This window comes from Salmo salar, chromosome 19, assembly GCF_965601325.2.
Source record: "Salmo salar chromosome 19, fSalSal1, whole genome shotgun sequence".
Taxonomy (NCBI): domain Eukaryota; kingdom Metazoa; phylum Chordata; class Actinopteri; order Salmoniformes; family Salmonidae; genus Salmo; species Salmo salar.
The window spans coordinates 56,868,532-57,156,889 of NC_138309.1; the positions used below are offsets into that span (position 1 = coordinate 56,868,532).

At 43.0% G+C, this 288,358-nt stretch overlaps 10 protein-coding genes, 1 long non-coding RNA gene and 1 pseudogene across 28 annotated transcripts; 8 read left to right on the top strand and 4 right to left on the bottom strand.

The window, feature by feature from the left end:
• Positions 1-25,810: 25,810 nt before the first annotated feature.
• Positions 25,811-84,334, top strand: LOC106579341 (SRC kinase signaling inhibitor 1). Of its 2 annotated transcripts, XM_082965825.1 has the most exons (18): positions 25,811-26,347; positions 44,974-45,293; positions 54,181-54,207; positions 63,212-63,413; positions 63,904-64,033; positions 64,314-64,485; positions 67,352-68,325; positions 68,532-68,621; positions 68,854-68,894; positions 70,112-70,272; positions 71,060-71,235; positions 71,409-71,539; positions 72,241-72,388; positions 72,640-72,964; positions 73,183-73,498; positions 73,591-73,727; positions 74,279-74,431; positions 83,586-84,334. In XM_082965825.1, the coding sequence occupies exons 2-18, from the start codon at positions 44,997-44,999 to the stop codon at positions 83,742-83,744; spliced, it is 3,639 nt and encodes a 1,212-aa protein (XP_082821951.1). In that variant the 5' UTR covers positions 25,811-26,347; positions 44,974-44,996; the 3' UTR covers positions 83,745-84,334. The 2 variants fall into 2 exon arrangements, with proteins under 2 accessions (XP_082821951.1, XP_082821952.1); XM_082965826.1 differs by lacking the exons at positions 25,811-26,347; positions 44,974-45,293 and adding an exon at positions 46,005-46,361.
• Positions 84,335-96,373: 12,039 nt separating this feature from the next.
• On the bottom strand, positions 96,374-147,265 carry LOC106579340 (formin-like protein 1). 6 transcript variants are annotated; one of them, XM_014159177.3, is made up of 26 exons: positions 146,304-147,265; positions 118,194-118,277; positions 115,034-115,117; positions 114,745-114,818; positions 113,850-113,933; positions 113,215-113,340; positions 111,376-111,484; positions 111,001-111,077; positions 110,795-110,888; positions 104,581-104,655; positions 103,883-103,993; positions 103,335-103,484; positions 103,012-103,113; positions 102,637-102,889; positions 102,253-102,513; positions 102,019-102,143; positions 101,467-101,669; positions 100,079-100,313; positions 99,862-99,930; positions 99,657-99,737; positions 98,746-99,039; positions 98,430-98,531; positions 98,197-98,301; positions 97,954-98,071; positions 97,434-97,544; positions 96,374-97,200 (listed from the first exon to the last, which is right to left on the bottom strand). In XM_014159177.3, the coding sequence occupies exons 1-25, from the start codon at positions 146,460-146,462 to the stop codon at positions 97,453-97,455; spliced, it is 3,267 nt and encodes a 1,088-aa protein (XP_014014652.3). In that variant the 5' UTR covers positions 146,463-147,265; the 3' UTR covers positions 96,374-97,200; positions 97,434-97,452. The 6 variants fall into 6 exon arrangements, with proteins under 6 accessions (XP_014014652.3, XP_014014650.3, XP_014014654.3 ...); XM_014159175.3 differs by lacking the exon at positions 97,434-97,544 and having other exon boundaries at positions 97,954-98,068; XM_014159179.3 differs by lacking the exon at positions 97,434-97,544 and having other exon boundaries at positions 111,376-111,466; positions 146,304-147,264.
• Positions 147,266-152,244: 4,979 nt separating this feature from the next.
• Positions 152,245-154,744, bottom strand: LOC106579339 (putative protein PTGES3L). Its single transcript, XM_014159173.3, has 7 exons — positions 154,520-154,744; positions 154,151-154,264; positions 153,811-153,877; positions 153,546-153,647; positions 153,127-153,216; positions 152,971-153,033; positions 152,245-152,826 (listed from the first exon to the last, which is right to left on the bottom strand). The coding sequence occupies exons 1-7, from the start codon at positions 154,558-154,560 to the stop codon at positions 152,818-152,820; spliced, it is 486 nt and encodes a 161-aa protein (XP_014014648.1). The 5' UTR covers positions 154,561-154,744; the 3' UTR covers positions 152,245-152,817.
• A 5,392-nt stretch (positions 154,745-160,136) lies between these two features.
• aarsd1 (alanyl-tRNA synthetase domain containing 1) lies at positions 160,137-176,710 on the top strand. Of its 3 annotated transcripts, XM_082965473.1 has the most exons (13): positions 160,375-160,517; positions 162,071-162,172; positions 166,968-167,096; positions 167,212-167,371; positions 167,540-167,597; positions 167,752-167,908; positions 173,557-173,673; positions 173,891-174,021; positions 174,141-174,207; positions 174,297-174,388; positions 175,552-175,606; positions 175,783-175,877; positions 176,085-176,708. In XM_082965473.1, exons 3-13 carry the CDS (start codon positions 167,004-167,006, stop codon positions 176,209-176,211), a joined length of 1,152 nt encoding a protein of 383 aa, XP_082821599.1. In that variant the 5' UTR covers positions 160,375-160,517; positions 162,071-162,172; positions 166,968-167,003; the 3' UTR covers positions 176,212-176,708. The 3 variants fall into 3 exon arrangements, with proteins under 3 accessions (XP_082821600.1, XP_082821599.1, NP_001133686.1); XM_082965474.1 differs by lacking the exons at positions 160,375-160,517; positions 162,071-162,172 and adding an exon at positions 160,137-160,321; NM_001140214.1 differs by lacking the exon at positions 162,071-162,172 and having other exon boundaries at positions 160,459-160,517; positions 176,085-176,710.
• Positions 176,711-177,516: 806 nt separating this feature from the next.
• On the bottom strand, positions 177,517-180,180 carry LOC106579337 (glucose-6-phosphatase catalytic subunit 1). Its single transcript, XM_014159172.1, has 5 exons — positions 179,867-180,180; positions 179,524-179,633; positions 179,197-179,308; positions 178,672-178,787; positions 177,517-178,584 (listed from the first exon to the last, which is right to left on the bottom strand). The coding sequence occupies exons 1-5, from the start codon at positions 180,094-180,096 to the stop codon at positions 178,079-178,081; spliced, it is 1,074 nt and encodes a 357-aa protein (XP_014014647.1). The 5' UTR covers positions 180,097-180,180; the 3' UTR covers positions 177,517-178,078.
• Positions 178,778-183,498, top strand: LOC123723914 (uncharacterized). The gene is made up of 3 exons (XR_006760735.2): positions 178,778-178,916; positions 181,723-181,807; positions 182,037-183,498. It is a non-coding gene; the product is annotated as an uncharacterized LOC123723914 (long non-coding RNA).
• A 155-nt stretch (positions 183,499-183,653) lies between these two features.
• Positions 183,654-186,894, top strand: LOC106579356 (glucose-6-phosphatase catalytic subunit 1 pseudogene; annotated as a pseudogene).
• Positions 186,895-194,466: 7,572 nt separating this feature from the next.
• On the bottom strand, positions 194,467-197,724 carry LOC100195835 (proteasome activator subunit 3). 3 transcript variants are annotated; one of them, XM_014158504.3, is made up of 11 exons: positions 197,560-197,724; positions 197,082-197,114; positions 196,898-196,960; positions 196,699-196,773; positions 196,559-196,607; positions 196,206-196,324; positions 196,005-196,073; positions 195,664-195,731; positions 195,529-195,583; positions 195,259-195,345; positions 194,467-195,152 (listed from the first exon to the last, which is right to left on the bottom strand). In XM_014158504.3, exons 1-11 carry the CDS (start codon positions 197,599-197,601, stop codon positions 195,072-195,074), a joined length of 741 nt encoding a protein of 246 aa, XP_014013979.1. In that variant the 5' UTR covers positions 197,602-197,724; the 3' UTR covers positions 194,467-195,071.
• On the top strand, positions 197,454-206,799 carry LOC106579336 (next to BRCA1 gene 1 protein). Of its 3 annotated transcripts, none has more exons than XM_014159171.3 (21): positions 197,454-197,700; positions 198,442-198,504; positions 198,709-198,727; positions 198,916-198,938; positions 199,056-199,244; positions 199,465-199,542; positions 199,667-199,914; positions 200,065-200,184; positions 200,318-200,587; positions 200,892-201,051; positions 201,339-201,587; positions 201,842-201,976; positions 202,126-202,201; positions 202,340-202,450; positions 202,716-202,883; positions 203,086-203,253; positions 203,427-203,976; positions 204,245-204,330; positions 204,650-204,731; positions 205,109-205,208; positions 205,454-206,799. In XM_014159171.3, the coding sequence occupies exons 5-21, from the start codon at positions 199,086-199,088 to the stop codon at positions 205,631-205,633; spliced, it is 2,940 nt and encodes a 979-aa protein (XP_014014646.2). In that variant the 5' UTR covers positions 197,454-197,700; positions 198,442-198,504; positions 198,709-198,727; positions 198,916-198,938; positions 199,056-199,085; the 3' UTR covers positions 205,634-206,799. The 3 variants fall into 3 exon arrangements, with proteins under 3 accessions (XP_014014646.2, XP_014014644.2, XP_014014645.2); XM_014159169.3 differs by lacking the exon at positions 197,454-197,700 and adding an exon at positions 197,807-198,203; XM_014159170.3 differs by lacking the exon at positions 197,454-197,700 and adding an exon at positions 197,807-198,203 and having other exon boundaries at positions 199,056-199,223.
• Positions 206,800-209,199: 2,400 nt separating this feature from the next.
• LOC106579335 (transmembrane protein 106B) lies at positions 209,200-215,454 on the top strand. Of its 5 annotated transcripts, none has more exons than XM_014159165.3 (8): positions 209,200-209,405; positions 210,240-210,443; positions 210,694-210,754; positions 210,959-211,112; positions 211,223-211,363; positions 211,696-211,739; positions 212,184-212,237; positions 214,500-215,454. In XM_014159165.3, exons 2-8 carry the CDS (start codon positions 210,260-210,262, stop codon positions 214,624-214,626), a joined length of 765 nt encoding a protein of 254 aa, XP_014014640.1. In that variant the 5' UTR covers positions 209,200-209,405; positions 210,240-210,259; the 3' UTR covers positions 214,627-215,454. The 5 variants fall into 5 exon arrangements, 3 of the variants coding, with proteins under 3 accessions (XP_014014640.1, XP_082821954.1, XP_014014642.1); XM_082965828.1 differs by having other exon boundaries at positions 209,211-209,405; positions 210,237-210,443; XM_014159167.3 differs by lacking the exon at positions 209,200-209,405 and adding an exon at positions 209,934-210,115.
• Positions 215,455-215,665: 211 nt separating this feature from the next.
• LOC106579387 (ADP-ribosylation factor-like protein 4D) lies at positions 215,666-219,924 on the top strand. Of its 2 annotated transcripts, none has more exons than XM_014159230.3 (2): positions 215,666-216,335; positions 218,623-219,924. In XM_014159230.3, exon 2 carries the CDS (start codon positions 218,749-218,751, stop codon positions 219,352-219,354), a length of 606 nt encoding a protein of 201 aa, XP_014014705.1. In that variant the 5' UTR covers positions 215,666-216,335; positions 218,623-218,748; the 3' UTR covers positions 219,355-219,924. The 2 variants fall into 2 exon arrangements, with proteins under 2 accessions (XP_014014705.1, XP_014014704.1); XM_014159229.3 differs by lacking the exon at positions 215,666-216,335 and adding an exon at positions 217,366-217,677.
• A 36,411-nt stretch (positions 219,925-256,335) lies between these two features.
• On the top strand, positions 256,336-270,879 carry dusp3a (dual specificity phosphatase 3a). The gene is made up of 3 exons (XM_014159162.3): positions 256,336-256,887; positions 267,144-267,376; positions 269,804-270,879. Exons 1-3 carry the CDS (start codon positions 256,712-256,714, stop codon positions 270,043-270,045), a joined length of 651 nt encoding a protein of 216 aa, XP_014014637.1. The 5' UTR covers positions 256,336-256,711; the 3' UTR covers positions 270,046-270,879.
• The last annotated feature ends 17,479 nt before the right edge of the window (positions 270,880-288,358 follow it).

A 288,358-nucleotide genomic window follows, 5' to 3' on the forward strand; every position in this document is an offset into this window, starting at 1 on the left:
ACTCTGCTACTCAATGTAGTAATGTACTCTGCTACTCAATGTAGTAAGGTACTCTGCTACTCAATGTAGTAATCTACTCTGCTACTCAATGTAGTAATGCACTCTGCTGCTCAATGTAGTAATCTACTCTGCTACTCAATGTAGTAATATCTATGCTACTCAATGTAGTAATATACTCTGCTACTCAATGTAGTAAGGTACTCTGCTACTCAATGTAGTAAGGTACTCTGCTACTCAATGTAGTAAGGTACTCTGCTACTCAATGTAGTAAGGTACTCTGCTACTCAATGTAGTAATATACTCTGCTACTCAATGTAGTAATATACTCTGCTACTCAATGTAGTAATGCACTCTGCTGCTCAATGTAGTAATCTACTCTGCTCCTCAATGTAGTAATATCTCTGCTAGTCAATGTAGTAATATCTCTCCTACTCAATGTAGTAATATACTCTGCTACTCAATGTAGTAAGGTACTCTGCTACTCAATGTAGTAATGTACTCTGCTACTCAATGTAGTAATGTACTCTGCTACTCAATGTAGTAATATACTCTGCTACTCAATGTTGTAATGCAATCTGCTGCTCAATGTAGTAATCTACTCTGCTACTCAATGTAGTAATATCTCTGCTACTCAATGTAGTAATATACTCTGCTACTCAATGTAGTAAGGTACTCTGCTACTCAATGTAGTAAGGTACTCTGCTACTCAATGTAGTAAGGTACTCTGCTACTCAATGTAGTAAGGTACTCTGCTACTCAATGTAGTAAGGTACTCTGCTACTCAATGTAGTAAGGTACTCTGCTACTCAATGTAGTAATATACTCTGCTACTCAATGTAGTAATGCACTCTGCTGCTCAATGTAGTAATCTACTCTGCTACTCAATGTAGTAAGGTACTCTGCTACTCAATGTAGTAAGGTACTCTGCTACTCAATGTAGTAAGGTACTCTGCTACTCAATGTAGTGAGGTACTCTGCTACTCAATGTAGTAATATACTCTGCTACTCAATGTAGTAATATACTCTGCTACTCAATGTAGTAATGCACTCTGCTGCTCAATGTAGTAATCTACTCTGCTACTCAATGTAGTAATATCTCTGCTACTCAATGTAGTAATATCTCTGCTACTCAATGTAGTAATATACTCTGCTACTCAATGTAGTAAGGTACTCTGCTACTCAATGTAGTAATGTACTCTGCTACTCAATGTAGTAATATACTCTGCTACTCAATGTTGTAATGCAATCTGCTGCTCAATGTAGTAATCTACTCTGCTACTCAATGTAGTAATATACTCTGCTACTCAATGTAGTAAGGTACTCTGCTACTCAATGTAGTAAGGTACTCTGCTACTCAATGTAGTAATCTACTCTGCTACTCAATGTAGTAAGGTACTCTGCTACTCAATGTAGTAAAGTACTCTGCTACTCAATGTAGTAAGGTACTCTGCTACTCAATGTAGTAAGGTACTCTGCTACTCAATGTAGTAATCTACTCTGCTACTCAATGTAGTAATATCTCTGCTACTCAATGTAGTAATATCTCTGCTACTCAATGTAGTAATATACTCTGCTACTCAATGTAGTAAGGTACTCTGCTACTCAATGTAGTAAGGTACTCTGCTACTCAATGTAGTAAGGTACTCTGCTACTCAATGTAGTAAAATACTCTGCTACTCAATGTAGTAATGCACTCTGCTACTCAATGTAGTAATCTACTCTGCTACTCAATGTAGTAATATCTCTGCTACTCAATGTAGTAATATACTCTGCTACTCAATGTAGTAAGGTACTCTGCTACTCAATGTAGTAATGTACTCTGCTACTCAATGTAGTAATATCTCTGCTACTCAATGTAGTAAGGTACTCTGCTACTCAATGTAGTAATATCTCTGCTACTCAATGTAGTAAGGTACTCTGCTACCTGCTACTCAATGTAGTAAGGTACTCTGCTACTCAATGTAGTAAGGTACTCTGCTACTCAATGTAGTAAGGTACTCTGCTACTCAATGTAGTAATATCTCTGCTACTCAATGTAGAAATATCTCTGCTACTCAATGTAGTAAGGTACTCTGCTACTCAATGTAGTAATATCTCTGCTACTCAATGTAGTAATATACTCTGCTACTCAATGTAGTAAGGTACTCTGCTACTCAATGTAGTAAGGTACTCTGTTACTCAATGTAGTAAGGTACTCTGCTACTCAATGTAGTAATATCTCTGCTACTCAATGTAGTAATATCTCTGCTACTCAATGTAGTAAGGTACTCTGCTACTCAATGTAGTAATATCTCTGCTACTCAATGTAGTAAGGTACTCTGCTACCTGCTACTCAATGTAGTAAGGTACTCTGCTACTCAATGTAGTAAGGTACTCTGCTACTCAATGTAGTAAGGTACTCTGCTACTCAATGTAGTAAGGTACTCTGCTACTCAATGTAGTAAGGTACTCTGCTACTCAATGTAGTAAGGTACTCTGCTACTCAATGTAGTAAGGTACTCTGCTACTCAATGTAGTAATATACTCTGCTACTCAATGTAGTAATATCTCTGCTACTCAATGTAGTAAGGTACTCTGCTACTCAATGTAGTAAGGTACTCTGCTACTCAATGTAGTAAGGTACTCTGCTACTCAATGTAGTAAGGTACTCTGCTACTCAATGTAGTAAGGTACTCTGCTACTCAATGTAGTAAGGTACTCTGCTACTCAATGTAGTAATGTACTCTGCTACTCAATGTAGTAAGGTACTCTGCTACTCAATGTAGTAATCTACTCTGCTACTCAATGTAGTAATGCACTCTGCTGCTCAATGTAGTAATCTACTCTGCTACTCAATGTAGTAATATCTATGCTACTCAATGTAGTAATATACTCTGCTACTCAATGTAGTAAGGTACTCTGCTACTCAATGTAGTAAGGTACTCTGCTACTCAATGTAGTAAGGTACTCTGCTACTCAATGTAGTAAGGTACTCTGCTACTCAATGTAGTAATATACTCTGCTACTCAATGTAGTAATATACTCTGCTACTCAATATAGTAATGCACTCTGCTGCTCAATGTAGTAATCTACTCTGCTACTCAATGTAGTAATATCTCTGCTAGTCAATGTAGTAATATCTCTCCTACTCAATGTAGTAATATACTCTGCTACTCAATGTAGTAAGGTACTCTGCTACTCAATGTAGTAATGTACTCTGCTACTCAATGTAGTAATGTACTCTGCTACTCAATGTAGTAATATACTCTGCTACTCAATGTTGTAATGCAATCTGCTGCTCAATGTAGTAATCTACTCTGCTACTCAATGTAGTAATATCTCTGCTACTCAATGTGGTAATATACTCTGCTACTCAATGTAGTAAGGTACTCTGCTACTCAATGTAGTAAGGTACTCTGCTACTCAATGTAGTAAGGTACTCTGCTACTCAATGTAGTAAGGTACTCTGCTACTCAATGTAGTAAGGTACTCTGCTACTCAATGTAGTAAGGTACTCTGCTACTCAATGTAGTAAGGTACTCTGCTACTCAATGTAGTAATATACTCTGCTACTCAATGTAGTAATGCACTCTGCTGCTCAATGTAGTAATCTACTCTGCTACTCAATGTAGTAAGGTACTCTGCTACTCAATGTAGTAAGGTACTCTGCTACTCAATGTAGTAAGGTACTCTGCTACTCAATGTAGTAAGGTACTCTGCGACTCAATGTAGTAATATACTCTGCTACTCAATGTAGTAATGCACTCTGCTGCTCAATGTAGTAATCTACTCTGCTACTCAATGTAGTAATATCTCTGCTAGTCAATGTAGTAATATCTCTCCTACTCAATGTAGTAATATACTCTGCTACTCAATGTAGTAAGGTACTCTGCTACTCAATGTAGTAATGTACTCTGCTACTCAATGTAGTAATGTACTCTGCTACTCAATGTAGTAATATACTCTGCTACTCAATGTTGTAATGCAATCTGCTGCTCAATGTAGTAATCTACTCTGCTACTCAATGTAGTAATATCTCTGCTACTCAATGTGGTAATATCTCTCCTACTCAATGTAGTAATATACTCTGCTACTCAATGTAGTAAGGTACTCTGCTACTCAATGTAGTAATGTACTCTGCTACTCAATGTAGTAATGTACTCTGCTACTCAATGTAGTAATATACTCTGCTACTCAATGTTGTAATGCAATCTGCTGCTCAATGTAGTAATCTACTCTGCTACTCAATGTAGTAATATCTCTGCTACTCAATGTAGTAATATACTCTGCTACTCAATGTAGTAAGGTACTCTGCTACTCAATGTAGTAAGGTACTCTGCTACTCAATGTAGTAAGGTACTCTGCTACTCAATGTAGTAAGGTACTCTGCTACTCAATGTAGTAAGGTACTCTGCTACTCAATGTAGTAAGGTACTCTGCTACTCAATGTAGTAATATACTCTGCTACTCAATGTAGTAATGCACTCTGCTGCTCAATGTAGTAATCTACTCTGCTACTCAATGTAGTAAGGTACTCTGCTACTCAATGTAGTAAGGTACTCTGCTACTCAATGTAGTAAGGTACTCTGCTACTCAATGTAGTGAGGTACTCTGCTACTCAATGTAGTAATATACTCTGCTACTCAATGTAGTAATATACTCTGCTACTCAATGTAGTAATGCACTCTGCTGCTCAATGTAGTAATCTACTCTGCTACTCAATGTAGTAATATCTCTGCTACTCAATGTAGTAATATCTCTGCTACTCAATGTAGTAATATACTCTGCTACTCAATGTAGTAAGGTACTCTGCTACTCAATGTAGTAATGTACTCTGCTACTCAATGTAGTAATATACTCTGCTACTCAATGTTGTAATGCAATCTGCTGCTCAATGTAGTAATCTACTCTGCTACTCAATGTAGTAATATACTCTGCTACTCAATGTAGTAAGGTACTCTGCTACTCAATGTAGTAAGGTACTCTGCTACTCAATGTAGTAATCTACTCTGCTACTCAATGTAGTAAGGTACTCTGCTACTCAATGTAGTAAAGTACTCTGCTACTCAATGTAGTAAGGTACTCTGCTACTCAATGTAGTAAGGTACTCTGCTACTCAATGTAGTAATCTACTCTGCTACTCAATGTAGTAATATCTCTGCTACTCAATGTAGTAATATCTCTGCTACTCAATGTAGTAATATACTCTGCTACTCAATGTAGTAAGGTACTCTGCTACTCAATGTAGTAAGGTACTCTGCTACTCAATGTAGTAAGGTACTCTGCTACTCAATGTAGTAAAATACTCTGCTACTCAATGTAGTAATGCACTCTGCTACTCAATGTAGTAATCTACTCTGCTACTCAATGTAGTAATATCTCTGCTACTCAATGTAGTAATATACTCTGCTACTCAATGTAGTAAGGTACTCTGCTACTCAATGTAGTAATGTACTCTGCTACTCAATGTAGTAATATCTCTGCTACTCAATGTAGTAAGGTACTCTGCTACTCAATGTAGTAATATCTCTGCTACTCAATGTAGTAAGGTACTCTGCTACCTGCTACTCAATGTAGTAAGGTACTCTGCTACTCAATGTAGTAAGGTACTCTGCTACTCAATGTAGTAAGGTACTCTGCTACTCAATGTAGTAATATCTCTGCTACTCAATGTAGAAATATCTCTGCTACTCAATGTAGTAAGGTACTCTGCTACTCAATGTAGTAATATCTCTGCTACTCAATGTAGTAATATACGCTGCTACTCAATGTAGTAAGGTACTCTGCTACTCAATGTAGTAAGGTACTCTGTTACTCAATGTAGTAAGGTACTCTGCTACTCAATGTAGTAATATCTCTGCTACTCAATGTAGTAATATCTCTGCTACTCAATGTAGTAAGGTACTCTGCTACTCAATGTAGTAATATCTCTGCTACTCAATGTAGTAAGGTACTCTGCTACCTGCTACTCAATGTAGTAAGGTACTCTGCTACTCAATGTAGTAAGGTACTCTGCTACTCAATGTAGTAAGGTACTCTGCTACTCAATGTAGTAAGGTACTCTGCTACTCAATGTAGTAAGGTACTCTGCTACTCAATGTAGTAAGGTACTCTGCTACTCAATGTAGTAAGGTACTCTGCTACTCAATGTAGTAATATACTCTGCTACTCAATGTAGTAATATCTCTGCTACTCAATGTAGTAAGGTACTCTGCTACTCAATGTAGTAAGGTACTCTGCTACTCAATGTAGTAAGGTACTCTGCTACTCAATGTAGTAAGGTACTCTGCTACTCAATGTAGTAAGGTACTCTGCTACTCAATGTAGTAAGGTACTCTGCTACTCAATGTAGTAATGTACTCTGCTACTCAATGTAGTAAGGTACTCTGCTACTCAATGTAGTAATCTACTCTGCTACTCAATGTAGTAATGCACTCTGCTGCTCAATGTAGTAATCTACTCTGCTACTCAATGTAGTAATATCTATGCTACTCAATGTAGTAATATACTCTGCTACTCAATGTAGTAAGGTACTCTGCTACTCAATGTAGTAAGGTACTCTGCTACTCAATGTAGTAAGGTACTCTGCTACTCAATGTAGTAAGGTACTCTGCTACTCAATGTAGTAATATACTCTGCTACTCAATGTAGTAATATACTCTGCTACTCAATGTAGTAATGCACTCTGCTGCTCAATGTAGTAATCTACTCTGCTACTCAATGTAGTAATATCTCTGCTAGTCAATGTAGTAATATCTCTCCTACTCAATGTAGTAATATACTCTGCTACTCAATGTAGTAAGGTACTCTGCTACTCAATGTAGTAATGTACTCTGCTACTCAATGTAGTAATGTACTCTGCTACTCAATGTAGTAATATACTCTGCTACTCAATGTTGTAATGCAATCTGCTGCTCAATGTAGTAATCTACTCTGCTACTCAATGTAGTAATATCTCTGCTACTCAATGTGGTAATATACTCTGCTACTCAATGTAGTAAGGTACTCTGCTACTCAATGTAGTAAGGTACTCTGCTACTCAATGTAGTAAGGTACTCTGCTACTCAATGTAGTAAGGTACTCTGCTACTCAATGTAGTAAGGTACTCTGCTACTCAATGTAGTAAGGTACTCTGCTACTCAATGTAGTAAGGTACTCTGCTACTCAATGTAGTAATATACTCTGCTACTCAATGTAGTAATATCTCTGCTACTCAATGTAGTAAGGTACTCTGCTACTCAATGTAGTAAGGTACTCTGCTACTCAATGTAGTAAGGTACTCTGCTACTCAATGTAGTAAGGTACTCTGCTACTCAATGTAGTAAGGTACTCTGCTACTCAATGTAGTAAGGTACTCTGCTACTCAATGTAGTAATGTACTCTGCTACTCAATGTAGTAAGGTACTCTGCTACTCAATGTAGTAATCTACTCTGCTACTCAATGTAGTAATGCACTCTGCTGCTCAATGTAGTAATCTACTCTGCTACTCAATGTAGTAATATCTATGCTACTCAATGTAGTAATATACTCTGCTACTCAATGTAGTAAGGTACTCTGCTACTCAATGTAGTAAGGTACTCTGCTACTCAATGTAGTAAGGTACTCTGCTACTCAATGTAGTAAGGTACTCTGCTACTCAATGTAGTAATATACTCTGCTACTCAATGTAGTAATATACTCTGCTACTCAATGTAGTAATGCACTCTGCTGCTCAATGTAGTAATCTACTCTGCTACTCAATGTAGTAATATCTCTGCTAGTCAATGTAGTAATATCTCTCCTACTCAATGTAGTAATATACTCTGCTACTCAATGTAGTAAGGTACTCTGCTACTCAATGTAGTAATGTACTCTGCTACTCAATGTAGTAATGTACTCTGCTACTCAATGTAGTAATATACTCTGCTACTCAATGTTGTAATGCAATCTGCTGCTCAATGTAGTAATCTACTCTGCTACTCAATGTAGTAATATCTCTGCTACTCAATGTGGTAATATACTCTGCTACTCAATGTAGTAAGGTACTCTGCTACTCAATGTAGTAAGGTACTCTGCTACTCAATGTAGTAAGGTACTCTGCTACTCAATGTAGTAAGGTACTCTGCTACTCAATGTAGTAAGGTACTCTGCTACTCAATGTAGTAAGGTACTCTGCTACTCAATGTAGTAATATACTCTGCTACTCAATGTAGTAATGCACTCTGCTGCTCAATGTAGTAATCTACTCTGCTACTCAATGTAGTAAGGTACTCTGCTACTCAATGTAGTAAGGTACTCTGCTACTCAATGTAGTAAGGTACTCTGCTACTCAATGTAGTAAGGTACTCTGCGACTCAATGTAGTAATATACTCTGCTACTCAATGTAGTAATATACTCTGCTACTCAATGTAGTAATGCACTCTGCTGCTCAATGTAGTAATCTACTCTGCTACTCAATGTAGTAATATCTCTGCTACTCAATGTAGTAATATCTCTGCTACTCAATGTAGTAATATACTCTGCTACTCAATGTAGTAAGGTACTCTGCTACTCAATGTAGTAATGTACTCTGCTACTCAATGTAGTAATATACTCTGCTACTCAATGTTGTAATGCAATCTGCTGCTCAATGTAGTAATCTACTCTGCTACTCAATGTAGTAATATACTCTGCTACTCAATGTAGTAAGGTACTCTGCTACTCAATGTAGTAAGGTACTCTGCTACTCAATGTAGTAATATACTCTGCTACTCAATGTAGTAATATACTCTGCTACTCAATGTAGTAATGCACTCTGCTGCTCAATGTAGTAATCTACTCTGCTACTCAATGTAGTAATATCTCTGCAACTCAATGTAGTAATATACTCTGCTACTCAATGTAGTAATGTACTCTGCTACTCAATGTAGTAATATACTCTGCTACTCAATGTAGTAATATACTCTGCTACTCAATGTAGTAATGCAATCTGCTGCTCAATGTCGTAATCTACTCTCCTACTCAATGTAGTAATATACTCTGCTACTCAATGTAGTAATGTACTCTGCTACTCAATGTAGTAATATACTCTGCTACTCAATGTAGTAATATACTCTGCTACTCAATGTAGTAATGCAATCTGCTACTCAATGTAGTAAGGTACTCTGCTACTCAATTTAGTAAGGTACTCTGCTACTCAATGTAGTAATATACTCTGCTACTCAATGTAGTAATATACTCTGCTACTCAATGTAGTAATGCACTCTGCTGCTCAATGTAGTAATCTACTCTGCTACTCAATGTAGTAATATCTCTGCTACTCAATGTAGTAAGGTACTCTGCTACTCAATGTAGTAAGGTACTCTGCTACTCAATGTAGTAAGGTACTCTGCTACTCAATGTAGTAAGGTACTCTGCTACTCAATGTAGTAAGGTACTCTGCTACTCAATGTAGTAAGGTACTCTGCTACTCAATGTAGTAAGGTACTCTGCTACTCAATGTAGTAATGTACTCTGCTACTCAATGTAGTAAGGTACTCTGCTACTCAATGTAGTAATCTACTCTGCTACTCAATGTAGTAATGCACTCTGCTGCTCAATGTAGTAATCTACTCTGCTACTCAATGTAGTAATATCTATGCTACTCAATGTAGTAATATACTCTGCTACTCAATGTAGTAAGGTACTCTGCTACTCAATGTAGTAAGGTACTCTGCTACTGAATGTAGTAAGGTACTCTGCTACTCAATGTAGTAAGGTACTCTGCTACTCAATGTAGTAATATACTCTGCTACTCAATGTAGTAATATACTCTGCTACTCAATGTAGTAATGCACTCTGCTGCTCAATGTAGTAATCTATTCTGCTACTGAAGGTAGTAATATCTCTGCTACTCAATGTAGTAATATCTCTGCTACTCAATGTAGTAATATACTCTGCTACTCAATGTAGTAAGGTACTCTGCTACTCAATGTAGTAATGTACTCTGCTACTCAATGTAGTAATGTACTCTGCTACTCAATGTAGTAATATACTCTGCTACTCAATGTTGTAATGCAATCTGCTGCTCAATGTAGTAATCTACTCTGCTACTCAATGTAGTAATATCTCTGCTACTCAATGTAGTAATGTACTCTGCTACTCAATGTAGTAAGGTACTCTGCTACTCAATGTAGTAAGGTACTCTGCTACTCAATGTAGTAAGGTACTCTGCTACTCAATGTAGTAAGGTACTCTGCTACTCAATGTAGTAAGGTACTCTGCTACTCAATGTAGTAATATACTCTGCTACTCAATGTAGTAATGCACTCTGCTGCTCAATGTAGTAATCTACTCTGCTACTCAATGTAGTAAGGTACTCTGCTACTCAATGTAGTAAAGTACTCTGCTACTCAATGTAGTAAGGTACTCTGCTACTCAATGTAGTAAGGTACTCTGCTACTCACTGTAGTAATATACTCTGCTACTCAATGTAGTAATATACTCTGCTACTCAATGTAGTAATGCACTCTGCTGCTCAATGTAGTAATCTACTCTGCTACTCAATGTAGTAATATCTCTGCTACTCAATGTAGTAATATCTCTGCTACTCAATGTAGTAATATACTCTGCTACTCAATGTAGTAAGGTACTCTGCTACTCAATGTAGTAAGGTACTCTGCTACTCAATGTAGTAATGTACTCTGCTACTCAATGTAGTAATATACTCTGCTACTCAATGTTGTAATGCAATCTGCTGCTCAATGTAGTAATCTACTCTGCTACTCAATGTAGTAATATCTCTGCTACTCAATGTAGTAATATACTCTGCTACTCAATGTAGTAAGGTACTCTGCTACTCAATGTAGTAAGGTACTCTGCTACTCAATGTAGTAAGGTACTCTGCTACTCAATGTAGTAAGGTACTCTGCTACTCAATGTAGTAAGGTACTCTGCTACTCAATGTAGTAATATACTCTGCTACTCAATGTAGTAATGCACTCTGCTGCTCAATGTAGTAATCTACTCTGCTACTCAATGTAGTAATATATCTGCTACTCAATGTAGTAATATACTCTGCTACTCAATGTAGTAAGGTACTCTGCTACTCAATGTAGTAATGTACTCTGCTACTCAATGTAGTAATATCTCTGCTACTCAATGTAGTAAGGTACTCTGCTACCTGCTACTCAATGTAGTAAGGTACTCTGCTACTCAATGTAGTAAGGTACTCTGCTACTCAATGTAGTAAGGTACTCTGCTACTCAATGTAGTAATATCTCTGCTACTCAATGTAGAAATATCTCTGCTACTCAATGTAGTAAGGTACTCTGCTACTCAATGTAGTAATATCTCTGCTACTCAATGTAGTAATATACTCTGCTACTCAATGTAGTAAGGTACTCTGCTACTCAATGTAGTAAGGTACTCTGTTACTCAATGTAGTAAGGTACTCTGCTACTCAATGTAGTAATATCTCTGCTACTCAATGTAGTAATATCTCTGCTACTCAATGTAGTAAGGTACTCTGCTACTCAATGTAGTAATATCTCTGCTACTCAATGTAGTAAGGTACTCTGCTACCTGCTACTCAATGTAGTAAGGTACTCTGCTACTCAATGTATTAAGGTACTCTGCTACTCAATGTAGTAAGGTACTCTGCTACTCAATGTTGTAATATCTCTGCTACTCAATGTAGAAATATCTCTGCTACTCAATGTAGTAAGGTACTCTGCTACTCAATGTAGTAATATACTCTGCTACTCAATGTAGTAAGGTACTCTGCTACTCAATGTAGTAATATCTCTGCTACTCAATGTAGTAATATACTCTGCTACTCAATGTAGTAAGGTACTCTGCTACTCAATGTAGTAAGGTACTCTGCTACTCAATCTAGTAAGGTACTCTGCTACTCAATGTAGTAAGGTACTCTGTTACTCAATGTAGTAAGGTACTCTGCTACTCAATGTAGTAATATCTCTGCTACTCAATGTAGTAAGGTACTCTGCTACTCAATGTAGTAATATCGCTGCTACTCAATGTAGTAATATCTCTGCTACTCAATGTAGTAAGGTACTCTGCTACTCAATGTAGTAAGGTACTCTACTACTCAATATAGTAAGGTACTCTGCTACTCAACTACTCAATGTGGTAATGTACTCTGCTACTCAATGTAGTAATGTACTCTGCTACTCAATGTAATATCTCTCTCCGTCTGGTTCTCTGTCTAGCTGATCAAGGTGTTTGGTGAGTACGGTCACAGTCATTCCCTGTGGGTGTCACCCAGGGACACCGCCTGGGATGTGTGCCATATGTTGGTGCAGACGGCCCACTGCAGTGAACAGGACTGGGCTCTGATCGAGCAGCATCTAGCCCTGGGCTTGGGTATGAACACACACACACGTCACACACACTCCGAACCAAACATACAGATGCCAACGTGCACGTTTGCACTCATACATGCACACACACCCACATACACGCACACACACTGTCTGTTACGCACACACACTGTCCAAACATTGCCCAGCAGATGCCAGTCATAAAAAAAGTCTAGATGAGATGAGACGAAAATAGATTATGGTGTCCATATAAGGACAGCCTCAGACTCATAAGGAGTTGCTGTCAGACTCACTCTGCTTGAGAAAGCCTGCATAGCCAGTAGCTTTCCAGGAAAAGGGTTTGCCACCCCTATCCTACACTGTGTGAAGTATTTATCAGTGTTTTTTCCCCAAGAGTGAGTTCTGGAGGACCACTAGGTGGTGTTGGAGGTTCGGGCCGCCTGGCCCCCAAAAGACGCTCCATAGCAGTGAGTGACTCACAAGGCTCCTGTCTCTTGTCATTGTGTGCTTGTAAACAAACACCACATGACTGGGGAGTAGCGGTAAGCTTCATCATAAAACATTATGTGACGGATAAAATGAAGAACGTAATCTTCTTTATCTGTTGACGTATTGCACAAATTGACTGCAGGTGCAGTATTTACTTAAACTAGCTACAAATATTCAAATGTCTTAAAAAACAATCCCGTGGCTATTTCCAAATACCCCGATATACGGTATAACGCCCAAGCCTAACATACACCCACCCACACACGCACATACAATCACATCATATTTTCTGATCTGTTTCTCTGTTTATTGGCATGGTAGGCAGGTTGATTCACACATGTGCACTGCAGGTGTGACATGTCTTTGCATGTACATACAGTAAGCAAAATGCTTTGATTTGCCTGATGGCTTGCCTCAACCCCTTGAAACCCTCCATATGGGCCCTATAGAGGGCTTGTGTTATCTAAATAACCCTTTGGTTTACAACTGTTGATTCACTGTAGCTTCCTCTTCCTGTTAAAGCCATTTTTCCCCGAACATATGATCTCAGACAGTGCTGATGACACCAAGGGAATGACCTCAGCAGAGCTCATCCAGGGAAACTGCCTACTGCCCTGGTATAGCTTCTCCTATACAGTGTATTCTAGGTTTCACTCTAGATGAGAATAAACTATTACCACTGTGGGTAGCTGAGCATTGGGCCAGTAACTGAAAGTGGGTTAGAATCCCCTAGCTGACGAGGTGAAAATCTGTTGATGTGGCCTTGAGCAAGTCACTTTACCCTAATTGCTCCTGTAAGTCACTCTTGATAAGAGCGTTTACTAAATGACTACAATGTAAATAGAGCATCCAGAACAGAAAGTCCCATTGAAAGTAATTGACAAGCAATTTAATGCACATTGATTTAGTTCTAGGCTTTTCATATCAAGTCAATGGTATGTAGATATTTATAGTATATTGTGTCGATATGCCCCATCGACGGATAGCCTTGTCTGACTTAGGATGGGCGCAGTTAATCAAATATCCGAACTGATGTTAATATTTTTTATTATAATTTTTTTAATTTTTTATTATTGTTATTATGAACAAAACAAATACCAAAACAGACATATACAAACAAGTGTAAATAAACCTAACAGACAGGGGTATTACATATCGAGATCAATTTTCAATTGGTCAAAAAGTTTTATGGTGCGTATTGCTTTTTTGTTTTTACATTTACTGATAACTTCGAAATAATATTTCAATTCTTTCTTAAATAATATAAAGAGGGGTTTGTTCTTTTCCCACTTCATTTTATGGATAAAGAATCTTCCATGAAAGATAAACAATTGAACAATGAAAGTTAAATCAGGGTCCATATCATTTGGATCAAAATTAAACATAATATCAGAGTCTCTCAAATTAACATTAACAGTAGTTTCTTTTAAAATAGAATCTTCTAACTCTCTCCAAAATCTTCTGACATAAGAACAGTCCCAAAATAAATGGTCAAGAGTTTCTGAGTCACAACCACAAAATACACATTTGTTATCAATAGCTATTTGTAATCTGTGTATAATAAAGGTCTTTAGAGGGTAGATTCTATGAATGAGTTTGTATGATACTTCTTTCACCTTATTAGGTATAGAACATTTGCCAGATAACAATGAGACTTTGTTCCAGTTCACTTGTCCTAGGGCTGCATTGCAGTACATTTTAGCAGAGGGAATAGTAACATCTTGACATAGTTTTCTTTTATGCATGGTATTGCATTTATAGTTTAAAATGTCAATTCCTTCTAGTTGTATTGAGGCTACAAAATCCTCAACAGTTGCACTTGGAGTACTGTTATATTCTCCTAAAAGAAGAATAGTACCTTTAGGGACAGCTCTAACAACTATTTTAAACTCATTAGGATTTAATGTAACATTGTGTGTTCTCATGAATTTTGAATAATCATATAGTTGTCTATCATTATGAAATACTTTTTTAACCCAGATAATGCTGTTGTCAAACCAGTTCTGGAAAAACAAAGACTTGTTTTTATATTTTATGTATTTTTTATTCCAGATTGTATATCTATATGGGGGGAAATTATTACATGAGGTTCCAAGTTAGAAGTACTTGTTGAAAGTTAGTTAGCAAGCTTAATAGGGATCTTACTCACATCAAAGTTGTATTTGAGTAAGATTTATAGACCACCAATCTGTTGGAATATTAAATGAGGGATTATATTCCAAAAGCAATCCCTATTTATTAAATAGTTTTGCATCCATTTGATTTTAAAGATTATATTAGAGGTTTTAAAATCCAGAGCATTCAACCCTCCCTCACCTTGGGTGCTACATATTACCGCTTTTCTTAAATAATGAGGTTTATTCCTTCATATGAAGTTAAATAATTTAGTATAAACCATTTTAGTTACTGACAGAGGAACATCTAAGGCAAGGGAGGTATAAACTAATCTGGACAGACCTTCAGATTTTGACAAAAGTACACGTCCAGATAAAGAAAGATCTCTTTGTAGCGGGTCTGTAGCGGGTCTGTTATGTACCACAGGAGAACCAAGAAATGAAGAGCGACACCACGGCTGTCTTTTAGGCTTTTATGTTGATCTGCAATAGTATTGTGAAATGACAGGACAGAAACACATTAGTCTCCAATGCACCATCTGACAAGTTCTTTCTCTCTCAGTGTTTTCTCAGACTCACACAATCACACTCATACATAAAGCCATAATGTATACTATAAAATAATAACCAGTCCTTAATACAAAGAATGTATAATCTTAATTCTTAGACAATAGAACCATACCTGCAATAGTATTGTGAAAAGACAGGACAGGAACACATCAGTCTCCAATGCGCCATCTGACAAGTTGTTCAATACAGGAGCATGAAGAAAGGTAATACACATATCCTGTCTCACATCCCCAATACATTGCTAGCTGCTTTCAGTGTTGACAGTACCAAAATACAACAACTCATGTACAAAATCACTGCAACACAAACAAGTTACAACGTGAAATCGCCTCTATCCCATTCAGACCTTAGAGGGCCAAAACTACATCTCCCATAATGCAACACCAGCACCATTCTGCAGCTCAGCTAACCCTCTGCATCACAGAAAGGCATGCTGGCTAGCAACAGCAACACTTTTTAGCACTCTGTAAACTATATTAATAACAACAATAAAACTCTGAAAGTTACGTGTTTCAATAGTCTCACACTCCCTTATAACAATATCTACAGCATTAACATTGGGATGTTTTATTTATTTCACGTTATGGACTTCTACAAAGGAGTAATCTGCAACACATACCTTTCTCAGTGTTTTCTCCGACTGAGGAGAACGGGCGCTCCGGGTAGTACCAGAGTGTTAGTAGGTGATGCAAGCACCCAGATGAAATAAAATACATTTAATGAAACAAAACTCGAAGATGTTAACAGCATTCAGCTACTGTAGCTGCCTACCTAACATCAACAGGCATCACCAGTAGCGCAACAATTAAAAAAGTTCCTGGCGATCATAGCGATCTGACTCCCCCTTCTGTCTAAACTTGGAATATTCCTGTTCGCGGGCTTTGGCCACTGACCCTCAACCTGGTTGTTCTGTTCTGCGTTGTGTACTATTCTAATAATTTGAAGATTGATGGAATAACCATTTTAACTCTACTACAGCTTAATAACCAGGAGTTAAATCTCTTAAAATGTTTCTCTACAATAGGAGTAAATTTAAGTTGGCCCTTTCTTTCTGGTCTTTGCTAACTTTAATACCAAGATATGTGATCACATCTTTTACAGGGATATTACATACTGAGTTTAAGTCACATCTTTTCAACGCAAGTAATTCACATTTCCTAATATTCAGAGATAAATCAGACATGTGAGAATGCATTAATACACTCAATAGCTTTCCTGACCTCATTATGATCTTTCAAAAAAAATGGTGGTGTCATCAGCCAATTGTGAACATTTTATCTCTTTATCTTGTATCTGAATACCCCTAAAACTATCCTTATTGATATGAAGTGCCATAAATCCTCTTAAGGATCCGACCCTTTTTTTTCAATTTTCGGCTAAAATGACATACGCCAATCTAACTGCCTATAGCTCCTGCCCTGAAGCAAGGATATGCATATTCTTGGTAACATTTGAAAGGAAACACTTTGAAGTTCGTGGAAATGTGAAAGGAATGTAGGAGAATATAACACAATAGATCTGGTAAAAGATAATACAAAGAAAAAAACAACCTTTATTTTGTATTTTGTATCATCTTTGAAATGCAAGAGAAAGGCCATCATGTATTATTCCAGCCCAGGTGCAATTTAGATTTTGGCCACTTGACGGCAGCAGTGTATTTTCAAAGTTTTAGACTGATCCAATGAACCATTGCATTTCTGTTCAAGATTTTGTATCAAGACTGCCCAAATGTGCCTAATTTGTTTATTAATAACTTTTCATGTTCAAAATTGTGCACTCTCCTCAAACAATAGCATGGTATTCTTTCACTGTAATAGCTACTGTAAATTGAACAGTGCAGTTAGATTAACAAGAATTTAAGCTTTCTGCCAATATCAGATATTTCTATGTCCTGGGAAATTTTCTTGTGACTTCTTACAACCTCATGCTAATCGCATTAGCCTACGTTAGCTCAACCGTCCCGTGGAAGGGACACCGATCCCGAAGAAGGCCATAACTTGTGTGAACAATAAATAATAATAAAAAAAAAAATTGGGCATCCTTGTTTAATTCCGCATCTAATGTCAAATCTCTCTGAAGTTCCTTGGGATAATTTAACAGAGCTGTTACTATTATTGTAAAGTGTCTTAATTACACAGACTCTCAAAAATAAAATAATGTTCAACTGTATCAAAAGCCTTGTAAAAGTCTACAAATAAAATAAATCTATCTTCCATAATGTGCTCATTGTAGTCCATCAAATCCGATATATTTTATTTAATTAATATAAATACATTCATCACAAGTGTCACGGGCTGGCTCGGAAAAAACAGGAGAGGTAGAGTCAGGCGCAGGAGACAGAGAGTTCTTGACCATACTTCTTTATTCAAGAAAAAACTGGAGGTGGTCGCCAAAAATATATATATAGGGACGCAGCCCTTAAATTACTCTGCGGTGGTGTACACAATTAAATCAACCACAGGCAGAGGAAAACCAACATACGCTCCGATAGCACATGAACCGGACAGGAAACACAATCACGCACAAACACAGACAATCTACGCTAAACTAAATAACCCCCCCCCCCTACTAATGACTAACCCAAAACAGGTGCGTGCCTACCTAGACCTAACCAACAGAAAGTGAAACAAAAAGGGATCGATGGTAGCTAGTAGGCCGGCGACGACGACCGCCGAGCTCCGCCCGGCCGAGGAGGGGCGCCACCATCCGTCGGTGTCGTGACAACAAGACTTTTGGAAGTCTTCATCTATGAATTTTGCATAGTCTTTGACAGAGTGTAGCAACGCTGATATGTCACTAGTAGGACAGACATTACTGGTGTAAAGATTACCATAGAATTCTGAAACATATTTTGAAATATCTTTGGGGTTTTCATTTTCTTTTCCATCTATATTAAGCTTATGAATAGAGGTAAATACAGAATTGTTTTATCTCTAAATTGTAAAAGTATTTACTGTTTTTTTCACCTTCCTCTAACCATCTCCTTCTTGATCTTACAAATGCCCCTTTTGCTCTCTCTTCATACAGTCGGTCCATTTCTAAATAACCGACCCTTTCCTTCTTTATCAAGGTCCTCCATAGAGATTAGAGAAAGTATTTCCTTAACAAGTTTATCTTCCCTCAATCTTTTAAATTCAGCAATTTCTTTACCTCTGTTCATGGCTGTTTGTCTTATTTCATACTTCATTAATTCCCAATATTTCCCATAAGATGTAAATAGTGGGTCTTTCCTCCAATTTTGTTGTATAATATCTTTGGCATCCATCTTGAAATATTCATCTTCCAACAGTCTACTATTGAGTTTCCAATAACTCCGATTCGGTTTATTAACTTCAGATCCATTAATATTTAAAGATAAGAATATAACTTTATGATCAGTAAGAATTGATGGTTTACTGATGTTAGTATTTGATTACTTGCAAGAGTATTCATGAAAAAAATATATAGGCGTATTTTAACAATTTAAAAGGATTTGTCTGAATTAAATAAAATGATCCATGTGATTATGCTACATATATATTTACCATGGTACTACAGTCAGCTGCACTTCATATGTAGCCGAGCAGATGAAGTGGGATATTTCTAATCAATGCAAAATGGAAGGAAAATGATGGAATGAAGCTACTTTAATGAGAAGGAGTAGGCTACAATGATCAACCAAGGTAGGCTGTTGTTTAATCTGAATGGAGTTGTTGTAGAAAAAAATGGAGAGAGCAGCAAAATGGCCTCAATTAGCCTTGCTAGCTAGTTAGTTGGCTAAGTTAGCTGGCTAGCCTACCTAGCTTCTTCACATCGAGATGTAGACCAACAAGTGTAGACCAACAGTGAAATGCTTACTTACGGGTCCTTTTCCAACAATGCAGATATAAAGATAAAGCGACACAAGGAATAAATACAGTGTAAAATGAGTAAAAATAACATGGCTATATACAGGGAGTACCAGGTAATAACATGGCTATATACAGGAAGTACCACTACCGAGTTGATGTACAGGGTAATAACAAGGCTATATACAGGGATTACCAGTACCGAGTCGATGTGCAGGGGAACAGGGGAATAACATGGTGTCGTGTCTTTGGCATCATTAAAGGTGAAGACTATTATTTTAGCAAATCAATTCCCTGTAATTATTATTACGTGATTAAACTAATCATGTAAATTTAATTAACTAGGAAGTCGGGGCACCACGGAAAATCTTCAGATTACAAAGTTATACTTTTCCGAATATAACTCATCAGATATTTTAATATCTGATAAATTAGTCTTTAACTAATGAATTATTCTTTACCTCACGTCAGTCTCATCTGAACGTCGTTGCACGAACCCAGCCTTTACTATAAATCATCCATACACCAATTGGCTTAATCATTTATTTACTAACTAACTAAATAATCACAGAAATGCATAACAAACAAACGGTAGATGTTGGTTACTAACAATGATAGGGAAGATAGCGAGAGAGGGGGAAGCCACGATCTACACCCAGAAAGGGCCACGTCATGACAATGGCTATATACAGGAAGTACCAGTGCAGAGTCGATGTGCAGGGGAACGGGGGAATAACATGGCTATATACAGGGAGTACCAGTGCTGAGTCGATGTGCAAAGGAACGGGGGAATAACATGGCTATATACAGGAAGTACCAGTACCAGTACCAATTTGATGTGAAGGGGAACGAGGTATTAACATGGCTATATACAGGAAGTACCAGTACCAAGTTGATGTGCAGGGGAACGAGGTAATAACATGGCTATATACAGGAAGTACCAGTACCAAGTCGATGTGCATGAGAACGAGATAATAACATGGCTATATACAGGAAGTACCAGTACCAAGTTGATGTGCAGGGGAACGAGGTAATAACATGGCTATATACAGGAAGTACCAGTACCAAGTTGATGTGAAGGGGAACGGGGGAATTGAGCTATCTATGTACATAAAAGTAGGGGTAAAGTGACTAGGTAACAGGATAGATAATAGACAGTAGCAGCATCATATGTGGTGATGGTGAAAGTGTGTGTGAGTGAGTGAGCGAGCGTGTGTGCGTGGCGTGGCGTCAGTATGCATGTGTGCTGTGTGTTGTATGTCGGTGTGCAAGTATGTGTGCGTGTATGGGCAGAGACCAGTGTGTGTGTGCATAGAGTCAGTGCAAGAGAGCTATTGCAAAGAAGGTTCAAGGCAGGTATTCCGAGTAGCCATTTGATGATATATTTAGCAGTCTTGTTTAGCAGTCTTATGGCTTGGGGGTAGAAGCTGTTCAGGGTCCTGTTGGTTCCAGACTTGGTGCATTGGTACCGCTTACCGTGTGGAAGCGGAGAGAACAGTCTATGGCTTGGGTGGCTGGAATCCCTGACAATTATTTGGGCCTTCCTCTGACACCGCCTTGTATAGAGGTCCTGGATGGCAGGGAGCTCTGCCCCAGTGATGTACTGGGCCATACTCCCCATATGCACCCCATATGACCACTGGGCTAGGGACACCCCATATGACCCCTGGGCTAGGGACACCCTATATGACGACTGAGCTAGGGACACCCCATCTGACCACTGAGCTAGGGACACTCCATATGACCACTGGGCTAGGGACACCCCATCTGACCACTGGGCTAGGGACAACCCATCTGACCACTGGGCTAGGGACACCCCATATGACCACTGGGCTAGGGACACCCCATCTGACCACTGGGCTAGGGACACCCCATCTGACCACTGGGCTAGGGACACCCCATCTGACCACTGAGCTAGGGACACCCCATCTGACCACTGGGCTAGGGATACCCCATCTGACCACTGGGCTAGGGACACCCCATCTGACCACTGAGCTAGGGACACTCCATCTGACCACTGGGCTAGGGATATCCCATCTGACCACTGGGCTAGGGACACCCCATCTGACCACTGGGCTAGGGACACCCCATATGACCACTGAGCTAGGGACACTCCATCTGACCACTGGGCTAGGGACACTCCATCTGACCACTGGGCTAGGGACACCCCATCTGACCACTGGGCTAGGGACACCCCATCTGACCACTGAGCTAGGGACACCCCATCTGACCACTGGGCTTGGGATACCCCATTTGACCACTGGGCTAGGGACACCCCATCTGACCACTGAGCTAGGGACACTCCATCTGACCACTGAGCCACCAGGACCATACAGTAGACTATGAGCTTTGCGTTAATCCTGCATTAGGCTATTGGTGTGAACACATAACTGATGACTGTGGAGCTCAGATTGTGATTAAGTCAATGATCCATGCAGTAACTAGTGTGAAGGGGGCTAGACATGGGTGGTCTCGGCTATACACCCCTAGCAGTAGCTTTTATATGATTTATTTTTAAGTGGACCTAACTAATTTGTACTTTCAGATACACCCCCCCCCCCCCCTCCCGTTTTATGTTTTAATTAATTGCTTGCAATCCCTGTGAGGCTAAGTTTAATTAGGCATTGTGTACCGACTTTAGCTGGCACAGCTTTAAGGTCTTTAGAAAGAGCACCGTCATTCGTGCTGTGATTCTGTGCTTTACCTAACGAATTTGACTTGCTTAAGGGCTTGTGAAGCAATATCACTGTGGATATTTGGCTGGATTGCTACAACTGAGCAGATTCTTCAATTTAGAAAGTAACATTGTCATACATACATCCTTAGGGGCTAGGTGATTTTCAGATGGAATTGATGCACATCAAGAACCTTTCAATGTGTGGGATGTACATTGTGCAAGTTCTTGAGTATACCACTAGAGAGCTCTCTTCATACACGGGATAGCAGAGCCAAAGATGTGAGAGTTGATTTGTCATTGAGGAATGGATCAGGGGCTTTACCCAGCAGGGTACAATGTTTAGAAGGTTGCAGTTGGAAATCAACTGTATGCTATTCACATCAGGAATTATCAAGCCTGTTCTGCGCAATAAATACATTTCTATCCGAATGTTCTGTAAAATTGCACCATCTTGAATAAGCCCAGGATTGGGCTCTCGAGTGGGCAGCGGTCTAAGGCACTGCGTCTCAGTGCAAGAGGCGTCACTACAGACCCTGGTTCGATTCCAGGCTGTATCACAACCGGCTGTGATTGGGAGTCCCATAGGGCGGCGCACAATTGGTCGGGTTGGGGTTTGGCCGGTGTAGGTCGTCATTGTAAATAAGAATTTGTTATTAACTGACTTCCCCAGTTAAATAAAAATATATAACATTTGTGAAATACTGTAACTACTCTGAATGCCTTTTGAATTTTTTACAATTATGTAAATATATGTATTCTCAATTACTGTTTTATGATGCATATTATATGCATATTTTTGCACAATGTTGGTTGAGGGAGATCTATTTTGACATCTTGCTTTTTGTAGTTAACTGATAAAGAGACATATGCGGGCTCTGCATTCCTACCCTGCATGTTCATAGTGAGTACTTACATGTATGAGATTTCTATCAATGACTTCTAAGGCTTTTATCTGAATAAGTGGTTCTAGATATGCAACGTATTATACATCCCAATTTGTTCAATGCACAAGGCCCGTTTAATGTTTTGTAGTCATGTTGTTTTCATTAAATTCAATTGTATTGTGTGATATACAACATGGCAAATGTCGATATCTCTTTCATAACTGCTAAATAAATCATGTATTTACTATATGATTTCTTAAATTGGATCTAATTTGCATTTTCATACTGTAATCCTGGCCATGACCAGATAGAGTTGTCTTATCACTATGGCTACGGTATCTGCGTATAAATAAATATCTCCCCAACATAAAAAGAACAAGAATGGACCTCTATGTTACTGATGAATGTATAGCCTACCTATGTACCATTTGACAGTAGAGTGTTAGTTTTGGGTAAGCTATAAAGCTTAAGACTTGATTTCTCTGGTGGTCTACAGAACTGTGTAAGTGTATGTGTGTGTGTGTGTGTTTGTGTGTATGGTTAAATAGCTTCGCTAAACCTTCAGATCCATTCGCCAGCCCTGCAGGGGTTGCCACGGCAACAGGTTTTCCCCCATAGTAGGCCTTTAGATGGGCAGGTAAATTGAGAGCTTTAAAGAAACTGAGGGATCAAATGAGCCTGATAGACTAGATTCAAATGAATGGCATACAATTAGAAAAATTTGGCAGATATGTTAGAGACCAAGAGAGACATGGACTGAGACTGCCACAGTGTCAACAGGGTTAAATATCCTATACATGTCATAGCGTAAACATATTAACTATGGATGACAGGTTGTCATTGTAAAACATAATGTGTTGTCTAATAACCTACATGAGAGGTAAGAAATACATTAATCTATTCACTAATCAAAATGTATTAATATACTATCTAACTTGTAATTTCTCATCTCTCTCTCTCTCTCTTACTCTCTTGCTCTCTCTTTCATTCTCTCTCTGTGTGGTGGTTGTCGCTGGGTCAGTCTAATGAATGTAATGTTACTGAATCTTTCTGAAGCGTTTCCTGGAACCAGATTCATTATTCAGCTGCTGCGCCTGGACGGTGAGAGAGGAACTGCACTTGCTGTCATAGGGCAGCAATGAATCTGTCACTATACAGTCTCCTCTCTCTCTCCTTCCCTCCCTCTCTCTCTCCCTTTTCCTCTCACAGTCACCCTCCTCTCCCTCCCTCCTCTCTCTCCCTCCTCTCGCTCTCTCCCTCTTCTCTCTCTCCCTCCTCTCCCTCCCTCCCTCCTCTCTCTCCCTCTTCTCTCTCTACCTCCTCTCTCTCCCTCTTCTCTCTCTACCTCCTCTCTCTCCCTCCTCTCTCTCTCTCCCTCCTCTCTCCCTCCTCTCCCTCCCTCCTCTCTCTCTCTCTCTCCCGCCGCACGCTCCCTCCTCTCTCCCTCCTCTCTCTCTCTCCCTCATCTCTCTCCCTCCTCGCACTCTCTCCCTCCTCTCCCTTTTCTTCCTTCTCCACTTTCCCCTTTTTCCTTCTGTTCTCTGTCTGCTCTGCCTCTCCTCTCTGCAGATGTCATACACCTCTCACTCTCTGGTGTGAGTAATTCTAGTACTCCATGTCTCCCTTTCTTAATTATACTCTGAAGGAATTCAAGAGTTTTGAACTGCATAGAATTCAGTGGAAACTAAGATGAAGCTTGCAGTAGTTTCCCATCTTGACCTATCTTTTCCTTCTCTCAATAGAAAGCAAGGTGGGCTGAGAAAGAGGATCTCCTAGTGAATACAGTACCTTGCTCAAGGGCAAATTGAAGGGCTCACTCCAACCTGGCACAGTGAGTGTCACTCACCCACTTACTACACTCAAGGCCATCTTTTATATATCACCATGTTTTATTAACCAGTCAGCAAACAAACGGTCTGTGGCACATTATGACTACACACACATAGGCTATACATTACACAAACATGTTATCTCTTACACGACACACACCCAGGCATAAACCAAGGCACACACACAGCATATAATTCTTACAAAGCCATATCCAATAGTATCTGTTCAACAAACTAAATTGGACTTTATGGTCAACAGACAGTAGTCGTCATGTTGTGTGCATTATTTTGTGTCATACAGCATATGATGTAGCCCAGGCCTGACCCTGAAAACAAACTGTTACCTTCTCATTAATTCATGGCCTTCCATACTGAATTACAGCCTACGGTAACCCAGGATTTACTTAGACCATGTGTGTCCTGTGTCCTCTATCACACACGCACACACACACACACACACACACACGACACACACACACTGCTCATAGATCAACTGGTTCCACTTTGTATCAAAGTGCACTAACGCATCCACGGGACTCTCTTTAGTGCTCTTGTCGAGACCCATCTTTGTTAGTTTCCATTATTTATATCTACCATCAGTAAGTTTGATTAAAGTGTCAAAGACACTAGAAAAAGTAGAAGACAACTCCAAACACTGTCCCAAATGTCCCACCTGCAACCAATGGTTAACATAGTATGAGTTTACAAAAATATAGTTGGGATTTTATCATTGGTTCAAAAACATTTCTCATACATAAAGGTTGCGTTCCCCTGCTCAGACGTTGCATGCTTTAACCAATGGTCGTGTGCCACGTCATTGACTGTGTCATCGACTGACAGATTACGTATGATGTGTCTAGCTCTAGCTGATATGTAAAATAACTACCCAGGCGCTGTAAGATCTGGCATGCGTCAGCAACGCCTGGGCAGAGGAACGCATCCAAAGACATGATTCCTCTACAAGTCATACATCCTGAATAGTATCCAATGAAATAACATGCCTAGATTAAATCTAGCATCCATGGGCATTTGGACCAGAGAGCAAAGCTACAGATTTTTTTAGGACACTGTGCCTTTAAGAGGAGTGTGTCGGGGGAGGGGTTTACATTAATAAAACATTAGTTTATTCAGTGGACATGCAAAGACATGGGTAAAGGCTCTCCTGCACTGTAGCATGCTGGATTTCAGACAGACAGACAGACAGACAGACAGACAGACAGACAGACAGACAGACAGACAGACAGACAGACAGACAGACAGACAGACAGACAGACAGACAGACAGACAGACAGACAGACAGACAGACAGACAGACAGACAGACAGACAGACAGACAGACAGACCCCTGCCAACCCACCACAGAACAGACATACTCACACCAACCCTAAAACACTCTCCCCCGTGCAGTGTGGTTGTACCAGAAAAACTGGACGGAGACAAAAACATGGATGCAGAGAAAACAGAAGAATGAAGAGGGAAGCAGAAGAAGAAAGAAGGAAAAGAAAGACGACTTAATAGAATAATATATACTATGAGGAGAACAGAAAACAGAGTGAAAGGATACAAAGAAGGAGAGCTGAGATCCAGTACTAAGACAGTACAGGACGGTGTAGAAGTGTGACTGTCGTGCTGCAGAATGGGAAATTCTTCATCCCCAGGCATGTCAACTCTATCTCCGTGCATACTGTAGTTCCTGCAGGTATTTTTATTTTTACTTGAGTGCCTTTCTCTCAAACGCTGCGGCAGGAAGTTCTCTTTGATCTTTTGACCTGGGGGATTGATGCTGATTTGGGAATGTATTTTTTGGTATTTTCATGTTCTCGTTGATATGCTAATGTTTCATTGACTGGTTTGATTGAAGTCTTATCAGTGAGTATGTTTCCTCGCCTCCATATGATGGTTATTGATAAATGTCTAAATGTACAGTATTGACATGCTGTATTTGAAATATTGTTGCATGTGTGTTGCAAGTAGGATGTCAGGGGCTTGGACTTTCCGTTGTGATCTTTAAAAATGTTTATTGATATAGTATTATAGTGGTTTGAAGGGGCGTATTACAGGCAAATTGGGACTAAAATGTGTTAATGATATTAATGTGATGAGACATATATATTTTTATATCAATATCAATTGTATATTAAGTGAGGGCTACCTTGATTGGCAGTAATAACAATCTAGTTCAGTAATAACAATCGAATGTCACAGTGGGGATAATGTCGACACCATGGCCACGGAGCACAGCATGTGCATCCCATATCCTCTTCAGATCTCTCTCTCTCTCTCTGTAGAGAGACATTCGATTGTTATTACTGAACTAGATTGTTATTACTGTCCATCAAGGTAGCCCTCACTTTATATACAATTGATATTGATATAAAAACTGGAGGCTGGCCTGAGTGGAAAGGACAAATAGATGAGTAGAGTAGATGAGGTACATTTAAGAGTATATACAGTTGACGTCTGAAGTTTACATACACTTAAGTTGGAGTCATTAAAACTTGTTTTTCTACCACTCTCACAAATTTCTTGTTAACAAACTATAGTTTTGGCAAGTCGGTTAGGACATCTACTTTGTGCATGACACAAGTCATTTTTCCAACAATTGTTTACAGACAGATTATTTCACTTATAATTCACTGTATCACAATACACTAAGTTAACTGTGCCTTTAAACAGCTTGGAAAATTCCTGAAAATTATGTCATGGCTTTAGAAGCTTCTGGTAGGCTAATTGACATAATTTGAGTCAATTGGAGGTGTACCTGTGGATGTATTTCAAGGCATATCTTCAAACTCAGTGCCCCTTGGCTTGACATGGGAAAATCAAAAGAAATCATCCAAGACCTCTGTCACAACCTGACCTTAGAGATCCCTTTTATTCTCTATTTGGTTAGGTCAGGGTGTGACTAGGGTGGGAAATCTATGTTTTCTATTTCTTTGTTGGCCGGGTATGGTTCTCAATCAGAGGCAGCTGTCTATCGTTGTCTCTGATTGGGGATCATACTTAGGCATCCTTTTTTCCCACCTTTGTTTGTGGGATCTTGATTTTGTATTGCTGCTGTGTCGCCTGCAGAACTTTACGTTCGTTTTTTTTTTGTATTTTGTTGTTTTGACGGTGTTCATTTTTAAATAAAGTAAAATGTTCACCTACCACGCTGCACCTTGGTCCAATGTTTATGACGAGCGTAACAGAAGATCCCACCACCAAAGGACCAAGCAGCGTGGCCAGGAGGAACAGGGATCCTGGGCCCGGGAGAAAAGGGAGTGGAGGACATCATGGACATGGGAGGAGGTTATGGCAGGGGACAAGACCCTGCCATGGAAGCAGGCGGAGGCAGCGAAGGAGGATCAACGGCGACTCCGAAGTTCACGACCACGACGGAAGCCCGAGAGGCAGCCCCCGGGTTGGCCAGCAAAGCCGAGGGGCAAGTCTGAGAGCGAGGAGGAATATTGGGATAGACTGAGCGAGGAGTATTGTGAGATAGTTGATGGGGGTGATGAGGTAGCGTGGATGCATTGATGTCTGGAGCAAGACAGTCGCCGTGAGGAGCGTGGGACCAGTCAGGCACCATGTTTTGCGGAGATACGCAATATGTCTCCAGTGAGCATCCACAGCCCGGTGCGTTCTGTGCCAGCTCCTCGCACTTGCTGTGCGAAAGTGAGCATTCAGCCAGGACGAGTTGTGCCGGCTCAGCGCTCCTGGTCTCCAGTACGCCTCCTCGGTCCAGGATATCCTGAGCCAGCTCTACGCACTGTGTCGCCAGTGGGCCTTCACAGCCCAGTGCGTCCTGTGCCAGCGCCCCGCACTGTGTCGCCAGTGGCCTTCACAGCCCAGTGCCTCCTGTGCCAGCGCCCCACACTTGCCGGGCTAAAGTGAGTATCCAGCCAGGACGGGTTGTGCCAGCTCTACGCTCCAGACCTCCAGTGCACCTCCATGGTCCAGTATATCCTACACCGGTTCTATGCACCAGGTCTCCAGTGCGCCTCCACAGCCCAGTACGTCCTGTGCCTGCTCCTCGCACTCTTTCTGAAGTGCGTGTCCCCAGTCAGGTATGTCCTGTGCCTGCTCCCCGCACTCGCCCAGAGGTGCGTGTCACCAGTCTGGTGCCACCTGTCCCGGCTCCACGCACTAGGCCTCCAGTGCGCCTTCCCAGTCCAGAGCTTCCAGCGACAGTTCCCATTCCAGAGCTTCCGGCGACAGTTCCCAGTCCAGAGCTTCCGGCGACAGTTCCCAGCCCGGAGCTTCCGGCGACAGTTCTCAGTCCGGAGCTTCCGGCGACAGTTCTCAGTCCGGAGTCCGGCGACAGTTCCCAGTCCGGAGCTTCCAGCGACAGTTCCCAGTCCGGAGCTTCCGGCGACGGTTCCCAGTCCGGAGCTTCCGGCGACGGTCCACAGTCCAGAACCTCCTGAGACGGCCCACAATCCGGAACCTCCTGAGACGGCCCACAGTCCGGAACCTCCTGAGACGGCCCACAGTCCGGAACCTCCTGAGACGGCTCACCTCCTGAGACGGCTCACAGTCCGGAACCTCCTGAGACGGCTTATAGTCCGGAACCTCCTGAGACGGCCCACAGTCCGGAAACTCCTGAGACGGCCCACAGTCCGGAACCTCCTGAGACGGCTCACCTCCTGAGACGGCTCACAGTCCGGAACCTCCTGAGACGGCTTATAGTCCGGAACCACCTGAGACGGTCCACAGTCCGAAACCTCTTGAGACGGTCCACAGTCCGAAACCTCTTGAGACGGTCCACACTCCGGAACCTCCTGAGACTGCCCACAGTCCAGAACCTCCTGAGACGGCTTACAGTCCGGAACCTCCCGAGACGGTCCACAGTCCGGAACCTCCCGAGACGGTCCACGGCCCGAAGCCTCCAGTGATGGTCCATGGCCCGGAGCCTGCAGTGATGATCCATGGCCCGGAGCTTGCAGTGAAGATCCATGGCCTGGAGCCTCCAGCGACAATCCAAGGACCGGAGCCTCCAGCGACGATCCGCGGCCCAGAGCCTCCAGCGACGGTCGGCGGTCCGGAGCTTCCAGCGACGGTCGGCTGTCCAGAGCCTCCAGCGGGGGTTCCCAGTCCGGAACCTTCTGCGGCGATCTACGGTCCGGAGTCCCCGACGACGATCTACGGTCCGGAGTCTCCGACGACGATCCACAGTCCGGTTCCTCCGGCGACGATCCACAGTCCGGTTCCTCCGGCGGCGATCCACGGTCCGGTTCCTCCGGCGACGATCCACGGTCCGGAGCTTCTGGCGACGATCCCCGCACCAGAGTCGCCACCGAAGATGCCGGATCCGCGAGCGGAGCAGGGTCTACGTCCCACACTGGAGCCGCCACCGAGGCTAGATGCCCACCCGGACCCTCCCCTATAGAGTCAGGTTTTGCAGCCGGAGTCCGCACCTTTGGGGGGGGGTACTGTCGCGCCCTGACCTTAGAGATTCCTTTTATTCTCTATTTGGTTAGGTCAGGGTGTGACTAGGGTGGGAAATCTATGTTTTCTATTTCTTTGTTGGCCAGGTATGGTTCTCAATCAGAGGCAGCTGTCTATCGTTGTCTCTGATTGGGGATCATACTTAGGCATCCTTTTTTCCCACCTTTGTTTGTGGGATCTTGATTTGTATTGCTGCTGTGTAGCCTGCAGAACTTTACGTTCGTTTTTTTTGTATTTTGTTGTTTTGACGGTGTTCATTTTTAAATAAAGTAAAATGTTCGCCTACCACGCTGCACCTTGGTCCAATGATTATGACGAGCGTAACAACCTCAGAAAAAGTCTGGTTCATCCTAGGGAGCAATTTCCAAATGCCTGAAGGTACCACGTTCATCTGTACTTTGGTGCGAAAAGTGCAAATCAATCCCAGAACAACAGCAAAGGACCATGTGAAGATGCTGGAGGAAACAGGTACAAAAGTATCTATATCCACAGTAAAATGAGTCCTATATCAACATAACCTGAAAAGCCGCTTAGCAAGGAAGAAGCCACTACTCCAAAACCGCCATAAAAATGCCAGACTACGGTTTGCAACTGCAGATGGGGACAAAGATTGTATTTTTTTGGAGAAGTGTCCTCTGGTCTGATGAAGCGAAAATAGAACTGTTTGGCCATAATGACCTTAGTTATGTTTGGAGGAAAAAGGGGGATGCTTGCAAGCCGAAGTACACCATCTCAACTGTGAAGCACGGGGGTGGCAGCATCATGTTGTGGGGGTGCTTTTCTGCAGGAGGGACAGGTGATCTTCACAAAATAGATGGCGTCATGAGGATGGAAAATTATGTGGATATATTGAAGCAACATCTCAAGACATCAGTCAGGAAGTTAAAGCTTGGTTGCAAATGGGTCTTCCAAATGGACAATGACCCCAAGCATACTTCCAAAGTTATGGCAAAATGGCTTAAGGACAAGAAAATCAAGGTATTGATTTGGCCCTGACCTCAATCCCATAGAAAATTTGTGGGCGGAACTGAAAAAGTGTGTGCGAGCAAGGAGGCCTACAAACCTGACTCAGTTACACCAGCTCTGTCAGGAGAAATAGGTCAAAATTCACCCAACTTATTGTGGGAAGCTTGTGGAAGGCTACTCGAAACGTTTGACCCAAGTTAAACAATTTAAAGGCAATGCTACCAAATACTAATTGAGTGTATGTAAACTTCTGACCCACTGGGAATGTGATGAAAGAAATAAAAGCTGAAATAAATAATTTTCTCTACAATAATTCTGACATTTCACATTCTTAAAATAAAGTGGTGATCGTAAGTGGTGATAGTTTTACTAGGATTAAATGTCAGGAATTGTGAAAAACTGAGTTTAAATGTAGTTGGCCAAGGTGTATGTAAACTTCCCACTTCAACTGTATACGGGCAGTAGTCTATTAGGTTTGATATTTTCTGTGCATTAAAATGCATCGCTCCGTAATGTGAGAAGAAAAAAAATTCCCACGCAGAGAATAAGTTCTGCTTTATACATGAGTTGATATTTTTACTGAATGAAGACATTGCCTTGGGTTGTGCCATAAATGGCTGTCATGCGTTGTATGTTTGTATTTAGAGAATTTCTTTGAGCTCTGCAGAGTGAAGGAGGTTTTCTCAGCACTGTGCGTTTTTTCTCAGACTTGCCTTAAATGCCTGAAATCTTCATGTGTAGCGACTGAATGAGTTAAGCTCACTCTTCTCAGTGACGTGAAAAAGCCTTGGGGGTGGGGGGGGGGGGGGAAAGACAAACATCAGATACATAGAATGTATGAGTGACTGACTGAGGAAGAAAAGGGATACAGGAAAGAGTCTGTCACACGGAAATAGCAGTCTTTGGAAACGGGGAAACGGATCTTAAATAAATGGTGGTTTTCATGTATCATTTGATCTAGCGTGTTGACAGTGGGCGAGACGGCAGGGGCAAGGAGACACACAGAGATGCAGAGAGCACTGGGAAAGGCATAGAGGCATAAACTTGAAAGAGCTTATTTAAACCAAGTACACAGCAGGTGAGATGACTTTGAGTACTCATTAGGCCAGTCAACTGTAGGAGAGATGAGATTGAATTATAGGCTAGAAAGCCAGTTACTCCTGGTGACCAGGTTTCAAGTAAGATATACTGTAGCCATCAAGTGAGATATTGGGTTCTTTACAATCAGGAGGGACATTTTGATTGGTAAAAAAGGTTCTTAGCTGAATGCCTGGGGATACGACAGTAAAGAATTCTCATACTGATTTCCTCCAAATCCATTCCCAAGGTGTATGCTATAGGGTCAAAAGCTATATGGCCGAAGCTCCAATAATATAAGTCCACTGGAAGGTTAATAGTTCCAGTTCATTTCTGTACACAGCCATGACGTAGGGGGCAAGGGGTTATTTTCACACTGGGTGTTTTTACAGGAGGAAATTGAGCCATGGCTGGTGTTCAGAAATAGGCATCTGTGTTCAGGGTTTCCTCTCCTGCATTTTGTATGTGACAGATGTGGCATTTCCCCACGTTTGTTTGCTCAGGTGCGAGCTTGATGATTTAACTATGTCTTGAATGAAATCAAACAAACAGAGACTAAAGCCTGATTACTAAATTACATTGTGCGGATGAGTAACTGCTAATTTCTTGATTATACACTCTGTCCCTCTGAAATCCTGATATCTGAAGGTGAAATGAAATGTTTTGTCCTGCACCACAAGCAGATGTAGCATGTATCATTTCAATTCCTTATCTTTTCATGTCTTTAGGCATTGGTTAATTATTGGGTGATATGGCAGTTAAGAGCATTGGGCCAGTAACTGAAAGGTCGCTGGTTTGAATCCCCAAGCCGACTAGGTAAAAAAAATATGTCAATGTGCAAGGCACTTAACCCTAATTGCGCCTGTAAGTCACTCTGGATAAGAGCGTCTGCTAAATGACTCAAATGTAATGGATAAAAACGGATTGATGATGGCAATCTCCCATCAGGAATCTCTCCATGAGGTAAAAAAACAAACCTGAAGGTACAGTAGTAGAGAAAGAAGAAGCAAGGGAGTGAGAGAGAAAGAATGTGCTTGCTGATTAGATTGTGCTGACTTGGGTTTTCACACACGCACACACACACACACTGCAGAAGCTCGTTCTTCACCCTGCCCATCCACAACAGTCCCACAGCCTCCAGTGTGATTTTATTGGGATGACAAGTGTGCAGTCCCTCCATATTTCTGCCACTCCAGCCTGAATCCCACTAAGTCTACACTAATCATCCCAGTTGGGCTGCTCCTTACTGCTCCTTACATCAATGGTAATCTGGTTTTAGCACAATAGGGGATGTCATTACTGCCCACACTTTCTCCTTAAAGCAGAACGTGGGGCCAATACAGCAGAGCAGCGTTATCTATGGTCTCTATCTACCTTGCTAATGATCTAGTCTGTGAAAATGATGTAGCCTTTGATTGGCACAGTGCTAATGCCTTCTTCCAGTTTGATTACGTTATAACTCCAGGCTCTATCACTCCCCCACAATCATGATGAAATTGGATGTGCTGGTGTATCATCAACTATTAAAAAAAATAATCCTCCCAACCACAATAGTGGGTGAGCAAATACCGTTATTGAATCTATTAGCTTTATATTTGAGTCGCAACCAAGACGAACACAATATTCACAGTAAACCAACATCCCCCAAAATATGTTCTCATCAACAGTGTGTGAATAGGAAGTAAACATCACTTTTTGCAAATATAAACTTACAAACTCTACAGGAATGATAAGAATATCTATACATCTCCAATTAAACGGACGTGTTCGCATCACCTTGGAGTGGATCAGTAGATGTGTAAACAACATGCATGTGTAAATCCCACAGTAGAGTGGGTGTCTAATCGCGTACACCAGATACACAAGACGTTGCAGCACCGACAGCGAGGCGGCCACCGACTCACATTGAAAACCAAAAAGAAAAGTGAGAGAGAGAGAATGATGGATATCGTCGTAGTCATTAATAGAGACAGGAAAAGACAGCTCGCCTCATCCTGTGTTATCAGGCGAAAGGTGGCAGCATGGGAGGATCATTGTGCTGGAGGCTCATGTGCGAGTCTGAGATACAGTGAGAGAAGAGAGAGAGAAGAGAGATAGAAGAGAGAAAACGGAGACTGGCTCATTTGCAGCTTGTCCCTGAAGACGGTGAAAGGATTATACTCTCAGAAACACACACACACACACACACACACACACACACACACACACACACACACACACACACACACACACACACACACACACACACACACACACACACACACACACACACACACACACACACACACACACACACACACACACACAGTCTCAGCAGCACAGTCAGAAACCTTGCCTGCCTCCAATCTCTGGCACTGCACTGTGCACTCCTCCTTTGCTCTTCACTGCCACTCGATACACACACTTACACACAAACACCTCACACACACTGGGACACACACTCCACTACCATGTAGAGCCTCTGCAAAGGACACACCGGCACAGGACCAGCCAGGTACGATCCATCCATTCCTGCTGTGCCATAATTGACACATTCTGCATCAGTGGACTGGATGAGTGGTGCTGGAATGAGCCAGGCAGTCAGCTCGGCTGCGGAGCAGACCTTCTTCTTGCAAAGCTGCATGCACCAAGATTATCTGGCTTTTGCATAACCAAGAAGAGCGAGAGGGGTTGGATGCTCAGACTGTGGTGGAGCCCAAATCCTCTGCTCTGCCGCCCAGGGAGAGAAGTATGCGGCTGCAAGGCACATCAGCCTTAAAGGGGAATGGAAACACTTTAGTAACTTCCCTTTTAACCTGGATTGACCTTGAGTAGTTAACGGACTATTAAAAACCATATTGAGCACGAGCCAAAGTCTTGCCTTCTTAAATGGCACAGTTAGCCTTCTGCCAGTCCATTTCTCACGTGACTGGGGCAACCATGAATATGGATGAGGTTGTAAGCTAGCAGACATGTCAGGGCAAAATTCAAGTAGTATAGGATATATTCATCTCGTGCAATTAGCTCATATTTTGTTGAGATATCAGAGGATTTCAAAGGGAAAATTAGAATGAGCGTGTTGGATGATGCTGTGCACCCCTCTGGGTTTTGACACTGATGGCTTATGATAACATCTTACCTTGTTTTTAGTTTAGAGTACGTCAGAGGTTTTGCTTCGTATATCGGAAGTAGCTGCAGCTTTGGTGATATATAAGCTGATTTCTAATACAGCCGGGAGAGTATTGTTGACTCCAAATCAATGTGATGCTTTTGAAGTTGTGCTGATCAAATTCCACTAATCTACAACTTCAGAATCCCTTTGATGTCCGTTTGATATCAGTTTGTAAATCCCCGGATATCTAGGGCTTTCTTTTCTTGAAAAACGTCTTTCAACAAAGAAGAATGTCACAGGTTGAATTAAAAGGGGAAGGGAAAGGGGGATACCTAGTCAGTTGTACAACTGAATGCCTTCAACTGAAATGTGTCTTCTGCATTTAACCCAACCCCAATTAGTGTTTTGTTGTAATTCTTTTGATCCAGCTTACATTTTTTAAAGAATTGTCTCTATGACATAATGCCATCCATCTCCCAGAGCACTTAATTATGTTTTCACTATGATGGCTTAATTTCTCTGGAAATGTCTTCATCTATTTCTTTATAGCCAGCTTTCCATCAGAATACTCAATCATATACACTTTAGTTGAGGTCATCTTGACAGACATTGACCCACATTTTGATACAGTCTCAAAGCTGTAATTTCCCTTGTACAAGATGCTGTCTTTTTTTAAAAGATGATGAGAGGGAAGAGTGTATATCTGGCTGAGGTGGGGCTGATCTGGTTGTGGTCTGGTTGTGGTCTGGTTGGGGCATTTCTATGGTCTAGCTATGGTCTGGTTGTAGTCTGACTGGTCTGGTTGTGGTTTGGTTGTGATCTGGTTGTGGTATTTCTATGGTCTAGCTATGGTCTGGTTGTAGTCTGACTGGTCTGGTTGTGGTTTGGTTGTGGTCTGGTTGTGGTATTTCTATGTTCTAGCTATGGTCTGGTTGTAGTCTGACTGGTCTAGTTGTGGTTTGGTTGTGATCTGGTTGTGGTATTTCTATGGTCTAGCTATGGTCTGGTTGTAGTCTGACTGGTCTGGTTGTGGTTTGGTTGTGGTCTGGTTGTGGTATTTCTATGGTCTAGCTATGGTCTGATGTAGTCTGACTGGTCTGGTTGTGGTCTAGTTGTGGTATTTCTATGGTCTAGCTATGGTCTGGTGTAGTCTGACTGGTCTGGTTGTGGTTTGGTTGTGGTCTAGTTGTGGTATTTCTATGGTCTAGCTATGGTCTGATGTAGTCTGACTGGTCTGGTTGTGGTCTAGTTGTGGTATTTCTATGGTCTAGCTATGGTCTGGTGTAGTCTGACTGGTCTGGTTGTGGTCTAGTTGTGGTATCTCTATGGTCTAGCTATGGTCTGGTTGTAGTCTGACTGGTCTGGTTGTAGTCTGACTGGTCTGGTTGTGGTCAGTGGCCGTGGTCTGTCAGCGGTCTAGCTGTGGATTGGCTGTAAGGTCTAACTAGCTGTATGTTCTGGTTGTGATCTGACATGGTCTGTCTCAGTGGTCTTGCTGTGATCAGACTGTGGTCTGTGTCTATGGTCTGGCTGTGGTAGGGCCATGTTATGGTCTGGCTGTGGTAGGGCCATGCTATGGTCTGGCTGTGGTAGGGCCATGTTATGGTCTGGCTGTGGTAGGGCCATGTTATGGTCTGGCTGTGGTAGGGCCATGTTATGGTCTGGCTGTGGTAGGGCCATGCTACGATCTGGCTGTGGTAGGGCCATGTTATGGTTTGGCTGTGGTAGGGCCATGTTATGGTCTGGCTGTGGTAGGGCCATGTTATGGTCTGGCTGTGGTAGGGCCATGTTATGGTCTGGTTGTGGTAGGGCCACGTTATGGTCTGGCTATGGTAGGGCCATGTCATGATCTGGCTGTGGTAGGGCCATGTTATGGTCTGGCTGTGGTAGGACTATGTTATTGTCTGGCTGTGGTAGGGCCATGCTATGGTCTGGCTGTGGTAGGGCCATGTTATTGTCTGGCTGTGGTAGGGCCATGCTATGGTCTGGCTGTGGTAGGGCCATGTTATGGTCTGGCTGTGGTAGGGCCATGTTATTGTCTGGCTGTGGTAGGGCCATGTTATGGTCTGGCTGTGGTAGGGCCATGTTATGGTCTGGCTGTGGTAGGGCTATGTTATGGTCTGGCTGTGGTAGGGTCATGTTATTGTCTGGCTGTGGTAGGGCCATGCTATGGTCTGGCTGTGGTAGGGCCATGTTATTGTCTGGCTGTGGTAGGGCCATGCTATGATCTGGCTGTGGTAGGGCCATGTTATTGTCTGGCTGTGGTAGGGCCATGCTATGGTCTGGCTGTGGTAGGGCTATGTTATGGTCTGGCTGTGGTAGGACCATGTTATTGTCTGGCTGTGGTAGGGCCATGCTATGGTCTGGCTGTGGTAGGGCCATGTTATTGTCTGGCTGTGGTAGGGCCATGCTATGGTCTGGCTGTGGTAGGGCCATGTTATTGTCTGGCTGTGGTAGGGCCATGTTATGGTCTGGCTGTGGTAGGGCCATTTTATTGTCTGGCTGTGGTAGGGCCATGTTATGGTCTGGCTGTGGTAGGGTCATGTTATTGTCTGGCTGTGGTAGGGCCATGCTATGGTCTGGCTGTGGTAGGATCTGGCTGTGGTCTTTTTGCTGTCTGACTGTGATGCTACAGCAGGTTGGTTGTGATTGAAGATCTGCCACCCAGAAGAGCTGACCCAGCAGCCCGCTGCATTACTCACAGCCTCCAGCCCAGTCAGGTCCCATCCTAGCCAACCTCCAGCCCCCAGCCCAGCCAGGCAACCAGCCCAGCCAGGCACCCAGCAGCTACAGAGGGCAGGGGTTAAGGAGACATTTGGCCCTGTGGGGACATGGAGGGGAGAGATCAGTGATAACAACAGCATGGGGTGCCAGGCTGTGTCATATAAATGCAAAGGGTAGGATGTTGATGCTGTGCACATGCATCGATACATCTGTCTGCCCTCATGCTCAGCAACACATTGTCTTGAACTTGTGTGTGTATGGGGGAGGGTGTGTGTGTGTGTGTGTGTGTGTGTGTGTGTGTGTGTGTGTGTGTGTGTGTGTGTGTGTGTGTGTGTGTGTGTGTGTGTGTGTGTGTGTGTGTGTGTGTGTGTGATGTGTGTATATGGTGTTTTTTCATTATCAGGTGAGCTAAGTTTTTAATATTTTTGACACACAATACATTGGATCTCTCTCTCTCTCTCGCACGCATGCAAACGCACACACGCACACACGCACACACGCACGCACACACACACACACACACACACACACACACACACACACACACACACACACACACACACACACACACACACACACACACACACACACACACACACACACACACACACACACACACACACACACACACCCACACACACACACACACACTTTTCTATTTAACTGTCTGCTCGACTGAATCAGTTTCCCATTTGCCTTTCTTTTCCTCTGAGCATCAGTCTTTTTAATTGCTTAGCCTACTTCACTGTCCATGTAGCAGTTGACTTATGACCATTGTTGAATATGTCTGTAAAAAGTTTCCAGTTATGAGTTGCTGGTGTGTGAATTGCCTCAGCGCGCATCACATTTGCAGTCAAGGCAGATTTGAGATGACGCTTAAGCAAAATTAGTGAATTCAGCAAATTACTAAAGACTAACCAACAATGTGCCGTCGTGCGGTGAGCTTTACAGTACATATGCTATCCACAGAAAATGTTTCCCTTAGTTGGCATAGTGTAGTGTACTGATCGTAGTGTCGTATGACTTCAAAACAGGGCTATTCCATCAGGGTCCTACATGACTGAAACACCTCTGGTCACTTTCCAATCTAATCAATACATGAGTGAATTTTGTAGCTAATCAATACATTCAGTTGATCAATCAACTGCCAGTAATCCTTCAGCCCTGCGGGGCCGGTAATTAAATAGCCCATCTGCTCCGAAAGAATGCACCCTCCTAACGCCAAGGATACAGAATAGACCAGGGATCATCAACTGTTTGTTGACGGCAAATTGACCTCAAGAAGCCCAAACAGATATAATGTTTGACTAAAACAGAATCATTTCAAACCTTGCTAACATTTGTATACGATCACGTTTCTTTCTATTATGCGTGGTAGTACTTGGGAACAGATTTCTTAACTTAAAATCACTTGGAGCTGATTTCCTTGTGTTTTTAGTGTATTATGTCAAACCCCCAAAAATGCTCAGAAAATTTGGGGCCCAAATAAAACCACACGCCAGTTGGGGAACCCTGGTATAGACACTATGTTATGTGTGAACCATAAGGTACTATATACCCTAAGGAGGCCCCTCTCATCAGCCTCTTTCATCACACCTACTCCTCATGTGTGTGTTATTGTGCCCTCGCTATGCTCTCCAACCTATAGTAAACCCTATATTCATGACATTGCGCTCCACCCTAATGACGCTTAGTTGCCTCTCATTCATGGAGCTGCCTGGCTGAATCCCAAGCCCGGTCTTGGTCACTAACATGGAGCTGCCTGGCTGAATCCCAAGCCCGGTCTTGGTCACTAACATGGAGCTGCCTGGCTGAATCCCAAGCCCGGTCTTGGTCACTAACATGGAGCTGCCTGGCTGAATCCCAAGCCCGGTCTTGGTCACTAACATGGAGCTGCCTGGCTGAATCCCAAGCCCGGTCTTGGTCACTAACATGGAGCTGCCTGGCTGAATCCCAAGCCCGGTCTTGGTCACTAACATGGAGCTGCCTGGCTGAATCCCAAGCCCGGTCTTGGTCACTAACATGGAGCTCCCTGGCTGAATCCCAAGCCCGGTCTTGGTCACTAACATGGAGCTCCCTGGCTGAATCCCAAGCCCGGTCTTGGTCACTGATTAGTCTGCACTTTTAGATCATGGACTCTGACTCATCCAGCCCTGGCATTCAGTCAATGTCTGAACCCAGAGGGAGAGAACGTCTTCTCAGCTCCAAGCATAGATCCTGGCCAGGGACAACATTAGCAATAACATATGACTGTGGTCATGCTATGCATAGTGTGTATTGTCAAAAAGTTACAGGCACCAGCTGTCATAGTAGGCATGTGCTAATGTATACCCCAAAATATTTAAAAAACATATTCCAAGGTATAAACTGAACCATAAACCATAAACTGAATTGAGCTCCATACAATATCCAATGGAATGAATCCTTCGATACAAAATGGTCATTATTAAGGGCATTATTACGTAATTACCATTTCAACATTTCATCTCTATCTCGACTGTTAACTGTGTTTTCTGTGTTACGATGTACACTTTCCTCTGACATGCAAGTACTGTCACAACTAATGCGTCAGGCCCTCCCATTGGGACTTCACTGGTGGAGGGAACAAGCTGTTCTTGACTTTAATTCCATGGTGTCATGTGCTTAGCTCTGTGACAGGCTGTCTGTCAGCTGATGGACCGTGGTAAACTGTGGTACTGTACTGTGAGATATGGGTGGGGTATTTAGCCAAGAAAGCGGTATATACGCTATGAATGTACCGTTTGGGCCAGAGGCCATTGGAAGATGTATGATAAGGGAATTCAATTCATATGGAAAGGTTGTATTGAGATGTGTCTTGATAGTGTAGTGAGTGGATGGTGGCTTAGCGTGTGAGAGAAGACGATTGGGTGGAATGGTCGGGAGCTGGGTGGTAAGAGATTGTGTGGAGAGAAGGAATAGAGAGGAGGAGAGAGCACAGTAATGAGAATCAGTTGTGTGTTTGTGTGTGTGTGTGTGTGTGTGTGTGTGTGTGTGTGTGTGTGTGTGTGTGTGTGTGTGTGTGTGTGTGTGTGTGTGTGTGTGTGTGTGTGTGTGTGTGTGTGTGTGTGTGTGTGTGTGTGTGTGTGTGTGCGGGCATATATCTGTGTGTGCATGCGTTTGACGTGCGCACGTGTATGTGTGTGTGGGGGACATTGGGTTTTCATGGTGAGATGTTTATCTCTGGCAGAACCAATTCCCCCTGCTTGGAGCACAGGGACACACTCAAATAATAGATTTATCTTAGAGCACCAATATATTTCAATATTTTGTCATGTTCATTATGCTGAATTATACATGCACACAAACATGACTGTCTGCAATTGATGACAGATTTATTTCAATATCCTGTGCAATATCCCAGCACCCAAAACATTTATCATCTAATGGTTAGCATGTCAAACCCTTCATTCCCATTGACTAGAATTAACCACTGGAGACAGTAGAGTTCAAGTCACTTTGTGTTCCGATGCTAAACAGAGCTGTCTCTCATGCTCTTCCATCGGCCAGTAGCCAAGCTCTTCACAAACCGGATGAGAAGAGCTCACTGTTGGGTGAAAGGAAGCAGTGTTTCCTTAGCCCGGTCCAAGATCTGTTTGTGCTGTCTTGCAAATGTTTGGGATGACAATGATCATACTGTAGGAGTTGACAAGACAGCGCAGACAGATCTGGGACCAGGCCAGCGTGTCCATGGTTCAGTAAGGCCATTTTTGAGTGGATAGTGTCAGAAATTGGTGATGGCAATCAAGTTGTGAAAGTAATATGACTGACATCAGTGACCGACTGAGAGAGGGAGTAAAGGAAGGAAGTTTGGAAGGATAGGGAGGAAGGTGGACAGGAGGAAAGGAAGGAAATAAGGGATGAAGTTAAGGAGGGAAGAAGCTAGGAAATCATTTTAGTAGGACTTGGCTAGAGCATGAACTTGCCATTCCCAGAGCTGAGCAGAAATAATCAGGAGTCAGAGTGATGAAATCATAAAAATAAAAAAATGGCCTCTGTCACACCCCCGTGTCAGCGGCGTCCGAGGTTGTTGTGTTCGCCCCATAATGAGAAATGTTTGGCCAATGTGTCCATGCTCCTGTTTGGCTGAAATACAACACCGCCGGGCAATGTCTATCACTCACAGGGTTTTAAGTTCCGCTTTAACTCTAATGAACGCTAGCTCCGGTGATGAATCCTCGGCCGCCTCGCAAAAGAGGAGTGAGGGAGGAATGAGGGTGAGAAATGGCCTCCTCCTACAGTGACAAAGTTTACATAAAAGACTCTGCAGTGTGAATAGGAAAAATTAAAAGGATGTTCGTCACCAGCATTAATAGTGTAATTAACTCTCCCATAACGTTTCTAATAATGGGACCTGTGTTAGAGGTGACAGGTCATTAAGAATCCGACTGCTGTGAGTTATACTGCCAGGGTAGAAAAGCATTGGGAGATACAGGGTTCCTTGTGTATAGATGGATTCAACTGGTTTCATTGAAAATGTCATTGTTATAGTGATATCATTTGAATATAAAATTCAAGTGATACGTCATCTATTTACATGATGTCATCACTTTAGAATAGAACGTACTATATTGTCCAATCAATGTGTAAACATGCCTTTGGCTTCATAAATGTTCCATTATAAAACCTTCAGCCCCCGACAGATTTTCCCTGTCTCCTCTAACAGATCTCTGCTGTCATGGCTGCATCATGGAATCCCTGCATCCCTCCCCTACTCTGAAACCAAGTGATATCAAACCCTGTGGAACGCATTATCACCGTTTCTGTTCTGTACTGAAAGAGCTCCATCTGGAAAATATGACCTCTGACATGTACGATTTTGGGGGATTTGTGGATTAATGAACAAAATACTAAAATAGCGTTTTTAAGTGAACTATCCCTTTAAACTGGGTGCAGGGCACTAATTCAGCCCAGACAATGCAGTAACAGTGACTGTATTACCCTGAGAACATCTGTGTCGGTCGGAGAGCTTTAACAACTGTCTGGCTGTGGCTTTCTAACCTCGAGATAATCACACATAGAGCTGCCCATCTACAAACTAAGTAATGGGCCTAAACTGCAGAAAATCAATATGGATCCCTCTATCAGTGCAGCCATAAGACGTGATTGACTGTATGGATTCAATACCATCAGCTGTTTAACTTCTGTAAGACCTACTTACGGAAACAGAGAGGAGTGTAACAGTGAATGGTCAATGGCTGATGTTGCATTAGGCGTAATGTATGGACCTTTATAGAGCATTTTTAAATATTGCATTGATGCTTGCACGGTTATGGTTCACTATCGTATATGATGCTGACCATTCTCTCCTTTATTTATTAGTTTGCCGTTGGACTGTACTTGGCGACTTCAACCTCCCGACGTTTGCCTTCGATTCATTTCTTTCCAACTCTCTCTTTCCCCTCCTTGTCTCTTTTGACCTCACCCTTTCGCCAACTTTTATCGCCGCTTTATCCGGAGTTACAGCACCCTGGCTTCCCCCCTGTCTGCACTCACCTCTCCCAAGATTCCGTTCACATGGTCCCCAGCTGCTGACCGGGCGTTCCGGGACCTCAAACACCATTTCACCAATGCTCCCATCTTAGTTCATCCTGATCTGTCACACTTGTGAACTCTGTTTGTCTGTTGCCAGTTGGTTTTGTTCGTCAGGCCTACCAGCGTTGTTCCCCTTGCTCCTGTCTTTTCCAAAGTTCCTGTTTTCTAGTTTTCCCGGTTTTGACCATTCTGCATGCCCTGACCCTGAGCCTGACCCTGAGCCTGCCTGCCGTTCTGTACCTTGTCCCACCCCCCTGGACTACTGACCATTCTGCCTGCCCTGACCCTGAGCCTGCCTGCCTGCCCTGACCCTGAGCCTGCCTGCCCTGACCCTGAGCCTGCCTGCCGTTCTGTACCTTGTCACACCCCCCTGGATTATTGACCTCTGCCTGCCCTTGACCTGTCGTTTTGCCTACCCCCTGTTCTAGTAATATACTTTTGTTATTTCGACACTGCCTGCCTGCATCTGGGTCTTCCCTGAAACGTGATACACAGGCTCTTCTCTCTCTCTCTCTCTCTCTCTCTCTCTCTCTCTCTCTCTCTCTCTCTCTCTCTCTCTCTCTCTCTCTCTCTCTTTCTCTCTCATGATCTGCCCATTCCATTCTCAGACGACCCCAGAAAAACAGTTTGCTACAGTCTGGTAATGCCTAGCCAGCAGATCTAGTCACTATTGACTTTCTGAAAAGGGGCATTCGCTGGGTTTTTCCTAGGGAGCTCATTTAGCTCCTTTAGTGTCAGTCCTTGGTCAATTTATCTCCATGGCCACAAGCTTGTGCTATGACATACTCCCTAAAGGAGGAACAGCTCACATCCAATCATGGATTCGGACACAGAATGGTCCTGACATTCATGAGTGCTGTCATCTCCAAGATTTGGGACTTCACCCTGTGACAGTAGTGTCGCCTTGACTGTTGTGGGATCTTACAAATGCTGCAGCTGTTTGAGGCCATGGATATAAATTGATGTGTGTGTGTGTGTGTGTGTGTGGAGGGATGAGGTTATGTGTGTGTCTTTGTGTGTGTGTGTGTGTGTGTGTGTGTGTGTGTGTGTGTGTGTGTGTGTGTGTGTGTGTGTGTGTGTGTGTGTGTGTGTGTGTGTGTGTGTGTGTGTGTGTGTGTGTGTGTGTGTGTGTGTGTGTGTGTGTGTGTGTGTGTGTGCGCGTACCTTAAGGAGAGTGAGACTTACTTGACTCTGGATTGTCATTATATAGAACAGGATCATGTACTCAGGTCATAGTACTCAGGTCATAGTAATAAGATATTCCCGTTTCACCATCTCCACCATCACCTCCCATGAACATACTGTAACATACATCAATATTGTCAGGATGCTATTTAACTTTAGGGAAATCTAATATTAAAGTCTGAGATCTAGCATTTTTTATTCATTCCCCCGTATAACCTCCACAGCACATTTTCTTATCTTTCCCTTCTTCTCTCTGCTTGACCCCTGACCCCACGTTCCCTCATCTTTGACCCCTCCAGGTCGGGAGAGAAGAAAGGGTCACATGATCTCCTCTGGGGATGCAGAGTTCCCGCGTGAGTACCACACCCTGGGCCACGGCGGCACGCGCCGTTTCCCTCACAACAACAACAACAACGGGGGGCTGGTGCCAACCTCTGGGAACCGCCAACGCCACAACGCCATCGCTGCCAAGAGCCTGGAGGCCCTTACGAACCTTCACAAGGCTGACATAAAGCGCCAGCACGAAGCCTTTATGGACCTCCAGAAAAATCAGAAGTACCCGGCCAGCCCCTGTATGTCTCAGGGCCAGAGATCACCTAACTGTGGCCGCCAACAGCAGGTAACATCTTAATACCCTCAATTACCCATCCCTGGTACAAAAACAGTTGAGAACCACAGGAGTATCCAGGCTACAGGTCAATTAATCAGTTTATCATGACATCGTTGGCTGATAGTTATCAGAAGGTGTTAGAGGAAGATGGAAACAGAGATTTGATATAGGAAGGAAATAGACCCATTGATCCATACATGAAAGGTTGACCTCTTCCACCCATCAAATCCCCCTCTCTATCTCTTTCTTTTTCCTCTCATCCACCACATGCTTTGCAGTCAATGCCTGCATGCCAAAGCTGTTAGAGATGTAAAGCACCATGACTTTGCTGTGTAGACTGTTGATTCTCCCCTACCCCATCCCTCTATCCTGATCCCTCCGTCCCTCTACCCCAATCACCTGCCTGTGAATACCACCATTCATCATAGACTCCCGTCTCTCTGCACTCGCTCCTCCATCGGCCAAGTATCACTCCATCCCCACCTCTGTTTCCTCCCTTTTGCTTTTATTTGCTCTGTGTATTTACCCTGGCGCAGCCATCTATTTCTGCACACAAGTGTGCGAAAGAGAGAAAAAGAGGGAGAGACGGAGGGGCAGATAGAGGGAGAAACAGGTGGAGTCCACGGTTGCCACGGTAACCCCCGCACTGCCCCCCCCCCCCCCCCCCATTCCCTTATAAGGCAGTCAATGATATCATATGGCTGGCAATGCCTAGGCAAAGAGAGAGAGTGGAGAGGGCGGATGGCAGCAGTAGCAGCAGCGAGAGAGAGAAACAAAGAGGGAGAGATGAGGAGTGAGAGAATGACTGAAACTGCGATTGGACTGTAATGGTATAGGGACAGAGAGTGAGAGAGAGAGGAAGTTCCACTGGTTCTACTTCAGATATCCAGACCAACACCGCCTGGGATTTACTGATTCCTCTGGGCTCGCGGGAGAGCGAGAGGACAGAGCCGCCGCAGTCAGAAAATGGAGAGGGGGGAGGAGGAAGGGGAGGGAGGCATGTGGAGCATCATGTGAACCAGCACACCACCACCAGTCAGCCAGCGGCAGCAGCAGGCTCGTTGAGTAGCAGCAACGGTACCAGTTCTCCCTTTCATTCATTAATCAATGGAGACGTGCAGAATCCTGTGTGTTCTGGTGTTACTGTGGAATAGATGTGTTTCTGCCGCTGCATGTGGGGCAGAGAGAGAGGAGAAAGGGAGAGCGAGAAAGAGAGTGATGTATGCATGTAGGGAAGAGATCTGTTTCTGTATCTGACTGTGTGTGCATGTGACTATGACCAGCCAGTGTGTGCTCGTTTGTGTGAGTGTGTGTGAGTGTGTAGCTGAGACCAGTGCAGGTAAGACAAGATGCAATAGGTATGCCTCTCCTCTACTCCCTCCTTTCTGCAGTCATAAGAGGAGGGGTGCGTGAGTGTGTGTGTGTGTATGATCTGTGTGTCTGGGCTGGCTCATGCCAGGTTTTACCAGTGTGCAGGTGTTGGCCAGGTGTGGTTGTGGTGCCGCAGTGTCTGAAAGAACAGGAGGGGGCTTGTGAGTGTGTGTGTGTGTGTGTGTGTGTGTGTGTGTGTGTGTGTGTGTGTGTGTGTGTGTGTGTGTGAGAGAGAGAGAGAGAGAGGGTGGGTACAGGGATGACTACTTGGCATGCAGGTCAGGCATCCGTTGCTCCCCTCTCTCTCTCTCTCTCTCTCTCTCTCTCGCTCTCTCTCTCTCTCCCTCTCTCTGTACATATAGGTCTATCGTGGGATTTTCAGCTTGTGTAATTGAGATATATGGCAGGGCATTGAATTCCTTCATGGTGCATAGGGGGACGATTTATTTTGTGTGGGGAAGATTTTATGTTCTGAAACGCCCTCTTGTTAGTGCACATTGGAGGAGAGGTGGGCAGGGGAAACAGAAGTAAGCGGAATGAAGAGGGAAAGGTGGATGAATACATGAATAGAGAGCGGGGGGGACGTGGGAAAATGTGTTTAATGCATATGCATATGCATAAGTCTACTGGTATGTTAGTGGGTGGAGTTATGCGAGTACAAAATGGATGTGTAGAGGTAGGTGCTAGGACATGCATGTCAGTCTCTCCTGGCTCAAATTTGAGGAGAGATTGACTGCATCACTATTGCTCTTTGTGCGAGGTATTGATGTGTTGATGGTACCGACCTTTATATTCAAGCAGTTGGCACACAGTTCGGACACTCATTGGTACAACACAAGACATGCAACCAGAGGTCTCTTCACAGTCCCCAGGTGCAGAACAGAACAGAGGCTGGGAAACACACTATATTAAATACCACCCGGGGTAATTCAAGCTAGGAATAAAACCAGTTAAAAAAACAGATAAAAGAACACCTTACTGCACAAAGGGGACTGTGAAGAGACAGCCATTTTATATATCTTGTATTGTCATTTCAACTGCGCTATGTACAGTACCAGTCAAAAGTTTGGACACACCTACAGGGGTTCAAGGTTTTTTTTTTTTTTTTACTATTTTCTACATTGTAGAATAATAGTGAAGACATCACAACTATGAAATAACACATTCCTGTTTTGTATTATGTTCCATTTATTTATGAAAACACTCCCTCCGTGAACTTGCTTCCCGACTCTCAGCGCACGTCGTTACATATATTTTAGATTCTTCAAAGTAGCCACCCTTTGCCTTGATGACAGCTTTGCACACTCTTGGCATTCTCTCAACCAGCTTCACCTGGAATGCTTTTCCAACAGTCTTGTAGGAGTTCCCACATATGCTGAGCACTTGTTGGCTGCTTTTCCTTCACTCTGTGGTGCAACTCATCCCAAGCCATCTCAATTGGGTTGACGTTGGGTGATTGTGGAGGCCAGGTCATCTGATGCAGCACTCCATCACTCTCCTTCTTGGTGAAATAGCCCTTACACAGCCTGGAGGTGTGTTGGGTCATTGTCCTGTTGAAAAACAAATGATAGTCCCACTAAGCGCAAACCAGGTGGGATGGCGTATCGCTGCAGAATGCTGTGGTAGCCGTGCTGTTTAAGTGTGCCATGAATTCTAAATAAATCACTGACAGTGTCACCAGCAAAGCACCCCCACACCATCACACCTCCTCCTCCGTGCTTCACGGTGGGAACCACATATGCAGAGATCCTCCATTCACCTACTCTGCGTCTCACAAAGACACGGCGGTTGGAACCAAAAATCTCAAATTTAGACTCATCAGACCAAAGGACAGATTTCCACTGGTCTAATGTCCATTGCTCGTGTTTCTTGGCCCAAGCAAGTCTCTTCTTACTATTGGTGTCCTTTAGTAGTGGTTTCTTTGCAGCAATTTCACCATGAAGGCCTGATTCACACAGTCTCCTCTGAACAGTTGATGTTGAGATGTGTCTGTTACTTGAACTCTGTGAACTATTTATTTGGGCTGCAATTTCTGAGGATGGTAACTCTAATGAACTTAACCTCTGCAGCAGAGATAACTCTGAGTCTTCCTTTCCTGTGGCGGTCCTCATGAGAGCCAGCTTCATCATAGCGCTTGATGGTTTTTGCGACTGCACTTGAAGAAACTTTCAAAGGTCTTGAAATGTGCGTATTGACTGACCTTCATGTCTTAAAGTAATGATGGACTGTTGTTTGTCTTTGCTTTTTTGAGTTGTTCTTGCCATAATATGGACTTGGTCTTCTACCAAATAGGGCTATCTTCTGTATACCCCCCCCCCCCCCCCCCCACCTTGTCACTACACAGCTGATTGGCTCAAACGCATTAAGAAGGACAGAAATTGCACAAATGAACTTTCATCAAGGCACAGTCTCAATGCATTCCAGATGACTACCTCATGAAGCTGGTTGAGAGAATGCCAAGAGTGTGCAAAGCTGTCAAGTTAAAGGCTACCTACTTTGACACTTTTTGTTTAACACTTTTTTTGTGTTATTGTGTTATTTCATAGTTTTGATTTCTTCACTATTATTCTACAATGTAGAAAATAGTAAAAATAAAGAAAAACCCTTGAATGAGTAGCTGTATCCAAAGTTTTGACTGGTACGGTATTAGATCTAGATATTGTGTGTACAGTATGTACTGATATGTAGGCTATGTGTGACGTTTTAAATGTATGTATTTCAGTCCTTGACTAATAATGTGCTGTACTATGTATTATGTCATGTTTCATGTGGATCCCTGGAAGAGTAGCTGATGCTTTTGCAGCTGCTAATGAGGATCCTAATAAATACCAATATGTTGAGTTGACATAGGCACGTTTTCTGAATTCCAAATCCGACCCTAGCAACTTCTCCTAGGCATTTCTTTGTATCTTAAATAACTGAATATATTTAAGCAAGCCTCAACCTTGCCTAGGGAGTAGGGGTTGATTTGGTATTCATCATAGGATTAGGGGTGTACAAGATAGTGTATATCTGCTTCAAGATTCTATTAGGGTTGATATAGACAGTAGAAGACATACATGACATTTAATACAAATAATATGTGCAACCATTCTCAACTTCATATTTCAATTTAAAGTTAAAGTTAACACATTTGATTATACCCATATGATGTTCATAGACACTGATGTACTTTACACACTGTAGGTATAGGCTAACAGCAATAAATGGCTAGGAAAAACTCCCTAGAAAGGCAGGAACCTAGGAAGAACCTAGAGAGGAACCAGGCTCTGAGGGGTGGCCAGTCCTCTTCTGGCTGTGCCGGGTGGAGATTATAACAGTACATGGCCAAGGTGTTCAAACGTTCATAGATGACCAGCAGGGTCAACTAATAATTATCACAGTGGTTGTAGAGGGTGCAACAGGTCAGCACCTCCAGGAGTAAATGTCAGTTGGCTTTCATCGTCGATCATTCAGAGTTAGAGACAGCAGGTGTGATAGAGAGAGGGAGTCGAAAACAGCAGGTCCGGGACAAGGTAGCACATCCGGTGAACATGTCAGGTCTCCATAGCCGCAGGCAGAACAGTTGAAACTGGAGCAGCAGCATGACCAGGTGGACTGGGGACAGCAAGGAGTCATCAGGCCAGGTAGTCCTGAGGCATGGTCCTAGGGCTCAGGTCCTCAGAAAGAAGAGTAAGAGAGAGAGAGAGAGAGAGGAGGAATTAGAGGGAGCATACTTAAATTCACACAGGACACCGAATAAGACAGGAGAAATACTCCAGATATAACAGACTGACCCTAGCCCCCCGACACATAAACTATTGTAGCATAATTACTGTACACTGAGACAGGAGGGGTCGGGAGACACTGTGGCCCCGTCCGACTATACCCCCGGACAGGGCCAACCAACCAACCAACCATAGTATCAGTAGTCAAGTCCTAGTTATAGTGATCAATTACAGTCTTGTGACTGTGTAGAGGCCTGGCCAGTAAAATGGGATCTGATTGGAGGTAATATGTCATGGGGTCTGATTGGTGGTAATATGTCATGGGGTCTGATTGGTGGTAATATGTCATTGGGTCTGATTGGTGCTGATATTGCATGGGGTCTGATTGGTGGTAATATGGCCATGCAGGCAGACACATGATCACTAGCGCTGACTCGGACAGCAGCCTGCAGGACGCACAAAGCTCTCTGTATCTGGGTCACAGGAGCCCACAGGCCTCTGTTCTCTTCCTCTCCTGCCTCTGCTCTGTCTTTCTTCATCCAGCTTCTCTCCTCCACATACTCTCTCAACAGAGGGTAGGAACTCATTGAATATTTCCTTTCAAACCAGGGTAGGAATGGAAGGTTCTTTCTTAACAGAGGGTAGGACTGAACCTTCTGTCTCAAAAGCGGGTAGGAACTGAGAGTGAGGGAGTTAAAAGGTCTAGCTCTGAGCTAATGGAATAGAATAATATATCTGAATGTAGCTGGGTCATTCTTGCATTTGCGTCCCGTGCCATAGCAACCATGAAAAACACTTTAAAATGAAAATAGATATTCATCATTTGTTTATCCTGAAATGGTTATCAATCACAAAACATAATGTAAGTCCTTCATACTGCAACACTTTATGGCAGGGATCATCAGCTAGACTCAGCCGCGGGCTGATTTTCTTCCTTGACCGGATGGTCGGAACACAATTACTAATAATTTGTAGACTGCAAATTGACTGCAAGAAGCCCAAACAGATATAATATTTGACTAAAACGTAATCATTTCACACCTTGCTTACATTTGTATACAATCATATGCCTCTCTATTATGCATGGGAATACTTGGGAATAGATTTCCAAAATCAAAATCATTTGGAGCTGATTTCCTGGTGTTTTCATTGTCTTTTATGTCCAACAATGAAACTTAAAAAATGATAATATATCTAAAGTGTTCAGGCCTCTTTACTTCTTTCACATTACAGCCTTATTCTAAAATGTATTCAATTGTTTTATTTCCTTATACATCTGCATACAATACTGCATAATGACAAAGCAAAAGCAGGTTTTTAGACATTTTTGTAAATGTAAAAAAATTAATAAATGGAAATATCACATTTACATAGGTATTCAGACCCTTCACTCAGTATTTAGTTGAAGCACCTTTGGCAGCGATTACAGCCTCGAGTCTTCTTGGGTATGACGCTACAAGCTTGGCACACTTGTATTTGGGAAGTTTCTCCCATTCTTCTCTCCAGATCCTCTCAAGCTCTGTCAGGTTGGATGGGGAGCGTTGCTGCACATTCTCCCCAGACATGTTTGATCGGGTTCATGTCCAGGCTCTGGCTGGGCCACTCAAGGACATTCAGAGACTTGTCCTAAAGCCACTCCTGCGCTGTCTTGGCTGAGTGCTTAGGGTCGTTGTCCTGTTGGAAGGTGAACCTTCGCGCCAGTCTGAGGTCCTGAGTGCTCTGGAGCAGGTTTTCATCAAGGATTTCTCTGTACTTTGCTCCGTTATCTTTCCCTCGATCCTGACTAGTCTCTCAGTCCCTGTTTTGGTACCCCTCCCCAGATCTGTACCTCGACACAATCCTGTCTCAGAGCTCTATGGACAATCCCTTCGACCTCATGGCTTGGTTTTTTGCTCTGACATGCACTGTCAACTGTGGAACCTTGTATAAACAGGTGTGTGCCTTTGCAAATTATGTCCAATCAATTGAATTTACCACAGATGGACTCCAATAAAGTGGTAGAAACATCTCAAAGATGATCAATGGAAACAGGATGCACCTGAGCTTAATTTCGAGTCTCATAGCAAAGGGTCTGAATACTTATGTAAATAAGGTATTTCTGTTTTACATTTTTAATACATTTGCAAAAATATCTAAAAACCTCTTCACTTCGTCATTATGGAGTATTGTTTGTAGATTGATGAGGGAATTATTTTATTTAATCCATTTTCGAATAAGGCTGAAACGTAACGCAATGTGGAAAAAGTCAAGGGGTCTGAATACTTTCCGAAGGGCACTGTATATATTTTTTTGTTGGGGGGGGGGAGCAAATAAAACCACCCGTGGACCAAATTCAGCCAGTGGGCTGCCAGTTGGCAAACCCTGTTTTATGTTTATGCATTGTTTAAAGTACTTAGGGCAAGCAAATTGGGTTATCCCAGTAGCGAGGATGTTTTGGGGATTTAGGGATATCTACCTATTATTTTGAAAGCTAGAAAGTAAACAAAGTTTTTCATATATTGTATCGATCAATAAAAACAAAGAAGGCTATTAAAATAAAATGTTCTTTCAACAATAATACCTTCAATTTTTCATTGGTCTTTCTGTCATTGGTGTTACTACTCCTACTTGTGTCACAATGTTATAATAATGGTAAAAATGATTTCAAGTCTGCAATATTAGTTAATTTAGAATGGGAAGATGTACCCAAAAATATAGAAAATGTTGTTAATTTTCTCCAAAATGCCATGCCCAAATGCCACCACAATTCAAGATCGACCAAGCTGTTTAGGCGTCAAGTAGCCTAGGGGTTAAGAACATTGGGCCAAAAGGTCACTGGTTCCAAAATCCCTGAGCCGATTTTGTGAAAAATCTGTCAATGTGCCCTTGAGCAAGGCACTTTACCCTAATTTCTCCTGTAAGTCACTCTGGATAAGAACGTCTGTTAAATCACTCATATGTAAATGTTTAGATTAGTGATAAGATAGTCAGGTATCATCCCTAATTTAGATGGAACCAAAATTGAACTGTGCACTTGACACCCCTGGCACAAGTTTTACATAATCTTGTCACAGTGTCTTGGTTATAGCCTACCATTGTCACTGTGACTCAAGGACACTACACACAGTCACAATAGCTAACACAACCTAATAGATTTAATGAACTTTGTCCTCTCCATTGGAGGCTGCCCAAATTCCCTTAAAAAGCCAAGCTTCTTTAATCCAGTGTCTGTGTATTGCTTTAATCCACTCCTGAATTTGAGCCAGCTAATTGTGTGAACGGTAGTTGTTCAGTTGGATTGCTAGCTAGCTGGTGTGTGTTTGTCATTAGTATGGATGTAGTGTCTGTAAACATTTGATTCATTGTTGGGAAGCAATTACAAGCAATTAAAAGGCTATTATGATGGCACTGAAGGACATCGGAAGTTAATCTGGTCTATCATCACAATAATTAGCCCCTCACTTTCTGATTGGATCTGACGGAGAGAGAAATATGATGGTATTATACCCCTCCTTTTTTTGTCTTGAGAAAGTCTTCAACTTCTCTCTCTCTGTCTCTCCATCTCTCTCCTCAGATAAAGTACACATTCAAATCTTCCCAACTTTATTCGTCACGTCTGCATTATTTTACAAACATCTGACTGGAAGCGGATTGATGGATCTTTCTCACTCACATCCCCTTTTCTCCATTCCCCACACGTCTCTCCATCCATCTCTCTCTCTGACTAGCAGCAGTTGTCAGGGAGAAGGCAGTTGTCCAGCTTAAGGGATGGGAACATATCTAACTCCCTATCCTTTTCTCTCTCTCTCTCCCTCTTCCCTCTCTCTTTCTCCCCCTAGCAACAGCCAAACTACTGGAGCTTCAAGGTCAGTGCTAAGACTGTTTGTGTTTTAGTGTGAATATGTGTCTCTGTCTCTGTGGATTTGTCTATAATGGGATAAACATTCATAGTGTCTGTGTGTGCATCTGTGTGCTTCTCTACTCCTCATTGTGAGTGTTGCAGTGTTGGCACACACCTCTGAGACTTGTTACTGGTGTAGGAATGCATCTGTTGCTGTATTTTGAGTCCCTCATAGTGGGGCCAAATCCCAATTTGAGATCTGTGTGCTGAAATTGGACATCACCTAAATTATGCCTTGATGTCAATGGGAGATTTGTGCGAAAACCTACTTTGCCTGGATCTCAGGTTAGGATTTGGGCCAAGGAGACTTAAAATATCTGTAACATGTAAATAATTTGCCTGATTCGCAACAGTTGTGGTTTACATCCCGTGTTTATGAACCACCACGACCGTAGAACAGTTCTGTCTGCAAGGTTTAGGTACTCTCAGTGGACAAAATAAGCATTCTGGCTCAATATGGCTGCTGTGCATCCCCCATGTGGGCGCTACATATTGGTTCCCACATATTCTGCAATGCCACTATGTAAAGTTGATACAGAGAATGTAGAATGGAAGGGCTACTGATTCAGTTGAGATGTTTTTTTGTTTGTTGCAAAATGCTATATATGCATTGTTTAGCTGGAATGGAATGTTTGTGTCCGTTATATTTGTCTGTGATATGTGTTTGTATCACCTAGCTATCTTAAGATGAATGCACTAACTGTAAGTCACTCTGGATAAGGCAATCTGCTAAATGTTCACATACAGATCTCGTATTACTCTATGGAATTTTGTTTTCTGAACATTGATGTCACAAATGTAGAATTTGTACATTTCTTCACATTTGACTGTGTAAAACCTAGCAGTGCTACTTATATCTCTGAAACACACCAATCTCTTTCATAATTTCTTTAAACAATATAAGCTAATTTATCCCCCAAAATTAAAATGGATATAAAGCGTTTTGGAATTCAACTCTTCATATGAATAATTCTTTATGACAGAGATCTGACTGTTGTGTGTTGCTGACCAAAGAATAAGGCAGGAGAGGAGAACAGAGGAAGGAACAAAGGATGGAAGTGTGTTTGAAGCCCAAGTTTCCACATTTGCATCAAGGGAAGAGTTAATGCTTTCAGAATGAATAGATGGCCAACAGAAGTCTACAGTGTAGAATGGCAGTGTTAGGTATCTTTGTAGCATCTAGACAGAAGCATTCTACACACAGAGGCATTCCATTAGTGTAGTAGTCTCTCCACTACATTTCCACGGTAAATATACAGAATATTTCATCATTTAGTCACAAATGTATATTTCCTATTTGGATTTCCAATCCCTGCATTCCTAATTTGCATGTCATACAATACCTCCCTACTAATTACATAACTGGTGGTTTCCTCATATGCCAGCAGTCCATTTCCCTCTTATCTCGTTCAATGTCACATACACACTGGCTTTATTGAATCTCCTGTTCGCTGTTGGCTCCCAGTTCTAACGGGATTGCTTATCGCTCGCCCTCCCTTCCTCTCAGGGAGGCTGCTGTTCTCACTATTCTGATGCAAGAGAAATCCCTTCAGCAGTGCTCTTAGCTCGCTCGCTGTGCGTGCGTGTGTTTGTGTCAATGTCTGTGTCTGTAACGGCCCCTTGCTAGTTTCTTTTGATGTTTCATTGGCTTGCTAGCACTTCACAAGTGCACGTGCATGCACACGTGCACACTGTAGATTAACGTACAAACACGCCTACATTTACACGGAAGGTCGTTGATGTAAATGTAAATATATTCACACAGTCACAAGCTATGCACATACAGAAACACACACACACATCCACACCAGCAAAATCACAAAATCATTTTGAAGACTCGCCTCCTTCTCACATTCTCTCAGATCCTCCGACAAAACGGAGGGATTGTCTGTCTGTTTAAACTACTCTCCGTGGGGAGGCCATACCATGGATTAATATGCTTGCAGTGCTATCGCTTCTCTCTTTCTGACTGCAAAGACTGCTAGGCAACAACAGGAATCGAGGACCTCTTCTGTATAATTCCCTCCCTTTTGCAGATCCCAGCCCCACTAATACAAACATTAATACCATTGTCTGTCCCTCATAGGCCTCGGTCTGTCTGTCTATCTGGAGTGGGAAAGTAATCAGAGTCCATTGTCTCCTCTTCCCCGCCTTACTGTTGAATCAGGCCAGAAAGTCTATACTATAGTTGAAGTGTGTTCCAAATGGCACCCTATTCCTTACATAGTGCACTACTTGTAACCAGAGTCCCATGGGCCCCGGTCAAAAGTAGTGCACTACGAAGGTGCCATTTGGAATGCAACCTTAGAGCCATGTAAAGGCGCTAGCCGTATTCACATGTACAATGAGTCATTCATCCGATCCAGGTGAAGTCATCAAGTCTCCTACGGTGCATGGATTCCTTGGGCTTGACTCCTTTTATTCAGAGCTACTCACAACAGAAAATAGATTTCATGCAGGGGCTATTGTTAGGTGTTCTGTAAGTGGCGTAGCAAAAAAGTGCAGCTTGAATGTTTTTTGATTGATATGTTGGATGATTCATTGGTAGGTTGAGTGCTTGATTGATTATTGCACATGATAGGAGGTGAACAGAGGCGACATACAGAGAACTGCTAAAATAAAGGAAGCACCAACATAAAGTGCCAGTAGGGCATTGGGCCACCACGAGCTGCCAGAGTCGCCAGGAACAGATTCAATGTGCCTTGGCAATGATACAAGTGTCTGGAGGGATGTGACAACCTTCTTCCATGAGAAATTCATCATTTGGTGTTCTGAAAACACTGACTCACACACCGCACCACAATCTCCCAAAAGTGTTAAATTGGGTTGAGATCTAGTGACAGACATACACCCCCTTTAAACCCCCTATGCTCCATTGAGTTCCCTCTTTCAAAGTCACTGAGACCTCTTCTTCTAGCCATGGGAGCCAAAATACTGGTAAACTGGGAATGACCCTAAGTGTAATGGGATGTTTTAATTTCTTAATCAACTCAGGAACCACACACACGTGGCAGCACCTGCTTTCATTATACTTTGTGTCCCTCATTTACTCAAGTGTTTCCTTTATTTTGGCAGTTACCTGTATGTGACAGAGACTGTCGATATACTGTAGAGGACAATGGCACCATAAATAGTATATTCTACAAAAAACAAAGCTATAATCACTATGCTGTTGTTCAGTGTCCTGGTTGAATGCACTGGTAAGAGTTACTGCCAAAGGACTGAAATGTAGAAGCAGCATAGTTAGTATATAGTATTTTGACAAGACATTGTAGCGCTTCAGAAACCCTCGATGTCTAAGTGGGGAATATCTGTGATATATTTTTGTCATTTAGCAGACGTTCTTATCCAGAGTGGCTCACAGTAGTAGTTAGTACATACATTTTCATACAAACACACACACGCACACACGCACGCACGCACGCAAACACGCACGCAAACACGCACGCACGCATGCACGCACACACACACAACACACACACACACACACACACACACACACACACACACACACACACACACACACACACACACACACACACACACACACACACACAACAACAACATTGTTTACAATAGAGGGAATCCCTGGACTAACCATGACACTTGGGGGTCCCAGCTAGCTAGCTCAGTAGCTAAAGCATTTGAACAGCTGCTATTGTTGTCCTTGGCTGTCTGCGTGTTGATATGGTGTTGGGTGGAAAATCACTATTCCCTGATCTGACTCTGAGAATGGCCTGTGTTTTGCAGCCCTAAAAGGCTTAGGATGCCATGTTCCCCTTGCGACCACCTGCAGAAAATGCAAACGTGTAGTGCAGGGCTGCGTATGGTTATATATGGTCCCCCAATTTTTCTGAACAATTTTTTTTTTTTTTTACAATTATTATTATTTTTTTATTGTTGGACATAAGAGGCTGTAAAAACACAAGGAAATCAGCTCCAAGTGATTTTAATTTAGAGAAAATAATATAGAGAAACATGTGATCGTACACAAATGTAAGCAAGATTTGAAATTATTATGTTTTAGTCAAACATTATATCTGTTTGTGCTTCTTGCGGTCAATTTGCAGTCTACACATTATTTGTAATTATGTTCCGGCCCCCCGACCATCCGCTCAAGAAAAAATCAGCCCGCGGCTGATCATGCTTCGCTATGATCTGCCAAGACAGAGAGAGGATGTTTGGTGCATAAAAGGCTTCTAAAATGTGTAATTTCCACTTTTACATTTCAGTCTTGATTTGCCCAAACAAAAAATATATAATCCTCTACAAAAATGTCCATTAATTATAATCCACATAATAATTCACATTTCCTGTTGCTGCAGGATAATTTTCCTGCTGTAGCAAACAGGCTCAAATTAAGATCCTACATCTGTATGCTGTGGCACGTTGCCAGAATCACTTATCGACACACTTCGCTATGATCTGCCAAGACAGAGAGAGGATGTTTGGTGCATAAATTAATAATAATTTAATGAGGACTTATTAAGGACTTTCTTTTAAACTGGAGAAGCAAAATTAAAATCCTTAGAAAAGTTCTCCCAATGCTTCGTTATATAATTGTACTTAGACAGAGGTTATATGAGGTGGGATCGGTTTCATGTATACAACTCTCTCACAAGGATTGGATACAAGGACACAACAAGCTTGAGGGGGATTGTCCACGAGTGGAGCACTTGTGTATTCCCACAAGGGATACACTGACTATTATTGTACATTAGATGATTAGAGTATGCTGGTCAATCCTGTGCTCATACACACATCCTTGAGGTCAAAGGTCCCCCAATTACAGAGCTCCCTGGAAAGGTATGCCAGGACTGCAGGGTAGCAATGCCCATGAAATTGCCCGAGATCCACAGGGGGGCGGAGACGGAAGTGAGGAAGGGGTTCAGGGGTGGAGACAGGCGCGGGGCACAGCTATACAACGCTACCTTATCAATCATTACATATTCTACTTATTGGTCTGAGAGAATCCACTTTGAGGAAGCCAGCCAATCGGTGGTGAGAAATAGGGAATGATATCATGAGGTAGTGGTAGTTGGACAGACAGGACTTAGGGGAGCAGTAAGATAGCCAGGTGAAGGATGATCAAACAGACCCTCAAAAGAACTACACAGCAGTACATGAGAGAGAGAGAGAACTTATTTCACTTGCTTTGGCCATGTTAACGTATGTTTCCATGCCAATAAAGCCCTTGAATTCAATTGAATTGAGAGAGAGAGAAGTCCAAGGCAGCTGCAGAGATGTACTAATGTAATTCCATTCTGATAGAGACTTGGGGCAGTAGAGATACAGTACAGTGATTGATAGAGACGTAGGATTGTGAAGAAATACTTTGAGACAGTTAACAGTTTGAGACATGTAGTCATACAGAGACCCCCCAATAAGGGGCACAGAGGTAAGAAATTATTGTGCACATGAGTGACACTTTCTCACTGCCTCTAAACGTATCACTAAACGTGTTGCCTGTTATTGGACAAATGATTGACTTCCAGTTATATTGCTTATACGGTTGTCCGGTGTTATACATTTTATAGTTTGGGTATTTTCCCTTTGTAATGGAAGCTGTATCTACTGTCTGCATAGTTCCTCTTGTTGACAGAGATAACAGTGCACCATGACTGATGTTTTACGCAAAAGACCATGAGATCTTCAAAGAGATTACCCAGCCTTAGCAAGAGTCAGGTGAGAGAAGCACTGTCATAAACCAAGAGAGAATCCATGAGACAGAATGGCCTTCCAAGACATAAAGGAGGTCATAAGTTCTTCTGCAGCAGAAAATAATGCCTTCATAAGGCTGTTGACATAATGACAAAACACTGTTTTAACAGGTCATAAGAATTTACGACAACCAAACGGACTTATAACAGCGTGACAGGCTCAGAAGAAGTTATAGATTTTTTTTTTTGCGGGGTCCAATTATTCTCATTGGATGGAGAACTTTATTACAGTACCTATCCAAGTTTGATTGCACAGGCAGAAACATGGTCATGATTATCGAGGGCATGGGTGGAATTGGAAAAATATGCACTCCTGTGAAATGTCCAGGCATTCTGCAAAAAATATGTATTTATATTCCCCCAGAGATTTTCACTTTGGAAAGCACATTCCCAGGCGTTCCTCGCCAATTCCACCCTCTCCTCCCTTGGATTGTGCAATTGAAGAGGATGGAGGTGGGGAGTTTATTGGGCGTTACCCCAGAGAAAATGTCAGCTTGTAATGTAGACAGACACAGTGGGAATAAAACGTGGGCATACAGAGCGCATGGAGAGGAGCCCTGCCCTCTGAGCCTCTCCACAGCTGCTGCCTGCACACTGAAATGAGAACTAATTAGGAAAGAGCCGACAGGATGTCAACCATCGTGTTGCACTTTACGACTGTTCCTCTCATTCTCTGCTTAAGTCTCTCTCGCTTGGTCTCGGAATCTGTCTTCCTCCTTTTGCCTCTCTCTCTCTCCTCTCTCGCTTTCTCTCTCTCTTTCTTTCTCTCACTCTCACCTCCCTCTTTCTCTCTTTCTCTATTTCTCTCTCTTTCTATCTCTTTCTTTCTCTCTCTCTCTCTCTCTCGCTCTCACTCTCTCACTCTCTCGCTATCTCTCTCTCTCTCTTTCTCTGTCACACACCTTCTCTCCTGCTCCCTCCATCCTCTCTCTACAGCTGACTAACCCCAAACTTTGTAATTCCCTTATGCCACCAACTTCTCTTCTCAACAGCTTGATGTTTGTGGGATGTTAGAAGCAGAAGGTGCACTGCTTATGGTTTTCACACAGACCATAAATCTCAACACAAATGAGGGGCACCACTCGCAATCCGTCATCCTGCTCAATTTGTGACGAGTGTGTGTGTGTGTGTGTACATTTTGTGTGTGTGTGTGTGTGTGTGTGTGTGTGTGTGTGTGTGTGTGTGTGTGTGTGTGTGTGTGTGTGTGTGTGTGTGTGTGTGTGTGTGTGTGTGTGTGTGTGTGTGTGTGTGTGTGTGTGTGTGTGTGTGAACATACCCCCATGTGCAGTTTGAGTGTGCCTATTGCAGGAACAACAAATCAAAGCAAGCTCAACGGTGGCGGTTGGGGAGACAACAGATGCATAACTGAATGTGAGCAGTGTTCACAGAGCACTGTGGGAGCTCATTACTGTGGTCTTTGGGCCGGAAAATATCTGTCGGCAGGGATTCATTATAAACAACCTGCTCTAGCAGCTCCTGCCACGCACTGCTGTAACAAGAGGTCCTCTTCCTCATCCTCACTTTTCCTCACATCTTCATCATCTTATCTTCTCTCTGTGGTTTAAATTGGGTAGGTGAAGTCTGAAGGCTCAGTGGTCACATGCATCTCAATGGAGGTCTGTCTAGCTAGTGTTCTGCTAGCTTCGTTTGTTAGCATTAGCATAACTAGTGTTCTGTTGGTTCCTCTAATTCTCTGTAGAGTGGATACTGGTGAATCTGGCACTTAACCACTTAAGTCCACATCATTTACATAGCATTAATATTAGATAGGCCTATTTATATTGCTCCATTTCTTAGTGTAAATTGTTTCTTGGCTAGTGTGCACTCAAAATGAATTCAACAAGTTTAACTCCTCAGCTCACACTTAAATACATTTGTTTGAAGCTTTGTAAAATATGTTTATTACAACAGTTTTGGTGGCTGCGTCGTCATGATGTTTTATGCAGTTGTCTCATCCTGAGGAAACAGCTGCGCTGTTGTATCTTTGTCTGGGATTGTTTTAGAGACATTTAACACTGAACTGTTTATTTGATACTGTTTTTTTCACACGGTGTATACGTATACTGTATTCTTCACAAAGCTGTATTCTTTATTAATGTAACGGCTGTCTTTGGAGAGAGTGGACCAAGGCGCAGCGTGGTTAGTGTTCATCATGAATTTATTAAAAGATCGAACACTTTAAACACAAAAAGCAAGAAACCGACAGCCAAACAGTTCTGTCAGGTGCAAAACACTAAACAGAAAATATCTACCCACAAACCCCAAAGGAAAAACAGGCTGCCTATGTATGACTCCCAATCAGCAACAACGATCTACAGCTGTTCCTGATTGAGAGCCACACACGGCCAAACCAAAGAAACAAACCAACATAGAAAAATAAACATAGAACGCCCACCCATGTAACACCCTGGCCTAACCAAAATAGACAACCAAAAACCCCTCTCTATGGCCAGGGCGTTACAATTAAGCTCATTCTAATATACAGTATCTACTACTGCACATTGCAGTAGTAGATAAACTGTGTACGTGACCAATAAACTTCGATTTGATTTTGTTGTGTCTTCTGGTTTTATCTTGTTTTATGCAATTCTCTTGTTTTGTCTGATTTTGTGGTTGTCTTTTTGCAGTGGTTGACTTGTTTTGTCTGATTTTGTGGTTGTCTTTTTGCAGTGGTTGACTTGTTTTGTCTGATTTTGTGGTTGTCTTTTTGCAGTGGTTGACTTGTCTTTTCTGATTTTGTGGTTGTCTTTTTGCAGTGGTTGACTTGTTTTGTCTGATTTTGTGGTTGTCTTTTTCCAGTGGTTGACTTGTTTTCTCTGTTATTGTGGTTCTTTTTGCAGTGGTTGACTTGTTTTGTCTGTTATTGTGGTTCTTTTTGCAGTGGTTGACTTGTTTTGTCTGTTATTGTGGTTCTTTTTGCAGTGGTTGACTTGTTTTGTCTGTTATTGTGGTTGTCTTTTTGCAGTGGTTGACTTGTTTTGTCTGTTATTGTGGTTCTTTTTGCAGTGGTTGACTTGTTTTGTCTGTTATTGTGGTTGTCTTTTTGCAGTGGTTGACTTGTTTTGTCTGTTATTGTGGTTGTCTTTTTGCAGTGGTTGACTTGTTTTGTCTGTTATTGTGGTTGTCTTTTTGCAGTGGTTGACTAGTTTTGTCTGTGTTCATTGTCACAGCAGCTGTGTGTCTTTGCTGTGGTGGTTGTGTTGTTTTAAGTGTTGATTGTATCAATCTGTCTCTCCCTCTATCCCATAGGCCCGTACCCCCCGTGTGATCCGACGCAACCCCGACCAGCCGGCTCTAGCCGACCAGGCCAGCAGGGTGTCCTTTGCCTCGGCTGAGAGTCTAGAAACCATGTCTGAGGCCGACGTTCCCCTCGGGTTCAACCGCATGAACCGCCTCCGCCAGAGCCTGCCGCTGGCACGCTCATCCAGCCAGGCCAAGCTCCGTGCGCCAGGTCAGAACATAATGGTCATGTCACGCTCATATCACGGTCTTATTGACCACAGTCATAACATCTGTCATCTGTACCATCTTTGGGGTTGCAGGCAGGTTCACTCTAAAGGGAGTTATGTTCATAAAGAGAATGAGGATCACATTCATGAGGAGGTTTCTCAAGTTTATACTTGATTCTATTTCGAATTCATCACTGATTGTCCCAAATTAATTTTGAAAAGCCCCAGTAGACAGATGAGATTATTGTGATTGTGCCCTCTCTGCCCTCTGTCCTGTGTGTGTGCGTGTGTGTGTGTTGAGGTATTACAGTCAAATGAATGTCAATTCTCTCCTCTCCTCTCCTCTCCTCTCCTCTCCTCTCCTCTCCTCTCCTCTCCTCTCCTCTCCTCTCCTCTCCTCTCCTCTCCTCTCCTCTCCTCTCCTCTCCTCTCCTCTCCTCTCCTCTCCTCTCCTCTCCTCTCCTCTCCTCCTTCCTCCCTCCTTCCCCTCAGGCATTCTCTTCCTCCAGCTGGGCGAGGAGACGAGGCGGGTGCACCTGACCCACGAGCTGACCAGCCTGGAGACCCTGAGAGCCCTCATTGTCCACATGTTTCCCCAGAGGCTCACCATGGCAATGCTAAGGTGGCTTTATCACACTTTAGTAGAACGCTTTGTTATAAAGGCTACATAACGCTGTCATAAGAATGACATAATAATGACATAGACGGTGTAATAAACAGTCAAGACAACTGGTGTCACCTTATGATAGCTGATTTTTAGCTAAGATAACATCTGATTAATTAGCTGACAAGCTAAAGATTAATTCAATGAAATGAAACAAAAACAATCGTTATTAGGTAATTACCAAACAATAAGTGGCCTGTTGAATTGTAAATGCTCGGATGTCAATGCCCATGTTCAGGTGCCCCAGCACGGCCCTGCTGATTAAGGATGAGGCCCGTAACGTATTCTATGAGCTGGAGGACCCACGAGACGTCCAGGACCGCTGTGTCATCAAGATCTACTGTAAGGAGCCTGTCTACGGCACCTACCCCGGACACCACAACCCACATCTGGCCAACGGAGACCTCCGGGTGAGTGTAAAGGGGGAGGGGTGTGTGTGTATCTATGTCTGTCTCTCTGTCTCTCTGTCTCTCTGTCCATCTGTATGTGTGGGCCTTGCTCGCCATGAGGAATCGTGATTTCCTAAAGGTTTAACGGACCTCAGCAAGCTCTCTACAGAATTGAGAGCAAATACTGAGCCCAAGTACTCCTTCACCCCAAATAACATATTTGCAGCTACTCATGCTGTTCTGACAGTGATATTATGTTGTTTAGTAATGGAAAAATGAGTAGCTGTTAATCAACCTACTGGAGCACAAATGAAACTCAGCCAGTCTCTGTTAAATAAGTCTGCATGAATGAGTAATATGATACTACAACAGTAGCACTGTTTTTGAATCCACGCTGATCTGTTTCCCTCCCAGGCAAAAAAGGCTATTTTCTGACTGATAATGTTGTATAATATTGTACATACACAGTTGTTCTCAAATGGTGTGTCGGCTAGAAACATGGCTTTGTGTATTTAATCGGACACTAAAAAGTGATTTAGACGACAACTCAAACAGTTTGGGAAACGCTGGCATACACCGTGGAGAATTGGCGTTGTCACTCTAGACATAAGCAGAAAAGAATGCGATAAAAAGTGAGAATGGAACTTGAAGCTCTTGACCCGCTCCACTACAGCCCCTTTGATGTGTATGGGGGCGTGCTCACACCTCTGTTTCCTGTAGTCCACGATCAGCTCCTTTGTCTTGCTGAGGTTGAGGGAGAGGTTGTTGTCCTGACACCACACTGCCAGGTGTCTGACCTCCTCCCCTAGGCTGACTCATCATCGTCGGTGATCAGTCCTACCACCGTCGTGTCGTCAGCAAACTTGATGATGGTGTTGGAGTCGTGTGTGGCCACACGGTCGTGGGTGAATAGGGAGAACAGGAGGGGACTAAGCAAAACACCCCAGATGTGTTGTTGCCTACCCTCACCGCCTGGAAGCGGCCCGTCAGGAAGTCCAGGATCCAGTTGCAGAAGGAGGTGTTCAGTCCCAGGGTCCCGAGCTTGGTGATGAGCTTAGAGAGGACTATGGTGTTGAATGCTGAACTGTAATGTATAAACAGCATTCTTACATAGGTATTTATTTTGTTCAGGTGGGTGAGGGCAGTGTTGAGTGCAATAGATATTGCTTCATCTGTGGATCTGTTGAGGCGGTATGCAAATTGGAGTGGGTCCAGGGTGTTTGTGATGATGCTGTTGATGTGAGCCATGACCAGCCTCTCAAATCATTTCATGGCTATAGATGTGAGTGCTATGGGACAATAGTCATTTAGACAGGTTACCTTGGCGTTATTCAGCACGAGGACTATGGTGGTCTGCTTAAAACAAGTTGGTATTACAGACCGGGTCCATGGCTTCTGGTTGGGGTATGTATGGTCACTGTGGGGACGACGTCGTCGATGCACTTATTAATTAAGCTGGTGACTGATGTGGTAAACTCCACAATGTAATTGGATGAATCCCAGAACATATTCCAGTCTGTGCTAGCGAAACAGTCCTGTAGCTTAGCATCTGCTTCATTAGACCACTTCTGTATTGAGCGCGTCACTGGTACTTCCTGTTTGAATTTCTGCTCGTAAGCAGGAGGATGGACTTATGGTCTGATTTGCCAAAGGGAGGGCAAGGGAGGACCTTGAATGTATTTCTCTGTGTGGAGTAAATGTGATATAGAGTTTTGTTTCCTCTAGTTGCACAGGTGACATGATGGAAAAAATGAGGTAAAATGGATTTCAGTTTCCCTCTGAATTGTGCATTTTCTTGATTGCGTATGGCCCTATACAGCTCGTTGAGTGCGGCCTTAGTGCCTGTATCAGTTTGCGGTGGTAAATAGACAGCTATGAAAAATATAGATGAAAACTCTCTTGGTAAATAGTACGGTCTGCAGCTTGTCATGAGGTATTCTCAGGAGAGCAAAAACTCGAAACGTCCTTAACATTAGAGCTCACACACCAGCTGTTGTTAACAAAGAGACACACCCCTCCTCCCTTCGTCTTACCCGAGTCTGCCATCCGGTCTTGACGGCGCATAGAAAAACTAGCAGGATGTATATTTATGTCCTCGTTCAGCCACAACTCTGTGAAACATAGGATATTACATAGGATCCCTCTTATCCCCCAGCAAATAAAACCCAAGGTGAAGTGGGCCGTACATGAGCTAGCAGAGCAGATTACAGACTGTAAACCATGACGGTACCTCCGAGTAGCGCTGCACAGAGACAGGGAGGATAGAGGGACAAAATGGATGGACGACAGGGCTTAGCGGAGATTGATTGGCAGGTTGGTTGGCGCTGAGGAGACGGGTTCGAGTAGTGTGAGGAGATGCAGTGAAGCTGTGCTCTGCTGTGCTCTGCTGTGGTCTATGATGGGGATTGTGTGACTGTGGGGCTCGGGGATCCAGTCTGAGATGTCGCGGTTCGCCCCCACTCGTCAGTCACATCCAGTGGGATTCTTTTTTTGTACATGTGGAGGCAATTGCATCTACAGGATGTACTGTAGATGGTTGAGATTTAAAAAAAGAATGTTTATTTAACTAGGCAAGTCAGTTAAGAACAAAGGTGCTCCAGTCATTTCTCCAGTGTGTGTAGAGCACAGGGGGCTCTAAGGTGCCACCAACCTCCTGTGGTGTAGCATACATGGGGGGCTGCTATTGTCTTGTCAGGGAGGCTATTATACTTTAAGAGTCCAGGGGGTCATTAACTCAGGTTGGTTTTCAAGCTGCATCCAATTATGTGCAATTTTATTTCGAATCACCAGTAATATTGTATTGTATAGTATTGTAAGGTATTCTATTCAACTTCACTCTATTCTATTCTGAGTATAGCTATTTGTTCCTCTCTTCCTCCAATGACAGAGGGAGATGGTGTACACGCCCCAGCAGGATTCTCCATCCAACCGTCGCCTCAGCAATGCCCCCGCCTCCTCCTCCGCCTCAACCCCCTCCAGCTCCCCGTCCCGCGTCCGTCTTCTCTACAGTGGCGGTGGCCGTCCATCCTCCTATGCCGGGCAACCTCACCTCCAGCACCACCCCCACACCCACTCCCTCCCCCACCCCCACCCTCACCACCTCTCGCCCGGGGGCCAGATTGCGGCCCACCACCTGCAGCAGCATCACCCCCAGCAACTCCAGCCCCAGCACCACCATCTCCAGCACCATGCCCAGGCTAGCTTCTCCCCCAGTGCCATCCTGGAGCGGAGGGACGTGAAGCCCGATGAGGAGGTCCACGGTAGTGGCTCCAGAAGCATGGTGCTCCTGCGGGGCGATGGAGGGGGGATCTATGCCGACCCCTATTCCCTGGGCCAGGAAGGGGGTCGGCTTAGTCTGGCTGGCCCCCACTCCCCCCTACCCCCGAGGGGGGATCCCTATGGCTCTCTCTACCGGCGAGGAGGAGGTGGTGGTGGAGGGTTGGGACCCGGCTCCGTGCGCTCCCTCACTTCCTACTCGGCGGCGGCTCTGCAGGGAGAGCTGATGGACAGCGGCATCCTATACAGGCCTGGAGGCCCGCTGTATAATGATGCTGCCTACGCCGCGTCCATGTTGGCCATGGGTTTCCGGGTGCCACCCCCCTCGTCCCCGCAGAAGATCCCTGACATGAGGGACTCGTATTCGGGCACCATGCCCGGCCGGGGCTCCCCTGGGAGGCAGACCCTGCGGAGGGACTCGGTGTCCTCCTCCGTGTTTGGGGAAAGTGCCAAAGCTAGGTGTCAGGGGTCAGGGTTGGGGTCAGATCAGCTGTGTCTGATGGCTGGACCTGGAGGGGAGGGCGGTGGTTTCAGTTCAGCACCAGGTTTTAGTTCACCTCTACCAGGCAACGAGACCGAGACCAGGTGAGAGTGTGTGTGTGTGTGTCTGTGTGTGTGTGTGTGTGTGTGTGTGTGTGTGTGTGTGTGTGTGTGTGTGTGTGTGTGTGTGTGTGTGTGTGTGTGTGTGTGTGTGTGTGTGTGTGTGTGTGTGTGTGTGTGTTTTGTGTGTCTGTGATGGGTATTTTGTGTGTTTCTGAACTGACTCATACCCTATGTGTTGCACTGCTAAGGGGGCGCATGGAGGTCATGGAGAAACAGATAGCCAGCCTGACTGGTCTACTGCAGACTGTTCTGACCAGGGGACCAGAGGCAGATAGCCCGTAAGGCACACACACACACACACACACACACACACACACACACACACACACACACACACACACACACACACACACACACACACACACACACACACAAAACACACACACACACACACACACACACACACACACACACACACACACACACACACACACACACACACATATACACACACACATATACACACACACACACAGAGTGGGCACCTTTAACTTATTTTGTATTTTTCAGGGATAAGATTGAGACGTCCAGTGACTGCTCGGGAACAGACAGTAAGTATCAACTGAAAACAGAACAAATATACATTCACTTTCACTGTGTCCCATTGACTTGGCAATATAAAGGGTAAGGGTTGCAGAGCATCGTAAATGTTCTGTAGCTGAACTGCTCATGTGTGACTAAAGTCTGTATTCACTTTTGTTAGTAATGTGTGCCATGCTTCTTGTGCCTTATTTTAGCTGGACGGTTAAAAAAAAAGAAAGGTATCTTCTTGTCCGAAGTCCTCGTCCTTTCCTCCCCCTCTGTGTCTCTATGACAAATTCCTTCCCTTACAGTTGATGTCTCTCGTGTGATGCACTTTGAGTTTTGTGAGGATTCTGTTTTGATTCTCTTATTCTTTATGTCTGTGTTCAGTGTCTGGATTCAGGACTGGGCTCAAAATGTGTTTCCCAATCCCTGCTGTTCCTGCTGGAGTGTCATTTAGATTGACTTGTTGTCATCGGTAGTGGTGCGGTTAGGTTTCTTTGTATGCATAGTTGGTGCTTTGGGTAGATCAATATGTATTTCTACTCCTGATACCATTCACACAGACCTGCAAAAAGATGGTTAATTGCTGGAAGTCGTCTGTGTAAAGGGGATTTTATGTTGTCGGATGAAAGTAGGCCTTTACCTTTTTGATCCAGACAGGTATTAAAAGGCAGCTTTTAGTTAAACAATGCACTTAGACACACATTGGAACTGTGACAAGCCCTCCCCCAAAACAAGGCGTTCTTCAAGAATTAGTTGTGCCAAGCTAGTTCACCTAAATTACAAAATCTATTTGCCTGGGAAGTTATCAATGCTAATGGTCTTATTTGGACTATTTTCAAAGCAATTTGATTATTTTCAATGTAAAGCAATATGTGATTTTGTAGTTTGGGTGAACTCCAAGTTTGTGTATACCTTAGTCTTATCAAACCAGTCCCTTTGTTTTGTTATGCATGAGAAAATATGCCTGAGAAAATGCCATATAAACAAAGCCATTTATTCATTGTCATTTCAATGGCCCCTGGTGTCATTTCATCTTAAGCGTCAAAGATTTGCTTACTCCGGGCTTGCTGTTGTTACCCCTCAAATCTAGATGTATGTAAAGAAATACAGCTTTGTGTGTCCTAAAAACCTTCCCCACTCTGTCAATCATCATTACACCTATGTATAATCGTGTAAATCCTCCCCCCTTTACAATGGATGATATAATTGGCTTCCCTAATCCTGCTTTCTGATTGGCCAGCTCTGACGCCATCGGCTCCGTTGGCCCTGATGCCGCCCCCGCCCACAGGGTCCGCCCAGTCACTGATGGTGTCGCGGCTGCAGATGCAGAACCACCTGCATGGCCTGCAGCAGAACACCAGCAAGCTGCGCATACAGCTGTCCCAGCTGCGCGACATCCAGGTGAGCTCCAGAGAACGGTATGGCCGTACACACACACACACACATTCCTCAAGGCTCTAGTTGTTTTTAGATGTGTTTAAATATCAATGTGTAGATTATGTGTGTGTTTTGTGTTTTTATTTAACTATCCTTGTGGGTACCAGATTTCCTCACAAGGATTGTAAAACAAGGACTATTCGGACAAGTGGGGACATTTTGCCGGTCGCCACAAGGAAAAATGCAATTTTTGGCTTAAGGGTTAGGTGAGGTTTAGGGTTAGGAGTTAGGGTTATGTATAGTTTTAGGGTTAAGGTTAAGGGTTAAGGTTAGGTTTAGTGTTAGGGTTAGGGTTAAGATTAGGGATTTGGGGTTAAGGTTAGGATTAGGGTTAGGGTTAAGGTTAGGGTTAAGTTTAGGGGTTTGGGGTTATGGTTAAGATTAGGGTTAAGGTTAGGTTTAGGGCTAAGGTTAGGGGTTTGGGGTTAAGGTTAGGTTTAGGGTTAAGGTTAGGGTTATGGTTAAGGGTTAAGGTTAGGGTTAGATTTAGGGTTAGGGGTTAGGGAAAATAGGATTTTGGATGGGAATCAATTATTTGGTCCCCACAAACATAGCAATACAAAACTGTGTGTGTGTAATTTTGCATTTGGCCTGCCTTTTGATCTGTTTGTGTCTCATGTTTTGTGTGTGTAGACTTGTCGTTTTGTGTGTGTTTACTTGTCGTTGTGTATGTTTGACTTATGCTTGTTTGACGTATTGTGTGTGTGTCCAAATAACATGTCTTTGTATCTGTACATGCCTCCCCTCTCAGTTGGAGAACCAGGACTCGGTGCAGTCCCTGCTGAGGCAGACGGAGTCGGAGCTGAGCCTGATGATGCTGGATGCCATGCGGACCCAGGAGGACCCTCTGCAGAGGCAGCGTCTCTTAGTGGAGGAGGAGAGACTCAAGTACCTCAACCAGGAAGAGCTGCTCATCCAGCAGCTGCAGTGAGTTCAGCCTTTAAGTCAGGCTCAAGCTAGGGTCAGTGTGAATGAAGAAATAATGCAGACGGATTCAGATAGTAAAAAGCTGAATGGTATATTTAGTGTTGATCTGGAACCATGCAGTGCCTGCATAACATGGCTACAAGACAAGTGGCAATTGATTTTGGTCTTCACAGTGATCTGGAGAAGTCAGTGGAGGAACTCCAGAGGAACTCGTCAGTCAACCATGGCCTGGTAACAGAGCAGGACGTGGAGCAGAAGAGCCTGGAGCTCAGGTCTTTGGGAGAGACCCTCACAGAGCTCAAGAGTAAGGATATCAATAGGGGATAATGATACAGGAAGATACAACAGTAAGGAAATGTTTGGATGTAATAAAATTAACCCCTCATATAATTACCTTACTAGATAATTGCCGCAAGGACCAAATCTGTTGCATTGACAGTGAGTAGGCAGGTGTACGTAGCCTAGTGGTTAGAGCGTTGGGCCAGTAACCGAAAGGTTGCTGGATCGAATCCCCGAGCTAACAAGGTAAAAATCTGTCGTTCTGCCTCTGAACAAGGCAGTTAACCCACTGTTCCCCGGTAGGCCGTCATTGTAAATAAGAACTTGTTCTTAACTGACTTGCCTAGTTAAATAAAGGTTAAATAAAATAAAAAATCATTAAGGAAGAGGTGCTAAACATGCAGATGTTGTCACGTCTGGCATCATAGCACAAAATCACACAGTGGAACGAGAGGCTTGTTTACCAACTTGTGATACCAGACTGGTTATGCACCTAAATACCCTGAAATCTTTCTCCATGTGGTAGCAGAACCACAGGGGACAGAAAGTACAGTAAGCGCCAGCAGCGAGCATGACAGGAGACACAAAGACACTACTTGCATGTTTTACACACAAGCATAGATATACAATATACACCTTCCCTCTCTCATTGAGTTAATGGTGCTTCTGTCTCTATACCTCTCTTTCTCTTTCTCTTTCTCTTTCTCTGTCCCTCCCTCCCCCCAGACCAGTTCCCCAGTCTGCAGAGTAAGATGCGGGTGGTGTTGAGGGTGGAGGTGGAGGCTGTCAAGTTTCTGAAGGAGGAACCACACAGACTGGACACACTGCTGAAACGCTGTAACACTATGACCGATACACTGACCACACTACGAAGGTATGGTTCAACACAACAACTATGCTATATAAACATGTTGTTATAACATCATTGTTACGAGGGTTCCATTCAACTGGTGACTTGGTTTTCAAGATAAGTAAAAATTATACTCTTTCAGTACAAGGAGAAAGCACAGTTCATAACAAAAACTTTTTGGAGCAGATGAAAAATATATATTTTGGACTGATCCCAGAAAGCTGGTCACTAGCTTTGATGCAATAGGGCCCTGACAATGCTGTGTGTGTTGTTAGTGTATTGTATACCACCTGTACGTACAGAAAAGTGACCGAGGGCCTGTGGAAGGGCCAGGATGACATCTGCAGCCAGTCAGCCAAGCGAACTGAGGACACAGGAAAGAACTCGGACCTCGACATCCTGACCAGTCCACCGCTCAGCCTCAATGACCTGGGTGGCAGTGCCAGCCTTGCCAACTGGATGCCCATATCAGGCAGTGACCCGGACACCTCGGGACCTGAGCAGGATCCCCACCCTACAGCCAGCTACAGAAGCCGGGTCCTGGATGAGCTGCCGAGCCGCCGCGGTGCTGACAAATCAGTGTCCGTGGAGGTCAGACTGGTGCGGAACATTCCTCCCGGGGTTTATTCATATAAACTCCTCCTCACACTGCTAAATGTACACATTTACAGGGGAATCTGTACATTTACCAGTGTGACCATTTTCTGGAAAGTGTATAGATGTATAGTATATGTATAGTATATCTGTGTACATGATAGCCGCAATATATTTCCAATATACAATAATATTTGGGTTGACAAATATGTGTGTTGGCATAGGCTGCAGAGCGGGACTGGGAGGAGAAGCGGGCCAGTCTGACCCAGTTCAGTGCCCAGGACATCAACCGTCTGCTGGAGGAGACACAAGCTGAGCTGATGAAGGCCATCCCAGACCTGGACTTCGCTGCCAGGCAGATCAACAAGCCCGTGGTGCCCCCCAAACCTCACCCCAAACCTCAGTTTACCACCCCTGTCACTACCTCCACCAGCGCCTTCACCACCTCTAGTACCCTCACTACTACCAGTACTGAGCACCAGCCCAACAAGGTCCAGATCACTGCCTTGAAGCTGGAGGGGGGCTCACGTCGCGGATCTGGTGAGACTGAATACCACATCCACGTTGTAAAATTTGTGTTTGAGTTATGACTGAGCTGTCCTATAAAGATATGATGCCATTGTGTGTTGTAGCGGAGATGACCGTAACCAGGTATCGCACTGAGAAACCCTCTAAGTCGCCGCCTCCACCCCCTCCTCGCCGCAGTTTCCCATCAGCCCATGGGCTCACCACCAATCGCACTGGAGAAGTGACCGTCACCACCAAGAAGGTACAGTAAGAGTGCGATGGCTGGGAAAGATATACCTGCAAACCGCAGGAGGCTGCTGAGAGGAGGACGGCTCATGATAATGGCTGGAATGGAGTGAATGGAATTTTATCAAACACATACATTCCATTAATTCTGTTCCAGCCATTACTATGAGCCTGTCCTCCCCAATTAAGGTGTCACCGGCCACCTGTGGATCAAAGTATGAAAATGCACACCCTGAATGTTTCTGAAGATACTTTGAGTTAGGCTGTTGGATGTACTGTACGGATGTTATGAAGATGCTTTGAGTTAGGCTGTTGGATGTACTGTACGGATGTTATGAAGATGCTTTGAGTTAGGCTGTTGGATGTACTGTACGGATGTTATGAAGATGCTTTGAGTTAGGCTGTTGGATGTACTGTACGGATGTTATGAAGATGCTTTGAGTTAGGCTGTTGGATGTACTGTACGGATGTTATGAAGATACTTTGAGTTAGGCTGTTGGATGTACTGTACAGATGTTGTGAAGATGCGTCACATAGATGCCAACCCTGTTTTGTTCTTCTAAGAAGCTGGAGCCAGAAGACGGAGAGGCCCCGAAGACTCTGGTCAAGCTGAGAAGGACACCGTCTGACGCCCCTCGCCCTGCCTCCACTCCCCCCGTCATCGCCGCCTCAGCGATTAAAGATGAAGACCACGACGAGCGGATCATTGCTGAACTAGAGGTAAGAGTCCTTTCATTTGCAGTGTGTTACACTGCTGCAAAATGGTTTACCTTGAGCAGCTGCATACGTACGAAATGAGAATATGACATACCGTATTTATTGTGTTCATTGCAGTCGATGTTCGGTGTACCTTAGCAATATGATAACATTGTCTCTGCGACACTCTCCCACACCACACCCCTCACCACCCACCTTCCACCACACATCACCTGCCAGATATTTCAGCGAACCCCTGTCAAAGTATCCCCTTCCCACTCACTGCCCAGCACACTACCGAGGCCAACCCCTGCAGCCCGTACCCTTCCTTGCACCTCAGGCTCCTTGGGAAGAAAGGGAAACCTTAAGCCCCCCATAAGGCCCTCTCATTTTGCAGTGTCTGTGACCCTTCTAAGTCTGCCTCCTGTCCGGTCCCCCTCCTTCAGTCACTGCTGTTTCCTAGAGGGCCACTAATATCCCTGTTCATCATGGAGAGTCCCCTCTAATTCTGCTTGATACAGCAATTCTCTGAGCTGAAAACATGACAGAACGTAGTGCTTCTCTTGTCGAATTCAACCATCAACCATCTACAGTAATGTCTAATACCATTCAATCTAACTCCCCTGTCTGATTTAGCTAATTACTTCTTCCCTTGCTAATTCCACTGACTGCATTCTACACTCTGATCTGCATCCCATAAATCCAAGATGGCGTAGCAGTTCAGACGTCTTTGTCTTCGTCTTGTCGTGTCCCGTGTATATATCTTTTTTTTCTTTGTATATATTTCATATATATTTTTTATATTTTTAGCCTCAATTTCAACATACTCTCCTGCAACCCGCCTCACCCAATGTGGTATTGATCTGCTATTTTCTATACTTTAGAACCGGAATCCCCAACAGAAGCTAGCCAGCTAACTAGTGTCTAGCTAGTATTCAGTTAGCCACTGCTAGCGGTCATCAGCTAACCTTAGCCCGGTCAACTCCTGCCAGTCTGCACAGCGCGATTCAACCCAGAGCATACTGGACTGCTTTTTCTCCACCAAATCTCCACATCTCCAGATTCCTACCACAAGCTCTGAACCTTTTCACCTGGATCATCGCAGCTAGCTAGCTGCTATCCGAGTGGCTACTCCTGGCTAACATCTCTGTCCCGAAGGAAGCACCAGCTAGCCTGGAACTAGCCTCGTGCTAGGCCCATCTCCCGGCTAGCTGAAGAGGTCCATCAGCCACTCCTTGGGCTACAATACCTATTTTGCCAATTGGCCTGGATCCCTTTTACTGCCGACACAGAGCCCCGCCGATCCATCACGACTGGACTACCGACGTAATCCGCCCGAGGGGGTTTCAACAGGCTCCTCCGTCGTGACGTAAACTGAACGCCCATCCACTAGCCTGCTAGCCGCGGCCTGCTAGCTGTCTAGAGCATATCGGACTGTTAGCTGAAGAGGTCCATCAGCCAATTTCTTGGGCTACAATACCTATTTTGCCAATTGGCCTGGACCCTTTATTGCCTACACAGAGCCCTGCCGATCCATCACGATTGGTCTGCCAACGTAACCGTCCGAGGGGGCTACAACTGACTCTTCCGTCGCGATGTCCCCCTAAGGCCCTTCTGCTAGCCTGCTAGCCCCGGCCCACTAGCTGTCTGAATCGCCGTGTCTCCAGCTCTGTAACGCGGGTCATATAAAGGAGACCAAGGCGCAGCGTGTTTACTTTTAATTTATATACTTTAACAAAACAACAAAACGACCGAAAACAGTTCCGTCAGGTGACATACACTAAACAGAAAACAACTACCCACAAAACCCAGGAAAAAAACCCTACTTAAATATGATCTCTAATCAGAGGCAACGAGGATCAGCTGCCTCCAATTAGAGATCAACCAAAACAATCCCAACATAGAAATAGAAAAACTAGAACTTAAACATAGAAATAGAAAACATAGAACAACCCAAAACACCCCCTGTCACGCCCTGACCTACTCTACTATAGAAAATGACATCTTACTAGGATCAGGACGTGACAAGCTCGCCTAGCTACTCACTGGTCCCTATGATCACTCGGCTACGCATGCCTCTCCCTAATGTCAATGTGCCTTGTCCATTGCTGTTTTGGTTAGTGATTGTCTTATTTCACTGTCTAGCCTCCAGCCCTGCTCAATATGCCTTAGCTAGCTTTTTTGTTCCACCTCCCACACATGCGGTGACTTCACCTGGTTAAAATGGTGTCTCTAGAGACAAAACCTCTCTCATCGTCACTCAATGCCTAGGTTTACCTCCACTGTATTCACATCCTACCATACCCTTGTCTGTACATTATGCCTTGAATCTATTCTTCTGCACCCAGAAACCTGGTCCTTTTACTCTCTGTTCCGAACGCACTAGACGACCGACCAGTTCTTATAGCCTTTAGCCGCACCCTTATCCTACTCCTCCTCTGTTCCTCCGGTGATGTAGAGGTTAATCCAGGCCCTGCAGTGCCTAGCTCCACTCCCATTCCCCAGGCGCTCTCATTTCTTGACTTCTGTAACCGTAAAAGTCTTGGTTTCATGCATGTTAACATTAGAAGCCTCCTCCCTAAGTTTGTTTATTCACTGTTTTAGCACACTCTGCCAACCCAGATGTCCTAGCCATGTCTGAATCCTGGCTTAGGAAGGCCACCAAAAATCCTGAAATTTCCATCCCTAACTATAACATTTTCCGACAAGATAGAACTGCCAAAGGGGGCGGAGTTGCAATCTACTGCAGAGATAGCCTGCAGAGTTCTGTCATATTATCCAGGACTGTACCCAAACAATTCGAGCTTCTACTTCTAAAAATCCACCTTTCCAGAAACAAGTCTCTCACCGTTGCCGCGTGTTGTAGACCACCTTCAGCCCCCAGCTGTGTCCTGGACACCATATGCAAATTGATTGCCCCCCATCTATCTTCAGAGCTCGTACTGTTAGGTGACCTAAACTGGGACATGCTTAACACCCCGACCGTCCTACAATCTAAGCTAGATGCCCTCAATCGCACATAAATTATCAATGAACCTACAAGGTACAACCCCAAATCCGTAAACACGGGCACCCTCATAGATATCATCCTGAGCAATCTGCCCTCTAAATACACCTCTGCTGTCTTCAACCAGGATCTCAGCGATCACTGCCTCATTGCCTGCGTCCGTACTGGGTCTGCGGTCAAACGACCACTCCTCATCACTGTCAAACGCTCCCTAAAACACTCCAGCGAGCAGGCCTTTCTAATCGACCTGGCCCGGGTATCCTGGAAGGATATTGACCTCATTCCGTCAGTAGAGGATGCCTGGTTATTCTTTAAAAGTGCTTTCCTTACCATCTTAAATAAGCATGCTCCATTCAAAAAATGTAGAACCAGGAACAGATATAGCCCTTGGTTCACTCCAGACCTGACTGCCGTTGACCAGCACAAAAACATCCTGTGGCGTACTGCATTAGCATCGAATAGCCCCCGCGATATGCAACATTTAAGGGAAGTTAGGAACCAGAATCCACAGACAGTTAGAAAAGCATAGGCTAGCTTTTTCAAGCAGAAATTGGCATCCTGTTGCACAAACTCCAAAAAGTTCTGGGACACTGTAAAGTCCATGGAGAATAAGAGCACCTCCTCCCAGCTGCCCACTGCACTGAGGCTAGGAAACACTGTCACCACCGATAAATCCACGACGATTGAGAATTTCAATAAGCATTTTTCTACGGCTGGCCATGCTTTCCACCTGCCAACCCTACCCCGGTCAACAGCCGTGCACCCCCCACAGCAACTTGCCCAAGCCTCCCCCATTTCTCCTTCACCCAAATCCAGATAGCCGATGTTCTGAAAGAGTTGCAAAATCTGGACCCCTACCAATCAGCTGGGCTAGACAATCTGGACACTCTCTTTCTAAAATTATCCACCGCAATTGTTGCAACCCCTATTACTAGCCTGTTTAACCTCTCTTTCGTATCGTCTGAGATCCCCAAAGATCGGAAAGTTGCCGCGGTCATCCCCCTCTTCAAAGGGGGAGACACTAGACCCAAACTGTTACAGACCTAGATCTATCCTACCCTGCCTTTCTAAGGTCTTCGAAAGCCAAGTTAACAAACAGATCACCAACCATTTCGAATCCCACCGTACCTTCTCCGCTATGCAATCTGGTTTCCGAGCTGGTCATGGGTGCACCTCATTCATGCTCAAGGTAAACGATATCATAACCGCCATCGATAAAAGAATGTACTGTGCAGCCGTATTCATCGACCTGGCCAAGGCTTTCAACTCTGTCAATCACCACATTCTTATCGGCAGACTCAACAGCCTTGGTTTCTCAAATGACTGCCTCGCCTGGTTCACCAACTACTTCTCAGACAGAGTTCATTGTGTCAAATCGGAGGGCCTGTTGTCTGGACCTCTGGCAGTCTCTATGGGGGTGCCACAGGGTTCAATTCTCGGGACGTCTCTTTTCTCTGTATACATCAATGATGTCGCTCTTGCTGCTGGTGATTCTCTGATCCACCTCTACGCAGACGACACCATTCTGTATACTTCTTGCCCTTCTTTGGACACTGTGTTAAAACCTCTTGAGGATACCCTAGGATAGGGGGCGCCACAGCGCATTTTGAAAAAAAATCGTTCCCATTTTCAACGGCCTACTAATCAAACTCAGAAGATAGGGCATGCATATACTTATTATATATGGATAGAAAACACTCTAAAGTTTCTAAATCTGTTTGAATGGTGTCTGTGAGTATAACAGAACTCATTTGGCAGGCAAAACCCTGAGACATTTTCTGACAGGAAGTGGATACCTGATGTGTTGTATTGAGTTCTAACCTATCCCATTGAAAAACACAGGGGTTTAGGAATATTTTGGCACTTCCTATTGCTTCCACTAGATGTCGCCAGTCCTTTCACAGTGGTTTGAGCCTTATAGAGTCAAAACTCAGTGAATGACAGGAGTTTGAAATTGGTCACAGGGGATGGGCCATCACCATTATGACGCCGGCGGCCATGTCTGCCCCCACCTTTGGAAACGGTTTTAAAGGCAATGAAATCATCCCCCTCGAATCTTATTGGCTCTCTTGGTGTTAGTGGCCCTGAACATTTATTTTATACAACGTTTGACATGTTTGAACGAACCTACATGCGCGAGGATTGCTTTCAGTATGAAGTGCAGAGCTGCGTTTGGAGAGAGCCATAGGACGCGCTACCAACATCAGGCTAATGGAACGTGAAGTATGGACTTTTTGACCGAAAATACATCTGTTGTGGACCTGGGATGCTTTCTGATGAAGACAACTAAAGGTAGGCGATTATTGACAATATTATTGAAGATGAGATGGTTCATACTGTTGCATCCAAGATGGCGCCGAGCACTGTATATTAGCTGATTTTCTGAGTATCGCATCTCCTTTTATCGCAAAGTGTGATTACCCAGTAAAGTTAATTTAAAATCTGGTATGACGGGTGTTCTCAAGAGATATTCATCTATAAATGTTAGATTGACAATATACATTTAAAAAATCGTTATAGTATAGCAATTTATTGAAACGTAGCATTGTTTACCGGGACGCTTTTGAGGGGAAATTAGGTAGTCAACGTCAGACAGAGATGTAAAATGCTGTTTTTATATATAAATATGACCTTTATTGAACAAAAGAATGCATGCATTGTATAACATGATGTCCTAGGGGTGCCATCTGATGAAGTTTGTAAAAGGTTAGTGCTACATTTAGCTGTTTATTGATAATATGTGATGGAAGTGGTTGGTCGGAAAATGGCTATGAAGCTGCTTTTTACGATGGACTCATCTAATATAATCTAATGATTTGCTTTTCCTGTAAAACCTTTTTGAAATCGGACGACGTGGGTCGATTCAGGAGAGGTGTATCTATAAAAAAAAAAAAAAAATATTTTTAATTTTTGTAAAAAATTATGATAATTTTTTAATGCTAATTGGCGATATGATTTTTCGCTGGATTTTGATCCCGCTAACGGGATCAGATGCTCAAGAGGTTAACTAACCTCCAGACGAGCTTCAATGCCATACAACACTCCTTCCGTGGCCTCCAACTGCTCTTAAATGCAAGTAAAACTAAATGCATGCTCTTCAACCGATCGCTGCCCGCACCTGCTCACCCATCCAACATCACTACTCTGGACGGTTCTGACTTAGAATATGTGGACAACTACAAATACCTAGGTGTCTGGTTAGACTGTAAACTCTCCTTCCAGACTCACATTAAGCATCTCCAATCCAAAATTAAATCTAGAATCGGCTTCCTATTTCGCAACAAAGCATCCTTCACTCATGCTGCCAAACATACCCTCGTAAAACTGACTATTCTACTGAACCTTGACTTTGGCGATGTCATTTACAAAATAGCCTCCAACACTCGACTCAACAAATTGGATGCAGTCTATCGCAGTGCCATCCGTTTTGTCACCAAAGCCCCATATACTACCCACCACTGCGACCTGTATGCTCTCGTTGGCTGGTCCTCGCTTCATATTCATCGCCGAACCCACTGGCTCCAGGTCATCTATAAGTCTTTGCTAGGTAAAGCACCGCCTTATCTTAGCTCACTGGTCACCATAGCAGCACCCACCCGAAGCATGCTCTCCACCAGGTATATTTCAGTGGTCACCCCCAAAGCCAATTCCTCCTTTGGCCGCCTTTCCTTCTAGTTCTCTGCTGCCACTATCTGGAACGAACTGCAAAAATCACTGAAGCTGGAGACTCATTACGCCATTTGCACACACTGTATATAGACTTTTCTATTGTGTTATTGCCTGTACGTTTGTTTATTCCATGTGTAACTCTGTGTTGTTGTTTGTGTCACACTGCTTTACTTTATCTTGGCCAGGTCGCAGTAGTAAATGAGGACTTGTTCTCAACTGGCCTACCTGGTTAAATAAAGCTGAAATTAAAAAATAAAACAATTAAAATATCTCCCTCACTAACTTTAAGCATCAGCTGTCAGAGCAGCTCACAGATCATTGCACCTGTTCATAGCCCATCTGTAAATAGCCCATCCAACTACCTCATCCCCATATTGTTTTATTTATTTTTGCTCCTTTGCACCCCAGTATCTCTACTTGCACATTCATCTTCTGCACATCTATCACTCCAGTGTTTAATTGCTAAATTGTAATTACTTCACCACTACAGCCTATTTATTGCCTTACCTCCCTAATCTTACCTCATTTGCACACACCGTATATAGATTTTTTATATTGTGCTATTGACTGTATGTTTGTTTATTCCATGTGTAACTCTGTGTTGTTGTTTGTGTCGCACTGCTTTGCTTTATCTTGGCCAGGTCGCAGTTGTAAATGAGAACTTGTTCTCAACTGGCCTACCTGGTTAAATAAAGGTGAAATAATTTTTTTTATTAAAAAAAATCCGTATTCTAACTAAGCTGTGCTCTAATTCTCTAACAAACTAACTGTTATGACAACTGACAGTTCTATTAGCTGGAGTGCATATTGAAAGTAAATGTATACTGCATGGAGTGTGTTAGGTGGAATAATGTACAGATGTCGGATCTTAATTTGATCACTATTTTCCCTGCGCAACAGTGAATTCAAATTAGCTATAAAAAAACGTTGTTCTCTTTCCCTCCATGTGGGGACAATCGAGTCATTCGGACCAGTGCCAGCTATCAGGATCCTTCTCTCTCTCTCGCTCGCTCAAAGGCTATGTCCTACTGCTACTATAGGCTTCTAGGTCCTGTTACTGCAACATTCAAATGTACAAACATTTATCTGAAATGCAGCCATACACATCAACAACTGACATTTTATATAGCTTAATAACTCAATATAGATATTGGTCTCCACTAAGACATACAAATGTAGCGGGAATGCAGCCATGTATCCGAAATGCAGCCATGCAGTAGGCTACATCTAAACTATAGCCTACCGTACACTCTTAGAAAAAAGATGCTATCTAGAACCTAAAAGGGTTATTCAGCTGTCCCTATAGGAGAACCCTTTGAATAACCCTTTTTGGTTCCAGGTAGAACCCTTTTGAATTCAATGTAGAACCTTTTACACAGGGGGTTCTTCATGGAACCCAAAAGGGTTCTACCTGGAACCAAAAAGGGTTCTACCTAGAATCAAAAAGTGTTCTCCTATTGGGACAGTCGAAGAACCCTTTTGGAACCCTTTTTTCTAAATGTGTAGCCTATCAAAACTAATCACATATAGGCCTATAATATCAGATGTAAAGACAATGTGACATTGAGAATAGTGAGGTAGAAAACCAGCCCATAATTTTTTTATCTGCAGTGTATATTATCAAAAAAGATGGCATCTTAAGGTTTCTAGCAAACCTGAGTTTAGGAATCAACTGTCAAAATTGAGTTCAATTGTGGCTTGGGGTGGTCTAGCGGTTAGGGCAGTTGTCTTCTGCGTGCACATATAGGCCTACCGTGTCATTGTGGGTTCGATTCTGGCCCAAGTCCTTCTGGCACACATAACTAAATCCCCCAATTGACTTGATTTAGTTACACATTTCAAATATGGACAGTCCAGGGATATTTTACCCCTGATCTTGATAATAAATGACAATTCCCGACACTTACGTCCATTTATTATAATCCAAATAAGAATTCACACGAGACGCAATGTAGCCTGCACGTAGCCTACATAGGCTACTTGAACTGGTACCCAGTGGACCTGCAGTCTAATGTACAATGTAGGCACAGTACTGCATTGTATACAAACAAATCCTCCTGCTGCAGGATTATTTTCATCCTGCGACTAAACTGGTCAAATTAAGATCCGACATGTGTACTTCAATTCAAGGTTCGCTGACAGACTAAGAAAAATGTCAGAACACTCTTACTGCTCAAGTGACACATTTAGCTCTGTCAAAGGTCTTGTTTTATTGCTCCCAAATCAAAACAAGTCTCAGCTCACTAGGGAAGCTGTCAAAAGAGCTGTGGTAGAGCCGGTTTCAGGTTAACAACTCTGCACTACTGACTGAAATGACAAAACTGATCAGGATGTAGGGATAGCTCTAGTGAGACTGTCTGCACCCAAAATGGCCATCCTATTTCTTATATTGTGCACTGCTTAAGGCTCTAACAAAAAATAACCGCACTATATTGGGAATTGCGTGTCATCTCAGATTTGACCATGGTGCAAATAAGACTTCATGCTTTTGTCCTCCCATAGAATGCCAGCAACTCACCAGGGGCATCCAAAGGACCTCAGTCGACTGTAGCGGCCAGACTGAAGCACCTCCAGCAGGGCAGCCTGGAGAGGCCCAAGACCAGGAAGCAGAGAGAGGACTTCCCCAAGATCCAGGGCCAACAGCAGGTATTCCACTTCTAGATGGGCCCTCCTCAGAGGAGTTTTCCTCCTCAGAACAGCTCTGGTGGCGTCCTGTGACATTGACAACTACCCCCTCTCACAGCTGTCTGGGGCAACTACTGGGCTATTTCAAGACTATACTGGGATACAATATGTTATCAGTGATGAAAAAAGGGGTGGGCTCATCTGAAATGTTTTGACTTTGAGCTGTGCCAAGTGGTTGGATTCTAAGTGGATTGTGTACAGAGCGTGCTCTTTCCCTTTGGCTAACATTGATGTTTTTGAGGAGACTAAGGTGGTGGGGATATTGTACCCTAAATGAGCTGAGTGACAGCTAAAACTGTACTCCTTGATAATGCCACGGAATAGTTTTACATCTCAATGTTGAACAGTGTTAATTTTGTCAGCTATTTTAGATGTAGTTTTCATCTTAGTCTTTTGACTAAAATACCTTTTAGTCTTAGTCCCATTTTAGTTATTTCATCCTTCGTAGTTTTAGTTATTAACAGTCGACAGAAACTCTGGACATTTTTTGTCTAGTTTTAGTCACTGTCATTTTAGTTACATTTTAATCTGTGATTTTTGTTTCTCCATTAAATCATTAACATTTACCTCCAACATTCATGTCCACATTAAGATAGCCTTGTCCAACTAGGCCTACTATCCCCTCATATTGCTGGCAACATTGCTGTTGTGGTAGATTGTAACCAATTCCAGCCATGGTTTACCATATAGGCAACAAAGCCTTGGCTTCAGGTTAAACAATTTAGACCTACAACTCTAATTTTCTCCCCGTCATAACCTTGTGATGGGGGTAAACAACAGTGATTCTCTTAAAACAGGAATCTGAACTTTCCAACAATGCCAGAATTATTACTGTACTCCTAATATTGAGAAATTAGCATTAGTAGTTCCAATTGGAAAAAGCAACGGCATTTGCCGATCGCGAGAGCGGCAACATAGATGAATAACAGATCGCATGTTAATAGAGCTTCTGATGTGATCAAAGCAAACATATCCTATATGAAAGTAAGAGAGAGTAAACATTATTGGTGCAATTGAAGTGTTCTGGCTATGCATCAGTACAAAAGAAAGATGCGTGACTGAAGTGACCGCCTGGTAGCTGTGTGTGTGTGAGAGCAGGGCAGATCAACTCAATCAGCCAGCACAACTGAAAGATCAATGAGAGGATTGCATTCAATTCTGCAAAGACATGCATGCTTATTATTGGACAAAACAGATTAGAGGGAGATCAAAAGAAGCCTCCATGTCAAATTGAAAGTCCATTAGTCTGATGTGGAATTCTCGTCTCGTTACATTATCTTCAACTAAAATGAAGAGTAATTTGTGACAGTTATCTGGGTTTTTCAGGACATCTCCTTTCGTTATCGTCATTGGTTTTTCATCCGGAAAAATAGGTTGTTGACAAAAAATGTTTTGTCATAGTTATTGCTGATGATGTTAAACGTGACGTCGAACCACTGACTTTCTCCGAGCACATTATGATCCTACAGTACCACTGTTCTCTAGCGCTGCTTCCTTTCCTCAAATCACTGAATCATTCTGTCTCCAGCTGAGTCATTTAAAACCACAGTCCAAAAGCGAGAGGGTCAGGAGATGAAAAAGTATTTATTGTCAGAATATTTGCCCTTGTTTCTCAGTGGAGATGAGAATGTGGAAAATGTAGGATAAGAAAAGAAAGAAAGACAGTGAGAAAGACGAATGGAAAGAGGAAGACTGACAGAACGAAGAAGCAAAGTAGAGCACACCGCCAATGCTTCTCTGGAGCAAATAAGACTGAGGTCCTCCTTTCTGAAGCCCCAGTCTTATCTGGTTCAGCAGGCACTCCAACCCAGTAGGCTAAGCTGAGTGGCCCTGTCCCACCTCAGCCCACACTGTCCCTCTCAAAGGACCTTCTGGCAGCTCTCAAAGTCAGGTAGAGATAACACAGCCAGCCACTTCGTCCCAGCTCGCACCCGTCCTGAGCCAGTCGCCCCAATCCTCTCATTACCCTAACGGTGATAATCCACACTCCATTAGCTAACTCCAAGATAGAGGCCACTTCATTAACTCTAATAAACAGGTCCCTTCATTTGGTGCTCTTTAGGCCTTAGGGGGTGTATTCACAGGTTATTGAAGTTCAAAAGGCTGACTTTCGGAGTGAAAAACACCCACATTTTGCCAAGGTTCAACTGGGCTGGATTGATGCACCTGTACATGCATCTTTGATCAGATCTTGAAGGTTTTTACCTTATGTGGGGAAAATGCATCTTATCCACCACCAAAGCTCTTACCGCATCCATTTTGGTGAAGCACAATGTTTTCGCCAGAGCACAAACCATACCTCACTCTTTGGGGTGAAGGCGAAAGGAGTCAGAAACCATTTGGTTATCATACAAGTACAGAAGATGACATCCCATAGAGGTCAGTGCTTTTCACAACAAGGCCCATTAGCAAATAGAGTAGTTAGCACACGGCTAACAGGGGTGACCACATTTAAAATACCCAAATGTGGGACAACAAGACTATTTTGTGGGACATTCGCAGGACAGTGTAGCCCCCGCACCACCACCACAGAAATACCCTTCCTGCTGATGGTGTAGTTCACTTTTTTTTTTACAAATATTGTCACAAGAATATTTGATATTTTTAAAACCCTCAAATACTAAGTTAGGCATACCTAATTTAGTCATGCCTAATTTTAATCATGAATGATAATTCTTCACGTTTTACTAGTGAAATGTCCAAACTGTGTCTGCATGCCAATCATTTGATCTCAATCATTTGATCTCAATCAGTTTCATGGGAATATGCATTTCGATCTTCTTGAATTACTGTTTCGTGAGCAAATTACAGCAGATGGTGTTATATAGCATTCCTGTATTTTGTTTCAATCAAAGCACATTCTGCCTAGTGGCGTGCACTGTTGAGTTTTGGCCGCATGATAACATTTGTTTTGCTATTTAGCTAACCATCCTAACATCTCATAAGCTGATGTTTGGAGGATATATTGGCACGGGTGTTCGTCGAAGGCCGGCAAACCGTGTCAATATCAAATGTCATTGGTCACATACACATATTTAGCAGATGTTATTGCAGGTGTAGCGAAATGCTTGTGTTCCTAGCTCCAACAGTGCAGTTAGTATCTAACAGTTCATAACAATACACACAAATCTAAAAGTAAAATAATGGAATTAAGAAATATTTAGATATTAGGACGAGCAATGTCGGAGTGGCATTGACTAAAATACAGTAGAATAGAATACAGTATATACATATGAAATGAGTAAAGCAGTATGTAAACATTATTAAAGTGATATGTCCTCCAAACACCGGCTTCGAGAGCATTATCACTTTTATATAACAGGTTACCAACATATTCAAATAATGATTGACATATTTTGTTTAAAAACGTTATTTATTCCTATTTCATCCTTCCACGAGATATAGTCCCAACACAAATCCAGGGTTGCTACGAAAACCGGATGGTCGTTTGTTCTATCGGTTCGGTTGCAAGAGACCCCGACCTAGTCGTTCAGTCTTTTTGTTCTAAATCTATGGACGCGACCCAGTCGTTCGTTCTAAATGTTCTGTTGCCATGATGCTGGGAACGTTCTTATCCCTTGCTTGCAAGCTAGCCATTTTTGGCAAACACAGTCATGTCAAACAGTGCAGCCAGAATAACAGCAAAGTAGCTGCATTTGCGTTTGTTTAAACGGGTTTCTCGTGATAAAAAAAAACATTCATTACAATGAGCGAATGATGTGCAATTTCGCCTGGCATAGAACATTTGCTCTCTCGCCGGGCCACTGTTCAGAAGAGATAGCCAATTACACAGCTAACACAATCATTTAAAACCGAAGCTGGAATGACAGCAAACTAGCTTTATTTCATGTTTTTCTATTGACATTTCTTGGTATATATTGTAATAAAACAGCAGGGAGCAGGTCTCGAACCCTCGACCTTCTAGTCTGAAGTCCAGCGCGCTATCGACTGTGCCGCAAAAGCATGCTCGAGCGGCAGAGTCGGTATCCGCGCTTATAAACCCAGCGACGTTACAATATCCATAAAAATTATGCTGATTCATGATTTCGACTGGCTGAGAAAAGCTGCTAGCCTGTCTGTCTTGTCCCATCTCCCACACGCTCATTACCATAGGACAACTGGAGATCGAATTTAAATATTGAAACAATGCGGCTAATGTCGGAGAGCTCATTGTTATGGATGTATCCCCCAAAAAAAATTCACTAGAAAAAAGCTTAAACAAACGCAAACGCAGCTACTTTGCTGTTATTCTGGCTGCACTGTTTGACGTGACTGTGTTAGCCAAAGTTGACTAGCTAGCAAGCAAGGGATAAGAACATTGCTAGCCACCATGGCAACAGAACATTTAGAACTGGGTCGCGTCCATAGATGTAGAACAAAAAGACTGAACGACTAGGTCGACTGGCAACCAAACTGATATAATGAACATCCAGCTGGCTTGGGTACAAATCCAAGATTTGTGTCGGGACTATATCTCGTGGAAGGATGAAATAGTATGAATAAATTAATCCAAATAACGTTTTTAATGAATATATGTGAATCATTATTTGTTGGTAATCCTGTTGTATAAAAGTGACATTACCCACAAAGCCCGTGTTTGGAGGTTATATTGGCACAGGTTACAACCTCTGTGCCAATATATCCTCCAGACATCGGCTTCTCTGGCATTATCACTTAACTAAACAGGCACTAATGTGAGAAGTGGTAGTAACACTACACCCCTGCAGTCCTCGCATCGAATGAGCAATTGAAACGTACCTAACCCACTCAATTGCCTGTGCAATATTTTGTGACGTAGAAACGAGAGACCACAAAATCTGCAAATATTTGTCCATGGAAACATTTCTGGTTGGTCTCATGGAATGTAAAACAGTTAGGATGGGAAACTTTTAAAACGAGATTGAGTGGAATAGCAGCAAATATGTTGAATGAGCAAATGGCCAAAATGCGGGACTGTTCCGCACAATCCGGGACATGTGGTCACTCTAATGTCAACCTCTATTTGACACAGTGGAGCAATCTGGGCAGTGTATAGTACTGCCTCGAGAAATACACCCCAAGTATTCATGTCTATTTCTGCTGTTTGCTGAAAACCACTCGATTGTGTGAGATTGTGTATGCCTCCTAGTGCGCCTTCCTTCCCGATCTGCCTTTTGTCATGACCAGATACGCTCTCTGAGTCTGTGGATGCCGTTAATTAGTATCATTACACTGTGCATTTAAAAACTCATAAAAACGTATGATTTTTTTTTTTTTTTTTTTTACAGATTACGCTCATTATAAGAGTGAGTCCTCTCATGGTGCTGATGATGTATTATATTAAATGTCTGACCTGACATTTAATTCAATATATGGGTTTGTAGCATACAGTAAAATATATATATATATATATATATATATATATATATATATATATATATATATATATATATATATATATTACAGTACCAGTCAAAAGTTTGGACACACCTACTCAATCAAGGGTTTTTCTTAATTTAAATTTTTACTACATTGTAGAATAATAGTAAAGACATCAAAACTATGAAATAACAGACATGGAATCATGTTGTAACCAAAAAACTGTTAAACAAATCAAAATATATTTTATATTTGAGATTCTTCAAAGTAGCCACCCTTTGCCTTGATTAAAGCTTCGCACACTCTTGGCATTCTCTCAACCAGCTTCATGAGTTAGTCACCTGGAATGCATTTAAATTAACAGGTGTGCCTTGTTAAAAGTTTATTTGTGGAATTTCTTTCTAAATGCATTTGAACCAATCAGTTGTGTTGTGACAAGGTAGGTATGGTATACAGAAGATAGCCCTATTTGGTAAAAGACAAAGTCCATATTATGGCAAGAACAGCTCAAACAAGCAAAGAGAAACAACAGTCCATCATTACTTTAAGACATGAAGGTCAGTCAATACGGAAAATGTCAAGAACTTTGAAAGTTTCTTCAAGTGCAGTCGCAAAAAACATCACGTGTTATGATAAAACTGGCTCTCATGAGGACCACCACAGGAAAGGAAGACCCAGAGTTACCTCTGCTACAGAGGATACGTTCACTAGAGTTAACTGCGCCTTAGACTGAAGCCCAAATAAATGCTTCATAGAGTTCAAGTAACAGACATCTCAACATCAACTGTTCAGAGGAGACTGCGTGAATCGGGCCTTCATGGTTGAATTGCTGCAAAGAAACCACTACTAAAGGACACCAATAAGAAGAAGAGACTTGCTTGAGGCAAGAAACACGAGCAATAGACATTAGACTGGTGGAAATCTGTCCTTTGGTCTGATGAGTCCAAATTTGAGATTTTTGGTTCCAACCGCCATGTCTTTGTGAGACGCAGAGTAGGTGAATGGATGATCTCTGCATGTGTGATTCCCACCGTGAAGCATGGAGGAGGAGGTGTGATGGTGTGGGGGTGCTTTGCTGGTGACACTGTCAGTGATTTATTTACAATTCAAGGCACACTTAAACAGCATGGCTTCCACAGCATTCTGCAGCGATCCCATCTAGTTTGCACTTAGTGGGACTATCATTTGTTTTTCAACAGGACAATGACTCAAAACACACTTTCAGGCTGTGTAAGGGCTATTTGACCAAGAATGAGAGTGATGGTGCTGCATCAGATGACCTGGTTTCCACAATCCACAATCACAATGGTAAAAATGTAGAAAAACCCTTGAATTAGTGGGTGTGTCCAAATTTTTGACTGGTACTCTCACTCTCTCTTTCGCACTCTCGCTCTATATATATATGTATATATATATATATATATATATATGTATATATAAACTGTTGAACGGTAGTGTATATATATATATATATACACTACCGTTCAACAGTTTGGGGTCACTTAGAAATGTCATTGTTTTTGAAAGAAAAGCACTTTTTTTTTGTCCATTAAAATAACACCAAATTGATCAGAAATACAGTGTAGACATTGTTAATGTTGTAAATGACTTTTGTAGCTGGAAACGGCAGATTTTTTAAATGGAATATCTTCATAGGTTTACAGAGGCCCATTATCAGCAACCATCACTCCTGTGTTCCAATGGCTCGTTGTGTTAGCTAATCCAAGTTTATCATTTTAAAAGGCTAATTGATCATTAGAAAACCATTTTGCAATTATGTTAGCACAGCTGAAAACTGTTGTTCTTATTAAAGAAGCAATAAAACTGGCCTTCTTTAGATTAGTTGAGTATCTGGATCATCAGCATTTGTGGGTTCGATTACAGGCTCCAAATGGCCAGAAACAAATAACTTTCTTCTGAAACTCATCAGTCTATTCTTGTTCTGAGAAATGAAGGCTATTCCATGCGAGAAATTGGCAAGAAACTGAAGTGTCTAGTTTGAGAAACAGACGCCTCACAAGTCCTCAACTGGCAGCTTCATTAAATAGTACCCGCAAAACACCAGTCTCAACGTCAACAGTGAAGAGGTGACTCCGGGACTCTGAGTTGTAAAGAAAAAGCCATATCTCAGACTGACCAATAAAAATAAAAGATTAAGATGGGCAAAAGAACACAGACACTGGACAGAAGAGCTCTGCCTAGAAGGCCAGCATCCCAGAGTTGCCTCTTCGCTGTTGACGTTGAGACTGATGTTTTGTGGGTACTATTTAATGAAGCTGCCAGTTGAGGACTTGTGAGGCGTCTGTTTCTCAAACTAGACACTCTAATGTACTTGTCCTCTTGCTCAGTTGTGCACCGAGGCCTCCCACTCCTCTTTCTATTCTGGTTAGAGACAGTTTCCGCTGTTCTGTGAAGGGAGTAGTACACAGCGTTGTACGAGATCTTCAGTTTCTTGGCAATTTCTCGCATGGAATAGCCTTCATTTCTCAGAACAAGAATAGACTGATGAGTTTCAGAAGAAAGTTCTTTGTTTCTGGCCATTTGGAGCCTGTAATCAAACCCACAAACGCTGATGCTCCAGATACTCAACTAATCTAAAGAAGGCCATTTTTATTGCTTCTTTAATAAGAACGATAGTTTTCAGCTGTGCTAACATAATTCCAAAATGTATTTTCTAATGATCAATTAGCCTTTTAAAATGATAAACTTGGATTAGCTAACACAACGTGCCATTGGAACACAGGAGTGATGGTTGCTGTAATGGGCCTCTGTACGCCTATGTAGATATTCCATAAAAAACTGCCATTTCCAGCTACAAAAGTCATTTACAACATAATCAATGTCTACAGTGTATTTCTGATCAAATTGATGTTATTTTAATGGACAAAAAAAAGGTGCTTTTCTTTCAAAAACAAGGACATTTCTAAGTGACCCCAAACTTTTGAACGGTAGTATGTATATATATATATATAAACAAATAGGCAACTAGGTCAGTGAAATGTAGTGAACTGTCTGTGATCAAAGAAACAAAAGACCTGTTCAACTGTATGTTTAACATATGCAAATAATATGAATGAATATATGTTGGAGTCAGTGGAATATATTGGACAAACATGCATCTACTATATGTGACCTCTATGTACAGTGTGGGTAAAATAAAACCACATGCGTAGGCTATTTTGTGTACTGTAATGCATCATGTTAGGTTCATTCTTTCAACAATACATGACTGCTTCAGACATGAACCAACGAGGTCATTTTGAACCAATAGGATTTAACCAAGACCGTACCACAAAGTAAACATGTTTTTCCCCCTTCATTTTATCCTGAGGGGAAAATATGCTGAAAAATCGGCAATGTTAAAATCAACAGAAGTGAAGTTTGTGTGTGCACAACATATGAATGCCTAGGGGTTATCTGATCAGAAAGGCTTAGTTGGCATTATACTATTTGATACCTGAGGACATTGTGTGGACATGCACACTACACCACGCTAGCTACATTCACTGTTCCAATAGCTGTCCAGAAAGACTGCCAACAGACAATGACTCTCCTCTTTATCAAGCTTGAACAGGTGGGCTTTATGTGTGTCCCTGAATGGATGATTTTGGCATTAATGCGCATTATCTGGGGAATGGAGGCTCTCGTGGGAGATTCCCTCAATCTCTTGCGAGCGATGGCACACCTGTCTCTTCCTGTCCTTGTACAGGATATTCGTGATACAGGCCCCAAGAGCCACAGATGTCCTGGTGTCCCTTGAGGCAAAGATGAGGATCATGTCCCTATTGATTTGACACAAGCTGAAGTCAATGATACTTTCCCATACCTTTTTCAGACTACAAAGATTGCCAAAATTGCTGTACCAATTTTTGTCTCTATCTCTCCTTTCACAATGACCAATTGCCCCTCCCTTTCCCCACCTGAATGTACAGACTGTTTCTATGAAATTCCATCCCCCATGTTGACCAAAGCTGGTGTAGTCTTCCACTGCTCTTCATCCCACCCAGTCTATCTCACTGTGAGCAGTGGGCCTCCCAAGGACACATGAGGAAAACATAGCCAGACAGGGCTGACATTGATCTAAATCTACATCAGCGCAACCAGCTCTCTTGGCATCCTTAAAGGTATGCCTCCCCTCTCCTCTCCTCTTCTCTCTTCTCCTACCTCCCTTTGTACATGGTCTCGGCTTAATAGGAGGTCTGAGTTGTTAATCTTGGGCGTTTGTCTTGTTTGTCCCCCTAATCCTTTTGCCCCGTTGAATGGTTGGAAGTTTAAACGAATGTGGCAGCTGTGTGGGGGCCCATAGACATCTAACCGGAGGGGGAAATCGCTTGTTCGCTAAAGGTAATGGTAATTCATTAGCGTTGGCATCAAATCAAGCTTGATGAGTCAGTGAGACAGGCTCAGCGCCATCTTTCCTCTCCTAGGGTTTGTTTGGGTCTCCATGGCTCTATGGAGAAGCCCCTGTAGGTGCCATTCAGATCAGTCCATTTAGTCTGGCAGGCAGCCCACTGTCTGGACAAAGAAAGCATCGTAACTGTTTCAGACAGGACGAATTCATTGAAAATGGGTGTTGTTTCGGAGTGAGCATTGTTTGGTTGATGCTAACGGCCAATCGTAGCTTTTGATTTTAGCCCCCTATATGTATCCAAACTCTGCCATCAGCCGAGGGCAGAAGTACAAACAAAAACGTAATCGACCAATCGCAGAGCAAGAAAGTATGCCTAGGGTTAACCAGGGTGAAAGTAGAGTTCAACCTTCACTTATAAAGATCATATAATATTGGAACGCCTATTATCCTCTGCTAAAAATGTAATAGGTATAGCATGCACTCTATTACATAGTTCTCCATTATAGCTCCCCCATTGCCTAGTCCATATTCCTATCCTCCTCTACGTCTTCCTCTCTTCTTCTCATCTCTCAATCCTTATTTCCTTTCCTCTTCTCACTTCACCCCTTCCTTTCCTTTCCTCTCCCCTCCCAACTCCCCTTCCTCTCCTCACCACTGTGAGGAAGCTAAATCAAGACAGATTGTGCGTCCTCAAGCCCTGACAGCAGTGCCGTACTGATCACAGCATCACTTCTCCAGCTCTGCCTACGCCCAGCTTAGTGGCAGCCACAATGCTCTGATCTCGACACGAGCCTGACGACTGATGCGCTGAACACAGCATCCCCTGTGGCCAATCGGGGGAAATACAGAGGGCTGCAGCACTGGCTGTTGCATAGCACCCCATTTGGCCAAATAGATGCATATGGAAGCTGGAAGATAATCAATGATTAAGACAGTAGCTCTTGACTTGTCTGTCTGTATCTGAAAGGGGTCACCAGATAAGTGCAAAGAACTGGGAAACCAAATGTGATCTTAAAACACTGTTAGAACCCTTAAAAAATAGGAGAATACAAAGGAATAACCTGCTGACTGCCTTTTCACAGCCTCCCTATTGCATTAGGCTAATATGGAGCTGAGATGGACGTCATTTGAGTGGAATTTTGTCTTTTTCCAGTTCCAAGGGGAACTGCTTTTATCCTTTGCTATCATAGTCAGTATAAGTACTGGGATAAACACTGAAGCTAATATGGGTGACAACAAGATTCAGCACAGGATCACACTTCTGACACCCAAATGTTGTAAATTGAATACATATTGATCCTGGAATCTCACAGTAAACATTAGCACAGTTTTATACACTAGCCAGCGTGTCATCATTGCCACAGCATTATGAAGATTTCCACAAAAAACAATGAAGGGTTATCTGCTGTCTGACATATTGCTTGAGGAAAGTGTCAACGTTTTGCCACGAAAAGACTCTGTGCACTAATATATGGCACTGGCACAAAACATATACATTACTGGACATGATACAATGTTAAATCATAGACATTAATATAATGTATTATTTATCTTAAATATAGAAATGAGAGCTAATGAAAATGCAGACCATGTAATTAACCTCAGAATAATCTAAATCATATCAGATATACAGTATATTGTGAGAAAATAGTGCATTACCTGATAGTTATTGTTTGCAGAGATCATATCATGTACAAAATCAAATCTTCGTCTATGTTTTATATAATCAAGAATTTTTGTATTTTTATACTTGAAAAGAGGCTTCATAACCACATTTTAGATACATTTATTCTGTAAATGAGTTTATGAATGTGTGTTTAGTTTTTTCTTGTCATTGTTTTGGTTCCTGACTAACTACTTAGACCATTGAACACATTGTTAATATAATTTCTTGTCATAGATTCATTTGATTCATGGCAGAATACAAAGAAGACATGCAGTGAAACAAAAAAAAAACGGAAACTTTTGGGAGTCTTGTTTGAGAAACGACAGACTCTCCCAATAGAAATAAATGAGGAAGGGTTGTCAACTACTTACAGTAGCATTCCACCCAACTGGAACGGATAGAGGGAGAGGGGAAGAAAGAAATACAGAGAGAGCACATTTCCTCATCCCTCTTTACAAGTACTCACTGACGACTACCCACAACTCTCTTCTTCTATTGTAATTACAAGTAAAAAATATACTATGTCCAATATGGTTTCATGATGAATGTATGGTTGTTGGAGGTCGTCTGTAGGTGTTATAAATCATGTACATAGACAGAAAATATGTTACTCCTATGGATTTTTGTGTGAATTTCTTTTCTATTTTGTTGAGAGGAATGTAATCCAAAACAGCATGCACATACTGTACGTTCCTGGAATTTGCACGCTGGGATGACGAAAGGTTCTGTTACTTCTGTGAATAACTCTACTGTATAACTCTGTGTATGTTAGATCAAACATGGTACAGGACAATAGATTTTGTATCATGTGCAACAAGGTCGGTCAAGACCCATTTTACTGTCAACGTTAATGTAAAGAACAAGAGATTAAAATATTGAAGAGCAACCACTGTTATTCTGAGAGTGATGCTTGCGGTGTGAGATAAGTGTTGTTTGTGAGTACTGAAGAAGAATGGTGAAGTAACATAGTATGAATGTTAAAGACCAACTAACAGTGCAAATGCTATGCCAATTCTATGTATTGAAAGAACTGTTGCTGCTTTTTGTGAGAAAATCAACTATGGTACTTAACAGACCGCTGCTTTTGTACCTTCCTGTTGTGTTTTTGTGAGAATAAAAGTGACCCTCTTGTACACGAAAGGACTCGATTCAAATTCATTCAGTGTCTGAAGAACTCCAAACCAGTTTCATGTCTCATGACTTTGATGTTATAAATAAAGTAGCAGACAATCACAGTATAAAATATTTATTAGTTCAAACCCAAAATAGTGAAACAAAGAAAAGGTTATCCATACACTTCTATATTAAAAATAATTTCAATATAGTACAAATCTTGCTCTAAGCTCCGTTCTGAGCTGTTGTAATCCTAGTAGTGCTAGGACAGAAGGACAGGTCATTATGCTTTTACACCAGATACAGCAGTTATTGGGATTGACAGGTTGCAGCCGTCTGAGTACCACAAATAGAATAAGCTATTAATATGACAAACAAATGGAGGGTCTTGTCTAGCTTTTACTAATGGTTATATACACAGTCCCAGTGTTGAATCTGCTTTAAACGTGTCCAAAAGCTCTAATGAAGATTGTAGAGAATGAGGGTGATTCTCATTTAAATCAAGTCGTTGAACTGTAGTCCATCCATGGCCAAGCCCTTACTCCTTCAGCAGTATGTAGAAACAGGAAGTATTTACAGGGAAATAGAGTGTATTTATTGTAGGTGTTTGTTGGGGATCAGAGAAGTATTAGGAAACAGCACCTCACAGTCGAATATTCCTGAAGCTGTACTTAGAGAGCAGGCAGTCAACAGTGAGGTTTGTTGTGGGCTGAACCACAGCTAGAACCAATCACCTGCCATGCTGGGTTAAGTCTAGGGGAGATATTTCAAGTTTGTGTGCACTCTATATCCATGAAATGAAATGAGAGTAATTGTTTGAATGGAGCTCGAATGTGTGTGCTTTCACAGGGAAATATCGGAAGAGACTTGGAGCTTTTGCCTGGGCTTCCACTTGGCGCCGACTCGGGACCCGTCTGTCCGCCTGTACGGCTGGTTCCTCAGGTCTAGCATGAGAGATGATGGATAGCAACAACACTGTGAGACCACAACCTGGAACAGGACTGGTCTAAGCATGCTTTGGTACTGACACCTGCCCACAACCACAGACAGACCGACACAGACAGACCGATACAGACAGACCACTGCACCAAGAGACCGAGAGAAACAGAGATATCCACAGACAGAGAAAGTGCTGCACAGGAGTCGTAGACACCTCCAGAGAGAGCGAAAGACAGACCTACACACTTCAGAGGGGATTATGTGGGGCTCTCATCACTGAAGCCAGAGTCGCAGAAGAGGCGAGAGGAGCGCTTGCCAGAGCGAGCCGTGAAGGGCACAGCCTTTAGAGCTGAAAACCCCAGAGAGAGAGATAGAGATAAAGAAAGAGAGAAGAGGGTGAAGGAGAGACATAACCAAGGGTGAGGAGAGATATACGCCCAGGGGAATGAGTGGGAACGACATGAAAAAAGGAGTGAAAAGGGGAGTGAACGGATAAGATGAAAGGGTATGAGTAGACATGGTAGTGGACATTGCATGATGATAGTTAGTTATAATGTACTTGTGAAAATGGAGGATGGCGAAAAATGGCATAAAAAATGGTGCAGAAAAACAAGCATTATAGTACTGTACATTTCTACAAGAGTATATCACAGCTACCGCTTTAGTTTAATTTCAGAATTGTATATTCATTATATTAGACATACACAGCAGACATACACTGTACGGGAGACCTTGACCCCTGACCCCACAAGGCCCACCTGTGATGATGTCCTCGATGGCCCCATCCTTGCCCTCCCGGACCAGGGGGATAACCTGCCGCCTCTTCAGCTCCGCTATCAGGTCCATCTGGGGCAGCTTGGCCATCATAGGTACCTGCTGGGGTCAAAGGGCAGCCAAAAAGAGTTGGGGGTCAAAATCAAAATGATACATGTTTTGAGGGTAAACAGAGTAGGTCAACTCTCTGTGTCTTATTGCATGGTTGCTAATGTGTCACCGACTACCTTCTGTGGTATTTCAGACTTAGCTGATGTCGACGGTGGCCCTGTCCTCCCTTCTCTGGACAACACATCCTGCTTTTTCCTCTGCTCATTCTCTTGCTCTGCTTGCTGCCAGGACCAAAAAAAGAACCTTTATGTATGGTATACTGTCACATTAGTACAACAGTTACTGTTTGATGTGTAGCAAAGAGCCCAGCATCAATCAATACATGTCATTAATCAATGTGGTGGCTAACCTTATAGGCCTTGATGAACCTCACGAAGATAGGGAAGAACATGGAGGGAGGTGTGGTTTTAGGGTTCTCTCCAAAGTACTTCACTGTTGATTCATACACATCCTAACAGGAGAAAAAATGATCAGACCTTCATTATACTGTACATCATTGTTTTCTGTAGCAGTAGTACTCACGTTATACAGATATGATCACCCTCTCCTAAATTCATTTATTCTAGTGTCATTAAACCATTACTAAGTTAGCCCCATTTAGTAGGCTGTACATTTTGACATTTTTTTTATTCTACAATATACTATATTTAGTAGGGAGAATTGACCTGGGCAGTCTTGCCATCTTCTACTACAGAGTCCAGCAGGTCATTGTTGCTGGTGAGGAAATCTTGCAACACAGGGTTGTCTTCCTGTACGGCAAACTCCTTCTGGGTCACCTCCATGCCCCTCTCCAGGGCACACACGTCCTGCAGAATACTATCCAGGGACACCAGAGCAGCCTTGTTCATGAAATGCAGCTCGCTGTGGAAGGCTTGGAGCTCAGGGTATTTCTCCTGGATGATGCTCACTATGAAGTGCAGCAGAGTCTGTTTCCGGTCTGTGGACTTAGTGTCTAAGAGCTAGATTGAACCAGAGCCATATATTTAGAGGCAACCAACGGAGAAAAGGATACAATGTGAAAAGGTTAGCCTGATCCCAGACCTGTATTTGCTTTATGACAGTGGTAGTCAGAGGTAGTTGGCGAAAGCACATACAGATCTGGGATCAGATAATGAAAATCAAGGGGTAGAGTACTCCATAAAAATGTGAAATAATCTGTGGCCCATTCGGATGATGCAGTTGTTACTCGTCTCCAATGGAATCAATTTAGAAGTTAATTGATGATTTGGGTAACTCTGCCTGTCATTAATTATGTTCAGCAATAATTTGAGTTAAGAGGCATACTGCCCAGCTCCACCTTAGTGTTCTAGTCCTTCAGTCACTGTGGCTGATTCAGAAAGGCCTGTCAGAATCAGTTATCTCTGGATCTCTCACTGAGGTGGAGTCTCATTTCAATAATTACTGTAGATAATAAATTCGATGCTGTGCTAAAACGACATTCTGCTAACCCAAGTGAATTTTATGGACTAGGGTTGGAGTACAACAGCAATGTGCCTTGTCGTCGGAAAAGGAACACAAAATGAGCCTCTAAGATTTGGTTGATAAATACTGTATGTCTGCTTGCAGTCTTTCTCACCAAGTCGAGACTCTGCAGGCGGAACCCATAGGCTGCACCTCTCTTGCTGCTGTTCATGTAGTTTCCAAAGGCTAGGATGATCTTAGGAACAGAAGAGGCATACCAAAGTGACACACCAATGCTGTGTAACCATACAAAACTAACCAATTGAACACAAACCATCCATGCAGTATATCAAAAGAGCTGTCTCCTGTCTCCTCAGTACCTCAAGGATCTTCTTCAGCTTGGTAGAGGACTTGATTGACATTGAGGCGGCGATGATTGCGTTGAGTTGCTATTGGAGAGATGGGAACATACATTATTATGATATTATGGTGAAGTTTTGCGCACCCAACTACTGTCCATGACAAAAACATTGAATAACATTGAAACCATTTTGAAATAACATTGAAATAACATTGTTTTTAGTGTTTTCTACTGACCGGCTGGATGAGCTGGATGCGCTCGGGGAAGTTGCCCATGAAGGTGAGTGTGCTGATGCGCTGGGCCAGCCGTGGGATCTTGCCAAAGCGTACCATAAAGCGGTCCTCCTTGGGGAGCTCGTCCAGGGGCCTCCCGTCTCGCTCGTAGTTCTGGATGAGCTTGACTTCATACTCTGAGGGGATGAAACGCTCCAGCAGCTCCAGGAAGTCCAGGCTCAGAGCTTCCTGGTTATACCTGTGTGTGTGTGTGTGTGTGGGGGGGGGGGGGGGGGGGGGGTTATGTACAACAGTGGAGGCTTCTCAGAGAAGGAAGGGGAGGACCATCCTCCTCATTGATTTTCAGAAGGAAAAAAAATTGTAAAACATAAAAAAAATAGATAAGACTAAACTAAATATATTCACGTCACCAAATCATTGATTAAAACACATTGTTTAGCAATGAAGGTCTACAGTTGCCTCAACAACACTCTGTAGGGTAGCACCATGGTGTAGCCGGAGGACAGCTAGCTTCCGTCCTCCTCTGGGTACATTGACTTCAATACAAAACCTAGGAGGCTTATGATTCTGTTTACGCGTGATCAGGGGTGTATTCATTCCACCGATTTATGTTGAAAATGTTTCTTAAACGGAACAAAACGGGGATAAACATATCTGAATTTGTCCAATAGAAACTTTTGTTTGCAACTGTTGGACTAATGACTACATCCTATATCAGCTAAATGCAGACAAGAGTGTGCAAGACGGTATTGAATGTATCACTGTCTGTCCATGTGTTACTGTCTGTCTCCTCAAATTTTTCTCTGTGCATCTACGTTGTAAACTTTCATTCATAGGCTAGGTTGTAGCAACTTCATGTTGGTTATAGGGAAAATTTGAGTATCATGTAATAGCCTAAACCTATCGCTGTTACATTAAACTGGGTGAATGGAATATGAATGACAGTCATCCAATATGCTGCAATAGAAATAAGGCCATGCTCACAAAGAAAAAAAATAACTGTCCTCCCTCATCTTTAACGACACTGACCACCACTGATGTACAACTACTACTTACTACAGAGACTGTTCATATTCTGAGATTACTGTATACCGACAACCGAAGTGAGTTATGAGTGTAATGAGTCTTCACACATTTCACATTGGTTATAAGTTCATCAGTTACTATCAAATGCTTAGTAAAACCATTGACAACCATATGTTTCTCTCTTTGTCTATACACAGTCACAATATAAAAAGTACTACATATCACATTTGGTCATTCAGCAGACGCTCTCATCCAGAGCGACTTACAGTCAGTGCATTCAACCACATGTAGTCTGACTATATCTAATCTTATGCACAAATGACATGTGGTATTATTCTTATAACAACTTGATAACAGACACGTACGTCTCTATAGCGGTGCAGATGTCTGAGTTGGCCATGCCTCCCTTGCGCAGGGTGATGGCCAGGTTCTTGGCCCTGTTGGACTCCAGTAGGGACACTTTGCTGGGGATCTTCTGGGCCACCTTCGCTCTCAGAGTCCCCACGTCAGCCGGGGCTGTCTGGGCCTTGGTCTTAAACTGCTCCTCAAAGGCGTCCATGTTCAACTCCTAGGACATGGAGGGGAGAGGTGGATAACTAATTCATGAGCTTTTGGTAATGGCCAAACTCAGTTAAACATCAGCAAGACTGGCCGTTGATAACGCAGGCTATTTTGTCATATGGCGGGAGACAGATCAGATAGCGAGAGAGAGAGAGAGAGAGAGAGAGAGAACTACATAGGATTTCAGTATTACACAAGAAAGAGAAACTAGAGAGCGGCTGAAACAGAGAGGAAGAGGGATTGGAGGACTGGAATGAGTAGAAACAGAAACAGCAGCCGCAGACAGATGAGGACATATTGAGATGGACAACAATACAGATTGTAAGCATATAGCTAGCAGGGTACTGGGGTCTCACCCCCAAAACGTTCTCATCATCCAGCTCATTGAAGATGGTCCCAGCCACCTGGTTGGGTTTGAGGGCCTGCCAGTTGAATGAAGGCAAACAGTACTTAGTCTGAATGGGCTTCTTGTTTCTGTTACCTGTCCAGAAGAAGGACACATTAGTTTTGGTGGGGATCAATGAAGTGAACATTTCGTCTTTAGAACCACAACTAACAGAACTATCTTGACCTATCGCGTGTTAGCTTACCAGTTTGTCCATCATGCATACCCCCAAATGGTGGGGCCATTCCAATGCTTGGAGGTAGTGGCGGGAGGGCTATACCACCCCCTGGAAGAGGGGGGGGCAGAGGTGGTGGTGCCGTCGGGCATGGAGGGGGAGGAGGAGGAGGTGGAGGAGGAGGAGCTTGTGCCGTGACCTCTGTTGCACCAGGTAATGGAGGAGCAGGGGGTGGGGGCGGGACTACAGATGTGGGAGGGGCCACAGGTCCATCGACAGTCGTGATTTGTTCTGTGGAAGCAGGGAAATATGAAAAAAGGTAACATTTTTGGTGATGAATTTGATTCCATAAACCAAAATAAATGTATATTTTTGACATGGTTTCTGAGCCCATGTGTGTGGCTTGCAGCCCACCTGTTTCAGCATGGATGGAAACAGGAAGGATGAAAGGGACGACATGGAGGTCCAGGTGTCCCGAGGACGAGCGCTCCATTCGAATCAGTTGCTGGTCCACAAGCCCCTGAACTTTCTCCTCCAGCTCCACCAAGGCCTGGGCTGAACGATCTCTATCCCTCTGCCTCTCTCTTTCCCTCTCTCGTTCTATCTCTCTCTCTATCTCCCTCTGTTGTAGAATGGTCACCTGGGCACAGGACTCACGCAGACTCTCCTGTTACACAGACGCACATGTCCATGTGTTAGCCCTCTGAGCTACAGACTAGGCATTAGCTCAGGAACTAACGCAAGTCTTCTTTGTGAATGTCATGGACTGTAGTTAGATGATAGGACTACCTTTAGCAGCTCCACCTCTTTGGTGGTCTGTATGAGATGTTTCTCCAACTCTGACACTGTCTCCAACGCCTCCCTCTCACTCTCTTGCAATCTGCTGCTTATCTATAACATACACACACACACACACACACACACGTAAAAACGTAAAAGAAACTTAAAAAAACACAGTACATCCAATCTACTTATTATAAATCTTCAAACACAATGTGCACAAGAAAAGCATGAACAAGTTCACAAAGGTGCAACACATCCAAATAAAGTTGACATAGCGGATGTGTGTTCTTGTACACATTCTTGTTTGTACATAGTGGACGCATGATCACCTGTGCATTGTGGTCCTGCAGCTCCTCCATGTGCTCCAACAGGGCGTTCTTGGTCTCCGCATCCTCCAGCAGAGCCCCCACATCAAACACGTTGTCTAGGTAGGCCTGGATCTGCACCAGCAGCCTGTCACTCTCCGTGAACTTTAACCTCTGCACATGACAGAGGAACACAGACACACATATACATAGACGAACATAGATACATTACTATTTTTCTATGTAATTATGTGCTCACACATGCATCATTTGTTAACCTTCAAATCTAGTCTCCCATGACAACAGAAACATAAAACAACAGAATGATGTGTCTTTGGGTTTTTGGTTATGATAAGGAAAGACAGTTGTACTAATGCAATCTCATAAGGTATTTAGAAGACACATTATTCACAAATCAGTGAGTATATTTGGATATTTTCTGAAAACATCTGACCATAATTCATGGTAAAGTCTACACCCGTTGTACTCAGCCAGCACATGTGACAAATACAATTTGATTTGATGTATCAGTGGTAAGGGGCAACTTCTCTCTGTGATTCAGTATCACTCACCTGGAGGTAGTCATCCAGGCCATGGTGGCTAAACTCATACTGCAGATGGACCCTGAAGTTCATGTTCTCAACTGAGTGGACCACGATGTTGATGAACTGCATGCACGCCACCTGGTGGACATAAACAGTAGGAGACGGCGTGGCACACCCCCCCTCCTCTTGTAGGCCCGCAGACCAATTTCACAACAAATATATGTATAAATTAGGAACTCAGTCAGGGTCTCAACTTACTGTTGATAATAATAGAATATAGAATAGAATTTCGAAATGTCAGCTAAATGTTTTTAGATTGATAAGTTAGTCGAGCAGCCAGCTATCCATACTTATAGTAAGCATGGTCAAATTACCGACCGGGGTGTGGCCCATTGATCATCAGTTATCATATTAAAAAGAGCAAACATTTTCCTCCATCCTATAGCAAAATGTGTAGAATTGCAAGACATTTGTTGTAAAACTGCTAATTTTTCTCTCCACCAATGGCAAAATACGCAGAGCAGACCCGTGATCCACTGCGGCCCCTCATGATGGATTAAACATTTTTGTGGCCCCCACCCCATCAACGTTGCCAATCCCTGGTTTACATCAATGGCGTCAGGTTGACATCTACTGTAATCAAGTCTGAGCATTTCTTCTTCTGTGCATCAGAGAAGGAGATGGACCTAATAAACATGAATTGTGCAATTTGGAGTCAGACTCACCATGAAGTCAATGTTGCTGTCTTCATTGGAGAAATACTCCATGAGCTTCTCGAAGCGGCTCCTCTCTCCACATACCTTATGAACGACATGGATTGAAGGGGAAAAGGTTTTCGACTATGCACATAATTCTGCACTGCAACACCACAAATATGCATAGGGTGGCAGTGTATCCTTAAATACAGCTTCCTGTACCCCACGCAACCGATATTTCACTTTGTATGCTTTTCTCCCATCCTCTCTACCCCTAGGCTGTCGCAAATGACTTCTAAAATGGAAGTTAACTGACTTCAATAATGACAGCTATAATGTCAGCATCACTCGGCCATACAAAGATGGGTTCGGAACACTCTCATAAGCAGTAAAATGTATCAGTTAGACTGTTCTATCCTGTGATATCCAATGGCTGTTTCGAACATGCAGTGATATGTCTTTAAGGGTTAACGCGCCTCCCCCCAGCCCACTCATGTCCACTAAATAATACAAGCCTGCTCTTCAACCTGCCAGCCTGTACCCAAACAATGCCCACGCTTTGCCTCTGTGGGCAACAGGAGCCAGCCTGGTACTCCGTCTTTCCGCCTCCACTTCTACACTCCTCCACCATGTGCTATCTATCATCTCTCGCTCCCTCCCTCCATCTATCTCTCACCCACACAGTGTGTCCGTGCTATACCAAAACGACTGTCACTTTTGATGCCAGAACTGCAGCGGATGCAAGGTCACTACTCTGAGGTATTGCTTAAGCAGTGTGTGCGATTAGGATGTGACAAGGTGAGAGCTCTGGATACTACAGTTATGGACTTTTATCAAGCTCATTTGAAAGTCTTGAAAGGTCAATCAATATTTCACAACTTGGTGAGTATTGTTTAAGCGATGCCTATTGCTGAGTGGCACATTATAGGGCTTTAAAAAGACGGACTGTAAGCAGTGGCGACCCATCATTCAGGGCAGGTGGAGCAGAGCCTGTTTACAGTAGCTGTTGCCTGTTTTGCATGTTATTTTGGCATTAATTCGTGTCACATATCAGTTTGCAAACAATGTAAAAACACATTTATTGAGTGAATAAAGCCGCATACAAACATTGTCTCTTTCTTGAGTAAGGCAGCTCCAAAATGCAGGTGTTTCAGCCTAGCTCAGTGCTTTCTGTGGTGGAGGGGCAGTCAACGGAAAATACAGAGCGTGGGCGTTGGTAATCTTCTCTTGTAGCGCCATGATTGGCTCGGTGTTCTGTCACTCATGGGGAAACTACGTCACCACAGAATCTACAGGGAGAGCTAGGCAGTTCAAGCCCCCCTGGGTGCTGCCATAGATTTACATTGGAAGTGCCCTTCCAAGAAGGCTCAAGGTCATTGACCACAGATAAAATGGCTTCAAATCACGTTATAAATACCATGGCTTTGATTGGACTGATCATGTCAACATCATACTTTCACAATCTTAGCTAGCAAGCTAGACAAGCAGTTATCATCATGAATCACGTCGACGATTTACTGGCCAATCCTTTTCAATCCTTGTCATATGAAGAGAAATTCTAGATAAAACGTATCGGTGCTCATCGGCCATGAACACTACACAACAAGTCGGAAATTGCAAATTCAATAATGAGTGGTTTGAAAGGAATCAGTGGCTAACTGCAAGCGTTGCAAAGCAATCAATATTTTGCTTCCCCTGCCTGCTATTTGGTGGAGAGTGTGTGAGGTCCAAGTCTGGGTTTAAGGGTTGAAAACATCTGTCTGAAAGGGTCTGTCTGAAAAGGATAAACATTATCCATGGGCCAGAAAAGATTGAATACATTGGCCATGCTGTCAATCCAGCATGACTTCTGCCGCGTTCAAAACAACTGGAAACTTGGAACTGGGAAATCTCAGACTTCAGTGAGGTCAAGACAACTGGGAAATACGTTCTGAACAGTCATCCAACTCGGAATTCCAAATTCCTCTTTCTAGAGCTCCAATCTGAAGATGTTGGACGTCATGATTCGGCCTTGTTTTTTTCAGAGTTCCCAGTTGTCTTGAAAGCACCATAAATCCAGAGAATGCCAGACTTTGATAAGACATTTTTATGACAAAATTTGCCCACAAGAAGAACCGCCGCGCCACCTTCCTGTTCAAGTGAACACAACGCGTCCAAAAATGTAATGTATACCGCTGCATAAATGATGTAATATGCCAGGGAGATATGTATACTGTAGCTAAGAAAGTAATACTATATTGTGTAGTAAGCTGTTCGTAGCTCATGTGCCTCACCCTAATAATTTGGTACCTTTCCCCCTCAGCCTCCTGTTCTGACTTGCTGGTGCACATGTAGCCTATAGCCTGTTTTAGAGAAATATCATCATCGAATATTGTAAGACCTTTCTTTGTCTGCTTATATGCCCCCTTTATTTATCCTACGGTTCTGACTTGATGTACAGGGAGAAAACTGTAAGAACGGCTAATGTTCTGAATTCTGTCGCTTTCCTTTTCAAAAGTGCTGAACAAATAGTTATATTGACTACATCCATCTTAGCTCGCTCATTAATGTCTTAATCGAAATGGCGGATGGCCTCTTATCCGCTCATCAATCCCTTATGCCATAGTTTGTACAGATCAATTATTACAGGCCTATTGCTTATATAGGTCTACCTTATTAGTATCTTATTCATCATTTTAGGCAATGTTGGAATGATTTCATTGTTTTGCTTACTTTGTGTATTATAATTAGCTCATGTGTTTTTCTTCACGAGGAGGGGATACTATATAATGTTGTTGGGTCTGTAACCATGCTTCCCATTCAAATATTTATTTTCAACAAAAAGTTCAGTAATAGACCCATGTACAGTGCCTTGCGAAAGTATTCGGGCCCCCTTGAACTTTTCGACCTTTTGCCACATTTCAGGCTTCAAACATAAAGATATAAAACTGTAATTTTTTTGTGAAGAATTAACAACAAGTGGGACACAATCATGAAGCGGAACTAAATTTATTGGATATTTCAAACTTTTTTAACAAATAAAAAACTGAAAAATTGGGCGTGCAAAATTATTCAGCCCCCTTAAGTTAATACTTTGTAGCGCCACCTTTTGCTGCGATTACAGCTGTAAGTCGCTTGGGGTATGTCTCTATCAGTTTTGCACATCGAGAGACTGACATTTTTTCCCATTCCTCCTTGCAAAACAGCTCGAGCTCAGTGAGGTTGGATGGAGAGCGTTTGTGAACAGCAGTTTTCAGTTCTTTCCACAGATTCTCGATTGGATTCAGGTCTGGACTTTGACTTGGCCATTCTAACACCTGGATATGTTTATTTGTGAACCATTCCATTGTAGATTTTGCTTTATGTTTTGGATCATTGTCTTGTTGGAAGACAAATCTCCGTCCCAGTCTCAGGTCTTTTGCAGACTCTATCAGGTTTTCTTCCAGAATGGTCCTGTATTTGGCTCCATCCATCTTCCCATCAATTTTAACCATTTTCCCTGCCCCTGCTGAAGAAAAGCAGGCCCAAACCATGATGCTGCCACCACCATGTTTGACAGTGGGGATGGTGTGTTCAGGGTGATGAGCTGTGTTGCTTTTACGCCAAACATAACGTTTTGCATTGTTGCCGAAAAGTTCGATTTTGGTTTCATCTGACCAGAGCACCTTCTTCCACATGTTTGGTGTGTCTCCCAGGTGGCTAGTGGCAAACTTTAAACGACACTTTTTATGGATATCTTTAAGAAATGGCTTTCTTCTTGCCACTCTTACATAAAGGCCAGATTTGTGCAGTATACGACTGATTGTTGTCCTATGGACAGAGTCTCCCACCTCAGCTGTAGATCTCTGCAGTTCATCCAGAGTGATCATGGGCCTCTTGGCTGCATCTCTGATCAGTCTTCTCCTTGTATGAGCTGAAAGTTTAGAGGGACGGCCGGGTCTTCGTAGATTTGCAGTGGTCTGATACTCCTTCCATTTCAATATTATCGCTTGCACAGTGCTCCTTGGGATGTTTAAAGCTTGGGAAATCTTTTTGTATCCAAATCCGGCTTTAAACTTCTCCACAACAGTATCTCGGACCTGCCTGGTATGTTCCTTGTTCTTCATGATGCTCTCTGCGCTTTAAACGGACCTCTGAGACTATCACAGAGCAGGTGCATTTATACGGAGACTTGATTACACACAGGTGAATTCTATTTATCATCATTAGTCATTTAGGTCAACATTGGATCATTCAGAGATCCTCACTTAACTTCTGGAGAGAGTTTGCTGCACTGAAAGTAAAGGGGCTGAATAATTTTGCACGGCCAATTTTTCAGTTTTTTATTTGTTAAAAAAGTTTGAAATATCCAATAAATTTCGTTCCACTTCATAATTGTGTCCCACTTGTTGTTGATTCTTCACAAAAAAATACAGTTTTATATCTTTATGTTTGAAGCCTGAAATGTGGCAAAAGGTCGAAAAGTTCAAGGGGGCCGAATACTTTCGCAAGGCACTGTAATTCCAGTTGATATTGCGAGGGTTGTTTTGTTTGTTTGTTTCCTCATAGGCCTAATAAAATACTTAAAATTGTAGGTCTCTCTCTCTCTCTCTCTCTCTCTCTCTCTCGTGACTTAAAGAAGAGTAAAGATAAGGCCTCAACATCTTACTGAATTTATCTGAACTACTGTAACATTTATCTGAATTTCTGTCGGTGTCCATTTTAAAAGTGATGAATGAATAGGCCTACCTCGTCGCAGCTCGTTTGCTTGCACTCGCTAATACTTAGAGCTTAGTGTTAATGATATAAGAATAAACATTATGAATTTACTGAACATAAATGTAATAATGTTTATGTATGGTTTAAAAGTCAAAACTCATTTTGCCGTTGGTTATTACTGAAGGAGAATGCGGTTGTTATCGACTTACACAAATCCACAAGGAGTCAGCAGTAACCACATTTGTTTAAGCAAGTCAGCTGTCAGCTATAGTTTTTAAAAAGGCAGTAAAGGAGGCTGAATGAACTGTTTCGCTGCCAGACAAGGTTCCGCTGATAGCCAGGTGTAGCAGTGGTAAGGATTCACTCCATGGTGCTGAAAAAAAAGCTCTGCTGTTGGGACAGCTTTATGTACCGGTAGGCACTAACAGTTTGTCACCATTACAGTGCAATTCGTGTATTGTTTAGTGTTGTGTTATGTTGTGTTGTGTAGTGGCTTTGCTGCCATGCATCTAAAAACAATTTTTTGAATTTGTCCAACCAAGATTTACATGCTAAAATCGCCACTGACTGTAAATAACCAATGCTGATATATCATGTGTTCTGATACTTCCTCATGCCACCAGACATGTGTCAGAGAAAACGAGTGAACGTCAGACATTTTGATAGACCTTTTGCTACTGAAAAAGTTGTCTGCTCTGGTAAATGTCCATGTCATTAACTGCTCTAGGGAGAGGTTTCTCATAACTACTGGACTGGGATAATTATACCAATCAGGACTTCAAAGACAAAACTGACCACAGATCAGTGCTCAGGGGCAACTATCCCTAAATACCACAGGTTGCAGTAGGGCATCTAATGCTAAGACCTAGCTTCTCCGTCTGTGACCATTGCTAATAATACCCAGGTCTACATCACAATGTCTGGCTAGCCCTATCCACAGGGGTCTTTCTCTGTTGGCAACAGTTGCTCCCTTGACAGACAGTGGGGAGAAGTCCAAGGAAAGGTTTAGCTGTCACGTCGCCAACAACTGTTAAGACTTTTTGTGCCCCCACCCCCTCCGGCACCTTCACCCCCTCCTGCTTATAGTGGACAACTGTCATGACAGCTGCCAAGGGGGTCATTGGGTGATATCTTTGGATGGGGGTTGAATAGGTTGATTTGGCATGTGCAGTTTTCACAAGGAAATCAAGACGACTGATGGCCACATCCTGAGTTTTTTCAGATCTCTGCATGTAAGTCATGTAAGCTTTGCGTAAATTGTGTGTTGATGTCAATGGGAGATTTGGGAAACTGGGAGCCTCTATGACCCGCAAACTCAACTCTGGACCTCAAAGCCAGTTCCACTGCATTTTTTCATTGTTCCGCTCTAATCAGGGACTGATTTAGACAGGTGGGTGCAATTAATTATCAGGTAGAACCAAAAACCAGCAGGCTCTTGACCTCGTAGGGTCAGAGTTGAATACTTCTGCTGTATGACATGCAATATGAAGATGGGAGACTTCAGAGGGGTGTAGGGCTTGACAGGAAGCGTTGGTGAAAAGACTGTCTCCATGGATACCCCTCTTACCTCTTTGAAGTTGTCAAAAGCGGAGAGGATGATGTCATGACCGCCCCTCACTAGACATACAGCAGCCAGCAGCTCCAGCACCAGAGCTTTGGTCCTGAGGGGTACAAGTGTTACACACCACACACACACACACACACACACACACACACACACACACACACACACACACACACACACACACACACACACACAACAGTGGTCCTCACCTGGGGTTCCTGTTGTTGAGGCTGAGGGTGATCTCGTTCACACAACACGGGTGGGTCATCACCAGGTTAAACCCAGACTAAAACACACACGTACACACAGTTGTCAGTTCTCGCCATCTTCAGTCGTATTTCATACACTGCAGTGTGGACTTGATCCATACTGACGCAAAGTCTGTCAACTGTCGCTTTTTTTGATGGACAGTGAATTTACAGCGTAGGCGGGAGACATGAAGTTATTGGTGTGTAAAACAACCAAGCCATGACGCTGAAATAAATGTTACTTCTCCTAGCTAATGCTATTGAGTCACTCTGTTTTAACAGTAGAGATGAAGGTGGACAGGCCTGCCTGGCTAAGTGTTATAGGTTGAATTGTACCTGGTAGTTCATGATTGCACGGAGGCACATGATGCAGAGGTGAACGTCATCTTTCTGACTGACGAGGCGTGAGTTCCTCATCGCTTTCCTGCTGTGGAGAGCGTTGAATCTGCCCGGTGAGAAACGTAGCTGTTACTGACATGTTATTACTAATGCATAACGCTGCATTAGTAATAACACAAGGTTATTGGATAAAAAGAGGTTATTACATAAAGAGGTTATTACATAAAGAGGTTATTACATAACATCATGGTTGTAGTGACACACCTCCATCAAAGCCCTCGAAGTTAATAACTATAAAATCCCAACCCTATGTGTAATCTGTGCACGTTTATAATGTGTATATATTTCAAAAGAGATCAAATAAGCCCTGTGCCCACAACGTCATGTGTTTTAAGGCTGAATGGGACTCCATTTTGTCTAAGATGATGCAATCAAAGAATGAAGCAATGAAGCTTTCATTGCCACATCCACATGTCAATAGTCATGTTAATATTCACTTTGAAATATTTTGGTTAAATGACATCTGAGTGATGGAAAGGAGGGGAAAACAAATATAATAGACACTAGCAAAAGAGGGACAAAATGTTTTGAGAGAAACAGAGAAAAAACAGGTAGAAAGAGAAGAGTACAGAGGCGATGAACGAGAAACGTTCTCACACACCCCTCTTGGATGCATCAATGACAGGCAGACAGGGCCACAAAATGAACCCTCTCAGATGTCTGTTGGCAGGTGGAATGTCTGAGGGTTTTGCAGACATTGCTCACATTCCCGTCTATTCCATATTTACAACATAGATGAGAATGCTGAGAGGGAGGAAGGCTGCTTCCAACGTTTACCCTACAAAACCGTTGGTGTGACAAGAATGTGGCTCCTCCAGATGAAAAAGAGTACAGAGGATAGAGGTGTGTGTGTGTGTGTGTGTGTGTGTGTGTGTGTGTGTGTGTGTGTGTGTGTGTGTGTATGAAAGCTTGGGACAGACTAGTCCAACTTGATGCTACAGGTTAAGCTACAGTATGTGGTTAGCAGTACCAGCTGTACCAGATTCTCACATGGGTACGGCCAACCAGAAACGTTCCGGGAAATTTGAGAACATTTTCAAGCAGATCACACTCGTTCCGGGAATTCGAAACACACAAGGAACATTGTCCCAGGTTTGATTTGTTCCATGGCAAGGAATGTCATTGAACCGTGCTATAATGTAATTTACATCAAAGTGTATCAGGTTGTCAATGCCCATGGACCACGTGTTTTTATTAAACATTTCAACAGGGACACCACCCTATAATTTGAATGAGATGTAATCTATCTATAGGATGATTACAACACAGTCCACAGTAGCGTGAAATGGTTGGTGGGACAGAGAAACATAGATATACAGAGAGTGGACCATATCCCCTGAATCTGATCCAATGAATCTGTCAGACCTGTTTTATATCACAGTGCCTGGCCTGCCTCTGTATCCCATGATACTGTAATGTTGTTATAAAAGCGTGTGTGTGTGTGTGTGTTTGTGTGTCACCCTGACACCCGCTGAGTTGATTCAACCATGCAGTAACGTCAATCACAGACATCCACAGAGATCAATCTACAGACACATCAACTCCCATGGGGGTTAGGGGCAGTGTGCACGTTGTGTGTGTGTGTGTGTGTCACAGTGTGTGTCTGTGTATGGGTACCGGAGGACTGGGAGTCATGGTTCTTTCCTTACAAGTAACGCCCATGAATCTAGGGTGCAAGTACTACAAGTGTAGTCCAACCTCAGTCCCATCCAACAGACAGACTTTTATGCACTCATTGCGGCACCATAATTCTCTCCAGTTCCTGGTGACACTCACCTCACAGTAAGGGAACGAGCAGCTTTAGAAGCACTATGGATTGGAGAGTTACCGGCACTCCTCGTCAAGTCCTTCACAGATTTGTCCAGTGTGGCTGTCCCGTTGTCCAAACTGTCCATGTCATAGCTGAGGATCCAAAGTACAGATGTAGGATCTTAATTTGATAACTTTTTTGTTGCAGGAAATGCAGATTAACTTTGTGATTTACATGCATTCACTGAAAACCCACACTAACACACAGTTATATTAGCAGTATTGCACTTTTAATGTAGCCAACATTTGGCCATGCAATAGCTTAACCACCGATCAAGCAACATTATGGACTAAACATTAAAATTCTGTTGCTGCAGGATTATTTTGCTGTGACAATATAGGTCAAATTAAGATCCTATATCTGTAGAAGAAATTTGGACATGAATGGTATAGGTGAAACAATATTATCAATATGGAATATTCAAGTTATGTTAAATGTTCCATCTAAAGCCCTCTGATATTTTTCACTACTAAAGTGTCCCCCGAAAAAAGAAGGAAAGACCCAGAGCCCCCATAAAGAACCACATCAAGATGGACACTCAAGGTCAAAACCTTGCCTTTTCCTCTCAGATTGTCTTATCCATACAAGGACTGGTACTCACGTGACGGCACATTGGGCGAAGGACATATAGTCAACCAGGAAGTCCAGGCCCCGGTTCTCCTCACTGAGGAACTCCTGAGCCCAGCTGGAGTGAAGGGGAACAGGATAGGATGGGAAACAGGAGGGGGAAAGGATAATAAGACCCAATTGGCACACCTTAAAACGATTAACAATTAAGTACATACTGTACTGTGATACTTGAACACAACATCAATTTACAACAATCAAGCATAACAACAGTATTCACAAGTTCACAACTGATTTGTTTTGTTCATCATGGGCTGCAGCGTACTGTGTTACATTGTGTGGTGTAGACTGTGTTTGTTGTGTATGGCATTGTACATTTTTTGTGCTGAATGAAAATAAAAAAAACACGAAATATCACAAAAAATAAATAAGTAAACATCTGGAATTTTGGTTTATCCAAGTGACAGTAACCACAGCATTAAAACATCAATTTCACTCGACGAAACGCTGAAAGAATCTCACCAACACTACGACTTCATTCCCACACTTTACAACAAGCAACTGTGGTGCATAGTTTACAAAAGCACTTACATCTGACTGGAGCTGCCAAATAGCATCTAACCCTGAAGCTAGACCCTGCAAGCCTAAATCCAGCATCTTATGGTTTGCATATGAGTATCAAATCATTGTATTGTATTTCAGTGCACTCACCCAATGCTCTTTTATAGGATTCCTTTATAGCGCTTTTATAATTATCAATGAGCTAATTCATCCCACCTCCTCTCCCCTGTAACTATTCCCCAGGTCATTGCTGTAGATGACAATGTGTTCACAGTCAAATTACCTGGTAAAATAAGAGTAAACAATATATAAAAACAACCAATAGATTTGAGTAAGTGGAAAAGTTGGGTAAAGGGGGCAGGTCTCACCCAATATGATTGGTCCTCAGGGAAATTTCCAGCTCTCTCAAGACCTGTGTGGACTCCTGGACACGCCTCTTGAACTGTCATAACAAGGTCGTTATCGTTGTGGAGAAATGTTTGATGGTGTATAGTGAACTAAACAAGCAGTGACCTACGTAGCTATGGATGAAACCAGTTTTTTTTAAACATAGCTTTTGCAAATTCATTGGATACCAGTGATTAATTCCAGGAATTATGTTTTTGAAAATAGCCATAGCCCAGATGGGCCTGGTACAGGACTGTAATGGTACAGTACCTTACGACTAACCCCTCCCTGGTCAAGATAACTTCTGAGCTTCAGCAAGTAAGCAGAGGGTGGATTCTTCACTTGGAACCGTTCCTGTAGGAAGAAGAACAGACAGACAGACAGACAGACAGAGTGAGACAGAGACAGAGAGAGAGCGAGCGAGCGAGCGAGCGAGCGAGATAGAAAGAGACAGAGAGAGTGATAGAGAGAGAGACAAAGAGAGACAGAGAGAGACAGAGACAAAGAGAGACAGAGAGAGAGAGACAAAGAGAGACAGAGAGAGAGAGAGATGGTAGAGTGTATCTAATTATGTTGATTGCATGGGTGCACTATGGGAGAAAGGGACCAGAGGGCAAAACTCAACAGTCTTCACAGCCTTAATGATGACACTGCTTAATTTATGCAAACATAACCAATGATATATCCGCTGATGAGGCTAAACCAATGTTGGGACATGTACACATGCATGTCGGGATGCCAATCTATCAATCGATGCCAGGTCAGAGTTGAGGCAGAGGGCCTTTGATAACAATGGCTTTAACTCTGCTAAAATAAGAGAAGGGACAACATTGAACCATTGCAGGTCTGTGCTGCGGTGACGGTAACAGTGACAGGTGTCCTGTATGTCACTCCCCTCCGAGCCTCAGGAAGTTATTGCCTCCTCATGGTTTCCACAGCAACCTACAATATTGATGAGGTTGCCAGCAGGACACATTGTGTGTGTGTGTGTGTATGTATGTGTGTGTGAACAACCACTCTCATTGTGTTAGTGTGTCAATGAGGTGCTTTCCTAGAAACAAGGACACACTGACAAAAACAAACACGAAAAACTCAATTCTACTATACGAAGGTCTGCAAATCAGGGATTCAACCATTACAACGTAGTATTCTCTAAAGAAATGTCATGGTTATCATGTAACCTCACTCTGAAGCAGTGGTGTAAAGTACTTAAGTAAAAATACATTTAAGTACTATTTAAGTCGTTTTTTGGGTTATCTGTACTTTACTATTTATATTTTTGACTACTTTTACTTTTACTTCTCTACAATCCTAAAGAAAATAATCTACTGTACGTTTCACTCCATATATTTTCCCTAACACCAAAAGGTACTTGTTACATTTTAAATGCTTAGCTGGACAGGAAAATTGTCAAATTCACGCATTTATCAAGAGAACATCCCTGGTCATCCCTGCTGCCTCTGATCTGGTGGACTCGCTAAACACAAATGCTTTGTTTGTAAATTATGTTGGAGTGTGCACTGGATATCCATAAATGAAAAAACAGTGCCATCTTGTTTGCTATATACAGTGCCTTGCGAAAGTATTCGGCCCCCTTGAACTTTGACCTTTTGCCACATTTCAGGCTTCAAACATAAAGATATAAAACTGTAAATTTTTTGTGAAGAATCAACAACAAGTGGGACACAATCATGAAGTGGAACGAAATTTATTGGATATTTCAAACTTTTTTAACAAATAAAAAACTGAAAAATTGGGCGTGCAAAATTATTCAGCCCCCTTAAGTTGTGATTACAGCTGTAAGTCGCTTGGGTATGTCTCTATCAGTTTTGCACATCGAGAGACTGACATTTTTGCCCATTCCTCCTTGCAAAATAGCTCAAGCTCAGTGAGGTTGGATGGAGAGCGTTTGTGAACAGCAGTTTTCAGTTCTTTCCACAGATTCTCGATTGGATTCAGGTCTGGACTTTGACTTGGCCATTCTAACACCTGGATATGTTTATTTGTGAACCATTCCATTGTAGATTTTGCTTTATGTTTTGGATCATTGTCTTGTTGGAAGACAAATCTCCGTCCCAGTCTCAGGTCTTTTGCAGACTATCAGGTTTTCTTCCAGAATGGTCCTGTATTTGGCTCCATCCATCTTCCCATCAATTTGAACCATCTTCCCTGCCCCTGCTGAAGAAAAGCAGGCCCAAACCATGATGCTGCCACCACCATGTTTGACAGTGGGGATGGTGTGTTCAGCGTGATGAGCTGTGTTGCTTTTATGCCAAACATAACGTTTTGCATTGTTGCCAAAAAGTTCGATTTTGGTTTCATCTGACCAGAGCACCTTCTTCCACATGTTTGGTGTGTCTCCCAGGAGGCTAGTGGCAAACTTTAAACGACACTTTTTATGGATATCTTTAAGAAATGGCTTTCTTCTTGCCACTCTTCCATAAAGGCCAGATTTGTGCAGTATACGACTGATTGTTGTCCTATGGACAGAGTCTCCCACCTCAGCTGTAGATCTCTGCAGTTCATCCAGAGTGATCATGGGCCTCTTGGCTGCATCTCTGATCAGTCTTCTCCTTGTATGAGCTGAAAGTTTAGAGGGACGGCCGGGTCTTCGTAGATTTGCAGTGGTCTGATACTCCTTCCATTTCAATATTATCGCTTGCACAGTGCTCCTTGGGATGTTTAAAGCTTGGGAAATCTTTTTGTATCCAAATCCGGCTTTAAACTTCTCCACAACAGTATCTCGGACCTGCCTGGTGTGTTCCTTGTTCTTCATGATGCTCTCTGCGCTTTAAACGGACCTCTGAGACTATCATAGAGCAGGTGCATTTATACAGAGACTTGATTACACACAGGTGGATTCTATTTATCATCATTAGTCATTTTGGTCAACATTGGATCATTCAGAGATCCTCACTGAACTTCTGGAGAGAGTTTGCTGCACTGAAAGAAAAGGGGCTGAATAATTTTGCACGGCCAATTTTTCAGTTTTTTATTTGTTAAAAAAGTTTGAAATATCCAATAAATTTCGTTCCACTTCATAATTGTGTCCCACTTGTTGTTGATTCTTCACAAAAAATTACAGTTTTATATCTTTATGTTTGAAGCCTGAAATGTGGCAAAAGGTAGAAAAGTTCAAGGGGGCCGAATACTTTCGCAAGGCACTGTATAAGGAATTTGAAAATAATTTATACATTTGATACTTAAGTATATTTTAACATTTACATTTACTTAAAATCAAATACTTTTAGACGTCTACTCAAGTAATATTTGACTGGATGACTTTCACTTTTAGCGGAGTAATTTTCAATAAAAAAATTACAAACCACTGCTCTGAAGTTCCTCTAGGAACTATGATTACATCCTGTTACTGTAACGTTATTGACACAGTACAGTCGTGTTGTATGGTGCAGTGGAGTTGAGGTCCCACCTGATCACAGACCAGTTCCCACTTCTTCTCGTTGTCATACTGACACAGGATCTTCACCTTGTCTGGAGGCAGATTCATGGAGTTCTACGGAGAAAAAAAAACAAAGAGCGAGAGAGAGAGAGATGATTCATACGTCAGAAAAAAGTTGTACTATATATGGTGCCGATCAAAAGATGAACTTTGAGAAACAATGATGGCAAATTATGTTTTGTCGCAACAGGTTCCATCGGAGCAATTGTGATGAGTTGACTTGATGTGCTTCAAAACATCATGTGATGAGCCTATCTTATCACCTTCTCTTGTTGCGACTGAAAACTAGAAACACATTTCTGGGTGGCATTTAGCCTGCAGATATGCTGCAGATATACAGGTAACTGATTGCCAAAATAAAAGTTTCAGGCGCAGCTTCAGAATCTCCCATAAGTGTTCATTTGGGTTGAGATCTGGTGACTTCATTCTATAGCTAGAGGACTCCTGATATCTCCAGGGGTGATAAGTATCATTTTTGTCTTTATCTGTTGTCTACTACTGTGTTTTTAGTAGCTGGGGCCATCTACTGGGGCCAAGTGCTGCCTGTCTTCCCAGTAGCCTAGTTGATATATGAACTAATGACTGCTCATAACATAGAAATGATTGTTGACATATCAACCAGAATCAAGGGGCAGGGCATTTTGTAACTTGTTTTGTGGCTGTATTTGAGGGGGAGTGGTTTCTTCACCTCTGCTAGGCAATTAGTGTTAGTACTTCAGTCTCCCCTGGTTTCTCAGCAGCAGCTGTAAGCGGCGGTCGTGCCAGTGGCGGCCTCGTCGGCAAAACTAAGACTGTAGCCGAAACAAAGACGGTTCTGCCGAGTTGTTCTGTGGAGTTGTTCGAGGAAAGAAAGAGAGGAAGGCTCCACACCACTCTCTTATGTCTCTCGTTTCTCCTAACTAGAAATGTTCTCTTTACTCCCTCTCTCACCTGTCCATTTCCTCATTTGAATTCCATGCTGTTACTGTCACTTGTCCACTCAAGCTTTGCATTGTTGTCATCGATCGCGCATCAAGTGCCCTTGGAGAGTTCCTCAATGAGCTTAACACCTTGATGAACTCAGTTCCTGACGATGGCTCACCGCTTTTCATACTTGGCGACTTCAACCTCTCAACATTTGCCTTTCCCCTCCTTGCCTCTTTTGACCTCACCCTTTCCCAATCCCCTCCAACTCACAAGGCAGTCAATATGCTTGACCTCATCTTTACTAGAGGCTGTTTGCCTACTAATCTCACTGCAACCCCCCTTTCAGGTCTCTGATCACTACTTTGTTTCCTTTTCTGTCTCCCTTTCCTCCAACTCTAGCCACTCAGCCCCTACCCAAATGGTCATGTGCTGTCGCAGTCTTCACTTTCTCCCCTACTGCTCTCTCTTCTGCTATCCTATCATCTCTCCCTTCTGCTAAATCCTTCTCACTCGTCTCCTGATTCTGCCTCTTCGACCATACTCTGCTCTCTTTCCGTATTTTATGACTTGCACTGTCCCCTTTCCTCCCGGCCGGGTCCCCCTCCTCTCCTGTTCCATGGCGAGCTAACAGAACAGGGCTGCGGGGAGCTGAGCAAAAAAAGATTAAAATAAAACTTCCAGATGACCTATCATCCTTTCACTCCCTCATCTCTACCTTCTCTTCCTCTGTATCTGTTACTAAAGCAACGTTCTATCTCTCTAAATTTCAAGCTTCTGCCTCTAACCATAGGAAACTCTTTTCCACCTTCTCTTCCCTCCTTAATCCTTCACTCCTCCTACCTCTCTGTGGAGGACTTTGACTACGTTCACTCAGCAAATTGAGTTCACTGGTCCCACTCATACAGAACTCTCTCTAGATAAAATCATGTAACTAGTGAGGTCTAGTGAGGTCTGGCCGCTCGACAACCTGCCCATTCGACCCCATCCCCTCCTCCCTTCTCCAGACCATCATCAACTCCCTCCAGACCATCAACAACTTCCATCATCAACTCATCCCTGATCACTGGTTGCGTCCCCTCTGACTTCAAAATGGTCAGAGTTGCTCCCCTCCTCAAGAAACTAACACTCGACTCATCTGACGTCAGACTATAGACCTGTATCCCTTCTTTCTTTTAATTCCAAAACACTTAAGCATGCTGTCTCTGATCAACTCTCTCGTCATCTCTCTCAGAACGATCTTCTTGACACTAACCAGTCAGGCTTCAAGATGGGTAATTTAACCGAGACTGCTCTTCTTTGTGTCACGGAGGCACTCCACACGGCTAAGGCTGACTCTCTCTCCTCTGTTCTCATCCTCCTAGATTTATCTGCTGCCTTTAACACCATGAACCATCAGATCCTCCTCTCCACCCTCTCATGGCTGGGCGTCTCAGGCTCTGCACAGTCTTGGATTGCATGCTACCTGGCAGGCCGCTCCTACCAGGTGACGTGGAGAGGATCTGTGTCTGCACCATATACTCTCACTACTGGTGTCCCCCAGGGCTCTGTTCTAGGCCCTCTCCTCTTCTCTCTATACACCAAGTCACTTGGCTCTGCCATATCCTCACACGGTCTCCTATCATTGCCATGCGAATGACACTCAACAATTGTTCTCCTTCCCCTAGTGGCAACACGCATCTCTGCGTGCCTGGCAGATATCTCAATTTGGATGTCAGCTCACCACCTCAAGCTTAACAAGACAGAGCTGCTCTTCCTCCCAGGGAAGGCCTGCCAGCTCAAAGACATCTCCATCACGGTTGGCAACTCCAGGGTCGCCCTCCCAGAGTGCAAAGAATCTTGATGTAACCCTGGACAACACCCTGTCATTCTTTGCAAACATCAAAGCAGTGACTCGCTGCTGCAGGTTCATTCTCTACAACATCCATAGAGTACGACCTTACCTCACAGAGGAAGCGGCGCAGGTCCTAATCCAGGCATTTGTCATCTCCCGTCTGGACTACTGTACTCGATGTTGGCTGGGCTCCCCGCTTGTGCCATCAAACCCCTGCAACTTATCCAGAAGGCTGCAGCTCACCTGGTTTTCAGCCTTCCCAAGTTCTCACATGTCACCCTGCTCGTCTGCAAACTCCACAGGCTTCCAGTCGAAGCTCCCATCCACTACGCTACCCTATCTTCAGACTATGCTCAAACCTTACACCCCAACCCGAGCACTCCGTTCTGCCACCTCTGGTCTCTTGGCCCTCCCACCTCTAGAGGAGGGCCGCTCCTGCTCAGCCAAGTCAAAGCTCTTCTCTGTCCTGGCACCCCAGTGGTGGAATCAGCTAGGACAGCAGAGTCCCTGCCCACCTTCTGAAAGCACCTGAAGCCCTACCTCTTCCAAAAGTGTCTTAAATAATCCCCTTCCTGAACCAACACTTGCACTTGACCCCCCCCCGGTCTGACCTTGCTGATAATTACTTTATTGAGGAAAAGTGTATTTTGCAGCTCGCTGTGATTTTCCGATTTTCCATTTTTATTAAATAACAATGATTCAAATCAATGTGTTTAATGCAGGCCTGAATCACTTCATTGAATATATCTATTGATCCTGGGACGGCAGATAGATGGAAGTATAGTGCAGATGTTGAACAGAAAGGCCGAAATAGAGCGTTTCCCAAAATAGAACGCAACTGCTCAGCTACAGCGACCGACAAATTGGTCTGGTAGACATGGATCGATTTATTGTAAAAAAGAAACGTAAATCTATTGACAATGAAAATTAGGGGGAAGAGCTGGAGAACAACGTGACAGCTATGAACAAACAACCTCCGGAGAACCAGGAAGATGGCGGCGGGGAAATGCATCTAGCTAACTGAGCTAACGTGGCTAACGTGGCTCCAGTGGCTAAGAGAAGGATACGGTCGATTCAAGAAGAACACAAAGTTCCACGAGAAATGGACAGACAAGTATTTTTTTCTACTGCATAATGAGACTAGCTCACTTTGTCTTATTTGCCAGAAGGCAGTCAATTGTTTTAAATGAGCAAATTGTGAGCGACATTTTCAGCCACACCATGCCCACTTTGACAAAACATATCCACCACAAAGCAACCTCAGAAACAACAAAATAGCACAACTTATCAAAGGACAACAACAAATGACAGACAGATCTAGGACTGTTGCAGAGAAAACGAGGCAACATATGACATTGCTTGGATACTCGAGAGAAACAAGATGGCCTTCACAGACACAGAGATTGTCAAATAATGTTTTTGGCCTCAGCCGAAATATTGTAAGCTGATTTCACAAACAAGCTATTTCAAAGCCACTTTTTTGATTGTATTTTATTTCACGTTTATTTAAATAGGCATGTCAGTTAAAAACAAATTCTTATTTACAATGATGGCCTACCCTGGCCAAACCTGGATGACGCTGGGCCAATTGTGTATGTATATATATTTGTGATTTGCTATACATCAAATCAATTGCATGTGCTCTATTGCTCTGAATTTGCTCTCAATTGATAATTGATAATATTGGAAGAAAAAGTACAATTAAAGATCTGTGCAGCCCTCTGAATGATTGTCTCAACCCAAAGTGGCCCCCTTATAAAATTTTTTGAGTAACACTGTACTATACCTGTCACAGAAATCTTCGTCGTCAGACGATATAGCGAAATCATCATCGGAGAACGTGGACTAATACGCAGAGGAGTTAGTGCTCATCATGTTAATTTATTAAATGAATGTGAACACGGAGGAAAAACAAGAAAACTAATAAAGACTAGTGACAGTTTTACAGGCATAATAAACGCAGTGCAAAATATAACTACCCACAACATACCAAACAAACACACACCTACTTATAGGACTCCCAATCAGAGGCAACTAGAAACACCTGCCTCCAATTGAGAGTCCAGCACCCAGAACTACACATAGAAAAACAAACCTAGAACCTATACCAAAACTAACACACCCCACTACACCACACACAAAACCCCATAATACAAAACAAATATACCTCTGCCACGTCCTGACCAAATATAATACAAATAATACCTAAATATTGGTCAGGACGTGACAATACCTTTCATATGTGGTTGTCCCACCTAGGTATATTAAGATGAATGCACTAACTGTAAGTTACTCTGAATAAGAGCATCTACTAAATTATGTAAATGTCAAATGTGACTGAAACAGTCATGGCGTATGGTTTACATCATTTTCATGCTCATCAAAACATTCAGTGACCAATAGTTCCCTGTGGATTGGGGCATTGTCATCCTATGAGGACATAGACAAGGTTGCCAAAATAATGGCAAAAATAATGGCCTACACAGCATTTTTATACATGAGCCTAAGCATGATGGGATGTTTACTGCTTAACTAACTCAGGAACCACATCTGTGTGGAAGCACCTGCTTTCAATATACTTTGTATCCCTCATTTACTCAAGTGTTTCCATTATTTTGGCAGTTACCTGTATGCATTTGTGAACACTGCAAATCATAGACGGTATGAGTCACCTGAAACTCCTGACCATATGAATAGACAGGCACACAATGTCCCTTGAATGCACAGTGCAGCCGGTTGCTATGACAAGCTCGTCAATAACGCAGCAGCACCTGAATGATTTCATTAAGCATCACTCAGCGGGGACAACCCTGCCCCTATATAGTCTCCCCTGTCACGGCCCCTGTGACTCAGAGGTACATTTCACTACCGACAGGCGACCCTAACTGCCGAACTGTGTTCTGGTTTCACCTGGGAGCCTGGTGCTGTTGCCACAACATGGGAGAGTGTGTATTGCTAAACAGACTTGGTTATAAGTCTAACCGGATTTTTTAAGAGGGAGGTATGGAGAGACCGCGGAAGTGTGGAATAGTTAGAGAGCGTGTGCATCACTGATGAAAACCTCTTATCTCCAAACAGAAACTTATCAGGAAATTGAAAAAAATGTCATATTTTCCTATTAACGAACATTCATTTAAGAAACTTTAAAAGCTATTTTGAAAAAATGTTCTTGGTCCTAGAGCCATGACATTTTCAGAGTACATTGAGGGAAGTTACTTCAATAAAATTGGCAAAAATGGAGTTACGAGGTTTTCATCAGACAGTGACAATAGGTTACATCCTTCTGACGTCATAGTCAGTACTTTCACTCAAACACATGTTTTTTAAGCTGCTGGAGAATCAGGTAGCTACAGAGCTACAGAGACGGTCTGCATGTAAACATTATTACATTGTTCACCATGACGTATACTACATGAACAAGGCATATGGTTTACTGTATGTATTCACTAATGTAAAAGGATGAACATAGTGTATTTAAACGTAAAAACTGTTTACATTATAGGTGTTTATAAACAGATTGTAAGCCGACTGTTAAAATGAAGTCAGACGTGAAACAGTCCCCATTCACACTGATATCGAACCTCAAAAGCCATGACTTACTGTCTTGTTGCTTTACTGCCTACAGTACAAAACAGTGTCAACACAAAGCTTTACTTAGACAAGGTGAAAGACTTAACATAGTACCCATTCATAAAGGAATCATTGTTCATTGCGGTTACATAGGTGTTTAACTATGTCATTTGCATTATTAAACAGTACTTACTGTAAACTGGTTCTCCATCTCCAACACATTACCTCTACTCTTGCACAATCATCCTATTTCACGCTACCTAGACTAAGCCTTTACTTTGCAGTCACAATAGCAGGTGACCAGGAATACCACTACCACTACTTCTAGCCTGGTCCCAGATCAGTTTATGCTGTTAGTCACAATGACCATAGAGTGACCAAACAGATCTGGGACCATACTTTAGCCTTCTCTGAGCAGAGCCAACCGATTGTTGTTGGTGAGGTTGGCATCTACTTGAAGAAAGGAAGAACCTGCATTCACTGACATATTCATTATGTTTTAATGTATTTTTTCAACAGCAGAGGTCAGAACAAACAACGTTTTGGCGGCAGCCTTCGTCAGCGTGAGGTTGGCATCTGCCATGACAGGTCAAGTTATGTGCATGATAGTGAATTGCAGACGGTGGGTCTGTCAGCTGACAGGCCACAGTCTCTTGCGGACTCTTTCCAACTCCCAACTTTACCTCTGGTGACAGTGAGAGTTATGAATGAAAGGCAAGGCAGATGGGATCCTTCACCAAGACACACGCACGCCTCCGCTTAGACTCCACGTTCATTAACACACCCACACTATCATATATTATTGTTGGGCCTCTGGCTTCAGCTGCCCGCCCCAACCAAAACACCTCCCTACACACGCACACACGCATGCGCACATCCTGGACTACTAATTATAGCCCAACACAGCCCTGCCACCCAGGCAAACTGGGCTAGCCGACAAGAGACTCACATATCTATCGCTTTACCTCACCAACGCACTCCTCCTCCTCGTTCTCCTCTTCCTCCTCCCGCTCTTCTCCTCCTCCTCCTGTTGTCTCTGTACGTTTCTGTAACTCTGTACAAACGTCGGCCCACACCACTAGAGACATTTTGTAGGTCACTCACAGTTAACTTTTTGGTAGCCTCCAAAGCAATACATGTTTCTCTCAGAATTGCTACTTGTTTCCTTTAGATACAAGAACTTCCTGGACAAGCCCAGACAATGGTCATGAAAGCCTGTGGTCTCAGTGGCACAACTCACATGAGAAGTCAGACATGAGCTAATGCTGAAAGCTATTGGCCTTTTGGTTTTGATTAATACATTTTTTAAATTGTTTCTAGGTAGCTACTTGGTGTCCTGAAGCGGGCCCAAGTTTTGTAACCACTATCTACACATCAGCTCAGTCAGTTAAAAGTAATTTGTGTCACACACAGGGGGATGGGGGGAATGGATGCACAATTAATAGCGAACAACATCCTAAATCAATGGTACTGCCAGCGCACTGATAAATCAGGCTTGATAAATTATGTTGGATCAATAAACTGGGATTAGAGTTGCCTGGTGGTTGGTCCTGTACAGGAGCATGCAGAGGAATAACCTACTAGAGTTTTACTGTAGTTTATCTGTACAGTAGGGGCATTATGATATCAAAGTCACATGTTCTTTTTTTCTCATTGACATCATAAAGCTGAATTTACATATGAGAGATGTGCATCTGTGTATGTGGTCAAAATCTGGAAAATATAAGTAATTATCTGCAAAAAATAAATATATATATATATATATATATATATATATATATATATATATATATGCATACATGTGCTTAGTACAGTACCGTAGACCAATATGTTACCGTTACAATGATTGGGCCACCTGTCACTTTAAGAGTTCTATCTTTAAAGACAGTAGTGATGGGACAAACTGCACTAATCTCTAATTAGATTCTATCGATTAGACCTCCACCCTACTCTCCTCCCTCACATACAGTACACACTCCTACACAGGGACAAAAACATGCACAGCCATGCCCCATAAAGTACCCCTGCCATTGAAACACCCTCTTGTTTCACTGGTGTGATTGCATATAGTATCAAATTGCTCTCATTGTCATAACCAAGTAAATGGGGCACTCAAACATTAGGCTACACTTCCAATTGTATCATTCCCTTTAAATAGACTTATCAGCTCTAGATCTGTAACTCTCTAAGGTCACTGTCTGTCTCGGCTATCAGGAGGCCTCAAGAAGTGTGGTCCAGGCTGCCATGTCAAGTAGCCTGGGAGCATGTCGCGTCCTTCTGTTTAATTATTGTAAGCTGCTATGTTTAACAGAGGCCCACTCAGGAGGATCAGTCTGGGCAGTTAGCTCTTATCTGTCTCTGGTCTACATATGTCAGTTTGGCAGTTGGGGAAAGGGGAACAGTCAGTGTGTGAGAGGTGAAATTCCCCCAAAGGGATATACAGTGGTGTAAAGTACTTAAGTAAAAATACTTTAAAGTACTACTTAAGTACTTTATTGGGGTATCTGTACTTTAATTTACTATTTTTGACTACTTTTACTTTTACTTCCCTACATTCCTAAAGAAATGTATGCACTTTTTACATTTTCCCTGTCACCCAAAAGTACTCGTTACATTTTGAATGCTTAGCAGGACAGAAAATGGTCGAATTCGCACACTTATCAAGAGAACATCCCTGGTTATCCCTACTGCCTCTGATCTGGTGGACTCACTAAACACAAATGCTTTGTTTTTAAATTATGTCTGAGTGTTTGATTGTGATCCTGGCTATCCGTAAAAAAATACAAAATAAATACAAAATAAATACAAAATAAATACAAAATATATATATATATATATATATATATATATATATACAGTTGAAGTCGGAAGTTTACATACACTTAGGTTGGAGTCATTAAAACTTGTTTTTCAACCACTCCACAAATTTCTTGTTAACAAAGTATAGTTTTGGCAAGTCAGTTAGGACATCTACTTTGTGCATGACACAAGTCATTTTTCCAACAATTGTTTACAGACAGATTATTTCACTTATAATTCACTGTATTACAATTCCAGTGGGTCAGAAGTTCACGTACACTGAGTTGACTGTGCCTTTAAACAGAATGGAAAAATCCAGAAAATGATGTCATGGCTTTAGAAGCTTCTGATAGGCTAATTGACATCATTTGAGTCAATTGGAGGTGAATCTGTGGATGTATTTCAAGGCCTACCTTCAAACTCAGTGCCTCTTTGCTTGACATCATGGGAAAATGAAAAGAAATCAGCCAAGACCTCTGAAAAAAAATTGGACACCTCCACAAGTCTGGTTCAACCTTGGGAGCAGTTTCCAAATGCCTGAAGGTACCACGTTCATCTGTACAAACAATAGTACGCAAGTATAAACACCATTGGACCACGCAGCCGTCATACCGCTCAGGAAGGAGACGAGTTCTGTCTCCTAGAGATGAACGTATTTGGTGTGAAAAGTGAAAATCAATCCCAGAACAACAGCAAAGGACCTTGTGAAGATGCTGGAGGAAACAGGTACAAAAGTATCTATATCCACAGTAAAACGAGTCCTATATTGACAAAACCTGAAAGGCCACTCAGCAAGGAAGAAGCCACTGCTCCAAAACCGCCATAAAAAAAACTGACTACGGTTTGCAACTGCACATGGGGACAAAGATCGTACTTTATGGAGAAATGTCATCTGGTCTGATGAAACAAAAATAGAACTGTTTGGCCATAATGACCATTGTTATGTTTGGCGGAAAAAGGGGGAGGCTTGCAAGCCGAAGAACATCATCCCAACCGTGAAGCACGGTGTCACGTCCTGACCAGTAATAGGGGTTATTTGTTATTGTAGTTTGGTCAGGACGTGGCAGAGGGTATTTGTTTTATGTGGTTCGGGGTGGTGGTTTGTTTAGTAGGGTATTTGATTTATGTATTCCGGGGGATTTTGGGCACTGTTCTATGTTAGTGAATTTCTATGTTCTGTCTAGTCTTTTGTATTTCTATGTTTTGTTAATTGGGGTTGGACTCTCAATTGGAGGCAGGTGTTTTCTAGTTGCCTCTGATTGAGAGTCCTATATATAGGTATGTGTTTGTTGAGTGCTGGGTGGGAGATTGTTCTGTGTATAGCCTTGTGCCTTACCAACCTGTGAATAGTCGTTGTGTTTTCTTTGTGTACGTGTTAATTTTGGTTCTCCTTCTTGTCCGATTATAATAAAGAAGATGAGTGCACATTTCCCCGCTGCATTTTGGTCTAAATCCGACGACAACCGTTATAGAATCTCCCACCACAAAAAGACCAAGCAGCGGAGTAAGGAGCAAAGGGATTTTGAAATGGACTGGCGGGAGAAATGGACATGGGAGCAAATTCTGGACGGGGCTGGACCTTGGCACCAGGCTGGGGAATACCGTCGCACAGTCCAATTGCGAGTTATTCCAGCACTTCACAGATGCCGTGCTAGAGTGGGCATCCAGCCTGGTAGGAGGATGCCTGCGCAGCGCGTCTGGTCACCGGTGCGCCTCCTAGGACCAGGCTACCCTACGCCCGCTCTACGCACGGCAACCATCAGGCCCCTGCACAGCCCAGTTCGCCCTGTACCAGCACCCCGCTCGTACAGGGCTACTAGTTCCATCCAGCCAGGACGGGTTGTGCAGGAGGTGCGATCAAGACCACCTGTGCGCCTCCATGGCCCAGTATTTCCAGTTCCTGCCTCTCGTGCTGACCCAGAAGTGCAAACCCCTAGTCTGGCACGTCCAGTACCAGCACCACGCATCAAGCTTCCAGAGAGTCAGCCTAGTCCTACTCAGCCTGTTCCCGCTCCTCGCACTAGCCATGAGGTGCGTGTTCCCAAACTGGCACTTCCAGTACCAGCACCACGCATCAGGCTTCCAGTGCGTAATACCAGTTCCACTCGGCCGGTTCCTGCTTCCCGCACTAGCCCTGAGGTGCGTGTCCCCAGGCTGGTACCTCCACTACCAGTCCCACGCATCAGGCTTCCAGTGCGTCAGCCCAGCCTCGAGTGTCCGGAAACAGTGCCCTGTCCAGAGTGTCCGGAAACAGTGCCCCGTCCAGAGTATCTGACAACAGTACCCCGTCATGAGTATCCGGTAAGAGTGTTAAGTCTGGAACCGAGTGAGACGGCCTACAGTTCGGAACCAAGGGAGACGGCCCACTGTGCAGAACCGAGTGAGACACCCACAGTTCGGAGAGGGGTGAATTCCAAAGTTGTGGCAAAATGGCTTAAGGACAACAAAGTCAAGGTATTGGAGGGGCCATCACAAAGCCCTGAACTCAATCCCATAGAAAATTTGTGGGCAGAACTGAAAAAGCGTGTGCGAGCAAGGAGGCCTACAAACCTTACTCAGTTACACCAGCTCTGTCAGGAGGAATGGGCCAAAATTCACCAAACTTATTGTGGGAAGCTTGTGGAAGGCTACCCGAAATGTTTGACCCAAGTTAAACAATTTAAAGGCAACACTACCAAATACTAATTGAGTGTATGTAAACTTTTGACCCACTGGGAATGTGATGAAAGAAATAAAAGTTGAAATAAATAATTCTCTCTACTATTATTCTGACATTTCACATCCTTAAAATAAAGTGGTGATCCTAACTGACCTAAGACAGGGAATTTTTACTAGGATTAAATGTCAGGAATTGTGAAAAACTGAGTTTAAATGTATTTGTAACGGGCGTCGTAAGGATTGGACCAAGGTGCAGCGGGAACGTGTATACTCATCTTCTTTATTTATATCAAAAGAAGGAAAAACAAACAAATCACGTATACAAAACAACGAGCGACACTAAACAGTCCTGTCAGGTGCACAGACACAAAACAGGAGACAACTACCCACAAATCCCATAGAAAAAACACCCCTCTTAAATAAGACCTTCAATTAGAAGCAACTAGGAGCAGCTGCTTCCAATTGAAGGTCAACCACATTAACTAAACATAGAAATAGAAAGACTAGAACTAACATAGAAATAAACTAACAAGAACATAGTCCACCAAACCCCGAAACACTCTAAACAAACACCCCTCTTACATAGGAACATAGCCCAACAAACCCTGAACCACATAAAACAAACACCCCCTGCCACGTCCTGACCAAACTACAATAACAAATAACCCCTTTACTGGTCAGGACGTGACAGGATTTGGCTAAGGTGTATGTAAACTTCCGACTTCAACTGTATATATATATATATATATATATATATTATTTGTACTTTTACTTTTGATATTTAAGTATATTTTAGCAACTACATTTACTTTTTGATAATTAAGTATATTTAAAACCAAATACTTTTAGACTTTTACTCAAGTAATATTTTACCGGGTGACTTTCACTTTTACTTGAGTCATTTTCTATTAAGGTATCTTTACTTTTACTCAAGAATGACAATTGAGTACCTTTTCCTCCACTTCGGGATATACACTCGTAGAAAAAAGGGTTCCAAAATGGTTCTTTGGATGTCCCCATATGTGGAAAGGGTTCTTCGGATGTCCCCGATGTTGAAAGGGTTCTATTTGTAATATTGAACCCAAAATTGTTCTACCTGGAACCAAAAGGGTTCTACCAGGAACTAAATATGGATCTTCAAAGGGTTATCCTATGTGGACAGCCTAAGAACCCTTTTAGGGTCCAGATAGCACTGTTTTTTCCTAAGGAGATACGAAGGAGAGTCTGAGGAACGGAGTGGCGAAAGAGAATTGTACTTTTCAATTCACATTACATCCTTGCATTACTTTGCTCCCGAGTGGTGAAGCGGTCTAAGGTACTACATCTCAGGGCAAGATTTTTTAACATTTTTATTTCACCTTTATTTAACTAGGTAGGCCAGTTGAGAACAAGTTCTCATTTACAACTGCGACCTGGCCAAGATAAAGCAAAGCAGTGTGACACAAACAACAACACAGAGTTACACATGGAATAAACAAACGTACAGTCAATAACACAATAGAAAAAAATCTATATACAGTGTGTGCAAATGAGGTAAGATTAGGGAGGTAAGGCAATAAATAGGCCATAGTGGCAAAGTAATTACAATTTAGCAATTAATCAATGGAGAGATAGATGTGCAGAAGATGAATATGCAAGTAGAGATACTTGGGTGCAAAGGAGAATATATATATATATATATATATATATATATATATATATATAATATATATATATATATATATATATATATGTATATATGGGGATGAGGTAGTTGGATGGGCTATTTACAGATGGGCTATGTACAGATGCAATGATCTGTGAGCTGCTCTGACAACTGATGCTTAAAGTTAGTGTCTCCAGCTTCAGTGATTTTTGCAGTTCGTTCCAGTCATTGGCAGCTGGTAGAGAACTGAAAAGAAAGGCAGCCAAAGGAGGAAAAGACTTTGGGGGTGACCAGTGAAATATACCTGCTGGAGCGCGTGCTACGGGTGGGTGCTGATATGGTGATGAGTCAGCTGAGATAAGGTGGGGCTTTAACTAGCAAAGACTTATAGATGACCTGGAGCCAGTGGGTTTGGCAACAAATATAAAGCGAGGACCAGCCAACGAGAGCATACAGGTCGCAATGGTGGGTAGTATATGGGGCTTTGGTGACAAAACGGATGGCACTGTGATAGACTGCATCCAATTTGCTGAGTAGAGTGTTGGAGGCTATTTTGTAAATTACATCGCCGAAGTCAAGGATCGGTAGGATAGTCAGTGTTACGAGGGTATGTTTGGCAGCATGAGTGAAAGATGCTTTGTTGCGAAATAGGAAGCCGATTCTAGATTTAATTTTGGATTGGAGATGCTTAATGTGAGTCTGGAAGGAGAGTTTACAGTCTAACCAGACACCTAGGTATTTGTAATTGTCCACATATTCTAAGTCAGAACCGTCCAGAGTAGTGATGCTGGACGGGCGGGCAGGTGCGGGCAGCGATCGGTTGAAGAGCATGCATTTAGTTTTACTTGCATTTAAGAGCAGTTGGAGGCCACGGAAGGAGAGTTGTATGGCATTGAAGCTCGTCTGGAGGTTAGTTAACACAGTGTCCAAAGAAGGGCCAGATGTATACAGAATGGTGTCGTCTGTGTAGAGGTGGATCAGAGAATCACCAGCAGCAAAAGCGACATCATTGATGTATACAGAGAAAAGAGTCGGCCCGAGAATTGAACCCTGTGGCACCCCCATAGAGACTGCCAGAGATCCGGACAACAGGCCCTCCGATTTGACACACTGAATTCTGTCTGAGAAGATGCGTCACTACAGCCCCTGGTTCAAATCCAGGCTGTATCACATCCGGCCGTGATTGGGAGTCCCATAGGGCGGTGCACAATTGGACCAACGTCGTCCCGGTTTGGGTAGGCCGTCATTGTAAATAAGAATTTGTTCTTTACTGACTTGCCTAGTTAAAGGTTAAAAAAAATATTGTGGCTGGCGATGTAACATTTTTAGTCTGCAGTTCAAATGAAACATCAGAGTAGCCAGTATAGTAAGCACAAACTATTCAGCAATGAAAACCTTTTCTTCTAAAACATGTTACACTATTGAATAATGCAACCAAACCATATTACACTCTGAATTAAAAAAGCAATTCACAAGCATGTATATGCAGACAACTAAAAGGTTTATTTTCTTATCTGTGGGCTACACTGATTACATTTTAGCTTCAAGGCAAAAGCCCAGAGTTCGTTGCTATAATAGCATGTCTTCAACAAGTAACATTAGCCTATCAAAAATGATCGATTAACCCTCTCATACGAATATAAAAGTACAGTAGGCCTAGCTTACAACATTACAACAAGCCAGGCTTCATTTTGATCAATATCATGCAAATCATTACATGTGGTAAAAGCAAATTGTGACTGAAAATCTGGGTATAAGTGAATTCACCTCAACAAGCTCTTTTATTTGGAAGCCCATACCCCGTGATGTAGTGGTACCTGGAGAAGAGGGTATACTCAGATTTTGCTAAAATGTACTCTGTACTCGGAATTACCTAAAATGATAAATCCCATATTGGTCTTTCACAGTCAGGCCAACACAAGCTGTACTGTGCAAGTAGACTAATAGTAGGCCTACTATTGAGACAGATAAATAAGGCTGTCAACTGGATGTTCTATGTCCACAACAATGCTTAAACCACATCATGAGACCGCCTTTGAGGTCTGGGAAAAATCGAAGAAAATGTAATTCAAGTGTGCAGGCACCTAGCACTGTTGTTTGGTTATCAGTGTTTTTGTAGCACACATGAAATGGAGTTTGCAAAACAAATGGCTACTGGATTGATACAAATAATTATGATATCATTCTGCCTACATAGGCTACTTTGTAGCTAGTTAACATAACATTTAGGTTTTTGGGAAAGCCTTTCCAGTTATCACAAGTCGGCTTGGCCTATTAACATCTAGCTATATTTTTCCGGTTCCTTAATTGCTTGAAACCTGGATGTTTTGCTTCATATTATGAGGCATGCGGAGCCAAAATCCGACCATAGAAATGTTGAGGGAAATATTTTATAAACACTTCCTCATATGCACTCTCCTGACTGTTCTATTGGTTTTCAAATCAACCTTCATTCATAATCTAGCAGCCAAAGGCATTATCCTACCCACTGGGCACAGACATCAATTCAACGTTTGTTGCAAGTTGGTTCAATGTTATTTAATTGAAATGGCATGTAAACAATGTTGATTCAACCAGTGTGTGCCCAGTGGGAAGTCATATTAGTAATCCATGATAGTTGTTGCATCTTTAGATCTCCCAACTTTGCCATTTTCAAATGGATATTTCCATCTCTGTCCATTAAACTGGTTGCATGTGCGGTACAGATTTTAAAACATGTTTTCCCGTAAATTGTATTTTGGAAGGCTGTATTTTGGAGGCTATATACAGTAGCGAGGCTATAACAGTAGCGGGGCTATATAGAGGCACCAGTTAGTCGGGCTAATTGAGGTAGTATGTACATGTAGGTATGGTTAAAGTGACTATGCATATATGATGAACAGAGAGTAGCAGAGCGTAAAAGAGGGGTTGGGGGACATACACAATGCAAATAGTCTGGGTAGCCATTTGATTACCTGTTCAGGAGTCTTATGGCTTGGGGGTAAAAGCTGTTGAGAAGCCTTTTGGTCCTAGACTTGGCGCTCTGGTACCGCTTCCCATGCGGTAGTAGAGAGAACAGTCTATGACTGGGGTGGCTAGGGTCTTCGACAATTTTTAGGGCCTTCCTCTGACACCGCCTGGTGTAGAGGTCCTGGATGGCAGGCAGCTTAGCCCCAGTGATGTACTGGGCCGTACACACTACCCCCTGTAGTGCCTTGCGGCCAGAGGACTAGCAGTTGCCATACCAGACAGTGATGCAACCAGTCAGTGGCTCTCGATGTTGCAGCTGTAGAACCTTTTGAGGATCTGAGGACCCATGCCAAATCTTTTTAGTTTCCGGAGGGGGAATAGGCTTTGTCGTACCCTCTTCACTTCTGTCTTGGTGTGTTTGGACCATTCTAGTTTGTTGGTGATGTGGACACCAAGGAACTTGAAGCTCTCAACCTGCTCCACTACAGCCCAGTCAATGAGAATGGGGGCGTGCTCGGTCCTCCTTTTCCTTTAGTCCACAATCATCTCCTTAGTCTTGGTTACGTTGAGGGATAGGTTGTTATTCTGGCACCACCCGGCCAGGTCTCTGACCTCCTCCCTGTAGGCTGTCTCGCCGTTGTCGGTGATCAGGCCTACCACTGTTGTGTCGTCTGCAAACTTAATAATGGTGGTGGAGTTGTGCCTGGCCACGCAGTCGTGGGTGAACAGGGAGTACAGGAGGGGACTGAGCACACACACCGTGGCAGATGTGTTGCTACCTACCCACACCACCTGGAGGGTGGCCCGTCAGGAAGTCCAGGATCCAGTTGCAGAGGAAGGTGTTTAGTCCCAGGATCCTTAGCTTAGTGATGAGCTTTGAGGGTACTATGGTGTTGAGCTGTAGTCAATGAATAGCATTGTCACGTAGGTGTTCCTTTTGTCCAGGTGGGAAAGGGCAGTGTGGAGTGCGATAGAGATTGCATCATCTGTGGATCTGTTGGTGTGGTATGCAAATTGGAGTGGATCTAGGGTTTCTGGGATAATGGTGTTGATGTGAGTCCTTACCAGCCTTTCAAAGCACTTCATGTCTACGGACGTGAGTACTAAGGGTCTGTAGTCATGTAGGCAGGTTGCCTTAGTGTTCTTGGGCACAGGGACTATGGTGGTCTGCTTGTAACATATTGGTATTACAGACTCAATCAGGGACATGTGGAAAATGTCAGTGAAGACACCTGCCAGTTGGTCAGCACTTGCCCAGAGTACACGTCCTGGTAATCTGTCTGGCCCCGCGGCCTTGTGAATATTGATCTGTTTAAAGGTTTTACTCACGTCAGCTACAGAGAGTGTGATCACACAGTCGTCCGGAACAGCTGATGCTCTCATGCATGCCTCAGTGTTGCTTGCCTCAAAGCGAGCATAGAAGTGATTTAGCTCATCTGGTAGGCTCGTGTCACTGGGCAGCTTGCGGCTGTGCTTCCCTTTATAGTTTGTAATAGTTTGCAAGCCCTGCCACATAAGACGCGCATCGGAGCCGGTGTAGTACGATTCATTCTTAGCCCTGTTTTGACGCTTTGCCTGTTTGATGGTTTGTCGGAGGGCATAGCAGGATTTCTTATAAGCTTCCGGGTTAGTGTCCCACTCCTTGAAAGTGGCAGCTCTACCCTTTAGCTCAGTGCAAATGTTGCCTATAATTCATGGCTTCTGGTTGGGGTATGTACATACAGTCACTATGGGGACAACGTCCTCGATGCACTTATTGATAAAGCCAGTGACTGATGTGGTCTACTCCTCAATGCCATCGGAAGAATCCCAGAACATGTTCCAGTCTGTGATAGCAAGACAATCCTGTAGTTTAGCATCTGCTTCATCTGACCACTTTTTTATAGACCGAGTCACTGGTGCTTCCTGCTTTAATTTTTGCTTGTAAGCAGGAATCAGGAGGATAGAATTGTGGTCAGATTTACCAAATGGAGGGCGAGGGAGAGCTTTGTACGCGTCTCTGTGTGTGGAGTACAGGTGATCTAGAATTTTTTCCCTCTGGTTGCGCATTTAACATGTTGATAGAAATTTGTAAAACTGATATAAGTTTCCCTGCATTAAAGCCTCTAGGAGCGCCCCCCCCCCCCCCCCCCCCCAAGAGTACCGTATGAGTATCTTTTCAATTACAGACGCGAAGGCCTACATGATCAATCAAATCCCATTTTATTTGTCACACGCGCCGAATACAGTGAAAGGCTTACTTACAAGTCCTTAACCAAAAATGCAGTTCAAGAAATAGAGTTAAGAAAAAATGTACTAAACAAACTAAAGTAAAAAAAAGTAACATAAGAAAACTACATAACATTAACAAGGCTATATACAGGGGACGCCAGTGCCGAGTCAATGTGTGAGGGTACAGGTTAGTCGAGGTAATTTGTAAAGTGACTATGCATAGATAATAAACAGCGAGTAGCAGCAGTGTAAAAATAAAGGGGGGGGGGGGGGGGGGTTCAATGTAAATAGTCTGGGTGGCCATTTGATTAATTGTTCAGCAGTCTTATGGCTTGGGGGGTAGAAGCTGTTAAGGAGCCTCTTGGACCTAGACTTGGCGCTCCTACCACTTGCCGTGCGGTAGCAGAGAGAACAGTCTATGACTTGGGTGACAGGAGTCTCTGACAATGTTTTGGGCCTTCCTCTGACACCGCCTAGTATATAGGTCCTGGATGTTAGGAAACTTGGCCCCAGTGATGTACTGGGCCGTATGCACAACCCTCTGTAGCGCCTTGCGGTCAGATGTCGAGCAGTTTCCATACCAGGCAGTGATGCAACCGGTCAGGATGCTCTCAATTGGGCAGCTGTATAACTTTTGGAGGATAGGTTGTACTCCTGGCACCACACTGCCAGGTCTCTGATCTCCTCCCTATAGGCTGTCTCATCGTTGTCGGTGATCAGTTTGCTGACCACTGTTGTGTCGTCAGCAAACTTAATGATGGTGTTGGAGTCGTGCTTGGCCACACAGTCGTGGGTGAACAAGGAGTACAGGAGGGGACTAAGCACGCACCCCTGAGGGGCCCCAGTGTTGAGGAGCAGCGCGAAAGATGTGTTGTTGCCTATCTTTACCACCTGGGGGTGGCCCATCAAGAAGTCTAGGATCCAGTTGCAGATGGAGGTGCCCAGTCCCAGTGTCCTTAGCTTAGTGATGAGCTTTGTGGGCACTATGGTGTTGAATGCTGAGCTGTAGTCAATGAACAGCATTCTCACATAGGTGTTCCTTTTGTCCAGGTGGGAAAGAGAAGTGTGGAGTGCGATTGAGATTGAGTCATCTGTGGATCTGTTGGAGCGGTATGCAAATTGGAGTGGGTCTAGGGTTTCCAGTATAATGGTGTTGATGAGAGCCATTGACCAGCCTTTCAAAGCACTTCATGGCTACCGGTGTGAGTGCTAGGGGGTGGTAATCATTGAGGCAGGTTACCTTCGCTTTCTTGGGCACAGGGACTATGGTGGTCTATTTTAAAGATGTAGTAGGTATGACTGACTTCGTCAGGGAGAGATTGAAAATGTCAGTGAAGGCACTTGCCAGTTGGTCCGGGCATGCTTTGAGTACACATCATGGTAATGTGTCTTGCCCCGCGGCTTTGTGAATGTTGACCTGTTTAAAGGTCTTGCTCACATCGGCTACGGATTTGTCTGCAACCCTTCATACAGCGAGCTTAGTTTTTGTCTAATCGGAGTTGTTGTCTCTTTGTCTGTGTAAAGGGTTTTAATGTTTTCATCCTCCCTAGGGATAGGAGTTTTTCCAGGTGTTTTTTACCATATGACCTTATTAGAAAAATGATCTGGTCCCATCATAGCCCATATAAAACCGTTTTTTACATCTGATTAATTACTACTAGTGTCCAGAGTTGGTTAGGTTAGTCTACTACCAGATCAGGAAAAACTCTGAGCCCCAGGAAAACAATTCCCCCCCGCAGCACTATGGGACCTATGGTGCCACCTACAAATGAAAAAACATATCCTATTTGTATGAACAAAAACATTTGGGTGGTGGGGATGGGCTTCCATAGTTTTACATGGCTCAGTACAGCCGGCAGCTACAGCGACGATTTCAGAGTGTAACAGGTTGTTTCCTGCAATTTCTGGTAAAATCTCAATAAAAAAAGTATAAAATATTAGTAAAATCTCTATGCATTTCACATGTTACAAAAACATTGCTCTGCTGTTGTCACGTCCTGACCAGTTAAGGGTTATTTGTTGTTGTAGTTTGGTCAGGACGTGGCAGAGGGTATTTGTTTTATATGGTTCGGGGTGGTGGTGTATGCAGTAGGGTGTTTTATTTATGTATTCCGGGGTTTTTGGGCACTGCTCTGTGTTTATGTATTTCTATGTTAAGTCTGTCTAGTTAGTTGTGGGTATAGGTTATAGGTTTGTTTTCTATGTATAGTTAATTGGGGTTGGACTCCCAATTGAAGGCAGGTGTGTTGAGTTGCCTTTGATTGGGAGTCCTATATAATAGGGTGTGTTTGTCTTTGTGTTTTGTGGGTAGTTGTATTTCGCACTGCTAGTCTTCATTTAGCCTGTGAAACTGTCCTTCGTCGTTCTTGTTGTTTTCTCGTGTTCAACGTCATTTAATAAATTAAGATGATGAGCACCAACTCTGCTGCGAATTGGTCCACGTTCTCAGATGACGATTTCTCTATATCGTCGGAAGATGAAGAAACTTGTGACAGCTGTAACCATTTACAGTGCCTTCGGAAAGTATTCAGAACCCTTGACTTTTTCTACATTTTGTTACGTTACAACCTTATTCTAAAATTGATTAAGTAAAAATACCCAATAATGACAAAGTAAAAACAGGTTTTTAGACATTTTTGCAAATGTATTCAAAATAAAAAACAAAAATACCTTATTTACATAAGTATTCAGACCCTTTACTATGAGACTCGAAATTGAGCTCAGGTGCATCCTGTTTCCATTCATCATCCTTGATGTTGCTAAAACTTGATTGGAGTCCACCTGTAGTAAATTCAATTGATTGGACATGATTTGGAAAGGCACACACCTGTCTATATAAGGTCCCACAGTTGACAGTGCATGTTACAGCAAAAACCAAGCCATGAGGTCGAAGGAATTGTCCTTAGAGCTCCAAGACAGGGTTGTGTCGAGGCACAGATCTGGGGAAGGGTATCAAAAAATGTATGCAGCATTGAAGGTCCTCAAGAACACCGTGGCCTCCATCATTCTTAAATGGAAAAATTTGGAACCACCAAGACTCCTAGAGCTGTCCGCCTGGCCAAACTGAGCAATCGGGGGAGAAGGGCCTTGGTCTGGGAGGTGACCAAGAACTCGATGGTCACTCTGACAGAGTTCTTGAGTTCCTATGTGGAGATGGTAGAACCTTCCAGAAGGACAACAATCTCTGCAGCACTTCACCAGTCAGGCCTGTTTGGTGGAGTGGCCAGACGGACACCACTCCTCAGTAAAAGGCACATGACAGCCCCTTGCCAAAAGGCACCTAAAGACTCTCAGACCATGAGAAACTAGATTCTCTGGTCTGATGAAACCAAGATTGAACTGGCTTGAACCTGGCACCATCCCTACGGTGACGCATGGTGGTGGCAGCATCATGCTGTGGGGATATTTTTCAGCGGCAGGGACTGGGAGACTAGTCAGGATCGAGGCAAAGATGAACAGAGCAAAGTACAGAGATCCTTGATGAAAACCTGCTCCAGAATGCTCAGGCCCTCAGAATGGAGCGAAGGTTCACCTTCCAACAGAACAACGAACCTATGCACACAGCCAAGACAACACAGGAGTGGCTTTGGGACAAGTCTCTGAATGTCCTTGAGTGGCCCAGCCAGAGCCTGGACTTGAACCCGATCGAACATCTCTGGAGAGACCAGGAAATAGCTGTGCAGCAACGCTCCTCATCCAACCTGACAGAGCTTGAGAGGATCTGCAGATAATACCCAAGATCTGCAGATCATACCCAAGAAGACTTGAGTCTCTAATTGCTGCCATATGTGCTTCAACTAAATACTGAGTAAAAGGTCTGAATACTGGGGTCTGAATACTGGAATACACTGGAATACTGGAATATTGAATACTGGTAGGAGTGTTGGCTCAATGAGACAATTCTGTTCATACAACCCTGCTTCAAGGGATGTAACTGTCAGACAAATGTCGAGCGGTACCTCCGCTGATAGCGGTCAAGACGTAGCAAGTACGCAAATGTATATTTGAGTAATATGTGTAGACGACGGTATTTTTACCAAAAGTGTAGTAAGTGTGAAGAGGCTCTAAGAGTGTACTAGAGAAAGGGAGGTCAAAGGTGAGAATGAGAAACTGCATTGCATGCTATTTGTTAAGCTAGACCTAATAAAACTAATAGCAAATTGCATTTACATACAGTATGTACAGTGTCTATAGTAACCATGAAAATTAATATCCTGTCAAATTCCAGCCTTGAATTCAGGTGGAGGAGCTGAGACTTTGTAATAATTACTGTCTCTACTCAGAGTCTTGATGTGCTGTACCTGGCAACCAAACTGCCTTTAGGGGTCTTTATTGACAAAGGTCCTTTGTATGAGGTTCTGTAATGGAAACCTGAGTTGGTCCCCACCAATGTGCAGTCTAGGGAGCCATCTTGGCTACCTGATAGCCTATCACCTGTCTCCTCAGTGGAGCAGAAAAGAAAATCGCCATCAGTTTCTCAGAGGTACCCTATCATTTCATACATGCATGTGTACACAAACATGCTCAAAGTAAATTCACACACTTGTGAGAAACTCGAAACACACAGGTAGGCTGCATCCTAATAAGGAATACATGTTTTCATGCACTCATATACAGACTGGCATGAATACGCAGGCGCACACACTTACACACGCTCATCTACAGAACACAAATCCACAGATCCACATTTACACATCCACCCACTACCCCATTGGCCACTGGGAAATATGCAAAGGAGTATGCAAAGTGCAGAGGAGAGCTGCTCAATGTAAATTTGAATAGGGAGAGTGAGCAGAGTTGAGCCAAGGCTTCCCTTTAAGCACCTTGTTATTGGAACCACTTACAGGACATCATCCTGATGTCTGCAGTTAAGATTCTAAACTGCTTCAGTTTCAGCACTTAACCCGATCGTTATGTAACATATAGGTTGTTCATGGAATATTAATCCCGAGCGAGCACACGCATGCAGGCACACACAGGAACACACGCACACACACACACACACACACACACACACACACACACACACACACACACACACACACACACACACACACACACACACACACACACACACACACACACACACACACACACACACACACACACACACACACACACACACACACACAGAAACCCGCAGTGCCACCCTTGTAGGTGATTGACAGCTGACACTCTGGTATTGTTTAATAGTGTCTAATCTATTAACACTGGGACAGGCTGGCCGTGATGGTTCTACAGCCGCATTTCACATCTTCATCTGTAGATCTAGAAGTACAGGTTTTGCTGCACCCCAACCAGCCTGCTTGGAATGCAACCAGAGTAGGATGTTTGGCACAGCAGAGATTTGCTATGCACACTCAGCATTAGATGAAGAGGGGGTGGATCCGTGGGTGTCGGGTAAGGGTGTGTGTGGAGGGGAGGGGGGGTGTGATGTAGGGGGATGATCTGTCTTTAGTGTTCTCTCCGCAATAGAGTGATGTAGCAAAAAAAAGGCTCATTCTCGTACAGAGGAACATGTGTGCTTATGCGTACTAAGACGATGTACAGTAGATGTGACACACGTGGACATGCTGGACGATGTTGGATCGTACAGCAGATGTAAAACCCACGGACATGCTGATACGTATGTTATAACACACCAGACGCACGCACGTGCGCACGCACGCACACACGCACACACACGCACACAGGGAAGTGCACCCTGGTTTGACAGCATATCAGTTTGCACTGGCTGTATGCAAAGCTCTTGAGCCTCGACACCTGCCAAGTTGATTCATTACATTAAAAACTCTGGTTTCTAGACGTTTATTCCTAGCTGGCCACCCATAATGTCCCCCCTCCCTCCTCACCCGGTAACATAATTTCTGAAATTGAATTGGCTACAATGGGAAATAATAGTAATCACAAACCGCAGTTGGGTTCACAAGTTTGGACAGCACAGTACAGCATAGTACAGTACAGCACTGTAGAGTACAGTAAAAAAAGAATATAGTTCAGTACAGTACTGTACCCTAGAGTAGAGTTCAGCACAGTACACTGTAAGCACACTAGAGTTGAGTACACTATAATGTACTGTACTCTATCTACTGTACTGTACTGTACTGACACTCTTACTCTGTACTGTACTGTACTGTACTGTACTGAACTCTACTCTGTACTGTACTGTACTGAGCTCTACTGTGCTGTACGTTGATGTCCGAACTTGTGAAACATTTGATTGGTTCAGATTTGGTCCGGTCCAAACCAACTAAATGTGGTCTTGTTTGGGGGCAGAACTCATTAAAATAGTAGCCAGTGTCTAGAATAATACCCAAATATGCAACAAAGGATATTTCATATTTATGACTACAGTAAGTGCCTATCAAGTGCCAAATAAAGTAACAGAGTTGATCATAACGGGGTTGACCGTAACACGGTTCATGATTTCATCTTAAATCAGCCATGAATCCCCTTGTGACAGGGGGAATAGAAGCTTGGGAATAGAAGCAACGGGGAGTGTCAATTGAATACAAGCTTCACAAAAAAAATGAAATTGTTAAAACATTTACAGCCTATTTATCTATGGGTAACAGGGTGAATGCATTATGCTCGACACAGTTTTCTACAACAAAACACCAGGAAATGGCCAAAAAGAGTACAATCAGCTTACCTGCTTTTACACTATAATTTGACTATTAGACAGACGTTCAATGTTCCTTTAGAAAATATTTTAAAAGGAATAGTTTCAACGAGAGATCAGTTCACGTCACAGGGTTGACCTTAAAATGACGGACAGATGTAAATGAATCATTGAAATAAATATAAATATGAATCTTCAGGAGTGACTTTGTCAAAGCAACAAAATAACTAGGGCTTTACAATAATGGTGAAAACGTGGAGAAATGTTGGGGTTAAGTGGGTTAAAATAGTCCTAAAAGTCACAGAGGGTGCACGGAGGAACATGTCAAAATGCTGAATTTTGGCACTTAAGCAAGTCTTTATTAATTAAAAAAATCACATTGATTGAATTCTCCATGTGGTCTATATTAAAGGGGCCTTCATTTAATATAACAGGCTTTTAAAATGCAATATTGGTGCACAATTTCTACTTAAAATACAGTATCAAAGGGACACAAAAGGCACTCATTTCGTGGAACGACCCAAATTGAACCTAACCATTAGAGCCATTATACTTGTGGAGTTCTGAGAGAATTCTATAGAAGTAGGCTAAGAAATTTAGTGAATACTTTCTCGCAACAATCCAAAAAAGGCAAAAAAAAGTGTTATTTTCCTGAAGAGAATAAGCATCTCTCCCCATGGTGAGTCACTTGGTTAATAAGCTAAAGGCCACATCTCATCCTCATGTGGTGGTATGACTCAGGTAATAGAGACATGTTCCTGACAAAGATCTGACTGTGACCTGAATGACACACACGTTTCTCTCAGCAACACCATTTTCAGATATCATTTCTGTCCAGTCAGTTAATCGCATTCTAGACTGCTTTGAATTACAGGGCCAGACATCGAGTAACACTAACCATCAGGCTGACGTATCAGTATCATAGTATGATTGTCAGTTTCATCTGGCAGCTGCAATTGGACATTGATTGACATGTGCACAAACCAACTACTGTGCTACTAGTAATTGATCACTGATGTAATTTCTATAAAAAAGTCTACTTTTTCTCCCCAATTGGTAGTTACAGTCTTGTCTCATCTCTGCAACTCCCATACGGACTCGGGAGAGGCGAAGGTTGAGAGCCATGCGTCCTCCAAAACACACTGCTTCTTGACACAATGCCCACTTAACCCGGAAGCCAGCTGCACCAATGGGTCGGAGGAAACACCATACAGCTGGCGACCATGTCAGCATGCACTGCATCCGGCCTGCCACAGGAGTCACTTGTGCGCTATGGGACTAGGACATCCCAGACGACACTGGGCCAATTGTGTGCCGCCCCAAGGGGCTCCTGGTCACGGCTGACTACGACAGAGCCTGGACTCGAACCCAGAATCTCTAGTGGCACAGCTAGCACTGCGATGCAGTGCCTTAGATCACTGCGCCACTCGGGAGGCCCTTGAATAAGTCTACTTAACCAACTTAGCCTATATCAGAATGTTAAACTGACATTGTGGGTAGGTTTTTAAAGGACACAAAGTTAGCCAGCTGTCTTCTCTTTCACCATCTATTTGTTACTATATCTATGATGCAAATCTACAGGACAAATACATACAGCACCAGTCAAAACTTTGGACACCTACTCATTCAAAAGTTTTCCTTTAATTTGACTATTTTCTACATTGTAGAATAATAGTGAAGACATCAAAACTATGAAATAACACATATGGAATCATGTAGTAAGCTGTCATCAAGGCAAAGGGTGGCAACTTTGAAGAATCTAAAATCTAAATTATATTTTGATTTGTTTAACACTTTTTTGGTTACTACATGATTCCATATGTGCTATTCCATAGTTTTGATGTCTTCAGTAGTTTTCTACAATGTAGAAAATAGTAAAAATAAAGAAAACCCCTTGAATGAGTAGCTGTGTCCTAACTTGACTGGTACTGTAGGTCTGGAATGAGGATGCGGCAGTCATCGTCATTCTATAACTTATCGCACCTGTAAAGGAAATAGATGTGCGAGAGACTAAAAACAAGAATGCATGAAATGTTATAGGCCTATCATGGCACTGACTACACTGAGCAACAGATCAAACATAGCTGAGATATCAGGGAGAAATATGTTGACCCAATTGGTTTTTGGCTGTCAACACCAGTTGTTCAGTCACAGCCTGGCCCTATTAGATATTTTTGCAGATAAGGACCAATAGGCCCAGTGAAGGGAGTAACACAAAAATCAAGTTATGGAGTTGAGGAATGTCCAACTTGTCATCAATTCTGTTACGGAATTATCATTGAGTAATAGGGAATGTTAGTGTTAGATGGTTAGGAGGTGAATGGCTGGATTTACTGTTAATATTACTGCAGTGATACTGACGGACCCCATCTTTTAAAAAGTGGATCGCCTAACGATGTAATACTGCAGTAGTAGATATAACAAACCAAAACTAAAGCTATGAACGTGAAATTGTACAACTAATTGGGATTAGGGGATTCACAAATATCGGGGCACTGCAAACTTGAATGAAAAAAGAAACCGTATGTCACAGGGTCACAGTTAATGTAGTGTAACATTTGTATATGACTACCTTTTATTATACCGTTTCCACTGCTAATATGGATTAGAACTTCCTCTTTATCCATTCCCAACTGACCTTACAATGAACTCAATACTTCTGTAAACCAGAGAATAAAGGAATTCTTATTTATCTTTCCACAGTCACTTTATGTACCCTGCTCGTTGATAAGCCTGTCCTGGGGATGTGCACATTTTCAAAATGTTCAGCATTCTTTGTTTCTTTGTATTGGGTTTCTGTTTGGGACTGTGTAAAAGAGAATGTGTGCCCTCACAGGCTCCATATACTGTGTGTGTGTGTGTGGGGGGGTGGGGGGGACGGGGACTCACCAGCACCACATTGAAGCGCTCGTCTAACTCCTCTTCGGCCGGCATGGGAATTTTGGGCCCCACCTCCTGTTTCTGGGGGGTTTCTGAGCCTGGGGGAAACGACACTGTCTTCCCCTCCTTCCCCATTGGAAACTCCATACTCCCAGCTGCATTGCCCATGATTACACAGAGCCAGGGACTCTACAGCTACTTCCACACAGACACAAACCCTAGTAATCCAAACAGGAATCCAGTCCGACTCCACGGTAAAGACAGCACTGGAACTCAAAATTTGTGCTGAACAAAACGTATCCTTCCACTACTTTTCCTGTTGAGATGACACTCCCTGTGGCATTGACTGGCGACCGTTGAGAATTTCCATGAACCCAGGGGAAGCAGGCCAGCCAAAAGAATCATCTTCTCCAATGTTCCTGCTCCTTCATACTCTCAGACAGGGGAAGTGATGATGCAAAATGACTCAGACCTGTCAGTAATGTCCCTGTGCGCCATGAACAACCTTCAAGAGATTGAGAGATAGAGGGAGAGCAAAAGAGAAAGAGGAAGGACACAGGAGAGTTTGAGCGTGACACTCCTAGTCCTACCACAGCTGCAGAGAAGCCTTGAACAGAAAAAGAAAGGATGAAAAGTGAGAAGGAAAAAAACATGAATAAAAAAAGGTAGAGCTCCTGTGTCTTCCTGTGAAGGAGAGGTGCAAAAACTCCTATGCAGAGTACCCTAGTTCCTGAGTGGCAGCAGTAGCTGGCAAAGAGACCTTGGGGGACTTATAGGTAGGAGGTGGGGGCCACTCTCTTCTGAATGGTGCCCACACACGATGCTGGGGCTAAATGGTCTCCTGGTAGTCATAACGGAGAAGGAGAGAAGAGGACAAGGAGGCAGAGGTCCACAGCCAACTACTCTACCATCCGAAGCAGGGACAGACAGAGAGGGGAGGCAACAGCAGCATAGGCAGCTCTTCCAGAGAGAGAGAGAGAGAGAGAGAGAGAGGGGAGGAAAAGGAGAGTGATGGTGTTTCCTTGGTCCTAGTGCCTCCATGTACAGTTACAGGGGACTTCTCAAAACCAGAGACTCTGTGGTGTGTTTTATTACAGAGACCGAGGGAAGAAGGACATAATGAGATGGAGAGAACATCCTTCCCTTAGATGACAAACAGTTGTCTTCAATGCAAATGTCTTACAGTGGCTGTTACAAGTCCAGCATTGACTCTTTAACATCACCAAAAGGTTACAGTCCTGTATCAACTTCTATTCATTTTCTTTTGAGATTTTTATCCTACGTGTGAGCTGAATAAAATACCAACAAGGGAATGTTCTATTGCAGTAATAAGTTGAAGCCTGCCTTGCCAGAGGTACAGTGGAGGTACTGCATAACTTCTACAGCTTCTACAGGTCCCGTGTGGCTCAGCTGGTAGATCATGGTGTATGCAACGCCAGGATTGTGGGTTTGATTCCCACGGGGGACCAGTATGAAAAAGTATGCACTCACTGTAAGTCGTTCTGGATAAGTGCATTTGCTAAATGACTAAAATGTAAGCTTGTTGAACATGATCTAATGTGGCTCAAAGCCTTATTTAGGCTAGTGTATTACATCATTGGAAATCTCATAATGCCCAACGTCTATAAAAACAGCCCCATGATGTGAGGTTAGCTAATGTGTAACTCAAAACAGGATCCAGGTTTAATGCGAGTCATAAGTTCTATAGCAGTGACATAACTGTTGATACCTGTATTAGGTGCTGCTCATGGTAGGGATAGGGCAGCTAATGATCCAGGCTTACTACTGGTGTGTTACTGAAAGGTCTATTACCTGGAAGCAAGGCTTTAATAAATGTTATATTGATACCTGTAATAATAAGTAATAGTAAAGTAAAGTAGTAGTAAAGCTTTAATGAGTGTCATATTGATACCTATAATAATAAGTAATAGTAATGTAAAGTAATAGTAAGTAAAGTAGTAGTAAAGCTTTAATGAGTGTTATATTGATACCTGTAATAATAAGTAATAGTAATGTAAAGTAATAGTAAGTAAAGTAGTAGTAAAGCTTTAATGAGTATTGAGTGTTATGTTGATACCTGTCCCACTGGGCAAAAACTGGATGAATCCACATTCTTTCCGTGTTATTTAAAAAAATATATATATTATATGTGATGACGTTGAATCAACGTGGAAAACTAATTGGATTTATAAAAAGTCAAAGGAATTTTGTATTTTTTTCACCCAACCTTTAACCTAAATCCAATGACATGGTGACATTTTTGGGTTATTTCAAATTTAATTCATGTTAGTTGACAACTCAACCAAATGTAAATCAAAACCAGACGTTGAACTAACGTCTGTGCCCAGAGGGGTAGGTCTGACCACACCTGGTCAGCACACAAAAATTACATTAAACAGAGGCTATATAATGTAGTACTACACCCAGTATTTGAGGAAACAGTGGATAACGTGGATAGCAAATCATAGTAGAATTTTGGGCAACTGAATAACATTTTGGGGAAGACAGCCTGTAGTGGTGCGTTGGTAAAATCATCAGGGAAGCAAAGCCAGGGAAAAAAGCCAAATTACAACCTATGTGTAGTGACAATTGCGTTGTTTTAATCACCTATGCGTAGTCTAATACAGTGACGACTAAAATATACCAAAAATTATTTAGTCCAATCAATGTAAGCTAAATATGATTGTCCATGGCTGTCCATGGTACTGATTTCTGTGTGTGTGTGTGTGTGTGTGTGTGTGTGTGTGTGTGTGTGTGTGTGTGTGTGTGTGTGTGTGTGTGTGTGTGTGTGCGTCCGTAGGTGCAGAAAAAACATGTTCACTCACCCTACTTGTAGAGAAACGCCAATGCCACCCGCCTCCTTCATGTTGCTTAAACAGTCTATGACTCTGCCGTACAGTACACACTTTTAGTTGTTGTTTTTCTAGGAAACCTGGCTAAAATACTTGCTCACTAGCCTAACTTCCTTTCATGGGCAACTATAAGCCAGCTACTTAACATTAGCCTACTACATCTAGCTACATATTGAACTTCCATCTTCTCAGGCAAGGAGCACAGTGTATGCATTTATGGTTGGATCAGAATCGCCGTTATAATCATTGGCCAGTACTGAGAATTAAGTAAAACTACAAGTCCAAATCCCTATCTCCATCCATGGCTAATTTAGGAAAGAGATGATTTTACAAGCTAGCCACCGGAGGATAACAGCACAACGAGATGCAACAATTCTAGTTTTATGTAAATTCAGGGATTCAGAGTGTTTAATAGTCACATGTACACGGTTGCAGGCTCTGAGCTCCAACATGCAGGAGTAATTGAAATAAAATAATGAAAATGGTAATAAAAAAAACAATAGAAATAGAAATATATACATCATAACAACTGTAGCAGTGATTAATAAATACATGTCGATTGGGGTGGAGGCAGAGAAAAGACTGGGGGGAATGTTCATAGGGGGTGTAGCAGGGGGGAGGGAGCAGGTAGGTGACTAGTAGTGGTGGAGTAGGTAGGTGACTGATGTGATTGGTGTGAAGCCAAATTCAAACTGACTTTCCTTTACACTTTTTTTTTGGTGCGTCAGGACCATTCGCAGCTGAGCTCGCTCAGTTTAGCTCAACGCTGATTGGCTATTATACTTTTTTTTTTAAATATCAAGGGAGGCCAATTGCTGGCTGGCTTCCCATACATTCAATGCTATAGGCGGCAACAATGTCATACTCTTTTAGACCAAACAGCATAGGTGGGGCGGCAGGGTAGCCTAGTGGTTAGAGCGTTGGACTAGTAATTGCAAGATTGAATCCCTGAGCTGACAAGGTAAAAATCTGTCGTTCTGCCCCTGAACAAGGCAGTTAACCCACTGTTCCTAGGCCATCATTGAAAATAAGAATTTGTTCTTAACTGACTTGCCTAGTTAAATAAAGGTAAAATACATAGACAGAGGGTCACTGTTTTGTTCACTTGGTCATTTTCTCCGGTGAGTTACATTCAGCCTCTTGCGAATTGAAAGATATTTATAAAACACAGAGAGACAAAAGATAGATTATTTAGTATGTTTTTTTGTGTTTTTTTTCTCGGTCCTTTTTTGGGGGAAGCCTGGCTTCCCTTGGCATCCATGAATACACGCTACTGAACACAGCTATCTGAACGTAGAATTATCTTTCCTTAACAGGATTCTGAACATCCGTTGCCATCTAATTGGGAAAAGAGAGACTCCGAAAGTGTTGTCACTTTTTCAAAGTATGCTGCTACTCATTGTTTATTATCTACAATTAGTCACTTTACCCCTACCTACATGTACAAATTTCCTTGACTAACCTGTACCCCCTCACATTGACCCAGTACAGGTACACAATGTATATAGCCTCGTTATTGTTATTTTATTGTGTTACTTTTTATTATTTTTTACTGTAGTTTATTTGGTAAATATTTTCTGAACCCTCTTGAGCTGCATTGTTGGTTAAGGGCTTGCAAGTAAGCATTTCACAGTAAGGCCTACACCTGTTGTATTCGGCGCATGTGACAAATAAAGTTTGATTTGAGTACCTCACTAATACTTGTTTTTGATCCCACTCAAAGCTATCCAATAGGGGACTACAATCAGTTTAGATTGTGTCCTAATGAGACAGATTAAACGGATTGAGCTTTTTCAAAACAAGGCTCTGAATGTATCAATAATGAATAAAAATTCAAACAGCAATCTAAATGTCTCTTATGGAATGGGCTGCTTTTCAATCACAAGAATGATTGATTTGTTCTTGCTTGTCGAGAGTCTTAAGTTTAAAAGTGTATATCCACTCAAACATGGTAGCCCATATAGTGTTACAATATGTAAAACAGATGACTTACCCAATAATGTCTGGCTATTAATACAATTAGCATTGGATGTGTTATTAGCCCTTGATATGTTGTACACACAGGTTATGTTCATAAAATAACATTTTCAGAGTGCACACCATAAGGGTGCCACGATGCCCCCTACTGGTATTAGGTGTGATGGGCATTCCTTTTCGGTAAGCTGGCTGTTTTAGCTCCATTCACATAAAAGAGACGGCTTATTTGGCTCCCAAACGGCTCTTTGTTGGAAATGCTTAAAAATCGGCCTAGAATCATGAAATAAATTACAACTCTCCAATGTAAAGCCCAAAAGGTAGGCTACCTTTATGTCAGATCATGAAATGTGCGTTCAAAAATGTTTTACCTGGCCAAATCATTTGGTGAGGTGCATTTTTTTTTACACACTGAAAAGAATCAGTGTGGACCAGATTGATGTGCTCTCCCCACTATTTATTGTTTCTGCAATGAGAATTCACCCTCTTTAGAGAATTATTTTGTAATTTATGTACAGAAAAACATTGTTTTGAGCAAAAGAATATGTAAAACCAGTATTAGCAGTATACAAAAGTTTATAGTGCACAGCTTTTATCCAAAAGGTTTGCCTTTCAAATGATCAGATTGTCAATTAACTCATGTACTGTTTGGCCTATATGGTGTGATGTGGCTGTTACATTTCAAGCTTCAATATACTAGATTATTACATAACAGTTAAGTATAAACAAGACTTCAGTTCAGTGGCGTCATGCCCATAGGGGGCACAGGGGCACGTGCCCTCTCAGATATGCCCTGTTTGTAGACCCTTTTCTGCAGTCGAATGACCAAAGCGCCCTCTAGTGGCCACATGGGTGGAATGTTAATATTTTTTTACATTTCATAATTAATAAACACATTTTTTAAATCATACCAAAAATCTGGTGTTTCTATGTCAAACCATTTTGTTATATTTCAGTCTTCTGTGATGTATATAAAGTGCAATATTGGGATGCAAACTGAAAATGTTATAAATGTCAACTCAATATCTGACATTGAACAGGTGTCTTCTCTTTTTAAAGCTCATAACCATGTGTGTGAGGTGGATACTTTGGTTTCAAAGTAGATTTGTTTAAGACTACCAAGAAACACTGTATGTGACCTTTATTTAGCCCACTGCAGTAAAAGATCAAAAAAATGTTTTGTTTGTTTGTTTTTTCTCTGTAATACTAGAAAAAGACTAGAAAAACAAGCAATAACTGTAAATGTACTGAATAAGACTCTCATTCCTTTCAATCTTTTACCCAGATTTTAGCTTAGATATGCAGGAAAAATATACTATTTTTTTACAAAGAATTAAGAATAATGAATATGGCTCTAGATAGCACAGAAAATCTATTTCAGATGTTTGAAATATGCACAATTTTCCAACTTAAGGCCACCACTCCCCAGCCATCCTGTTCTTTGTACCCCCTCAGATTTTGGGGGTGCATGATGCCCCTGCTTCAGTTGATTTAATAAATAACACATTCAATAAAACATTTTAAATTACACAGAAAACATCACCAGTGAAAACACATTTAGCAATACACAGCATTCATTCGCATCAAATTCATAGCAAACTATCATCACAAAATACACAAAGTCCATCAACAGGGCTTTGATAGCTCAATCCACAGCCACCACGTCCAATGCAGAGAAAGGCTCTCTTCAGAATTGTTCAATCACTCTGTGAAAAGATGAAACTCATTTTATCAACTCGCTTTACTTGCTGACAAAGACAAGTGAGAGGTAGGCTAATAAATATGCCCCTAATGAGGACTGTTGGAAAATGCTTTTAGGTGAGTTGGAGGTATATTGTTGCTGTACTAACCAGATCATCAAGGTCATCCATCGCAGGTGGCTTTCCTTTCTTGCTCCCTATATCCTGAATCATCTGAAATGGAAAACCATGAATTAAAGCCACACTCCGTAAGATGTGCAAATCTTCAAACATAGACATAAGCCTACTTGGCAGAGTTACACTTACTTCCACATATTGTTCGTACTCCGCCATTCCCTCATCCTCTTCGTTCGCCCAGTCTCTCCAGTTTTCGAAGTCTACAGCCATCCAATTTGGCTACAATGGACATAATAATGATGGAACCGAGGGAACATGTTGATAGACATTCTATCAGGTAGAAGATAGACTGTAATATAACGGCTTCATAGCATCGCATGTTGACTTTCTGTTTTCAAAAGACAACAATAACATCATCTGAATCAGCCAAGACAATTGTCTCTTTACAGTGTGAGCATGCCCCAAGGGAGGGCACAAATCGTCTTTGTCGCCCCACTGTTTATGATGATGTCATATTGCTGAGTCTAACTTTAACACAGACATGAAGCATTTGTCCACCCTTACATTGCTCTTAACTATTCTCAGCGAAAGACCAAATGTTCCAGTACCTTGAGATTGGCATCTTTCTGAAGACGAGGCCATGGTACATTTTCTTTAACCTTCCTGATCAAGATGTGGATACTGCGATCATAGATTTTCACTTGAGAGTCCTGTTAGAGAAATACACAGTGATGTACAACAGTATCCATAATGCTCTGTAACTTGTATCTGGTTTTAAATACATTACAGTGCTGAATACTGAAGCATAGTGTTTTCTATGTTAGTTGGGAGGAGCAAATTAACTTTGATATGAGAAAAAAAGTGGATCCTTACGAATTTCATTACTTTGTCGTAGAAGTAAATGTGATTGTACATGTTGTTGTCATCAACGTCTTTGCAACTGTCATAGACACAAATCCACAGAGACATACAATGTTATTAAACGTAGGCTATAACGCAACACTTTGCAATAATAACATATACTATTTATAAGAGCAATGTATAGTCATTATAGAGAGTGATAACACAGGCCTGTTTATGAAATCACACACATGCACATTCACACATTCATGCACACTTACACACACACACATAGACACACACACACACACAATTTAGACTAACACAACTTGCTAGATCACACACTTTAGGGTTACAAATTTATCAAACTCACCTTAAAACTATATAGGTATCCTGAATATCAACCTCAACATCCTTGGGGTTTTGCACCATGAAGTTAATGGCCACATATTTCTTCTTGTCATACCATAGAGTCTGTGCTCCTTGACTATCAATAAAAACAAACAAAACATCATGAAAATATTGTTATATTGTATTTGTTATTTTAACAGACTAATCACTAAATACCATTTTATTATAATGTAACAAAATGTATTTTCATTTGCATTGTATGCCCAATTTACAAGTGATCTACCGACTGACTAAAAGCACATGGGGTAAGAGACCTGGAAACTTCATTTTACAGCGCTAGTGTATAAACCTAGTCTGTCAAATTAGAAAACTGCTTCTTAGCAATACATACCACTCCTCTGGTCTGGGAAGGTTTTTTGGTAACATGGCCATCTCGTTGGTACTTTGTTGATTCTTGGGAGATAATATGCTCCTGGACGTTTATGGTTCTTTTGAAGTTTACTGAGAAAGCAAGTAGCCTCCTCAGAATATTTAGCAGTCTATCTACTAAGACCTGCACTATTTTTAGATCAGCTGGTATCAGCTGCTAGGGGTACATATCCCATCCCCCTCCACTTCCCTATCCCTATAGGCTGTAGTGGAACTCTCTGGAAAGAAGGGGCATTTTCGGTTTTCACTCCAGGACCAACCCACCTTCTGTGAACTCAAGGAGATGGGGGAGGGAGATGAAAAGCTTGCCAGAAGACAGACAGAAACTGATAGCTGCCTCATTTGCAATTTTTAAATAGGGTTGAAGATCGTATTGTCAATATGCTTATTAATGGTCAGAATTGGAATACAAATAGACTCAAAGTTGTGGAAGAAAGTCACACACCAGTCACACACCAGAGGCCTACAAAATGTGGGACATTGCTACATATTCATATTATTTAAATAGCTAAAGTGGATGAAAATAGTATTACCTGGATACTTGTAATTTCAGTGCATTTCCATAAGTTGTCTCAATAAATGCAAGAACCCATTCTCATGGGAAAAGTATTTGAAAATCGGAAATACTACAATTGCTAACTTAATTGGTCATGGCTAGAAGGAATCCAGCTTTTGTCAAATTAACGTCAGATTTAACTTTTTGTAGCAGGTTAGTAGAACTTAAGCAGCAGGTTAGGAGCATTAACGTAGCAGGTTAGGAGAATTAGGTTAAGGTTAGGAAAAAGGTTATCTAAAATGTTATGTTAATGTCGTGGAAATTAGCACCAGGGACACCTGAAGTCAATATTAAATGAATCTTTCTTTATTATCAGCAAGCTGGAGAGGTTCCAACAAACTTAATGCACCATAGTACACATCGGTCTGGAGCTCTCCCGGGGCAATCCCGTTAGTTCTGTTATATACTGCTTTCACAGACAAGTTATATTTGCATGATTTAGCTTATTCATTATTCATAATTAATTCATAATTAACGTTTGGTTCCTGCATGTGACTGGCACCGTCTCCTATCTTAACTTATAGAACATATTCTGGGCGTTCTGCCAAAATATCTGAGGAGGGGGTCATGATCATCTCTACCCAGCACCTACAGGAATCAATGATTGTATGAGACAAGATGTACAATTCAAGGCTTTCTCTTCAGACAACATTTTCCATCACATTAATTTGACAAGCTAGCTAGCTACTGGAGTGTGTTCATTTCGCTTGAATGTTTGCTATATTGCGAAAAGGCTTGTACTGAACTTCACGTTTCCCCAAAATGTTCTTGTACATTCTTTTGAACAGACTTTGAGGCATGTTTGCTCTGTTCGGTGGGTGTGCGAGGTTGTGGCTTGAAGCAATAACTGATGTATTTAAAGAGCAAAGGTGCATTTTGAAGCCACAACCCAACCCCTCTCAGTTCTTCAAATGGTCGTTCAGTACAGCACCATTGCCGTTCAATTGAACGTTCTATTAAATATTTATGTACTGCACGCAGCCCTGTTTCTTTGCTGCCAAAAGAACAAGAATGGCGACTGCAATATGGGCAAGTGGGTGTATCGAAATGAAAGTAGTGGGCTTGTGAGAAGGGTGCAATTGCGACCCTCAATTTTGGGCGTTCTTGTATGTGGGCATTCCTGCATTTGCAGGAACCTCTCTTCATTTTTTTTATTTTTTTTATTTCACCTTTATTTAACCAGGTAGGCAAGTTGAGAACAAGTTGTCATTTACAATTGCGACCTGGCCAAGATAAAGCAAAGCAGTTCGACAACATACAAAAACACAGAGTTACACATGGAGTAAAACAACATACAATCAAAGATGCAGTAGAATAAAAAAAAAAAAAAAAATAAGACTATATACAATGTGAGCAAATGATGTGAGATAAGGGAGGTAAAGGCAAAAAAAATGCCATGGTGGCAAAGTAAATAAAGTATAGCAAGAAAAACACTGGAATGGTAGATTTGTAGTTTGAAGAAAGTTCAAAGATAAAATATAAATAATATGGTGCAAAGGAGCAAAATAAATAAAATAAATAAATACAGTAGGGGAAGAGGTAGTAGTTTGGGCTAAATTATAGATGGGCTATGTACAGGTGCAGTGATCTGTGAGCTGCTCTGACAGCTGGTGCTTAAAGCTAGTGAGGGAGATAAGTGTTTCCAGTTTCAGAGATTTTTGTAGTTCGTTCCAGTCATTGGCAGCAGAGAACTGGAAGGAGGAGTTGGCTTTAGGGGTGACCAGAGAGATATACCTGCTGGAGCGCGTGCTACAGGTGGGTGCTGCTATGGTGACCAGTGAGCGGAGATAAGGGGGGACTTTACCTAGCAGAGTCTTGTAGATGACCTGGAGCCAATGTGTTTGGCGACGATTATGAAGCGAAGGCCAGCCAACGAGAGCGTACAGGTCGCAGTGGTGGGTAGTATATGGGGCTTTGGTGACAAAACGGATGGCACTGTGATAGACTGCATCCAGCTAGTTGAGTAGGGTATTGGAAGCTATTTTGTAAATGACATCGCCGAAGTCGAGGATTGGTAGGATGGTCAGTTTTACGAGGGTATGTTTGGCAGCATGAGTGAAGGATGCTTTGTTGCGAAATAGGAAGCCAATTCGAGATTTCACTTTGGATTGGAGATGATTGATGTGAGTCTGGAAGGAGAGTTTACAGTCTAACCAGACACCTAGGTATTTGTAGTTGTCCACAAATTCTAAGTTAGAACCGTCCAGAGAAGTGATGCTGGACAGGCGGGCAGGTGCAGGCAGCGATCGGTTGAAGAGCATGCATTTAGTTTTACTTGTGTTTAGGAGCAGTTGGAGACCACGGAAGGAGAGTTGAATGGCATTGAAGCTCGTCTGGAGGGTTGTTAACACAGTGTCCAAAGAAGGGCCAGAAGTGTACAGAATGGTGTCGTCTGCGTAGAGGTGGATCAGAGATTCACCAGCAGCAAGAGCGACATCATTTATGTATACAGAGAAAAGAGTTGGCCCAAGAATTGAACCCTGTGGTACCCCCATAGAGACTGCCAGAGGTCCAGACAGTAGGCCCTCCGATTTGACACACTGAACTCTGTCAGAGAAGTAGTTGGTGAACCAGGCGACGCAATCGTTTGAGAAACCAAGGCTACTGAGTCTGCCGATGAGGATGTGGTGATTAACAGAGTCAAAAGCTTTGGCCAGGTCAATGAATACGGCAGCACAGTAATGTTTCTTATCGATGGCGGTTACGATGTCGTTTAGGACCTTGAGCGTGGCTGAGGTGCACCCATGACCAGCTCTGAAACCAGATTGCATAGCGGAGAGGGTGCGGTGGGATTCGAAATGGTCGGTAATCTGTTCATACTTATTTTGGTCAATTTATAAGATAGGACAAGCGGCAAGCGGGGACGCTCCAGTACAGTAAGGGGCGTTAATGGGCGCGGCCACAACGGTAGCTAGCTAGCCATACACCATTAGACTGTGGCCTGTCGGAAACTGTTTTCTGTTAATGACGGTAGGGCAGGTGTTCGGCAGGCAGGAGTGAAGGACACTGTGTGCTAGCTTAGCCAGCTAGTCCTAAGGAGGACTCCGGTACACAGCAGATGGGGGCGACACTGTGTGCTAGCTAGCTAACTAGCAAGCTAGCTAGCTAACTAGCAAGCTAGCTAGTACGCGGTGTCACTAACTATCAAGCTAGTGTAACCGGTGTGAAATGGCTAGCTAGTTAGCGGGGTGTGCGCTAATAGCATTTCAATCAGTGACGTCACTCGCTCTGAGACCTTGAAGTAGTTGTTTCTCTTGCAGATTTTGTGGAGCGATAGGTAACGTTTCTTCAAGGGTGACTGTTGTCGATGTGTACAGAGGGTCACTGGTTTGAACCCAGGTAGGGGCGAGGAGAGGTACGGAAGCAAAACTGTTACATTGATGCTGTTGACCCGGATCACTGGTTGCTGCGGAAAAGGAGGAGGTCAAAATGGGGGTGAGTGTAACCGGTGTGAAATGGCTAGCTAGTTAGCGGGGTGCGTGCTAATAGCATGTCAATCAGTGACGTCACTCGCTCTGAGACTTGAAGTAGGGTTTCCCCTTGCGTTGCAAGGGCCGCGGCTTTTGTGGCGCGATGGGTAACGATGCTTCGGTGGGTGTCAGTTGTTGATGTGTGCAAGGGTCCCTGGGATGCTAGAGGGGGGAACGCCCCGAATTGCGGGCTGCAGTTGTATACTACTGGGGCTAGTGGAAAGGAGTGGGTGTCGAAAGCACTCTGCTGGTAGACGGTTTTGATTGAGCTGTGCTTTTTTTCTTCAGTTTCTTACCAAGCAACTACCTTAAGCTAACTTCCCCGAGAGTTTGGACTTCTGTTTTCGTAATTGTACATTTATAGTTGTAAAACTGACGGTTGTTTATTTTTTGTTAAAATTATTGATAATGAGTGTGCTGTTGCTTCATGAGTTGTATGTGCATGTTTACTGTGACTGTCACAGGCTGACCACACGCGAGCATTGCAAAATAAATGTAGAAATCCATGTTATTCAATTATTGCGAGCGCCAACGAGCGTCTGCATTGCCAAGGGCTACAATAGAAATCAGTTCTATTTCTGACGCAGATCGAGCTACAAGTCCTGCCTCTCCCATCTCCTCATTGGTTTATAGAAGCAGGTACCCACGTGCCATCTCCTCATTGGTTATATCCACGTGGGTGACTGAAAGAGAACTGTTTTGGTCGTTGTGGTAATACTATGAAAGTTTAGATGCCAATCACCATATAAGTTCAACGATGAAAAAGCCTGGAAGGAGGAGAGATGACTAGAAACGATTCGGTTGACCATTTTATGTGTGGATTAATTGTCAGAGTAGAGGACCTTGTGCATTTCAGGTAAAATAACAACTCAATGTTTATATCCCAGGACAAATTTGCTAGCAACAGCAAGCTAGCTAAATAGGACAAATTAGCTAGCAAGTGCAAGCTAACTAGTTAAATTGCCATAAATGTTTAATGCTTTTCGACCTGACAAAATAAATGTATGCACGATGGCACACGTGCACAGCCGGTTTGGGTTCCGTGTAAGCCATTCTCCTAACTTGCCACGTTAATTATCCTTATCTGGCACGTCATTTCTCTTAAACTGCTATGTAAACGTTAAACTGACCCGCGGTACACCTGGCTATGGCCGGGCCAACCAATAATAGAGCGCTGATGTTACACCCGTCGCTGTTCATCCACCCACTTATGTTAAACCCATCGCTTTTGAACCACCCACTTATTTTGCAACGCCTACTTTTAAACACATCGATACAACACCAGTGCACTGGTCGCAGACTTACCGACTCGTGGTGTAGCCCAATCAGCGACGCAAAACGGTCTTGAGTGACAATAAATCTACCTAATTAGCTGATCCACTCCTTTCAACACACCCACCCACTGATACTAGAGACACTTTTGAGGAGATGGGAAACTCCATTGAGATCGTATTAACGCCCATTGTGTACGTTGACTATGCTTCGTCAAAGGGCCTCGCGGTGCATTCTGGTATATATTGAAACAAGGAGAGCTCTCCTTCAAGGAGTGAATGGGAGTCAATTGGGCGCTAGCTCCAAAAAACAACATTAGCATGAATTCCACATCTATTTACAAATCTCACTATTTTTCGAGATCTAAGTTGACTAATTTATCTGTAATACCGAATAGCAACCGCGTGACGCAGCATGAAAACGTGAACGCTTTTGGTGGACAGTCTGCTGTGTGGGGCCTAATAAGGTACTCCATTCATTGACTAAAGGGATTCCTATCTCCTTTCTCTAATATCTCTGCACATCCTCCAGTCCGGTCGCCATATTGTGTTGCACCTTTCAACTTAAAGTGATTTCAACAAGATTCTGCATAGTGTACCGTGGACTTATTTAAATTGATTTCAATGGCGTTTCAGTGTCAAAGGGACTGTTACATGCAAGAGGTATGAGGGAGAGAGAGTAACATTTGTCTAACTTGTGCTTTTTTTTAAGAGCAGGTACAATCAGGAGCTTGCTACTGTTAGCTGAAAGGATCCGAGCCGACATGACAACCTACGTTACAGCTAGTTAACAAACGTTCTTAAGAGTAACTTGTACTCTCTTTGTGTAGCCTACTTTAGTTAGATAACGTTAGTAGTTGACAGGCAGAGTTAATGATTGTTTACACGATATCTAGTTTTCCAATGCCATGATGAAATGTCAATCAAAAAGCACGTTAGTCACACAATAATGGGGGACCGCTGCCGGTTTACGGGCTCCTAACCAACTCTGCTATTGTTTTTTTTCTTTTTTTTTCTTCGCATTGTTTGTGACTCATTTTGTACGTAATGTTGCTGTTACCGTCTCTTATGACTGAAATGAGCTTCTGGGCATCAGAACAGCGATCGCTGCCCTCGAACTGGACGAAGATTTGTTCTTTAATGAGTCGCGAAGAAAAGACGGAGGGCAGGGTGCCTTGTAAGAATTCCCCAAGTAGATATACCACCACTACCCTTGGTATTACTGGCCAACGTGCAATCATTGGAAAACAAACTCTATGATTTAAGACTGCCCTACCAACAGACATGAATAACTATTATAAACTGGACGGTTCGAGCCTTGATTGCTCATTGGCTGACAGCCGTGGTATATCAGACCTTATACCAAGGGTATGACAAAACATTTATTTTTACTGCTCTAATTACGTTGGTAACCAGTTTATAATATCACTAGGGCACCTCGGGTTAGTGGTACATGACCAATATACCACTGCTAAGGGCTGTGTCCAGCACTCCACGTTGCATTGTGTTTAAGAACATCTATTAGCTGTGGTATATTGGCCGTATACCATACCCACTCGGGCCTTACTGCTTAAATATCTTATGTTTCACCAACACTTGGCTAAACGACGACACGGATAATATCGAGCTGGCTGGTTTCGGCAGGACAGAGCAGTTATTTCTGGTAAGACGAGGGGCGGGGGTGTGTGTCTATTTGTCAATAACTGCTGGTGAGTGATGTCCATTATTAAAGAAGTCTCGGTTTTGCTCGCCTGAGGTAGAATACCTCATGATAAGCTGTAGACCACACTATCTACCAAGAGAGTTCTCATCTACTCAGACTCCCGAGTGGCGCAGTGGTCTAAGGCACTGCTTCTCAGCACTAGAGGTGTCACTACAGACCCTGGTTCGATTCAAGGCTGTATCACAACCGGCCGTGATTGGAAGTCCCATATTGTGGCGCACAATTGGCCCAGCGCCGTCTTGAGTTTGGCCGGGGTAGGCCGTCATTCTAAATAAGATTTTGTTCTTAACTGACTTGCCTAGTTAAATAAATGTAAAAAAAAAATATTCGTAGCCGTCTGTTTACCACCACAAACTGATGCTTGCGCTAAGACCTCAATGAGCTGTATAAGGCCATAAGCAAACAAGAAATGCTCATCCAGAAGCGGTGCTCCTAGTTGCTGGGTACTTTTAATGCAGGCTAACTTAAATCTGTTTTACCTCCTTTCTACCAGGATGTTCAACCAGAGGAAAAAAATCGGACCTTAATTCTATCCCCTTGATTCCTGCATACAAGCAAAAACTAAAGCAGGAAGTACCAGTGACTCGCTCAATACGTAAGTGGTCAGATGACGCGGATGCTACGCTACAGGACTGCTTTGCTATCACAGACTTGAATATGTTCTGGGATTCATCCAATGGCATCAGAGTATACCACCTCAGTCACTAGCTTCATCAATAAGTGCATTGATGACATCGTCCCCACAATGGAAGTACATACATTTCCCAACCAGAAACCATGGATTACAGGCAACCTCCGCACCGAGCTAAAGGCTACAGCTTCTGCTATCAAGGAGCTGGACACTAATTTGGACTCTTATAAGAAATCCCGCAATGCCCCCAAATGAACCATCAAACAGGCTAAGCATCAATACAGGACTAAGATTGAATTCTACTACACCGGCTCTGACGCTTGTCGGATGTGGCAGGGCTTGAAAACTATTACGGAGTAAATCAAATCAAATGTATTTATATAGCCCTTCTTACAAGATTCAAAAGGCACTCGCACATCTGAGCAATCTTGTTACAGGTGCATGGCAACAGTTGAAACAGGATGAAGGAAAAAAAGGAAACCGCACACTGTTCTTGATAGTATCACTGATATTTAATAAGCTTACGTATCGGCCAAACGGCCTTCGTCAGAGCTTTTGTGAATTTTCTGAAAACAGCACCTCTATGTAGACCTAGCCCCACCCACATCCGTTCCACGTATGGAAAGGGGTTGGAGGCAAAGGAAAAATAAATAAGTGCTACCAAACATAACAATATGCATTTCACAAATATTTCAAAAGTGTATAGACGAGGCACCGAACACGTCCATAAAATCACAACGAGGACATAGCAAGTTTTCATTAATCATTGGGTACATCATACGAAAAAACAAAGTAATCTTGAATAGGAACATATTTTAAATTCACAACATAACATACATAGGCATTTCATCAATAAGTCCTTTAGGAAATAATGTCTGGAGGGTGAAAATCCAAAAACATTCTCTTTTGCTCAGAGTATTATTAATATCACCTCCCCTGTCTGATATCTTGACTTTCTCTATACCACAAAATCTAAAGGTAGAAATGTCATGCTTTTGGTCATTAAAATGTACTGCGACTGGATAATCCCTGTCGTTTCTCCTGATTTAACTTTTATGTTCACTAATTCTCTGTTTGAGAGAACGGGAGGTCTTACCGACATAGCAGAGCCCACATGGACATTTAATAATGTAAATAACATGGGTGGTGGTGCACGTGATGATATCGTTAATTTGAAACCGTTTTCCTGTGTGTGGGTGGCAGAAATATTCACACTTCATCATATTGTTGCACTGTGCGCATCCTCTACATTTATAGCTACCATTTGGTAGAGGGTGTAAAAGAGCCTGGCTGATTTTCTTTCGTGGCTGGCAGTTGGCATGAACCAATTTATCGCGCAAATTGCTACCTCTCCTATATACAATGAATGGTGGATTCTTGAATTCAGCCGGCAAAGCTGGGTCCGATGATAAAATATGCCAATGTTTCTTAACCACACCTCCCACTTTTCGCGAATTCAAAGTATATGTGGTTGTGAACATAACGGAGTGCTCTTTTGCTTTAGCTGGTCTTTTTTGTAACAATTCATCTCGTGTTTTTCCCAATGCCAAATGAAGAGCTTCATCCACACATTGTGGCGAATAGCCTCTTCTTAGAAACCTAGTGCGCATCTCCGCTGCTTTTTCTAGATAATCATCATTGGAATAGCATATACGGCGCAGTCTGAAAAACTGGCATCTAGGAAGTCCTCTTTTTAATGGCTCAGGATGGAAGCTGTAATAGAGTATTTCTGTCTGTTTCTTTTCGATACAGAGTTGTAAACAGGGTACCATTTGATTTCTCAATCCACATATCGAGGTAATGAACGCGTTGAGTGTCACTTTCAATAGTAAATTTGAGATTGGGATCCATGTCATTGAGTAGTGCCATAAAATCTGACAGCTCTTGTTCAGTTCCTTCCCATATGCAAAAAATGTCGTCAATATATCGATACCACTTCAGGATTTTTTGTCTCTAGAGAGTTGAAAACAGCAGGTCTGGGACAGGTAGCACGTCCGGTGAACAGGTCAGGGTTCCATAGCCGCAGGCAGAACAGTTGAAACTGGAGCAGCAGCACGGCCATGTGGACTGGGGACAGCAAGGAGTCATCATGCCAGGAAGTCCTGAGGCATGGTCCTAGGGCTCAGGTCCTCCGAGAGAGAATTAGAGAGAGCATACTTAAATTCACACAGGACACCGGATAAGACAGGAAAAATACTCCAGACATAACAGACTGACCCTAGCCCCCCGACACAAACTACTGCAGCATAAATACTGGAGGCTGAGACAGGAGGGGTCAGGAGACACTGTGGCCCCATCCAATGATACCCCCGGACAGGGCCAAACCAGGATATAACCCCACCCACTTTGCCAAAGCACAGCCCCCACACCACTAGAGGGATATCTTCAACCATCTACTTACCATCCTGAGACAAGGCTGAGTATAGCCCATGTAACAGTGTAGGTTCCGTTCCTCTCTTCGCCCCAACCTGGGCTCGAACCAGGGACCCTTGCACACATCAACAACAGTCACCCACGAAGCATTGTTACCCATCGCGCCACAAAAGCCGCGGCCCTTGCAACGCAAGGGGAACAACCACTTCAGGTCTCAGAGCAAGTGACGTCACCGATTGAAATGCTATTAGCGCGCACCACCGCTAACTAACTAGCCATTTCACATCGGTTACACCCACAAAGATCTCCGCCACGGCACAACCCAAGGTGGGGGCGCCAACCCAGACAGGAAGACCACATCAGTGACTCAACCCACTCAAGTGACGCACCCCTCCTAGGGACGGCATGGAAGAGCACCAGTAAACCGAGCTGCCCAGTGACGCGAACCTATGAGCTAAATGCCTTTTTTATTCTCGCTTCGAGACAACCAACACTGAAGCATGCATGAGAGCACCAGCTTTTCTGGACGACTGTGTGATCACACGCTCCGTAGCCGATGTGAGCAAGACCTTTTTAAACTGGTCAACATTCACAAAGCCGCGGGTCAGACGAATTACCAGAACATAGACCAACTCCAATTCGCATACCGCCCCAACATAGCCACAGATGACGCAATCTCAATCGCACTCCACACTGCCGTTTCCCACCTGGACAAAAGGAACACCTATGTGAGAATGCTGTTAATTTACTACAGCTCAGCGTTCAACACCATGGTGCCCACAAAGCTCATCACTAAGCTAAAGACCCTGGGACTAAACACCCCCCTCTGCATCTTGATCCTGGACTTCCTGACGGGCTGCCCCCAGGTGGTAAGCATAGGCAACAACACATCTGCCACGCTGATCCTCAACACTGGGGCCCCTTGGGGGTGTGTGCTTAGTCCCCTCCTGTACTTCTTGTTCACCCATGACTGCGTGGCCAAGCATGACTCAAACTCCATCAAGTTTGCTGACGACACAACAGTGGTAGGCCTGATCACCGACAATGAGAGAGCCTATAGGGAGGTGGTCAGAGACCTGATTGTGTGGTGCCCGGACAACAACCTCTCTCTTAATGTGAGCAAGACAGGAGCTCATTGTGGAATACAGGAAAAGGAGGGCCGAAAAAGGCCCCCATTAACATCGACAGGACTGAAGTGGAGCGGGTTGAGAGTTTCAAGTTCCTTGGTGTCCACATCACCAACAAACTATCATGGTCCAAACACACCAAGACAGTTGTGAAGAGGGCACGACAACACCTTTTCCCCCTCAGGGGACTGAAAAGATTTGGCATGGGTTCCCAGATCCCCAAAAGGTTCTACAGCTGCACCGTCGAGCATCCTGACAGGTTGCCTCACCGCCTGGTATGGCAACTGCTTGGCATCTGACCGTAAGGCGCTACAGAGGGTTGTGTGTACTGCCCAGTACATCACTGGAGCCAAGCTTCCTGCCATCCTGGACCTATGTACTAGGTGGTGTCAGAGGAAGGCCCAAAAAAGGGCCAAGTCCTAGACTGTTTACTCTGCTACCGCAAGGCAAGTGGTACCGGAACACCAAATCTAGGACCAAAAGGCTCCTTAACAGCTTCTACCCCCAAGCCATAAGACTGCTAAACAACTAAAGGGTCACCCGGACTATTTACAGTGACCCCCCCCCCCCCCCCCTTTGTTTTTACACTGCTACTCGCTGTTTATTATTTATGCATAGTCACTTTACAAATTACCTCGACTAACCTGTACCCCGCACATTGACTCGGTACCGGTAACCCCTGTATATAGCCCCGTTATTGTTACGTAAATGTCTTGTTACTTTTTCTTTTACTGTAGTTTATTTAGTAAATATTTATTTAACTCTATTTCTTGAACTGCATTGTTGGTTAAGGGCCTGTTAGTAAGCGTTTCACGGTAAGATCTACACCTGTTGTTTTTGGCGCGTGTGACAGATTTTGATTTGAAATCAAGCTAGCTAACAGCTAGCTAGCTAGCTTACATAGACCAGATTTAACTGACGTGGGTCTGTTTGTTTATGATCCTACCTCCAAGTTTTTCTGCTTCATGAAATTTAATGTAGTCCTGTTTTCAAGCCCGAACAGCCGTGGTCGCTGTTTCTTTCATAGCTCTCTTGATGTATGAAATAGCTACTACCAAAGATACTGAACTAAACCAATATATCTGTGCTACCAAATATACTGGTAACAAGCTCCTTCTGTCTGTGCTACTACCAGCAGTTGTTCGGGCTAAATGTGTTTCCAAATGCCAGAGTCACTGACTAGATAAGTTTTCCTTGGCATAAATTAGGTGTTCAACTGACTGTCATCATAATGTTGCAAATTGTCTTTCTCTCTGCAGTTTGTCACCTCAGTGGTGGCTTGCTCACCTGGTGAAATGAAACAAGAAATCAATGGGAAGAAAGAAACCGTTAAAGGCTTCAATGTCAGGCTCCAAGACACCATATTGTTTCCTGAGGGAGGTGGTCAGGTAAATACAGGAAAGCCAAAATGTTCACTGAAATATCCCTCTCTTTCTGGTGAGATAAGGATGGTGTGCTTAAGTGGTAGGACACAGGCTTACACCTAGTATCTTCGATCACCAGCCAGATGACCACGGGCTGATTGGAGATGTGCCGGTGCTGCGGGTGACGAGGCAGGGAGCTGAGGCTGTGCACTTTGTGAGTTCAGCTCTAGAGGTGGGCCAGGAGGTGCAGCTGAAGCTGGACTGGGAGCGGAGGTTTGACCACATGCAGCAACACTCCGGTAAGAGCACAGACAGGATTTACTGTATGTGCAGTGCAAAACTGTACAATTCAGCTTCTCAGAAACAATTACTTGTATTTATGCAGTATGATTTAAGCGGTTCGTTCAGTATAGCCTACTTGAAGGTACAGTTGCATAAATCCTGACTTGTTTTTACTTGGTCCTTAGGGCAACATCTAGTCACAGCTATTGCAGAATCCATGTTTGGGTACAAGACCACATCCTGGTAAGCATGCAGAAAGCACATTGATTTCAGTGCCTGCACTTTTTCAAAAAAAGTAATGCTTTGGTTACTAGCTACATCATTTCCTTTTTAACATGACCATTAATTGAAGTTAGCATTTTTGCATCAATCTTTCTCTCTAATTGGCATGTTCCAGGGAGTTGGGGCGTCAGCGCAGCACCATAGAGCTGGACACTCCCTCCATGAAGCCTGCCCAGATGGAGGCCCTCGAGGCAGCAGTCAATGAGAAGATACGTGCTCATGTTCCCGTCGCTGTTCAGGTCCTCTCCTTAGATGACCCTGCATTGGAAAAGGTGGGCATCATTCATATCAAGTAAACACAAATCAAATGCACCAGAGAAAAGATTGTCGTATAATACAATACAGGCGGCGATGTCACTATGCACAATTTCTCCATATTTCACGTCGCTTTTGGGACTATACGTTTCTATCTGACATTTTGGTAAAACTGTTATTGCATAGTTGCTCTATAGGTGGTCCTTTACATGTGAGGTACACTATATATACAGAAGTATGTGGACACCCCTTCAAATTAGTGGATTCTTCTATTTCAGCCACACCCGTTGTTGACGTGTAAAAATAGAGCGCACAGTCATGCAATCTCCATAGACAAACATTGGCAGTAGAATGGCCTTATTGAAGAGCTCAGTGACTTTCAGCGTGGCACCGTCATAGTATTCCACCTTTCTAACAAGTCAGTTCCTCAAATTTCTGCCCTGCTAGAGCTGGCCCCTTAGTTTCAGTGGAGGGAAATCTTAACACTACAGCGTACAATGACATTCTAGACAATTATGTGCTTCCAACTTTGTGGCAACAGTTTGGGAAATGTGGAATCCTAATTGCAATGCCCCGGTGCACAAAGCGAGGTTCCATACAGAAATGGTTTGTCGAGATTGGTGTGGAAGAAATTGACTGGCCTGCACAGAGCCCTGACCTCAACCCCATTGAACACCTTTGGGATGAATTGGAACGCCGACTGCGATCCAGGCCTAATCGCCCAACATCAGTACCCGACCTCAAGAATGCTTTTGTGGCTTAATGGAAGCAAGTCCCCACAGCAATGTTTCAACATCTAGTGGAAAGCCTTCCCAGAAGAGTGGAGGCTGTTACAGCAGTAAAGGGGACCAACTCAATATTAATGCCCATGATTTTGGAATGAGATGTTCCACGAGCAGGTGTCTACATACATTTGGTCATGTAGTGTATGTCAGATTGTTTTTGGGGGGGGGAAATTTACGATGAAAAAAACATAAGTTATATCTGCACAAACACCTTTTAACTTGGTGCTATGAGGTTCGATCTGTTCCAATCACACAAGGCTGGGTTGTCATTCAAAAATAATGTATGTAAGGTGTTATACTTATTGAATCATGAAAGACCAAGACATCACAAAACAGTTCTGAGATCTGGGACTTGAAAAATACTTATTTCAAAACTATACAGTGCATTCGGAAAGTATTCAGACCCCTTGACTTTTTCCACATTTTGTTACGTTACAGCCTTATTCTAAAATGGATTAAATTATTTTTTCCCCCCTCATCAATCTGCACACAATACCCCATAATGACAAAGTGAAAACAGGTTTTTAGAAATGTTTGCAAATGTATTAAAAAGAAAAAACGGATACCTTATTAACATAAGTATTCAGACCCTTTGCTATGAGACTCTAAATTGAGCTCCGGTGCATCCTGTTTCCATTGATCATCCTTGATGTTTCTACAACTTGGATTCCACCTGTGGTAAATTCAATTGATTGGACATGATTTGGAAAGGCACACACCTGTCTGTATAAGGTCCCACAGTTGACAGTGCATATCAAACCAGAGGGGAAAAAAATCCTAGACCACCTTTATTCCACACACAGAGATGCATACAAAGCTCTCCCCTGCCCTCCATTTGGCAAATTTGACCATAATCCTATCCTTCTGATTCCTGCTTACAAGCAAAAACTGAAGCAGGAAGTACCAGTGACGTGCTCAATACGGAAGTGGTCAGATGACGCGGATGCTACACTACAGGATTGTTTTGCTAGCACAGACTGGAATATTTTCCGGGATTCATCCAATAGCATTGAGGAATACACCACTTCAGTCATCGGCTTCATCAATAAGTGCATCGACGACATCGTCCCCACAGTGACCGTACGTACATATCCCAACTACAAGCCATGGATTACAGGCAACATCCGCATCAAGCTAAAGGCTAGAGCTGCTGCTTTCAAGGAGCGGGAGACTAATCCGGACACTTATAAGAAATCCTGCTATGCCCTCAGACCCACCATCAAACAACCAAAGTGTCAATACAAGATTAAGATTGAATCCTACTACACCGGCTCTGACGCTCGTGGAATGTGGCAGGGTTTGAAAACGATTATGGACTACAAAGAGAAACCCAGCCGCGAGCTGCCCAGTGACGCGAGCCTACCAGATGAGCTAAATGCCTTTTATGCTCTCTTTGAGGCAAGCAACACTGAATCATGCATGAGAGCACCAGCTGTTCTGGATGTCTGTGTGATAATGCGCTCAGTAGCCGATGTGAACAAAAGCTTTTAAACAGGTCAACATTCACAAAGCCGCGGGGCCAGACGGATTACCAGGACGTGTACTCAAAGCATGCGCGGACCAACTGGCAAGTGTCTACACTGACATTTTCAACCTCTCCCTCACGTCGGTAGCCATGAAATGCTTTGAAATGCTAGTCATGGCTCACATCAACACCATCCTCCTGGACACCCTAGACCCACTCCAATTTGCATACCGCCCCAACAGATCCACAGATGATGCCATCTCAGTCGCGCTCCACACTGCCCTTTCCCACCTGGACAAAAGGAACACCTATGTGAGAATGCTGTTCATTGACTACAGCTCAGCGTTCAACACCATAGTGCCCTCAAAGCTCATCACTAAGCTAAGGATCCTGCGACTAAACACCTCCCTCTGCAACTGGATCCTGGACATCCTGATGGGCCGCCCCCAGGTGGTAAGAGTAGGCAACAAAACATCTGCCACGCTGATCCTTAACACTGGGGCCCCTCAGGTGTGTACTCCCTGTTCACCCACGACTGCGTGGCTAAGCACGACTCCAACTCCATTAAGTTTGCTGACGACACAACAATAGTAGGCCTGATCACCGACAATGAGACTGACCACCTCCCTATAGGCTGAGACCTGGCAGTGTGATGCTAGGACAACAACCTCTCAATGTGAGCAAGACAAAGGAGCTCATCGTGGAATACAGCAAAAGGAGGGCGGAACAGGCCCCCATTTAACATTGACAGGACTGAAGTGGAGCGGGTCGAGAGTTTCAAGTTACTTGTTGTCCACATCACCAACGAGCTATCATGGTCCAAACATACCAAGACAGTTGTGAAGAGGGCACAACAAAACCCTTTCCCCCTCAGGAGACTGAAAAGATTTGGCATGGGTCCCCAGATCCTCAAAAGGTTCTACAGCTGCACCATCGAGCATCCTGACAGGTTGCATCTTCGCCTGGTATGGCACCTGCTCGGCATCTAACCGCAAGGCGCTACAGAGGGTTGTGCGTACGGCCTAGTACATCACTGGGGCCAAGCTTCCTGCCATCCAGGACCTATATAATAGGCGGTGTCAGAGGAAAGCCCATAAAATTGGCAGAGACTCCAGTCACCCAAGTTATAGACTGTTTTCTCTGCTACCGCACGGCAAGCGGTACCGGAGCGCCAAGTCTAGGACCAAAAGGCTCCTCAACAGCTTCTGTCCACAAGCCATAAGACTGCTGAAATATTAATAAAATCACCGGTGGACAACTTGCATTATCTCCCCCCTTTTGTACACTGCTGCTACTCGTTGTTTATTATCTATCTGTAGTCACTTCACCCCTACCTACATGTACAAATTACCTTAACTAACCTGTACCCCTGCTCACTGACTCTGTTCCGGTACCTCCTGTATATAGCCTCGTTATTATTTCACGATAAGCATTTCACGATAAGGTTGTTGTATTCGGCACGTGATAAAGTTTGATTTGATATCAGAACAAAAACCAAGCAATGAGGTTGAAGGAATTGTCCGTGGAGCGCCAAGACAGGATTGTGTTGCCGCAGATCTGTGGAAGGGTACCAAAAAATGTTTGCAGCATTGAAGGTCCCCAAGAACAGTGGTCTCCATCATTCTTAAATGGAAGAAGTTTGGAACCACCAAGACTCTTCCTAGAGCTGGCCGCCCTGCAAAACGGAGCAATCGGGGGAGAAGGAGCTTGGTTAGTGAGGTGATCAAGAACCCGGTGGTCAATCTGACAGAGCTCCAGAGTTCCTCTGTGGAGATGGGAGAACCTTCCAGAAGGACAACCATCTCTGCAGGACTCCACCAATCAGGCCTTTTATGGTAGGGTTGCCAGACGGAAACCACTCAGTAAAAGGCACATGACAGCCCGCTTGGAGTTTGCCAAAAGGCACCTAAAGGACTCTGACCATGAGAAACAAGATTCTCTGGTCTGAAACCAAGATTGAACTCTTAGGCCAGAATGCCAAGCGTCACGTCTGGAGGAAACCTGGCACCATGAAGCGTGGTGGCAGCATCATGCTGAGGGGATGTTTTTCAGAGGCAGGGACTGGGAGACTAGTCAGGTTTGAGGGAAAGATAAACGGAGCAAAGTACAGCGAGATCCTTAATGAAAACCTGCTCCAGAGCGCTCAGGATCTCAGGACTGGGGCAACGATTCACCTTCCAACAGGAAAACGACCCTAAGCACACAGCCAAGACAACGCAGGAGTGGCTTGCTGATCGAACATCTCTGGAGAGACCTGAAAATAGCTGTGCAGTGACGCTCCCCATTCAACCTGACTGAGCTTGAGAGCTTGGGGAGAAACTCCCCAAATAAAGGTGTGCCTGTAGTGTCAAACCCTGTAATCGCTGCCAAAGGTGCTTCAACAAAGTACTGAGTAAAGGGTCTGATTCTTTTCTTTTTCTTTGTCATTATGGGGTAGTGTGTGTGGGGTGAGGAGGGGAAAACTATTTAATCCATTTTAGAATAAGACTAATGTAACAAAGTGGAAAGTCAAGGGGTCTGAATACTTTCCGAATGGACTGTACATTTTGCAGATAGAAACATGTAGTCCCAAGTCCTTGATTTTTCATATGATAGGTTCTGGTCCTCTTTTTCTGTTACTTAGATTTTTTCCCACCACTTTTTGGGAAGAAGCTCTATGGTAAAAACAAATACAGGTGCCTTAAACATGCTTAAGGCCCTTGGGAGAGGCATTGCTGTTTTTGTCTTGTTCTGTGTCAATATGAAAACCTCCATGGAAGGGGTATTTCACAAAATTTACAAACTTACCATATTTTATTGATAACTAGCAAGTATAGTTTACTTTTGGTGTCAGAGACCAGAAAATTAAATATGTTTACTCATTCCGAGCTAAGCTTTAGCAATGTTGCTAGTTATCCATTGGATATAGTGTATTTGTCATTTTAGGTAACTATCGCTTCAACAAATGTGTGATGAACATGAATTCATATATTTGATGTTTTTAGAAGGACGGAAAGGTATTCTCATTATTTAATCATTAAATGTCTAGTTTGTATTGAAATAATTTAAACATTCTTTGACCTTATGGTTGAACCCAGATTGACATTTCAGAGCCATAACGTTCTATTTGCGATTGCACCCCCCTAAAAAAAAGAAATTAGTATTTTTATACTCTTTAGGTACCATTTTTTTTTAATTATTTTTTTTAAGTTGAGGACCTTAATGGGTTATGAAAGAATTCACTACAAAACAGTTCTGGGATGTGAACACTTCGATGCTCAATATCTCAGAACTATGTTTGCGCAGATAGAACCTTAGGACAATAAGGTCTCCAGTCTTGGCAAAGCTGTGTTGACTTCCCTTGTGATGTATTAACCCATGAGCTGTGTGAAATGACTACTGTATATTTTAACTCGTCGTGTTGTATATCTAATAGGTGAGGAGTCGCGGTCTCCCAGATGACGCAGCGGGGCCTATCCGGATCATTGACATCGAGGGCATTGACGTCAACATGTGCTGTGGGACCCACGTGTCCAACCTCAGTCACTTACAGGTGGAACCTCCAGACCTTACACAACTGTCAAACACGGTCACCTTTACTTTATGGGGTTATGTTTATGTCCTAACCACACCGCCTCCCCTCCTACTTTGCTGATGGGTTTAATATTTGATACTATGTAGCTCATCTCTTGTATATTTAATGTGGCTTAATATGGCTTTATGGATGTAACGCTTCTCTCACTTTTGACAGATTTGAATCTGTGTTTTAGGTCATAAAACTCCTGGGGACTGAGAAAGGAAAGAAGAACAAAACTAATCTGTTATTTCTGGTGGGAAACCGGGTCCTAAAGTATGCTGAGAAAAGCTACAGCACAGAACGCTCACTGGTATCCCTCCTCAAGTGAGTTCTGCTGAATGTGGCAAGAACCTAATGTGCTATAAATGATATATAGGGATTTTAAAATGCAATAGATGTTAAGAAATAAAGTCTGTAACACTTGATTGGACTGTGTTTGACAGAACGGGACCAGATGATCATGTTGATACAGTGGACAAGATCCAGAAGACTGTTAAGGGGCTACAGAAAGTGAGCTATTGAAAACCTTCTGTTGCTCTGAAATCCCCCTATTCTGCCTTTAATTTAATCATTAAACAAACTCTGTTTTCATTTGACAGAGTAACCTGGGCCTCCTGAGAGACATGGCTGTTCTAATAGCCCAGAACTTCAAGTGCAACCCAGAGAGGGGCAACTTCTTCACCTTACACAAGTGAGGGTCTCTCCACATTTATTTTATTTATTTATTTTATTTCACCTTTTATTTAACCAGGTAGGCAAGTTGAGAACAAGTTCTCATTTACAATTGCGACCTGGCCAAGATAAAGCAAAGCAGTTCGACAACATACAACAACACGGAGTTACACATGCAGTAAAACGAATATACAGTCAATAATACAGTAAAGAAACAAGTCTATGTACAATGTGAGCAAATGAGGTGAGATAAGGGAGGTAAAGGCAAAAAAGTCCATGGTGGCAAAGTAAATACAATATAGCAAGTAAAACACTGGAATGGTAGATTTGTAGTAGAAGAAAGTGCAAAGTAGAAATAGAGATAATGGGCTGCAAAGGAGCAAAATAAAATAAATAAATACAGTAGGGGAAGAGGTAGTTGTTTGGGCTAAATTATAGATGGGCTATGTACAGGTGCAGTGATCTGTGAGCTGCTCTGACAGCTGGTGCTTAAAGCTAGTGAGGGAGATAAGTGTTTCCAGTTTCAGAGATTTTTGTAGTTCGTTCCAGTCATTGGCAGCAGAGAACTGGAAAGAGAGACGGCCAAAGGAGGAATTGGCTTTGGGGGTGACCAGAGAGATATACCTCCTGGAGCGCGTGCTACAGGTGGGTGCTGCTATTGTGACCAGTGAGCGGAGATAAGGGGGGACTTTACCTAGCAGGGTCTTGTAGATGACCTGGAGCCAGTGGGTTTGGCAACAATTATGAAGCGAAGTCCAGCCAACGAGAGCGTACAAGTCGCAGTGGTGGGTAGTATATGGGGCTTTGGTGACAAAACGGATGGCACTGTGATAGACTGCATCCAGTTTGTTGAGTAGGGTATTGTAGCCTAGCAGTAAGAGCATTGGGCCAGTAACCGAAAGTTCGCTGGTTCGAATACCCGAGCCTACAAGGTGAAAAATCTGTCGATGTGCCCTGGAGCAAGGCGCTTGACACTCATTTGCTTCGGGTCGCTGTGCTTCTATGGCTGACTGCAATAACAACACATTTCACTGCACCTATCCAGTGTATGTAACAATACATTTTTATTTTTCTTTACTTCAATTTTTTTGATGGACAGATGATATGATTTGGCTGATAATCTGTCACTGAAAATGTTCATCAGTTTATTAAAATAGTCAAGATAATTTTTTCTCTGTTTAGGAAGGAGGGTGACAACGAGTTCATGAGCATCATAGCCAATGAAATAGGCACTGAGGTAAGATTAATACTCTATGTTCCATGTCTAATATTCTTTAGTGAAATGCATCTAAGGTTTACTGTAAGTAGCGTTGTACCATGATTGACTACATTGGAAATGAAGAGTTGTTGTGTTATGAATACCTAATATACCATTATCCCTCCTGTTTTTTGTTTTGTTTTTTTGTCTCGTAGGAGACGTTGGTTTTCCTGACTGTTGGCGAGGAGAAAGGACCAGGGCTGTTCCTTCTGGCAGGACCCAGTGGGAAAGTGTCTGAACTGGGACCACGGTAAGAACTGAATGGGCTCGGCATTAGGAAATCCATTTGATTGTCTCCTGTTCAGGAGCTTGGATGTTTTGAGTTTCGACTTAATGTAAAGTGGGTTCTTATTCTGCAGAATAAACTTGGCAATGTCCCTAAATAGTCAATATTTCAAACTCAAACAAAGACTTTGTCTGAAATGTATAACAACTTGGTGCTGTGTCTGTATTGCAGAGTGCTGGAGATGCTCCAGGGCAAAGGGGCTGGGAAGAACGGGCGCTTCCAGGGCAAAGTAAATAGCATGGCACGCCGAGGGGAGGTGGAGACCCTAATACAGGAACACTGCAAGAACGAGCAGTAATGGATGACTGGTGTGTATAGTTTTTTGGCTATATCGTATAAATGAATTAAAAAAAAATTGGCTAAATGGTCTTAATTTAAGGTAAGGGTTAGGCATTAAGTTTAAAATCAGATTTGATGACTTTGTGGCCGTGCCAGCTAGTGACCACTGCAGAGCTGCCTCCAGTACAAGATTAATTTCAGTAAAAGTCAACCTGTGCTTTGCTAAGTAACGATACTTCTGACCTCAGTGATGACCACAGTGTACAGTCTAAATCGAGCTGTATATATTATGAAGAAGAATACGAGATATATTTATGAATATAAGTACAAGGAAAATGTAAAAATTACCATGTTTAACATGTTGGACTAAGGAAGCACACCCATGTAATTAATGATTAACATTGCATTAATGAATGTGTTTGAAGATATCCTTTTTAAATTGTATTTGTTCTGTGCTTATCAGTCTTTTTTTAAATGATTTTGTATATTTCACCTTCAATAAATCAAAGGAAAGTATATACATTTGGACAGTCATTTTCATTTGGTCTGCAGTTGCATAACCAAAAGAAGGACCGACCTTGTCAATTAACTTGCCAGTCAAATATTGATGGTTCAGCCAAGGCTGTCAGTTCTACGTATTTGCAGGGAGTGACGGCTGTGTGACGTGTGAACCTGTGTAATCAGTGAGCGTGAGGCCAGAGGCCAAAGTCCAGGGTTCCATATACAGATGTAGGATCTTCATTTGATCACCCTGTTGCAGGAATGCAAACTTATAGTGTATTTGAGCTTTACAAAGGCTTCTAAACCTTGTAATTTCCACTTTGAAATGTCAGACTTGATTTGCCCTAACAAAAAATGTATCAACCCCTACAAACGTAATTCACATTTCCTGTTGCTGAAGGATCTGTATGGTTGATGACCACTGGTTTGGCTCATATTGTTAGCTGTTGATTTTTGGGTTTGAAAACCATGTAATGATTGTGCAGCAGGTAGCCTAGTGGTTAGTGTTGGGCCAGTAACCGAATGGTTGCTAGATCGAGTCCCCAAGCTGACAAGGTAAAAATCTGTTATTCTGCCCCTGATCAAGGCAGTTAACCCACTGCTCCTAGGCTGTCATTGAAAATAAGAATTTGTTCTTAACTGACTTGCCTAGTTAAATAAAAATTGTCATTTTACCACTGCTGCATTTTCTAAGTTTTGTGGACTTGCTTATGGTTTATCTATAATATTGTCATTAATGTTAGGAAACAAACATTGTAGAATGTCTGAACTGATACCTAACAGTATGTTTAGTAGTGTTAGATAAATAGCACATGGTCAGTGATGTATTTGAAAGATTTTTATTATAAATATCTGACAATTTCCAAAAATATTTAACAGGAAAAACAGTTACAAAACAAATATGAACATTGTTATATATTACTTTCTTAGAACACACTGTAAAGCAGGCCACTAAAGTCCCTGCGAGAGCTTTTGGGCTCATTCTCCTGGACTAGTTTGCTTTATCTTTTTTCAAAATGAGGTTTAGTCAAAGCAACTGCAAGGAAACATTCACTTTCTAGGCTCCTGAGTTCGCACTGAACTACTTCTAAATTATCATTTTTTTATACAATTAAATCAGTGTCTTAAGTGCCACTGAGTAATACGCTGGATAGTTCTTTCATTTCAGTGTCCACACTATGCATATATAGGAAAACAAGACATTTACAGTGAGTGACTGGATGAACTGTATAGTAGACAAAGACCACAATAGATTGTTCATCTCTTTGGCTATTTGGGAAGAAAGTCAATATATGGAATGATTAAGGATTGAAGCACCAGTGAACACTGTACAATTCTGGAGTGAGCTCCGTATACATAAGTCTGTGTGTCAGCAGTCAACGACCTCACAGATGCTTCTTGCTCTGTATGCTGCTAAACGCTCCTGACATGCAGTAGGGGATGATGCTCACGGTTGCCAGGGGGACAGTGGCACTCTTACAGAAAGACAGAAGGTAGAAAAGGGCGGCGGTGTGCGTGGGGGGCTTGAAGGAGTCAAAGAGGTGCAGCAGGAGCAGCGAGGTAACGATACATCCCACCCTGAAGGGGGTGCTGCTGTTCTTCTTGCTCTCGGTGTAGAGGGGTGAGTGCACGCCCAGGCCCAGGCCAAACAGGGTGCCCATGTTGCGCAGGAGGCTGGCGAAGGGAGTGGAGTCCATGTGGACCCACTCAGCCCTCACACACCACTTCTGGGCTTTCTCCAGGGTCCACAGCAGGTCCACGCCCAGAGCCTTCAGCAGCACGTAGAAGCCCACAGCGAAGGAGAGCAGGAAGATGGTGGTGTAGAAGTACTTCTTCAGACTGGCTCCGTAGATCCACTGGGTTCTGTTGAAGGCCTCGGCCACAACCATACCTAGAAATCAAATAGACGTCATATTAGCATCGTGTAGTTGAACAATCTGCACATTTTGTGCCATAGTTATGAGGGCTTTATACTGACCTGTGATAACTCCACAGACGACTTGGTGGGGGAAGTGGGCAGCAATGAATACTCTGGAGAGACAGACACACACCTGGACTGCCCAGAAGAATGCCCACAGAGTGCCCCGCAGATACCTGCCCAGACAAGGGGGAGAGGGAGAGGAACCATCAGCAAATACGTCTATAGGCGTTTTGAAATCTGTCTGGCAGCTACAATAGTGTACAAGAAACCTTGAATACCACTAAACGTGTGTGACACTACAGGTGAGTAGGCTTCTACCACTGCACATGTAATCATTTTAAATAAACTGTTGCTTTCTTTATCAATTTCCCATATCAATTTGGATACGGTTTCACAACAAAACAACTCAAATGCACTCTTTGGCACATCCCCTTCCCTTCGACAACTAAAGTTAGTTTTCATGGTAAATCATCAGCTACGGTGCTGCACAGAGAACATTGATAAGCACTGAACTAAAAATGGTAAACAAGGATAAGATAATTGAGGACAAGAGAAGGAGGGGTTGAATGCTCTGGAACGTACATGCCCTTGGTGGAAGATCTCGTCTTCTTCTTGGTCAGCATGATGGCTAGGATGGAGGTGACCAGTGTGTAGTAGACGCTTGCGGCTCCCATAGCGTGGCCAGAGGGACTGCCTAACAGAGAAAGGCATACTTCAGTCGATGGTCATAGCACTTTATTCAAGTAAAATGAAAACCCAACAATACTGTACAGGATTCTAAAACATGAATATTCTCAACATCATGAAAATGATAAAGCGTTGGCTATAGTCACTGAATCGCAGCATATATATTTAATGTCATAAGGCACTATGGGAAAAAATAAATGGAAGTAAAGTGATGCTTCTTACCTGGGCCAGTCTCACAGGTCATGGGGTATTGTTCAATGTGAGGTGCAGTGGTATTGCTGTAGTAAGGTGTTTCATGAACCCACCAATACGGCCTCTCGCCAAACAGAATCCTGGAAGGAAAGCACAAGCCACTTAGACTGATGCAGGGAATTTAATTGACAGTGCACACACACAGACATTCACACCTACATTTCAATGTGTCCAGATGTAGCCGAAGGGACACATTTGATCAAGTTCTAAATTGGTATCCCAGTAAGCATTTATTTGAAGGGTACCTATATAATGACTTCATAACACACTCAAACCGTACATAACAGCAGTACATAAGCTCAACTGGACTCACCACTTGAAGACCAGGTTGAGCCAGTCTCCGATCACTGCCACCCAGATGAGCTTGATGCCCACTGACTCCCGCAGGTGGAACCAGAGAGGAAAGAAGATGAAGAAGGTGTTCCTGAGGTCAGCAGCCCAGGACACCCACAGGAACAAACCCTGTGCATCCTTATAGTTGGTCTGGAGGTAATTAGTGGTGCTCACCCCATAGCCCTGAAAGGCATCCGTGACTGCCTCCATTTTCCAACTGTCCTTAGTGAACTATCCGTCTAGGAAGCCAATGTGAGATGTGCTGCAGAAGGAGAGCACTGTAGCTATGTAAGAATCTGCTGGTTGTTTTTATACCAGAGGGACCCACCACCCAAAGGCATGCACAACCTGATCTTTGAACCTTGCACATGTGTAATAAAACACAACAGGACAGGGGAGTTTGGGAGGGTTGTACAGTACTAACAGGAGAGACCATACAAACAAGTACAAAGGAGGGGTAAAAACAAAAGTCAATCAGTGTCTGTGTCGCTCACCCTGAAACAGCATGGAGACAAAAATACGTAATTTATGATTGACCAGTGGAATTCACATTAAAACCTAACAGATAGCACAATAGTTTGTGGCAAAACAAGCCAGCCAAGGGGATGTGTGGACAACGACATTGCTTTTGCTTTTCTCGATTGAAATTCAAAATCCAACGTTTTACTTGTAATACAATAAGTTGTCATTGTAAGACCATGAAATGGATAAGATAAGAACTAAAAGAGTCATATGTATCAACTTACTAAGCCCACTTTTTGGCCAGTTTCAAAAAACATATTTAAAAAATAAGAAATAAAAAAATGTCATATGAAAGGCTGGAAGAGATCAAGACCAACGCACTGTCGAAAATAAGGAATAAATCCAAAACTGAGGCTTGAACGCAAAATAAAGACGTTTATTTTATATTATGAAAGGCTAAATAAATGTTGACGATATGCAAAATCATCCTGTTCATCAACGACCTGCAGATAATCTGTCAGTTATACAATGAATTTCTGATGATTTTGTGAAAATTGTGGTCAGCGTCCTGTGGCTAGCCCACCTGTCGGTTACATAAGGGATCAATCATTAAATAGTGTGGGACTTACTCCAGAGATGCTGAAAAGATAACTGACCAATAAAACTAGGTCCTGGATATGGTACTAACCATGCTGTAAACAAGTCTGATTAGACAACCCCCAAGCCAGGACTCACCTCAGGCTTTAGCTTATTGGAAAGAAATAGTAAATGAACTTATCATTACAGCAGGTCATAAGGTCAGTGCATTTTTGATTGATTTCGTGCCATTCGTTTCACATGATAATGATGGATGTGGTTGAAGTGGTAATGACATGAAAAGGTCAATCAATAGGTCAATCAATTTTCATTGGCCTGCTTAACGTGTTCTTGCTACGATCTTTGCCAAGAGACGTACAGTCCTGGAGTGGAAAAACATTCACCCACTATCACACACACATCCTGTTTCAGGGGCTAGCTTATCACTCCAGAGCAGAGAACCTCTCTTTACCGGTTTGGGAAACAGGAGCTCCATGTTGGGGTGTAGGCTAAAGGTCAGGGAGCCTGTCTACAACATCCACTTGAAGGCAAACAAATGCCCTAACCTTGAATAAAGTCTGATGGGAACAGACAGTCCTGGAGCTCCAGAGGAGCTCTACCAGCTTTGGTGCACCTTCCCTGCGTTGCTGATCTGGATCCACACTGCAGTCATGGATCTTTTCCACAGCTGGGGGTGGAGGTGGCTGTCCATCTGCAGACCCAGTATTGGCATTATGAGGGCTGGTTTAGCCTCTACAGTGGCAGCCCTGCATACCACCTTCTTCTGTTTCTTCCCAGGCTGGTTCTATCTGCGCAGGGACGTGTGGGTCAAGCTCATCTGGGTGGCTGCCATCGGGGACTGGCTCAACCTGGTCCTGAAGTGGTAAGGAACGGGTTAAATCAGGTTTATGTCATTTTGGAGGTCATGGATTTTTACTACAAATTTGGAATAAATACACATGAACGAGAACTTGCATTGTCTTGAACATAAATCCTATAAAGTACACTTTTTTTCATAAAAATACACTTTTTAGAGTTGGCATTGTCATTATATAATCATTACAAAGTTGTAACATTTCAAGGAGTTGAATGGTGTCCTCTCTCTCTGGCAGGGTTCTATTTGGAGAGAGACACTATTGGTGGGTCCATGATACCCACTTCTATGGGACAGACCCAGCCCCTGCTTAAAACAATTCCACATCACTTGTGAAACTGGACCAGGTCGGCAATGCCATAGATAGACCAATGTGTGCCAGAGTATAGCAATGCGTGTCACTCAACATACCTCAAGAATATAGTAGTATTGGGAAGTGGAAGTATTATTGTCTTAGTATGTAATAAATTAATGATCATAGGGCCATAACAACCTTTGCACTTTAGTATTGATTCCCATTCAGCAGGGTAAATACATGGAGAATAATCTTATCTGGAAAGGGAATTCAGTTGGAAGTGTACAGTGAATTCCAGTGGAGGCTGGTGACTTGAAAAATTGAGGAGGATGGGAGACCCACGTAGATATCAAAGTGTGTTTCAAAAATCGTCAAGAGTAATTATTTTAACCTAAAGCATTTAATAAAGACATTTATAGTACAATATTATGGAGAATGGGAAAGAGACGGCTACTTACACAGTGTTGGGAAGGGATCACAGCAGTGATTGAATGAGGGTATGAGGCATGAGTTGAGGTGTTCGGAGGCTTGACTTCAGTGCAGGACAGGATTTGTCTGGGAAGACAAAAAACAATAACACAACACACTACACAGTTAGACAAAAGAAGAATGAGTTATGTGTAATAATGTGATTGTGTATGTGATTGACTCTACATACAGTAATGAGAGAAAATGTATGGAGGTACTCACAGTGCTTGGAGAGGAAACACTCAATGTGCCAGTGGATGAGCAGGGACATGAGATGTGGCATCAGTTCATGTCAGGAGAGAGTTGACAATGGTAGTAGAGTGGAGTGGTCATCACCTCTTAATCAGGGAACAGGAGGGGGCTTAGCTTGAAATACAAATAGCAGGTACATTCCATTACAGCTGCGCCATCGAAGGTTTGAACAAGTTTCTTCCTGAAGATAAAACACAGAGTTCACATCTTGCCCACTTGACACATCAAAGTAGCCCAAGAAACATTCCTGAATAACACCCTGATCATCCACATACCTGACGATAACTGACAATTACAAGCAGACTGGTGGCACCATAGTTCCCAGTGCGGGGGAAATTGTTACACCCTGGTGCCTGGAGTTTTTCCATATCTGTTAACCTAACTAGGAAAACTCTGGACCCTATAAGGTATGACAGTGATTAATCAGGCCATACTTGAACATTTAAAACTAGATAAAAAGTAAGAAAAAATTATCATGGACCTATATATTTGCAAATAACTCCCCTTTTTTTCTGTCCTTCAAATAGATTTTGACAAACAAATCAGTACAACAACAAAAAACTGTGCGGCCCTCCATTGAATTTCAAAATCCTGATGTGGCCCTCGAGCCCAAAAGGGGGTAGGTACGGTCTAGGGTTGTTTTGGAGCAGGGCCTTAGTGTCTTGTTCATCCCCAGGTTCTTGCAGGTGGGGCTGTGGATGCTGCTGTGTACAGTGGAGCTGCTGGTATGCATGTCCAGAGTCTACATGGCTGCCCACTTTCCCCACCACGTCATCAGTGGGGTCATCACGGGTCAGAGAACCAGGACTCTAGATGTCTAGATTTCAAGATGTAGACACTTGTACCCTTGTACCCAGCAGGTCCTGCTAACCTGAATGCTACTGCACTGGCGTGGTTATTTTCTTTTCATGTTGTCGTCCTTTCCAGGAACTCTGGTGAAATGTGCAACCAGGCCTAGCAAGTAGTGTAGTGTCAAAGTTATTGTATCTTATTTCAATGATCTTGTAGCTTGATGACAAACTCCCTGGTCTCTATCCATGGCAGGTATCATGGTGGCTGAGTTCTTCTCCAGAGTGCAGTAGATCTATAGAGCCAGTCTGAAGAAGTACTTCAACACCACCGTCTTCCTGCTCTCCTTCGCTGTGGGCTTCTACGTGCTGCTGAAGGCTCTGGGCGTGGACCTGCTGTGGACCCTGGAGAAAGCCCAGAAGTGGTGTGTGAGGGCTGAGTGGGTCCACATGGACTCCACTCCCTTCGCCAGCCTCCTGCGAAACATGGACACCCTGTTTGGCCTGGGCGTGCACTCACTCCTCTACACCGAGAGCAATAAGAACAGCAGCACCCCCTACAGGCTGGGATGTATCACTGTCTCCTTATTGCTGCTACAGATCAAGGATGGCTTGATGTTCTCCTCCAGGAACCAGGCAACGTTTTACATGTTGTCCGTCAGTAAAAGTGCTGCTGCCCTCTTCATCCTCACAGCTCTGGCTCCCGGAGGACTCTCCTGGATCTTCCCAGGTAAAAGTGGGGCGGCTAAGCTGCAATTTTCATAACAATTGTTCACTTTGTAATAAAAGCACCACATTTGGCACAGAGGTAGGTTTATGTACCCTGAAAATATTTTGATATTAGGCCATGACATATTTGGCCCATGGGGGGCATGGCAGCCATCTTACAAAATGGCCACCGAAAGTAAAACAATTTTACAATTCAGAAGGACTGTTTTGATATAACTGCACCAACTTTGGTGCATAGATAGAAAAATGTACACTGAAATCATTTCAGTTGCTTTGGCAACACTATTGTACAAACCAAGGACTATGGTGGAAGTTGAGTGTAGTTGTCACCTGGAGGTGTGTAAATCTGTTGGACTATCAGAAACTGTTTTGATTTGACAAATTAATTGCCTTGCTAAGCTCATGAGCAGAGAGTGGGAATGGGTATGGGAAGCAAGAACACCTCAAGAGCTTGGGACTATAAGGTTCTATCTGCAAAAAAAATATTCTAAGATAATTGGCTTTAAAGTTTTGAACCCTCATTGGTTTGAATGGTGTCAGCAATTTTTTATCTTGTATTCTTTTGAACTTAACAACATGAATTGGGGTATTTGGAGTACTATATAGATAGAAAACATTGAACAGAACAAGGGTATGTCAATAACAAAATGTTGACAAAAATGCAGATAGAACCTTATAGTCCCAAGCTCTTGACCTGTTTCTTCAAATAGATGGCTCTGTTTGTTCCTAATTAAATGTAAATGTTACATACAGTATATGCAATCCTGTGTATACCAACATTTTATGGGGAGACAAGTGAAAACTTGTGATTCAGTAGAAAAGCTTGGAGGACATTGAGGAGCTGAATCTTCTGTTACAGTAAGCAATGATAGCCTAGTCTTCTATCTTCAGCTTTGTGAAAAAGTCTTCCACTGTCTCAGAGCATTCATGCTGTAGTTTCTCTATTTCTTTGTGGTGGTTATGTCTCTTGGGTTCAACTTGATGTTAGTGAATGACACTGCTGGTGTGGCTCCTTCGATGACAACAAGAGGACAAAGGGTGATTATCAGGCCCTGGACTCTGGACCCTTAGCGGTGAGGATCAAGACTGGTTATACTATAATGTACACTAAGTGTTTCCATTTTATTTACTAGATGATGTTGTGAACAAGGTTTCCGTGATTAATGAGCAAAAGCCCTTTTGCTTGGTGTACACAAAGATATTTTTTTACTTTGAGTTAGTTTTTCAGAGAAAATTACCCAAAATGCCAATACTAATTAATGAATTATTACTAGGGACATTAAACATTTACTACTAGACGACCGACCCTCAGCTCAATACATAGCAACACTCTTTACCTCATGCCCACTGACGTTGGGAGTTTTGGGCATGGAGGTTCAACGAGTAGCACTTTTTGTGTACAGAACGATGACTATGTGTATCTGTGCGTTGGTGATACATACCAAGCATACTGTTTCAATCAAACATACCAGCAATAATCAATAAATACTTGACTGTACATTGTCACATCAACACTACTGTACAATAATCTACTTAACTTGACCCTGATATCAAGTCAGTGACAATCCATCCTATCATTGCCAAGTATTGTGACGGACATGCATATTTCCTATAATATTGTACATCCATCCAACCACGTGTTGGTTCCCTCTTTCAGCTCTTATCTCCAAGTGCATCGTGGGTTTTCTTCCTATGCTCACCTCATAAAACGATATACTATATCTATACAGTACAGCTCGATTTGCAAATCTCCCAGTAAATTACCATAATTTTCAGAAATGTTGGTAATCTATTAAAAAAACGTTGGTAATGTATACTAGAATAACATAACACATAAGATATACATTTTATTGTCCTTATAGTGGATAGACCATATGGTTGAAGAGAAAATTGCTTAATCAATGAAAAAAAGCATCTAATCAACAATGACATCATTTGCAATTAACCCTGCAACTCTTCCAACTACTTACTTTTTTCACAACTGTGGTTGTGACTGTTTTACAATGTAAATGAAGGTTGGGTTTGTTTCAATCCTGCCAACATAACCACAGATGCCAGCACACAAGTAATTATCAATTCTGAGTGCAGCTGCACAAGACATTTTTGGTTTACTTTGGATATCCCTATGAGGCTAGTTAGGGACCATCGGTAAATTGCACAATGTACATGGGACAATATGCAAACATTTCAGTAGCTCAAAATTTCAATTACTTATATATAAATTGCCGAAATTCAAATACAAATATTGAAAGCATTTCATAAAAAATCCAAAGGTGTGCAACATGAAAATATTGTCTTATTTTCATTGTGTAATTTGTTGATGGTCCCTATCTAGCCCGGAGATAGGCTATCCAAAGTCAAACCTACTTACCATGATTGCACACCAGCCGGCTGAAGCTATTTGGCGAAATAATAAAAAATAACTCTTCCCATCAGCAAACTCGCACGAGACACCAACATCCAATCATACCCCGAAACCAACTCACGTTTGAATTCAGTCATGGTAGCCATAATTTCTTAACGAACCAAATCAGGAAGTGCAGTCGGCCTTTAAAGATCTATCAGTGAGTAGCTATGTTTCCATTCACTTGTGGAGTGATTTTTTGTCGACATTTAGAAAATTTGCATAGAAAATAGTTGCAACTGCTAGGGTGCGTTTCAAATCAAATCAAATTGTATTTGTCACATGAGCCAAATACAAAAGACCTTACAGTGAATGCTTACCTACAAGCCCTTAACCAACAATGTAGTTTTAAGAAAATAGCCCCCCCCCCCAAAAAAAGGTAAGAGATAAGAAAAACAAATAATTAAAGAGCAGCAGTAAATAACAATAGCAGGGGTATATACAGGGGGTACCGGTACAGAGTCAATGTGTCAATGTGCGGGGGCACCGGTGTTGAGGTATTTGAGATAATTATGTACATGCAGGTAGGGTTATTAAAGTGGCTATGCATAGATGATAAACAGAGAGTAGCAGCAGCGTGGGGGGGGGGGGGGGGGGGTGCAAATAGTCTGGGTAGCCATTTGATTTGCTGTTCAGGAGTCTTATGGCTTGGGGGTAGAAGCTGTTAGAAGCCTCTTGGACCTAGACTTGGTGCTCTGGTACCGCTTGCCTTGCGGTAGCAGAGAGAACAGTCTATGACTAGGGTGGCTGGAGTCTTTGACAATTTTTGGGCTTTCCTCTGACACCACCTGGGATAGAGGTCCTGGATGGCAGGAAGCTTGACCCCGGTGATGTACTGGGCCGTACGTACTACCCTCTGTAGTGCCTTGCGGTCGAAGGCCAAGCAGTTGCCATACCAGGCAGCGATGCAACCCATCAGGATGCTCTCTATGGTGCAGCTGTAGACCCTTTTGAGGATCTGAGGACCCATGCCAAATCTTTTCAGGCTCCTGAGGGGGAATAGGTTTTGTTGTGCCCTCTTCACGACTGTCTTGGTGTGCTTGGACCATGTTAGTTTGTTGGTGATGTGGACGTCAATGAACTTGAAGCTCTCAACCTGCTCCACTACAGCCCTGTCAATGAGAATGGGGGCGTGCTCGGTCCTCCTTTTCGTGTAGTCCACAATCATCTCCTTAGTATTGATCACGTTGAGGGAGAGGTTGTTGTCCTTGGACCACCCGGCCAGGTCTCTGACCTCCTCCCTATAGGCTGTCTCATCGTTGTCGGTGATCAGGCCTACCATTGTTGTGTCATCAGCAAACTTAATGATGGTGTTGGAGTTGTGCCTGCCCATGCAATCATGAGTGAATTGGGAGTACAGGAGGGGACTGAGCACGCACCCCTGAGGGGCCCCCGTGTTGAGGATCAGCGTGGAGGATGTGTTATTACCTACCTTTACCACCTGGGGGTGGCCCGTCAGGAAGTCTAGGATCCAGTTGCAGAGGGACGTGTTTAGTCCCAGGGTCCTTAACTTAGTGATGAGCTTTGACGGCACTATGGTGTTGAACGCTGAGCTGTAGTCAATGAATAGCATTCTCACATAGGTGTTCCTTTTGTCCAGGTGGGAAAGGGCAGTGTGGAGTGCAATAGAGATTGCATCATCTGTGGATCTGTTGGCGTGGTATGCAAATTGGAGTGGGTCTAGGGTTTCTGGGATAATGATGTTGATGTGAGCCATTACCAGACTTTCAATGCATTTCATGGTTATAGACGTGAGTGCTACGGGTCGGTTGTCATTTAGGCAGGTTACCTTAGTGTTCTTGGGCACAGGGCTAGGGTGGTCTACTTGAAACATGTTGGTGTTACAGACTCAGACAGGGAGAGGTTGAAAATATCAGCGAAGACACCTGCCAGTTGGTCAGCGCATGCTCGGAGTACATGTCCTGGTAATCCGTCTGGCCCTGCGCCCTTGTGAATGTTGACCTGTTTAATGGTCTTACTCACATCGGCTGCGGAGAGCTTGATCACACAGTCATCCGGAACAGCTGATGCTCTCATGCATGTTTCAGTGTTACTTGCCTCGAAGCAAGCATAGAAGTTATTTAGCTCATCTGGTAGGCTCGTGTCACTGGGCAGCTCTCGGCTGTACTTCCCTTTGTAGTCTGTAATATTTTGCAAGCCCTACCACATCCGACGAGCGTCGGAGCCGGTGTAGTACGACTCAATCTTGGTCCTGTATTGACGCTTTGCCTGTTTGATGGTTCGTCGGAGGGCATAGTGGGATTTCTTATAAGCTTCCGGGTTAGAGTCCCGCTCCTAGAAAGCGGCAGCTCTACCCTTCCATTAAATTATCTTGTGTCGATCAAAAGAGCTGGACATAATGAAGTCACGCCAACAACAACAAAAATTGTCGCAAATACCTAGTGTCGGATAAAAATCTTCTGGTTGAAATGTTTCCATTACTCATTTAGGCAAATTACGCATTAAAAAAATTGTAGACAGCCTGTAGGCTATGTCCTCCCACCTATCTGTTTCATGTCTTTGGTAGCCTTTGAAAGCCAGCATGAATAGAATGCAATAATTGACTAATACTTGCCATATTCTAATAATTCTCATGTTTCAACGCATCAGCACGGTCCGTGCCATGGTGAAACTTGCACTCCTGTAGATATTAAATAATATATATACTGAACGAGTCAAACGTTTCGACACACCTACTCATTCAAGGGGTTTTCTTTATTTTACTATTGACCTATTGATTATATCTGTTTTACAGCTTTGTCATTATATTTTTCATATTTAAAACATCTTATTTTATTATTTTCTATAGGCCTATTTTGCACGTTATTAAAATGACCTAAAATCCTTAAGTTTCCAAAATGTTGGTAGTTAACTTACATTTTTTAAGTTACCGGTAACATTCCCTCACTTTGCAACCCTGAGTTCACCTAACATGTGTGTGTATGTGTGGAAGGGAATGCCACCAGTCTGTGAGGAGAGCGGGATTGTTCCTGAAGGGCTGACCTACATTCTGCCAGTGCATGGACAGAGAGTGACTGAAGGTGTGTCAGTTCCACCACCACCAACTCATCCAGAGGTCGCCGCTGCCTGCACATTGAGCCTACGCAACAACATGTGGACACACACTACAGACTACGTCAGGATAGGACCTGTTGGGAAACAGACACACTACAGACTACAACATACTGTAGATGTTCAAAATAGAGTTAAAGGTCCAATGCAGCCGTTTTTGGCTCAATATCGAATCATTTCTGGTCAATTATTAAGTACCTTACTGTGATTGTTTTCAAAAGAAATTGTCAAAAATAAACAAAAGTAGCTTCTTAGTAAAATGTAATTTCTCAAGCAAGAATTTTGCTAGTACTATCTGGGAGTGGTCTGAGAGAGGGCCCTAATTGGAGGAGCCTAATGGGAGGGATGTGTAATCTGAAAACTAGCTGTGATTGTCAGTGAGGAAGGCAAAAATTATCTTTGTTATTGGTCAATTAACTAATACCACCTGGTTATGTCACCAGGCGGTCCAAAAACCCCAACCAGCCAAACAACTGAAATTTCAGGTGGTATTTTCAAACAGCTCTTACACTAAAAGTGCATTATCATAACTTCACAATTTCACAGTATTATTCCAACATAGTGTGGAAATATATATAAAACACAGGAAAATCTACTTTGACTGCACTTCCCTTTTAAAATAGGATGACTAAGACCAGTAATTTATCATCTATGAACATATTCGTTTGTGATAGAGAACAATTGCTTAATCTCAAACAAATCAAAACAGTATTGTCTGCAAAACCCATCTTGGCAAATGCATGTTTGTCATGTAAACTAATGAGGCACATTTGTACTCCGAGCTGATGCAGGCAAAGGGACGTTTTCCAATCAAATACAGTCTGTGAAACATAACATACCCTGTGAAAGTAGCCGCCCTTTCCACTTTACTTCCGTACATGTAACCTAATCTTTTGAATGAGCTTCATGACTATATCATCAAATTCATGAAAATGTGGTCATTTAATATATATGAAATTGTATTTGTTTGTGGATTAATTTACTCAATTAATTTACTGCCCAGTGACACATGCCCTTTATGAAGTTTTTGCGCTGAAGACCATTGCGCTACGTTTTTCTCCATTGAATACCATTCAAAAAGCCTACAAAAATGCAAAAACGTCAAGACTACTTCCTTGAAAATGATGTGTCAGTTGCACAGCTTATTATGTTAAGTGATCAAGATGCAGTTCAGTGGAATCAGATGTGTAATTGACTGTTACACTGCAGTGGACCTTCATTGAAAATCAGCCTTACATGTACCATTTAGCTCCATCTACTGGGTGACAAGAGCATTGCTGAAACAGCTTTACATCAGTCACAAATCAAATCAAATTTTATTGGCCACATACACATATTTAGCAATTGTTATTGCGGGTGTAGCGAAATGCTTGTGTTCCTAGCTCCAACAGTGCAGTAGTATCTAACAGTTCACAACAATACACACAAATCTAAAAGTAAAAGAATGGAATTAAGAAATATATAAATATTAGTTTGAGCAATGTCAGAGTGGCATTGACTAAAATACAGTAGAATAGAATACAGAATATACATATGAGATGAGTAAAGCAGTATGTAAACATTATTCAAGTGGCCAGTGATTCCAAGTCTATGTATATAGGGCAGCAGCCTCTAAGGTGCAGGTTTGCGTAACCGGGTAGAAGCCGGCTATTTAACAGTCTGATGGCCTTGAGATAGAAGCTGTTTTTCAGTCTCTCGGCCCCAGCTTTGATGCACCTGTACTGACCTCGCCATCTGGATGATAGTGGGGTATACAGGCCGTGGCTCGGGTGGTTGATGACCTTGATAATCTTTTTGGCCTTCCTGTGACATCGGGTGCTGTAGGTGTCCTGGAGGGCTGGTAGTTTGTCCCTGGTGATGCGTCTGGAGAGCCCTGCGGTTGCGGGCGGTGCAGTTGCCATACCAGGTGGTGATACAGCCCGACAGGATGCTCTCAATTGTGCATCTGTAAAAGTTTGTGAGGGTTTTAGGGGCCAAGACAAATTTCTTCAGCCTCCTGAGGTTGAAGAGGCGCTGTTGTGCCTTCTTCACCACACTGTCTGTGTGGGTGGACCATTTCAGATTGTCAGTGATGTATACGCCGAGGAACTTGAAGCTTTCCACCTTCTCCACTGCAGTCCCGTCGATGTGGATAGGGGTGTGCTCCCTCTGCTGTTTCCTGAAGTCCACGATCAGCTCCTTTGTTTTGTTGATGTTGAGTGAGAGGTTATTTTCCTAGCACCACTCTCCCAGGGCCCTCACCTTCTCCCTGTAGGCTGTCTCGTCATTGTTGGTAATCAGGCCTACTACTGTTGTGTCGTCTGCGAACTTGATTGAGTTGGAGGCATGCGTGGCCATGCAGTCATGAACAGGGAGTACAGGAGGGGGCTGAGCGCGCACCATTGTGGAGCCAGTGTTGAGGATCAGCGAAGTGGAGGTGTTGTTTCCTACCTTCACCACCTGGGGGTGGCCCGTCAGGAAGTCCAGGACCCAGTTGCACAGGGCAGGGGTTCAGACTCAGGCCCCCGAGCTTAATGATGAGCTTGGAGCGTACTGGTGTTGTTGAATGCTGAGCTATAGCCAATGAACAGCATTCTTACAAAGGTATTCCTCTTGACCAGATGGGATAGGGCAGTGTGCAGTGCGATGGCGATTGCATCGTCTGTGGAACTATTGGGGCGGTAAGCAAATTTAAGTGGGAATCTAGGGTGTCCGGTAATGTAGAAGTGATATGACCCTTAACTAGCCTCTCAAAGCACTTCATGATGACAGAAGTGAGTGCTACGGGGTGATAGTAATTTAGTTGTTACCTTTGCCTTCTTGGGTACAGGAACAATGGTGGACATCTTGAAGCAAGTGGGGACAGCAGACTGAGATAGGGAGAGATTGAATATGTCCGTAAACACTCCAGCCAGCTGGTCTGCGCATGCTCTGAGGACGCAGCTAGGGATGCTGTCTGGGCGGCAGCCTTGCAAGGGTTAACACGCTTAAATGTCTTACGTCGGCCACGGAGAAGGTGAGCCCACAGTCCTTGGTAGCAGGCCGCATCGGTGGAATTGTGTTATCCTCAAAGCGGGCGAAGGTGTTTAGCGTGTCCGGAAGCAAGATGTCAGGTGTCCGCGACACGACTGGTTTTCCCTTTGTAGTGCGTGATTGTCTGTAGACCCTGCCACGTCTCGTGTCTGAGCCGTTGAATTGCGACTCCACTTTGTCTCTGTACTGATGTTTTGCCTGTTTGATTGCCTTACGGAGGGAATAACTACACTGTTTGTATTCAGCCATATTCCCAGTCACCTTGCCATGTTTAAATGCAGTGGTTCGCGCTTTCAGTTTTGCACGAATGCTGCCATCTATCCACGGTTTCTGGTTGGTTAGGTTTAATTAGTCACAGTGGGTACGACATCCCCTATACACTTCCTGATGAACTCAAGTCACCGTATCAGTGTATTCATCAATGTTATTCTCAGAGGCTACCCGGAACATATCCCAGTCCGCGTGATCAAAACAATCTTGAAGCATGGATTCCGATTGGTCAGACTAGCGTTGAATAGACCTTAGCATGGGTACTTCCTGTTTGACTTTCTGCCTATAGGAAGGGAGGAGCAAAATGGAGTCGTGATCAAATTTGCCAAAGGGCGGGGGAGGGCATTGTAGGCATTTCAAAAAGTTGAGTAACAGTGGTCCAATGTTTTTCCAGCGCAAGTACTATAGTCAATGTGTTGATAGAACTTCGGTAGCGTTTTCCTCAAATTTGCTTCGTTAAAATACCCATCTACAATAAATGCGGCCTCAGGATATGTGGTTTCCAGTTTGTATAAAGTCCAGTGTAGTTCTTTAAGGGCCGTCATGGTATCGGCTTGAGGGGGAATATACACGGCTGTGACTATAACCGAAGAGAATTCTCTTTGGAGGTAATACGGTCGGCATTTGATTGTGACGAATTCTAGGCCGGGTGAACAAAAGGACTTGAGTTCCTGTATGTTATCACAATCACACCATGAGTAATCAATCATGAAACATACACCCCCACCTTTCTTCTTCCCAGAGAGTTCTTTATTCCTGTCTGCACAATGTACTGAGAACCCAGCTGGCTGTATGGACGGACACAGTATATCCCGAGATTCATGTTTCCATGAAACACAGTATGTTACAATCCCTGATGTCTCTCTGGAAGGAGATCCTCGCCCTGAGCTCATCTACTTTGTTGTCCAGAGACTGGACATCAGTGAGTAATATACTCAGAAATGGTGGATGGTGTGAATGCCTCCTGAGTCAGACTAGAAGTCCACACCGAATACCTCTTCTCGCCGGCTGTGTTTTGGAGCAGACTCTGGAAGTTACATTTTCTTGGGGGATACAAACAAAGGATCCAATTCAAGAAAGTCATATTCCTGGTCGTAATACCGCCACCCTGATATCCAAAAGTTATTTCCGGCTGTATGTAATAACACAAAAAAATTCTGGGCTAATAATGTAAGAAACACAAAAAAATGAAATATTTCAAAGTTGCTTAGGAGCTAGAAGCAGAGCTGCCATATCTGTCAGCACAAATCAGACCAAAAGGTTACATCAATGGTTTGTGTGAGCAGATATGAGTGTAATGAAGTCTGTATTACCTCTGAAGAATATCAAGCATGATGAAACATTAAATAGTCCTTAGAAGTAAAACCACTCCAAAATGTCTTCTTAAAAAACAAACATTTTATTCAGTAAAATGAGTTGAAGAAACACTTTCCGGAGTTGGCAGCATTAAAATGTCATGTCTCATTATCAATGAACAATCTAAACAATTTTACAGACATTCTGAAATAACTGTTCTGATTTGAGTCCATAATATTCAGCATAAAGTCAGTAAGCCGTTACCACCATCACCAGGGAAACTGAAAACCCAGCCACTAAAAAGCACTTCAGCAGTGACCTACATAGGACTGTCTCCCATCGCGCCATAGAACATTCAATATAGCATTAGACAAAACGGTAAAAGTGGTCTTGGACCGTTTCATAAATTTCAGAAAAGACAGCGAGATGCATGGACAAAATGGTTTTCATTTAATAAAAAAATACATAGCGTTCTTTTCCCGGAGCCATTGCTCACGGTTCGTCGAGAAACCTCATAACATACTCTTCGAAGGATTTTAAAACAATGACCATATTTTACAAATCAAACGAAAAGATACCGGGACCATGGTTTCCTGGATTGTACTGATCTGGTAGTGATGGTCTAGCTCTACTCCTTCCGCTACTTCGACAGCTGGCAGGGGAACGGGAAGGGTGGCTGGGTCAGACTCAGTACAATGCTTCAGCATTACTGCTCCTAGGCTTCTTGATCTTGTCAATGTTCTTCAAGATCATGTCGTGTAGAGTTACCTGTAGCAGAGCAGATTCAGGATAAAAAAACGCAATGTCTTATCTTGTGGGTAGAAATGGATGGTGAGGAAAACTATTCCTGTGCATAACAGGATATTTCACTCACGTATTGATTTCTCAGCTCTGAAACTATGACCTTGAGACTGATGTATTTCTTCTCATCAATCTCCGTCACTGTGCGCCGGTAGTCCTCCTGTTTAGAGAAAGAGACTTAAGGTAAATAGTAATGTAGGTGCATGTAAATAATGCATACTAGGGTTGGACAATATCACATTTTCATAATGCTGCTTTGCCCTCAATAAATGCTCAGTGTAGTGACAGGTTTCTGTCTGGAAAAAGCTTGCCAACCAGACCTGCAGTTAGCAATCACACTTACCACATGTGGGTATTTTGCTATTTTGGACACTAGCTTTGCTCTTGTGATGTAGTATCTATGGGCAGATAGGATACAAGATGGTTATATAGCCTACCACAGTAAGACTAAGTGTAAAGACCGGGTTGAGGTTAGTACCCAGATATCTGGTCGAGGTACGATGCTGCTTCCCCCTCCACTGTTCGGAGTTCAGCTACTGTCTCCTCCTGCAGACAACAAATCAGTGGTGGAGCCATGGTTCAATGTAGCATACACTTAGATGAGACCTTAGGTACAGACAGCAATAAAAATGGTGCACCTTTTAATACATATACTCTAGTAGTCTAAATCCATTTCAGTTGTGCATCCTGATGTACTATGCTGACCGCTCCTGCATATATTATTTTGTAAATGTACTCTGTTAATAGTTCACTGAAGTTTACTGCAACGTACTGGCCGCCTACTCGTCGTCTTTAATACATATAAAGTAAACGTGGCACCTGAATTGAAACCCCGAAGTTGTTGCCATCTTCTATTCTTGGGATAAGCAACTGAACCCACATTTTGACCTGAAGAACAAGACAGACAAATTATTAGGGACTGCAGATAATGGGTGATATGTATTCACTTAAACTTATGGTATAGATTAAGGCAAAGCCTATGGGATAAATTATGGAAGAGTGTGGGAAAGCGTGATGTACCGTGTTACATTTCTCTATGAGTGTCCTGATCTCTGGCTTGACCTTCTCGATCAAGTCCACCAGCTTGGCGTTGCTCTTCATCATCCCACTAGGCATGATAAAGACCTTGGTGCCAGCCACTGTAGGACAGGAAGAGAAGATTGTTCCCGTGTGGCTCAGTTGGTAGAGCATGGCACTTACAACACCAGGGTTGTTGGTTCAATTCCCACGGGGGACCAGTACAAGAAAGTATGCACTCACTACTGTAATTCGCTCCGAACAAGAGAACATACCTCTTACCACTGTAGGCTTGACCAGAAGTAAACACCAGAAAATAAAGAAAACACTCAAAATATGCATGTAGTGTTACTCACCCTTGTCCTCCCCAGTACCATCTTCCATTTTCCTCTTTTTGGCATTTTGCTGCGAAGAGGATATCAAGTTGCTTACATCTGTTACAATTACAGATTGCATTTGGTCATCACAGGGTGTTTAATTCCATTCCAAGTCTCACCGCTTCAAGTCCACCGTGGAGGTTTGAGAGTAGAATGGGGTCTGGCACTGTCAAGTTGATTTCTGAGTGTATCTCCTTAAGTTCACAGATGTTTAAAATGGGATCCTGCAAACGATGGCCCACAACACATGTACTCTAAAAGGGAAATTGGAGGACATTTGACTAATCATTTACATTTTGATTACATAAATAAGCTTACCTTGAGAAAATGGTCAAGTTCCAATAACTTATTTGGGAAAAAACTCGCAACTAGGTTCTCCGCCTGTGAAACAAGGAGTTTAGTTGGAAAAATTGCATTCAGAGCTACCTACAGGTAGCTAGTTACAATATCTAGATACTTTGGTCCCCCACTGAATACAGTAAACAACTGAAAGGAAACTCACCTCCCCAGTAATTCGTTGTCTGAAAGCATCGACCTGTACAAAAACAACAACTGTCATATTACAGGAAAATAATTAAATATTCAATAACCAGCAGGATTGTTTGAATACAACATATGATTAGGATACTGTCTGCAAGACATTGCTAATCATCAGTCAACGTCAATTCAATATGCTATCTGTCTACGTCTAAAAATGGTGTTGAATTGAGTTACCGGGTTACCTTGACACCGTTAGTTATTAACTAGTTAATTAGCTACCAATACTCGCCCCGTATGAAACATGCGGCACAAGCAATAACCCTTTTATAGAAGCAAGTGCACCTGCTAGACAGTTTCCCTTGTCCGTTATGCCAGGCATGGGAAGAAAGCAAGTTAGCTTCAGCACTTTGCCTCACTGACTAATAATTGCTAGCTAGCTAACATTACAAGCAACTTCTCCCAAGATGTCGCATGAATTGTGGACGTAAATTACGTTTTACCTTAATATTAAGTTCATTGTCCAGCTTGAGGAGTGAATTCATCTTTAACCACAAATGGAGGAAATACGATTGTCCTCAATTTGGGACTAAACGTGCAGCTTTCCCACTCCTGTCTGCCACAATTGTTGTCTTAAAAATTAGGTATTCAACATGAGACAACATGACATACGAACACGCATGCACAGTAATGGTGCTTTCAAGACAAATTGGAACAAGGAAAAAAACTAAGTCAGATCGTGACGTCGGCGATCGATTTCTAGAAAGATACCCGAGTTTTCGACTTGGAATTCCGAGCTGGATGACCGTTCAAACACCTGTTTCCAGTCGGAGCTCGGTTTTTTTTCTCCGAGTTCCCAGTTATCTTGAACATACTGAAGATATTTCCGAGTTCCCAGTTGTTTTGAACGCGGCATATTTATGCACTGATCGCGCAATCGTAGTTTTGAGCTGACGATGTAAACAAGAGGATTGGCGAATGCAAGAACTTGTTTTGTCCACAATAATCTTCAATGATTCTCCTTATTTAATCACAAAACGCAGCCATGGGGCTACCTGTTACGATTAAAGTGAATTTCAGGGGGAATGTAAAGAAATTTGTGGCTCCAGATTTGGATAAATCGGAATGGGAGTCGGTTGAAGCCTGGGCAAGTAGCTAGTTTAGCTATCTAGCGCTGGCGCAGTTTAGCTAAAGACAAGTTGGCTGCATTCTTCGAGCCTAGCAGGCCTAGCCATGGCCTAGTTACCACAAACGTTGGACCATTTAGACATTTGTCTGCAAATTATCTTTCTAGCAACAAATTAGAGTATTATTATTATATGTGATGTGATCCTGTTCTGCTGATCCTGAATCATCATGCTGTCTTCTTTGAATTGAATCTGCAGATAAAAGCATCGTTTGGCATAAGCCATTTCCAAGTGAAATATTTTGATGAGGACAATGAGGAGGTGAGTTAAAAAGTATTTTATTATTTTGTGTATTATTTCGAATGTAGGGCAAAGTCCTCACTCTGCTCGATCATTCACATGGTTCCAACATTTCTGATGTAACGTTACAGCAACAATAGTATGGGACAAGGGATACATTAGCAGATTCAAAGTATGTTTTTTTCAGAAGGCATTCTGTAACACTAATGACTCTCTTTGTTTCAGGTTTCCATTAACAGTCAAGGTATGTAAATTAAGGGATAATCCTAATATAGGGGGGAAATTATTCTCAGCTAAATCACAATGATATGCCATTACTTTTCTCCATCTTTAATGTGATGGTTATTAGTTAAAGCTTTCCCATTCATAATTGAGAGGTCACACCAACACAAATGTATTCTCTGATCTGTTTTGTTTGTCTATGTTTTTCAGAGGAATATGAGGAGGCGGTGAAGGTATTCAAACTTAATGTTTTTTTTATGTATTTCAAAGGCTAAATGAACATTCTGTGAACTAGTTTTTCCAGTCTGTTAAATGCTATATGGAATTTCTGAACGTGCTATTTCCTCCAGAGTGCAGAGAAGCAGGGGAACCAGTTGCACATGAACGTTTACAAGGCAAAGCAGGGTCAGGCTGGCGCTGGGCCGGTCAAGGCCCAAGATGTGAAGGAGCTGAAGGGTGACCTCCGGCCGGCCCCTCCGTACCCCTCCAGGGTCAAGACTGTGGACAAAGGCACACAGGTCACCCCTGAGCGAGATGTTGTAAGAGCACCACACACGGCTTTCAATGTTGATGCAATGTTGTCTGAATGTAAGAGAAGTTATATCATTGTCAGGTTGGTATAGTTTTGCATGAGTGATACAATCACTTTCTTCAGGAAAGGTTGTGAAAATGTAATAATAAAATACACACTCTTTGGTTTCATAGTATGACTTTGACAAATCATAATATGAGTTTAATGTCAATCAATTGATTTTATAGGTGGTTGTGAAGGACAACAAATTGACCAAACCAGAGGATAAGCCTCCCCCAGCTTGGTTCAGATCTTACATGGAAAAAGTAAGTCCATATTGAAATTAGATTCTTCATTGTTTCTTTATATTTCAGAATAATAAACCCCAAAATCGACTTAAATTTTTTTAAATGTAGAACCCGTTTTAACGGGATCCCTCTCTCCTGTCAGTTCAAGGATGAGGTGGTAAAGGAGGTAGTGGAGAAAATGTGTAACGACTTCTCTGGCCAGTGCTGCACCCACAAGGCTCCTGACCCCGACGGGCCCCTCGAGGCCCTTGGAGCTGTAGGTGGAGTCAATGTCAAGGGGCCAAAGATCAGCTCCTCCTCCACCGGGCCCCCTGCCTACACTTCATTGGGCTATACTCCCGACTGCAGCAAATGCAAGAGACCAGCCTCTGATGGAGCGTATCAGTGCAGGTAGACCCATCACAACAATAATAGATCAATATTATTACGTTATTAATGAGCTCATGAGTTGAAATAAAAGGTTTATTTTGCTGATTTCTCATAAAATGTCACTTTCAATTAGTGTCCTTACCTTCTTTTTGGTGTCCTGTTTTTCTCCAGTGTGTGTCCATCCTGCATCTTATGTGAGCTGTGTCGACACAGCCACGACCCCAGCCACAACCTGGTGAGAACTAAAACGCCCCTCTCCATCCCTGAGCATGGCATGTCAGGAGAATTAAGGTTAGTCTGCTGGATGTAGAAGCCTGCCCTTACTGTGATGTTGTCTGTTACTTGTATTGTCAGATGTTCAGCTTTCACACCTCCCACTGTATTTTTTATTTATTTTCAACTTCTGAATTTTGTTTGTACTCAGGTTCCCAAGGCGAGGAGACAGGACGGTGCGCAAGGCTGAGCGTCAGCGCCTCAAAGCTGAGAGTAGGCATCTCAAGGCCGAGGTGAAGGAGATCAAGAAGAAGCTGAGGCTGGAAAAGAGGGGCCTGCAATGGAGCGGCCCTGCCACTACCTTCGCCAGATCCAATATGGCCGCCACCCAGGCTCCAGCCCTGGCCCCTGATCCTGCTGCTACCCAGGCCCCAGAACCATCCCCAGGTCCTGCCCCAGACCCCCAGGCCTCCAGTCCAGAGTAAGCGCCACCCTGGGAGGGCGTCAGAGTGCTGGGTGTCTCTAGGCCCAGCATGGAGAAAAAATCTAATATTTTCTCAAGAAATAGGCCATCTTTGTAATAGTTGTAATAGAATTTATCGCTGGTGGATGATGGAACTACCCCACTTGTGAAACTGCTGCTGCTGCTTCATAGATTTCTAAACAATAAATAGCTTTGAGCTGCAAAAAGGATCCTGCTGCTTTTATGATTCATAGAAAAAAAAGAGGGATGGGTCAAAAGCCGGGGCTGTTTTCAACAATGCTCTGTACACTTGAAACACTAGGGGTCCCGAGGTCTCCCACACCACCTTGGTGCCCACTATGGCTGCCTTGTTTCTGGATGAAAATCTGCCTGATGGGACCTGCCTAGAGCCCGGCACCAAGTTCATCAAGTACTGGAAGATGAGGAACTCGGGCACCATCAACTGGACCTCAGAGACCAAGGTACCCCCCCAAGAGGACCCATCTCAGCCCCTAACCTGCATACTAGAACGATCTCAGTCCCTAACCTGAATACTAGAACTAACTACACATAATTGTAACTATTAATTATGTGTAATTAGTACTTACTGTCTGATTAACCCAACCAGTGCTACAGCCCTTTGTGAATTCAGTGTAAATCTCTGTGTGAATACAGTGTTAAGTTTTCTGTTGAAGTGTTTTTGTCTGGGTCCTTGTGCTTGTGTCAATGTATGTGTGTCTTCTTTGCATGCCTGTGTGTGTGTCCCTAGCTGAAGTGCATGTGGGGTAACCTGGCCCTTGCGTCGGAGGAAAAGCGCGAGGTGGCCGTGCCCCTGCTGCAGCCGGGCCAGGTGGGCGTGGTCAGTGTGGCCTTAGTTGCCCCGGTGATGGAGGGCCCCTACACCTCCCACTGGCGCCTGGCGCACTGCGGAGAGCAGTTTGGCCCCCGCGTGTGGTGCAGCATCGTGGTGGCCCCCAGCACCAGCCAAAACACCAACTATCCTCAGAGCAAATGCCTGGCAAGTCAACCAGCTCTGTCCCATTCACATTTGTTTAGCCAAGATACACACTAGTACAGGGCCAGATCTACTAAGCAAATTTGACATCAGGTACAAAGCAAGAATATTTTGCGATTGCAGACCCTGATACAGGGATGGATTTACTAAGCATCAGGTAAAAGTTACAGGAATAAAACATCAAAATCCAGCCTATTTCCACCACTATTAGTGTCATTATATCTTGTGATTTACGTTCTCCTCCTACGGTGCTTCAGAAGGACGAGCCCAGGCCTGTGGTTGTGGAGAAGATGGAGGGGAGGTCCAGCTCCAAGGACAATGGTCTGGCCATGTCTGTAGACTACTGCCACAGAGACTACTACTTACCCTCTGTAGACCTGCTCACTGCACAGGTGGGGAAAGAATAAGGTCCTGGCAAGTCAACGCATGTTGGCTTTGCCACAAAGGTAGACTCAGTAGTATGATATCGCCATACACCACAGGGCAACTTCCTGCTTTACTCAATGACTCAACAATATTTGTATTATTTGTGTTTTTTTAGGATCTGTTGTCCTTTGAATTGCTGGATATGAACATTGTACAAGAGTTGGAGAAAGTTCCCAACAACACTCCAGTTGGTAAGAAACGATATGATACCACCACAACGCATGGCAAGATAGATTTTTGTGGGACTTTTTTCAGATATTCCGAGAATTGCAAGACATAATGCTTGTGTGTTGATGACTGAGATGAGTTTGTTTTTGTTCCATTGGTAGATCTGACCCCCTGTATGTCCCCTCTGCCCCACGACGGCCCTCTTCTGGAGAACCCAGACCCCGCTCTGTTCCAAGACATCACTGAGATGAACAGGGTCAATAACCTGCTGGGTAAGGCAGAGGCCAATGTTGTGGTCTTTCAATTTACTCTTTTATCCAGTAAATAAGTGACAAGTCTATATCAAATTGTGAGTTTTGTTGTTTATGATTAACAACTATGGATTTAAGAATTTAAATATGCTAGACCTGAGGCTTTATCACAGGCTCTAAGGCAAGTGTCAGCTTGAGTAAAAGAAGTTGAGAAAAAAATCTTTGATCAGTGTTGACCCCATATCATACACAGTCCTAATCTTTGTATTGTGTGTGTCGTGGTCAGGTGTGAAGAGGGAGAACTCGGACCCCCTTGGCCACGAGGATGGGGACGAGGGGGACATCAGCGGGTCCCAGTTTGTGTGTGAGACGGTGATCCGCTCCCTCGCCCTGGAGGAGGCTCCCGACCACAAGCCCCCGCGCAGACATCAACCCAGCTACTGCAAGCCCAAAGGTGAGGCGGCCATCTTGTTTGGTTGAATTTCCCAACAAAATGGGAAAGAATGACTGAGTGACCATGATATGAGACTCAGTTGAACGATAGTATGGCTGTTCTGTCCACTCACTAGCTGTGCTCTTGGTCTTGTTATCTGACTGTGTAAATGGGGGAAGTTAAAAACTAAAGTAACACCAGTTGTTTTTTTAAATGTTTGAAGCACTCCCAGCTGTAGCCCTGGGACCTGTCTTTGACTATGAGAGGAAAGTACTTGACACTGCAGTAAGAGTGGCAGGACCAGATCTGCTGATGATGGGGGTTATGAGAGGTCAAGGTTCACCTTCAGGCCTTCCCCAGATCACACTGTCAGAGGAGGATACCGTCACAGGTAAGAAATAACTCTCAATACAGTCAGTCTGCTTTTGTTTACACTCAGTAACTAGGGGTAACTCTCAAGTCAAAATGCACCAGTTACACATTGGCAATTGTAAATTATCATGAGACATAATCAGAATTTGTTTTGGTTAATGCATATTTTCTTCCTCATTGCATTGTCCTCAGAGGTGCTTCTGGCCCCAGAGGTTGAAAATGTGTACATGGAGCTGCATGAACTGAAGGAGGAGGACAAGGAAGACAACAAAGACAGAAATGATGTGAACGAGGAGGATGAAGAAGAAGATGAAAAGAATGAGAACTACGATGAGGTGGAAGAAGACGAGACAGCAGACTGGGACGAGGTGAGCAGCCAGATATCCACATTGTCCTCGTCCTCCTGCGAGGACTACGTCATCGTCCTGCCCGACTGCTTCGACACCAGTCGGCCGCTGGGCGAGTCCATGTACAGCTCCGCCCTCTCGGAGCCTGTCACTGCTGCAGCCGCGGAGCAGGAGGAGGATTCCGACTCGGAGCATGAGGAACTGGACAGGGCCACCCCAGAGGGGGAGAGGCAAGAAGGGGCCGGGGCTGCAGCCTTAGTCACGGAGGCTCCAATCCACAGCAGTGTCAACCAGATGCTGTGTGCCTCCCAGACACTGGACACCGTGCCCCTCATCCCTGAGGTGGTGCCCCCGCCCGTCCCTCTCCTGTCCCCACAGGCCCTGTACAGACACAGGTGAGAGGGCTCTCTGATGCAACAGTAATCTATTAGCTTAGATATTACAGGGCTCAACACACATATAGGTGAACAGGGGAAAATTATATTATGACAGATGATACATTACAGTTCTATCACGCACGTTTGCAATTTGTTTTATTTTGAAGTGAAGTGTGCAAATTGTTCAGTATCTACTCTAGTAGGTCTATTGTAATTATAATATACTGTTGTCCACTCTCCCTTCTCTTCGATTAGTATATTAGGATGTTTTTGTTCTGTTTCCCAGGTCTGAAGCGGTCCATGTTGCAGAGCCAACGAGTCAACAAGCTTCTGGACCAGTAGAACCATGCGAACCAGCGGTCCATTTAAATGGTGGGTGTTAGACATGGCGGGCCGGGAAGTGTCTGCAAAATACAGCCTTTTCCTTGCATGAAGCAGACACAATGTTTTGGAAGCTCTGATCACACAAAGGACTCATTTGACATGCATGAGTCTTGGCAGCTTTTTAGCTGGTCTTGTGGACCACTTTACCATCTGTGGCCACTGGCCAGAAAGGAAACAACATGCGTCTCTCTTTGGAGAACGGGGAACTAGATGTTATTTCAAGGCTTCTTACATCAGCAAAACATCTGACTTAATGTATAGCTCTCTCATCCAGTATGTGTTCTCCTCCCCCCAATCTATATTTCAGTATCTAGTCAAACCAGACTGGCAGGCTCAGACAGTGTCTTGAAGACGTACAACTCCAGACCCCGCAGCTACCCCCACCGAAGGTGAAACGACTTCCTACACAATATTAAGCCTAGTTTAGTTTTAGAAATGATCTACACATCTATTGCCGTTTTTTTTTTTTTTTTAAATGTCCTCATTTGTGCTAGATGGGACGCTTGGTTTTCTACCAACAAATGAGTATTTGAATGCAAAGTTTTAAAATCTACTGGTCATTCATTGGTAATAGGCCCTACAGTATGATACAAAACTACATTTTAAAACCGCTTTAAATAGAAGATATTTAAAGACCTTTTGAGTGATCTCATCGGTGATATAACAACTCTTGTTGATACACATTTTTGTGAAAGCTAACCGCTGGCCCTGGAACAGATTGTTCCCCATAAGTATAGTGGCTGACCACATCCTTCCTGTTCTATAGGGGCCAAGGCGGTATGACAGAGGGACTTGTCAAGGGGGCTTTGTCAGTGGCAGCGTCTGCCTATAAGGCTCTCTTCACTGGACAGAGCTGCTCCACAAAGGTACACATACAGCACATTCAAACACCTTGTCGCACACTGCCATGAGATAAACCTGACTCAGCTTTGAATATGCTGTATGATAAATGGTTATTATATCATGAAGTGATTATTACATACAATTGTTGAGTTATCCATTTTAAAGCGTCTTTACATTTTGGCATATCTTCTTGACTTCCGGTGCACTTTTAAAATGACAAACCAGAACTAACCTTTGACCTGGCTCCCCTACCCCTTCACCCCTGCAGCGTGGTGTGGACCCGGCCAGCCAGGACGCCTCCATGATGGCTGTGCTGCTGGAGATGGGCTTCGGGGACCAGCGGCTCAATCAGCAGCTGCTGAGGAAGCACAAACACAACCTGCTGCACACTGTCAATGAGCTGGTCGCCAAGGCCGACTACGAATGGGGCGCCGCCACACGCTACTGATGGGCCAAATAAGCCGGGCCTCTACGCAACCCCTGACCTCTGTGACACCCAATGAGAGAGGGGTTTTCATTATGGCACTGCTGTCACTGACATGTTAGGTAATGGGCCATACCTATTGCCATGTTCATATGCTACTCGGAACTAGGAAACTCTGAGATTTCCAACTTCCTGATTCGTTGAACGCGGCACGTGTATAACTACTAACAGTTAGCATGTCAGATTCCTAGTTCCGACTAGCTGCTGAATGCAACATATTGACAGGGCTAGGGTAGGTTCTCTGTCCAAAGAGAATGGAGGGTGTTGGTATTGAATGTAACCAGAATTAAAAGTCCACTTTTATCCTTCGCGGATTGTATTGGGACTACTCTTGTTGTTTTGAAGGACTTACAGGGTTGATTCACAGGGGAATTCAATTACATAGGAATGCTAAAGAACGCAGATGTCAGATTCCTGTTGATTTCTGTTAGATATAGTAGTGAATCGGCCTTAACAATGCAATCTTGTATGTATCAAAAGTACTGTTATTTTAGATGTTACGCAACAAGCAACATTTTGACCTGTGGATTGTGTTATGAACAGGCACTGCATATTAAGGAAATAAGCTGTTTCTTTTTAAGAGACGCCTGCATGTCAGGTTTAGGTATATATTAGTCATGTAGCTGTACCATAGGAACCACAGCTATAAATGTTGGCTCTGCGTCACACACATCCTCATGTTCAAACTTTTCACCCTGTAAGAATCATCCTTGTTCATATATTTACATCGTACAACAGTACGTATATCCAACTGTAACATCTATAAGAGACATTCCTAAGTTTGTTCACGGAACTGAGTTTCTCATCGTTTTTCTGCGTATCGGTAGTGACTGGTTCCTGTGTCGCTATGGTGGTTTTACATGGATGGTCATGTGAGTGCGTAGGTTTTAATCATTGTATAATCCCATTACGTTTGATAGTTTTCAATCTGTATTTTTTCATTTAAAGAAAAATTAGATTTGTAACCGGACACATTGTGATATTTGTTCAAATACTCACCCTTTAAAGGAGCATGCTTTGAAAGAAATGCTGAATATTTTTCTTGTGCTTGGTTAAGGGCTTTCCTCTCATTCAGCATGTAAGTAAGTACCATGCAATTGTCAGTTAGCCAATAAACAACTTGCACAATTCTCCTTAAGTGGCTGAAATGTTGTATTTTCAACATGGCTGTTTGAATGGCAGGTCAGCATTTTTTGTAATGAGTCTTGTTCTGGAGGTAATCTTCATTAACTTCGCAATACCTTTAAGATACTTTAGATGATTTGGACATGAAGAACAAAAATGTTCTAATATAAATGTCCTCTGCCTGTCAACTGTGTTTATTTCCTCAAACTTAATGTGTAAATATTTGTATGAACATAACAAGATTCAACAACTGAGAAACTACCACAGAAATGGAATTATGTGTTCCTGAACAAAGGGGTCAAAATCAAAACAGTTAGTATCTGGTGTGGCCACCAGCTGCATTAAGTACTGCAGTGCATCTCCTCATGGCACCTGCATGTTTCCGGACATTTCTGGGGGGAATGGCCCTAGCCCTCACCCTTCCGATCCAACAGGTCCTAATGGGATTGAGATCCGGGCTCTTCGCTGGCCAAGGCAGAACACTGACATTCCTGTCTTGCAGGAAATCATGCACAGAACGAGCAGTATGGCTCGTGGCATTGTCATGCTGGAGGGTCATGTCAGGATGAGCCTGCAGGAAGGGTACCACATGAGGGAGGAGGATGTCTTCCCTGTAACACACAGCGTTGAGATTGCCTGTAATGACAAGCTCAGTCCGATGATGCTGTGACACACTGCCCCAGACCATGACGGACCCTCCACCTCCAAATCGATCCCGCTCCAGAGTACAGGCCTCGGTGTAACGCTCATTCCTTTGACGATAAACGCAAATCCGACCATCACCCCTGCTGAGACAAAACCGCGACTCGTCAGTGAAGAGCACTTTTTGCCAGTACTGTCTGGTCCAGCGACGGTGGGTTTGTGCCAATAGGTGACGTTGTTGCCGGTGATGTCTGGTGAGGACCTGCCTTACAACAGGCCTACAAGCCCTCAGTCCAGCCTCTATCAGCCTATTGTGGACAGTCAGCACTGATGGAGGGATTGTGCGTTCCTGGTGTAACTCGGGCAGTTGTTGTTGCCATCCTGTACCTGTCCCGCAGGTGTGATGTTCTGATGTACCGATCCTGTGCAGGTATTGTTACATGTGGTCTGCCACCGCAAGGACGATCAGCTGTCTGTCCTTTCTCCCTGTAGCTCTGTCTTAGGCGTCTCACAGTACGGACATTGCAATTTATTGCCCTGGCCACATCTGCAGTCCTCATGCCTCCTTGCAGCATGCCTAAGGCACATTCACGGAGATGGGCAGGGACCCTGGGCATCTTTCTTTTGGTGTTTTTCAGAGTCAGTAGAAAGGCTTCTTTAGTGTCCTAAGTTTTCTTAACTGTGCCCTTAATTGCCCACTGTCTGTAAGCTGTTAGTGTCTTCACGACTGTTCCACAGGTGTGTAACCGATGTGAAATGGCTAGTTAGTTAGCGGTGGTGCGCGCTAATAGCGTTTCAATCGGTGACGTCACTCGCTCTGAGACTTGAAGTAGGGTTGCCCCTTGCGTTGCAAGGGCCGCGGCTTTTGTGGCGCGATGGGTAACGATGCTTCGTGGGGTGTCAGTTGTTGATGTGTGCAAGGGTCCCTGGTTCGAGCCCAGGTTGGGGCGAAGAGAGGGACGGAACCTACACTGTTACATTGGTGCCGTGACCCGGATCATTGGTTGCTGCGGAAAAGGAGGAGGTCAAAGGGGGGGGGTGAGTGTAACCGATGTGAAATGGCTAGTTAGTTAGCGGTGGTGCGCGCTAATAGCGTTTCAATCGGTGACGTCACTCGCTCTGAGACTTGAAGTAGGGTTGCCCCTTGCGTTGCAAGGGCTGCGGCTTTTGTGGCGCGATGGGTAACGATGCTTCGTGGGGTGTCAGTTGTTGATGTGTGCAAGGGTCCCTGGTTCGAGCCCAGGTTGGGGCGAAGAGAGGGACGGAACCTACACTGTTACAGGTGCATGTTCATTAATTGTTTATGGGTCATTGAACAAGCATGGGAAACAGTGTTTAAACCCTTTACAATGAATATCTGTGAAGTTATATGGATTTTTACGAATTATCTTTGAAAGACAGGATCCTGAAAATGGGACATTTCTTTTTTTGCTGAGTTTAGGTACAATTGACTTGGATTTGTGCCACAAATGCTTAAAAGTTAGCATTTGAAACAGTGGCCTGGTTAACAAAAACAAAGCATGGATTGCTGTCATTCCTTGTCCATAGACTGCTTAAGGAAACCCATATGTAATTTGGGTTGACTATCCCTTTAAATTCTGCCCGTTGGTTGCACGGAAAAAAAATTGTTATGTTCACTCAGTATCTTTAGAAATTGGACATAGGCCTACCGACTGCCATGTATTGCTTTGCTTTGTCAAGTCTTAATCAAAATCTAGGTGCTATAATAAGCGTTGTTGTGGGTAATGCTAGTAATTTACCACCAAGTGGCAGCATACATCGTTCAGACATGACGTCCGCCTTTCAAATGCTTCAAGTAGGAAGTGAATTCGTCTTTTCGTCAGACAAACTATTTTGGAGAAAATCAAATATTCGTTAATCGTTGACTGGTATAAAACATGTTTGGCTGTGAGTATTTACCATATAACAATTAGCAGCACTGAAAACCTGACGGACATCAGATTATAAAGTAAGTGCGCAGAAGCAAAAGCATATCAACTTTCCACATTGTCAGCTGAACTAATGCTTTGTCATTTTCCTTCAATTCAAATTGAATACTGTATATCATCATTTAATAATGTCATGTTTTCAATGCTTAAATAATTGATAGGCCATCTAATGTGTTTGTCATTGTCTAATTCAGGTAGCCTATTTTAATTAGAGTTATATTATATATTTTCAAAATGATGAAGATTTGTAATTTGAAACAATATTTATGTAAGGAATGTATAGTAAGGATGACAGACAGATACAATGCGTAAATGCTGTTATCAAGTGGCATTCATGGTTTGTACTCCAAATCTATATAAAGGAGAAAGTGTTACATTAAATTACAAAGGCCTACACCCTTAGCGATATTGTGGCAAAAAAAGCTCATTCATCTAAACATCTCATCCAACAGAACGTATAAAAATAAGGTATCGCTTTATCTAATCCAGCAGCAGGCAATCATAGACATGCAATCAGTCCGAGATAAGATACAGTGATGCTGCATATCAACGCTGCATATCAAAATCTTTACAGCAATGTTGAGGACTTTGGCCTCCTCCTATGTCTTTGTCTCCTCGTGTGTATCAAATGCAGGGAAATTATTTTATAGAGGCAGGTTGAAGGTTTATAGTGTTGCACTATAAAGAGCAAATCAATATTCTTTCAGGCTTCACACAGTCCAACACCAAGGTGCTTTATAGAAAGAGCATTACAGCTTTAGACAATATCAGTCATACTTGTTCATGTAAGAGAATGTATGGCTGATGCCACCTTTTAACAGCAGACGGGGTTGTGTTTCCTCTTCTCCCAGCAGATAGGACGGTGTTTCAGACCATGGTCACTGTCGGACACCCCAGTGCCTCCAAGGAGGGCACAGAGGCCATCATGCCTCAGGAACAAGAACCACAGAAGAAAAGATTTCGGTCCCACTCCCAACTATATGGAGCCATCGGGGACAGCATAGGCAATTTAGGAGATAACTGCCCGACTTGTCGGGGAATAGGGCGTATTCCAAGAGGTAGGTGGCCCACTTCTGCCAGACTGACTACTTAGTTGTTCCTGTGATTAACTTACATTTCAATAATGTGACTATTTCCATGTTGGTATTCTAAGACTTGCTGATGGGATTCGGGAAGTGTCTTCCTTAAACTATTGATAACCCACACTTGATTTAAGAGAAGTGATGTTGTGTGCAGGAAGGCTGACATACCAATAGAGCCATATCTCTAACTGTGAAATAGTAACCCTCCTTACTGTTCTCTGTATAGAACATGATCAGCTAGTGGCAGTCATCTCATGTTCAGACAAAAGACTGAGGCCCAGCCGCACGTAAGTGTGTGTGTGTGTGTGTGTGTGTGTGTGTGCGCGTGTGTGTGTGTGTGTGTGTGTCTGTTTTTGTGCGTCTGATTGTGTGTGTTTGAGTGACTGTGTGATGTGTTTTACCCATACGTGACACTGTATACAGTAAGATTCTTTGTGAATTTAATCAAAATATAATATTTTGCTTCATAGTTGTTTACTCAAATTTTCCAGGAAACTCTACGTGTGTATCTCGGTGGTGCTGTGTCTCCTGATCTGCTTTCTGATCCTCTTCTTCCTCTTCCCACGGAGTATCTCACTATCCCCTGTCACCGTCCAATCAGTGATGGTCTTCTTCACCCCAGACAAAGTTGAAATGCAAGTCACTGTAAGTATACATGCCACACTCCCGTAGACATCAAAGACAACATGTGATCGCTCATTGTTTGGTCTATTGCATGAGGTCAGTGTGATCAAACTATGCGTTTCCTCTTCTAGAATGTTTTCAACTTCACCAATGACAATTTTGCGGAGATGGAAGTCTTGGACTTTGATATGCAAGTGCTGATCGATGAAACAGTGATGGGCAGAATCAAGATATTTAATATGACCTCTGTCAAATCACGTTCAGAGAAATTGGTGAGTTTGATATTGTTGTTTAATATAAATCATAATGGATCAAGTAGCCTAGCGGTTAAAAGCGTTGGGCCAGTAATTGAAAGGTCGCTGGTTTGAATCCCGAGCTGTCTGAGTGAAAAATCTGCCGATGTGCCCTAGAGTAAGGCACTTAACCCTATTTGCTCCTGTAAGGCGCTCTGGATAAGAGCGTCTACTAAATGACTAAAATGTAAAATTACACAATTGTAGTACTGTCGTGCAAAGCACTTTCCTTTAAGGTCCTATATGAAACAATTTGACCTCAATTCCCGATATAATTGAGTTTTCCGGTCTCCTTTTTTATGTTCGTACAGTATACTGTTGTCATACCCATAATAATTGAGGACCCAGGCCTGAAGTAAGCATGATGTTTATTATCACTTATATGTTCAATATCATTACCATCACTACTTCTAAATTAGGAATGAAATATAGTATTATCTGTGTACATTATGGTACATCAACTGCTCGTGGCTAGGACTTACAGTGCATTCGGAAACTATTCAGACCCCTTGACTTTTTTCACATTTTGTTACGTTACAGCCTTATTCTAAAATGGATTAAATTGTTTTTTCCCCTAATCAATCTACACACACTACCCCATAATGACAAAGCTAAAAAAACACGTTTTTAGAAATGTTTGCAAAAAAAAGTGGAAAAAGTCAAGGGGTCTGAATACTTGTCGAATGCACTGTATATTAATTAAACTTAAAGTACGTTTTTGGTTTTTCTTTTCAAAATATGATTTTCCTTATGTTATATGTATAGGCTAATAAATGTCTTTGTAACTCTTCTGTTTCAGTAATTACTGCAAGTCAACCTCCATAAGGATTCACACCTTGTTCTTACTTTTGCAGTGGGTATCACACTTTTATTTTAAGATATGTTAATTAAAGGGCCAACCATAAACACATCCGACTCACTACATACACTTCAGCATCAGACTACTAGGCTGTAGCATGCCTAGCTTCAGTGCTTGTCTATAGTATGCCCCATTGACTTCCTATTTCAACATACACTATAGTGTACCGACCCTAGGTTTATAAGCGCAGATATCGACTCTGAGCATGCTTTTGGGCACAGTCGATAGCGCGCTGGACTTCGGGCTAGAAGGTCGAGGGTTCGAGACCTGCTCCCTGCCTGTTTCATTACATTGGTGTCAGAAGTGATCGAACCTTGCATCCACAACAGTGCGTGTGCTTGGCCGGTGAGCGCGTTCCTATAAAACGTAGAGTCGCAAGCTAGCGCGAGGACGCGCTCTTTGAAAGCAGGGAGTAGTGTAACGACCCTGGGTTGATAAGCGAGGATATCGACTCTGCCACTTGAGCATGCTTTTGGGGCACAGTCGATAGCGCGCTGGACTTCGGGCTAGAAGGTTGAGGGTTCGAGACCTACTCCCTGCCTGTTTCATTACAATATATACAAAAGAATGTGGACACCCATTCAAATTAGTGGATTCGGCTATTTCAGCCACACCCGTTACTGACAGGTGTATAAAATCGAACACACAGCCGTGCGATCTCCATGGACAAACATTGGCAGTAGAATGGCCTTACTGAAGTGCTCAGTGACTTTCAGCGTGGCACCGTCATAGGATGCCAGCATTCCAGTTAGTCAAATTTCTGCCCTGCTAAGTGCTGTTATTGTGAAGTGGAAACATCTAGGAGCAACAACGGCTCAGCCTCGAAGTGGTATGCCACACAAGCTCACAGAACGGGACCGCCGAGTGCTGAAGCACATACCGGGTAAAAATTGTCTTTCCTCGGTTGCAACCCTCACTACAAGTTCCAAACTGCCTCTGGAAGCAACGTCAGCACAAGAACTGTTCGTCAGGAGCTTCATGAACTGGGTTTTCATGGCCGAGCAGCCGCACACATGCCTAAGATCACTATGTGCAATGCCAAGCGTCGGCTGGAGTGGTGTAAAGCTCGCCGCCATTGGTCTCTGGAGCAGTGGAAACGTTCTCTGGAGTGATGAATCACGCTTCACCCTCTGGCAGTCCGACGGATGCCAGGAGAAAGCAACCTGCCTAAATGCATAGTGCCAACTGTAAAGTTTGGTGGAGGAAGAATAATGGTCTGGGGCTGTTTTTCATGGTTCAGGCTAGGCCCCTTAGTTCCAGTGAAGGGAAATCTTAGTGCTACAGCATACGATGACATTCTAGACAATTCTGTGCTTTCAACTTTGTGGCAACAGTTTGGGGAAGGCCCTTTCCTGTTTCAGCATTACAATGCCCCCGTGCACAAAGCGAGGGCCATACAGAAATGGTTTGTTGAGGTCGGTGTGGAAGAACTTGACCTGCCTGCACAGAGCCCTGACCTGAACTCCATCAAACACCTGTGGGATGAATTGGAACGCCGACTGTGATCCAGGCCTAATCGCCCAACATCAGTTCCCTACCTCAGTAATTCTCTTGTGGCTGAATGGATGCAAGTCCCTGCAGAAATGTTCCAATATCTAGTGGAAAGCCTTCCCAGAAGAGTGTGGGCTGTTATAGCAAGAAAGGGGGGACAGACTCAATTTTAATGCCCATGATTTTGCAATGAGATGTTCGACGAGCAGGTGTCCACATACTTTTGGTCATGTAGCGTATCTCGACTGGAACTGCCCAGGCACTCAAACATACATATCCTGTACTTCTAAGAATGATTTACAAAGTAGTTTTGCTGACTATTCTTGTCAGTGGCCTTGAAGACCTTTAGCGAAGTAAACATGTATTGACCAACTTCTTTTCACCTAGACAAAATCAGAATTTTGCTTTTCAAGACCCAACACTAATACTACTGGAGCCAAAATAGGAATGTTTTTAGCCTTTTCAAAACATGGCTGAATTCCCCCTTTTCAAGCCACATGTTCAAAATATGTCACTCATTTGTTTCATGTCTGTTTGGGATTAATCAGGCTGTAAACCTAGTAACAGTGTAACTATAGTCATTCCTTTTAGCTCATAAACCAACCCAATGTACAGTCGTTGCCTTTGTTATTACCGAAAAAGGTAGTCAGGAATAACAAATGTTTGAACTTTGACCATTTTTCACATTTTGAAACAGGAGACTGTGCACTTGCAGTTGAAGATTTCAAAATGTCCGCCTTAATATTCCCTCTTTGTCTTTCACAGAATGACAATGAATGTCTCCTACCTGGCTCACTCAGAGCAGCTGTCCAAAGACACCTTTGAGTACATTGACTGTGGAGCCAACACCACCTTTCCCCACCCTATCGGGCAAATGATTTTTGAACGATGAAAGCCTGGCAACGAGGGATTCCCAAAGTGAAAATATGTATTATAAACAAGATAGACTCATCAAAGGGAAATGTATACGTATTGTAGTAGACAATATTATTCATTCTAGTATTGTCCTCTGCTCTGCCCACATTATTTGCTGTGCAATATTCTTCTAAAGTAGTTTTCTGAATGATTTATGAACTGTGCCCACATTATTTGCGGTGCAATATTCTTCTAAAGTAGTTTTGTGAATGATTTGTGAACTGTGAAAGTACATGTTGGTTGTTTTAACATAATTGTAGGGATTTCGAACATATATGAGATGTGTGATAATGATTCAGAATACAAATTAAATTCCACAAGTTATGTTATGTGTATTTTAAAGTTTACTGCATTGATATTCAGTATGCAATTGGCTTGTAATTCCATTAACCTCCATTAACCTTACAGTATATAACAAGGTAAATAACATTTCCTAAGTGTTGCCATGATTTGACTGTGAGAGGAATGGTGCAGTGAAGTGACAACTTTCCTGGACAGGGTGTGGACTCTGACTATTTGCACACTTGGAACTTTTGAGGGACATGGCTGAAATACCTAGAACCTTACCAGCTTTTTGAAGTATTTCTTTGAAGACACTGACATGAGATGTGTGGGGGGGTGCATGTCCCAGTGCATGATGTTTACAGCTACATATGTTGATGTACTGTAGGAGCGGTTGTTGTTGACATTGAGAGCCTCTAACAATAAGGTGGTGCTGTCATGCTGTCCTTAGCAACCACTGCTGGGAGTACTGGATGGACTGAAACACATCAAACAACAATCTTCATAAATCTGATGTCATCAATGCAGAGTTTCGGATTTGTCCTTTTAGAAAGAATCCCAACTTTGGAGGTTAAATCAAGTTTCTATATTATTGAATTTCCTTGTCAATCATCATAACATGATTAGTAAAATAAATAGGCCATATTCTACTCTCAATTTCTTAGATTGAAACCATGAAAGCTGAGCCCCTGATATCTAGAGGTCCTATGGCAGTAGAATGGACATGTTTGGCTAAAGTTGTCCCCATCACTCAACAGTGTGATGCAAGAACTGAACTCACTATCTGTTGTCAATCTGGGCACTGTAGCTGTCTTAGTGTGCACACTTGCAGTGCACAGTTTTACCTGCTATAAAGAGAAAAGCATATAGAGAGAGGGTTATAAAGAAGTTATATTCAATTAATTGCATAGACATTTATAACCTCTAGCAAGGGATGAGAATACCTTAAACCAGCGACACATCCAGCACAATGGGTAGGACTGGCATGTTTAGCGCCTCAGACTGGCTCTCTACCATCAGAGCAGGTCACTTCACATCCTATAAATCCAAGAGAGAAATCATCTCTTTATACACATTGCTAAGGCTCTGTGATTTCGTCTACCGCTGGAGTAACATTGTGACCTTGACTGAAATAGCTACGGTATCAACAATGTCCTACTGTCCTATACGTCTCCTACTTTAATTAATGTCATCGATAATGAAAAGAACAGTGGCCCTCCCTGCTTTATGAGTGATAGTCACGCGGCTTTCAGCCTGCGCCGTGCTTCCCGCTACATGGCTGTCATGTTAGTACATCACGCTATGAAGAAGGAGGACGTTTAGAGTAGTGGACCACACAGCGTAATCTGCGCATGGTAATTACCCTGATTGAGGAGTACTCAAGAACCTGGCCTCATTTGAGTGGTAAGGCGAATGAATCCGACTGTCAAAAGTCGGACACTACCCACTGGGCACAGACCTCAATTGAACTCCACATTGGTTCAAATTATGTGGAAGCTATGGGCAATGCCTACAGATAATTTGTTCCTTTAACATGGTGGGATCATTTTGCGCCTGTAAAATTAATTATGTGAGAAATGGCGGAGGAAACCCATTTAACTTGTATTTTTTTATCCGTTACATTGAAATTGAACTGCGAAAGTAATTTTTATGTGCGCTATGTCATCGTGCACAGCCTTTTATCTGCAACAAATCAATTTGATGGAAACACATTTCTGGTAGGAAAATGCACATTGTTTTTATGCAGATTTTCGAATATTCACATGAAAATCTGTCGCCAGTTGAACGCAAACCTAGTTACTGATGTGGTTTTCCAACAGCAGGGCTCAGTGCAACATGGCAGTAGTGTTGCCAGTAACCACGTTTCCAATCCACCGTTTTTATGGTAAAAATACTTAATGACCTTTGATCACATAAACTTTGTAAAATTCATGCAGTCAACATGTAGGTGCAAGTCGGGCAATTTTTATCCTAGTAATGTAATACACTTTGAAAGGCCGTGAACTTCACAAAAGGGATCCACTCGAACGCGCCCCCTATGACGCAATCCTTTGAAGAGACATAAAAACTGCATTCACAGACTAGCTACATCTAATCACAGAATCGAGTTGAATATAATAGAATAACTGTTTGCGCAATAATACATAAGATCAATTCACCAACTGCATTGATTATGTTTATGCTAAAACATATTTTTCTCTGTTTAAAAACAAAGACAACATTGTAATTTATTACTTTCCTAAATAGACAAAAATGCACTTGCCAATGAGCTCTGCAGACAGCAACAACAGGACAACATCAACTGCCTTTACTGAAGACAGATCTGACTGTGCTTCTGGTTGTGGCATCATGACATGACATGATAATGACAATGCAAGATTAAACAAAACTGTTTTGTTCAACGAATTCCATTCCATTCTTACCTAGTGTGTGGGTAGGGGTTATGTTTGACACAAGGTGGCGCCAAAGTCTGTCCATACCATAGAATTAGGAATTAGACAACTTTATAGGATCTCTATGGTCCATACACTCAGCAGGAGAATAGATTATTGAGTGACGTCACCTCGGGTTGTGGTTCTAGCAGTTGTGCGCGCTATTCCACTCCACTGTTATTGCTCCACCAGTGCAGGGAGCAGACGGACAGATATGAGCGCGCAGAGATAAACTATATTTGGATGTATGAATATATGGATGTGGTCGCTGCGCTAGGATTATGCCATATTTGTACATTCAAGAGGTCTAGAAGGTAAATATATTTGACAATAGTTTTTATCAGGTTATTATACGATTTTGTACAGATAGAGATGTGCTATGCACATGGTTGGTTATAGCGGTTTCATTCCAGTAAAATGTCTCACTCATTGAAGGCAAATCTGTAGTATTATCACATATTTCATTCCTCAGAATGGTGCCAGAATTACAGTCAGGCTATTTTCTTCAATCTGATGTTCTCCCAATTAAAGAGTTGGGATGGCAGCAAAGACGTTTTCTTTTTTTATAACAGCCTATGGAGAAAATATGGGTTGTGTTTATTGAAGTTGTGTGTTTTTCTTTAGAAACCAAAGCCTCATAAAAACAATTGGATTATAATCGCAATCATATCCCAGCATTAACTGCATTCAATGTGCAAATGCATAGATATTCCCTCATTCATATTAAACTTGTAAGCAATGTGCCCCAAGACAGCCATTGGGATTTGACTGTATTATGAGGATTAGAATAGTGGCAAAAAAGACAACTATAACAACCAGCCACCAATTAAATGTTGTTAGCCCTACCGCTCCTTACAATTTTAAACCCAAACCATAATTTATCTTGATCAATTCAGAATCAAATTGTGCTGTCTGGACATTTCCTATGACCAACAATTAAATTGACCGTGTCTTAGGTTATGGCTGTTATGGTTGTGGTTTTATTCCAAGAAAGGATAACCAATTGGTCTCAATTGTTGCTTGGCTAGTTGCAATTCAATTGAATAAGAAATTGCATTAATCATTGATCAGTCTCATTATATGCAAACATATCAACTAACCATAGAAGCAATCATTAATGTGTTGTATTAAAGTGTCTAATGACATTTCCTGTCTGTGTCATTGTTTATTATTGTGTAATAGCACCTCAATTGTTGTGATACCTGTCAATCTCATTGTCTTTAAATAGTAACTCATTATTGTGTTTGTGTTTTGATAAGGTCCGCAGTCCTGCAGCCATCCAGTCTGCCACCTTCACCTTTGAAGAGGGTGCCAATGCCAACCTATTAGAAAGGATTAACTAGAATTTGCCACCTCACATAAAGAGGTGAGAACATCCCATTGCCATGGGGAACCAGCTGACCGAGATAGCCCCCAACACCCCTTTCCTGCAAAACTTCCAGTCCTTGCATGTGGTGGTGATTGGCCTGGATGCGGCTGGCAAAACCTCTCTGCTCTACAGACTGAAACTCAAGGAGTTTGTCAAGACCATCCCGACCAAGGGCTTTAACACGGAGAAGATCAAGGTAGCGGTGGGCAGCTCGCGTGCCATCACCTTCCAGGTCTGGGACGTAGGGGGCCAGGAGAAGCTACGGCCCCTGTGGAAGTCGTACACGAGGCGGACCGATGGCATGGTGTTTGTGGTGGACTCCACCGAGACCGAACGTATGGAGGAGGCCAAGGTGGAGCTTCACAAGATCACCCGTACCTCGGAGAACCAGGGGGTGCCCGTCCTGGTGCTGGCCAACAAGCAGGACCTGGCCTCGGCTCTGTCTGTGAGCGAGGTGGAGAAGGCCCTGGCTGTCCATGAACTGAATGCCTCCACCCTGCACCACGTACAGAGCTGCAGCGCCGTGGATGGACAGGGCTTACAACAAGGCCTAGAGAAACTCTACGAGATGATCCTGATGAGGAAGAAGATGGTGAAACACAACAAACATAGAAAGAGATAAGCCTTTGGTTGTCCTGAGTTACAGGGATATTTATGTACTGACTATGTGACTCTTTGAGCGGAAGTCCCGCTCCTTTAAATAAAAAGGAGGGCTTTTTGGCCAACAAAGGACCAATTCCAGATGGCCCAGGGGTCAGGAGAAATGGATTTGGCCTTTATGTGACATGCAGTATTGATACACTGTGTCTTTCATACCTTGTATTAGCCACGCAGCTGCCATTTAGATGCAAGAAATACGTAATAGCCACGACAGGATGTAGCTGCCTATGACATATTTTATCACACAAAGTTGGACTCACTTGTTTACACCACAACACTTTAGAAATATGATACTGAACTTTGAACTCTGTACTCTGGATTTGAACAAAGACACATTTATATGATATGAAGCTAAATGGTATAGATATCAAATGGGACACCAAGGCTATTACAGTATTATTTTAAAAAATTAATTCCAAGTGCATTGCACTTCCGCCACAGAGTTTCAGTTGGATTCACAGACTGTTTTCAGAAGTTGTAAAATGTTTGTAACCCTGAATAATTAATAAATCAGCAAACTGTATTAAATATATGTTGATATCTGTTGAGACAATATCATAGTGTAAAGCTAACACAGCATGCATTTTAATGGGGCTTGGACTTAGAAAGATACCAAAGACACTTTTTATTTAGCTGTATGTTGTTAAAGGATGGCAAAAGGAAGCCATCTTCAAATCAAATTTTATTCGTCACATGCTTTGTAAATAACAGATGACGACTAACAGTGAAACGCTTACTTACAATGCAGAGAGAAAGAAAATAAATGAATAATAGAAAAGTAATAATACGTAATAATGAAAGTAATAATAGATACACAATGAGTAACGATAACTTGGTTATCTACAAGGGGTACCAGTGCCGAGTTGATGTGCAGGGGTAGGAGGTATTTGAGGTAGATATGTACATATAACAGTAGCAGCAGCGTATGTGATGAGTCAAAAAAAGTTAGTGCAAAAATGGTCAATTCACATAGTCCAGGTAGCTATTTGGTTAACTATTTAACTACATACAGTACCAGTCAAAAGTTTGGAGAAAACCTACTCATTCAAGGGTTTTTGTTTATTTTGACTATTTTCTACATTGCAGAATAATAGCGAAGACATCAAAGCTATGAAATAACACATATGGAATCATGTAGTAACCAAAAAAGTGTTAAACAAATCAAAATAGATTTTAGATTTTAGATTCTTCAAAGTAGCCACCCATTGCCTTGATGACAGCTTTGCACACTCTTAGCATTCTCTCAACCAGCTTCACCTGGAATGCTCTTCCAATAGTCTTGAAGGAGTTCCCACATATGCTGAGCACTTGTTGGTTCTTTTCCTTCACTCTGCGATCCAACTCATCCCAAACCATCTCAATTGGGTTGAGGTTGGGTGATTGTGGAGGACAGGTCAACTGATGCAGCACTCCATCAATCTCCTTCTTGGTCAAATAGCCCTTACACACCCTGGAGGTGAGCTTTGGGTTATTGTCATGTTAAAAAACAAATGAGAGTACCACTAAGCACAAACCAGATGGGATGGCATATCACTGCAGAATGCTGTTGTAGCCATGCTGGTTAAGTGTACCTTGAATTCTAAATAAATCACAGACAGTGTTACCAGCAAAGAGCCGCCACACCATCACACCTCCTCCTTCATGCTTCACGTGGGAACCACACATGCGGAGATCATCCGTTCACCTACTCTGCGTCTCACAAAGACACGGCGGTTGGATCCAAAAATCTCAAATTTGGACTCATCAGACCAAAGGACAGATTTCCACCGGTCTAATGTCAATTGCTTGTGTTTCTTGGCTCAAGCGAGTCTATTCTTATTATTGGTGTCCTTTAGTCGTGGTTTCTTTGCAGAAATTTGACCATGAAGGCCTGACTCACGCAGTCTCATCTGAACAGTTGATGTTGAGATGTGTCTGTTACTTGAATTCTGTGAAGCATTTATTTGGGCTGCAATCTGAGATGCCGTTAACTTTAATGAATTTATCCTCTGCAGCAAAGGTAACTCTGGGTCTTCCTTTCCCGTGGCGGTCCTCATGAGAGCCAGTTTCATCATAGCACTTGATGGTTTTTTAAATTCTTGACATTTTACGGATTGACTGACCTTCATGTCTTAAAGTAATATTTGAGCTGTTTTTGCCATAATATGAACTTGGTCTTTTACCGAATAGGGATATCTTCTGTATACCAACCCTACCTTGTCACAACACAACTGATTGGCTCAAACGCATTAAGAAGGAAAGAAATTCCACAAATTAACTTTTAACAAGGCACACCTGTTAATTGAAATGCAATCCAGGTGACTACCTCATGAAGCCAGTTCAGAGAACACCAAGAGTGTGCAAAGGCAAATTGAAGAATCTCAAATATAAAATATATTTTGATTTGTGTAACACTTTTTTGGTTACTAGATGATTCCATATGTGTTATTACATAGTTTTGATGTCTTCACTATTATTCTACAATGTAGAAAATAGTACAAATATAGAAAAACCCTGTAATGAGTAGGTGTGTCCAAACTTTTGACTGATATGTAAGTATGTAGCACTCTTATGGCTTGGGGATAAAAACTGTTCAGGGTCATGTTGGTTCCAGACTTTGTTCATCTGTACCGCTTTCTGTGCGGTAGCAGAAAGAACAGTCTATGGCTGGAGTCTTTGACCATTTTTAGGGCTTCCTCTGACACCGCCTGGTATAGAGGTCTTGGATGGCAGGGAGCTCGGCCCTACTGATGTACTGGTCCGTACGCACTACCCTCTTTAGCGCCTTGCTGTCGGATGCCAAGCAGTTGCCATACCAGGCGGTGATGCAGCCAGTCAAGATGCTCTCAATGGTGCAGCAGTATATATTTTTGAGGACACATGCAAAATATTTTCAGCCTCCTGAAGGGGAAGAGGCGTTGTCTTGCCCACTTCACAACTGTGTTGGTGTGTTTGGACCATAATATATCCTTAGTGATGTGACACAAAGGAACACAAAGCTCCACTACAGCCCTGTCCATGTGAATGGGTGCGTGCTCGGCCCTCCCTTTCCTGTAGTCCACCATCAGCTCCTTTGTCTTGCTTAAGTTTACGGAGAGTGTCAGGTCTCTGACCTGCTCCCTATAGGCTGTTACATCGTCGTTGGTGATCAGGCCTACCACCGTCATGTGGTCAACAAACCTAATTATGTTGTTGGAGTCGTGCACAGCCACGCAGTCGTGGGTGAACAGGGAGTAAAGGAGGGGACTAACTACGCACCCCTGAGGGGCCCCCGTGTTGAGGGCCAGCGTGGCGGATGCGTTGTTGCCCACCCTCACCACCTGGAGGTGTCCCGTCAGGAAATCCAGGATCCAGTTGCAGAGGGAGGTGTTCAGTCCTAAGCTTAGGGATGAACTTGGAGGGCAATGGTGTTGAACGCTTTGCTGTTGTCAATGAACAGCGTTCTTACGTAGGTGTTCCTTTTGTCCAAATGGAAAAGAGCAGCGTGGAATGCAATAGAGATTTCGTCACTGTGGATCTGTTTGGGTGGTATGTGAACTGGAGTTGTGTCTGGGATAATGGTTTCTGGGATGATGGTGTTGATGTGAGCCATGACCAGCCTTTCAAAGCATTTCATGGCAACAGATGTGAGTGATAGTCATTCAGAAATGTTACCTTGGCGTACTTGGACACAGGGACTATGGTGGTCTGCTTGAAATATGTAGGTATTACAGACTAGGTCAGGGAGTGGTTAAAAATGTCAGTGAAGACACTTGCCAGCTGGTCAGCGCATGCTCTGAGTACGCCTCCTGGTAATCCGTCTGTTGAACGTTAACCTGTTTAAAGGTCTTGGTCACATCGGCTCCGGAGAGAGTGATTGCACAGTCGTCCGGAACAGCTTGTGCTCTCACGCATGGTTCAGTGTTGCTTGCCTCGAAGCGAGCATAGAAGGCATTTAGTCTTCATTTGATCACACATTAGGAAATGTGGAAATGTGAATTGTAGTGTTTTTGAGGTGTAGAATGCTTTGAAAGTTTGTAATTGCCACATTAAATTGTCAGACTTGATATATCCTAACTGAAAATGTATCAACCCCTAGAAAAATGTCCATTCATTATAATCCACATAATAATTCACATGTGCTGTTTCAGCAGGATTATTTTCCTGCTGTGGTCAAACTGGTCAAATTAAGAGCTGAACTTTAGACCCTAGACATTTTAATAGGTGTAGTAGGCTGAGGCAAAAATATCCTTCAGGTATGATTCTAATTTGGTTTATGCACAGTGCTGAGAGCTGTATGATGGAAAGGTTATTCAAAACTCAAATCCTGCCCTAAAGTGATGTACGGAACTTGACTAGTTTTCACTTCTGTGCTATAGATAATCATCATATAGCTTCTCTTTATGATAGTCTCACTGCCAGTGCCTGGGCAAAGGGAATGTCCTACTGCAAATCAGCCAGCACTAAAAGAGCAAAGTTCACCATAATCCCATAGAAAGAATAGATAATATTGCATAAAAGAACAAGCGCTACTGTTGTTTACCGTTACATATGCATTCCTACTGCTCTCCAGTATGTTCTCCACTATTTGCATTATATTCTTTGGCATAAAGACACCGGTAATAATGACATGAAGGGCTCTTTGCCTCAAGTATCTCTTCTCCTCTATTAATGGCTGAGTCAGAAAGTGGGCTATGGAGAGAAGCACCCACCGCCAGTCCAAATCCATTTACTTTGATTTCCACTCAGCTAGGCTGACAGCTGCTTACATTGTAATTAAATAAATTAGTAGTGGGGTTGTGGCAACTTGTGGGCAGAATCAAACAGCTTCGGGGAATAATAAAGATGGATAGCAGTAGGCTTTGGCGACTATGGCAGAGCTACAATAGGGAACCTCTTGAGTCAGTAATGAATGTGATTGGTCATTCTATAGATCTGACTCACCAATGTGCATAGAATGCAAGATTGCATACTTCAAGTAGAGGCTTTGGATTTGATCAGACGAAAGTGTACACTTTAGATCTTGTGTATTCTTAATTATAAATTCAATAGTGAAAATGTATTAAAGGAGGACTTTAAGGACAGGGGCAGATTACCGAAAGGGGCACACAGGACACGTGCCCCGAGGGGCCCACAGATACTGTAGCATATGATAGCAAAATGTGTAGAATAGCAGGAAATTAGCTTAAAAGTGGCTAAATGTTCTCTCAGCCTTATGGCAAAATGTGTAGAATTGCAGGAAATTTGCTTAAAAAAGGCTAAATGTTCTCTCAGCCTCATGACATTTTTTTGTAGAATAGCAAGAAATTTGCTTTGAAAAGGCTAAATGTTCTCTCAGCCTCATGGCAAAATGTGTAGAATTGCAGGAATTAGTTTTACAACTACTAAATGTTCTGTCAACCTCATGGCAAAAATGTGTAGAATTGCAGGAATTAGTTTTACAACTGCTAAATGTTCTGTCAACCTCATGGCAAAATGTGTAGAATTGCAGGAAATTAGTTTTAAAACAGCTAAATGTTCTCTCAGCCTCATGACAAAATGTGTAGATTAGTAAGAAATCAGCTTGAAAACGGCTAACTGTTCTCTCAGCCTCATGGCAGAATGTGTGGAATAGCAAAAAATTACCTTTAAAACTCATGGTAAAATTAAATTGACCAGCTAATTGAATGTTATCTTATAGCGGATAAGACACAAGCCACCTGCTGAGAAAGTCCAATTAAGAAGAGACACTACTGTCTCTAAGGCCTGGAGCAAACAAACATGCACTCTCCCTCCCCTTCTGTGCTAGATCCAGATACATACTGGCTGCCAAATAAATATGCTTTATTCTTAATCCAACTACAATTTTGGAAATAGTCCTTAATGAAGAAACAACAGCAGTATTTCATATTATTCAGTGCTAATTATTGCGAAGATGTAGTTTTGTTTGAGTGCACTCAACTATAGAGAAATATTTGGCAGATGGAACATTGGTTGAAGCTGTTGATTTCCTGATAAAATTAAAGAAGGTTTTCTCAAGATAGAGATTCTAGAGGGAAATCCAGCAAACTCAACAATACTCCCACTTGAAAATGTTTGCTATTTTTGGACATTTCTATCACTGTTCTCTCCTAAAGGGTTTCTTTTTTTAATCCATTTGGGTCTGTCCCAGATTCCATAATGTACTGCAAGCCGATTGGCCAATTTCCAGATATGAAGTTATGCAGTGACCAATGAACCAATCTACAATCTACATTCCCATGCAATGATCATGTGCATTCTGCCAACTAAGTGTTCCAGCTTCTATAGAACACTGTACATTTGTCTCTGATAATGACTGATAAGGAGTTAGAGTATGTACCATCCATTGATATACAGTAAGATACAGCAACCTTACCACAACCTTATTTCAACCGTACCACAACCTTATAACAACCTTAGCTGATGCTGATTTGCAACGCATAAGTCTGTTGGCTGCCAAACAACAGTCTCTAGAGTCTGGGCCTCTGCACATTGACACAAACCATGACTGTGACCTGCATGATCTTACACACCAAGTTATTCACAACAATCTGTTCATTAAAACTTCTGAGGGGTATTTGTGGAGTCATCCTGACACAACAGCTGGTAACTGGAATTCATTAGCCTAACCTCAGAAAGGAAGTTGCTAAACTGACACAGAGTATTTCTCGACTATGGGAACTTCAATGACTTCAAATGGCAAATATTAGCATTTTGAATGTATGGATATGACTAGTTTTAATATAAATCCAGGAGAAATGAATGCCTCTTCAAAAAAGTAGCACCATTTCAATATTATATGCATGGCTGGCTTAGTTAATGCCTCTATTGAGAAAGGGATCCTGTCGTGGATGTAAATATGTTCTCTCTCCTTCAACCTCCTTCATTTTCCAATGCTGGCTCGTTTGCTAGGACAAACACAAGTGTTTGCGGGATTATGGGAGATGAAGCAGAGGAATCACGAGCTGACAGGTGGATCGATAAAATAATTTTGTACTCTTCGAAGACCGGCTTATCCAATATCCAAAGGGTTCACCTTGGTATTCCCCATCTATCGCCCACCTCTGCCTTACTGTTGTCACGGTTGGCTCAAGGAAGCAGGAAAGGCAGAGTCAAGCGCAGGAGACAGAAAATCCGTGAATACACTTTTAATGAGCATCCACAACGTACGAACACGGTAGGGCAGGGCGCATAAAAACAAATGCTCCAAAACCCCAGCTCAGACACTAAGCAGGGACGCAGCCCACAATAACACAGGCAGAGGGAAACACTCGTTCCTCAAACGACATAAGTCCTGACACAGAGCAATCACGCACAAAACACAAACCTACCTAGCTAGACTAAATACCCCCCCCCCCTAACAACTAATACAAAACAGGTGCGTGCCTAACCTAGACCTAACCATCAGAAAGTGAAACAGAGGATCGATCGGTGGCAGCTAGTAGGCCGGCGACGACGACCGCCGAGCGCCGCCCGGTGAGGAGGGGCGCCACCTTCCGTCAGTGTCGTGACAACTGTATTCTCCCCTCAAGTTTAGTTTTCACTGCATTGTATTGTGATGCTGTCTTCTACAAGCCTGTCCAAGATGCAGTATCAGAATCTCAATGGGACTCACCTGGGTAAATAACGAATATAAAAAAATTAAGATAAAATACATTTTCTGGCACAAAAGCTCTGTAAGGATATGCAGTTACTCCGTGCAGCAAGTCCAGCTTCTAAGTTTCAGGACAGCAGTGTGCATCTGGAGACAATACCATGTAAACTTGAGCACCTCAATGATATGCCGTGTTTTATCCAGACTGTTTTATCACACGAAGACTGCTAAATTTCAGAGGAGCCCCTCTTTGGAACGGCAAAAAGAGGGACAACTGTGAGGCACTCACCAATCGGTGATCTGGGTGGGCGGAGGCAAGAGTTGAATTGATTTTGTGGTTGGATTTCAAAATTGTCCATTTTAGCCGGGGTTACCAAGGGGCCGCCAGGATTTCAAAGGAGCTCCAATCAATACGCAAACCCCTACTCCTCCATCTTGTGGTATTATTGGTCTAAATCTATGCGAAAATATCTTGGATTTCACTGATATTGGGATTGAAGAAAGCATGCTGAAGTAGAGCTGGTGGTGAAAGTGGTCTTGTATGACAGGCTTGTGTGTAGTGAAGGGTTTTCAGGGTGAGAGGGGGACACTGAGGTTCATCACTCAGTGGCTGACGTTAGAAGGCTGGATTAATCCTAGTTTTTTTCCCCAAAGGCCCATAAAAGTGCCACTCTGGGCTCAATGAGAGTACACTCATAGAAAAAAAGGTGCTACCTAGAACCAAAAAGGGTTCTTCAAGCTGTCCCCATAGAATATCCCTTTGAAGAACCCCTTTTGGTTCGAGGTAGAACCCTTTTGGTTCCAGGTAGAATCCTTTTGGGTTCCATGTAGAACCCTCTCCACAAGGGTTCTACTGTACATGGAACCCACAAGAGTTCTACCTGGAACCAAAAAAGGGTTCTACGACGGGGACTCTTTTCTAAGAGTGAAGGGACTATAGCTAGTATGGGAAGGAGTGATGGGGGGGAAAAAAGAGTCCCAAAGGTGCTTGGGATCTTGGGTCATACATTCACCATGAGCGTATTCACTATAGGTTCCGTATGACTTGTTTTGTCTCAGTGTCTATTCAGGAAGTCAAGAGAAAGCACCCAAGCCCATATTTATTGGTCTTGAAAAACGAGCTTTAACACAATGTTGGTACTTCAATGTTCCACGAGAGATTGAATGTTTGCGTCAACCAATTGCCTTTGCCTGCGGCAGAAGAAAATAGGCTACCCAGAGCCACAACATATGGATTCAACTGTCTCCTTCTCCATGTCTTTGGCCACAGGTAACTGACACAAAATATTTTCATATGAATAATTGATATTGCTACGGGAAATCAAGGCACAGACATTCATATTCATTAACACAACTTGTACCTCTGCGTACTGTTGGCTGGGTGTGATGCATCAGACACTGTTAGCCTGGGATTTATCTTTGTCTGGCTGAGGCTACCTAGAATAATGGTTTTGTGAGGTTTATGATATTATGTTTTTTAATTCATCCAAATTCAGCTGAGACCCAGCCAGCCCCCCAGAGGTCTCATCTCCCCACGACTGGGCTACAGACAACCCATCTGAAGCATACCCGCCTTGCCTGGCTACCACAGTGGTGTGTGTAGGACTGCTGCTGCCTGGCAGAAACACCACAACTGTTCATCTCTGCTATTAATTATATGTAGACCGGAGGAACTGTAGGGGCTGATTCACAAGATGATTGCTCTGGACTGGGTGTGATCTGTTGCTATTTTTATCTTGTTGTTGTTGTGTTATTGGAACAGGCAGGTTTGGAAATCTGCTGAATATGTGGGGAAAGTATGCCTTACTGTAATCACTTTTAATCCACTTCATGGATTTGTACAAAAATTAATGTAGAATATACATACACATATTTTACTCATATAATATACTGGTAAGCACTGTATGTGCATAACAACGATGAATAAAGTTACATAATGACTTGCACAGAGACAAATTAATGTAATCCAAATGAATGCACCTGCCTTGGGCTCTATCCAGTGCCTCTCCACGTGGCGTTTGTTTTCACTGGTCTCTGTCTGAGAGATCAGGCTCACCACAGTATCACGTGTGTGATCCCTCCATCCCTCCTGTACTGTGTCGACCATCCCTGACTGAAGAAATACGTGACTTCTCTCCATCTCCCCCAGGATCCTGTCACTTCAATTAGTGCTACAGCCTTGCTAGCCATGCACACTGTAGTACTAGTGCACACTCCGCCTCTGCATGCTCCGTCAGCCGTGAATACTGGTGGGTGAGCAAGACCTTGTTAAAAAAAGGGAGCGCACTTGTGAAGGAGCGCCCACGTGACCCGAGGAGCTCATAGGACAACTCTGGCTGTCAGCAACTTTGGAGGGAACCTCTCAACCCTTTCCAGGTTAGATTAAAAATACCGCCTCGCTGTTACTTAAACATCTCCCATTGCCCAGGACTAGATCTATTTCTGACCTTAACTCTCCTCCCACTGTGTTCTGTAGATGAAAGCTAAATGCAGAGGATGGTAGCAGTAGCGATCGGGGTGTTTTGTAAGCTAGCGGCTTTTACATGTACTATTGGTAATATTTGGGCCCTGACATGGGGGAAACCAGCTCTATGGATCTGTTGCGATTTAAACAAATACTGTAGGTCCAAGTGGAAACACACTAGGAGATAATGCAGAACTTCTAGTAGAAGCACATTAGAATTCTTAACACATTAACTTACGCTGATAGGCAAAGAATAATGCTGTCCTGTTTTATCCTCTTTGAAATTAGCTTTTCATCATTTGACAATAGCACTGCTCCTTCACATCCTTGAGGAACTGAGTGTTTGAGTCAAGTGACAAACCAACCGTTCAGGTACAGTAGCTCTACATCCTGTGAGTGTAGCGTGTCAGGACTAGATTAGACTTTGTGGTAAGACCCAGGGTTTCTGGCCCGGACTGTGAAGGGGAATCCATGCGGAGAAGATTTGGTATTTGGGCCCTTGTCTCCCCTTGTCTCTCAAAGGAGACATCAATAGTGCTTCCTTTGTTCATCACAGTTGCGTTCCAGTCTTTTAGAGGCCATTAAGCTCTGTTTTGGTCTCCTTTTTGATTGTTCAATCAATGATTGTACTGTTGGAGGGTTTTGGAACAGACTGCCAGCTGGTTCGGTTCAGAGAATGGACATCACGTTTTACCCTAGAATAGAGAAGGACCATACTCTACTGTTTTTTGGGCTCCTGTTGACTGATCTACAGTACCAGTCAAAAGTTTTGACACACCTACTTATTCAAGGGTTTTTCTTTATTTTGACTATTTTCTACATTGTAGAAAAATAGTCAAGACATCAAAACTATGAAATAACACACATGGAATCATGTAGCAACCAAAAAAGTTTTAAACAAATCAAAATATATTTTATATTTGAGATTCTTCAAATAGCCACCCCTGGCCTTGATGATAGCTTTGCGCATGCTTGGCATTCTCTCAACCAGCTTCATCTGGAATGCTTTTCCAACAGTCTTGAAGGAGTTCCCAAATATGCTGAGCACTTGTTGGCTGCTTTTCCTGCAGTCCAACTCATCCCAAACCATCTTAATTGGGTTGAGGTCGGGTGATTGCGAAGGCCAGGTCATATGATACAGCACTCCATCACTCTCCTTCTTAGTGAAATAGCCCTTAGACAGCCCGGATGTGTGTTTTGGGTCATTGTCCAGTTGAAAAACAAATGATAGTCCAACTAAGTGAAAACCAGATGGGATGGCGTATTGCTGCAGAATGCTGTGATAGCCACGCTGGTTGGGAACCATACATGTGGAGATCATCCGTTCACCTACTCTGCGTCTCATAAAGACACAGCGGTTGGAACCAAAAATCGCAAATTTGGACTCATCAAACCAAAGGACAGATTTCCACCGGTCTAATATCCATTGCTCGTGTTTTTTGGCCCAAGCAAGTCTGTTCTTCTTATTGGTGTTCTTTAGTAGTGGTTTCTTTGGAGCAATTCGACCATGAAGGCCTGATTCACACAGTCTCCTCTGAACAGTTGATGTTGAGATGTGTCTGTTACTTAAACTATGTGAAGCATTTATTTGGGCTGCAATCTGAGGTGTCGTTAACTCTAATGAACGTATCCTCTGTAGCAGAGGTAACTCTGGGTCTTCCTTTCCTGTGGTGGTCCTCATGAGAGACAGTTTCATCATAGCGTTTGATGGATTTTGCAGTTGCACTTGAAGAAACTTTAAAAGTTCTTCAAATTTTCTGGATTGACTGACCTTCATGTCTTAAAGTAATAATGGACTGTCATTTCTCTTTGCTTATTTGAGCTGTTCTTGCGATAATATGGACTTGGTCTTTTACCAAAGAGGGCTACCTTTGGGGGGGGGGGGGGGGGGGGGTGTACTGTCACGTCCTGACCCTAGTAAGAGGTTATTTTCTATGGTAGAGTAGGTCAGGGCGCGACAGGGGGTGTTTTGTGTTTTTCTATGTTTACTATTTCTATGTTTTAGTTCTAGTTTTTTATTTCTATGTTGTTGCTTTTTGGGTTGATCTCCAATTGGAGGCAGCTGGTCCTCGTTGCCTCTGATTGGAGATCATATTTAAGTAGGGGTTTTTCTTCCTGGGTTTTGTGGGTTATTATCTTTTGAGTAGTGTTTATTTCGCTCTGCGTCAAGGTTTGTTGTTTTGTCAAATGCAGTTATGTTTTTGCAAGGTTTCACGGATTTAATAAAATGTGGAACTACAAACACACTGCACCTTGGTCCGCTCCTTTCGACAGCCGTGACAGAATAACCCACCATAAAAGGACCAAGCAGCGTGAAAAAGAATTGACGTTCCCTAGTCCGGTGAGACCTATTCCAGCTCCACGAAGGAAGCCTCCAGCAACGTTCCCTAGTCCAGAACTCCCAGAGACGTTCCCTAGTCCGGTGAGACCTATTCCAGCTCCACGAATGAAGCCTTCAGTGATGATCTATGGTCCGAAGCCTGTAGGGACAATCCACGGCCCGGAGTCTTCAGCGACGATCCGTGGTCCGGTGGTACTAGAGCAGAGGGATCAGCGGGTGGAGCGGGGATTACGCCCCGAACCGGAGCCGCCTCCTCTGCTGGAGGTTATGTGGACTGCATTTGAGCCCCCATAGACAATTATCACCCTCCCTACCCTCCCTTCTGTTTTGTTTGTTTTGTTTGGGTAGCATTTGGGGGGGGGGTACTGTCAAATCCTGACCATAGTAAGAGGTTATTTTCCATGGTAGAGTAGGTCAGGGGGTGTTTTGTGTTCTATGTTTTCTATTTCTATGTTTTAGTTCTAGTTTTTCTATTTCTATGTATTTGGGGTTGATCTCCAATTGGAGGCAGCTGGTCCTCGTTGCCTCTGATTGGAGATCATATTTAAGTAGGGGTTTTTCTTCCTGGGTTTTGTGGGTTATCTTTTGAGTAGTGTTTATTTCTCTCTGCGTCACAGTTTGTTGTTTTTGTTATTCTAGTTATTTGTGTATCGCAACGTTTCACGGAATAAATAAATGTAGAACTACAACCATGCTGCATTTTGGTCCGATCCTTTTGACAGCCGTGACAAGTATGACAATTGGCTACTTTTTCCACCACTGGTTTTAATTTAGTTTAAGTTTTATCAAAACATTTCTGTTTGGTTTTTATATTATTTAGTTTCAGTTTTAGTGTTAGTGACAGGCTACGTTCTATGCGTGAGAGGCTAGAAGCCATTTATATTTGTATCGTTTTTGGGGATGTCAGTTCTTGCCACTGAGGGGCAGTAATGCATGAGGTGATGGGACAGGTTATAGGTTTAGTTAGGTTTAAAGGTAGACTCAGCGAGAGGACATAGATGCACGAAGTGAACAGTAGTGGTGGGTCGATTTCCGCAACAACCACGAGCGTTGAAGCGTGAGGCTAAACTTCTCCGCTGTTTTGGTCCGGTAGCTACCACATTGTGGCAGTGCACCTGTGCACATGCGCAGATACTCTGTGATAGCAAAGTCTTGCATGGGGCTCATCTCAATGGCCATGGTAGAGCTGATGACTTTTGTCAAGTGGGTGACCATTGGTCACTGCCTTTCAAAGTGTGTTGCATTCTGGGGATAAAAGGTTAACTGCATGAACTTTACAAAAATCATGTGAAGGGTCAAGAACTGATATAATTCATGATTTTTATTTGAGTTTTGGTGTCAAAGAGTTTCAGCATAGTTTTTCCAAAGGGTATGTTCATTATATTTCAGTTTACTAAATTATATTTTTTCATGATTAGTTTTGGTTTCAGTTCACTAATAACCTTGGAGTAGACTCCATAATGTTAGAGCTGGTACAATGTGGTGGGGGGGATCGCTACAGTTACATATCGAGATATAATTTTTTTTTTATGATAATCGTATCGTTTTGACAATATTGCCATACTACTTCTGCACTAGTTGGCTGTACCTGCACCAAAACTCCTTCATAGCTTGTTGTCCTTTTTAAATAGGGCGGCAATTTGTTCTTAGCACTTTAATTTCCATGACTGATTAAAACTAGTTTTCATGTGGCTCTCTGCAGAAGTGAACAATGTGTTTGGAACATCAAATCACAGTACTGAATTTCAATACATATAGAATCGCAATACATATCATATCATGACATGAGTATCGTGATAATATTGTATTGTGAGGTCCCTGGCAATTCCCAGCCCTATGGTACAACAAGTTATTCTAACAAAAAAAAGTGCTTTGACTGGTTTGCTAACAACATATTCCTCAACATGTAAGCACATAAGTACATGGGCTAAACGTATAATATACTGTTAGCCCATAAGAACACAGGACAAAGGTATATACGTACGTACAGTATTATAATAGGCCAAAGGAGACATGGCCTAGGTAAAGGTATACTGGGCTAAATGTATTATAAAAGATTTAGAATGAAACTCCAAGAGAAAAAAGACAACACGTCACCTCATTTCACCTTTTTATTTTCCGTCGGGCAGGCTGATGCGTTTTGGCAGTTACGCCTTCATCAGAGCATTAAGAGATATTATAAAAGCACTCATTAGGCTAGTACTATGGCCTCATCCGTCTTGTCTTTACATGGTTATACAATACATTAGCATTCTGGGTATGGCTGGTATTTGACCTCTGTGTCCATGTGTGACATGTACAGAGCACTCCCATCCTCATTTAATCCTATTATTTTACACAGATGAGTGTTGCCAGGCATCACTAATTTCAGAGCAGAGTCAGGGGCCAGGGGTCAAAAATGAATCAGACCGGGGAACCAGTGGATTGTGAACTCTCTGAGACTCTATGCAAGGCAGTCCAAAGCTCTGGCAAACATCAGAAAGATACTGTAGTACAAGGAAAATGTGAGAAATGTCATGGGTCTACTGTATTTGTTAGTGGTAGGGAATGATGCTGGGACAGCCATTTGTAGACACTGATCATATTGTATATAAAAAAGAGGTAGCCCCTACTGGGACTCAAAGCTCAATCCAGCGATTGTCAAGTGTTGCTAGGTGTTGGGTTAAGATCACTACAATATGCCATTTCCTGAGACAAAATGCACCATCATGTTGTCTATTGCAGCCATTTCCCTATTACTGTAACAGAACAGAAAGTTACCGGAAACCCTCTGGACATTCTGAGTGAATGTCCTGAGTGTGTCCTCCTGCACACTCACATGTAAAGCCCAATGAGCTGTAATCGTTAGTGACGTGTTCAGTCTGAACTTTTCCCTTCTCTTTCTCATTATAAACCTGAGTGGAAAGTGGAAAGGATATAAAATAGTCCCCCTTGGCAACCATTGAAAGTCAGTTAGTACCCAGAGACACTGTCAATGGCAGACTACTGCTCTGTAAATCACTGGTGTGGAGTGCTCTGAAATACATGACCTGCTTTGCCCTGACACAAACTCATTTTGGCGACATTCAACATAACAGGAATAATATCGCTCTGATAATAGCTCAAACCTGGTCTACACTGTACCATTCACCACGATTACAGTTAAAAATATACACTGCTCAAAAAAATAAAGGGAACACTAAAATAACACATCGTAGATCTGAATGAATGAAATAATCTTATTAAATACTTTTTTCTTTACATAGTTGAATGTGCTGACAACAAAATCACACAAAAATAATCAATGGAAATCCAATTTATCAACCCATGGAGGTCTGGATTTGGAGTCACACTCAAAATTAAAATGGAAAACCACACTACAGGCTGATCCAACTTTGATGTAATGTCCTTAAAACAAGTGAAAATGAGGCTCAGTAGTGTCTGTGGCCTCCACGTGCCTGTATGACCTCCCTACCACGCCTGGGCATGCTCCTGATGAGGTGGCAGATGGTCTCCTGAGGGATCTCCTCCCAAACCTGGACTAAAGCATCCGCCAACTCCTGGACAGTCTGTGGTGCAACGTGGCGTTGGTGGATGGAGCGAGACATGATGTCCCAGATGTGCTCAATTGGATTCAGGTCTGGGGAACGGGCGGGCCAGTCCATAGCATCAATGCCTTCCTCTTGCAGGAACTGCTGACACACTCCAGCCACATGAGGTCTAGCATTGTCTTGCATTAGGAGGAACCCAGGGCCTACCGCACCAGCATATGGTCTCACAAGGGGTCTGAGGATCTCATCTCGGTACCTAATGGCAGTCAGGCTACCTCTGGCGAGCACATGGAGGGCTGTGCGGCCCCCCAAAGAAATGCCACCCCACACCATGACTGACCCACCGCCAAACCGGTCATGCTGGAGGATGTTGCAGGCAGCAGAACGTTCTCCACGGCGTCTCCAGACTGTCACGTCTGTCACATGTGCTCAGTGTGAACCTGCTTTCATCTGTGAAGAGCACAGGGCGCCAGTGGCGAATTTGCCAATCTTGGTGTTCTCTGGCAAATGCCAAACGTCCTGCACGGTGTTGGGCTGTAAGCACAACCCCCACCTGTGGACGTTGGGCCCTCATACCACCCCCATGGAGTCTGTTTCTGACCGTTTGAGCAGACACATGCACATTTGTGGCCTGCTGGAGGTCATTTTGCAGGGCTCTGGCAGTGCTCCTCCTGCTCCTCCTTGCACAAAGGCGGAGGTAGCGGTCCTGCTGCTGGGTTGTTGCCCTCCTACGGCCTCCTCCATGTCTCCTGATGTACTGGCCTGTCTCCTGGTAGCGCCTCCATGCTCTGGACACTACGCTGATAGACACAGCAAACCTTCATGCCACAGCTCGCATTGATGTGCCATCCTGGATGAGCTGCACTACCTGAGCCACTTGTGTGGGTTGTAGACTCCGTCTCATGCTACCACTAGAGTGAAAGCACCGCCAGCATTCAAAAGTGACCAAAACATCAGCCAGGAAGCATAGGAACTGAGAAGTGGTCTGTGGTTACCACCTGCAGAACCACTCCTTTATTGGGGGTGTCTTGCTAATTGCCTATAATTTCCACCTGTTGTCTATTCCATTTGCACAACAGCATGTGAAATTTATTGTCAATCAGTGTTGCTTCCTAAGTGGACAGTTTGATTTCACAGAAGTGTGATTGACTTGGAGTTACATTGTGTTGTTTAAGTGTTCCCTTTATTTTTTTGAGCAGTATATATTCTAAAAAAAACATTGAAATCACCAGAAAATTCCAGACCTTTTAGAACACCTTATTGTATTTTGTGGCAATAGAGAAGAGCAACAGAGCTATACTACAATCATACTGTCACGTCCTGACCATAGTAAGAGGTTATTTTCTATGGTAGAGTAGGTCAGGGCGTGACAGGGGGTGTTTTGTGTTATGTTTACTATATCAATGTTTAGTTCTAGTTTTCTATTTCTATGTTGTTTTTTGGGGGGTTGATCTCCAATTGGAGGCAGCTGGTCCTCGTTGTCTCTAATTGGAGATCATATTTAAGTAGGGGTTTGTCTTCCTGGGTTTTGTGGGTTATTATATTTTGAGTAGTGTTTGTTTCTCTCTGCGTCACGGTTTGTTGTTTTGTCATTTTCAGTTATTTGTGTATTGCAAAGTTTCACGGATTTAATAAAATGTGGAACTACAACCACGCAGCACTTTGGTCCCCTCTCTTCGACAGCCGTGACAGAATAACCCACCATCAAAGGACCAAGCAGCGTGGGCAGGAGGACTGGATTAAGCAGCGTGCCCGGGAGGAGATGGCATCCTGGTCGCTGGAGGAGTTGGAGGAAAGGATAGACTGGACTTGGGAGCAGGTTTTGGAGAGATACAACAGCCTGCCAGAGAAGCAGGTGGAGGCGCGATACCAACGGCTAGGCAAGTGCGAGAGACAGCCCCAAACAATTTTTTTGGGGGGGCACACGGGGAGATTGGCAGAGTCAGGTTGGAGACCTGTGCCAACTCCCCGTGCTTACTGTGGGGGGCGAGTGACCGAGCAAGCACCATGTTATGCTGAGATACGCACTGTGTCGCCAGTGCGCAGCTACAGCCCGGTGCGCTCGGTGCAAGCTCCTCAGTCGCCGTGCTAGAGTTGGCATTCAGACAGGAAGGAGTATGCCTGCTCAGTGTTCCTGGTCTCCGGTGCGTTTTCTCGGCCCAGGTTATCCTGCGCCAGCTCTACGCACGGTAACCCCAGTTCGTCAATACAAACCTGTGCGACCTGTCACTACGCCTCGCGCTTGTAGGGCTACGGAGGTTATCCAGCCAGGACGGGTTGTGCCAGCCACAAGCTCCAGATCTCCAGTGTGCCTCCACTACCCAGTATACCCTGTGCCTGCTCTGCGCACCTGGCCTCCGGCGACGCTCTCCAGTCCGGAGGCTCCAGCGACGTTCCCTAGTCCAGAACTCCCAGCGACGTTCCCTAGTCCGGTGAGACCTATTCCAGCTCCACGAAGGAAGCCTCCAGAGACGTTCCCTAGTCCAGAACTCCCAGCGACGTTCCCTAGTCCGGTGAGACCTATTCCAGCTCCACAAATGAAGCCTCCAGTGATGATCTATGGTCCGAAGCCTGTAGGGATGATCCATGGCCCGGAGCCTGTAGGGATAATTCATGGCAAGAAGCCTGTAGGGATGATCCATGGCCTGGAGCCTGTAGAGATGATCCATGGCACGAAGCCTCCAGTGATGATCCATGGCGCGGAACCTGTAGTGATGATCCATGGCACGGAGCCTGCAGTGACGGTCCACTGTGCGGTCCCTCCTGCGACGGCCTGCAGTCCGGAACCTCCTGAGACGGCCTGCAGTCCGGAACCTCCTGAGACGGCCTGCAGCCCGGAACCTCCTGAGACGGCCTGCAGCCCGGAACCTCCAGCGGCGGCCTGCAGCCCGGAACCTCCAGCGATGATCTACAGTCCGGTTTCTCCGACGACGATCCACGGTCCGGTGGTACTAAAGCAGAGGGATCAGCGGGTGGAGTGGGGATTACAATTATCACCCTCCCTACCCTCCCTTTTGTTTTGTGGTTTCTTTTTTTGTTTTATGTTGCATTCGGAGTCTGCACCTTTGGGGGGGGGGGGGGGTGTACTGTCACGTCCTGACCCTAGTAAGAGGTTATTTTCTATGGTAGAGTAGGTCAGGGCGTAACAGGGGGTGTTTTGTTTTATGTTTTCTATATCTATGTTTAGTTCTAGGTTTCTATTTCTATGTTGTTGTTTTTGGGGTTGATCTCCAATTGTAGGCAGCTGGTCCTCGTTGTCTCTAATTGGAGATCATATTTAAGTAGGGGTTTTTCTTCCTGGGTTTTGTGGGTTATTATATTTTGAGTAGTGTTTGTTTCTCTCTGCGTCACGGTTTGTTATTTGTGTATTGCAAAGTTTCACGGATTTGATAAAATGTGGACAACCACGCTACACTTTGGTCCCCTCTCTTCGACAGCCGTGACACATACAGTAGCTGGGTGGCTAAACAACAAAACACAAATATCTCTTTTCTCTTCGCCACTGTGGCATGCGGCTGCTACTCGCTGTTTATTATCTATGCAGAGTCACTTTGCCCCTACCTACATGTACATATTACCTCGACTAACCTGTACCCCTGCACATTGACTCGGTACCGGTACCCCATGTATATAGCCTCATTACTGTTATTTTATTGTGTTACTTTATATAATTTATTTATATCATTTTTATTTATTTAAATATTTTCTTACTCTGCATTGTTGGTTAAGGTCTTGTAAGCATTTGTAGCACGGTAAGGTCTACTAGACCTGATGTATTCGGTGCACGTGACAAATAACATTTGATTTGATTTGACTGGCTAAACAAAAAGACTCTCTCTTTTCTCTTCTCTACTGCGGCAAGTAGTACTGCTCACAATTCAGTTCAGTACGTGCCAGGGGAGCACTGCTCAAAAGGTGAAGCGAAAGGACAAAGGAAAGGGTCTGTGTATCATATTACTGATGTGCTGTCTGTGGCTAGGGCAGAGATGACAGGCAGAGGCCACAGATACAGCCGGCGCATATGCTCTCTTGACAGCTCCACACTCTACTACAATGCAGAGGAGAGATAAGAGAGACAGGAAGTGGAACACATTATCACAGGTATTACCAATTGATACAGAAGACCTACAGGGTCTTATTCTGCTCTGTGAACTCTGATATACAATTCTACACCTACATGATTGACACTTAACCAAGGTACTTGAAATAGATATTGGGTCATTTTTAGGTTAGGAATGGATATTGTGCTCAGCTGTTTGCGACTAGTTACAGTACATTCTAAAGTATTCAGACCCCTTGACTTTCTCCACATTTGGATATGTTACAGCCTTATTCTAAAATGGAATTCCCTCAAACTTCACACAACACCCCATAATGACAAAGCAAAAACAGGTTCATACATTTTTGCTAATTTATTAAAAACAAAAACCAGAAATACCTTATTTTCATAAGTATTCAGACCCTTTCTATGAGACTCAAATTTGAGCTCAGGTGCATCCTGTTTCCATTGATCATCCTTGAGATGTTTCTACAACTTGATTGGAGTCCACCTGTGGTAAATTAAATTGATTGGACATGATTTGGAAAGGCACACATCTGTCTATATAAGGTCCCACAGTTGACAGTGCAGATCTGTGCCTAGACACAGGATTGTGTCGAGGCACAGATCTGGGGAAGGGTACCAGCAAATTTCTGCAGCATTGAAGGTCCCCAAGAACACAGTGGCTTCATCATTCTTAAATGGAAGAAGTTTGGAACCACCAAGACTCTTCCTAGAGCTGGCCGACTGGCCAAACTGAGCAATCGGGGGAGAAGGGCCTTGACCAAGAATCCGATGGTTACTCTGACAGAGCTCCAGAGTTCCTTTGTGGAGATAGGAGAACCTTCCAGAAAGACAAACATCTCTGCAGTACTCCACCAATCAGGCCTGTATGGTAGAGTGGCCAGACGGAAGCCACTCCTCAGTAAAAGGCACGACAGCCGGCTTGGAGTTTGCCAAAAGGCACCTAAAGAACTCAGACCACGAGAAACAAGATTCTCTGGTCTGATGAAACCAAGATTGAACTCTTTGGACTGAATGCTAATAATCACTTCTAGAGGAAACCTGGCAACATCCCTATAGTGCAGCATGGTGATGGCAGCATCATGCTGTGGGGATGTTTTTCAGCAGCAGGGACTGGGAGACTAGTCAGGATTGAGGGAAAGATGAACGGAGCAAAGTACAGCAAGATCCTTGGTGAAAACCTGCTCCAGAGCGCTCAGGACCTCAAAGTGGTGCGAAGGTTCACTTTCCAACAGAACAACGACCCTAAGCTCACAACCAAGACAACACAGTTGTGGCTTCGGGACAAGTCTCTGAATGTCCTTAAGTAACCCAGCCAGAGCCCGGACTTGAACCTGATCAAACATTTCTGGAGAGACCTGAAAACAGCTGTGCAGCGATGCTCCCCATCCAACCTGAGAGAACTTGAGAGGATCTGCAGAGAAGAATGGGAGAAACTCCCCAAATACAGGTGTGCCAAGCTTGTAGCGTCATACCCAAGAAGACGCAATGCTGTAATTGCAGCCAAAGGTGCTTCAACAAAGTACTGAGTAAAGCGTCTGAATACTTATGTAAATGTCATATTTCATTTTTTTTTATATACATTTCTAAAAACCTGTTTTTGCTTTGTCAGTATCGGGTATTGTGTATATACTGATGAGGGGGAAAAAACATGGCTGTAACGTAACAAAATGTGGAAAAAGTCAAGGGGTCTAAATATTTTCTGAATGCACTGTATGCAACATCAGATTGACATTACATGAAAAAAAGTTCTGTAGCTCAGGGGAATGTCAAGCTCTCGTAACACACATTCTGATAACCACTTGAAATGCAGTACTTATATCAGATAGGCAGGTCTGAAAAGAGAAACAGGGGCATGGGCGTTTTCCAAACTCAGTCCTGTGGACCCCAAGGGCTACACATTTTGTTTTTTGCCCAAGAACTAGACAGCTGATTTAAATGATCAACTCATCATCAAGCTTTAAATAGTTGGAACAGCTATGTAGTGCTAGTGTAAAATAATGTGTACCCCTTGAGATGCTGGACATTTCCCATGTCTCCCTTTCTCGTTCATTAAAAATACACCACCATATTTTACAGTAGGTATGTGGTTATTTTCTGTTCATGCATTCTCATTTCGATGCCAAACCCACCACTGGTGTGCGTGGCCAAGAGCTGTATTTTCATGTTATCCAAACACCTGGAGTTTGTAAAAAAGGCGTTGGCACTTGGACTGGAACCAGTGCATTGGTCAGATGACATTAAAATAGAGTTCTGTGGCCACACACCAGTGGTGGGTTTAGCATTGAAATGAAAACGCATAATAATTCATGATCTTTGATGTTATGGGGCTATTTTGCTTCCACTGGTCCTGGGATCTTGCTAAGGTCAACGGCATCATTCACTTTACCCAGTACCAGGATATTTTAGGCATAACCTGGTTGCCTCTGCTAGGAGGCTGACACTTGGCTGCAAGTGGATCTTCCAGCAAGACAATAACACCAAGCACACATCAAAATCAACATTTTGCAATGGCCATCTCAGTCTCCGGGATCTAAAACCCATTGAAAACCTGTGGTTTGAATTGAAGAGGGCAGTCCATAAGTGCAAACTAAGAATGTCAAGGATCTGGAAGGATTCTGTATGGAGGAATGGCCTAAGATCAAGGTGAGGTATTGAAAGGTATTGAAAACAGGGTATCAATATTTTTTAACCCTACCTTTTTAAGAAAAAATGATTACTTGTTAAACAACTTATCTTTCTCTGAACAATTGTATTAGTATAAAATAATCGAATTTCCTTTTTTTTATACAATATATGTCAGTATTTGAAAAACATTTTTGCTCATCTTTATCAAAGGTGTCAATAATTTCAGATCCTACTGTATATTGGAGGATCTTCTGGCCAGGCCTGACATATGCCTGCTGGCAGGAATCAAGGCCAGTGAGTGCGAGTGCTGAGTCATTCACTCTGAAAAAAATAATAATAACGTGGCACGTGTTTCCCCACATTAGTCTGGTTCGCAGCGAGTGAGTGATGTAGGCTAAAGGGGAAAGAGATGGAGGAAGAGAAGTACAGGAGGAAGAGGCCAGTAGAAAAACAATCTACAAAAGCTAAAGATAGCACATGCTCTCCCAGTCACTCTGACCATAGGCTCTCTCAAGGTTACAGCGCACACACACACACACACACACACACACACACACACACACACACACACCCACACACACACACACACACACACACACACACACACACACACACACACACACACACACACACACACACACACACACACACACAGACTTCTACATTGAGGGCCCTCATTGAATTGCTGATGTAGAACTACTGCTGGTCGGAGAGTAGGCTTCACAGAATTAATGGTGGGCTTACAGTATAAAATTCAGGAATGTCAACTTCTCCCAGTAATGGTCTTCCCTGTGGCTCAGTTGGTAGAGCATGGTGTGTGCAACGCCAGGCTTGTGGGTTCGATTCCCACGGGGGGCCAGTACAAAAAAAATGCATGAAATGAAATGTATGCATTCACTACTGTAAGTTGCTCTGGATAAGAGCGTCTGCTAAATGACTAAAATATAAATGAATGTACTGTACAGTCGTGGCCAAAAGTTTTAAGAATGACACAAATATTCATTTTCAAAGTCTGCTGCCTCAATTTGTATGATGGCAATTTGCATATACTCCAGAATGTTATGAAGAGTGATCAGATGAATTGCAATTAATTGAAAAGTCCCTCTTTGCCATGCAAATGAACTGAATCCCCAAAAAACATTTCCACTGCATTTCAGCCCTGCCACAAAAGGACCAGCTGACATCATGTCAGTGATTCTCTCATTAACACAGGTGTGAGTGTTGACGAGGACAAGGCTAGAGATCACTCTGTCATGCTGATTGAGTTCGAATAACAGACTGGAAGCTTCAAAAGGAGGGTGGTGCTTGGAATCATTGTTCTTCCTCTGTCAACGATGGTTACCTGCAAGGAAACACGTGCCATCATCATTGCTTTGCACAAAAAGGGCTTCACAGGCAAGGATATTGCTGCCAGTAAGATTGCACCTAAATCAACCATTAATCGGATCATCAAGAACTTCAAGGAGAGTGGTTCAATTGTTGTGAAGAAGGCTTCAGGGCGCCCAAAAAAGTCCAGCAAGCGCCAGGACCGTCTCCTAAAGTTGATTCAGCTGCGGGATCGGGGCACCACCAGTACAGAGCTTGCTCAGGAATGGCAGCAGGCAGGTGGGAGTGCATCTGCATGCACAGTGAGGCAAAGACTCTTGGAGGATGGCCTGGTGTCAAGAAGGGCAGCAAAGAAGCCACTTCTCTCCAGGAAAAACATCAGGGACAGACTGATATTTTGCAAAAGGTACAGGGATTGGACTGCTGAGGACTGGGGTAAAGTCATTTTCTCTGATGAATCCCCTTTCCAATTGTTTGGGGCATCCGGAAAAAAGCTTGTCCGGAGAAGACAAGGTGAGCGCTACCATCAGTCCTGTGTCATGCCAACAGTAAAGCATCCTGAGACCATTCATGTGTGGGGTTGCTTCTCAGCCAAGGGAGTGGGCTCACTACAATTTTGCCTAAGAACACAGCCATGAATAAAGAATGCTACCAACACATCCTCCGAGAGCAACTTCTCCCAACTGTCCAGGAACAGTTTGGTGATGAACAATGCCTTTTCCAGCATGATGGAGCACCTTGCCATAAGGCAAAAGTGGTAACTAAGTGGCTCGGGGAACAAAACATCGATATTTTGGGTCCATGGCCAGGAAACTCCTCAGACCTTAATCCCAATTGAGAGCTTGTGGTCAATCCTCAAGAGGCGGGTGGACAAACAAAAACCCACAAATTCTGACAAACTCCAAGCATTGATTATGCAAGAATGGGGTGCCATCAGTCAGGATGTGGCCCAGAAGTTAATTGACCGCATGCCAGGGCGGATTGCAGAGGTCTTGAAAAAGAAGGGTCAACACTGCAAATATTGACTCTTTGCATCAACTTCATGTAATTGTCATTAAAAGCCTTTGACACTTATGAAATGCTTGTAATTATACTTCAGTATTCCATAGTAACATCTGACAAAAATATCTAAAGACACTGAAGCAGCAAACTTTGTGTAAATTAATATTTGTGTCATTCTCAAAACTTTTGGCCACGACTGTATACATGGTTGACTGATACTGGCTGTGTGGAATATTATGTAACCTGCTTGTGATTAGCTTGTGGAGCTATAGAACTGAACAACTCCAAAATAGGGCTATGGTGGTAAACCTTCGATAATCAGCCTGACACCTGTGTGGCCCTGTGGCTGCTGTTGATGATGTGGGTACCTCTGAGGTGCGTGGTGGTGTGATGTGTTGGCCAGGTAGTCTAATATTTATTTAGAACCACTCAGACACCTTGTTTTAGCTAACTGTCTAGCAGTCTCTCCTCCCCTTTGACCCACTCCAGTCTTATTCTGTTACCGCCAGAGCTGGGCGTCCCAATATGCTCACTACGCAAGTTGCGTAGGGCCCCAGAAATTACGCTAAGGCCCCGCCTCCCCCTCGTGTCAAAGCGGGTGTCAATGTTCACAACTTCGATGAGAGGATGAAGCGGAACTATCCCTCTGGTCACGAAAAGAGAGAGAAAAAACCACCATGATAGTGTATTGCGGGAACAGCAATCAGGTAAACTTGTGTTCTCTCCTCTCCAAGTTTGATGTCAGCCAATAACAGTAACGTTAAGTTGATGTGCTAGCTTGCAGTGCATCTCTCTCTAGTCTGTCTGTCTTGCTAACCTAGCTGGGCAGTGCATCTCTTGGTCTGTCTGTGTCTTGCTTGCTAGCCAGTCACTTCCAGGGATGTGTTCTGTGACTTTGTGCCTGACAAAAGTGAGAGTGAAATTCAATTATTTATTACGTTTGATCAACAGGCAACGGTGTTTATAAACTGCAGCTCGGAAAAGATATGCGCGTGCACGAAATGAAACTCGCGCTTTCCAGCAGCAACCTCTGTGGGGACCAGTCCAGACAATATATGGGCGTGATGGCACTCCTCATAGGCGCACATCATTTTAAAACAAGACAATGATGATCTAGTCTCTCAGTCAAGGTTACGTTACAACTCTGGACTAATGCAAGATGGAAAGCAATGGATTGACATTGACTATTGATTTAGAATTTCAAATGTTGATTAGCTGGGCATACTGGACAATATGGATACACATCTCTCAGTAAATAATAACCATCAAGTATTCAGCCAAGCCATAGAATAAATAGTATTTTATATTTGAAAATGTATAAAAGGAAATCTGGGGGAGCCAGTTTGAATAGGCCTGATGCAGCTGATTAAATTAATAATAGTATTGTTATCTATAATTTACAGGTGCTATGCTTAAGTTTATCAGTAGAAGAGATGCTGGATAATCAGCCAGTACAAGCACAGACTCAATTGATCCACATCCAGCCTCAGCCAGTACTAACACAGACCCAGTACAGCCGGCTTCAGCAAATACTAACACAGACCCAGTACAGCCGGCTTCAGCAAATACTAACACAGACCCAGTACAGCCGGCTTCAGCAAATACTAACACAGACCCAGTACAGCCGGCTTCAGCAAATACTAACACAGACCCAGTACAGCCGGCTTCAGCAAGTACTAACACAGACCCAGTACAGCCGGCTTCAGCAAATACTAACACAGACCCAGTACAGCCGGCTTCAGCAAGTACCAATGTAACCGATGTGAAATGGCTAGCTAGTTAACGGTGGTACGCGCTAATAGCGTTTCAATCAGTGACGTCACTCGCTCTGAGACCTTGAAGTAGTTGTTCCCCTTGCTCTGCAAGGGCCGTGGCTTTTGTGGCGCGATGGGTAACGATGCTTCGAGGGTGGCTATGTGTGCAGACGCTATGTGTGCAGAGGGTTCTCTGGTTCGAGCCCAGGTAGGGGCGAGGAGAGGGACGGAAGCTATACTGTTACACTAACACAGACCCAGTACAGCTGGCTTCAGCAAATACTAACACAGACACAATACAGCCATCTTCAGCAAGTACTAACACAGACCCAGGTGAAGTACAGACAGCCTCAGCCAGTACTAGCACAACCAGAGGTGTACAGCCAGCATCAGATACAAGCAGCTCAGACCCTAATAGAACAGTTGCTGCTCCACCAAATGACCCAGCAGATTAGCCCCCAGTCTTAACAGACTTTATGAGGACTGAGTTAGTGCGCTGAGGTCCATTCAAACCAGGACTGGATTTTTCTTACCCTAAAGACAAGTCTAGATGTCACGTTGGTATGAATGATTCGGGAGACAGATGCAGGAATGCGTAATATATATATATTTTTTTCTCACCCAAATGACGGCGTGCCGTGTAAAGGCACGGGGACGAAGACCAAACAAACACTTAACAAAAACACAGGGTTGAAACCCAAACAAAAGAGCGAGGAGTACCTCGGATAAATAACACCAGCCCACAATGATTAACGCACACGACGAGACCCGTAATCATCTGCGCAATCCACAAGGGTCAGGTAGGAGGGCCCCTTAGCAGAATTTTTCTTAGGGCCCCGGGGAGGTCAGGACCGGCTCTGGTGGGATAGCCTATATTTAACAAATGGCTCGACAGTGATTTGCTCAAAGTCAGTCCAGTGTTAAAAATAAATAGATTTGTAATCATATCTTCATATCTTTACATAGAGTGGATCACAGAACATTGGAACATGGCCAGCTCATTTTCAAAATGACTGACAATCACGAGGAAACCCGTACGGAAAGAGAAAACATATAACTAAAATCAATGAAATATTGGGCTGGGACGTAATCAGCCAGTCCAAGATAAAATTCTATGGAAGTTAGAAAACCTATTGGCACACCATGCAATGCATTTTCTTTAAGACATACAACAAATAGAACAACATGCAAATACAGCATTAGGCTCTTATAAAAGCAATGACAAATGTTCATGCTCAGCTGTGGATTTGGATGTCTGACACAGAAAATAAATTACCCAGTAGATGTTGAGTGAAAACAATGCACTCATCCATTCTATGTAAAATCCAGTTACATACGTTATAAAATTCTGGAAAACAACAAGATGCTATTAGCATGTGTAGGAGGCAAAATGTACATATTGACCAGTCCGTACAGTGGATTGATAATGTGGAAAAATACATGCCTGCATGATGTTATTTAAGTCCACTCCATGCAGTGTTTGACTTGGACTCATTTTGGGTGCTGGTACTGTTTATATTTAGGTGCTGGAGCTCCACAATAGTTCTGAGCTAATATTCTATAAGAGGAACAGAGGCTCAAGCAGTAGAAAACTCGAGGTGCCTGTATTCAGCTGCGGTGCACTTCTGCCCAAGTCAAGCACTGATTCCACTATGATCTGACAGCAACCCATTGTCGGCCTAGAAAAAGAGATTCCATTGTTTTATTTAACCTTTATTTAACTAGGCAAGTCAGTTAAGAACAAATTCTTATTTACAATGACGGCCTGCCTTGTTACTTACTACCCACACTCCCACAAACACTTTTGCTGCAATCAATATTTGATTACCCACAAACACAGATACGACTTGGCTCAACGCTGGGTTGCTTTGATAACCACCTGATAGTTGAAATAGGATTAGAATTAATCAGGGGTTGAAAACAGGGCCATTGTTCAGCCACGTTGACACAGGGGTTGTAAATTAGATGGCAGAAAATGCTAGAAATCCTTTCCACAAACAAGCTCGTTTGCTGATGCCATTTATTCGCTTGGTTGCCTAGCGAATGCTGTAACTCCACACAAATGTCAATGTCAAAAGCCCAAAATGAGTCATCCTTTTAGGCACTAGCTAGATATTAGCTCATATGACACAAAAACCTTGTTCCGTATTATAAAATAATACAAAATCTAGCCTATAAAAAAGAACGGCAGACAAAAGAATATGGCGTGTATGACTAATAATGGTTTTAATTAATTTTGCTTTATTGCAGGGAATAATATTATCCTCAGTCAACCGAGTCGTGTGGGTGGCTATATACAGCCAGAATAATTCCTCTCTCATAGAATCAAAAGCCATTAACTGGAGGCCAATTCCTCCTGTGTCTGTAGTACAAGACAACATTGATTAACCCCTATGAATCTAGCAGCCACTTGTGGTGAACTGGTATGAGCCACTGGGCAAAGCAAGGTACGAGCAGGTCCAGTGGCTGCACACATGCCTCACTGCTATTGACAACACTGTCACAGCAGATTTCTGCATGCAACATTTTGAACGGGACAAGGTCTGAGTAATAGTAGACGTCATCTCATCTTGCTGTGATGTCAGGCTCTGATTGTCCCCACCCTATCTACAGGATACACATCCTGGTAGCTGTTTTTTCTCTCACTTTTTCTATTTTTGTTAAATCTATTTCCATTTTATAATCCTTTTAAGGATAGAACACCAGTCATTTTGAAAGAAAAATAGGTTCCTTCATTGTCTATTTTTCTTTCAAAATGACTAGTTTTCTATCGGTAAAAGGCTTTGATAGCATATCTTGAAGAAGACGAGACGAAACAGTAAACCAATCGTCGACCTAATAAAAAACATACACCTGTTGTCTATATCAACCAAGCACATTACCTCTTTTGAAGAACTTAGGTCAGAGTAGAATTTACAGAAACTAGTCTTTTTGAGATATCTCCACACTCTTAGAAAAAACGGGTTCCAAAAGGGTTCTTTGGCTGTCCCCATAGGAGAACCTTTTTTGGTTCCAGGTAGAACCCTTTTTGGTTTCAAGTATAACCCTTTTGGGTTCCATGTAGAACCCTCAGGGGTTCTTCAAAGGGTTCTCCTATGGGGACAGCCAAAGAACCCTTTTAAGTTTTAGATAGCACCTTTTTTTCAAAGAGTGCAGCTTACATGTTTAACAAATTCCCTGTACATTCTGATATAAGTGTTAAGATAGAAATCCTCTGAAAATTACCACATACCGCAGGGCTTTTATATAGAGTCCTTAAAGGTGGATTTAATGGAACTTCTAAAGGACACATGGGAAAAAGACCTAGAGGTAACATTTGGAGAGGAGGAATGGAACAAAAAAGTACAACAGATGCTCCTCTCTATGAGAGATGCCCTGTCCAAGCTGATTCAATTTAAAGTATTCAATAGGATTTATTGGACTCCTCTGAGGCTGAACATAATAGGTTTGATAGAATCCAATCTATGCTGGAGAGTACAGGTGACATAATCCATATGTTCGGTAACTGTCCAAATGTGGGTACCTTTTGGCAGAGGGTAATGGAAAAGATTGGTGATACCCCAAATCCTGCTTGTCTATTACTGCATATCACTAAGGATAGTGATAGACTGAGAAGCTAATGTTTAAACTGGCTACAAGTTGCTCTAACTACAGCCAAATGATTCACATTGAGACACTGGAGGGAGAAGGACCCTCCCTCATATAAGGAATGGTACATAGCTCTGGCAGAAACAGCTTCATATGAAAGATTGACTTGTAAAATGAATGGTAAATTTGCTAGCTTTTTGGCCCATCAGGGAACCCTTTCTCTCAGAGATAAAAAGAGGAATGAACTGATAGACTACAGACATACATAGATGACTGGTAGGGTCTCTTTTTTTCTTCTTGTAATAATTGTTGTGGGGGGGGTGGAGTTTGTTTCCTTTTCTATCGTAAATATTCATGTCTGTCAAGTTACTGTTTAGTTTGGGAAGGAACTGCCTTTCCTTCCAGGTCTCTGCTGCCAATGACTGGAACGAATTGCAAAAATCGCTGAAGCTGGAGACTTATATTTCACTCACTAACTTTAAACATCAGCTATCTGAGCAGCTAACCGATCACTGCAGCTGTAAATAGCCCATCTGTAAATAGCCCATCCAATCTACCTACCTCATCCCCATATTGTTTTTATTTACTTTTCTGATCTTTTGCACACCAGTATTTCATCATCTGCACATCTATCACTCCAGTGTTAATTTGCTAAATTGTAATTACTACGCTACTATGGCCTATTTATTGCCTTACCTCCTCACGCCATTTGCACACACTGTATATAGACTTTATTTTTTTCTATTGTATTATTGACTGTACGCTTGTTTATTCCATGTGTAACTCTGTGTTGTTGTTTGTGTCGCACTGCTTTGCTTTATCTTGGCCAGGTCGCAGTTTTAAATGAGAACTTGTTCTCAACTAGCCTACCTGGTTAAATAAAGGTGAAATAAAAATTAAAAAATAAGAGACTTGCTTGGGCCAAGAAACACGAGCAATGGACATTAGACCGGTGGAAATCTGTCCTTTGGTCTGATGAGTCCAAATGTGAGATTTTTGGTTCCAACCGCTGTGTCTTTGTGAGATGCAGAGTAGGTGATGTGTGGTTCCCACCGTGAAGCATGGAAGAGGAAGTATGATGGTGTGGGGGTGCTTTACTGGTGACACTGTCTGTGATTTATTTAGAATTCAAGGCACACTTAACCAGCATGGCTACAACAGCATTCTGCTGCGATACACCATCCCATATGGTTTGCGCTTAGTGGGACTATCATTTGTTTTTCAACAGGACAATGACCCAACACACCTCCAGGCTGTGTAAGGGCTATTTGACCAAGAAGGAGAGGTGATGGAGTGCTACATCAGATGACCTGGCCTCCACAATCACCCAACCTCAACCCAATTGAGATGGTTTGGGATGAGTTGGACCGCAGAGTGAAGGAAAAGCAGCCAACAAGTGCTGAGCATATGTGGGAACTTTTTCAAGACTGTTGGAAAAACATTCCTCATAAAGCTGGTTGAGAGAATGCCAAGAGTGTGCAAAGCTGTCATCAAGGCAATAGGTGACTACTTTGAAGAATCTAAAATATAAAACACTTTTTTGGTTACTACATGATTCCATATGAGTGTTTTCATGTCTTTGCTAGTATTCTACAATGTAGAAATTATAAAAAATAAAGAAAAACCCTTGAATGAGTAGGTGTGTCCAAACTTTTGACTGGTACTGTACATGGTTTTTACCCAAAATAAAAGGGCAATTTAGAGACTGGAAGGGCAAAGTGCCATGTGCTCTGCACAGGTAGAGCCCTATGTGTGCACATGGCAGTTGGGATGCACTTATTTTAATATGAATCACAGGAGGTTGGTGACACCTTAATTGGGGAGGTAATGGCTGGAGTGGAACCAGTGAAAGGGTATCAAACACATGGTGTCCATGTGTTAGATGCCATTACATTCCCTCCGTTCCAGCCATTATTATGAGCCGTCCTCCTCTCAGCAGTCTCCACTGATATGAATGGAGTATAAGCTAAAAAACATCCCATGCTTAGTGCATCACAATGGAATAATAACACATAGAGGGGGTGCATACAACGATAGAGTACTGCACATGCAGAGACCAACTTGATGATTGCATTTAAGGTCTTTAGAATCAAGTGTAGTTTGGGTTGTTTTTTGTTGTTGTTTTGTTTTCATAAGAGAGACCCCTATTGGTTAGTCAATGTCAGGAGCTTAAGTGTTGAGAATTTAGTCCGGAATGCACATGCATTCAAAGGCAAAAACGGTATAAGACAGACACAGCTGTGCCGCATTTACTGTATCCTTGAATGGTATGGTTGAACAAAGCAGTATGAACATTACAAGAGATACTCCTTTTGCTGTCACTAAAACGTTTCCTATCAATCAAGCCCACCCCCTCCTCCAAAGTCAGACAGAGACCCTGCTGGTGTGTGCTGAGATTATATCCCTCCCTGTGGGAAAGGTCTTTATTCATGATTAACTGACATGTACTGTCCCTGCCTGGGACCAAGTCAAGGACAATGAAGGGCAAGAGTATGCCCTGGAACAGAAACTATCCCTAGCCCCTACCGATCCCCTAGGCACTTGTGTACTGCAGCTCTGAAAGGATTGGACTGGTATGCGCATATTCCATCCAGCCGATCAGAGGGCAAGGTGGAGAGACAGAGGCCTATGTGACATGATTGGGGAATCTAATGGATGGTACCTGTAAACGTGCTGTTCACATTTCATGTTAGCTTATCAAACTCATGCAGCAGCTAACATGATTTACCCTGAATAGAATTTGGATGGACTCTTAGATTTACAGCTTGGACCCAGGTGGTGAACGTTCCAATCAGCTGGTCAGTATGAGGAATGACCCGGAGGAAACTGTCAATAGAGATGCTATTAAATCAATGCCCTGCCAGTATCCTATCAGCCAGATGGGATCTTCCATATAGATCCTATTAAATTAGTATTCTAATTCATTATTCTATGGGCCCTTCCCTCTCAGCTAGAAATATCACTCATCTAGAAAAATCATCTTAGATGGACTCACTTAAAGAATGAAGTCATAGATTAATTTACCTGATGGCTTATGCCCAATAGCATACACTGAGTGTACAAAACATTAGGAACACAGGCTTATTCCATGACATAGACTGACCAGGTAAATCCAGGTGAACGCTACGATCCCTTATTGATGTCACTTGTTAAATCCACTTCAATCAGTGTAGATGAAGGGGAGGAGACAGGTTAAAGAAGGATTTTTAAGCCTTGAGACAATTGAGGCATGGATTATGTATATGTGCCATTCAGAGGGTGAATGGGCAAGACAAACTATTTTAATGTCTTTGAACAGGGTATGGTAGTAGGTGCAAGGTGCACCAGTTTGTGTCAAGAACTACAACGCTGCTGGGTTTTTCACGCTCAACAGTTTCCCATGTGTATCAAGAATGGTCCACCACCCAAAGGCCATCCAGCCAACTTGTCATAACTGTGGGAAGCATTGGAGTCAACATGGGCCAGCAGCCCTGTGGAATGCTTTCGGGGTGGGGGGGTGCAACTCAATATTAGGAAGTACCTAATGTGTTGTACACTCAGTGTAAATGGACCATTATTACACAATAAGATTGAAATCTTATCTTACTGGCGTTTCGGATGTACAGCTAGAGCTTAATCAGTATGAGCCCTGTATGTTAGTGTTGGAGTGAGAGAGAGAGAGATGACGGCATTTCATGGAATAATGATGTTGCAACTCCATCTTGTGGTGATATGGGAAGATGCATAGACTGGCCAAAAGCCATGACTACAGCCAGACCCAGAAGAGACTGGAACTCATGATACCGACCACAAAAAAATATGTATTTTGAGGGACCTACTGTATACTATATCGGCACTAATAACTTATTTATCGAAAGTACTTCGTTACAGTCTACTATGTTAATTAAGTTGAAATATCATTGATGGGGCAAAGTGGAAAGAGAAAGTTATGATGTAATAGACACAATTTTTAGATGCAATATCTTTTTGTAGGGGTAAACTACATTTCTGGAGGTTTCAGTATGCCAAGAATGGGGTACACTGACCCCTTGTGGGGAAGAATATGGACTCAAAAATCAGAGAGCTTCACTGTAAGCTACAGCAGGTGCATACACCTGTCATAGAACACGCTACTATGGAAACTCCTGTGTTGAATATTGACCTGCACATGTATGCATGAACATGTTGTCCATCATTTTGGTAGATTATGTTAGAATATACAGGTAACTGACAAAATAAAGGAAACACTTGAGTAAATGAGGGATACAAAGTATATTGAAAACAGGTGCTTCCACACAGGTGTGGTTCCTGAGTTAATTCAATGTTTTATCCCATTTCGTTCCTATTGAACATGACCCCAAAATCAGTGTAGTGGTTTATCTGTACCTCAGTGAAGACTCCATCCCAATGGTGCCTGTGTAGTTTCTGGGGTAAGGCCCCCTGTTTCTCCCACTGCCCATTCATCCCAGTTGGGCAGGCCAGTAAATCTGGGGTCATGGCATCTCCACTGACAAGTCCTACAGTTAGGCTAGGACGTGATGCTTGGACAGACGTCTTGCTGTCCTCATTCGACCACCTCTGGGTCTTTTCTATCGGGCTTTAAGGTTTCTGGATAGCTCTCCACAAGCTGTCAAGTCATCCACACAAAATGTCCTAAACATTTAACTTCACTCTGGATCAAATGTGTAAAGTTTCAAGAGGATTTCATTCATTCATTTTAAGCAATTAACATCCTATCATGTATAAAAATGCCCAGTTGCCCATTATTTTGGCAACCATGGCTAGAAAAAGAGATCTCAGTGACTTTGAAAGAGGGGTCTCAAAGGAGCATAGCGGGTTCAAAGGGTGTGTGTGTGTGTGTGTGTGTGTCTCAGTCCAGCTTTTCAAAAGTTATCTATCTGGATTCCGGCTATCGGATGAGATTAAATGCATAGAAATCGAATGAATAGAACAGGACTCCCCATTCAAGTCTGTGACTTGTCCGTTCTATTCATTCTATTTTTATGCATTTAATCCTATCCGACAGGCAAAATCCAGATAACTTGTGAAAAACTTGGCCAAGATCTCAACCCAACTGAACACTTATGGGAGATTCTGTTGCGGCGCCTGAGACAACGTTTTCCACCACCATCAACAAAACACATCCATCCCTCTAATAGTGTGCCAGACACTTGTAGAATCTATGACAAGGCGCATTGAAGCTGTTCTGACGGCTCGTGGTGGGCCCAACGCCCTATTAAGACACTTTGTGTTGGTGTTTCCTTTATTTTCGCAATTACTTGTATCTATCTTGGCACTTACATAATCTGGAAATATCAATCACATTCCATTTTCCCCATCCATTGGCAACGTGCTTATCCATGCTGTGTGATGCAGAGCCATAGAAAGGCCTATATGTCTATATAACTATAGCTCTAGTGTGACCTCACTGTCTGGTGCGATCAATGTAGTTTCGGTCACTATTCGTGGAGACTGCAGAAACTATAAGTCCCAGGAATGCAAGACTGGCTGTGATGCAACAGGGTTGTGTAACTTAGTAAAATCTTTAAGGCACCAATGATATTATACTGGAGTCATAAGACCCAATGTCTTACTTAAAGACCCATAAGACCCAATGTCCCAACTTAAAGGCCCAGTGCAGTCAAAAACTAGATTTTTCTGTGTTTTATACATATTTCCACATATATATATTTACACACTATGAGGTTGGAATTATACTGTGAAAATTATGATAATGCCCTTTTAGTGTAAGAGCTGTTTGAAAAGACTGCCTGTTTTGGTGGGACAGATTTGGCCTTCCATGGAGACATCACCAGGTGGTAAATTAGTTAATAGACCAATAAGAAAGAGTTCCAAATCTCTGCCAATAACAGCTAATTTCCAGTTTCCCCCTCCCCACTCAGACCACTCCCAGACAGTCCAAGCAAAATTCTTGCTTGTGAAATTGAACTTTTCTAAGAAGCTATTTTTGTTTGTTTTCAATTAAAATGGTCAAAAACAATCACAGTAAGGTATTTAGTTGTTAAATAAATAAAAAATGGCTGCATTGGACCTTTAAGTAAAAATGCATGGACATGGGTTATCATGACTGAATAGGTGAATGCACTGCAGGCTATATGTGCAATGATTCATTAAACGTTACAAGGACAACAGCAGCAGGTCTGCGCATTTTGCAATAGTGTTACTGTGTAGACTAATGTTGGGTTATTCATTGCTTATGAAGGTGCTATTTAAGTCTTAATAAACTTCTGCAAAGTCAACGATGCACTGCAACCTTTCCGTGGAATCATAAGAACATTATATTATTTGAAAAAAGTAGACAAAGGGCTATATTCCAAACATGTAAAATATTGTTTGAGAGAGAATATGCTATGTTCATTATCCTGTTGGTTATTGCTACTTGTTGGATCAGCAATGGAAATACAATGGACCTCTCCACTAACAACCAATATAATCTTAAGCTAATATAAAGCTTTTGCATTAGGCCTATAGAACTGCTGAATACTGACTAAATGTTACTAGGCTTATCAAAATGTATGCAGGCAAAAAATATCCCTTAGACATCAGTAGCAGCCCTAATTAGCTAATTGACTCAATTAGGTAGGCTGAGATTGAAAAAAAAAACCTGCATCGTGAATCAGTCTACTGTAACTGAATGACAGTGATGCTGTTTTGGGATGCTTCATATCATCATCATTCATTATGGTCACCAGTATTTTCCAGTAGTTTCTCGGGCGTTACCTCTTCCCAGCTTCAGCAAGAGCATAAGAGATGCCATTCGAAAAGCAAAACAAACGTAATTGAGAGGTCTCTCCAATGGCGCCCTCTCTGCCTTGTTTATAGTGTCTTCGTTTACCAGCCTTGCGCGCGCGTGCCACTGTCGTCAACCGATTCCTGTCTGGAGTGTCTGACCGCCGGTGGGCGAGTGGGGTGTGTCTGCGAGCGGAGAGAGCTTGCGGTTCAGACTCCTTGTACACAACACGACTCGAGTGAGAATAAAATGCTGCAAAATCTGAAATTGACACGACTCGGAGTCTAGCGGTAATCTGACACTTGTTTGTTCGCCAGTTCGGAGAGAGACTGCCTGGAACCATGAAGAAATCGAGCCCGGCGAAGCAACTACCACCGCCACCGGCTGAAGTCACCGTGCCAGATAACGAGGTTACTGTGCAACAACTGAACGAGCTGTTGTCAAACAGCAGCGGATTTTACAGTTTACCAACACAGCATTTCAACGAGGTCTTCCCTAGAATATACGTTGGTAACGCGTAAGTTATTTTTATTTGACCAACATTCAGAGGAATATGTGCACGTTAGTTAATTCGTTTCCCTTTAAACAAACAGTAACCTACGATATTTATCAGATGGCACCGACAGGTAGGGTATTCTTTGCTTCATCGTCCCTAGCAACGCATCCCTATCTGTTCAGACAGACACGTTCATGACAATATTGAGCACAGAAAATGTCAGAATAATATATAACAATATTTGCAGGCTATAGAATTTCATTGTTGACACCCATGAATTAAAACCCTACTGTAAACGAATATTTTCCAATTTAACAAATTGCAGAATTCCAGCAACAAAGGCTATAGCAATCTACCATCATCAATAAAAAGTGTTTTAGGATTCAAATGGATTTGACTACTAACAGTATGAAGGGGGTTGGTGTTGATATGCAATCTCTTCATTCATAATATTTGTCACGAGCATGGAAGGAGGCTGTTCTCTCGTTCAGAATAGATTAAGAAAATAGTGTATTTTCTAGAGTCACATCGCTCTGAATAGATGAAGGAAATAGTGAATATTCTACAGGCACATGTTCCCTTTCGAACGTTCGTATTTGAAGGGCGATACAAAACGCCCGATTTTATTTGAAACGACTCCATTATATTATCGGTACCATCTAGTCTGTGGATGATCTCCCGCGGTTTCATTCAACGCCCCTATTCTATTCTATTAGACATTTACATATACAGCAGTGCTGAAATAATCTGGTTTTAAATGTTTGTACGAAACAAAGAATCGGATATGGAATCCATACACACAATTTTCTCAAACTGTTGGATTGTGAGTGTCAATGTAGGCAATATTGATCAGGGAACTAGACATCGTGCAACCTAAATGAATGAAGCAGACGAGACAACATTTTCATTATTATATATATTTAACGAATACACTCGCTCTTCAATCCAGTTTAATTCCACCTGTGTAAATAATGCTGACATATGCACACTGGTCCCCAAGGCTCCACTGGGGTTTTCAATATTGTTTCCGATATTGAAACACCTTTCAATTGATAACACCCCTCTACACACCTTCATCTCTTACTTACCTTTACACACACACACACACACACACATACACTCTTTCTCAAAGGGGGGTGGAGGGCTAGACCAGTCTCTCATGCTGTTCCCTTAACTGGGTCGTACCACCCATTAGGTGTCTTTTGAGTAGTGTCAGAATAATGCATAATCAGCCATCACTTCCCTTGGAACAGGAAGCTTGTGTGCAACAGGGAGGGGCAATTGAATGCAAGCTTAACAAGAAAATTGCATTTGTTAAAACAATTCTAGCCTGTCCAGCAACAGTATGGGTGACAGGGTTGATGTGTTTAGCTTAACCCGCTCAGATTTCCACCACAAAACACCAGAAAATTGGCGAAAAGAGTAGAACCAGCCCCCCCCTGCTTTTACATTATGATTTGACTAATTTAAAAATAATATTGAATGAATCACTAATCACATGAAATAAATAATAACCTTCAGAAATAACTTTGTCAAAGTAACAAAATAACTCGGTATTTAAAATAATGTTAAATACTTGGAGAAATGTTGGGGTTAAGTGGGTTAAAATCTTCTTAGAATTCAGAGGGTGCACAGAGGGACATGTCAAAATGCAGAATTTTGGCACATTACCAAGTCTTTATTAAAATAGAAATCTGATAAAAAATAGAATTTTCAAAGTGTTCTACAGTGCATAAAGTATTCAGACCCTGTGTCTTTTTCAGCCTTGTTCTAAAATGGAAAAACTGAAATATCACATTTACATAAGTGTTCAGACCCTGTGCTATGAGACTCGATATTGAGCTCAGGTGCATCCGGTTACCCATGGATCATCATTGAGATGTTTCTACAACTTGGTTGGCGTTCACCTGTAGTAAGTTCAATTGATTGGACATGATTTGGAAAGGCATACACCTGTCTGTATAAGGTCCCACAATTGACCGTGTATGACAGAGCAAAAACCAAGCCATGAGGTTGATGGAGTTGTTCGTGGAGCGCCGAGACAGGATTGTGTCAAGGCACAGATCTAGGGAAGGGTACCAAAACATTTCTGCAGCATTGAAGGTCCCCAAGAACACAGTGGCCTCCATCATTCTTAAATGGAAGAAGTTTGGAACCAACAAGACTCTTCCTACAGCTGGCCACCGGGCCAAACTTAGCAATCGGGGGATAAGGGCCTTGGTCATTGAGGTGAACAAGAACCTGATGGTCACTCTGACAGAGCTCTAGAGTTCCTCTGTGGAGATGGGAGAACCTTCCAGAAGGACAACCATCTCTGCAGCACTCCACCAATCAGGCCTTTATGATACAATTCTAAACCTGTTTATTTCTCATTATGGGTTATTGTATGTAGATTGATGAGGAAAAAACCAAGTTAATACATTTTAGAATGAGGATGTATCGTAACAAAATGTGGAAAAAGTCAAGGGGTCTGAATACTTTCCGAATACACTGTATACGATCTTAGTGTTATGCTTTCACAACGCAATTCAGAGAAACAGATGGTAATTTTGGTGCGCATAGAAAGTCATGAGTGCATTCAGGTGCATATGCCGTGGTGACTTTTCTTCCCAATAAACGAACAGGCTCATTCTGTTCAGAACAACCCAGGGTGTGATGCCATGTCATCTTGTAACTGTACATCAAGCATAGTGATCAGAAACGTTGACACATTATGACATGAGTTTTATGATTTGGAAATGTGAATTGCACATTTGGACTCTCTGTGTTTGGCTTGCTTGTATGACGTCAAAGCGTTATATATTATAATCCTCAACGTTTCATCTTTAAAAATATATAGTCCTCTTAATGTACAGAATTTCCCTCACTCTGACAACAAAAAATGTGCAAAAGCTGCCCAGTTAGGGGAAGGGATGGGGGCAACTTCTTGTCGCGTGCGGTGCTCAAATTCAGAATGGCTGTCAGTCAAAACCCATACAGCGCTTTAAAGTGCAGAGCCAGAGCTCTGACATCATGAATAGCATGTTACTGTACAGCCACTACGCTGCCATTTTCGACCCTTGTACAGGTACGAGTGTAAAGGGCTACAATATCCAAGGCAGGCAAAAGGCACACATTTCGTGGAACGACCCAGCTATAAATGCAATGTGGTTGGTTGACTGAGTACTATGTAATGAGGGTGCCGTGTCTTCCCCACAATTTACAGCCCACCATTCCAGTAAGGTCAGTACCTAGTAATCCCTTATGCTGTGCGCATGTAGGATGTGTGTTGGTCCCAATGTATATGTAAAGTCCAGCACACATACGCTGCACATACCTAGTCGAGATGATGTCATGAATAAAGTCCATGCATGGCCTGTGTTTTACATGTACTTGGGTGAAAGAAATCCACATTGAGGACATGCACAGTAACTTGAAATAGCTCAGTCTTAAAGTGGCAATATGTAACTTTTTGGGTGACCTGACCAAAATGTACACCAGCTTCAAACAGCTGAAACAACAATATATTTGGTTATGGAAAATGTATTTCACAGCGGTTTAGATTGTACAATGATTCTCTACACTATACCAGCTTATTTTGTCACATAAACTGAAATTAGGCGAACTATTCGAGTTTTAGTAACCAGGAAATAGAGGAACAATTTCTGAATAGTGCAACTTTAATATACAGAATTTGACAATCAATAGTAGATTGTATAGTTTTCCTTTACCCATGTACAGGAAGCTCCTAAGTCTCTCCCTCTTGTCTAATGATATCCATCACTTGGCTCCAGTCATTGCCAAGAGAGTATTAAGAGGGTGAGCTGGATAGAAAGCAAGCACATTACCTCTGTGTTACAACAAAATCAATTTGATTGTGCCACTCTCTCGGGCCAAGATACAACTTGACACATTGACAAGACATCTTGTCTTCGACTAAGTTTACACAATGGTCATTGTTCTAAGTGGTTAAATGTCGTCTGGGGTTTTTTACCTTTATTTTGAAATGTGTAAAGAAGACCCTTGGATATTGGAGACAACACAGTAAATAGAATATGTGTATATCCTTTCTGCTTACAGTAAATTTCATGACAAAACATTTCACTGTCATATTCATTGTATTTGTGAGAAAACAACAGATGCTTAAAATGACCTCCTATATCTTGAAGAGCATCATCGTCCAATGTAGAGTAAAGGGTTTATGGCAGAGGTACCAGGAATATGTATGGATTGCCTATTGATTAAGGTCTACACACTGACCACTCACACCACTGTCTGTTCCACAGGAACCAGTGGCTTCTCACATGTTCTATGTTGAAGGTCAGCCAGAGAAGGGGTGTATTCACTACAGAAACCGTTTACCGTTTCTAAGAACCAAGCGGAAGCAAACAGGGCAAACGTAACGTAACGAAACGGGGTGGGACCTACCTGAATTTGTCCAATTGAAACAGACTAAACGTTTTGCAACAGAATCTGTGTGATGATTAGACCACTGTTGCCTCATAGCTCAAGCTGATAAGTAGCTGGCTGCTGTTAATTTAAAACAATGGACAGACAAACACACACACACACACACACAGTGTCATGCCCATTAAGTCTGAGGGGGCAGATTGATACATTTTCACTGTAAAAAAAATAAATATATATATTATAGAAGATTTTTTATTTTAACCTATAATTGGCATTATTTAATTATGAGTTAAGTTTCATTGTACATGTGGGACCTTGACACCAAAATACTCGTAATATTTGCCAACAGATCTCCGTTAGCTTCTAAAGCTATCATGTTAAAACACTCTCTGCTTGAAAAGTCTAGTAGGCTCGTAACACAAACTTGAGTAGTGAGTTGCTCTCCGAAAGAAACCACCATCCATGGAACCCGGATGTTGATGGAAGCCATGATGTAAGGTGTGCTAAAATGCTTTCGTCGACGCCCACTCAGGCTTTAATATAAAAGCGCTGGGCAGCCCCTGGTTGATGGCACACTTTGGCTCTTTGTAAGGGCTTGTATTAATAATGGATAGACTGGGACTGCAGAGAGGAGGAGTATGAGTGGAGGACATGTAAACACACACACACACACAAGCAGGTATGCATACACATGCGGGCAGGCACTGGTGTACACACTCGCATATAGATGCTCAAATAATATTGGCTATATCTGTAGACTCAGGAGCTTACAGGCACTTACTCTGAAACACATGCTCAATGTGACACACACACACACACCTTCCTCTCACACAGTCATCGTCATTACAGGAGAAATATCACCACAATCTTCCATGGCTCCACCAAGATAGACAAAGCCTCACAGCAGGAAGAGAGAGAGAGAGAGAGAGAGAGAGAGAGAGAAGAAAAAAGGGTAGACACAGTAGGGAGAGAGATGGATAGACACAGTGGGGAGAGAAAAAGCGAGTGAGCGCAAGGGGGAGAGTGAGAGAGTGTGTGAGTTATGGGTCTCTGTGGACAGATCTGAGTGGCTGAGCCCCATGTACAGAAGCCATCGCTCCAGCACCTCGGAGGAGCCTTGGCCTACAGGCAGGCAGACAGATGGGCTGCCTCATCCCCAGTCATAAAGAAAGATGGTGGCAGACTGGATCTTTATTAGTCAGCCCGGCAGCGTGGGTGTGTTGACCCTCTGTCTCAGGGGACCCATCCAGGGTCACTCAGCCTCTCCACATCCCTGCCTGGAGCCGGATGATATGCTTATCCAACTGTAGAGCACTCGGGGGGGAGATGATGTAGAGCATAGTAAGTACAATTAACAGAAACTGTATTCAATTAGGTAGGTAGGTACAGTGCCTTCAGAAAGTATTCAGACCCCTTGACATTTTGTTGTGTTACAAAGTGGGATTAAAATGGATTTAATTGTAAAAAAAATAAAAAATACTCTGTCAAAGTGTAAGAATAATGTGAACGTTTGTAAAAATATATACAGTACCAGTCAAAAGTTTGGAGGGGTTTTTCTTTATTTTTACTATTTTCTATGTTGTAGAATAATAGTGAAGACATCAACACTATGAAATACCACATTTGGAATCATGTAGTAACCAAAAAAGTGTTAAACAAATCAAAATATATTTTATATTTGAGATTCTTTAAATAGCCACCCCTGGCCTTGATGATAGCTTTGCACACGCTTGGCATTCTCTCAACCAGCTTCACCTGGAATGCTTTTCCAACAGTCTTGAAGGAGTTCCCACATATGCTGAGCACTTCTTGGCTACTTTTCCTACAGTCCAACTCATCCCAAACCATCTCAATTGGGTTGAGGTTGGGTGATTGTGGATTGCCAGGTCATATGATGCAGCACTCCATCACACTTTAAGCACCAGCTGTCAGAGCAGCTCACAGATCACTGCACCTGTACATAGCCAATCTGTAAATAGCCCATCCAACTACCTCATCAACATATTATTTTGTTATTTTATTTTTGCTCATTTGCACCCCAGTACCGCTACTTGCACACCCATCTTCTGCACATTTATCACCCCAGTGTTTAATTTTCCATACTGTAATAATTTCGCCACTATGGCCTATTTATTGCCTCACCCCCCTTATCCTACCTCATTTGCACACACTGTATATAGACTTTCTCTATTGTATTTTTGACTGTACGTTTGTTTATTCCATGTGTAACTCTGTTGTTTGTATCACACTGCTTTGCTTTATCTTGGCCAGGTCGCAGTTGTAAATGAGAACTTGTTCTCAACTAGCCTACCTGGTTAAATAAAGGTGGAAAAAAAGTCTCTCCTTTTTGGTCAAATAGTCCTTACACAGCCTGGAGGTGTGTTGGGTCATTGTTCTGTTGAAAACAAATGATAGTCCCACTAAGCGCAACCCAGATGGGATGGTGAATCGCTGCAGAATGCTGTGGTAGCCATGCTGGTTAAGTGTGCCTTGAATTCTAAATAAATCACAGACCGTGTCACCAGCAAAGCACCCCCACACCATCCCACCTCCTCCATGCTTCACGGTGGGAACCACACATGCCAAGGTCCTCCGTTCACCTACTCTGCATCTCACAAAGACACAGCGGTTGGAACCAAAAATCTGAAATTTGGACTCATCAGACCTAAGGACAGATTTCAACCAGTCTAATATCAATTGCTCGTATTTCTTGGACCAAGCAAGTCTCTTCTTATTATTTATGTCCTTTAGTAGTGGTTTCTTTGCAGCAATTCGCACAAGTCCTGATTCACGCAGTCTCCTCTGAACAATTGATGTTGAGATGTCTGTTACTTGATTTTTGAAGCATTTATTTGGGCTTCAATTTCTGAGGCTGGTAACAATTGAACTTATCCTCTGCAGCAGAGGTAACTCTGGGTCTTCCTTTCATCTGGTGGTCCTCATAAGAACCAGTTTCATCATAGCGCTTGATGGTGTTTGCGACTGCACTTGAAGAAATATAGAAAAACCATTGAATGAGTAGCTGTGTCCAAACGTTTGACTGGTACTGTGTGTGTATGTGTGTGTAATATATATGAAAAAATATATGGGGGATTGGAAATGATGCTGACAATTACATTGAGGGAAGCCACAATCTATCTGCAATATAAAAAAATATATTTATATTAAACTGTCACACAGCCACTCAGGAACATTCACTGTCTTCTTCCTAAGCAACTACATTGTAGATATGGCCTTGTGTTTTAGGTTTTTGTCCTGCTGAAAGGTGAATTAATCTCCCAGTGTCTAGCGGAAAACAGACCGAACCAGGTTTTCCTCTGATTTTGCCTATTCTTAGCTCCATTCAGTTTTTTTATTCTGTACAAACTTCCTTATTTTCACTCTGTTAATTAGGCTGGTATTGTGGAGTAACTGCAATGTTGTTGATCCATCCTCAGTTTTGTCCTATCGCAGCTATTAAGCTCTGTAACTGTTTTGAAGTCATCATTGACCTCATGGTGAAATCCCTGAGTGGTTTCCTTCCTCTCCGGCAACTGAGTTCGGAAGGACGCCAATATCTTAGTGGTGACTGGGTGTACTGATACACCATCCAAAGGGATATCCAATTTCTGCTTTTTTTTTTACCCATCTGCCAATAGGTGCTCATCTTTGCGAGGCATTGGGAAAAACTCTGGTCTTTGTAGTTTAAATCTGTTTGAAATTCATTGCTCGACTAAGGGACCTTTTACAATTATCTATATGTGTGGGGTGCAGAGATGAAGTAGTCATTCACAAACAATGTTAACTATTATGGCACACAGTCCATGCAACTTAATATGTGACTTGTTAAGCACATTTCTACTCCTGAACTTATTTAGGCTTGCCATAACAAAGGGCTTAGAATACTTATTGACTCAAGACATTTCAGCTTTTCATTTTTATTCATTTGTAAAAATTAAATAAAACATAATTCCACTTTGACATTATGGGGTTGTGTGTGTGTGTGTGTGTGTGTGTGTGTGTGTGTGTGTGTGTGTGTGTGTGTGTGTGTGTGTGTGTGTGTGTGTGTGTGTGTGTGTGTGTGTGTGTGTGTGTGTGTAGGCCAGAGACCAAAAAAACTAAATTTTATATTCTGGCTTTTACACAACAAAGTGTGGAAAAAGTCAATAGGTGAGAATACTTTCTGAAGTCACTGTATATACCCAGTGATAAGAGTATCTGGAAGGCGGCTAGTTTAAATACCAGGTAGGGCGTCTGAACTGGCAACTGGAGAGATACTGGTTTCAGGTCATAGCTACCATCCACTGCCGTTGTGCCCTTGAGCAAGGCATGTATCCCCTACCCAGCTCCAGCAGCGCTACACTGCAGCGGACCCTGTCCTACCCAATTGTTTTTTTTTGGGGGGGGGGGGGAGTGTGATTCCTGACAGGGTTGGATTTGTACCCCTGATCATGTGATAAAGCTGTGCCCCATAGTGGCCATGAGCTGAAACTAAACTGCAATAGGGAAACGCATGAATAAAACTGGAGAAAGAAGGAAGGGAGCAGAGATGGAGGAGAGCAGGAAGAGATGTATAGTTGTCTGGAAGTTGAGTAGATAAAGATGGAGATGCAGTCACTGGAGTGGAGCTGGCTGAGTATGGAGCTCTCTAGCCTCTCTTCTCTTCCTGGCCTTGTCTGAAATCTGTCTTTCCTACTACTTACTAAAATGACATGTTGTGTACTAATCATACTACATTCTATTTAGAATGTACTGTTTAGTAAAAACGTATGCAGTAAGCAACAAACATCCTACTCAAACATGCTGAGAAGACGTCATCTAATGCGCAATTCCCTGCAATACTGTTTATTTTTGTAGAGCACGCCCCCTATTCTGATTATCAGCTGTTGTCAAACACACTGGAATGTAAAAAGACGATTATCTTCCTTAGTGTGCCGTGAATTCTACTCAATGAAAAGCCGAAATGAGTATGACATCCTGGCATTTTAAAGCATACTCACCCAAAAGCCTACTAGGTATGGGTGTTCGGACACGACCCCTCTCTCTCGCTCTCTCTCGCTCTCTCAGGCCCTATCTGTATCTCTCTCTCCTCTCCCCATAGTTATTTTTTTTATTTTCTTTCTTTCTTTTCCTTTTCTTATCTTTTCATCTCATTTTTTATTTTTATTTTATTCATTTTTTTCCTTTCTTTTTCTTTGACTTTTTTTCTTCTCATTTTTCTTTTCCTTTTCTTTTCTTTCCACCTCCATGGGTGTCGTAGCCCTATTTCGGTCAGTGTTGAGGATGCCCGTGGCTTTCTGTCTTCCCCTGGGCAGCACCCAAGATCTCCTTTTCCTTGGCATGTCTCCATGACTCCGGACATTCCCCTGTCCCCTGGGGAGCCACTAACATAGGCAGACATCTCCACTGTCTAAAAGCGGCTCCACCATTTATCCCGTTCAAGCTCCAACCAGCCATGGCAGAGCAAGGCCACGTCGACAGCTAGGTCTGAGACCGGGCTAGATGGGGTGGCCTGTGTTGGGTGTGAAAATCGACATGCAGTAAAACCCATTCAACACAATTTTCACAACGATGAGCTAAGAGTGCCGTGGCAACTCAGAACATTTAGGATGACGAGCTGGAGAGGCGTTGAGATGGTGTTAGGAGAATGGCTTGAATAGCAGGTCTGGGACAACTTTGGACTGTAGTTTTAAAACAGTCAGCTGCTAAAACTTGGTTTTGGAACCTAGTACATTGTGATGTTTAGTTTGACAGCCATTGCTTATTTACTCTAACTTGTCTTGAGTAGCTACTCTACAAAGCTGATAATAGTGACTCTGGAAGCCACTGTTCTCAGATGTGGCCCATGCGTAATCAATGTCTGATGTCTACCTCATAGAAATATCTATTTCTATGGTCTACCTCTCCAGGTTTGTGGGCCAGAATCTGATGCGTCTGCAGAAGCTGGGCGTGACCCACATCCTGAACGCGGCGGAGGGCAACTCCTTCATGCACGTCAACACCAACGCAGAGTTCTATGCTGGCTCGGGCATCACCTACCACGGCATCCAGGCCAACGACAAGCCTCAGTTCAACCTCAGTACATTTTTTGAGGAGGGGGCGGACTTCATCGAGAAGGCTCTGGCACACAACAATGGCAAAGGTGAGACTGATGACTCTGGGCTCTCTTTTACCACAGGAGGCTGGTGAGGGGAGGACAGCTCATAGTAAAGGATGGAATGGAGTGAATGGAAGGGTATCAAACACATGGAAACCATGTTCCGTTCTAGCCATTACTATGAGTCCGTCCTCCCCAAATAAGGTGCCACCAGCCGCCTGTTGTTACTGAGCTGTTTGTTCGACTAAGTGACAATCCGTTTGGCATTCCATAGTGATGTACATTGAAGAGGCCCAGTTCAATTGACTTCAGTACACGGTTGACTGAGGTGAACTGATATGCCTTTAGCATTGGTCTCCGTATGGTCGCTGTCTCTCTGCTACAGTAGGTTGTCTGATGTAAAGACTTGGGGGAGCTTTATTTTAAGGTACTGTTTCTACAGGTATTTACTTGGTATAAGTTATTATTGTGTATTTACCATTTTACCATGTAATTTAGAAGCCAAATACATGATTTATTTCTGTACTGTAAAATAGAGCGCCAATCGCCCCTTATTGGTCAAAGAGCAATATGATCAAAGGGCAGTATGGTGTGTTACCCTCAGTTTTTTTCTCGTTTCAAAATGTTTGTTCCCCTGGTTAAAACTGTAGACTACCTCTTGTTGCTCCAAGTCTGTTATGAGAAGAGGAGTAACAGAAACTGTCCTTCAGGGTATAAAATGTTTAACGATGCATTCTCTGTCACTGGTAAGAGATATTCCTGTAAACTGTTTCTCAGGCTAGTCCTATTGCACATTGCTATATCATCGGATGTTTCGATTAGTTGAATGTGGTGAGAACATTTGCGCTGGTCATAGATGGATCTATTGTACCAAACCAGACACTCCACATTTTTCCAGAGAGAGCAAGCACAGACACCGGTTTGGCACACATTATTTTTCCTTTGCGCTGTGTTCCAGTAAAAAATGCTTAGAAGATGTCACTTCAAGAGGGCCATTTTGATGTGATAAATTACCATGACACTGTTTGAAACATTGCATTGAACAGCACATTGAATGCGTTTGACAGTACTATTTAAAATATGTGTCGGAGATTTGTAACAGAGCCCCAACCAAGACAAAACAAAGGGAAATCTAGCAGGGAAGCCGAACAACAAAAGATAAAGGGAGTGCCATTCACTTCAACCAAACCCCTCTAACTCATAACAGCCTCTGTAGACCGAAAGAACTACAACTCTGGCTCCTCTCTCCCAAAACATTACTGGGGTGTTGACAGACCCTCGGGGCCCATTTAATTGGAGCCCTGAACCCTGTGTTTTATGGCATTGATTTAATGTAATCTTTGACACAGCGGAACAATTATAAAGCGTCTTAATTCCCGGGCAATTTGGCAGCAGCAGCGTCTACACCCCAGTCAATCACAGTGGCTACAGTAGGGGAGGAAGAGGAGGACAACAAGCCGGAACACCAGCTCACTCTGGTGGATATGGTGTCTTGCTGTAACCCATCAAGGCTTGATCAGTGACATTTTGTGTCACTGAGCTGTGGAAAGGTCAAAGGTCAGGGACGGAGCTTGTGCATGTGCCTCGTCAGCAGGGGTGTGTGTGTGTGTGTGTGTGTGTGTGTGTGTGTGTGTGTGTGTGTGTGTGTGTGTGTGTGTGTGTGTGTGTGTGTGTGTGTGTGTGTGTGTGTGTGTGTGTGTGAAGCGATGAGCAGCTGATTCCGTGTGTATGTTCTGAGCGTCTACAGTCAGCCCTGGATTGATTGGCAGGGTGATTGGGGATTGGACAGAGGTCACTTAAATGGCAAGAGCCCCGAGACGCTGGGAGCGGTGTCAGGTTTCAAACACACTGCAGAGTCGGCAGATCAGAATTGAGCACGAGCAGATTGGCTTCTCAGTGAAGTTGGCACAGTGTATTCCTCCTGGGGAGTAGGGAGGTCGATAATAAATACATGAGTTGAGGAGTGGGATGTTGAGGTGTGTTTATGCACACAGAAATGCATGCATAGTTTACATATCCACTTGCACACACTGCTCTGGTCAGGCTACGGCAGTGGTTAGGAAAGTCAAGAAGTGAAGGTGGTTGACATTGACTTGTCTGCCGCAGAGGTCAGGCCCTGGATTGGCATCTCTCTGGCTGAGATGCTTCGCTGGGCAGTGTATATACGGAGCATCTGTTCCCTCCCTCTTTTTCTCCCTCCTTTCATCCCTGTACCTCACTGTCTTCCCTCTTTCTTTCCTTTTACTTCAGTCCCAGTCTTCGTCAGAATCCCAATAGCCAGAAATAGTCTCCTTTCGTTGTGCCCATTCCTTCAAGACCACTGATCTGAAAGCATTTGATGGGTTTAAGCAGTATAGTGGAACCCTATCCAGTCCTCTCAACTATCAGTGTTCATGATGGAAAAGGACTTGAGTCAAGGGGGCCATTGAGGAGAATTGGGATGTAGCCTAAGTGTCTGTCTGTGTCCATCAGGGAAGGTGTACGTTCACTGCCGAGAGGGCTACAGCCGCTCGCCCACCATTGTCATCGCTTACCTCATGCTGCGCCACAAACTGGACGCCCGGGTGGCGGTCGCCACGGTGAGGCTGAAGAGAGAGATCGGACCCAATGACGGCTTTCTGCGCCAGCTGTGCCAACTCAACGAGAAGCTGGCAAAAGAGGGCAAGTTGAATGGGGTAATGCCAGTCGTGGCTGCCAGGTTAAAGACAAAGTAAGAGAGGGAGAGAGACCCAACCCCTCCTATTCTGCCTTCCATAGGAGAACACCTGACTCAATACACCCTGACCGGCAAACGTCTCACACACATGCACACACACGTACATGTAACATGCATGCATACATGCATACACTGTACATAATGGTGACAGTCACACAATAACTCTCACTCACACACACACACAAACTCTCCTCTATCTGTCATGCTGCCGTCCTCTTTCTCACCTTCACTCTGTCTCTCGCTCTACTGATCTCCTTGGGTACATTTGTCTAAACCCCAGCCTGTTCCGATAGTGGGGAAGTATGTTAGGCCGAGGGGGGGGAAAGGAGGGTACCTGGGGCATGCAGGCATCCTTCTAACCATGGCTCAGTGCTTTACAGTTTACTCTGTCACCCATCTTCTCTCTGTAGATTCCATAAGCATACGTCCCACCGCTGGCACACACAGCCCCAAAGTTCCCTGGGTGTGATGTTTTGACTTGACCAATGAAGCATTCCCTAGACCATAGGCTTAAAACACTGAACATTTCTCTCCGTGTTCCACACTTTTGGAGCTCTGAGGTCGGAAGGGATGTACAAATAATATATTATAGCACAATCATTAAACAGAATCCCACTGCCGGGACTGTCAGACTACAATGATGTCATGACACCAACAAAATGATCTCTGACCAGTCTGGAATGTTTTGGGCCATTTTGGTTTAGACTATTCCTGATTGGGTGTGACAACGAAGCACACTGACATCACACAAGGAAGTGACATGGGTAGTGTTAGGTGGGCTAATTTGGTGTATAAAAAACATTCCATAGAGACTGGCTCCCCAAGATGTCATACACACACACACACACACACACACACATCATGTCTAAGTAGAAGCAAGCAGCAACACACACACACCCATCATGTCTAAGTAGAAGCAATCAGCAACACACACACCCCGCAGTGCCGCGCGCATGCCCCCCCCCCCCCCCCCCCCCCCCCCCCCCCCGTCTAAGTAGAACCAAGCAGCAGCATGCACACACACACACACACCCATCATGTCTAAGTAGAAGCAAGCAGCAGCACACTTTCTTGTGTGCATTTACAGGGATGGAACCTATTTACAAAGGAAAACGCACTTACCATGCCAGACAGGTACCCACTGCCAATTCCAAAGTGCACATCCGTCGTTGTGTCCATCCCATAGATATACAGCTCCACTGTCAATCAATGCCACAATTGGCCCTTATATGTCCACTGCCTTGAACCAATATGTGCATACTAATGTTATGCCAATTTGGAGGTGAAATCTCAAGGCTTTTCTGTTTGTCTGTATTAGTACATTGCAGTATACTGTGTCTCAATGCCCTGCCATCCTATTGAAGTATATATTTAAGCAATAAGGCACGGGGGGGTGTGGTATATGGCCAATATATACCATGGCTAAGGCCTGTTCTTTCGCACGACGCAACCCAGAGTGCCTGGATAAAGCCCTTAGCCGTGGTATATTGGCCATATACCACAAACCCCCTTAGGTGCTTTACTGCTATTATAAAATGGTTACAAACGTAATTAGATCAGTCAAAATAAATGTTTTGTCATACTCGTGGTATACGGTCTAATATACCACGTATTTCAGCCAATCAGCATTCAGGGATCGAACCACCCAGTTTATGATATATGATCAGAACCAAGAGAGAAATGTCTCAGAGATGATTATAACCGGTGTTGCACATGAATTGAGATGAATTGTGGTAGGCTCTACAGCTTTCTGAAACAATTTCTGTCTTTAAATGACATTAGAATCAATGGAAAGACCAAAGGCTCCAGGCAAGCTCACAAGACATCTAACCCTAGGGGGGGTTGCCCCTCAAATTTCCCTGTTGCATCCGGAGTTGTCTTTGACTTAACTTCATGGTCAAGTGTGATAGACTGTCACTGGATCCAGCCCCACTAACAGGGACCGCGAGTCCTAACGAACCATCATCACTCCATTTTGGAAACGATGCACTAAAGAGGGGTCTAGCATAGTCACGGTTAGTTCACCCGGTTCTTCCCATGTGTCAAATCAGATAGCGCTCAGTCGCTCATCATAGAGGCCTAAGGGCTTATTGGTGCATCCATGGGTGGAATGAATAGAAGTGGAAATAGTTCTCTCTGTGTCTGAGAAAATGAACTCTGAAAACTAGGTTACGTTATGTCATACGGCACCATCTATTCCTCATTTTATATATCTATATACATAGAAATATTATACATGTGTATATACATATTTAAGCATTGACATATATGAATGTAGAGCAATGTGTCTATAATGTGTAAGTATCGTTAGTACATGTGTATATCACTGTAGTACTTATACTGTAGTTCTTATGTCAACATTAGATCACTCAGTCCTCTACTAACTCTTCTACATTCCTCCTATATTCCAATATCTCTATTTAAAGATGCCTTCATGCTTTTTCCTCTGCGTTCTGTTGAGGATATACATGGAGATCAATGGTGGGATTGTAGATCTATTTTTATTAGAATCTATTGATTCTGTGACGCAAGCTGATGACTGATGGGATGTTCTCTCTAACTCGGATGCTCTATGCTCTGACCCCAAGTCACCTCATAACGCCTTCTATCATTCACAAGTCAAAGAGGAGGCTGGTGGGAGGAGCACTATGAGGACGGGCTCATTGTAATGGCTGGAATGGAAGTATCAAACATATGGAGATCCATTGGTTCCATTCCAGCCATTACAATGAGCCCGTCCTCTTATAGCACCAGCCTCCTCTGTCACACTACTATTTATAACCACCATCACTCCAACTGCACAAAATCGAATATCTTTCCCTAATGAATCCATTTTAAAAACAAAATGATATTCCAGAAGGATCTATAACATTCCTGTATGATCTGGAGACCAACCTAACCTACTGTAGTTACTGAGAACCTTTGTGCCGTCAACGCAAACGTATTTCATAGATTTCCTGTGCCAAGCAGCCTACAGTAGCTGTTTATGACTGGCTTTGTTTTCTCTGTCTTGTTCTCTGTCTTGTTCTATCAGGCCAATATACCATGAGGCTGTTTTCCTACTAACCAACAATAGACAAGACACTGTTGGAGACATTTTAATTTCACATTTTTTTTTGGGGGGGGGGGGGGTCATTCAAACCTTATTGATTACAAATGAAAGGTTGTTATTTAACCCTTTGGAGGATTTTGGTTTATTGTTCTAAGATGAGGGTTATTTATTTGTTTCAGCATTTTAACTGCCTATAGCCTAGCGATAGTCCTTTTGTTAGTATTTGCTTTACCACAAATTATGTTAAAGCGTTAACTTTATAACATGCATAAGGGGTTGTAAAATACATTGAACCAGATCTATAGATCAGCATCAAACACCCCCTTCTGTTAATGTGTTGAAGGATAGGGGAAACAGTGTCCCCTGCTGTTTCAAATGTTTTTGCACAATTTATTAAATAATGGTAATGCTGTTAAGCTGACACTTTATTTGCCAATTATCGTTATTCCTGGTTTCTGCTGTGTCAATTATACAGTTTAGATTATTGTAAAACATGGACTGAAGTGGGACAATTGTTGTCTATTTTTGAATGATATGTCATTGATGTACTGCAGGGGGAGGCAACCCTGGTCCTGGACTGCCACAGGCACCTCATGGTTTTGATTTACCAACCTGAAAGACCAGGTGTGTTGAATTTAGGCAATCAGTGAACTGATCAATTAGGCCTGTTGGCCAGGTGTGGTGCCTAGTTGGAACAAAACCCTGCACGACCTACGGCTCTCCAAGAACAGGGTTGCCTACCCCTGATGTGCTGTATATTCACTCTTGAATATAATATACTATTGAATTCTCAATGTATTAATGTTACAACATCTCTGTGCTTATGGTTTTGCTATGTGTTGTAATGTCAGGAATGGGAAATGTCATATTCCTCATCTATATGAGGGATATTTACAGTCACCTCAAATGATTGGCACCCTTGATAAAGATGCTGAAAACTTTTTCAATTATTGTATACTAATGCAATTGGTCAGAGTAACGAGATTTTTAACAAAAATAATACAAAAAAGTACACTGCTCAAAAAAATAAAGGGAACACTAAAATAACACATCCTAGATCTGAATGAATGAAATAATCTTATTAAATACTTGTTTCTTTACATAGTTGAATTTGCTGACAACAAAATCACACAAAAATAATCAATGGAAATCCAATTTATCAACCCATGGAGGTCTGGATTTGGAGTCACACTAAAAATTAAAGTGGAAAACCACACTACAGGCTGATCCAACTTTGATGTAATGTCCTTAAAACAAGTCAAAATGAGGCTCAGTAGTGTGTGTGGCCTCCACGTGCCTGTATGACCTCCCTACAACGCCTGGGCATGCTCCTGATGAGGTGGCGGATGGTCTCCTGAGGGATCTCCTCCCAGACCTGGACTAAAGCATCCGCCAACTCCTGGACAGTCTGTGGTGCAACGTGGCATTGGTGGATGGAGCGAGACATGATGTCCCAGATGTGCTCAATTGGATTCAGGTCTGGGGAACGGGCGGGCCAGTCCATAGCATCAATGCCTTCCTCTTGCAGGAACTGCTGACACACTTCAGCCACATGAGGTCTAGCATTGTCTTGCATTAGGAGGAACCCAGGGCCAACCGCACCAGCATATGGTCTCACAAGGGGTCTGAGGATCTCATCTCGGTACCTAATGGCAGTCAGGCTACCTCTGGCGAGCACATGGAGGGCTGTGCGGCCCCCCCAAAGAAATGCCACCCCACACCATGACTGACCCACCGCCAAACCGGTCATGCTGGAGGATGTTGCAGGCAGCAGAACGTTCTCCACGGCGTCTCCAGACTCTGTCATGTCTGTCACATGTGCTCAGTGTGAACCTGCTTTCATCTGTGAAGAGCACAGGGCGCCAGTGGCGAATTTGCCAATCTTGGTGTTCTCTGGCAAATGCCAAACGTCCTGCACGGTGTTGGGCTGTAAGCACAACCCCCACCTGTGGACGTCGGGCCCTCATACCACCCTCATGGAGTCTGTTTCTGACCGTTTGAGCAGACACATGCACATTTGTGGCCTGCTGGAGGTCATTTTGCAGGGCTCTGGCAGTGCCCCTCCTGCTCCTCCTTGCACAAAGGCGGAGGTAGAGGTCCTGCTGCTGGGTTGTTGCCCTCCTACGGCCTCCTCCACGTCTCCTGATGTACTGGCCTGCCTCCTGGTAGCGCCTCCATGCTCTGGACACTACGCTGACAGACACAGCAAACCTTCTTGCCACAGCTCGCATTGATGTGCCATCCTGGATGAGCTGCACTACCTGAGCCACTTGTGTGGGTTGTAGACTCCGTCTCATGCTACCACTAGAGTGAAAGCACCGCCAGCATTCAAAAGTGACCAAAACATCAGCCAGGAAGCATAGGAACTGAGAAGTGGTCTGTGGTCACCACCTGCCGAACCACTCCTTTATTGGGGGTGTCTTGCTAATTGCCTATAATTTACACCTGTTATCTATTCCATTTGCACAACAGCATGTGAAATGTATTGTCAATCAGTGTTGCTTCCTAAGTGGACAGTTTGATTTCACAGAAGTGTGATTGACTTGGAGTTACATTGTGTTGTTTAAGTGTTCCCTTTATTTTTTTGAGCAGTGTATTAAAAAAAGATAGGCATCTGACCATAGCACCGATTTTAATCTACGTGCCAATTCCGTTTAGCAAGCTCATACTGTACCTAGTGTAAAATATGGGGGTGGATCTTTGATGTTATGGGGCTATTTTGCTTCCACTGGTCCTGGGGCCCTTGTTAAGGCCAACGGCATCATGAGCTTTACCCATTACCAGGACATTTTAGCTCACCATTTTGTTGCTTCTACCAGGAGGCTGTGGATCTTCCAGCAAGACAATAACCCCAAGCACACATCAAAATAGGTAATTGACCACAATATCAACATTTTGCAATGGCCATCTGTCTCCAGACTTGAACCCCATTGAAAACCTGGGGTTTGAATTGAAGAGGACAGTCCATAAGAGCAGACGACGGATATCAAGGATCTGGAAAGATTCTGTATGGAGGAATGGTCTTACATCCCTCCCAACGTGTTCTCCAATCTCATAAAACATTTTAGAAAAAAGCTCAGTGTTGTAATCCTCGCAAGGGGAGGTTGCTGGAGTACTGAAAACAGGAGTGCCAATCATTTTGACATATCTTTTAGATTACTTGTTAATAAACAAAATCTCTTTCTCTGACCAATTGTTAGTATAATATAATTTCCCTGATGTTTTGAGCATACAATATATCTCAGTATTTGATGTCTTATTTTGCTCATCTTTATCACTGGTGCGAATGAGTTTGGAGGTGTGTTACAGTAACTGCACTCTGGCCATTGTGAGTCAGTGCGTTTTACCGTCACGAAAGGTATTTAATCAGCCCTATAGTAATGTAATATCCTTGTGTTCAAGTATGCCGTTTGTAAAGAGAAAATGAAATAATGGGTATGGTTTTATTGTTAATGTGCATTTCAATGATCACCGAGTGTGGTGTTACCCACTGGGCACTGACCTCAGTTCAACGTCTAGTTTTGATTTACATTTGGTTAAGTTGTCAACGAACGTGAAATCAACAACAAATGTCACCATGTCATTGGATTTAGGTTAAAAGTCGAGTGGAAACAAAATTAAATTCCCTTAGGTTTATTTACTTTTTTCAAATCCAATCCGTTTTCCACGTTGATTCAACGTCATCACATAGATTTTTGGAGAATTTATTCAACCAGTTTTTGCCCAGTGGGTAGTTTCTTGTCTCATACTTTGATTATTTTGCTGTACTAATAAATGCTGCTCTTTTTATTATTGTTATAAACACTCAACAGTTAATATTCCGACGCCGCCTTCCCCAAGTCTCCCTTCACTTTCACTGAAATGTCTTCCATGTTTCCAGCCCCATCTGATTTACCTTCAGATAGACATAAAGGTCATTGATATCTTAAGGTTAAAGGTCACTGATATATTTTTCCTAGTCCGTTGCCATTGTGGCCCCCTTCATTACGTTCCCTACAGGCGTTATGGAGTAGCAGGAGATTTAGCACAAATGACCCCACACTGCCTGGCTTCCACAGCCCAGTTATCCGCGCACGTTCTCACAATGTTGCATTCATGTTTTATTCATGTCACTGAGGATTTCCACTATCAACAATATATATATTTTTTGGTGTTGGGTTCATTCCGATCTGTCCCTTTTCATACTATCAGTCGCGGGCACTGCCTGGAGATGGAACAGGATACGCATCACAGGAAATGCATCATGACATTAATGACACAGAATCCCACCCAAAAGCCTTACACTGAAGATAGAATCAATCTCTATATTTTAGTTCTGTGTACTTACTTCACACAGTATGGAAAGACGGCTCCCTTGCAGACGGAGAGGACGCTGTTTGTTGAAGTGCACTTGGTTTTAAATTGTAATGTTATTTTTTTCTTACCTTAAAGTCGACTCTTTCTTGTGTTAAACAATAAATGGCTAAGATGTTAACCTTGTTTTGGTTCATGGCTCATTTTTATAGGTTGCATTTATGCTGTATAATGATATAGAGTTTTTTTCTCCACAAAGAAACCCCAGTTGTTTATCTTGAGACATATAGTTAATCTTTAGATATTCTATTTAATCTCTTTGCTCTTTTCTCTGTGATTTCAGTCCAATCAATTACCCTGTAAACATGCTAAAACATACTGTATTATATGGCCATCATTGCAAAATACTATAATAACTCATAATTCCAAGTTTTCCTGGTAGAGCGGATCCAAGCAGATCCATGCATGAGAAGGACTCTTTGGTGTGGCTTGCATGACAATACCCTATTACTGGAGCATTTTCCATCATATGCTGCTGCAAGCTATCCCATCCTTTGTCTTGATGGGCCCTTGATTACCACAGCAGAGAAGAATGCATTTAAGAAAAACAGAGCACACAATAGCCCCAAATCACTCGAGGCCTCAAATTCAACTCTGGACCTTGAAGCCAGTTCCACTGCTTTTATTTTTTATTTGTATACTATATACTCTAACCAGGGATCGATTTTTAGACCTGGGACACCAGGTGGGTGCAATTAATTATCATGTAGAACAGAAAACCAGCAGGCTCCAGACCTCGTAGGGTAAGAGTTGAATACCCCTGCACTAGAGTATACGCAGCAGAGACTACACCATGACCATCCACGAGATATGACCTGGACCGAGACTGGATCAAACCAAGCAAAAAAACAATTTGGTGGCCAAATGAAAATGCTGATCAAACTGAATACACATTTTCAAAGGCCCTAAGAAGTGCTTACTTGAGAGCTACTTTGGAATATTTTATGATCGGGCTTTGGTGTTTTTAGCCCTGGAAAATAGACTACATTCCTCACTCTAAAACCCTTTCTAGCTCGGCAATAAAGTAGTCATACTTGTCAGCCCTGTATCGCTGACACGTTAGACAGGAGCAATATAGCACACTACCCTAGTGCATTATTTTACTGGCTCAGTCTGCGCTTCACGCTTCAGCTAAATGAACTTTGGACAACAATGAGCACACTGCTGTGTTTCTCCAGTGCAACAGCTGTGATACACATTTTTACTGGGGAGTTCTTTGTGATAAACCTGTCAATCCAGTGTTGGCACTCTGACGAACCAGCACAGCTTGCCACGTTGGTGAGGTGACACTGGCCCAATGTGACTTCCTCTCTTCAATTCTGATCTCTCTTTCACTAATTGGTCTGTGTTTGGTCAAAAGACAATCACATCAGATCTGTTCAGAGCTGATCTGATTGGTCAAAAGACTAATTAATGAAAAAAAAGATCAGTATTGGGCTGCCTGTCTAAACACAGCCCAACTACAGGATTCTATTTCCTGAATGACATTGTATCACCTGACCATTAGATGGAGACAAACTTAGATGGAGCCTTGTTGAAACAAAAAAAGCCTCCACATCACATCTCTCTCTCTCCCTCCCTGGGATCCTGAGTGGCGCAGTGGTTTAAGGCACTGCATCGCCGTGCTGGAGGCGTCACTACAGACCCGGAGTCGATCCCGGGCTGTATCACAACTGGCTGTGATCGGGAGTCCCATAAGGCGGTGCACAATTGGCCCAGCGTTGTCTAGGTTAGGGGAGGGTTTGGCCGGGGTAGGCCATCATTGTAAATAATAATTTGTTCTTAACTGACTTGCCTAGTTAAATAAAGGTTAAAAACAAGTCGTGAAACGTTTTCACACAGCAAGCCAGCAGCCCTGATTTGATCTAAATGCTCTTTTAGGTTTAACAACATTGAAGCAGCACACACCCGGGGATGGAGCCTCTCAAACAGCATGTGTCCACCAGGACTATTGAAAAGACTCAAGTCAATTGGCCCAATTCAGACTCTGCAGAGACTCCCCACTCTCACTGCGGCTGCTTGCACTCTGCAATTACTGCAGCCCAGCTGTAACAGTCCCCAGGGGGCCCCATATCCAGGGCCCCTGCCGAAGAAACAGGCGAGGAAAGAGTCCAGGAGGGAGAGTGGAGGTCAGAGAGTAGCAGGAGTAAAGTGGAAGGATTATGTGTTGGATGTAGCAGTTTATGGATCTTTGCAGCTCAGTGTAAATCCAGGATGGCTGTATCCGGAATCTTATCAATAATCGAGTGTCATTTAGTTCAGCTATTTGCTAGTGGTACCACATGGAACAATGAGACAGATATTTCACTGGATGTATAAATGTGAAGCCTCCGACTTGCCACGGACGTCCATTCAATGTTTATTCCACGTCGGTTCACATTGAAATGACGTGGAAACAACGTTGATTCAACCAGTGTGCCCTGTGGACTCATTCCTCATTCCTTTCGCTATATTAGGGAATCAGATACTCTGAAGATGGATCGGAATGCTGGAAGAGAGAGACTTGTCAACAGAAACCAGTGGAGGCTGCTGAGAGGAGGACGGCTCATAATAATGGCTGGAACGGAGAAAATGGAATAGCATCAAACACATGGAATCTAGCCATTATCACGAGCCCGTCCTCCCCAATTAAGGTGCCACCAACCTCCTGTGAGAGAAACATTCCCTCATATAGAGCTGTCATTACATCACCATCAACCCAGCATGTGTTCAGACTAGGATTCATCTTTTGTGCAAGTTTTGTGTGAATATATATTAGCTTAGGGAGGAGATGCTTCAGTGGTGCAGTATACTAGTCATATATGTCAATATCATGGGTTTCAACCTAAGACAATTATCGATGTGTCTTTCCCATAATTCCACAAAGTAAAGTTGTCAGATGTCTTTTTAAATGTTTATTCTTAGTCGACTCATTTATCCCTTTCCCCTCAGGTTTATTAAGTCAAAATAACAGAGGGCTAATTTCCAAAATCAAAACTAACTGCGTTCTGGGTGAAACCCACATTTGGGTTCACCCAACATCCAACAGCTCCGTTCTGAATTCCGTCTTTGCAGCGATACTGTAGGTTGTCGTGTAATTATTTACAGATTTTTTATTTTTCATGTAGGCCTTTCCGCTTTTATCTTTGTCCTCTTTTTAATGACTTTATACAATTAAAAGCACATGATGCTCCCCTTTACTCCTCGGCCTAATACTCCACGATACTCACTTCACAAAAAACAGGGGGATGGGGGGGAGAGAGGGAGGGAAGAGGGGGAAATGCACATCTGTGGCGCAGCGCTAATTATTGGGAAATATCGGAGAGAATGGGGTTTGGAATGGATGGCCCTCAGATCCTCTTCCAACTGCCTGTGCCCATGGTGGTGTTGCTCTTTTCATCTCCTCCTGCTCTGTTGTTTTACAGCGCTATGTGGATCCTGTGGGGCCGAGCCAAGCACGCCTGTCTGATGTCTATTAAGGCGAAAGAAGAAACTGTCATGTCAGGCTTGACACAAGATGGCCGCCATGCTCTTTGGAACGCCCCATCCCTTTTAGAACTGGGGTGAGAGCATAGAATACAGATGTAGGATCTTAATTTGATCACTTTTGTTGCTGAGAATTTTGGAAAATAGAAACTTGTGGTGTATTCAAGGTTTATAAAAAGTTTGTAATTTTCACTTTCAAATGTCGGACTTGATTAGCCATAATGAAAAATGTATCCACGCATACAAAAAGTTTCCATTAATTATAATCCACATAATATTTCACATTTCCTGTTGCTGCAGGATTATTTTCCTGCTGTAAAAAAAACTGGCTCATATTAAGATCCTATATCTGAATTGTCCCCCCCCACAAAACAGTAAGGAAGAGAGAAAAAAACATGTTTTTTCTGCCCTATGAGGGAAAGCGCAGGGGAGTGTATACCTCCATCTTGGCTGTGGTGGGATGTCTGTTATTCTTTCCAAATGTTTTCATTAGATTTGTGTTGGGAAACATGCAGAGTAATGGTAATAATACTGGCAGACAGCAGTAATAATATTGATTGATTAACTTCATAGGGAACCGGGAACCAGTGAATTATTGCGGGAGAGCAAACACAATGTAGTCAACTTATCCACATACATAACATCCACATGAAAAGCTTGCTGTTCTGGGGTATTGTAATAACATGTCATATAGAGGAAACTGGGGTGATATTGTCAGACTGCCTCTGTATATGGCTTACATATCCTCATTGACAAGGTAAGCCTTAGCGTGTGTTTGGATACCAATTGTGTAAAGTGACATTGAGTACTACTTACATTAAATTACTCTGGATGGCTTAGTGTGCGTGCGTGTACCACCCAAATAACACAAAATAGATTAAAAGTTAGCTTGACAGATGCTGATGTTGGCAAAATACACACTACATCTGAAAGTGAACAAGAAAGTTACAAAATATACTTCAGGGTATATAAAAAATATATATCCTGTGTTTGCACACTATTTTTGCCCCTGGCTGTGAAAAGGATGACTCTGGTCTATAGGGTAACAGGCAACATTCTTGCAAGATATATTCATAGCATGACCAAAGAGATGTTTGTTATACATGTACTGTTTTTCTTTATTGTCACCTACAGTGCCTTCGGAAAGTTTCAGACCCCTTGACTTTTTCCACATTTTGTTATGTTACAGCCGTAAACTAAAACGGCAATCTACACACAATACCCCATAATGACAAAGCGAAAACAGGTTTTTAGACATTTTACTAATGTATACAGTATATATAAAAATACAAATAAATACTTTATTTATGTAAGTATTCAGACCCTTTGCTATGAGACTCGAAATTGAGCTCAGGTGCATTCTGTTTCCATTGATCATCCTTGAGATGTTTCTACAACTTGATTGGAGTCCACCTGTGGGAAATTCAATTGATTGGACATGATTCGGAAAGGCACACACCTGTCTATATAAGGTCCCACAGCTGAGAGTGCATGTCAGAGCAAAAACCAAGCCATGAGGTCGAAGGATTTTTAAAATGTACTTCACCTTTATGTAACCAGGTAGGCCAGTTGAGAACAAGTTCTCATTTACAGATGCGACCTGGCAAAGATAAAGTAAAGCAGTGCGACACAAACAACACAGAGTTACACATGGGATAAACAAATGTGCAGTCAATAACACAATAGAAAAGTCTATATACAGTGTGTGCAAATGTAGTAAGAAAAGGGAGGTAAGGCAATAAATAGGCCATAGTGGCGAAATAATTACAATTTAGCAATTAAACACTGGAGTGATAGATGTGCAGAAGATGAATGTGCAAGTAGACATACTGGGGTGTAATAAATAACAATATGGGAATGATGAGGTAGTTGGGTGGGCTATTTACAGATGGGCTGTGTACAGGTGCAATGATCGGTAAGCTGCTCAGATAGCTGATGCTTAAAGTTAGTGAGGGAGATATAAGACTCCAGCTTCAGTGATATTTGCAATTCGTTACAGTCATTGGCAGCAGAGAACTGGAAGGAAAGGCGGCCAAAGTAGGAGTAGACTTTGGGGATGACCAGTGAAATATACCTGCTGGAACGCGTGCTACGGGTGGGTGCTGCTATGGTGACCAGCGAGCGGGGCTTTACCTAGCAAAGACTTAAAGATGACCTGGAGCCAGTGGGTTCGGCGACGAATATGAAGCAAGGGCCAGCCAACGAGAGCATACAGGTCGCAGTGGTGGGTAGTATATGGGGCTTTGGTGACAAAACTGATGGCACTGTAATAGACTACATCCAATTTGCTGAGTAGAGTGTTGGAGGCTATTTTGTAAATGACATTGCCGAAGTCAAGGATCACTTCCGGCGCCGACAAAGATGGCCGCCTCGCTTCGCGTTCCTAGGGAACTATGCAGTATTATGCTTTTTTATGTGTTATTTCTTACATTGTTACCCCAGGTAATCTTAGGTTTTACTACATACAGTCGGGAGGAACTATTGGATATAAGAGCAATGTCAACTCACCAACATTACGACCAGGAATACGACTTTCCCAAAGCGGATCCTCTGTTTGGCCTACCACCCAGGACAATGGATCGGATCCCAGCCAAAAAACAACGGCGTCGCAGAAGGGGCAGACGGAGTGGTCTTCTGGTCAGGCTCCCTAGACGGACACATCGCACACCGCTCCCGAGCATACTACTCGACAATGTCCAGTCTCTTGACAACAAGGTAGACGAAATCCGAGCAAGGGTAGCATTCCAGAGAGACATCCGAGACTGTCACGTTCTTTGATTCACGGAAACATGGCTCACTCGAGACACGCTATCTGAGTCGGTACAGCCACCTGGTTTCTTCATGCATCATGCCGACAGAAACAAGCAGCTCTCTAGTAAGAAGAAGGGTGGGGGTGTATGCCTTATGATTAACGAGACGTGGTGTGATCATAACAACATACAGGAACTCAAGTCATTTTGTTCACCTGAATTAGAATTCCTCACTATCAAATGCCGACCGCATTATCTACCAAGAGAATTCTCTTCGATTATAATCACAGCCGTGTATATCCCCCCCCAAGCAGACACATCGACGGCCCTGAAAGAACTTCATTGGACTCTATGTAAACTGGAAACCACATATCCTGAGGCTGCATTTATTGTAGCCGGGGATTTTAACAAGGCTAATCTGAAAACAAGGCTCCCCAAATTCTATCAGCATATCGGTTGTGCTACCAGGGCAGGTAAAACCCTAGATCATTGTTATTCTAACTTCCGCGATGCATATAAGGCCCTCCCCCGCCCTCCCTTTGGAAAAGCTGACCACGACTCCATTTTGTTGCTCCCAGCCTATAGACAGAAACTAAAACAGGAATCTCCCGCCCTCAGGTCTGTTCAACGCTGGTCCGACCAATCGGATTCCACGCTTCAAGATTGCTTCGATCACGTGGACTGGGATATGTTCCGCATTGCTGCGAACAACAACATTGACGAATACGCTGACTCGGTGTGTGAGTTCATTAATAAGTGCATCGGTGATGTCGTACCAACAGCGTCTATTAAAACATTCCCCAACCAGAAACCATGGATTGATGGCAGCATTCGCGCAAAACTGATCGCGCGAACCACTGCTTTTAATCAGGGCAAAGTGACCAGAAACATGACTGAATATAAACAGTGTAGCTATTCCCTCCGCAAGGCAATCAAACAAGCTAAGCGTCAGTACAGAGACAAAGTGGAGTCGCAATTCAACGGCTCAGACACGAGAGCTATGTGGCAGGGTCTACAGTCAATCACGGACTATAAAAGAATAACCAGCCCCGTCGCGGATCACGATGCCTTGCTCCCAGACAGACTAAACAAGTTTTTTGCTCGCTTTGAAGACAATACAGTGCCACTAACGCGGCCCGCTACCAAAACCTGCGGGCTCTTCTTCACTGCAGCCAACGTGAGTAAAACATTTAAACGTGTTAACCCTCGCAAGGCTGCAGGCCCAGACGGCATCCCCAGCCGCGTCCTCAGAGCATGCGCAGACCAGCTGGCTGGTGTGTTTACAGTCATATTCAATCAATCCTTGTCCCAGTCTGCTGTCCCCACATGCTTCAAGAGGGCCACCATTGTTCCTGTTCCCAAGAAATCTAAGGTAACTGAGCTAAATGACCACCGCCCTGTAGCACTCACTTCCGTCATCATGAAGCGCTTTGAGAGACTAGTCAAGGACCATATCACCTCCACCCTACTTGACACCCTAGACCCACTCCAATTTGCTTACCGACCCAATAGGTCCACAGACGACGCAATCGCCATCACACAGCACACTGCCCTAACCCATCTGGACAAGAGGAATACCTATGTAAGAATGCTGTTCATCGATTACAGCTCAGCATTTAACACCATAGTACCCTCCAAACTCGTCATTAAGCTCGAGACCCTGGGTCTCGACCCCACCCTGTGCAACTGGGTCCTGGACTTCCTAACGGGCCGCCCCCAGGTGGTGAGGGTAGGTAACAACATCTCCACCCCGCTGATCCTCAACACTCGGTCCCCACAAGGGTGCGTTCTCAGCCGTCTTCTGTACTCCCTGTTCACCCACGACTGCGTGTCCATGCACGCATCCAACTCAATCATCAAGTTTGCAGACGACACTACAGTGGTAGGCTTGATTACCAACAACGACGAGACGGCCTACAGGGAGGAGGTGAGGGCCCTCGGAGTGTGGTGTCAGGAAAATAACCTCGCACTCAATGTCAACAAAACAAAAGAGATGATCGTGGACTTCAGGAAACAGTGGAGGGAGCAGCCCCCTATCTACATTGACGGGACAGTAGTGGAGAGGGTGGAGAGTTTTAAGTTCCTCGGCGTACACATCACGGACAAACTGAAATGGTCCACCCACACAGACAGCGTGGTGAAGAAGGTGCAGCAGGAGGCTGAAGAAATTCGGCTTGTCACCAAAAACACTCACAAACTTTTACAGATGCACAATCGAGAGCATCCTGTCGGGCTGTATCCCAGCCTGGTACGGCAACTGCTCCACCCATAACCGGAAGGCTCTCCAGAGGGTAGTGAGGTCTGCACAACGCATCACTGGGTGCAAACTACCTGCCCTCCAGGACACCAACACCACCCGATGTCACAGGAAGGCCAAAAAGATCATCAAGGACAGCAACCACCGAGCCACTGCCTGTTCACCCCGCTAACATCCAGAAGGCGAGGTCAGTACAGGTGCATCAAAGCTGGAACCGAGAGACTGAAAAACAGCTTCTATCTCAAGGCCATCAGACTGTTAAACAGCCATCACTAACATTGAGTGGCTGCTGCCAACATACTGACTCTACTCAAGCCACTTTAATAATGGGAAAATTGATGTAATCAATTTATCACTTGCCACTTTATATTATTTATATTAGATAATGTTTACATAACCTACATTATTCATCTCGTATGTATATACTGTACGCCATACCATCTACTGCATCTTGCCATCTTGATGTAATTAGATGTATCACTAGCCACTTTAAACAATGCCACTTTATATAATGTTTTCATACCCTACAATACTCATCTCATATGTATATACTGTACTCCATACCATCTACTACATCTTGCCTATGCCGTTCGGCTATCACTCATTTATATATTTTTATGTACATATTCGTATTCATTCCTTTACACTTGTGTGTACAAGGTTGTTGTTGTGGAATTGGTAGATTACTTGTTAGATATTACTGCATGGTCGGAACTAGAAGCACAAGCATTTCGCTACACTTGCATTAACACCTGCTAACCATGTGTATGTGACAAATACATTTGATTTGATTTGATTTGGTAGGCTAGTCAGTTTAACGAGGTTATGTTTGGCAGCATGAGTGAAATAGGAAGCCGATTCTAGATTTAATTTTGGCTTGTATATGCTTAATGTGAGTCTGGAAGGAGAGTTTACAGTATAACCAGACACCTAGGTATTTGTAGTTGTCCACATATCCCTGTGGCTCAGTTGGTAGAGCATGGTGTGTGCAACGCCAGGGTTGTGGGTTCGATTCCCACGGGGGGCCAGTACAAAAAAAAAAAAATGCATGGAATGTATGTATTCACTACTGTAAGTCGCTCTGGATAAGAGCGTCTGCTAAATGACTAAAATGTAAATGTAATATGCTAGGTCAGAACCGTCCAGAGTAGTGATGCTGGACGGGCGGGCAGGTGCGGGCAGTGATCGGTTGAAGAGCATGCATTTAGTTTTACTTGCATTTAAGAGCAGAGTGGGTAGCCAAAGGGAATGCCTGCTTCTCTGCTACGCTCACCAGCTACCTTTGCGTGACAAGCCGTGGCATGACCTCCTTTATTATTCTGGCTTATAATTAGCCTTTATTGCAGGGCTCCCCAACTGGTGGCCCGTGGGATGTATTTGGCCCGCAGTGGTTTTATTTGGCCCGCCAAGATTTCTGAACAAATAAAATTATAAAAAGTTTAAAAAAGTATTATAACATATATTTTTGGGGGACATAAAAGACTCTAAAAACACCAGGAAACGAGCTCCAAGTGATTTTAGTTTAATAAATCTCTTCCCAAGTATTCCCACACAAATAGAGAGACAAATGTAAGCAAGGTTTGAAATTATTATGTTTTAGTAAAACATTATATCTGTTTGGGCTTCTTACAGTCAATATGCAGTCTACAAATTATTTGTAATTATAAACTGGGTGGTTCGAACCCTGAATGCTGATTGGCTGACAGCTGTGGTATATCAGTCCGTATATCACGGGTATGACAAAACATTTATTTTTACTGCTGTAATTATGTTGGTAACCAGTTTATAATAGCAATAAGGCACCTTGGGGGTTTGTGGTATATGGCCAATATACCACGGCTAAGGGCTGTATCCAGGCACCTCGCGTTGCGTCGTGCATAAGAACAGCCCTTAGCCGTGTAATATTGGCCATATACCACACCCCCTCGGGCCTTATTGCTTATTTATGTTCTGGCCCCCCGACCAATCGCTCAAGAAAAAAAACGGTTGATGATAGTTGATGATCCCTGCTTTATTGCATTAGATACCAGAGCTGGAGAGTATTTTAACATGCTTGTTATCTTGTTTTATTAATCCTGTAAAATGGCAAAATGGTGAGGCGGTTTCTCAGAACGGCTCTAAGAAGAAGGGTTTTACGCCCCGAGAGTGAATGTCAATTCTTGTCTGTTTGGCAGCTGAACGCTGTTTGTACTTTCATGGATAATTAGAATACCTCGCTATGTATTCTGAGAGATTATGACACTCCATTGGAATGTGTTGACTTTCTCTGGGTTCTCATTCATTGATATATACCATGCTTCCTATAGTTAAGATTCGGGCGGGCCATGCTGCTAGTCCTTATACTCTCTCAATTTGGCTTTGGGTGTATACTGTGCTCCCTATATTTGCTCAGGTTGGCTTGGGCAAGGAATATTGAAAGCTTGAAAAAAAACAC

Bases quoted from the DNA above. Each gene is read 5' to 3' on its own strand.
- LOC106579341 (XM_082965825.1), top strand. From the start codon at position 44,997: ATGATCTCCTCTGGGGATGCAGAGTTCCCGCGTGAGTACCACACCCTG. The intron at 68,622-68,853 runs GTAAGGCACACA...TGTATTTTTCAG, and splicing joins GGACCAGAGGCAGATAGCCC to GGATAAGATTGAGACGTCCA. The intron at 72,389-72,639 runs GTATGGTTCAAC...GTGTGTTGTTAG, and splicing joins ACACTGACCACACTACGAAG to TGTATTGTATACCACCTGTA.
- LOC106579340 (XM_014159174.3), bottom strand. From the start codon at position 146,462: ATGGGCAATGCAGCTGGGAGTATGGAGTTTCCAATGGGGAAGGAGGGG. The intron at 111,078-111,375 runs GTACAATTCAAC...TGTGTGTTTTAG, and splicing joins GTGCAATCATGAACTACCAG to TCTGGGTTTAACCTGGTGAT. The intron at 99,040-99,656 runs GTGAGAAAGACT...GGTTCAATCTAG, and splicing joins GCCTGCAGAGTCTCGACTTG to CTCTTAGACACTAAGTCCAC.
- LOC106579339 (XM_014159173.3), bottom strand. From the start codon at position 154,560: ATGGCCATGTTACCAAAAAACCTTCCCAGACCAGAGGAGTG. The intron at 153,217-153,545 runs GTACTGGAACAT...TGTCCATTGTAG, and splicing joins AGAAAGATGCCAATCTCAAG to CCAAATTGGATGGCTGTAGA. The intron at 153,034-153,126 runs GTAAGTGTAACT...TTTCCATTTCAG, and splicing joins AGTACGAACAATATGTGGAA to ATGATTCAGGATATAGGGAG.
- aarsd1 (NM_001140214.1), top strand. From the start codon at position 160,479: ATGGCGTTTCAGTGTCAAAGGGACTGTTACATGCAAGAG. The intron at 174,389-175,551 runs GTGAGGGTCTCT...TTCTCTGTTTAG, and splicing joins AACTTCTTCACCTTACACAA to GAAGGAGGGTGACAACGAGT. The intron at 175,878-176,084 runs GTAAGAACTGAA...TCTGTATTGCAG, and splicing joins GTGTCTGAACTGGGACCACG to AGTGCTGGAGATGCTCCAGG.
- LOC106579337 (XM_014159172.1), bottom strand. From the start codon at position 180,096: ATGGAGGCAGTCACGGATGCCTTTCAGGGCTATGGGGTGAGCACCACT. The intron at 179,634-179,866 runs GTGAGTCCAGTT...CTTTCCTTCCAG, and splicing joins CTCAACCTGGTCTTCAAGTG to GATTCTGTTTGGCGAGAGGC. The intron at 179,309-179,523 runs GTAAGAAGCATC...TTTCTCTGTTAG, and splicing joins GACCTGTGAGACTGGCCCAG to GCAGTCCCTCTGGCCACGCT.
- LOC100195835 (XM_014158503.3), bottom strand. From the start codon at position 197,601: ATGAATTCACTCCTCAAGCTGGACAATGAACTTAATATTAAG. The intron at 195,732-196,004 runs GTGCCACGTTTA...TGTTGTCTGCAG, and splicing joins ACTTCGGGGTTTCAATTCAG to GAGGAGACAGTAGCTGAACT. The intron at 195,153-195,258 runs GTGAGTGAAATA...GCTCTGCTACAG, and splicing joins CAGAGCTGAGAAATCAATAC to GTAACTCTACACGACATGAT.
- LOC106579336 (XM_014159169.3), top strand. From the start codon at position 198,102: ATGGGGCTACCTGTTACGATTAAAGTGAATTTCAGGGGGAATGTAAAG. The intron at 200,185-200,317 runs GTTAGTCTGCTG...GTTTGTACTCAG, and splicing joins GGCATGTCAGGAGAATTAAG to GTTCCCAAGGCGAGGAGACA. The intron at 204,732-205,108 runs GTGAAACGACTT...CCTGTTCTATAG, and splicing joins CGCAGCTACCCCCACCGAAG to GGGCCAAGGCGGTATGACAG.
- LOC106579335 (XM_014159165.3), top strand. From the start codon at position 210,260: ATGGTCACTGTCGGACACCCCAGTGCCTCCAAGGAGGGCACAGAGGCC. The intron at 211,113-211,222 runs GTAAGTATACAT...TTCCTCTTCTAG, and splicing joins AAGTTGAAATGCAAGTCACT to AATGTTTTCAACTTCACCAA. The intron at 212,238-214,499 runs GTGGGTATCACA...TGTCTTTCACAG, and splicing joins ACCTTGTTCTTACTTTTGCA to AATGACAATGAATGTCTCCT.
- LOC106579387 (XM_014159230.3), top strand. From the start codon at position 218,749: ATGGGGAACCAGCTGACCGAGATAGCCCCCAACACCCCTTTCCTGCAA.
- dusp3a (XM_014159162.3), top strand. From the start codon at position 256,712: ATGAAGAAATCGAGCCCGGCGAAGCAACTACCACCGCCACCGGCTGAA. The intron at 256,888-267,143 runs GTAAGTTATTTT...CTACCTCTCCAG, and splicing joins AGAATATACGTTGGTAACGC to GTTTGTGGGCCAGAATCTGA. The intron at 267,377-269,803 runs GTGAGACTGATG...TGTGTCCATCAG, and splicing joins GGCACACAACAATGGCAAAG to GGAAGGTGTACGTTCACTGC.